The sequence below is a fragment of the Bombus vancouverensis genome, unplaced genomic scaffold, assembly GCF_051014615.1.
Source record: "Bombus vancouverensis nearcticus unplaced genomic scaffold, iyBomVanc1_principal scaffold0039, whole genome shotgun sequence".
NCBI classification, from domain to species: domain Eukaryota; kingdom Metazoa; phylum Arthropoda; class Insecta; order Hymenoptera; family Apidae; genus Bombus; species Bombus vancouverensis.
The window spans coordinates 74,137-343,055 of record NW_027468930.1 but is presented as its reverse complement, the minus strand read 5'-3'; the positions used below and the strand labels follow the sequence as shown (position 1 = coordinate 343,055).

General features: G+C 34.4%; 5 protein-coding genes, 7 long non-coding RNA genes, 1 other non-coding gene and 2 pseudogenes across 27 annotated transcripts; 11 read left to right on the top strand and 4 right to left on the bottom strand.

Moving 5' to 3' along the window:
- Positions 1 to 11,246: 11,246 nt before the first annotated feature.
- LOC143304548 (uncharacterized) lies at positions 11,247 to 14,512 on the top strand. Of its 3 annotated transcripts, none has more exons than XR_013061209.1 (4): positions 11,247 to 11,697; positions 11,880 to 13,301; positions 13,536 to 13,625; positions 13,726 to 14,511. It is a non-coding gene; the product is annotated as an uncharacterized LOC143304548 (long non-coding RNA). The 3 variants fall into 3 exon arrangements; XR_013061210.1 differs by having other exon boundaries at positions 11,258 to 11,697; positions 11,880 to 12,435; positions 13,219 to 13,301; positions 13,536 to 14,506; XR_013061208.1 differs by having other exon boundaries at positions 11,248 to 11,697; positions 13,536 to 14,512.
- A 19,901-nt stretch (positions 14,513 to 34,413) lies between these two features.
- On the top strand, positions 34,414 to 37,679 carry LOC143304547 (uncharacterized). Of its 3 annotated transcripts, none has more exons than XR_013061206.1 (4): positions 34,414 to 34,864; positions 35,047 to 36,468; positions 36,703 to 36,792; positions 36,893 to 37,678. It is a non-coding gene; the product is annotated as an uncharacterized LOC143304547 (long non-coding RNA). The 3 variants fall into 3 exon arrangements; XR_013061207.1 differs by having other exon boundaries at positions 34,425 to 34,864; positions 35,047 to 35,602; positions 36,386 to 36,468; positions 36,703 to 37,673; XR_013061205.1 differs by having other exon boundaries at positions 34,415 to 34,864; positions 36,703 to 37,679.
- A 19,900-nt stretch (positions 37,680 to 57,579) lies between these two features.
- LOC143304541 (uncharacterized) lies at positions 57,580 to 60,845 on the top strand. Of its 3 annotated transcripts, none has more exons than XR_013061195.1 (4): positions 57,580 to 58,030; positions 58,213 to 59,634; positions 59,869 to 59,958; positions 60,059 to 60,844. It is a non-coding gene; the product is annotated as an uncharacterized LOC143304541 (long non-coding RNA). The 3 variants fall into 3 exon arrangements; XR_013061196.1 differs by having other exon boundaries at positions 57,591 to 58,030; positions 58,213 to 58,768; positions 59,552 to 59,634; positions 59,869 to 60,839; XR_013061194.1 differs by having other exon boundaries at positions 57,581 to 58,030; positions 59,869 to 60,845.
- A 6,130-nt stretch (positions 60,846 to 66,975) lies between these two features.
- Positions 66,976 to 72,781, top strand: LOC143304540 (uncharacterized). The gene is made up of 2 exons (XM_076627009.1): positions 66,976 to 67,237; positions 71,286 to 72,781. The coding sequence occupies exons 1-2, from the start codon at positions 67,185 to 67,187 to the stop codon at positions 72,016 to 72,018; spliced, it is 786 nt and encodes a 261-aa protein (XP_076483124.1). The 5' UTR covers positions 66,976 to 67,184; the 3' UTR covers positions 72,019 to 72,781.
- Positions 72,782 to 78,552: 5,771 nt separating this feature from the next.
- LOC117165394 (uncharacterized) lies at positions 78,553 to 80,800 on the top strand. Of its 4 annotated transcripts, XM_076627021.1 has the most exons (5): positions 78,553 to 79,047; positions 79,255 to 79,686; positions 79,771 to 80,061; positions 80,145 to 80,247; positions 80,321 to 80,800. In XM_076627021.1, the coding sequence occupies exons 1-4, from the start codon at positions 78,595 to 78,597 to the stop codon at positions 80,238 to 80,240; spliced, it is 1,272 nt and encodes a 423-aa protein (XP_076483136.1). In that variant the 5' UTR covers positions 78,553 to 78,594; the 3' UTR covers positions 80,241 to 80,247; positions 80,321 to 80,800. The 4 variants fall into 4 exon arrangements, 3 of the variants coding, with proteins under 3 accessions (XP_076483136.1, XP_076483135.1, XP_076483134.1); XR_013061221.1 differs by having other exon boundaries at positions 79,255 to 80,061; positions 80,180 to 80,247; XM_076627020.1 differs by having other exon boundaries at positions 78,553 to 79,041; positions 79,255 to 80,061.
- Positions 80,801 to 107,440: 26,640 nt separating this feature from the next.
- Positions 107,441 to 110,149, bottom strand: LOC143304556 (uncharacterized). Of its 2 annotated transcripts, XR_013061224.1 has the most exons (6): positions 110,059 to 110,149; positions 109,704 to 109,982; positions 109,360 to 109,628; positions 109,180 to 109,276; positions 108,913 to 109,017; positions 107,442 to 108,835 (listed from the first exon to the last, which is right to left on the bottom strand). It is a non-coding gene; the product is annotated as an uncharacterized LOC143304556 (long non-coding RNA). The 2 variants fall into 2 exon arrangements; XR_013061223.1 differs by having other exon boundaries at positions 107,441 to 109,017.
- Positions 110,150 to 111,520: 1,371 nt separating this feature from the next.
- Positions 111,521 to 112,519, bottom strand: LOC143304529 (venom serine protease Bi-VSP-like). The gene is made up of 3 exons (XM_076627005.1): positions 112,406 to 112,519; positions 112,180 to 112,334; positions 111,521 to 111,851 (listed from the first exon to the last, which is right to left on the bottom strand). The coding sequence occupies exons 2-3, from the start codon at positions 112,309 to 112,311 to the stop codon at positions 111,696 to 111,698; spliced, it is 288 nt and encodes a 95-aa protein (XP_076483120.1). The 5' UTR covers positions 112,312 to 112,334; positions 112,406 to 112,519; the 3' UTR covers positions 111,521 to 111,695.
- Positions 112,319 to 146,498, bottom strand: LOC117162091 (venom serine protease Bi-VSP pseudogene; annotated as a pseudogene).
- LOC143304537 (uncharacterized) lies at positions 122,657 to 123,733 on the top strand. 2 transcript variants are annotated; one of them, XR_013061191.1, is made up of 3 exons: positions 122,657 to 122,846; positions 123,099 to 123,332; positions 123,484 to 123,733. It is a non-coding gene; the product is annotated as an uncharacterized LOC143304537 (long non-coding RNA). The 2 variants fall into 2 exon arrangements; XR_013061190.1 differs by lacking the exon at positions 122,657 to 122,846 and having other exon boundaries at positions 122,853 to 123,332.
- LOC143304536 (venom serine protease Bi-VSP pseudogene) lies at positions 137,254 to 144,263 on the top strand (annotated as a pseudogene).
- LOC143304528 (venom serine protease Bi-VSP-like) lies at positions 143,870 to 145,364 on the top strand. Of its 2 annotated transcripts, XM_076627004.1 has the most exons (3): positions 143,870 to 144,464; positions 144,536 to 144,690; positions 145,019 to 145,364. In XM_076627004.1, the coding sequence occupies exons 2-3, from the start codon at positions 144,559 to 144,561 to the stop codon at positions 145,172 to 145,174; spliced, it is 288 nt and encodes a 95-aa protein (XP_076483119.1). In that variant the 5' UTR covers positions 143,870 to 144,464; positions 144,536 to 144,558; the 3' UTR covers positions 145,175 to 145,364. The 2 variants fall into 2 exon arrangements, with proteins under 2 accessions (XP_076483119.1, XP_076483118.1); XM_076627003.1 differs by having other exon boundaries at positions 143,870 to 144,690.
- A 222-nt stretch (positions 146,499 to 146,720) lies between the features above and the next one.
- On the top strand, positions 146,721 to 148,849 carry LOC143304552 (uncharacterized). 2 transcript variants are annotated; one of them, XR_013061213.1, is made up of 6 exons: positions 146,721 to 146,811; positions 146,888 to 147,166; positions 147,242 to 147,510; positions 147,594 to 147,690; positions 147,853 to 147,957; positions 148,035 to 148,849. It is a non-coding gene; the product is annotated as an uncharacterized LOC143304552 (long non-coding RNA). The 2 variants fall into 2 exon arrangements; XR_013061212.1 differs by having other exon boundaries at positions 147,853 to 148,849.
- A 21,276-nt stretch (positions 148,850 to 170,125) lies between these two features.
- Positions 170,126 to 255,401, bottom strand: LOC143304551 (uncharacterized). The gene is made up of 2 exons (XR_013061211.1): positions 255,078 to 255,401; positions 170,126 to 171,180 (listed from the first exon to the last, which is right to left on the bottom strand). It is a non-coding gene; the product is annotated as an uncharacterized LOC143304551 (long non-coding RNA).
- On the top strand, positions 171,733 to 175,927 carry LOC117165557 (translation machinery-associated protein 16 homolog). Of its 2 annotated transcripts, none has more exons than XM_076627013.1 (5): positions 171,733 to 171,885; positions 174,638 to 174,729; positions 174,847 to 174,991; positions 175,076 to 175,216; positions 175,312 to 175,927. In XM_076627013.1, exons 1-4 carry the CDS (start codon positions 171,841 to 171,843, stop codon positions 175,091 to 175,093), a joined length of 300 nt encoding a protein of 99 aa, XP_076483128.1. In that variant the 5' UTR covers positions 171,733 to 171,840; the 3' UTR covers positions 175,094 to 175,216; positions 175,312 to 175,927. The 2 variants fall into 2 exon arrangements, with proteins under 2 accessions (XP_076483128.1, XP_076483127.1); XM_076627012.1 differs by having other exon boundaries at positions 175,283 to 175,927.
- On the top strand, positions 183,572 to 183,678 carry LOC143304557 (U6 spliceosomal RNA). The gene has a single exon (XR_013061225.1). It is a non-coding gene; the product is annotated as a U6 spliceosomal RNA (small nuclear RNA).
- Positions 255,402 to 268,919: the final 13,518 nt, after the last annotated feature.

Genomic DNA, 268,919 nt, shown 5'->3' with positions numbered 1-268,919 from the left:
TCCGATCTTAGAACTGTATTGCACGCTGTCCTAGGAAGCGGAGGCGGGGGGGGGGGGGATTTTCAAATTCTTTAATTACCATCGTTGGTGTTGTAAATACGTAATCTCTCGAAGTAGTATTTATTACTCTTATGTAACCTTTTCCTTTATGATTCCTCACAACTGCATTACCAAAATAGATTCCCTTGTTCGGCTCGATTCCTGGAATAAATCCCTCTTTTATCTCTGGATTAGCGATATTAATCGAACACGTTATTGAACTTCGCTTCGGTATAATTATTTTTTCTTTAGTATCGAAGGGAATATAAATATTTCCCCATCTGATATGTTTTCCCTCATAATCTAAACGAGCCTTACAACCTGCAAAAAATTCGGATCCTAGGATTCCGTCTTGATCGATTAGCAATGAATCATCGACTACATGAAAAACAACCGGATGGCCCGCAACCTGTATTACCGTCTGCCCTAAGAAAACCAGGCTCGTTGCCGTAATTCCTCGCACTTCGATTGATTCCTTTTCGTCGATGATGGCTGAATCGAGTATAGCAGGTTTCTTGATAATGTTGATTTCCGATCCAGAGTCTAATAATAAACTCGTCTTAGTCTTTAGATCTGGGGAAACTATTCGTGCAGTTGGGGTCGTTGGGGAATCGTTAAATTTTATTGACATAATTCGGAGAGGTCGCCTTCCGAATCTGAATTCAACTCCTGATGATTTTCCTTCGCCGGTTGCTTGTGCTTCACTCTTTTCCTTTTGCCTTGAGATTCTGGATTCTCTGTCTGTGACCTCGTTTGGTTGTGGGATGACTCCCCCACAATATTTAGTGGTTGTTCGTTCGATCTTATGGTCGGCATTGCGTTCGCTCTGTCTCTCGTTATGGGTGGTGGAGTCGATCTCGCGGGGGTGGCTGTCCTTGTTGTGTTTGTTGCCGTCGGCGCCGGTCGCCTGGTTGCCGCCTGTACTCTTGGGCGAAGGACGTGTTTGGTTTCCCGATGGTCTCGAAGCATAGGGTACGACTAATCCGGCATCTACTCGGGCTTTAAATTTGTAACAGTCTTTCACTAGATGCCCGGGTTTTTTGCAATAGTTACACGTGATATTTTGTCTTGTAGAATTCAAAAAATTCTGCGATGGAGGTAGCGATCTTCGATCTTGGCGGTTGTTCCTGATATTGTTGTTAGTGTTCGAAGGATGTGCGTTGTCGCGTCTGTAATAGTTCGAGGGTGTCGGTCGTTGGGGTCGCGTTCTATCGGTTATTTGTTTCAATTCGTGTGTTGCTTTGACGGCTTGACGATACGCATCTTCTAAAGTATGGTACCCTGCTATTTTTACTCGCACATATACCTCGTTCGGAAGTCCTTCAACGAAAGCTTCTTTCGTTTCCCAATCTATAGTATCTTGGATACCGGGGGATATGATGCCGTAGTCGCCTCTTTCTCCGTCCACTATTGCCAATCTAAGATTTCTAACGGGATCCATATAATCTAATATGTCTTCCCCGGGTCGTTGAAATATCGTTCCTAATTCCCCTTTATATTCGTTAAGAGATTTCTTTGGGCCGAATAGATCCTTTAATTTGTTCCCGAAATCGTTTAGACTCATTAATTCTGTGTCTTCGATGGCGAGGAGCGCGTGTCCACGGAGCTTATTTACTAACAATTTTACCAATTGAGGTTCTTGATATCTGGGAATCATATTTCGCGCGCGCTCACAAGCTCTTAAAAAGTGGAATACCGATGGTCGATATCCGTCAAACACTGGCACCGATTCGATCGCATCTTTTAGCTTAATTGGCTGGGTATGTCCACTCGGCTGGACCGTCTCTTGTTGCGTTGTCGGCGGCGATACGGGTGTTTTAGGTTCTTGTTTTGTTTTAAGTTCGAATAAGCCGCTTTGTAATTCGGCGAGTTTTGCACTCATATCGCGAAAGTTCGCATCCCATGCTTTAAGCTTTTCCGACAATGTCAAAACCATTTCTTCGTCCAACGATTCCACTACACTCGCCATTGTTTCTTAAATATTTGTTAAATATATATATTAATCAAGATAGACTAACTAAATATTAACGACAAGACATGACTGAACTCGGTGCAAAGGAATAAAGTTATGCTACACGAAATAACTGGTAACACAATACACAAAACATTAACTAAATTAAACGAGACTTACATAAATGCAAGTCACGTATAATCGAAACAATGACTATTGAAATTCGGTAACAATACAATCCATGCTATCGCATTAAAGTAGCACACGGTATTGACACACACAATATCACGAAACACAAAACAATATTACAAAACACTACTAAATAAAATTATAGTGATTAACAATTAATTAATTATTTCAACAACACGTTACTGTTGACATTAAACCAACGCCATACCAAAGAGACACGCGAACGACCATGTTGAAAAATTCGTCGCGCGCACATACAAATAACAGCCTATGCAATACAATACAGCATCATAATAGCAATGTTAGGTACTAATAAAAAAAAAAAAAAACACAAGAAAAAGGGGGAGAGAGTTAAGGAAAATATATATAATAAATAACAACTAACATAATTATAACATATTATATATGTTATATTATATACAGGGATACAGTATTCGTACAAAGGAACAGATCCAAACGAAAATTATATATATAAAAAAAAAATAAATAATATATATATGTAATATTGTGATATAATATATTTACAAGGAATGGATGATACAGATGTTAATCGGACAGAAAAAGACGATTGTTGTTCAACCTGAACTATTCACACCAAACGTACAGAAGATCACGTGGCCAAGATCACGTAGGTCTCCTCTTTCCAAAACTACGCGATCAAAAACAAACGCCTCGGCTCTCGCGACATTCCACGCGGTTCACCCGCCAACTCCCAGGCCTCACACTCACGATACTACACTCGGCCATCCTGCAATAACATCTGCCCTCAGATGTTGCCTCCTATCTCGCTGTCATCAGATGCGTCACTTTCGGCGTTTATGACCCAAGGTTTCATAAAATCAGCAGTAGTTGATGACCGTTTTGGCCCCTCATGCTCTCCTACCTTCTCCACAATGTAGCGATCATTCCACATTGCTCGCACTATCCGGTACGGACCCAAAAATCTTTCTCCCAGTTTTAATCCTGGGCCAAACTGCGTTCTCTTTATGGCCACCAACTCTCCACTTAGGTACTGTTTCGCACCTTTTCTTCTTTTGTTGTAGTGCCTCCGATTTTCCTCTTGAGTAGCAGCAATTTTCTTTTTCGCGTCCTCACGCAGTTCACGACGTTGCTCTTCGAATTCCACCACCCATTCTTCTTCAACCAATTTTCGGATCTGTGGGTCTTCTTTAGTTTGCATCTCGACCCCGACAAGTAGCTGGAAAGGAGTTTTTCCCGTGCTCCTGTTTAATGTAAAATTCAGGTATTTCTGTACTTGGTCGACATGTTTATACCAATCATCGGGTTTAGGGGCAGTCAGTTTAGTTAGTAAAGGTATGAGTGTCCTGTTTACCCTCTCTACCTGCCCGTTCCCCCTCGGCGCCCCCGTCGTGACTAATAAATGCTTTATATTTTCTTCTTCGCAATACTCTTGGAACGCGTTGGATGTGAACGCTGTTCCCCGATCAGAGATAATTCGTCGTGGGTTCCCAAAAACAGCCGCTTGCTTCTTCAGTCGATCGATAACATCCGCGGTATCAGTAGATCTAGTAGGATAAAGCCACGTAAACTTCGTGAACGCATCCACTACTACAAAGATGTGTGCGTATCTTTTCTTTGTAGCTGTCATAGGGCCCACATGGTCAATATGGTAAGTGTCTAACGGTGTGTCACCTTTGTCTAACGGATTTAGATATCCCTCTTGCTTGCCCAATTTTCGTTCGGCTAGGATACAATCGAGACAGTTAGATACCACATGCTCGACCTTTTCACGTAGCCCCTTAAACCAAAAGTCCTTGACTATAGCTTCTGTTTTGGTGACCCCAAAATGCCCACGCTCGTGCGCCTGCCTGACTACCTGAACCTGCATAGCCTTCGGTACTACTATTAACACATCATCCTTACACTCTTTATACAAAATATTGTTCCTTATTACATACCTATCGACCTGATTGCACGTTGCGGCGTCTAAAATCCTACGGACTTCAACGTCCTTGTTCTGTGCACTTCTCAACTGTGCAATCAGCCCGTCTTCACTTTCCGTTACATACATAGTGCTCGGCAGGGGGTTTCTACTCAGAGCATCCACATGCTGCATGCTTTTACCTGGCCTATGACACACCTGATACTTAAACTCGTCTAGTAACAAGGCCCATCTGGCTACACGCACACACAAATCTTTCTTTTTCATTGTCATAGCAAACGCTTGGCAATCCGTGACGATAGTAAACGGCATACCTAACAGATATATTCTAAACTTGTTCAACGCTTTTACAATTGCTAGTACTTCCAGTTCGTAACTGGTGTACTTTGCCTCGGCGGGAGTTGTTTTTCCGCTGGCAAAGTAGACCGGATGGAATTTTCCATCGTCCAGATCTAGTTGCATTAAAATTGCTCCGTAACCCTCTGCGGACGCGTCTGTATGCAACTCAGTCTCCGCGCCCATTCTATACAACTTTAACACTGGTTCGTTGACAAGCGCTGTTTTCAAGATTCCAAAGGCCTCTACTTCTCGATCGCCGAACTGAAATTTTACCTCCTTTTTCAACAAATCCGTCAAAGGCTTAGCAATCTTCGCGTATCCCCTAATAAATTTTCGAAAGTACCCCGTAAGTCCCAAAAAACTCTGAACCTTTTTAACAGATGTTGGCTTGGGAAAGTTTGCTACTGCCCTAGTTTTATGTGTAGACGGCCTTATGGTATCTTTTGAGACTATATACCCCAAATATTCAATTTCCTGCTGCAGAAAACGACATTTTCCCCAGTTTATAATTAGCCCATACTGCTCAGCTAACTCTGTGACCATTTGCAAACGTCCCCACGCCTCCTCTAAATTCTTTGCAAGAATAATAATGTCATCCATATACACGATAACAATACCTTTACCTACTACGTTCCTTAAAGATCATCGAAATATACTTCTGAAACACAATGGGTGAAATCTTTAAACCAAACGGCAACTTCAAAAATTCATATTGGCCCGATGGCGTAACGAAAGATGTATATTTTCGGCTGTCTTTGTCTAAACACACGTGAAAAAACCATTCTTTAAATCCAACGTTGTGAAAAACAGAGTACCTTGCAATGCATCTAAAATATCATCAATTAAAGGCAATGGGAAATGTGGACACTCAATAAGTTCATTAAGCTCGCGAAAATCAACACAGACTCTGATAGAACCATCTTTCTTTCTAACTACAACTATGGGACTTGCATATTCTGAGTTTGACGGTTTTATTGTGCCTTCATTTGTCCATAATTCCATCAACTCGTCCACCTCTTTTTTCTCCGAAGGCGCCAATCTTCGCGGCCTTCGAACCACAGGTTTGTCACTCTTTAAAACGATTTTTGCCGTTATCCCAACGTCCCGCTTTTTCTCCGGCCTATACCCCCTAACGATATCGCGAATCGCTTCACGATAATGCGGTTCCCGTACGTGTGTTAGGTCTGTTTCGTCGGTCTGTTCTACCACGTTAACTCTAAACACATCCGGCACGTCTTTGTTAGTCTGTTCGTCAAGCCGTAAGAAAGTCACTTCGCCTCGTTTAACCCGTAGCTCTACCTGATCCAGAAAATCAGTGCCTAACAACAGGCCGTGCTTCGTCAATATTTTGTTTGAAACAACGTGCAAAGTGATTGGCAGTTTACACCCATCAACCGTCATTACCTTGGTGAATTCACCCCAGGTCTCATTGCCAGCGGAACCAACACCGTCGAACTTAAGCGTGCATTTACCTAGCGGTGGTGACCCTAACCTCGCATACTCGTCTGATCGAATGAACGTGAGATCACTACCCGTATCCACTAGTGCCACAAACCTACAATCATCTATCGCCACTTCCTTCACATACTTCCCCTTTTCGGATCTTGACACTACGCAAGTCTCTTTCGGTCGTGCCGTACACCTCGCTGCAATATGTCCAAATCCGCTGCACTCGGAACACCTAACACCTTCTCCCCTCTCCGGACACTTAACACTTAGATGATCCTCACTACCGCAAATGAAGCATCTTCTTTTCTTCATTGCATCTACAGATTGACTGGGCTTCCCGTTCTTCTGGGTTTTAGCCGGCTTCACAATCGACTTTACTCTGCGACTCTTCTGCTCTTCGTACATCACTAACCTCTTCCTCAACTCTTTGATTGACGTAGCGCCGTACAATATAGCCTTATTGTTCTCGTCGTCTATTATTCCATCCACTATGTATTCCACCTTTGCTTCCTCCTCTATGTCCACATGGTTGGCTATTTCGAGCATGCGGTACATGTAAGCCAAACATGCTTCATCACTCTCCTTTTTTGTTTCTTCAAGTTTCTGATGTACTTGCCTACTGTTGACTTTCCTCGAAAATTCTTTCACTAGCCCCCTCTTCAACTCATGCCAAGTCCTGGCATGACACTCGAAGCTCGCAAATATTTTCGCTGATCCCTTCAGCAGCTTCCTCGCGTAGACTGCCTTCTGCCCATCCGACCACATGCACGTATCAGCGACTTCCTCGAACGACTCGAACCATCGTTCGACATTTTCACCTTTGTTGCCACTAAACGACTCTAATGCATCTTCGACGTCTCTAAAACTCAGTGTCGAACCAACACATGCCCTTCGACAATATTCATCACCTGAATACACCCTTCGCGTACCTCTCTTGTATCCTCTTGCGTTTTTTTTGTCATCTTCATACTCACTTTCGTCGTCGCTTTCTTCCTCCGACGATATGTCATTACCATCCATGGCCGCTTGTAGCCGTGCGCGTAATTCTACTTTTCTTCCCGTCGTTTTTAAACCCAAACTAGCGAGGCGCTCCTTCAACTCCTTCGTATTCATTTTCTCAAAATTTTCATCTTCGTTACAATCACGCTCAGCTCTCTGTACATTTCCTAAATCTCGTTGACCGGTTAGCTCTTCACCGCCCGTCGATCCCTTAGGATACGATTGTCCAGCCCTACACCATTGCACGCGCATATATGTATATATACTCGAAAACAAGGTACATTTGTGATATTTATTCCTATTGATGATATATACTTATATATTTATAACAATAAAACAAATCTCATTTATACTACTTACCAATACGTACGCATATATGTATATAATTACAATCCAAGTAGTATTCATAATATTTATTTTCACTGATAACAAGTACGTAAAACCTAAAATAAAACAAAGGTTTTAACAATAAAAAAAAAACAAAAAAAAGAAAAAGGGGAAGAAGAAAAAGGGAAAGAAAAAAAATATAACATTGTTAGGGAAGTGATACATTTACACTGTACATGAGAGTGTGTGTGTAAGGGCCAGAGGGCGTCAAGGTCTTAGTGGAGACAAAAGACTGTTGCCAGATGTTAGAAGAATCTAGGATAGTCGGTTGGCGACCAGCGTGCGTGCAAGACGTTCTTCAGAGAGTAATATAGATGTATAACTGTTGTGTGGGAAATGTAGGCAATAATTTGTATTCCCATATCCTCGAATTTCCTTAACAAATATATATAAATATAAAATTTTCTTTTTCTATAAAAGGTTATTCCTATTTCTGATAAACTCGAGAAATGAAAACATTATACCATGATACACTGACACAAAGATACACCACACAGAAGAAACTAATAGAGAACGCTTTAAGCTTGGCAAACTTACCGCCCGACGAATTTGCATACACCATAACCAAAACCCAGGACACATGGCTTTGATCGCAGGAGAAGCGGTCCATATAATCAAATGCATTCCGGTACAAGTAAAGGTACGACATACAACAAAATGCTACTCGGAACAACCCGTTTGGCAAAGGAATCGCACCACAGGAACTCCGCCCGGACGTGCGCCAAACGTGGCGATATTCAGCACCATCGTCGTTGGCCACGAGCGAAATGTATACCCAAAAGACCTCGATGCACTACGGGACCACGTCATGTTCCCGGCAGAAAATCTGCAGTCTTGAACGCATTGGCCAGAGGAGCAACAGGAAAAACAATCGTCCCTGGAACAGTAAACATCCTGGGAATGATGGACAAAACACATTAACGACAATAGCGAAAAATACCGTATCAAGCTTATGGACTGGTTTTATGGAATTTGGAACTGTCAGTACTCGCAATATTTAAACTAATCAAAACAATAATAGATATAGCCGCACACGGATACCAGTAACGTGAAACTTACGAATGTGGAATCGCCCTATTAGGAGCAATATGCGGCTCAGTCACCCACCCGCTACTATACCTCAAAAGAAGACGAAATATCGATGATCAAACAGCACAACCTCAAGGGATATCGATAACACCGGTAGTCACTCAACTACCAACGACACCTGCGTCCGCCTTGAGCGAACTCAGGGATACCATCAGTCAAATTTCCTTTGGAAATTTGAACTCCAAGGGCGGGGATGTCACGTCCCGCGCTCCGCACGCGCCGTAACAAGAACAAGAAAACCATTCTATACAAAACACGCGAATAAGGATTTGAATGCACAAACGAACACACGGCACTACGAAACGAAAGGAAGGATTAACAAAACGAGGGCGATTAACGGATCCAACCAATAAACAAAATACATATACACACAATTCTAAATAAACCAGGAAATAAGAATAACTACAAAAGGGGAAAATAATTGAAACGCCAGGAATATATATATATATATAAATATATTTCAATCAATCAATTTGGAGAGTTACATATAAGTATAAACATATATGCCGAACATGTAATAACCTAGTAAATATTAGAGACAGTGCTTCCAATACTATGCAATAAATACAATATTATCAATTTATGAAATATAAGTATACATGAAGTCAAAAACTAATAGTTTAACGAATACATAAAACATACAATATTGTATTATTAAAGAAATGAAGGTTACATTGTCAGAAATATATATATGTGTGCGAATTCTATCAAACCGATAATCTAAGATACATACTTAAAACTAGCCTACATTCCGGTAAAGAATTATAAAATAAGAACTATATTACGGAACATGCATGTCTACATATAAATATATAAATTATATTCTAAACTAAACTACTATTAATGTATGCGCATTCTACATTATTGATTCAAATCGATAATCTAAGATACATACTTAAAACTAGCCTACATTCCGGTAAAGGATAAATAAATAGTTGACATTTCATTTCGTATGAATACTGCACTGCCAGGAGAAATATGCATATGAATACGTATATATATATATATATATATATATATATATATATATATATATATATGTATGTGTGCGCGTATGTTTTATATTATCGAATACTCTATAAAATAAACTACCCAAAACAATAAATAACGCAATCGAAGAATTACAAAACATTAGCCATATTAAAATGACACACAACATAAATATATATATATATATATATATATATATATATATATATATAATATATATATATATATATATATATATATATATATATATATATATATATATATATATATATATATATATATATATATATATAATTAATTAATTAAAAAGGGGGAAATATAAAATTAAAAATACATATATTTAACAAACATAAAATAGATATCACATTTAAAAAAAATATATATATATATATCATACATAAAAACAAAAGACATTTAAAAGGAAAAAAATAATAATAATAAGGAACCTCTGATGGAAATGCCTCCGCAAACATTGTTCGAACGTCGATCACCGAAACCTAGGGGAACAACAAGAAAGGGAAAAACATCAAAATCGCAAAAACAATCATAAGCGTACCCCCAGCGGACCACCACCCCGTGGGGGATGGCATAAATAAGCAAAGCAACGTGGAGCAGGGCTCATTATTATTCCGGTGAACATTCTTATTACGTCCATTGCTCATTATTATTCTGGTGAACATTCTTATTACGTTCATTGCACATTATTATTCCGGTGAACATTCTTATTACGTTCATTATTCTTCGCTCATTATTATAGTGATCATTGTTATTACCGTTCATTTTATTACCGTTTTTACCATTTTAAAAATTACCATTTTTATTACCGTTGCGGAGGCATCTCCATCAGAGGTTCCTTATTATTATTATTTTTTCCTTTTAAATGTCTTTTGTTTTTATGTATGATATATATATATATATATATATATATATATATATATATATATATATTTTGAATGTGATAGTGTTAGGTTATCTATTTTACGTTTGTTATTTTTTTCAATTTTATATTTCCCCCCTTTTAATTAATTATATATATATTTTTTTTTTACATTTGTAGTTGCGCATAGAATTTATTAAAGAAAAGTGTTAACAATGTGTTTTCATGATTTATTTCTCGCGCCTGACTTCCATTAATCCTTAATATTCCTGTCGCCGTGACGCGTGTAAATCTAACATGGCTGCTCATAAATGTCATCAGCAAAGTTATAGTGACGGGTCTTTAATTTTGCTTAATATCGAAGTAATTTTCCGTCTGCCGCTCGTTTTTCCTTATTCTACCGCAATTAGAACATTTATTTATTAATATTGCTTTAAAGTGACAAAAGTATTGTTCGTGTGAATATACGTATATATATATATATATTTATGATGTGTGTCATTTTAATATGGCTAATGTTTTGTAATTCTTCGATTGCGTTATTTATTGTTTTGAGTAGTTTATTTTATAGAGTATTCGATAATATAAATATATATATATATATATATATATACGTATTCATATGCATATTTCTCTTGGCAGTGTAGTATTCATACGAAATGACATGTCAATTATTTATTTATCCTTTACCGGAATGTAGGCTAGTTTTAAGTATGTATCTTAGATTATCGGTTTGATAGAATTCGCACACATATATATATTTCTGACAATGTAACCTTCATTTCTTTAATAATACAATATTGTATGTTTTATGTATTCGTTAAACTATTAGTTTTTGACTTCATGTATACTTATATTTCATAAATTGATAATATTGTATTTATTGCATAGTATTGGAAGCACTGTCTCTAATATTTACTAGGTTATTACATGTTCGGCATATATGTTTATACTTATATGTAACTCTCCAAATTGATTGATTGAAATATATTATATATATATATATATATATATATATATTCCTGGCGTTTCAATTATTTTCCCCTTTTGTAGTTATTCTTATTTCCTGGTTTATTTAGAATTGTGTGTATATGTATTTTGTTTATTGGTTGGATCCGTTAATCGCCCTCGTTTTGTTAATCCTTCCTTTCGTTTCGTAGTGCCGTGTGTTCGTTTGTGCATTCAAATCCTTATTCGCGTGTTGTGTATAGAATGGTTTTCTTGTTCTTGTTACGGCGCGTGCGGAGCGCGGGACGTGACATCCCCGCCCTTGGAGTTCAAATTTCCAAAGGAAATTTGACTGATGGTATCCCTGAGTTCGCTCAAGGCGGACGCAGGTGTCGTTGGTAGTTGAGTGACTACCGGTGTTATCGATATCCCTTGAGGTTGTGCTGTTTGATCATCGATATTTCGTCTTCTTTTGAGGTATAGTAGCGGGTGGGTGACTGAGCCGCATATTGCTCCTAATAGGGCGATTCCACATTCGTAAGTTTCACGTTACTGGTATCCGTGTGCGGCTATATCTATTATTGTTTTGATTAGTTTAAATATTGCGAGTACTGACAGTTCCAAATTCCATAAAACCAGTCCATAAGCTTGATACGGTATTTTTCGCTATTGTCGTTAATGTGTTTTGTCCATCATTCCCAGGATGTTTACTGTTCCAGGGACGATTGTTTTTCCTGTTGCTCCTCTGGCCAATGCGTTCAAGACTGCAGATTTTCTGCCGGGAACATGACGTGGTCCTGTAGTGCATCGTCTTTTGGGTATACATTCCGCTCGTGGCCAACGACGATGGTGCTGAATATCGCCACGTTTGGCGCACGTCCGGGCGGAGTTCCTGTGGTGCGATTCCTTTGCCAAACGGGTAGTTCCGAGTAGCATTTTGTTGTATGTCGTACCTTTACTTGTACCGGAATGCATTTGACTATATGGACCGCTTCTCCTACGATCAATGTTGAGAAATGTTAAGTTGGTATGATCGCTGCTTACTACAAGCTAAGTTGGTACGACTTCTAACGACGCTCTTTTGTCTTAGAAGTCGACCACGTTGATCTATTTACTTGGAGATTCCTGTGTGGTAAGACGTGTTATAAGACTGAAATATATTGGAGAAAACGAATCTAAGTGAATCGTTATTTTATAAACCCAAAACCTTATTAAATAACAATCAAAGCCATGTGTCCTGGGTTTTGGTTATGGTGTATGCAAATTCGTCGGGCGGTAAGTTTGCCAAGCTTAAAGAGTTCTCTATTAGTTTCTTCTGTGTGGTGTATCTTTGCGTCAGTGTATCATGGTATAATGTTTTCATTTCTCGAGTTTATCAGAAATAGGAATAACTTTTTATAGAAAAAGAAAATTTTATATTTATATATATTATATTTTTTTTCTTTCCTTTTTTTTCTTCTTTTTTTTCTTCTTCCCCTTTTTCTTTTTTTTTTTTGTTTTTTTTTTATTGTTAAAACATTTGTTTTATTTTAGGTTTTACGTACTTGTTATCAGTGAAAATAAATATTATGAATACTACTTGGATTGGAATTATATACATATATGCGTACAAAATCCATTTCTACATGTTAGATATAATAATATAACAATACTACGTAGATTAATACACAATAAAATATCCTTTTACTCCGGTTATATTTATTACTAACTCTCAATTAATCTATCTTAATTATTTTCTAACCACTTTCTATATTTATCAGCTATTTTATTTCTTCTTGTTAATCTGCGAAATCCACGCATGTACACTTCCTTGTATGGTGATTGATTGTTCACGAGGTAAGTTGCACTTTCACTGTTTTCGTTATTCGTTGAACTAACACGTTTTACATTCAAACAGTAATTGGAACACTCGTAATAAACTTCTTTTCTTTTTCCAAGTTTCCGCTATCTGTGTCATTCGACGAACATTGCCACGCCTCCACAGCACCGTTATAACATTTAGCGATGCTGCTCTTTGCAAATGAGGCAATTGAAGTTAATTCGTTCGTTTATTTTCAGCTAGTACATTGTGTTCCGCAAGCAGGGAGCCATAACCTATTTTGCATGTAGACCTTCTTGTATGATGATTACTTGTTTACAAGGTAACTTTCACTTCCCCTCTTTTAATTATTTATTGAATCGACATGTTGTATATTCAAACAATAATTGGAGTGCACATAATAATTTTCCCTTTTTCTTCTTAGGTTTTCGCTATCTGTATTATTCGACGAACAGTGTTACACCTCCTTTTGATTTATCCATAATATAGTTATAACATTTAGTAACCTTGTATTTTGCACCGAGACAATTGAAACTAATTTATTCACTTATTTTAGGTAGCTGTCATACATTGTGTTCCACGAACAACGATCCATAACCTATACTTGCACGTACACTTTCTTGTATGTTGATCACTTGTTCACAAGGTAACTTTCACTTTCACTAGTTAATTGTTCATTGAGTTAACACGTTTTATATTTAAGCAATAATTGAAACACGTATAATAATTTTCCTTTTTCCTTTTAGGTGTTCGATATCTGTATTATTCGACGAACAGCACTATAACATACACTACCGCACTACGTTGCCCACTGAAATCGCTTTATTCGTTGCTTATTTCGATTATGCGCTAGTTTTAACTTGTTTAAATGCACCGTTCGCGGAATCCCTTTTACTTCGATCTTGACGTTTTGGTTCTGCAAGATTTCTAGCACTTTGTATGGTCCAGTATATTGATCGGAGAATTTTCCTTTACTGGGTTCTTTTAGTAAATATATCGAATCTCCTATTTTAAAATCTTGGGGGTTGATTCGTCGGTCGTAATATTCTTTTGATCTTAGTTTGGATTTTATCAAATTTTCTCTTGCCATTCGTTGTACGGTGTTAATTTTATCGAACAGATCTTCGAGATATTCTGCGTAAGTTGGTTCCATGTTCTCTTCGATTATTACTTCACCAGTAGGTTCTCTGGCTAGATGTCCAAAAACTAATTCGTGCGGGGAGAATTTCGTTCCTTCGTGTACAGAGGTATTATAGGAAAACATAGCTAATTCTACCCATTCGTCCCAATTTTTGGAATTTTCAATGTATAATTTGAGATATTCTATCAGCACGTGGTGAGATCTTTCGATTGAACCGTTACTTTGTGGATGATATGCCGTCGTGGTATATTGTTTGATGCGGAATCTCTTTGCTACTTTCTTCATTAGTGAGGATGTAAAGTTCGTTCCTTGATCAGTGAGAATAGCTCTCGGTGACCCGAAACGACAAATAAATCGCTTTACAAAAACGTCCGCTATCTCGGCTGAAGAGATTCCTCCTAGTGGAATCCCAATTGAGTATTTTGTTAATAAGTCTTGGATAGTTAATATATATTCGTTTCCCTTTTGGGTTTTTGGTAATGGACCTATAATATCCATACTAACCTTATCGAACGCTTTACCTGGTGTGTCTGTAAGTACCATTGGTTGCTTTGCTTTTATTCTTGTGAGTTTCTTCAATTGACATTCCTTACATGTTCTTACGTAATCTTGAATTTCCTTTTTCATATTTTCCCAATAGTAATGTTGTCGTATTCTTTGATAAGTTTTTGTTATTCCTTTGTGTCCTGCTACGCTTGATTCATGTTTTTCTCGTATTATGTTGTTCCGCGCTTCCACAGATGGGGTAATTACTTCCCCAGTGCAAATGGTGATGGTTAAGGTTTTTTCCATAAATATTTCCTTTAATTTTCTGATTGTATATCGCCAGGGTATTTCCTCCAAGTTTCCTTTGCTAATGCTGAACGAAGTTAACTGTTTTTCATTTACTGCATCTAATAGAGATCTTAGCGAGTTTAATAAATTTTCTGGTGTTATTGGAATATTTCTATTTTCCTTTATCGGTAGGAATACAATGTATTTTCCAGAATCGTAACTCAATCTTGCTTTTTCTAACATTAAATCTTCATAACGAGGTAATTTTCCCGTTTCCTTCATTTCTAAGGCTCCTTTATCTATCGGATTGCCATGTATATCTATAAATACTACTTTATGGTCATTTACTCTCGCAATTGAGTCTCGGGTTTCTGAAATTCTTAGTTCCGCAATTATCGTAGGTCTCGTGTCCTTTTCTCGTTGTTGAATTAGTTCTGGAATTACAGTGGAGGTCTCTTTTTCGCTTGTTGTATCCGTGCCTTCTTTTTCTCGATTGGTTATTTCTCTATCTGTACTTACATCGATTTCTGCTAATGCTTGGTCTAAATATTTTATGGGGGTTTCTTCTATTGTAAAATGTTTTCGGGTAAAACCCTTTCCTTGATTTTTAGAATCACTGGATTGAGGCAAGACGTGTGGTTTAGCTTCGAATATGGGAGAGTCTTCGGTTGACGTATCTATTTCGAATCTTTTTGAGACAGGATAGCGAATCGGTGAGACTTCCTCTCTCTTTCTGATTGGTAAACAAACTTCCGGAGGGTTCCTAGATAATGCGTCTGTGTTTGCGTTCGCCCTGCCTTCTTTGTATACAATATCAAATTCGAAGTCCGATAACTTTAATTTCCATTTCCAAATTCTTGAAGTAGGATCTTTGATAGAATGCATCCACACTAAAGGTTTATGATCGGTTACGATGGTAAACTTTCTTCCGTAAAGATACGGTCGGAAGTGCATTGCGCTGTAAACAATTGCCAGACACTCCTTTTCTATGGTAGAGTAGTTTTGTTCGGCGGGATTTAATAGCCTTGAGGCATACGCAATCGGCAAATCCTTTCCGATTGGCCCTTGACTCAGTACACCGCTTATTGCATATCCTGATGCGTCTGTAGTAAGGTTAAAGGGTTTAGAAAAGTCTGGACATTGCAGGATGGGTTTCGTCACTAACGCTGTCTTTAAATTATTGAATGCGTTTTCTTGATTTTCTGTCCATTTAAAGGGAGTGTCTTTCTTTAATAGTTGTGTCAATGGTTTCGCGACCTTGGGGAAATCGGGGTATAAATCTTCTGTAATATCCTGCTAGTCCCAGAAATTGTTTGATATTTTTCGCCCTCTTTGGTCGTGGAAATTTTGATACGGCTTCGACTTTCTTTGGGTCAGGTTTCACGCCATCCTCACTAATTATATGTCCTGAATAATTCACCTCGTGTCGTAAAAATTCGCACTTATCAGGTTGTAATCGTAATTTAGCTTTCCTCAGTCTTTCCATTAATTTATTAAATTTAATTTCGTGTTCTTGGAGAGACGTGGAATAAATCACTATGTCATCCAGATAGACGAATAGTTCTATTCCTTGCAGACCAGATAATATTGAATTCATCAAACGTTGAAATGTTGCTGGGGCATCTTTTAATCCAAAGGGCATTCTTTTGAATTGAAAATGCCCGTATGATGTCGAAAATGCAGTTTTGTGGGCATCTTCCTGTGACATACGGATCTGGTGAAAGCCCGATGCCAAGTCAAACGTGGAAAAATATTTTGCACTTCCTAATTGATCCAATATTTCTGTAATGTTGGGTAGTGGGAAGGCATCGCCAATCGTTTTATCGTTCAATTTTCTATAATCGATGACTAATCTCCAGCGCTTATTTCCTTGCGAATCGGGTTTTTGGGCACAATCCATAACGGGGAGTTATATGGAGATATTGATGGTTCCACTACGTCCGTATCTAGTAGTTCTTGGACCTGTCGATTTATTTCTTCTCGATGTATTGGTGGATATCGATACTGTTTAGTATTGATGGGTATATTATCCGTTGTAATTATCCTATGTTCCAGAACTTCGGTTGCTTCCAATGTATCTCCTGGAATATGAAACCTATCTTGATTATTACGAATCAATTTTTTAGCATTTTCCTTTTCTTCTTCGTTCAAATGTTCGAGTCGTGGTAACTCATTTATTTTATCGTATCTACTTTCCTCCGATCTTAGAACTGTATTGCACGCTGTCCTAGGAAGCGGAGGCGGGGGGGGGGGGGATTTTCAAATTCTTTAATTACCATCGTTGGTGTTGTAAATACGTAATCTCTCGAAGTAGTATTTATTACTCTTATGTAACCTTTTCCTTTATGATTCCTCACAACTGCATTACCAAAATAGATTCCCTTGTTCGGCTCGATTCCTGGAATAAATCCCTCTTTTATCTCTGGATTAGCGATATTAATCGAACACGTTATTGAACTTCGCTTCGGTATAATTATTTTTTCTTTAGTATCGAAGGGAATATAAATATTTCCCCATCTGATATGTTTTCCCTCATAATCTAAACGAGCCTTACAACCTGCAAAAAATTCGGATCCTAGGATTCCGTCTTGATCGATTAGCAATGAATCATCGACTACATGAAAAACAACCGGATGGCCCGCAACCTGTATTACCGTCTGCCCTAAGAAAACCAGGCTCGTTGCCGTAATTCCTCGCACTTCGATTGATTCCTTTTCGTCGATGATGGCTGAATCGAGTATAGCAGGTTTCTTGATAATGTTGATTTCCGATCCAGAGTCTAATAATAAACTCGTCTTAGTCTTTAGATCTGGGGAAACTATTCGTGCAGTTGGGGTCGTTGGGGAATCGTTAAATTTTATTGACATAATTCGGAGAGGTCGCCTTCCGAATCTGAATTCAACTCCTGATGATTTTCCTTCGCCGGTTGCTTGTGCTTCACTCTTTTCCTTTTGCCTTGAGATTCTGGATTCTCTGTCTGTGACCTCGTTTGGTTGTGGGATGACTCCCCCACAATATTTAGTGGTTGTTCGTTCGATCTTATGGTCGGCATTGCGTTCGCTCTGTCTCTCGTTATGGGTGGTGGAGTCGATCTCGCGGGGGTGGCTGTCCTTGTTGTGTTTGTTGCCGTCGGCGCCGGTCGCCTGGTTGCCGCCTGTACTCTTGGGCGAAGGACGTGTTTGGTTTCCCGATGGTCTCGAAGCATAGGGTACGACTAATCCGGCATCTACTCGGGCTTTAAATTTGTAACAGTCTTTCACTAGATGCCCGGGTTTTTTGCAATAGTTACACATGATATTTTGTCTTGTAGAATTCAAAAAATTCTGCGATGGAGGTAGCGATCTTCGATCTTGGCGGTTGTTCCTGATATTGTTGTTAGTGTTCGAAGGATGCGCGTTGTCGCGTCTGTAATAGTTCGAGGGTGTCGGTCGTTGGGGTCGCGTTCTATCGGTTATTTGTTTCAATTCGTGTGTTGCTTTGACGGCTTGACGATACGCATCTTCTAAAGTATGGTACCCTGCTATTTTTACTCGCACATATACCTCGTTCGGAAGTCCTTCAACGAAAGCTTCTTTCGTTTCCCAATCTATAGTATCTTGGATACCGGGGGATATGATGCCGTAGTCGCCTCTTTCTCCGTCCACTATTGCCAATCTAAGATTTCTAACGGGATCCATATAATCTAATATGTCTTCCCCGGGTCGTTGAAATATCGTTCCTAATTCCCCTTTATATTCGTTAAGAGATTTCTTTGGGCCGAATAGATCCTTTAATTTGTTCCCGAAATCGTTTAGACTCATTAATTCTGTGTCTTCGATGGCGAGGAGCGCGTGTCCACGGAGCTTATTTACTAACAATTTTACCAATTGAGGTTCTTGATATCTGGGAATCATATTTCGCGCGCGCTCACAAGCTCTTAAAAAGTGGAATACCGATGGTCGATATCCGTCAAACACTGGCACCGATTCGATCGCATCTTTTAGCTTAATTGGCTGGGTATGTCCACTCGGCTGGACCGTCTCTTGTTGCGTTGTCGGCGGCGATACGGGTGTTTTAGGTTCTTGTTTTGTTTTAAGTTCGAATAAGCCGCTTTGTAATTCGGCGAGTTTTGCACTCATATCGCGAAAGTTCGCATCCCATGCTTTAAGCTTTTCCGACAATGTCAAAACCATTTCTTCGTCCAACGATTCCACTACACTCGCCATTGTTTCTTAAATATTTGTTAAATATATATATTAATCAAGATAGACTAACTAAATATTAACGACAAGACATGACTGAACTCGGTGCAAAGGAATAAAGTTATGCTACACGAAATAACTGGTAACACAATACACAAAACATTAACTAAATTAAACGAGACTTACATAAATGCAAGTCACGTATAATCGAAACAATGACTATTGAAATTCGGTAACAATACAATCCATGCTATCGCATTAAAGTAGCACACGGTATTGACACACACAATATCACGAAACACAAAACAATATTACAAAACACTACTAAATAAAATTATAGTGATTAACAATTAATTAATTATTTCAACAACACGTTACTGTTGACATTAAACCAACGCCATACCAAAGAGACACGCGAACGACCATGTTGAAAAATTCGTCGCGCGCACATACAAATAACAGCCTATGCAATACAATACAGCATCATAATAGCAATGTTAGGTACTAATAAAAAAAAAAACACAAGAAAAAGGGGGAGAGAGTTAAGGAAAATATATATAATAAATAACAACTAACATAATTATAACATATTATATGTTATATTATATACAGGGATACAGTATTCGTACAAAGGAACAGATCCAAACGAAAATTATATATATAAAAAAAAAATAAATAATATATATATGTAATATTGTGATATAATATATTTACAAGGAATGGATGATACAGATGTTAATCGGACAGAAAAAGACGATTGTTGTTCAACCTGAACTATTCACACCAAACGTACAGAAGATCACGTGGCCAAGATCACGTAGGTCTCCTCTTTCCAAAACTACGCGATCAAAAACAAACGCCTCGGCTCTCGCGACATTCCACGCGGTTCACCCGCCAACTCCCAGGCCTCACACTCACGATACTACACTCGGCCATCCTGCAATAACATCTGCCCTCAGATGTTGCCTCCTATCTCGCTGTCATCAGATGCGTCACTTTCGGCGTTTATGACCCAAGGTTTCATAAAATCAGCAGTAGTTGATGACCGTTTTGGCCCCTCATGCTCTCCTACCTTCTCCACAATGTAGCGATCATTCCACATTGCTCGCACTATCCGGTACGGACCCAAAAATCTTTCTCCCAGTTTTAATCCTGGGTCAAACTGCGTTCTCTTTATGGCCACCAACTCTCCACTTAGGTACTGTTTCGCACCTTTTCTTCTTTTGTTGTAGTGCCTCCGATTTTCCTCTTGAGTAGCAGCAATTTTCTTTTTCGCGTCCTCACGCAGTTCACGACGTTGCTCTTCGAATTCCACCACCCATTCTTCTTCAACCAATTTTCGGATCTGTGGGTCTTCTTTAGTTTGCATCTCGACCCCGACAAGTAGCTGGAAAGGAGTTTTTCCCGTGCTCCTGTTTAATGTAAAATTCAGGTATTTCTGTACTTGGTCGACATGTTTATACCAATCATCGGGTTTAGGGGCAGTCAGTTTAGTTAGTAAAGGTATGAGTGTCCTGTTTACCCTCTCTACCTGCCCGTTCCCCCTCGGCGCCCCCGTCGTGACTAATAAATGCTTTATATTTTCTTCTTCGCAATACTCTTGGAACGCGTTGGATGTGAACGCTGTTCCCCGATCAGAGATAATTCGTCGTGGGTTCCCAAAAACAGCCGCTTGCTTCTTCAGTCGATCGATAACATCCGCGGTATCAGTAGATCTAGTAGGATAAAGCCACGTAAACTTCGTGAACGCATCCACTACTACAAAGATGTGTGCGTATCTTTTCTTTGTAGCTGTCATAGGGCCCACATGGTCAATATGGTAAGTGTCTAACGGTGTGTCACCTTTGTCTAACGGATTTAGATATCCCTCTTGCTTGCCCAATTTTCGTTCGGCTAGGATACAATCGAGACAGTTAGATACCACATGCTCGACCTTTTCACGTAGCCCCTTAAACCAAAAGTCCTTCTTGACTATAGCTTCTGTTTTGGTGACCCCAAAATGCCCACGCTCGTGCGCCTGCCTGACTACCTGAACCTGCATAGCCTTCGGTACTACTATTAACACATCATCCTTACACTCTTTATACAAAATATTGTTCCTTATTACATACCTATCGACCTGATTGCACGTTGCGGCGTCTAAAATCCTACGGACTTCAACGTCCTTGTTCTGTGCACTTCTCAACCGTGCAATCAGCCCGTCTTCACTTTCCGTTACATACATAGTGCTCGGCAGGGGGTTTCTACTCAGAGCATCCACATGCTGCATGCTTTTACCTGGCCTATGACACACCTGATACTTAAACTCGTCTAGTAACAAGGCCCATCTGGCTACACGCACACACAAATCTTTCTTTTTCATTGTCATAGCAAACGCTTGGCAATCCGTGACGATAGTAAACGGCATACCTAACAGATATATTCTAAACTTGTTCAACGCTTTTACAATTGCTAGTACTTCCAGTTCGTAACTGGTGTACTTTGCCTCGGCGGGAGTTGTTTTTCCGCTGGCAAAGTAGACCGGATGGAATTTTCCATCGTCCAGATCTAGTTGCATTAAAATTGCTCCGTAACCCTCTGCGGACGCGTCTGTATGCAACTCAGTCTCCGCGCCCATTCTATACAACTTTAACACTGGTTCGTTGACAAGCGCTGTTTTCAAGATTCCAAAGGCCTCTACTTCTCGATCGCCGAACTGAAATTTTACCTCCTTTTTCAACAAATCCGTCAAAGGCTTAGCAATCTTCGCGTATCCCCTAATAAATTTTCGAAAGTACCCCGTAAGTCCCAAAAAACTCTGAACCTTTTTAACAGATGTTGGCTTGGGAAAGTTTGCTACTGCCCTAGTTTTATGTGTAGACGGCCTTATGGTATCTTTTGAGACTATATACCCCAAATATTCAATTTCCTGCTGCAGAAAACGACATTTTCCCCAGTTTATAATTAGCCCATACTGCTCAGCTAACTCTGTGACCATTTGCAAACGTCCCCACGCCTCCTCTAAATTCTTTGCAAGAATAATAATGTCATCCATATACACGATAACAATACCTTTACCTACTACGTTCCTTAAAGATCATCGAAATATACTTCTGAAACACAATGGGTGAAATCTTTAAACCAAACGGCAACTTCAAAAATTCATATTGGCCCGATGGCGTAACGAAAGATGTATATTTTCGGCTGTCTTTGTCTAAACACACGTGAAAAAACCATTCTTTAAATCCAACGTTGTGAAAAACAGAGTACCTTGCAATGCATCTAAAATATCATCAATTAAAGGCAATGGGAAATGTGGACACTCAATAAGTTCATTAAGCTCGCGAAAATCAACACAGACTCTGATAGAACCATCTTTCTTTCTAACTACAACTATGGGACTTGCATATTCTGAGTTTGACGGTTTTATTGTGCCTTCATTTGTCCATAATTCCATCAACTCGTCCACCTCTTTTTTCTCCGAAGGCGCCAATCTTCGCGGCCTTCGAACCACAGGTTTGTCACTCTTTAAAACGATTTTTGCCGTTATCCCAACGTCCCGCTTTTTCTCCGGCCTATACCCCCTAACGATATCGCGAATCGCTTCACGATAATGCGGTTCCCGTACGTGTGTTAGGTCTGTTTCGTCGGTCTGTTCTACCACGTTAACTCTAAACACATCCGGCACGTCTTTGTTAGTCTGTTCGTCAAGCCGTAAGAAAGTCACTTCGCCTCGTTTAACCCGTAGCTCTACCTGATCCAGAAAATCAGTGCCTAACAACAGGCCGTGCTTCGTCAATATTTTGTTTGAAACAACGTGCAAAGTGATTGGCAGTTTACACCCATCAACCGTCATTACCTTGGTGAATTCACCCCAGGTCTCATTGCCAGCGGAACCAACACCGTCGAACTTAAGCGTGCATTTACCTAGCGGTGGTGACCCTAACCTCGCATACTCGTCTGATCGAATGAACGTGAGATCACTACCCGTATCCACTAGTGCCACAAACCTACAATCATCTATCGCCACTTCCTTCACATACTTCCCCTTTTCGGATCTTGACACTACGCAAGTCTCTTTCGGTCGTGCCGTACACCTCGCTGCAATATGTCCAAATCCGCTGCACTCGGAACACCTAACACCTTCTCCCCTCTCCGGACACTTAACACTTAGATGATCCTCACTACCGCAAATGAAGCATCTTCTTTTCTTCATTGCATCTACAGATTGACTGGGCTTCCCGTTCTTCTGGGTTTTAGCCGGCTTCACAATCGACTTTACTCTGCGACTCTTCTGCTCTTCGTACATCACTAACCTCTTCCTCAACTCTTTGATTGACGTAGCGCCGTACAATATAGCCTTATTGTTCTCGTCGTCTATTATTCCATCCACTATGTATTCCACCTTTGCTTCCTCCTCTATGTCCACATGGTTGGCTATTTCGAGCATGCGGTACATGTAAGCCAAACATGCTTCATCACTCTCCTTTTTTGTTTCTTCAAGTTTCTGATGTACTTGCCTACTGTTGACTTTCCTCGAAAATTCTTTCACTAGCCCCCTCTTCAACTCATGCCAAGTCCTGGCATGACACTCGAAGCTCGCAAATATTTTCGCTGATCCCTTCAGCAGCTTCCTCGCGTAGACTGCCTTCTGCCCATCCGACCACATGCACGTATCAGCGACTTCCTCGAACGACTCGAACCATCGTTCGACATTTTCACCTTTGTTGCCACTAAACGACTCTAATGCATCTTCGACGTCTCTAAAACTCAGTGTCGAACCAACACATGCCCTTCGACAATATTCATCACCTGAATACACCCTTCGCGTACCTCTCTTGTATCCTCTTGCGTTTTTTTTGTCATCTTCATACTCACTTTCGTCGTCGCTTTCTTCCTCCGACGATATGTCATTACCATCCATGGCCGCTTGTAGCCGTGCGCGTAATTCTACTTTTCTTCCCGTCGTTTTTAAACCCAAACTAGCGAGGCGCTCCTTCAACTCCTTCGTATTCATTTTCTCAAAATTTTCATCTTCGTTACAATCACGCTCAGCTCTCTGTACATTTCCTAAATCTCGTTGACCGGTTAGCTCTTCACCGCCCGTCGATCCCTTAGGATACGATTGTCCAGCCCTACACCATTGCACGCGCATATATGTATATATACTCGAAAACAAGGTACATTTGTGATATTTATTCCTATTGATGATATATACTTATATATTTATAACAATAAAACAAATCTCATTTATACTACTTACCAATACGTACGCATATATGTATATAATTACAATCCAAGTAGTATTCATAATATTTATTTTCACTGATAACAAGTACGTAAAACCTAAAATAAAACAAAGGTTTTAACAATAAAAAAAAAAACAAAAAAAAAGAAAAAGGGGAAGAAGAAAAAGGGAAAGAAAAAAAATATAACATTGTTAGGGAAGTGATACATTTACACTGTACATGAGAGTGTGTGTGTAAGGGCCAGAGGGCGTCAAGGTCTTAGTGGAGACAAAAGACTGTTGCCAGATGTTAGAAGAATCTAGGATAGTCGGTTGGCGACCAGCGTGCGTGCAAGACGTTCTTCAGAGAGTAATATAGATGTATAACTGTTGTGTGGGAAATGTAGGCAATAATTTGTATTCCCATATCCTCGAATTTCCTTAACAAATATATATAAATATAAAATTTTCTTTTTCTATAAAAGGTTATTCCTATTTCTGATAAACTCGAGAAATGAAAACATTATACCATGATACACTGACACAAAGATACACCACACAGAAGAAACTAATAGAGAACGCTTTAAGCTTGGCAAACTTACCGCCCGACGAATTTGCATACACCATAACCAAAACCCAGGACACATGGCTTTGATCGCAGGAGAAGCGGTCCATATAATCAAATGCATTCCGGTACAAGTAAAGGTACGACATACAACAAAATGCTACTCGGAACAACCCGTTTGGCAAAGGAATCGCACCACAGGAACTCCGCCCGGACGTGCGCCAAACGTGGCGATATTCAGCACCATCGTCGTTGGCCACGAGCGAAATGTATACCCAAAAGACCTCGATGCACTACGGGACCACGTCATGTTCCCGGCAGAAAATCTGCAGTCTTGAACGCATTGGCCAGAGGAGCAACAGGAAAAACAATCGTCCCTGGAACAGTAAACATCCTGGGAATGATGGACAAAACACATTAACGACAATAGCGAAAAATACCGTATCAAGCTTATGGACTGGTTTTATGGAATTTGGAACTGTCAGTGCAGCAATATTTGGAATACTCGCAATATTTAAACTAATCAAGACAATAATATATATAGCCGCACACGGATACCAGTTACGTGAAACTTACGAATGCGGAATCGCCCTATTAGGAGCAATATGCGGCTCAGTCACCCACCCGCTACTATACCTCAAAAGAAGACGAAATATCGATGATCAAACAGCACAACCTCAAGGGATATCGATAACACCGGTAGTCACTCAACTACCAACGACATCTACGTCCGCCTTGAGCGAACTCAGAGATACCATCAGTCAAATTTCCTTTGGAAATTTGAACTCCAAGGGCGGGGATGTCACGTCCCGCGCTCCGCACGCGCCGTAACAAGAACAAGAAAACCATTCTATACAAAACACGCGAATAAGGATTTGAATGCACAAACGAACACACGGCACTACGAAACGAAAGGAAGGATTAACAAAACGAGGGCGATTAACGGATCCAACCAATAAACAAAATACATATACACACAATTCTAAATAAACCAGGAAATAAGAATAACTACAAAAGGGGAAAATAATTGAAACGCCAGGAATATATATATATATATAAATATATTTCAATCAATCAATTTGGAGAGTTACATATAAGTATAAACATATATGCCGAACATGTAATAACCTAGTAAATATTAGAGACAGTGCTTCCAATACTATGCAATAAATACAATATTATCAATTTATGAAATATAAGTATACATGAAGTCAAAAACTAATAGTTTAACGAATACATAAAACATACAATATTGTATTATTAAAGAAATGAAGGTTACATTGTCAGAAATATATATATGTGTGCGAATTCTATCAAACCGATAATCTAAGATACATACTTATATATGTGTGCGAATTCTATCAAACCGATAATCTAAGATACATACTTAAAACTAGCCTACATTCCGGTAAAGGATAAATAAATAGTTGACATTTCATTTCGTATGAATACTGCACTGCCAGGAGAAATATGCATATGAATACGTATATATATATATATATATATATTTATATTATCGAATACTCTATAAAATAAACTACTCAAAACAATAAATAACGCAATCGAAGAATTACAAAACATTAGCCATATTAAAATGACACACAACATAAATATATATATATATAATATATATATATATATATATATATATATATATATATATATATATATAATTAATTAATTAAAAAGGGGGAAATATAAAATTAAAAATACATATATTTAACAAACATAAAATAGATATCACATTTAAAAAAAATATATATATATATATCATACATAAAAACAAAAGACATTTAAAAGGAAAAAAATAATAATAATAAGGAACCTCTGATGGAAATGCCTCCGCAAACATTGTTCGAACGTCGATCACCGAAACCTAGGGGAACAACAAGAAAGGGAAAAACATCAAAATCGCAAAAACAATCATAAGCGTACCCCCAGCGGACCACCACCCCGTGGGGGATGGCATAAATAAGCAAAGCAACGTGGAGCAGGGCTCATTATTATTCCGGTGAACATTCTTATTACGTCCATTGCTCATTATTATTCTGGTGAACATTCTTATTACGTTCATTGCTCATTATTATTCCGGTGAACATTCTTATTACGTTCATTATTCTTCGCTCATTATTATAGTGATCATTGTTATTACCGTTCATTTTATTACCGTTTTTACCATTTTAAAAATTACCATTTTTATTACCGTTGCGGAGGCATCTCCATCAGAGGTTCCTTATTATTATTATTTTTTCCTTTTAAATGTCTTTTGTTTTTATGTATGATATATATATATATATATATATTTTGAATGTGATAGTGTTAGGTTATCTATTTTACGTTTGTTATTTTTTTCAATTTTATATTTCCCCCCTTTTAATTAATTATATATATATTTTTTTTTTACATTTGTAGTTGCGCATAGAATTTATTAAAGAAAAGTGTTAACAATGTGTTTTCATGATTTATTTCTCGCACCTGACTTCCATTAATCCTTAATATTCCTGTCGCCGTGACGCGTGTAAATCTAACATGGCTGCTCATAAATGTCATCAGCAAAGTTATAGTGACGGGTCTTTAATTTTGCTTAATATCGAAGTAATTTTCCGTCTGCCGCTCGTTTTTCCTTATTCTACCGCAATTAGAACATTTATTTATTAATATTGCTTTAAAGTGACAAAAGTATTGTTCGTGTGAATATACGTATATATATATATATATTTATGATGTGTGTCATTTTAATATGGCTAATGTTTTGTAATTCTTCGATTGCGTTATTTATTGTTTTGAGTAGTTTATTTTATAGAGTATTCGATAATATAAATATATATATATATATATATATATATATATATATATATATGTCGGATCATCACTGGGAATGGGGTTGTGGGCGTCAAATGAATCTTCTCGAGGATTAGCCATTGATACAGTACACACAGGCGTAGTTTATTGCAATGATAGAATTATTACAGTCTTAACAGTTGATCACAGCGGTTCGGCACTCGCGACGCTAGTGACGATGTTCTCGGGCTCAATAACGAATCCGCGGCCAACGGGATGACGACAGAACGTTCACACAAAGTCTAAGTCTGAAAAATAATCACTGATCGCGAAGGCGTTACTCCTTGATCGATGAGATCGCGAGCGAGAATGCCTTTCCTTTCCCGATGATGCCACAGAGGAAAACTATAATGGGGTGTGTCTAAGGACACGAGATCATCGGATTCGTCGAGAAAAGCCTTCGTTCAGAAAGTAAGGGAAATTGGCGTTGCTGCTAATTGGTCAATCTCTATATCGGTGGTTAGAAAAGGATGTTAGCCGCCCTCGAGGGAAAGTTGCTAGTGGGAGACGCCGTTCGTTAAAAAATATGTCTCCCCTATCTTCCCGTAGCTGGGACAAAGACTGTTTGTCTGTTTGAAGGACTTTAGTTAACTAAACCTTAAGATTTATTACGGGCCCTCGGGCTAGCCGAACATGTACTGCGGAGACGCATCGACATCTGGCAATCATCTTACTCGAAGAATAGGGTCTGCGTGTGGCGAGCCACGGGACAGAAACCGTTGGAATGTTTACTGTCGCGTGTCGCCACGAATATTTCTTTTAAGGAGAGCTATAGAATTACTCCGTACCTTGTTAGGCAAAACGTTCATCCCGTGACCGCGGCTACGTTCGGCGACTGACTGTCGCCTCGAGCCCAAGCTCATTATCACAATTCTCGAATAATTACAATCGGGTTGAATAACTACAATTGTTTGATTACAGCTATAGTAGACTCTAGGTTACAATGTTGCGGGGTTATCCAAAATTCCAAAGGTTCCGGTGTTCTTTTCATCTCCGACACGGCCATCCTGACTATCACACGTCCTCGTGTGTAACTAAAATATCGTATTTCTTACATTAGATTCGCTACAACCGACATTGTTTACGATTTAACTAAATGTCTAAGTAAGTCAAGGGTCCAGTGCAATAACAAAGTTTCGTTCGGAGGTTTGACAACAGAAAAATAAAAGAGAATAGGAATTTGTAATGTTATAACTTGTACTCAAAGTGTCAGGTGCGTTCTGTGAGTCGCCAGTCAGACCGTAATGACACAACAGATCATTTTCGATTTCGTACACTGGTGAACCTCAGTTTGTTGGATCATATTGCCACGTTGGGTGCATTACACCCAGAAAGTACGTAAGCCCACTCAACGGGTTACAACAAAAGCACGTAACCCCACTCAACGGGTTACAACAAAAAGCATATCAACCCACTCAACGGGTTACAACAAAAGCACGTAACCCCACTCAACGGGTTACAACAAAAAGCATATCAACCCATTCAACGGGTTACAACAAAAGCACATCAACCCACTCACCGGGTTACAACAAAAGCACATCAACCCACTCACCGGGTTACAACAAAAGCACATCAACCCACTCACCGGGTTACAACAAAAGCACATAAACCCACTCGGTGTATTACTATGACCACAACGCAGTGTTAATGATCCTCTGAGGTCAGTGTACTTGCATCGTTATTATCACCGCCGTCGTCATCACCGCAGACGTCTAACTCAGCAGGGACGCAACCTTCTGGCATCTTTCTCAGTCTGTCGTGTCTGTCCTTATATGATCGTTTGCCGTCTAAGGTTTTTAGGGTATATCTATCTCCTTCCAAAATCTCTGCTATTACGAACGGACCCCTGAATTTCGGATCTAACTTCGTCTGGTTCCGTTCCTCGTTCTTGCGTAATACGAAATCGCCAAGGTTGAACCTAACTATTTTAGCTTTGTTTTCGTCGAACCTATCCTTATCGTATTTGGCGCTTGCTTCTATATTCTTTATCGCCTGCTGTCTTACATGGGAGATATTTACCTCTCTTTCTTCGATACTGTCGGGTAGGGATAAGCCGTAGGGTCTCGCTGTTTTACCGATTAGTAGTTCCAACGGGCTTGACTTAGTCACGCGGTTGGTGGTACAATTCAAGGCTAGTTGTATTTCCCCGATCGCGTCTTGCCAGGACCGCCCGGTGGTTTCTATTGTTGTGAACATGTTTTTTAGCGTACTCATAATACGCTCTACCTGCCCGTTGGCCCTACTAGCTCCGGTCGCAATTAAATGGAGTTTTATGTGTTTACTTTGACAAAAGTCGCGAAATTCTTTGCCCGTAAAACATCTTCCCTGATCCGCTATTATCCGGCAGGGACTGCCGAACAAAAATATAGCGGACTTAAGCGCTTTAATGGTGTTAACGGAGTCTAACTTACGGGTATGGTGCAAATATACGAACTTGGTGAAGGCGTCGACCAACACAACGACGTATTCCTTCGAATCGTTTTTACCGCTTAGTTTGCCCGTTATGTCCATATGAACCGTATGCCAAGGTATACTGGTCTTAGGTATGGGGTGTAGTTCGGCTTGTACTCTACCCGAACTCGCCTTTGAAACTCGACAAGCATGACAGTTCTCTACGAATTTGCGAACATACTTCGCCATTCCTTCGAACCAGTAATACTCGTACAGTTTCTCAAGCGTTTTATCCCAACCTAAGTGCATAATGGACTGGTGCACATGGTTAATAACAGACCACCTAAACCCTCTCGGAACGATGGGCAGGCAGAGAGTTCTACCTTTTCTCTGTATTTTACGGTGAAGGGTGCCGGACCGTAACTCATACGTATTCGCGACATCTTCCGCGAGCTCTTCGTTCTGCAATTTATCGACGATCTCGGCAATTTGTGGGTCGCGACGTTGTTCCGCTAGTAGCCAATCGTCGGAGATTTCGGTTAGGTTAATTTCTTTCTCTACGATTTTGCTAAACGTACTGCGATCCAAGTCTACGGGATTTCGCGAAAAGAAATCTACGTGGGCCATTCGTTTACCTTCCCGGTACATAATGTCGAAGGTAAAAGTTTGCAGGTAAGCCCACCATCTGTAAACCCTGTCGTTCAAGTGTACCTTACTACTGGATGCTTTCAGGGAGTTGCAATCGGTGACGACGAGAAATTCTCGTCCGTGTAAGTAATGACGGAAGTGTTTGACGGCGTTTACAACCGCTAACGTTTCCAATTCGTAGGAATGATACCTAGATTCCGCAGGGCTAGTCCTTTTGCTATAATACTCCACTACTCGATTTTTGCCTTCGACCCTGTGCATTAGAATGGCTCCATATCCTTCCGAGCTAGCGTCCGTATGTAGTTCTATGGGGTAATTGGGGTCAAATATCATCAGAACCGGCGCGTCAGTCAGGACGGAAATTACCTTTTGTCTTATCTGTTCGTGCCTATCCGTCCAAGGTATATTCTTGTTACTCGAGGTAAGTGCGTACAGGGGTTTCATTACTTGTGAAAATTTGGGAATGAAGCTTCGGAAATAAGAGGCCAAACCTATGAATTGTCTAAGTTGTGTGACGGTCGACGGTGCAGGTAAAGAACTCAAGGCTTGTATTTTACCCGGGTTTGGACGGACTTCTCCGTTACGGATTACGTATCCCAAGTAGAGTACCGATGTCTTTAAAAAGGAGCATTTCGAAAAGTTAAAGGAGAATCCGGCTTTCACGAGGGTATCTAATACGGTGCTTAACCTTTCTAGAGCTTGATCGATTGAGTCGGCGATAATTAGGACGTCGTCCAAGTAAACAACAACGAACGAATACGCGAGGTCGCCTAAGGCGTTGAGAATGGCCCTTTGGAAAACGGATGGTGCGTTTTTCAAACCGAACGGCATAGTCACGTATTCGTATTGCCCGTCGGGTGTAACGAACGCCGTATATTCCGTCGAATTAGGATGAATGGGAATTTGATGGAATCCGCTGGCCATGTCCAGGCTAATGAAGTATCTCGCCTTCTGCAATCTCGCGATTTGATCCGCGATGAGGGGTAGGGGATACCGGTCCGCGACCGTATTTTTATTTAGTGCCCGAAAATCTACGCACAGTCTATCTGAGCCGTCTTTCTTCTTTACAAGTAAGACAGGGCTCGCGAACGGCGAGCTGCTCGGCCTCACGATTTTTGCTCTAATTAACTCGTCTATTCTCTCACGCACTATCCTACGCTCTTCTTCGCTAAGTCGGTAGGGGCTTCTTTGCACGGTAACATTAGGATCGATTAACCGTATTTCTAACTGGCCCGTGCTTACGCGAGTACGTGGGAAGCCCGTAATGAATGAATCTTTGAATTTCTCGAGGACAGAAATTAACCGACTTTTATCGTTGCCAACTACGTCAGTGTCAACCGCATTGATATTGATCTCGTCCTCGGAGGTTTTACTACAGGCATTAATAGTCTTCGTTTTACAAATATCGACGCTATTCCGTGTAATAGTTACATCAAAACCCTGGCTTAAGATCTCGCGGCCAATCATGATATCATAATGTAAGTGACTATCGGCCAGAACGTGGAAGGTTATCTCCAATGTAAAACAGTTAATGCGCACCGTAGATAAGATCTGGGAGGTACTCTTAACGCAGGTGTTTCCTATTCCTCGCATAACTACTATATCTGTCGTTCTCCTTCCGGAGAATTTCGGAGCGACAGATTCTCTAATTAATGAGCACTCGGCTCCGGAATCGAAGTAAAATGGGAACGACTCACCCAGATGACTTAGACTACCGGCTGGGGACTCCACCACGCAGGAGTTGACTTTACGCTCATCCTTGAGGCCTGGTCTACCGTCCCGTCGTGCCGGGCAGTTAGGTGCGATATGGCCTTCCGCATGACACCTGTAGCAGACCACCTTGGACGGTGCGGCCGGTCGGTTTCCTTCCTGGCGTCGTGCATCCCTCTGTTGTTCGCCCTGCATCCTCTTGCGGCAGTCCTTGATTCTGTGTCCGAGAGTACCACAGTAATGACACCTCGTCTGGTGGCCCGATAACTTGCGTCGCTTAGCTTCGGGTTCCGCCGGTGCATATCTCGGCGAAGATGTCGACTCTTCTTCGTAACAAAAGGGTCGCATTTCGCTCAGGAATTGGTCCTCCGTTCTGATATCGCTCGTGAGGGCCAGTCGTTTAAGACGTTGGTCGTGTGGAATTAATATGTAGAGAGTGACAGCGTTAAGTATTTCGTCTAGCGTAGAATGTTGCCACCGCATCTGCAGGAGAGAGCGGACACGGCCGGCAAACGCCCCCGTGGATTCGCCCGCTCCCCGCGGTTCCCTGGATACCTTGATTAACGATGAGGACGTCGTCTCTCGGCCACCGAACTGTGTAAGGAATCGTTCCTTAACTTTAGGCCAAGTAATTTCTCCGTTTCCCGTTGTTCGCGCCAGCCAATGTGCTGCAGAACCCTGTAGAGAGTTGATCACAGCGGTTCGGCACTCGCGACGCTAGTGACGATGTTCTCGGGCTCAATAACGAATCCGCGGCCAACGGGATGACGACAGAACGTTCACACAAAGTCTAAGTCTGAAAAATAATCACTGATCGCGAAGGCGTTACTCCTTGATCGATGAGATCGCGAGCGAGAATGCCTTTCCTGTCCCGATGATGCCACAGAGGAAAACTATAATGGGGTGTGTCTAAGGACACGAGATCATCGGATTCGTCGAGAAAAGCCTTCGTTCAGAAAGTAAGGGAAATTGGCGTTGCTGCTAATTGGTCAATCTCTATATCGGTGGTTAGAAAAGGATGTTAGCCGCCCTCGAGGGAAAGTTGCTAGTGGGAGACGCCGTTCGTTAAAAAATATGTCTCCCCTATCTTCCCGTAGCTGGGACAAAGACTGTTTGTCTGTTTGAAGGACTTTAGTTAACTAAACCTTAAGATTTATTACGGGCCCTCGGGCTAGCCGAACATGTACTGCGGAGACGCATCGACATCTGGCAATCATCTTACTCGAAGAATAGGGTCTGCGTGTGGCGAGCCACGGGACAGAAACCGTTGGAATGTTTACTGTCGCGTGTCGCCACGAATATTTCTTTTAAGGAGAGCTATAGAATTACTCCGTACCTTGTTAGGCAAAACGTTCATCCCGTGACCGCGGCTACGTTCGGCGACTGACTGTCGCCTCGAGCCCAAGCTCATTATCACAATTCTCGAATAATTACAATCGGGTTGAATAACTACAATTGTTTGATTACAGCTATAGTAGACTCTAGGTTACAATGTTGCGGGGTTATCCAAAATTCCAAAGGTTCCGGTGTTCTTTTCATCTCCGACATATATATATATATATACGTATTCATATGCATATTTCTCTTGGCAGTGTAGTATTCATACGAAATGACATGTCAATTATTTATTTATCCTTTACCGGAATGTAGGCTAGTTTTAAGTATGTATCTTAGATTATCGGTTTGATAGAATTCGCACACATATATATATTTCTGACAATGTAACCTTCATTTCTTTAATAATACAATATTGTATGTTTTATGTATTCGTTAAACTATTAGTTTTTGACTTCATGTATACTTATATTTCATAAATTGATAATATTGTATTTATTGCATAGTATTGGAAGCACTGTCTCTAATATTTACTAGGTTATTACATGTTCGGCATATATGTTTATACTTATATGTAACTCTCCAAATTGATTGATTGAAATATATTTATATATATATATATATATATTCCTGGCGTTTCAATTATTTTCCCCTTTTGTAGTTATTCTTATTTCCTGGTTTATTTAGAATTGTGTGTATATGTATTTTGTTTATTGGTTGGATCCGTTAATCGCCCTCGTTTTGTTAATCCTTCCTTTCGTTTCGTAGTGCCGTGTGTTCGTTTGTGCATTCAAATCCTTATTCGCGTGTTGTGTATAGAATGGTTTTCTTGTTCTTGTTACGGCGCGTGCGGAGCGCGGGACGTGACATCCCCGCCCTTGGAGTTCAAATTTCCAAAGGAAATTTGACTGATGGTATCCCTGAGTTCGCTCAAGGCGGACGCAGGTGTCGTTGGTAGTTGAGTGACTACCGGTGTTATCGATATCCCTTGAGGTTGTGCTGTTTGATCATCGATATTTCGTCTTCTTTTGAGGTATAGTAGCGGGTGGGTGACTGAGCCGCATATTGCTCCTAATAGGGCGATTCCACATTCGTAAGTTTCACGTTACTGGTATCCGTGTGCGGCTATATCTATTATTGTTTTGATTAGTTTAAATATTGCGAGTACTGACAGTTCCAAATTCCATAAAACCAGTCCATAAGCTTGATACGGTATTTTTCGCTATTGTCGTTAATGTGTTTTGTCCATCATTCCCAGGATGTTTACTGTTCCAGGGACGATTGTTTTTCCTGTTGCTCCTCTGGCCAATGCGTTCAAGACTGCAGATTTTCTGCCGGGAACATGACGTGGTCCTGTAGTGCATCGTCTTTTGGGTATACATTCCGCTCGTGGCCAACGACGATGGTGCTGAATATCGCCACGTTTGGCGCACGTCCGGGCGGAGTTCCTGTGGTGCGATTCCTTTGCCAAACGGGTAGTTCCGAGTAGCATTTTGTTGTATGTCGTACCTTTACTTGTACCGGAATGCATTTGACTATATGGACCGCTTCTCCTACGATCAATGTTGAGAAATGTTAAGTTGGTATGATCGCTGCTTACTACAAGCTAAGTTGGTACGACTTCTAACGACGCTCTTTTGTCTTAGAAGTCGACCACGTTGATCTATTTACTTGGAGATTCCTGTGTGGTAAGACGTGTTATAAGACTGAAATATATTGGAGAAAACGAATCTAAGTGAATCGTTATTTTATAAACCCAAAACCTTATTAAATAACAATCAAAGCCATGTGTCCTGGGTTTTGGTTATGGTGTATGCAAATTCGTCGGGCGGTAAGTTTGCCAAGCTTAAAGAGTTCTCTATTAGTTTCTTCTGTGTGGTGTATCTTTGCGTCAGTGTATCATGGTATAATGTTTTCATTTCTCGAGTTTATCAGAAATAGGAATAACTTTTTATAGAAAAAGAAAATTTTATATTTATATATATTATATTTTTTTTCTTTCCTTTTTTTTCTTCTTTTTTTTCTTCTTCCCCTTTTTCTTTTTTTTTTTTGTTTTTTTTTTATTGTTAAAACATTTGTTTTATTTTAGGTTTTACGTACTTGTTATCAGTGAAAATAAATATTATGAATACTACTTGGATTGGAATTATATACATATATGCGTACAAAATCCATTTCTACATGTTAGATATAATAATATAACAATACTACGTAGATTAATACACAATAAAATATCCTTTTACTCCGGTTATATTTATTACTAACTCTCAATTAATCTATCTTAATTATTTTCTAACCACTTTCTATATTTATCAGCTATTTTATTTCTTCTTGTTAATCTGCGAAATCCACGCATGTACACTTCCTTGTATGGTGATTGATTGTTCACGAGGTAAGTTGCACTTTCACTGTTTTCGTTATTCGTTGAACTAACACGTTTTACATTCAAACAGTAATTGGAACACTCGTAATAAACTTCTTTTCTTTTTCCAAGTTTCCGCTATCTGTGTCATTCGACGAACATTGCCACGCCTCCACAGCACCGTTATAACATTTAGCGATGCTGCTCTTTGCAAATGAGGCAATTGAAGTTAATTCGTTCGTTTATTTTCAGCTAGTACATTGTGTTCCGCAAGCAGGGAGCCATAACCTATTTTGCATGTAGACCTTCTTGTATGATGATTACTTGTTTACAAGGTAACTTTCACTTCCCCTCTTTTAATTATTTATTGAATCGACATGTTGTATATTCAAACAATAATTGGAGTGCACATAATAATTTTCCCTTTTTCTTCTTAGGTTTTCGCTATCTGTATTATTCGACGAACAGTGTTACACCTCCTTTTGATTTATCCATAATATAGTTATAACATTTAGTAACCTTGTATTTTGCACCGAGACAATTGAAACTAATTTATTCACTTATTTTAGGTAGCTGTCATACATTGTGTTCCACGAACAACGATCCATAACCTATACTTGCACGTACACTTTCTTGTATGTTGATCACTTGTTCACAAGGTAACTTTCACTTTCACTAGTTAATTGTTCATTGAGTTAACACGTTTTATATTTAAGCAATAATTGAAACACGTATAATAATTTTCCTTTTTCCTTTTAGGTGTTCGATATCTGTATTATTCGACGAACAGCACTATAACATACACTACCGCACTACGTTGCCCACTGAAATCGCTTTATTCGTTGCTTATTTCGATTATGCGCTAGTTTTAACTTGTTTAAATGCACCGTTCGCGGAATCCCTTTTACTTCGATCTTGACGTTTTGGTTCTGCAAGATTTCTAGCACTTTGTATGGTCCAGTATATTGATCGGAGAATTTTCCTTTACTGGGTTCTTTTAGTAAATATATCGAATCTCCTATTTTAAAATCTTGGGGGTTGATTCGTCGGTCGTAATATTCTTTTGATCTTAGTTTGGATTTTATCAAATTTTCTCTTGCCATTCGTTGTACGGTGTTAATTTTATCGAACAGATCTTCGAGATATTCTGCGTAAGTTGGTTCCATGTTCTCTTCGATTATTACTTCACCAGTAGGTTCTCTGGCTAGATGTCCAAAAACTAATTCGTGCGGGGAGAATTTCGTTCCTTCGTGTACAGAGGTATTATAGGAAAACATAGCTAATTCTACCCATTCGTCCCAATTTTTGGAATTTTCAATGTATAATTTGAGATATTCTATCAGCACGTGGTGAGATCTTTCGATTGAACCGTTACTTTGTGGATGATATGCCGTCGTGGTATATTGTTTGATGCGGAATCTCTTTGCTACTTTCTTCATTAGTGAGGATGTAAAGTTCGTTCCTTGATCAGTGAGAATAGCTCTCGGTGACCCGAAACGACAAATAAATCGCTTTACAAAAACGTCCGCTATCTCGGCTGAAGAGATTCCTCCTAGTGGAATCCCAATTGAGTATTTTGTTAATAAGTCTTGGATAGTTAATATATATTCGTTTCCCTTTTGGGTTTTTGGTAATGGACCTATAATATCCATACTAACCTTATCGAACGCTTTACCTGGTGTGTCTGTAAGTACCATTGGTTGCTTTGCTTTTATTCTTGTGAGTTTCTTCAATTGACATTCCTTACATGTTCTTACGTAATCTTGAATTTCCTTTTTCATATTTTCCCAATAGTAATGTTGTCGTATTCTTTGATAAGTTTTTGTTATTCCTTTGTGTCCTGCTACGCTTGATTCATGTTTTTCTCGTATTATGTTGTTCCGCGCTTCCACAGATGGGGTAATTACTTCCCCAGTGCAAATGGTGATGGTTAAGGTTTTTTCCATAAATATTTCCTTTAATTTTCTGATTGTATATCGCCAGGGTATTTCCTCCAAGTTTCCTTTGCTAATGCTGAACGAAGTTAACTGTTTTTCATTTACTGCATCTAATAGAGATCTTAGCGAGTTTAATAAATTTTCTGGTGTTATTGGAATATTTCTATTTTCCTTTATCGGTAGGAATACAATGTATTTTCCAGAATCGTAACTCAATCTTGCTTTTTCTAACATTAAATCTTCATAACGAGGTAATTTTCCCGTTTCCTTCATTTCTAAGGCTCCTTTATCTATCGGATTGCCATGTATATCTATAAATACTACTTTATGGTCATTTACTCTCGCAATTGAGTCTCGGGTTTCTGAAATTCTTAGTTCCGCAATTATCGTAGGTCTCGTGTCCTTTTCTCGTTGTTGAATTAGTTCTGGAATTACAGTGGAGGTCTCTTTTTCGCTTGTTGTATCCGTGCCTTCTTTTTCTCGATTGGTTATTTCTCTATCTGTACTTACATCGATTTCTGCTAATGCTTGGTCTAAATATTTTATGGGGGTTTCTTCTATTGTAAAATGTTTTCGGGTAAAACCCTTTCCTTGATTTTTAGAATCACTGGATTGAGGCAAGACGTGTGGTTTAGCTTCGAATATGGGAGAGTCTTCGGTTGACGTATCTATTTCGAATCTTTTTGAGACAGGATAGCGAATCGGTGAGACTTCCTCTCTCTTTCTGATTGGTAAACAAACTTCCGGAGGGTTCCTAGATAATGCGTCTGTGTTTGCGTTCGCCCTGCCTTCTTTGTATACAATATCAAATTCGAAGTCCGATAACTTTAATTTCCATTTCCAAATTCTAGAAGTAGGATCTTTGATAGAATGCATCCACACTAAAGGTTTATGATCGGTTACGATGGTAAACTTTCTTCCGTAAAGATACGGTCGGAAGTGCATTGCGCTGTAAACAATTGCCAGACACTCCTTTTCTATGGTAGAGTAGTTTTGTTCGGCGGGATTTAATAGCCTTGAGGCATACGCAATCGGCAAATCCTTTCCGATTGGCCCTTGACTCAGTACACCGCTTATTGCATATCCTGATGCGTCTGTAGTAAGGTTAAAGGGTTTAGAAAAGTCTGGACATTGCAGGATGGGTTTCGTCACTAACGCTGTCTTTAAATTATTGAATGCGTTTTCTTGATTTTCTGTCCATTTAAAGGGAGTGTCTTTCTTTAATAGTTGTGTCAATGGTTTCGCGACCTTGGGGAAATCGGGGTATAAATCTTCTGTAATATCCTGCTAGTCCCAGAAATTGTTTGATATTTTTCGCCCTCTTTGGTCGTGGAAATTTTGATACGGCTTCGACTTTCTTTGGGTCAGGTTTCACGCCATCCTCACTAATTATATGTCCTGAATAATTCACCTCGTGTCGTAAAAATTCGCACTTATCAGGTTGTAATCGTAATTTAGCTTTCCTCAGTCTTTCCATTAATTTATTAAATTTAATTTCGTGTTCTTGGAGAGACGTGGAATAAATCACTATGTCATCCAGATAGACGAATAGTTCTATTCCTTGCAGACCAGATAATATTGAATTCATCAAACGTTGAAATGTTGCTGGGGCATCTTTTAATCCAAAGGGCATTCTTTTGAATTGAAAATGCCCGTATGATGTCGAAAATGCAGTTTTGTGGGCATCTTCCTGTGACATACGGATCTGGTGAAAGCCCGATGCCAAGTCAAACGTGGAAAAATATTTTGCACTTCCTAATTGATCCAATATTTCTGTAATGTTGGGTAGTGGGAAGGCATCGCCAATCGTTTTATCGTTCAATTTTCTATAATCGATGACTAATCTCCAGCGCTTATTTCCTTGCGAATCGGGTTTTTGGGCACAATCCATAACGGGGAGTTATATGGAGATATTGATGGTTCCACTACGTCCGTATCTAGTAGTTCTTGGACCTGTCGATTTATTTCTTCTCGATGTATTGGTGGATATCGATACTGTTTAGTATTGATGGGTATATTATCCGTTGTAATTATCCTATGTTCCAGAACTTCGGTTGCTTCCAATGTATTTCCTGGAATATGAAACCTATCTTGATTATTACGAATCAATTTTTTAGCATTTTCCTTTTCTTCTTCGTTCAAATGTTCGAGTCGTGGTAACTCATTTATTTTATCGTATCTACTTTCCTCCGATCTTAGAACTGTATTGCACGCTGTCCTAGGAAGCGGAGGCGGGGGGGGGGGGGGGATTTTCAAATTCTTTAATTACCATCGTTGGTGTTGTAAATACGTAACCTCTCGAAGTAGTATTTATTACTCTTATGTAACCTTTTCCTTTATGATTCCTCACAACTGCATTACCAAAATAGATTCCCTTGTTCGGCTCGATTCCTGGAATAAATCCCTCTTTTATCTCTGGATTAGCGATATTAATCGAACACGTTATTGAACTTCGCTTCGGTATAATTATTTTTTCTTTAGTATCGAAGGGAATATAAATATTTCCCCATCTGATATGTTTTCCCTCATAATCTAAACGAGCCTTACAACCTGCAAAAAATTCGGATCCTAGGATTCCGTCTTGATCGATTAGCAATGAATCATCGACTACATGAAAAACAACCGGATGGCCCGCAACCTGTATTACCGTCTGCCCTAAGAAAACCAGGCTCGTTGCCGTAATTCCTCGCACTTCGATTGATTCCTTTTCGTCGATGATGGCTGAATCGAGTATAGCAGGTTTCTTGATAATGTTGATTTCCGATCCAGAGTCTAATAATAAACTCGTCTTAGTCTTTAGATCTGGGGAAACTATTCGTGCAGTTGGGGTCGTTGGGGAATCGTTAAATTTTATTGACATAATTCGGAGAGGTCGCCTTCCGAATCTGAATTCAACTCCTGATGATTTTCCTTCGCCGGTTGCTTGTGCTTCACTCTTTTCCTTTTGCCTTGAGATTCTGGATTCTCTGTCTGTGACCTCGTTTGGTTGTGGGATGACTCCCCCACAATATTTAGTGGTTGTTCGTTCGATCTTATGGTCGGCATTGCGTTCGCTCTGTCTCTCGTTATGGGTGGTGGAGTCGATCTCGCGGGGGTGGCTGTCCTTGTTGTGTTTGTTGCCGTCGGCGCCGGTCGCCTGGTTGCCGCCTGTACTCTTGGGCGAAGGACGTGTTTGGTTTCCCGATGGTCTCGAAGCATAGGGTACGACTAATCCGGCATCTACTCGGGCTTTAAATTTGTAACAGTCTTTCACTAGATGCCCGGGTTTTTTGCAATAGTTACACATGATATTTTGTCTTGTAGAATTCAAAAAATTCTGCGATGGAGGTAGCGATCTTCGATCTTGGCGGTTGTTCCTGATATTGTTGTTAGTGTTCGAAGGATGCGCGTTGTCGCGTCTGTAATAGTTCGAGGGTGTCGGTCGTTGGGGTCGCGTTCTATCGGTTATTTGTTTCAATTCGTGTGTTGCTTTGACGGCTTGACGATACGCATCTTCTAAAGTATGGTACCCTGCTATTTTTACTCGCACATATACCTCGTTCGGAAGTCCTTCAACGAAAGCTTCTTTCGTTTCCCAATCTATAGTATCTTGGATACCGGGGGATATGATGCCGTAGTCGCCTCTTTCTCCGTCCACTATTGCCAATCTAAGATTTCTAACGGGATCCATATAATCTAATATGTCTTCCCCGGGTCGTTGAAATATCGTTCCTAATTCCCCTTTATATTCGTTAAGAGATTTCTTTGGGCCGAATAGATCCTTTAATTTGTTCCCGAAATCGTTTAGACTCATTAATTCTGTGTCTTCGATGGCGAGGAGCGCGTGTCCACGGAGCTTATTTACTAACAATTTTACCAATTGAGGTTCTTGATATCTGGGAATCATATTTCGCGCGCGCTCACAAGCTCTTAAAAAGTGGAATACCGATGGTCGATATCCGTCAAACACTGGCACCGATTCGATCGCATCTTTTAGCTTAATTGGCTGGGTATGTCCACTCGGCTGGACCGTCTCTTGTTGCGTTGTCGGCGGCGATACGGGTGTTTTAGGTTCTTGTTTTGTTTTAAGTTCGAATAAGCCGCTTTGTAATTCGGCGAGTTTTGCACTCATATCGCGAAAGTTCGCATCCCATGCTTTAAGCTTTTCCGACAATGTCAAAACCATTTCTTCGTCCAACGATTCCACTACACTCGCCATTGTTTCTTAAATATTTGTTAAATATATATATTAATCAAGATAGACTAACTAAATATTAACGACAAGACATGACTGAACTCGGTGCAAAGGAATAAAGTTATGCTACACGAAATAACTGGTAACACAATACACAAAACATTAACTAAATTAAACGAGACTTACATAAATGCAAGTCACGTATAATCGAAACAATGACTATTGAAATTCGGTAACAATACAATCCATGCTATCGCATTAAAGTAGCACACGGTATTGACACACACAATATCACGAAACACAAAACAATATTACAAAACACTACTAAATAAAATTATAGTGATTAACAATTAATTAATTATTTCAACAACACGTTACTGTTGACATTAAACCAACGCCATACCAAAGAGACACGCGAACGACCATGTTGAAAAATTCGTCGCGCGCACATACAAATAACAGCCTATGCAATACAATACAGCATCATAATAGCAATGTTAGGTACTAATAAAAAAAAAACACAAGAAAAAGGGGGAGAGAGTTAAGGAAAATATATATAATAAATAACAACTAACATAATTATAACATATTATATATGTTATATTATATACAGGGATACAGTATTCGTACAAAGGAACAGATCCAAACGAAAATTATATATATAAAAAAAAAATAAATAATATATATATGTAATATTGTGATATAATATATTTACAAGGAATGGATGATACAGATGTTAATCGGACAGAAAAAGACGATTGTTGTTCAACCTGAACTATTCACACCAAACGTACAGAAGATCACGTGGCCAAGATCACGTAGGTCTCCCCTTTCCAAAACTACGCGATCAAAAACAAACGCCTCGGCTCTCGCGACATTCCACGCGGTTCACCCGCCAACTCCCAGGCCTCACACTCACGATACTACACTCGGCCATCCTGCAATAACATCTGCCCTCAGATGTTGCCTCCTATCTCGCTGTCATCAGATGCGTCACTTTCGGCGTTTATGACCCAAGGTTTCATAAAATCAGCAGTAGTTGATGACCGTTTTGGCCCCTCATGCTCTCCTACCTTCTCCACAATGTAGCGATCATTCCACATTGCTCGCACTATCCGGTACGGACCCAAAAATCTTTCTCCCAGTTTTAATCCTGGGCCAAACTGCGTTCTCTTTATGGCCACCAACTCTCCACTTAGGTACTGTTTCGCACCTTTTCTTCTTTTGTTGTAGTGCCTCCGATTTTCCTCTTGAGTAGCAGCAATTTTCTTTTTCGCGTCCTCACGCAGTTCACGACGTTGCTCTTCGAATTCCACCACCCATTCTTCTTCAACCAATTTTCGGATCTGTGGGTCTTCTTTAGTTTGCATCTCGACCCCGACAAGTAGCTGGAAAGGAGTTTTTCCCGTGCTCCTGTTTAATGTAAAATTCAGGTATTTCTGTACTTGGTCGACATGTTTATACCAATCATCGGGTTTAGGGGCAGTCAGTTTAGTTAGTAAAGGTATGAGTGTCCTGTTTACCCTCTCTACCTGCCCGTTCCCCCTCGGCGCCCCCGTCGTGACTAATAAATGCTTTATATTTTCTTCTTCGCAATACTCTTGGAACGCGTTGGATGTGAACGCTGTTCCCCGATCAGAGATAATTCGTCGTGGGTTCCCAAAAACAGCCGCTTGCTTCTTCAGTCGATCGATAACATCCGCGGTATCAGTAGATCTAGTAGGATAAAGCCACGTAAACTTCGTGAACGCATCCACTACTACAAAGATGTGTGCGTATCTTTTCTTTGTAGCTGTCATAGGGCCCACATGGTCAATATGGTAAGTGTCTAACGGTGTGTCACCTTTGTCTAACGGATTTAGATATCCCTCTTGCTTGCCCAATTTTCGTTCGGCTAGGATACAATCGAGACAGTTAGATACCACATGCTCGACCTTTTCACGTAGCCCCTTAAACCAAAAGTCCTTCTTGACTATAGCTTCTGTTTTGGTGACCCCAAAATGCCCACGCTCGTGCGCCTGCCTGACTACCTGAACCTGCATAGCCTTCGGTACTACTATTAACACATCATCCTTACACTCTTTATACAAAATATTGTTCCTTATTACATACCTATCGACCTGATTGCACGTTGCGGCGTCTAAAATCCTACGGACTTCAACGTCCTTGTTCTGTGCACTTCTCAACCGTGCAATCAGCCCGTCTTCACTTTCCGTTACATACATAGTGCTCGGCAGGGGGTTTCTACTCAGAGCATCCACATGCTGCATGCTTTTACCTGGCCTATGACACACCTGATACTTAAACTCGTCTAGTAACAAGGCCCATCTGGCTACACGCACACACAAATCTTTCTTTTTCATTGTCATAGCAAACGCTTGGCAATCCGTGACGATAGTAAACGGCATACCTAACAGATATATTCTAAACTTGTTCAACGCTTTTACAATTGCTAGTACTTCCAGTTCGTAACTGGTGTACTTTGCCTCGGCGGGAGTTGTTTTTCCGCTGGCAAAGTAGACCGGATGGAATTTTCCATCGTCCAGATCTAGTTGCATTAAAATTGCTCCGTAACCCTCTGCGGACGCGTCTGTATGCAACTCAGTCTCCGCGCCCATTCTATACAACTTTAACACTGGTTCGTTGACAAGCGCTGTTTTCAAGATTCCAAAGGCCTCTACTTCTCGATCGCCGAACTGAAATTTTACCTCCTTTTTCAACAAATCCGTCAAAGGCTTAGCAATCTTCGCGTATCCCCTAATAAATTTTCGAAAGTACCCCGTAAGTCCCAAAAAACTCTGAACCTTTTTAACAGATGTTGGCTTGGGAAAGTTTGCTACTGCCCTAGTTTTATGTGTAGACGGCCTTATGGTATCTTTTGAGACTATATACCCCAAATATTCAATTTCCTGCTGCAGAAAACGACATTTTCCCCAGTTTATAATTAGCCCATACTGCTCAGCTAACTCTGTGACCATTTGCAAACGTCCCCACGCCTCCTCTAAATTCTTTGCAAGAATAATAATGTCATCCATATACACGATAACAATACCTTTACCTACTACGTTCCTTAAAGATCATCGAAATATACTTCTGAAACACAATGGGTGAAATCTTTAAACCAAACGGCAACTTCAAAAATTCATATTGGCCCGATGGCGTAACGAAAGATGTATATTTTCGGCTGTCTTTGTCTAAACACACGTGAAAAAACCATTCTTTAAATCCAACGTTGTGAAAAACAGAGTACCTTGCAATGCATCTAAAATATCATCAATTAAAGGCAATGGGAAATGTGGACACTCAATAAGTTCATTAAGCTCGCGAAAATCAACACAGACTCTGATAGAACCATCTTTCTTTCTAACTACAACTATGGGACTTGCATATTCTGAGTTTGACGGTTTTATTGTGCCTTCATTTGTCCATAATTCCATCAACTCGTCCACCTCTTTTTTCTCCGAAGGCGCCAATCTTCGCGGCCTTCGAACCACAGGTTTGTCACTCTTTAAAACGATTTTTGCCGTTATCCCAACGTCCCGCTTTTTCTCCGGCCTATACCCCCTAACGATATCGCGAATCGCTTCACGATAATGCGGTTCCCGTACGTGTGTTAGGTCTGTTTCGTCGGTCTGTTCTACCACGTTAACTCTAAACACATCCGGCACGTCTTTGTTAGTCTGTTCGTCAAGCCGTAAGAAAGTCACTTCGCCTCGTTTAACCCGTAGCTCTACCTGATCCAGAAAATCAGTGCCTAACAACAGGCCGTGCTTCGTCAATATTTTGTTTGAAACAACGTGCAAAGTGATTGGCAGTTTACACCCATCAACCGTCATTACCTTGGTGAATTCACCCCAGGTCTCATTGCCAGCGGAACCAACACCGTCGAACTTAAGCGTGCATTTACCTAGCGGTGGTGACCCTAACCTCGCATACTCGTCTGATCGAATGAACGTGAGATCACTACCCGTATCCACTAGTGCCACAAACCTACAATCATCTATCGCCACTTCCTTCACATACTTCCCCTTTTCGGATCTTGACACTACGCAAGTCTCTTTCGGTCGTGCCGTACACCTCGCTGCAATATGTCCAAATCCGCTGCACTCGGAACACCTAACACCTTCTCCCCTCTCCGGACACTTAACACTTAGATGATCCTCACTACCGCAAATGAAGCATCTTCTTTTCTTCATTGCATCTACAGATTGACTGGGCTTCCCGTTCTTCTGGGTTTTAGCCGGCTTCACAATCGACTTTACTCTGCGACTCTTCTGCTCTTCGTACATCACTAACCTCTTCCTCAACTCTTTGATTGACGTAGCGCCGTACAATATAGCCTTATTGTTCTCGTCGTCTATTATTCCATCCACTATGTATTCCACCTTTGCTTCCTCCTCTATGTCCACATGGTTGGCTATTTCGAGCATGCGGTACATGTAAGCCAAACATGCTTCATCACTCTCCTTTTTTGTTTCTTCAAGTTTCTGATGTACTTGCCTACTGTTGACTTTCCTCGAAAATTCTTTCACTAGCCCCCTCTTCAACTCATGCCAAGTCCTGGCATGACACTCGAAGCTCGCAAATATTTTCGCTGATCCCTTCAGCAGCTTCCTCGCGTAGACTGCCTTCTGCCCATCCGACCACATGCACGTATCAGCGACTTCCTCGAACGACTCGAACCATCGTTCGACATTTTCACCTTTGTTGCCACTAAACGACTCTAATGCATCTTCGACGTCTCTAAAACTCAGTGTCGAACCAACACATGCCCTTCGACAATATTCATCACCTGAATACACCCTTCGCGTACCTCTCTTGTATCCTCTTGCGTTTTTTTTGTCATCTTCATACTCACTTTCGTCGTCGCTTTCTTCCTCCGACGATATGTCATTACCATCCATGGCCGCTTGTAGCCGTGCGCGTAATTCTACTTTTCTTCCCGTCGTTTTTAAACCCAAACTAGCGAGGCGCTCCTTCAACTCCTTCGTATTCATTTTCTCAAAATTTTCATCTTCGTTACAATCACGCTCAGCTCTCTGTACATTTCCTAAATCTCGTTGACCGGTTAGCTCTTCACCGCCCGTCGATCCCTTAGGATACGATTGTCCAGCCCTACACCATTGCACGCGCATATATGTATATATACTCGAAAACAAGGTACATTTGTGATATTTATTCCTATTGATGATATATACTTATATATTTATAACAATAAAACAAATCTCATTTATACTACTTACCAATACGTACGCATATATGTATATAATTACAATCCAAGTAGTATTCATAATATTTATTTTCACTGATAACAAGTACGTAAAACCTAAAATAAAACAAAGGTTTTAACAATAAAAAAAAAAACAAAAAAAAAGAAAAAGGGGAAGAAGAAAAAGGGAAAGAAAAAAAATATAACATTGTTAGGGAAGTGATACATTTACACTGTACATGAGAGTGTGTGTGTAAGGGCCAGAGGGCGTCAAGGTCTTAGTGGAGACAAAAGACTGTTGCCAGATGTTAGAAGAATCTAGGATAGTCGGTTGGCGACCAGCGTGCGTGCAAGACGTTCTTCAGAGAGTAATATAGATGTATAACTGTTGTGTGGGAAATGTAGGCAATAATTTGTATTCCCATATCCTCGAATTTCCTTAACAAATATATATAAATATAAAATTTTCTTTTTCTATAAAAGGTTATTCCTATTTCTGATAAACTCGAGAAATGAAAACATTATACCATGATACACTGACACAAAGATACACCACACAGAAGAAACTAATAGAGAACGCTTTAAGCTTGGCAAACTTACCGCCCGACGAATTTGCATACACCATAACCAAAACCCAGGACACATGGCTTTGATCGCAGGAGAAGCGGTCCATATAATCAAATGCATTCCGGTACAAGTAAAGGTACGACATACAACAAAATGCTACTCGGAACAACCCGTTTGGCAAAGGAATCGCACCACAGGAACTCCGCCCGGACGTGCGCCAAACGTGGCGATATTCAGCACCATCGTCGTTGGCCACGAGCGAAATGTATACCCAAAAGACCTCGATGCACTACGGGACCACGTCATGTTCCCGGCAGAAAATCTGCAGTCTTGAACGCATTGGCCAGAGGAGCAACAGGAAAAACAATCGTCCCTGGAACAGTAAACATCCTGGGAATGATGGACAAAACACATTAACGACAATAGCGAAAAATACCGTATCAAGCTTATGGACTGGTTTTATGGAATTTGGAACTGTCAGTGCAGCAATATTTGGAATACTCGCAATATTTAAACTAATCAAGACAATAATATATATAGCCGCACACGGATACCAGTTACGTGAAACTTACGAATGCGGAATCGCCCTATTAGGAGCAATATGCGGCTCAGTCACCCACCCGCTACTATACCTCAAAAGAAGACGAAATATCGATGATCAAACAGCACAACCTCAAGGGATATCGATAACACCGGTAGTCACTCAACTACCAACGACATCTACGTCCGCCTTGAGCGAACTCAGAGATACCATCAGTCAAATTTCCTTTGGAAATTTGAACTCCAAGGGCGGGGATGTCACGTCCCGCGCTCCGCACGCGCCGTAACAAGAACAAGAAAACCATTCTATACAAAACACGCGAATAAGGATTTGAATGCACAAACGAACACACGGCACTACGAAACGAAAGGAAGGATTAACAAAACGAGGGCGATTAACGGATCCAACCAATAAACAAAATACATATACACACAATTCTAAATAAACCAGGAAATAAGAATAACTACAAAAGGGGAAAATAATTGAAACGCCAGGAATATATATATATATATAAATATATTTCAATCAATCAATTTGGAGAGTTACATATAAGTATAAACATATATGCCGAACATGTAATAACCTAGTAAATATTAGAGACAGTGCTTCCAATACTATGCAATAAATACAATATTATCAATTTATGAAATATAAGTATACATGAAGTCAAAAACTAATAGTTTAACGAATACATAAAACATACAATATTGTATTATTAAAGAAATGAAGGTTACATTGTCAGAAATATATATATGTGTGCGAATTCTATCAAACCGATAATCTAAGATACATACTTAAAACTAGCCTACATTCCGGTAAAGGATAAATAAATAGTTGACATTTCATTTCGTATGAATACTGCACTGCCAGGAGAAATATGCATATGAATACGTATATATATATATATATATATATATATATATATATATATATATATATATATATATATATATATGTATGTGTGCGCGTATGTTTTATATTATCGAATACTCTATAAAATAAACTACCCAAAACAATAAATAACGCAATCGAAGAATTACAAAACATTAGCCATATTAAAATGACACACAACATATATATATATATATATATATATATATATATATATATATATATATATATATAATTAATTAATTAAAAAGGGGGAAATATAAAATTAAAAATACATATATTTAACAAACATAAAATAGATATCACATTTAAAAAAAATATATATATATATATCATACATAAAAACAAAAGACATTTAAAAGGAAAAAAATAATAATAATAAGGAACCTCTGATGGAAATGCCTCCGCAAACATTGTTCGAACGTCGATCACCGAAACCTAGGGGAACAACAAGAAAGGGAAAAACATCAAAATCGCAAAAACAATCATAAGCGTACCCCCAGCGGACCACCACCCCGTGGGGGATGGCATAAATAAGCAAAGCAACGTGGAGCAGGGCTCATTATTATTCCGGTGAACATTCTTATTACGTCCATTGCTCATTATTATTCTGGTGAACATTCTTATTACGTTCATTGCTCATTATTATTCCGGTGAACATTCTTATTACGTTCATTATTCTTCGCTCATTATTATAGTGATCATTGTTATTACCGTTCATTTTATTACCGTTTTTACCATTTTAAAAATTACCATTTTTATTACCGTTGCGGAGGCATCTCCATCAGAGGTTCCTTATTATTATTATTTTTTCCTTTTAAATGTCTTTTGTTTTTATGTATGATATATATATATATATATATATTTTGAATGTGATAGTGTTAGGTTATCTATTTTACGTTTGTTATTTTTTTCAATTTTATATTTCCCCCCTTTTAATTAATTATATATATATTTTTTTTTTACATTTGTAGTTGCGCATAGAATTTATTAAAGAAAAGTGTTAACAATGTGTTTTCATGATTTATTTCTCGCACCTGACTTCCATTAATCCTTAATATTCCTGTCGCCGTGACGCGTGTAAATCTAACATGGCTGCTCATAAATGTCATCAGCAAAGTTATAGTGACGGGTCTTTAATTTTGCTTAATATCGAAGTAATTTTCCGTCTGCCGCTCGTTTTTCCTTATTCTACCGCAATTAGAACATTTATTTATTAATATTGCTTTAAAGTGACAAAAGTATTGTTCGTGTGAATATACGTATATATATATATATATTTATGATGTGTGTCATTTTAATATGGCTAATGTTTTGTAATTCTTCGATTGCGTTATTTATTGTTTTGAGTAGTTTATTTTATAGAGTATTCGATAATATAAATATATATATATATATATATATATATATATATATATATGTCGGATCATCACTGGGAATGGGGTTGTGGGCGTCAAATGAATCTTCTCGAGGATTAGCCATTGATACAGTACACACAGGCGTAGTTTATTGCAATGATAGAATTATTACAGTCTTAACAGTTGATCACAGCGGTTCGGCACTCGCGACGCTAGTGACGATGTTCTCGGGCTCAATAACGAATCCGCGGCCAACGGGATGACGACAGAACGTTCACACAAAGTCTAAGTCTGAAAAATAATCACTGATCGCGAAGGCGTTACTCCTTGATCGATGAGATCGCGAGCGAGAATGCCTTTCCTTTCCCGATGATGCCACAGAGGAAAACTATAATGGGGTGTGTCTAAGGACACGAGATCATCGGATTCGTCGAGAAAAGCCTTCGTTCAGAAAGTAAGGGAAATTGGCGTTGCTGCTAATTGGTCAATCTCTATATCGGTGGTTAGAAAAGGATGTTAGCCGCCCTCGAGGGAAAGTTGCTAGTGGGAGACGCCGTTCGTTAAAAAATATGTCTCCCCTATCTTCCCGTAGCTGGGACAAAGACTGTTTGTCTGTTTGAAGGACTTTAGTTAACTAAACCTTAAGATTTATTACGGGCCCTCGGGCTAGCCGAACATGTACTGCGGAGACGCATCGACATCTGGCAATCATCTTACTCGAAGAATAGGGTCTGCGTGTGGCGAGCCACGGGACAGAAACCGTTGGAATGTTTACTGTCGCGTGTCGCCACGAATATTTCTTTTAAGGAGAGCTATAGAATTACTCCGTACCTTGTTAGGCAAAACGTTCATCCCGTGACCGCGGCTACGTTCGGCGACTGACTGTCGCCTCGAGCCCAAGCTCATTATCACAATTCTCGAATAATTACAATCGGGTTGAATAACTACAATTGTTTGATTACAGCTATAGTAGACTCTAGGTTACAATGTTGCGGGGTTATCCAAAATTCCAAAGGTTCCGGTGTTCTTTTCATCTCCGACACGGCCATCCTGACTATCACACGTCCTCGTGTGTAACTAAAATATCGTATTTCTTACATTAGATTCGCTACAACCGACATTGTTTACGATTTAACTAAATGTCTAAGTAAGTCAAGGGTCCAGTGCAATAACAAAGTTTCGTTCGGAGGTTTGACAACAGAAAAATAAAAGAGAATAGGAATTTGTAATGTTATAACTTGTACTCAAAGTGTCAGGTGCGTTCTGTGAGTCGCCAGTCAGACCGTAATGACACAACAGATCATTTTCGATTTCGTACACTGGTGAACCTCAGTTTGTTGGATCATATTGCCACGTTGGGTGCATTACACCCAGAAAGTACGTAAGCCCACTCAACGGGTTACAACAAAAGCACGTAACCCCACTCAACGGGTTACAACAAAAAGCATATCAACCCACTCAACGGGTTACAACAAAAGCACGTAACCCCACTCAACGGGTTACAACAAAAAGCATATCAACCCATTCAACGGGTTACAACAAAAGCACATCAACCCACTCACCGGGTTACAACAAAAGCACATCAACCCACTCACCGGGTTACAACAAAAGCACATCAACCCACTCACCGGGTTACAACAAAAGCACATAAACCCACTCGGTGTATTACTATGACCACAACGCAGTGTTAATGATCCTCTGAGGTCAGTGTACTTGCATCGTTATTATCACCGCCGTCGTCATCACCGCAGACGTCTAACTCAGCAGGGACGCAACCTTCTGGCATCTTTCTCAGTCTGTCGTGTCTGTCCTTATATGATCGTTTGCCGTCTAAGGTTTTTAGGGTATATCTATCTCCTTCCAAAATCTCTGCTATTACGAACGGACCCCTGAATTTGGGATCTAACTTCGTCTGGTTCCGTTCCTCGTTCTTGCGTAATACGAAATCGCCAAGGTTGAACCTAACTATTTTAGCTTTGTTTTCGTCGAACCTATCCTTATCGTATTTGGCGCTTGCTTCTATATTCTTTATCGCCTGCTGTCTTACATGGGAGATATTTACCTCTCTTTCTTCGATACTGTCGGGTAGGGATAAGCCGTAGGGTCTCGCTGTTTTACCGATTAGTAGTTCCAACGGGCTTGACTTAGTCACGCGGTTGGTGGTACAATTCAAGGCTAGTTGTATTTCCCCGATCGCGTCTTGCCAGGACCGCCCGGTGGTTTCTATTGTTGTGAACATGTTTTTTAGCGTACTCATAATACGCTCTACCTGCCCGTTGGCCCTACTAGCTCCGGTCGCAATTAAATGGAGTTTTATGTGTTTACTTTGACAAAAGTCGCGAAATTCTTTGCCCGTAAAACATCTTCCCTGATCCGCTATTATCCGGCAGGGACTGCCGAACAAAAATATAGCGGACTTAAGCGCTTTAATGGTGTTAACGGAGTCTAACTTACGGGTATGGTGCAAATATACGAACTTGGTGAAGGCGTCGACCAACACAACGACGTATTCCTTCGAATCGTTTTTACCGCTTAGTTTGCCCGTTATGTCCATATGAACCGTATGCCAAGGTATACTGGTCTTAGGTATGGGGTGTAGTTCGGCTTGTACTCTACCCGAACTCGCCTTTGAAACTCGACAAGCATGACAGTTCTCTACGAATTTGCGAACATACTTCGCCATTCCTTCGAACCAGTAATACTCGTACAGTTTCTCAAGCGTTTTATCCCAACCTAAGTGCATAATGGACTGGTGCACATGGTTAATAACAGACCACCTAAACCCTCTCGGAACGATGGGCAGGCAGAGAGTTCTACCTTTTCTCTGTATTTTACGGTGAAGGGTGCCGGACCGTAACTCATACGTATTCGCGACATCTTCCGCGAGCTCTTCGTTCTGCAATTTATCGACGATCTCGGCAATTTGTGGGTCGCGACGTTGTTCCGCTAGTAGCCAATCGTCGGAGATTTCGGTTAGGTTAATTTCTTTCTCTACGATTTTGCTAAACGTACTGCGATCCAAGTCTACGGGATTTCGCGAAAAGAAATCTACGTGGGCCATTCGTTTACCTTCCCGGTACATAATGTCGAAGGTAAAAGTTTGCAGGTAAGCCCACCATCTGTAAACCCTGTCGTTCAAGTGTACCTTACTACTGGATGCTTTCAGGGAGTTGCAATCGGTGACGACGAGAAATTCTCGTCCGTGTAAGTAATGACGGAAGTGTTTGACGGCGTTTACAACCGCTAACGTTTCCAATTCGTAGGAATGATACCTAGATTCCGCAGGGCTAGTCCTTTTGCTATAATACTCCACTACTCGATTTTTGCCTTCGACCCTGTGCATTAGAATGGCTCCATATCCTTCCGAGCTAGCGTCCGTATGTAGTTCTATGGGGTAATTGGGGTCAAATATCATCAGAACCGGCGCGTCAGTCAGGACGGAAATTACCTTTTGTCTTATCTGTTCGTGCCTATCCGTCCAAGGTATATTCTTGTTACTCGAGGTAAGTGCGTACAGGGGTTTCATTACTTGTGAAAATTTGGGAATGAAGCTTCGGAAATAAGAGGCCAAACCTATGAATTGTCTAAGTTGTGTGACGGTCGACGGTGCAGGTAAAGAACTCAAGGCTTGTATTTTACCCGGGTTTGGACGGACTTCTCCGTTACGGATTACGTATCCCAAGTAGAGTACCGATGTCTTTAAAAAGGAGCATTTCGAAAAGTTAAAGGAGAATCCGGCTTTCACGAGGGTATCTAATACGGTGCTTAACCTTTCTAGAGCTTGATCGATTGAGTCGGCGATAATTAGGACGTCGTCCAAGTAAACAACAACGAACGAATACGCGAGGTCGCCTAAGGCGTTGAGAATGGCCCTTTGGAAAACGGATGGTGCGTTTTTCAAACCGAACGGCATAGTCACGTATTCGTATTGCCCGTCGGGTGTAACGAACGCCGTATATTCCGTCGAATTAGGATGAATGGGAATTTGATGGAATCCGCTGGCCATGTCCAGGCTAATGAAGTATCTCGCCTTCTGCAATCTCGCGATTTGATCCGCGATGAGGGGTAGGGGATACCGGTCCGCGACCGTATTTTTATTTAGTGCCCGAAAATCTACGCACAGTCTATCTGAGCCGTCTTTCTTCTTTACAAGTAAGACAGGGCTCGCGAACGGCGAGCTGCTCGGCCTCACGATTTTTGCTCTAATTAACTCGTCTATTCTCTCACGCACTATCCTACGCTCTTCTTCGCTAAGTCGGTAGGGGCTTCTTTGCACGGTAACATTAGGATCGATTAACCGTATTTCTAACTGGCCCGTGCTTACGCGAGTACGTGGGAAGCCCGTAATGAATGAATCTTTGAATTTCTCGAGGACAGAAATTAACCGACTTTTATCGTTGCCAACTACGTCAGTGTCAACCGCATTGATATTGATCTCGTCCTCGGAGGTTTTACTACAGGCATTAATAGTCTTCGTTTTACAAATATCGACGCTATTCCGTGTAATAGTTACATCAAAACCCTGGCTTAAGATCTCGCGGCCAATCATGATATCATAATGTAAGTGACTATCGGCCAGAACGTGGAAGGTTATCTCCAATGTAAAACAGTTAATGCGCACCGTAGATAAGATCTGGGAGGTACTCTTAACGCAGGTGTTTCCTATTCCTCGCATAACTACTATATCTGTCGTTCTCCTTCCGGAGAATTTCGGAGCGACAGATTCTCTAATTAATGAGCACTCGGCTCCGGAATCGAAGTAAAATGGGAACGACTCACCCAGATGACTTAGACTACCGGCTGGGGACTCCACCACGCAGGAGTTGACTTTACGCTCATCCTTGAGGCCTGGTCTACCGTCCCGTCGTGCCGGGCAGTTAGGTGCGATATGGCCTTCCGCATGACACCTGTAGCAGACCACCTTGGACGGTGCGGCCGGTCGGTTTCCTTCCTGGCGTCGTGCATCCCTCTGTTGTTCGCCCTGCATCCTCTTGCGGCAGTCCTTGATTCTGTGTCCGAGAGTACCACAGTAATGACACCTCGTCTGGTGGCCCGATAACTTGCGTCGCTTAGCTTCGGGTTCCGCCGGTGCATATCTCGGCGAAGATGTCGACTCTTCTTCGTAACAAAAGGGTCGCATTTCGCTCAGGAATTGGTCCTCCGTTCTGATATCGCTCGTGAGGGCCAGTCGTTTAAGACGTTGGTCGTGTGGAATTAATATGTAGAGAGTGACAGCGTTAAGTATTTCGTCTAGCGTAGAATGTTGCCACCGCATCTGCAGGAGAGAGCGGACACGGCCGGCAAACGCCCCCGTGGATTCGCCCGCTCCCCGCGGTTCCCTGGATACTTTGATTAACGATGAGGACGTCGTCTCTCGGCCACCGAACTGTGTAAGGAATCGTTCCTTAACTTTAGGCCAAGTAATTTCTCCGTTTCCCGTTGTTCGCGCCAGCCAATGTGCTGCAGAACCCTGTAGAGAGTTGATCACAGCGGTTCGGCACTCGCGACGCTAGTGACGATGTTCTCGGGCTCAATAACGAATCCGCGGCCAACGGGATGACGACAGAACGTTCACACAAAGTCTAAGTCTGAAAAATAATCACTGATCGCGAAGGCGTTACTCCTTGATCGATGAGATCGCGAGCGAGAATGCCTTTCCTGTCCCGATGATGCCACAGAGGAAAACTATAATGGGGTGTGTCTAAGGACACGAGATCATCGGATTCGTCGAGAAAAGCCTTCGTTCAGAAAGTAAGGGAAATTGGCGTTGCTGCTAATTGGTCAATCTCTATATCGGTGGTTAGAAAAGGATGTTAGCCGCCCTCGAGGGAAAGTTGCTAGTGGGAGACGCCGTTCGTTAAAAAATATGTCTCCCCTATCTTCCCGTAGCTGGGACAAAGACTGTTTGTCTGTTTGAAGGACTTTAGTTAACTAAACCTTAAGATTTATTACGGGCCCTCGGGCTAGCCGAACATGTACTGCGGAGACGCATCGACATCTGGCAATCATCTTACTCGAAGAATAGGGTCTGCGTGTGGCGAGCCACGGGACAGAAACCGTTGGAATGTTTACTGTCGCGTGTCGCCACGAATATTTCTTTTAAGGAGAGCTATAGAATTACTCCGTACCTTGTTAGGCAAAACGTTCATCCCGTGACCGCGGCTACGTTCGGCGACTGACTGTCGCCTCGAGCCCAAGCTCATTATCACAATTCTCGAATAATTACAATCGGGTTGAATAACTACAATTGTTTGATTACAGCTATAGTAGACTCTAGGTTACAATGTTGCGGGGTTATCCAAAATTCCAAAGGTTCCGGTGTTCTTTTCATCTCCGACATATATATATATATATACGTATTCATATGCATATTTCTCTTGGCAGTGTAGTATTCATACGAAATGACATGTCAATTATTTATTTATCCTTTACCGGAATGTAGGCTAGTTTTAAGTATGTATCTTAGATTATCGGTTTGATAGAATTCGCACACATATATATATTTCTGACAATGTAACCTTCATTTCTTTAATAATACAATATTGTATGTTTTATGTATTCGTTAAACTATTAGTTTTTGACTTCATGTATACTTATATTTCATAAATTGATAATATTGTATTTATTGCATAGTATTGGAAGCACTGTCTCTAATATTTACTAGGTTATTACATGTTCGGCATATATGTTTATACTTATATGTAACTCTCCAAATTGATTGATTGAAATATATTTATATATATATATATATATATTCCTGGCGTTTCAATTATTTTCCCCTTTTGTAGTTATTCTTATTTCCTGGTTTATTTAGAATTGTGTGTATATGTATTTTGTTTATTGGTTGGATCCGTTAATCGCCCTCGTTTTGTTAATCCTTCCTTTCGTTTCGTAGTGCCGTGTGTTCGTTTGTGCATTCAAATCCTTATTCGCGTGTTGTGTATAGAATGGTTTTCTTGTTCTTGTTACGGCGCGTGCGGAGCGCGGGACGTGACATCCCCGCCCTTGGAGTTCAAATTTCCAAAGGAAATTTGACTGATGGTATCCCTGAGTTCGCTCAAGGCGGACGCAGGTGTCGTTGGTAGTTGAGTGACTACCGGTGTTATCGATATCCCTTGAGGTTGTGCTGTTTGATCATCGATATTTCGTCTTCTTTTGAGGTATAGTAGCGGGTGGGTGACTGAGCCGCATATTGCTCCTAATAGGGCGATTCCACATTCGTAAGTTTCACGTTACTGGTATCCGTGTGCGGCTATATCTATTATTGTTTTGATTAGTTTAAATATTGCGAGTACTGACAGTTCCAAATTCCATAAAACCAGTCCATAAGCTTGATACGGTATTTTTCGCTATTGTCGTTAATGTGTTTTGTCCATCATTCCCAGGATGTTTACTGTTCCAGGGACGATTGTTTTTCCTGTTGCTCCTCTGGCCAATGCGTTCAAGACTGCAGATTTTCTGCCGGGAACATGACGTGGTCCTGTAGTGCATCGTCTTTTGGGTATACATTCCGCTCGTGGCCAACGACGATGGTGCTGAATATCGCCACGTTTGGCGCACGTCCGGGCGGAGTTCCTGTGGTGCGATTCCTTTGCCAAACGGGTAGTTCCGAGTAGCATTTTGTTGTATGTCGTACCTTTACTTGTACCGGAATGCATTTGACTATATGGACCGCTTCTCCTACGATCAATGTTGAGAAATGTTAAGTTGGTATGATCGCTGCTTACTACAAGCTAAGTTGGTACGACTTCTAACGACGCTCTTTTGTCTTAGAAGTCGACCACGTTGATCTATTTACTTGGAGATTCCTGTGTGGTAAGACGTGTTATAAGACTGAAATATATTGGAGAAAACGAATCTAAGTGAATCGTTATTTTATAAACCCAAAACCTTATTAAATAACAATCAAAGCCATGTGTCCTGGGTTTTGGTTATGGTGTATGCAAATTCGTCGGGCGGTAAGTTTGCCAAGCTTAAAGAGTTCTCTATTAGTTTCTTCTGTGTGGTGTATCTTTGCGTCAGTGTATCATGGTATAATGTTTTCATTTCTCGAGTTTATCAGAAATAGGAATAACTTTTTATAGAAAAAGAAAATTTTATATTTATATATATTATATTTTTTTTCTTTCCTTTTTTTTCTTCTTTTTTTTCTTCTTCCCCTTTTTCTTTTTTTTTTTTGTTTTTTTTTTATTGTTAAAACATTTGTTTTATTTTAGGTTTTACGTACTTGTTATCAGTGAAAATAAATATTATGAATACTACTTGGATTGGAATTATATACATATATGCGTACAAAATCCATTTCTACATGTTAGATATAATAATATAACAATACTACGTAGATTAATACACAATAAAATATCCTTTTACTCCGGTTATATTTATTACTAACTCTCAATTAATCTATCTTAATTATTTTCTAACCACTTTCTATATTTATCAGCTATTTTATTTCTTCTTGTTAATCTGCGAAATCCACGCATGTACACTTCCTTGTATGGTGATTGATTGTTCACGAGGTAAGTTGCACTTTCACTGTTTTCGTTATTCGTTGAACTAACACGTTTTACATTCAAACAGTAATTGGAACACTCGTAATAAACTTCTTTTCTTTTTCCAAGTTTCCGCTATCTGTGTCATTCGACGAACATTGCCACGCCTCCACAGCACCGTTATAACATTTAGCGATGCTGCTCTTTGCAAATGAGGCAATTGAAGTTAATTCGTTCGTTTATTTTCAGCTAGTACATTGTGTTCCGCAAGCAGGGAGCCATAACCTATTTTGCATGTAGACCTTCTTGTATGATGATTACTTGTTTACAAGGTAACTTTCACTTCCCCTCTTTTAATTATTTATTGAATCGACATGTTGTATATTCAAACAATAATTGGAGTGCACATAATAATTTTCCCTTTTTCTTCTTAGGTTTTCGCTATCTGTATTATTCGACGAACAGTGTTACACCTCCTTTTGATTTATCCATAATATAGTTATAACATTTAGTAACCTTGTATTTTGCACCGAGACAATTGAAACTAATTTATTCACTTATTTTAGGTAGCTGTCATACATTGTGTTCCACGAACAACGATCCATAACCTATACTTGCACGTACACTTTCTTGTATGTTGATCACTTGTTCACAAGGTAACTTTCACTTTCACTAGTTAATTGTTCATTGAGTTAACACGTTTTATATTTAAGCAATAATTGAAACACGTATAATAATTTTCCTTTTTCCTTTTAGGTGTTCGATATCTGTATTATTCGACGAACAGCACTATAACATACACTACCGCACTACGTTGCCCACTGAAATCGCTTTATTCGTTGCTTATTTCGATTATGCGCTAGTTTTAACTTGTTTAAATGCACCGTTCGCGGAATCCCTTTTACTTCGATCTTGACGTTTTGGTTCTGCAAGATTTCTAGCACTTTGTATGGTCCAGTATATTGATCGGAGAATTTTCCTTTACTGGGTTCTTTTAGTAAATATATCGAATCTCCTATTTTAAAATCTTGGGGGTTGATTCGTCGGTCGTAATATTCTTTTGATCTTAGTTTGGATTTTATCAAATTTTCTCTTGCCATTCGTTGTACGGTGTTAATTTTATCGAACAGATCTTCGAGATATTCTGCGTAAGTTGGTTCCATGTTCTCTTCGATTATTACTTCACCAGTAGGTTCTCTGGCTAGATGTCCAAAAACTAATTCGTGCGGGGAGAATTTCGTTCCTTCGTGTACAGAGGTATTATAGGAAAACATAGCTAATTCTACCCATTCGTCCCAATTTTTGGAATTTTCAATGTATAATTTGAGATATTCTATCAGCACGTGGTGAGATCTTTCGATTGAACCGTTACTTTGTGGATGATATGCCGTCGTGGTATATTGTTTGATGCGGAATCTCTTTGCTACTTTCTTCATTAGTGAGGATGTAAAGTTCGTTCCTTGATCAGTGAGAATAGCTCTCGGTGACCCGAAACGACAAATAAATCGCTTTACAAAAACGTCCGCTATCTCGGCTGAAGAGATTCCTCCTAGTGGAATCCCAATTGAGTATTTTGTTAATAAGTCTTGGATAGTTAATATATATTCGTTTCCCTTTTGGGTTTTTGGTAATGGACCTATAATATCCATACTAACCTTATCGAACGCTTTACCTGGTGTGTCTGTAAGTACCATTGGTTGCTTTGCTTTTATTCTTGTGAGTTTCTTCAATTGACATTCCTTACATGTTCTTACGTAATCTTGAATTTCCTTTTTCATATTTTCCCAATAGTAATGTTGTCGTATTCTTTGATAAGTTTTTGTTATTCCTTTGTGTCCTGCTACGCTTGATTCATGTTTTTCTCGTATTATGTTGTTCCGCGCTTCCACAGATGGGGTAATTACTTCCCCAGTGCAAATGGTGATGGTTAAGGTTTTTTCCATAAATATTTCCTTTAATTTTCTGATTGTATATCGCCAGGGTATTTCCTCCAAGTTTCCTTTGCTAATGCTGAACGAAGTTAACTGTTTTTCATTTACTGCATCTAATAGAGATCTTAGCGAGTTTAATAAATTTTCTGGTGTTATTGGAATATTTCTATTTTCCTTTATCGGTAGGAATACAATGTATTTTCCAGAATCGTAACTCAATCTTGCTTTTTCTAACATTAAATCTTCATAACGAGGTAATTTTCCCGTTTCCTTCATTTCTAAGGCTCCTTTATCTATCGGATTGCCATGTATATCTATAAATACTACTTTATGGTCATTTACTCTCGCAATTGAGTCTCGGGTTTCTGAAATTCTTAGTTCCGCAATTATCGTAGGTCTCGTGTCCTTTTCTCGTTGTTGAATTAGTTCTGGAATTACAGTGGAGGTCTCTTTTTCGCTTGTTGTATCCGTGCCTTCTTTTTCTCGATTGGTTATTTCTCTATCTGTACTTACATCGATTTCTGCTAATGCTTGGTCTAAATATTTTATGGGGGTTTCTTCTATTGTAAAATGTTTTCGGGTAAAACCCTTTCCTTGATTTTTAGAATCACTGGATTGAGGCAAGACGTGTGGTTTAGCTTCGAATATGGGAGAGTCTTCGGTTGACGTATCTATTTCGAATCTTTTTGAGACAGGATAGCGAATCGGTGAGACTTCCTCTCTCTTTCTGATTGGTAAACAAACTTCCGGAGGGTTCCTAGATAATGCGTCTGTGTTTGCGTTCGCCCTGCCTTCTTTGTATACAATATCAAATTCGAAGTCCGATAACTTTAATTTCCATTTCCAAATTCTAGAAGTAGGATCTTTGATAGAATGCATCCACACTAAAGGTTTATGATCGGTTACGATGGTAAACTTTCTTCCGTAAAGATACGGTCGGAAGTGCATTGCGCTGTAAACAATTGCCAGACACTCCTTTTCTATGGTAGAGTAGTTTTGTTCGGCGGGATTTAATAGCCTTGAGGCATACGCAATCGGCAAATCCTTTCCGATTGGCCCTTGACTCAGTACACCGCTTATTGCATATCCTGATGCGTCTGTAGTAAGGTTAAAGGGTTTAGAAAAGTCTGGACATTGCAGGATGGGTTTCGTCACTAACGCTGTCTTTAAATTATTGAATGCGTTTTCTTGATTTTCTGTCCATTTAAAGGGAGTGTCTTTCTTTAATAGTTGTGTCAATGGTTTCGCGACCTTGGGGAAATCGGGGTATAAATCTTCTGTAATATCCTGCTAGTCCCAGAAATTGTTTGATATTTTTCGCCCTCTTTGGTCGTGGAAATTTTGATACGGCTTCGACTTTCTTTGGGTCAGGTTTCACGCCATCCTCACTAATTATATGTCCTGAATAATTCACCTCGTGTCGTAAAAATTCGCACTTATCAGGTTGTAATCGTAATTTAGCTTTCCTCAGTCTTTCCATTAATTTATTAAATTTAATTTCGTGTTCTTGGAGAGACGTGGAATAAATCACTATGTCATCCAGATAGACGAATAGTTCTATTCCTTGCAGACCAGATAATATTGAATTCATCAAACGTTGAAATGTTGCTGGGGCATCTTTTAATCCAAAGGGCATTCTTTTGAATTGAAAATGCCCGTATGATGTCGAAAATGCAGTTTTGTGGGCATCTTCCTGTGACATACGGATCTGGTGAAAGCCCGATGCCAAGTCAAACGTGGAAAAATATTTTGCACTTCCTAATTGATCCAATATTTCTGTAATGTTGGGTAGTGGGAAGGCATCGCCAATCGTTTTATCGTTCAATTTTCTATAATCGATGACTAATCTCCAGCGCTTATTTCCTTGCGAATCGGGTTTTTGGGCACAATCCATAACGGGGAGTTATATGGAGATATTGATGGTTCCACTACGTCCGTATCTAGTAGTTCTTGGACCTGTCGATTTATTTCTTCTCGATGTATTGGTGGATATCGATACTGTTTAGTATTGATGGGTATATTATCCGTTGTAATTATCCTATGTTCCAGAACTTCGGTTGCTTCCAATGTATCTCCTGGAATATGAAACCTATCTTGATTATTACGAATCAATTTTTTAGCATTTTCCTTTTCTTCTTCGTTCAAATGTTCGAGTCGTGGTAACTCATTTATTTTATCGTATCTACTTTCCTCCGATCTTAGAACTGTATTGCACGCTGTCCTAGGAAGCGGAGGCGGGGGGGGGGGATTTTCAAATTCTTTAATTACCATCGTTGGTGTTGTAAATACGTAATCTCTCGAAGTAGTATTTATTACTCTTATGTAACCTTTTCCTTTATGATTCCTCACAACTGCATTACCAAAATAGATTCCCTTGTTCGGCTCGATTCCTGGAATAAATCCCTCTTTTATCTCTGGATTAGCGATATTAATCGAACACGTTATTGAACTTCGCTTCGGTATAATTATTTTTTCTTTAGTATCGAAGGGAATATAAATATTTCCCCATCTGATATGTTTTCCCTCATAATCTAAACGAGCCTTACAACCTGCAAAAAATTCGGATCCTAGGATTCCGTCTTGATCGATTAGCAATGAATCATCGACTACATGAAAAACAACCGGATGGCCCGCAACCTGTATTACCGTCTGCCCTAAGAAAACCAGGCTCGTTGCCGTAATTCCTCGCACTTCGATTGATTCCTTTTCGTCGATGATGGCTGAATCGAGTATAGCAGGTTTCTTGATAATGTTGATTTCCGATCCAGAGTCTAATAATAAACTCGTCTTAGTCTTTAGATCTGGGGAAACTATTCGTGCAGTTGGGGTCGTTGGGGAATCGTTAAATTTTATTGACATAATTCGGAGAGGTCGCCTTCCGAATCTGAATTCAACTCCTGATGATTTTCCTTCGCCGGTTGCTTGTGCTTCACTCTTTTCCTTTTGCCTTGAGATTCTGGATTCTCTGTCTGTGACCTCGTTTGGTTGTGGGATGACTCCCCCACAATATTTAGTGGTTGTTCGTTCGATCTTATGGTCGGCATTGCGTTCGCTCTGTCTCTCGTTATGGGTGGTGGAGTCGATCTCGCGGGGGTGGCTGTCCTTGTTGTGTTTGTTGCCGTCGGCGCCGGTCGCCTGGTTGCCGCCTGTACTCTTGGGCGAAGGACGTGTTTGGTTTCCCGATGGTCTCGAAGCATAGGGTACGACTAATCCGGCATCTACTCGGGCTTTAAATTTGTAACAGTCTTTCACTAGATGCCCGGGTTTTTTGCAATAGTTACACGTGATATTTTGTCTTGTAGAATTCAAAAAATTCTGCGATGGAGGTAGCGATCTTCGATCTTGGCGGTTGTTCCTGATATTGTTGTTAGTGTTCGAAGGATGTGCGTTGTCGCGTCTGTAATAGTTCGAGGGTGTCGGTCGTTGGGGTCGCGTTCTATCGGTTATTTGTTTCAATTCGTGTGTTGCTTTGACGGCTTGACGATACGCATCTTCTAAAGTATGGTACCCTGCTATTTTTACTCGCACATATACCTCGTTCGGAAGTCCTTCAACGAAAGCTTCTTTCGTTTCCCAATCTATAGTATCTTGGATACCGGGGGATATGATGCCGTAGTCGCCTCTTTCTCCGTCCACTATTGCCAATCTAAGATTTCTAACGGGATCCATATAATCTAATATGTCTTCCCCGGGTCGTTGAAATATCGTTCCTAATTCCCCTTTATATTCGTTAAGAGATTTCTTTGGGCCGAATAGATCCTTTAATTTGTTCCCGAAATCGTTTAGACTCATTAATTCTGTGTCTTCGATGGCGAGGAGCGCGTGTTCACGGAGCTTATTTACTAACAATTTTACCAATTGAGGTTCTTGATATCTGGGAATCATATTTCGCGCGCGCTCACAAGCTCTTAAAAAGTGGAATACCGATGGTCGATATCCGTCAAACACTGGCACCGATTCGATCGCATCTTTTAGCTTAATTGGCTGGGTATGTCCACTCGGCTGGACCGTCTCTTGTTGCGTTGTCGGCGGCGATACGGGTGTTTTAGGTTCTTGTTTTGTTTTAAGTTCGAATAAGCCGCTTTGTAATTCGGCGAGTTTTGCACTCATATCGCGAAAGTTCGCATCCCATGCTTTAAGCTTTTCCGACAATGTCAAAACCATTTCTTCGTCCAACGATTCCACTACACTCGCCATTGTTTCTTAAATATTTGTTAAATATATATATTAATCAAGATAGACTAACTAAATATTAACGACAAGACATGACTGAACTCGGTGCAAAGGAATAAAGTTATGCTACACGAAATAACTGGTAACACAATACACAAAACATTAACTAAATTAAACGAGACTTACATAAATGCAAGTCACGTATAATCGAAACAATGACTATTGAAATTCGGTAACAATACAATCCATGCTATCGCATTAAAGTAGCACACGGTATTGACACACACAATATCACGAAACACAAAACAATATTACAAAACACTACTAAATAAAATTATAGTGATTAACAATTAATTAATTATTTCAACAACACGTTACTGTTGACATTAAACCAACGCCATACCAAAGAGACACGCGAACGACCATGTTGAAAAATTCGTCGCGCGCACATACAAATAACAGCCTATGCAATACAATACAGCATCATAATAGCAATGTTAGGTACTAATAAAAAAAAAAAAAAAAAAAAACACAAGAAAAAGGGGGAGAGAGTTAAGGAAAATATATATAATAAATAACAACTAACATAATTATAACATATTATATATGTTATATTATATACAGGGATACAGTATTCGTACAAAGGAACAGATCCAAACGAAAATTATATATATAAAAAAAAAATAAATAATATATATATGTAATATTGTGATATAATATATTTACAAGGAATGGATGATACAGATGTTAATCGGACAGAAAAAGACGATTGTTGTTCAACCTGAACTATTCACACCAAACGTACAGAAGATCACGTGGCCAAGATCACGTAGGTCTCCTCTTTCCAAAACTACGCGATCAAAAACAAACGCCTCGGCTCTCGCGACATTCCACGCGGTTCACCCGCCAACTCCCAGGCCTCACACTCACGATACTACACTCGGCCATCCTGCAATAACATCTGCCCTCAGATGTTGCCTCCTATCTCGCTGTCATCAGATGCGTCACTTTCGGCGTTTATGACCCAAGGTTTCATAAAATCAGCAGTAGTTGATGACCGTTTTGGCCCCTCATGCTCTCCTACCTTCTCCACAATGTAGCGATCATTCCACATTGCTCGCACTATCCGGTACGGACCCAAAAATCTTTCTCCCAGTTTTAATCCTGGGTCAAACTGCGTTCTCTTTATGGCCACCAACTCTCCACTTAGGTACTGTTTCGCACCTTTTCTTCTTTTGTTGTAGTGCCTCCGATTTTCCTCTTGAGTAGCAGCAATTTTCTTTTTCGCGTCCTCACGCAGTTCACGACGTTGCTCTTCGAATTCCACCACCCATTCTTCTTCAACCAATTTTCGGATCTGTGGGTCTTCTTTAGTTTGCATCTCGACCCCGACAAGTAGCTGGAAAGGAGTTTTTCCCGTGCTCCTGTTTAATGTAAAATTCAGGTATTTCTGTACTTGGTCGACATGTTTATACCAATCATCGGGTTTAGGGGCAGTCAGTTTAGTTAGTAAAGGTATGAGTGTCCTGTTTACCCTCTCTACCTGCCCGTTCCCCCTCGGCGCCCCCGTCGTGACTAATAAATGCTTTATATTTTCTTCTTCGCAATACTCTTGGAACGCGTTGGATGTGAACGCTGTTCCCCGATCAGAGATAATTCGTCGTGGGTTCCCAAAAACAGCCGCTTGCTTCTTCAGTCGATCGATAACATCCGCGGTATCAGTAGATCTAGTAGGATAAAGCCACGTAAACTTCGTGAACGCATCCACTACTACAAAGATGTGTGCGTATCTTTTCTTTGTAGCTGTCATAGGGCCCACATGGTCAATATGGTAAGTGTCTAACGGTGTGTCACCTTTGTCTAACGGATTTAGATATCCCTCTTGCTTGCCCAATTTTCGTTCGGCTAGGATACAATCGAGACAGTTAGATACCACATGCTCGACCTTTTCACGTAGCCCCTTAAACCAAAAGTCCTTCTTGACTATAGCTTCTGTTTTGGTGACCCCAAAATGCCCACGCTCGTGCGCCTGCCTGACTACCTGAACCTGCATAGCCTTCGGTACTACTATTAACACATCATCCTTACACTCTTTATACAAAATATTGTTCCTTATTACATACCTATCGACCTGATTGCACGTTGCGGCGTCTAAAATCCTACGGACTTCAACGTCCTTGTTCTGTGCACTTCTCAACCGTGCAATCAGCCCGTCTTCACTTTCCGTTACATACATAGTGCTCGGCAGGGGGTTTCTACTCAGAGCATCCACATGCTGCATGCTTTTACCTGGCCTATGACACACCTGATACTTAAACTCGTCTAGTAACAAGGCCCATCTGGCTACACGCACACACAAATCTTTCTTTTTCATTGTCATAGCAAACGCTTGGCAATCCGTGACGATAGTAAACGGCATACCTAACAGATATATTCTAAACTTGTTCAACGCTTTTACAATTGCTAGTACTTCCAGTTCGTAACTGGTGTACTTTGCCTCGGCGGGAGTTGTTTTTCCGCTGGCAAAGTAGACCGGATGGAATTTTCCATCGTCCAGATCTAGTTGCATTAAAATTGCTCCGTAACCCTCTGCGGACGCGTCTGTATGCAACTCAGTCTCCGCGCCCATTCTATACAACTTTAACACTGGTTCGTTGACAAGCGCTGTTTTCAAGATTCCAAAGGCCTCTACTTCTCGATCGCCGAACTGAAATTTTACCTCCTTTTTCAACAAATCCGTCAAAGGCTTAGCAATCTTCGCGTATCCCCTAATAAATTTTCGAAAGTACCCCGTAAGTCCCAAAAAACTCTGAACCTTTTTAACAGATGTTGGCTTGGGAAAGTTTGCTACTGCCCTAGTTTTATGTGTAGACGGCCTTATGGTATCTTTTGAGACTATATACCCCAAATATTCAATTTCCTGCTGCAGAAAACGACATTTTCCCCAGTTTATAATTAGCCCATACTGCTCAGCTAACTCTGTGACCATTTGCAAACGTCCCCACGCCTCCTCTAAATTCTTTGCAAGAATAATAATGTCATCCATATACACGATAACAATACCTTTACCTACTACGTTCCTTAAAGATCATCGAAATATACTTCTGAAACACAATGGGTGAAATCTTTAAACCAAACGGCAACTTCAAAAATTCATATTGGCCCGATGGCGTAACGAAAGATGTATATTTTCGGCTGTCTTTGTCTAAACACACGTGAAAAAACCATTCTTTAAATCCAACGTTGTGAAAAACAGAGTACCTTGCAATGCATCTAAAATATCATCAATTAAAGGCAATGGGAAATGTGGACACTCAATAAGTTCATTAAGCTCGCGAAAATCAACACAGACTCTGATAGAACCATCTTTCTTTCTAACTGCAACTATGGGACTTGCATATTCTGAGTTTGACGGTTTTATTGTGCCTTCATTTGTCCATAATTCCATCAACTCGTCCACCTCTTTTTTCTCCGAAGGCGCCAATCTTTGCGGCCTTCGAACCACAGGTTTGTCACTCTTTAAAACGATTTTTGCCGTTATCCCAACGTCCCGCTTTTTCTCCGGCCTATACCCCCTAACGATATCGCGAATCGCTTCACGATAATGCGGTTCCCGTACGTGTGTTAGGTCTGTTTCGTCGGTCTGTTCTACCACGTTAACTCTAAACACATCCGGCACGTCTTTGTTAGTCTGTTCGTCAAGCCGTAAGAAAGTCACTTCGCCTCGTTTAACCCGTAGCTCTACCTGATCCAGAAAATCAGTGCCTAACAACAGGCCGTGCTTCGTCAATATTTTGTTTGAAACAACGTGCAAAGTGATTGGCAGTTTACACCCATCAACCGTCATTACCTTGGTGAATTCACCCCAGGTCTCATTGCCAGCGGAACCAACACCGTCGAACTTAAGCGTGCATTTACCTAGCGGTGGTGACCCTAACCTCGCATACTCGTCTGATCGAATGAACGTGAGATCACTACCCGTATCCACTAGTGCCACAAACCTACAATCATCTATCGCCACTTCCTTCACATACTTCCCCTTTTCGGATCTTGACACTACGCAAGTCTCTTTCGGTCGTGCCGTACACCTCGCTGCAATATGTCCAAATCCGCTGCACTCGGAACACCTAACACCTTCTCCCCTCTCCGGACACTTAACACTTAGATGATCCTCACTACCGCAAATGAAGCATCTTCTTTTCTTCATTGCATCTACAGATTGACTGGGCTTCCCGTTCTTCTGGGTTTTAGCCGGCTTCACAATCGACTTTACTCTGCGACTCTTCTGCTCTTCGTACATCACTAACCTCTTCCTCAACTCTTTGATTGACGTAGCGCCGTACAATATAGCCTTATTGTTCTCGTCGTCTATTATTCCATCCACTATGTATTCCACCTTTGCTTCCTCCTCTATGTCCACATGGTTGGCTATTTCGAGCATGCGGTACATGTAAGCCAAACATGCTTCATCACTCTCCTTTTTTGTTTCTTCAAGTTTCTGATGTACTTGCCTACTGTTGACTTTCCTCGAAAATTCTTTCACTAGCCCCCTCTTCAACTCATGCCAAGTCCTGGCATGACACTCGAAGCTCGCAAATATTTTCGCTGATCCCTTCAGCAGCTTCCTCGCGTAGACTGCCTTCTGCCCATCCGACCACATGCACGTATCAGCGACTTCCTCGAACGACTCGAACCATCGTTCGACATTTTCACCTTTGTTGCCACTAAACGACTCTAATGCATCTTCGACGTCTCTAAAACTCAGTGTCGAACCAACACATGCCCTTCGACAATATTCATCACCTGAATACACCCTTCGCGTACCTCTCTTGTATCCTCTTGCGTTTTTTTTGTCATCTTCATACTCACTTTCGTCGTCGCTTTCTTCCTCCGACGATATGTCATTACCATCCATGGCCGCTTGTAGCCGTGCGCGTAATTCTACTTTTCTTCCCGTCGTTTTTAAACCCAAACTAGCGAGGCGCTCCTTCAACTCCTTCGTATTCATTTTCTCAAAATTTTCATCTTCGTTACAATCACGCTCAGCTCTCTGTACATTTCCTAAATCTCGTTGACCGGTTAGCTCTTCACCGCCCGTCGATCCCTTAGGATACGATTGTCCAGCCCTACACCATTGCACGCGCATATATGTATATATACTCGAAAACAAGGTACATTTGTGATATTTATTCCTATTGATGATATATACTTATATATTTATAACAATAAAACAAATCTCATTTATACTACTTACCAATACGTACGCATATATGTATATAATTACAATCCAAGTAGTATTCATAATATTTATTTTCACTGATAACAAGTACGTAAAACCTAAAATAAAACAAAGGTTTTAACAATAAAAAAAAAAACAAAAAAAAAGAAAAAGGGGAAGAAGAAAAAGGGAAAGAAAAAAAATATAACATTGTTAGGGAAGTGATACATTTACACTGTACATGAGAGTGTGTGTGTAAGGGCCAGAGGGCGTCAAGGTCTTAGTGGAGACAAAAGACTGTTGCCAGATGTTAGAAGAATCTAGGATAGTCGGTTGGCGACCAGCGTGCGTGCAAGACGTTCTTCAGAGAGTAATATAGATGTATAACTGTTGTGTGGGAAATGTAGGCAATAATTTGTATTCCCATATCCTCGAATTTCCTTAACAAATATATATAAATATAAAATTTTCTTTTTCTATAAAAGGTTATTCCTATTTCTGATAAACTCGAGAAATGAAAACATTATACCATGATACACTGACACAAAGATACACCACACAGAAGAAACTAATAGAGAACGCTTTAAGCTTGGCAAACTTACCGCCCGACGAATTTGCATACACCATAACCAAAACCCAGGACACATGGCTTTGATCGCAGGAGAAGCGGTCCATATAGTCAAATGCATTCCGGTACAAGTAAAGGTACGACATACAACAAAATGCTACCCGGAACAACCCGTTTGGCAAAGGAATCGCACCACAGGAACTCCGCCCGGACGTGCGCCAAACGTGGCGATATTCGTCCATCGTCGTTGGCCACGAGCGAAATGTATAGCCAAAAGACCTCGATGCACTACGGGACCACGTCATGTTCCCGGCAGAAAATCTGCAGTCTTGAACGCATTGGCCAGAGGAGCAACAGGAAAAACAATCGTCCCTGGAACAGTAAACATCCTGGGAATGATGGACAAAACACATTAACGACAATAGCGAAAAATACCGTATCAAGCTTATGGACTGGTTTTATGGAATTTGGAACTGTCAGTGCAGCAATATTTGGAATACTCGCAATATTTAAACTAATCAAGACAATAATATATATAGCCGCACACGGATACCAGTTACGTGAAACTTACGAATGCGGAATCGCCCTATTAGGAGCAATATGCGGCTCAGTCACCCACCCGCTACTATACCTCAAAAGAAGACGAAATATCGATGATCAAACAGCACAACCTCAAGGGATATCGATAACACCGGTAGTCACTCAACTACCAACGACATCTACGTCCGCCTTGAGCGAACTCAGAGATACCATCAGTCAAATTTCCTTTGGAAATTTGAACTCCAAGGGCGGGGATGTCACGTCCCGCGCTCCGCACGCGCCGTAACAAGAACAAGAAAACCATTCTATACAAAACACGCGAATAAGGATTTGAATGCACAAACGAACACACGGCACTACGAAACGAAAGGAAGGATTAACAAAACGAGGGCGATTAACGGATCCAACCAATAAACAAAATACATATACACACAATTCTAAATAAACCAGGAAATAAGAATAACTACAAAAGGGGAAAATAATTGAAACGCCAGGAATATATATATATATATAAATATATTTCAATCAATCAATTTGGAGAGTTACATATAAGTATAAACATATATGCCGAACATGTAATAACCTAGTAAATATTAGAGACAGTGCTTCCAATACTATGCAATAAATACAATATTATCAATTTATGAAATATAAGTATACATGAAGTCAAAAACTAATAGTTTAACGAATACATAAAACATACAATATTGTATTATTAAAGAAATGAAGGTTACATTGTCAGAAATATATATATGTGTGCGAATTCTATCAAACCGATAATCTAAGATACATACTTAAAACTAGCCTACATTCCGGTAAAGAATTATAAAATAAGAACTATATTACGGAACATGCATGTCTACATATAAATATATAAATTATATTCTAAACTAAACTACTATTAATGTATGCGCATTCTACATTATTGATTCAAATCGATAATCTAAGATACATACTTAAAACTAGCCTACATTCCGGTAAAGGATAAATAAATAGTTGACATTTCATTTCGTATGAATACTACACTGCCAGGAGAAATATGCATATGAATACGTACATATATATATATATATATTTATATTATCGAATACTCTATAAAGTAAACTACTCAAAACAATAAATAACGCAATCGAAGAATTACAAAACATTAGCCATATTAAAATGACACACAACATAAAAATATATATATATATATATATATATTTATGTTGTGTGTCATTTTAATATGGCTAATGTTTTGTAATTCTTCGATTGCGTTATATATATATATATATATATATATATATATATATATATATATATATATACGTATATTCACACGAACAATACTTTTGTCACTTTAAAGCAATATTAATAAATAAATGTTCTAATTGCGGTAGAATAAGGAAAAACGGGCAGCAGACGGAAAATTACTTCGATATTAAACAAAATTAAAGACCCGTCACTATAACTTTGCTGATGACATTTATGAGCAGCCATGTTAGATTTACACGCGTCACGGCGACAGGAATATTAAGGATTAATGGAAGTCAGGCGCGAGAAATAAATCATGAAAACACATTGATAACACTTTTCTTTAATAAAATATGTGCGCAACTACAAATGTAAAATATATATATATATATATATATATAATCAATTAAAAAGGGGGAAATATAAAATTAAAATACATATATTTAACAACCATAAAATAGATATCACATTTAAAATATATATAAATATATATATATATATCATACATAAAAACAAAAGACATTTAAAAGGAAAAAAATAATAATAATAAGGAACCTCTGATGAAGATGCCTCCGCAACGGTAATAAAAATGGTAATTTTTAAAATAGTAAAAACGGTAATAAAATGAACGGTAATAACAATGATCACTATAATAATGAGCGAAGAATAATGAGCGTAATAAGAATGTTTACCAGAATAATAATGAGCAAAGAATAATGAACGAAGAATAATGTAATAAGAATGTTCACCAGAATAATAATGAGCAAAGAATAATGAACGAAGAATAATGAACGTAATAAGAAAGTTCACCGGAATAATAATGAGCAATGAACGTAATAAGAACGTTCACCAGAATAATAATGAGCAATGGACGTAATAAGAATATTCACCGGAATAATAATGAGCAATGGACGTAATAAGAATGTTCACCGGAATAGTAATGAGCCCTGCTCTACGTTGCTTTGCTTATTTATGCCATCCCCCACGGGGTGGTGGTCCGCTGGGGGTACGCTTATGATTGTTTTTGCGATTTTGATGTTTTTTCCTTTCTTGTTGTTTCCCTAGGTTTCGGTGATCGACGTTCGAACAATGTTTGCGGAGGCATTTCCATCAGAGGTTCCTTATTATTATTATTTTTTTCCTTTTAAATGTCTTTTGTTTTTATGTATGATATATATATATATATATTTTTTTTAAATGTGATATCTATTTTATGTTTGTTAAATATATGTATTTTTAATTTTATATTTCCCCCTTTTTAATTATTATATATATATATATATATATATGTCGGGTAGTTATTCAACTAATTGTAGTTATTCAACCCGATTGTAATTGTTCTAGAGTCGTGATAATGTGCTTGTGCTCGAGGCGACAGTGAGTCGCCGAACGTAGCCGCGGTCACGGGATGAACGCTTTGTCTAACAAAGGTATGGAGTAATTCTATAGCTCTCCTTAAAAGAAATATTCGTGGCGACACGCGACAGTAAACATTTCAACGGTTTCTGTCCTGTGGCTCGCCACACGCAGACCCTATTCTTCGAGTAAGAAGATTGCCAGATGTCGATGCGTCTCCGCAGTACATGTTCGGCTAGCTCAAGGGCCCGTTATGAATCTTAAGGTTTAGTTAACTAAAGTCCTTCAAACAGACAAACAGTCTTTGTCCCAACTACGGGAAGATAGGGGAGACATATTTTTCAACGAGCGGCGTCTCCCACTATCAACTTTCCCTCGAGGGCGGCTAGCATCTTTTTCTAACCACCGATATGGAGATTGACCAATTAGCAGCAACGCCAATTTCGCTTACTTTCTGAACGAAGGCTTTTCTCGACGAATCCGATGATCTCGTGTCCTTAGACACATCCCATTATAGTTTTCCTCCGTGGCATGATCGGGACGGGAAAGACATTCTTTCTCGCGATCTCATTGATGAAAGGAGTAACTCTTTACGACCAGTGAATATTACGCGTCGGACTTAGATTTTGTGAGTACGTTCATCTATCATCCCGTCGACCGCGGATTCGTTATTGAACCTAGGATCATTGTCATTAGTTTCTCGAGTACCTAACTACCACGGTTACTTGTCCGGTTCTATAATAATCGTATTTGCACTAGTCAATGTCTTCTCTATTGCATAACGATAACGTGTAACCCAAACGAAGATTCGTTTCACGCCCCTAACCCTAATTCTAATGTAAACCCGACATATATATATATATATATAATATTTTAAAATATTAATAAAAAATAATAATATTACTATAAATATTTAATTATCTATAAAATTAAATTATAAAATATTAGTACTTAAATATTCTACCCTTTATTTTTAAATTGTTTAATATACAATTTTTTTTATTTTGAAAAAATGGAAATTACTATAATATAAATTGTATAATATATAATTTAAAAATTTTTTATTTATGATATATATATATTAAATTATAAAATATCGAAAATTTCAATTATATATTAATATAAATAAAAAATATTAATGATATTATAAAATTAAAAATATTAAAAATTTTAAGATTGTATTTTTAATATTAATAAAAAAAATATTAAAAATTTTTAAATTATATTTTTAGTTATAATAAAAAGATATTAATAATATTATTATAAATATTTTATTTATAATACTTATATAAATATAGTAATTATTATTATTATTAAATTATAAAAATATTAAAAATTTTAATTTCATATATATATATTATTTATTCATTAATACGTTCATGCTGTAATACACGAACATATGCGTTACTCTGCTACTCACGATGCATCGTAACAAGTATGCATTTTTGTATGAAAAACCGTTTATTTTCATTTTATGTTCGTTTTTAAAGTCAGATGCGATACGAAATAACGTCAGTGTTGTTTTCTGGCTGCTCGCGAACATATGATATCTATTCCATTTTCAAATTGATTTTATCTACACGTTAAAGCGAGCTGTGGAATAAATCAAACTTGCCCGAGCCTGCTTGAATCTCTGTATCATTGTATCATAATGTGAGAACTTTCACAAGCCTAAATCTTGGCAGTCTGACGATCGAGAATATTGTTATCGGAAGAATCGCTCTCATCCGTAAACAAGATATTTCCAAGGATTGCGTTATAATTTTCTTAGCGGCTAACCATCGAATATTCGTCAAACGACATAATTTCGCACACGGCGAACCTTATAACGTACACCTTTTTAGCGTATTGTTTTTCCCACTTTTTTTTTTTTTTTTTTATTAACGTGGAGGACACCAGGTCGCTTCTGGGAAAAAGCGGCGTGGTAGTGGCGGACGCCAACGGACTAAAACCTCCATGATGACCGTCCCGGCAGCGATCTAGAGGGGCCCGGGAACTGGTGTGAGGGATACACCCCCCCGCGCTCAATACACCTCCCCGCGCTCAATACACCCCCTAATGGAGCGATATGCGGCCACGTCACACCGCGCCTCGTCGCCGGAGCCGCCGTGCCAGACAGTCCGTTTCCCCTGCCGGGCTGATTTGCTGCCCCGGGGCGCTGAGTTGCCAGCGCCTAAGTTTGCACCCCACCGGGGGGCGCGACGGACCTAGCGCGCCTCACCGAAGCGCTTCCATGGCCTCTGCCGCGCCCTCGCCGGTCAATTCTCTCAGGGTGAGAGTATTATTTTTCCCACTGCTGCGTGTGAAACCCCTATTGGACAAACTGTTCTTTGCAATACATCGATGGATAAATACGCGCACAAACACGCAATACGTGCAATAGAATGCTCGAGGTCAATTTTGTGATCCTCTTTTTCAACAGATCTTCGCAAATCCGAAGGTGTAGAATTACCTCCCAAAGACATAAGATGACAACAAACACTTTCTTGACACACTGTATAACACTGAGGTATCCAGTTTTGCCACATACAATTTTGTCATTGTCACGTTTGACTTTGTTCATTGTAAAGTCAAATTTGCACACTCCATCTGTGAAATAGTACGAAGAAATCATAGTGACTTGTATTCCTTATGATATGATGCCACATAATATATAATACAATACAATAATTCGCGAACAGATCACTCGTTAATTGCTTTTAAAAGAATTACCACGGAAGCTTCCTAACACGCTACCCGGGGGCCAGGGATTTATTTCGTCGATAAGTTAGGTTATTAAACTTACGTTCTTTCATTGAAGACATCGATGGACGCTGTGTTCCAGAAATCGCCAATCACACTTGGCGAAGCATAATAGTAATTTACAATAACATATACTTAAGAATGCCTAATTTTGTTCAACATAGGGTTCAATTTACAATTATGTAAATATTACTTCTTGAAAGTAACTTCTTAATCAATTTTAACAAATTTTGTAAAATCATGTAATAAATCTTATTATTTATCATACACGTGTATTAAGCCAATTGCCAACCGAACATGTTCAAACTGTATTTTTTTCAAAACGGGACCTTAAGCTAAAAAGCTTTATTTCACATATTCGACTTGTTCTTGTATGTGGTATCAGCACCTAGTCGGATGCCCGCGTTATGCAGGACACCCTGATGGCGTTGAACGCAACGATTCAAATTGAACTGAAAAGTCGTTATGTTTTCAGAGGACTTGTGTGTAGAGGATGGTTGATCGTGAGATTTATTAGACAAGATTGCTCGTTGTTGAAACCTTCAAGTATATTTTCAAATGATTAAATAAATAATTATAGATAATGTTCGCAAAGACGGTAGATACTCGTAGATACTGATCCATAACTCTCGTGAACTCTTTACGATTGCGTCCGTTTAAACTGGTATAGTATAAACAGATCGGGGGAGAGTCGGAGAATTCAAATTCGTCTTTGTTCGACGGTTCGACGGTAACGTAACGGCGACATTGTTTTGCCCGGAGTTTATTTATTAATATATTATGTATGTCCTCACGATCTTGATACTCCGAAGCAAAAAAACAACAACATGATTTGAAATGTTCTCTAGCTCATGTACCGCTACGTGTACTTTCAAGGAGCAAAACTGACACAGTTCCGCTTGTGACGCGAGACGGAGATTATCGTTTCACTTCCTTTAACGCATTTTTGCCATTGAAAGACACTAATTCCTGTGACTTGCTTTATCTCTGTTATAAATCTCTCTTTATATTTAAAATTTTATAGTTTTTGTGCAAACGTAAAAGGTAAGTAAATATTAATAAATATTATAATAATATAATATAATGCTATATAATAATATTAATAAATACTTCGCTATTTACTTATTTTATTTCCATTAAGGTATATTGTATTTTTCATTGCATTACTTTCATTTTTATTTAGTGTAATAATAAACGCATACGTTAATATTCATTGGCATTAGTGTAATTGTAAGCTTCACTGTAAATTTAATAAAATTTATAAGAACGGAATTATTAAAAGGGTATATATGTGTAATTAAAGTAGATTCTATTCTCAATGTTACTTCATTATTTTATTATTGTTTCATATATATATATTTTTTTTTAATTTACATGTGCTTCTAAGTTAATAGAACTAAACACATGTGTATGTATTAATTGCTATATACGTCATAATTTCAACCATAATATTAAATTATGGTATGTATTATTAAAAAGTGTAGTTTAATGTATATATTAAATATATATCATTTATTCGTAGATTTTAAATATGGATACTGGATCAAAGAAGGAGATTAAAGAAATGATTACCAAAGATATATCGAATATACATAATTATTCCTTGGATGTTAAAAAATATATTAACAACCAGCTTGAAGACACTCTGGATTATTTACATGGTTTAATTGCTGAAATACCACAATCAGTCCCTGGCCCTTCAACTACAAAGAGGCCGAAAGTTTTGAAGAAAAAAGGTTATCGCCGTAAAGAGACTATCCCAGAAAATGATATTATCAATACTGACAATACAGTAACAGATTCAGCAGTACATGATAAAACAGATAATAAAGATGTAAAAACTGGGGATGTGCTGGAAACAACAATTGACCGAACAAAAAGAAAGGCTGTAATAAAAGCTGCAATTAATATTAAAAAGCAGCAGTCAATGTCACTTGTTACAAAATTACGAAGGCTAACTCTTGATGATGACAGTAATGTAAATGTTTGTGTCATATTATGATGAAATTTAATACTTTTAATCTTACCCCATATCTTATGTTACTAATCAATACTAACCCTTATATGTAGTACCCAATAATGTTTGATATCGGTTAATTAATGCGTCAAAATCTAATTGCTTATACAATTGTATGTACATTGTGTATATAAATACTACTATAACGTTGTTAAATATATTCTAAATTTTTAGAGGAAACGTGGAGGCCGACCTAAAAAAAAGGAAAGTGCTAGAAGTAGTTCAGATGAAAAAAACACAAAAGGTCCTACAAAACATAGTAAAACAAAAAAGAATGTTTTAAGCGAAACAATTTCAAAAGAAGATGCAATACAGCCAGAAAGGATTGAACCATTAAAGTCTTCAATGACAACAAGAGATAGTAATATAAAGAGAACTTTTTCACGGAGTGAAAACAGGAAGGGTAAATATTCTAATATTATTGATGATACAGTAATTCCATCAGCAAGAAATGATATTGAAGATCCTTCAATGTGCGAGGATGCACTTGAGAAATTTACTCCTCTTATGAATTCCACGATGGACATCAATTCTACTTATACGCAGAAGATGATGGACGCTACCGCAATTGTAGAACCTTTATCACCAATAAAATCAAACGAAACGGTAGTAATTAATAAAAACTTGGCTAGTAGTATAGGAAAAAATAATGAACCTAAATTTACATCACGGTCGCCAATAACTCTGCAGGAGGAGGTTCAGCAGCTGAATCAAGCGATTGGACTCACCGAGTTCGAAGAATTATTCGCAGAAGATGAGCCATCCCGTGAAAGGGAAATGTCTAATAGAAACATGACGAAACAGGACATTCAAAATGAAATGAAGAAAAATGTGCCCGTAAGAAGGAGAATCGAGGCCTTTGAAAAAGAAAAAATTTCAGAAAAAGCCATTGTTCAAAAACTGGCACGAAGATCTGTCGAAAAAGCAAAAAAAATCTTATTAGCGAAACAAAAGAAGGAGACTCAGATGATGACATCGCAGGTAACATTACAAACAGTATCAAAGTATTCTTCTGTTATAAAAACACAAGCTATTATTCATTCGATATTTTATCCAAAATATAGCTCCAAACAGTAAGGTCCACTTCTGTTTTGCACAGTAAACCTGACGACGACACATCGGACGATGAAGCCAGACCAAGGCGTACAATTCCACATTAGGCGCAATGTAAGTGTTGTTTTACTTAATGAGTTAATAAACATTATAATGCATGGAGTACTCGAATTTTTATCAATTTTAGCATACATACGCGAAAATGAACTTGCAATGCAACGATAAATTCCGAAGAAAGCAGTCTATAAATTCTTTGATAGAAGAATGTGCACACCAGATTTAACTGAAATGTTTGAAAATATAGATAGGAGTAGATTACAACGCACGTCCAGTGCAATATGGAAGACACCACCGCGTTATTCCATGATGGAAAACGAATAGAAGTTATAATTTGTTAAACTGAATGTTGTTGATTTCAAATTGTGCCTTAGAGCAGGAATACTTGCCATACCTTGCGTGTAATATAAAAATGATGTTACATTGCAACTATCGTTAAAAGATGTATGTGTTCTTAAAATATACCAATGAACGTAAGACTATTTCACTTTTTATATTTTAGAATGATCATAGGCATATATTACTTTTATTATACTAATCAAATTTTACCATTTTTTCTTATTTATATGTATCTTCTTAAGAATTAATAAATAAACCAATTAATAAATAATTGTTTTGGTACGACTTTTTAATGAGAAGTAAATTTTATTAGATTTGCCTTATTATCACTGTCGTGTAATAATTCGCGAGATACGCGTGATATAATTCGCACGATTAAATAGCACTGGTGATTTCGTCTCTTCGTGTAACGAGGAGGGTCTGGTAAATGGGTCGACCGTGGACGTTCAATCTTGTAAGAGAACAAACGGCGGCATCGTATCGTCGAGCATTTTTCTTTCGGTCAACAGCCATCCATTTTATATTTAGCACATTCGGTTGCGACGCTAAATTTTCGTTACACCACCAGTTGTTTCGTCTGAAATTCGCGTGACGTAAGTGCATTACACTCTCGCACCCGTCAGCCATTCCTGCGACCACTTCGCGTGCGTTAACTCGATAATATTTCGTCTCTGTTACCTTGTCGCCGTTGCTGCTTGACACATCTCGCTTGCTAGACGACTGATCGATGAAAATTAAAACGGGACGCTGATTTACCGTATCGTTATTTTTGTGTCAGGTATTCTCTTTTTGCCGTTTCGGCGAATTATTTTCATTTCGAACTTTTTTAGTCTTATTGTTACGTCGATTCTTATATTTCAAGATCTAGTCTTGTACGTACGCTGGGGAGCACTTTTATTTATTGATTCAACAAAGAATATCGTTGTAGGTGTCATACATGCGAGTAAAAGTAACGAAGTACGAGCAGTTTCACTGTAACATACTTCCTGATAATTTCTCGTTATTTATACCATAAGAAAGTATCAAAGAGGAACTCTTATCCCGAACGTGGATCTATTTGTCGATAATGCATGCGTGTAATACTCGAGTGTCGTTCATACAGCGTAAATATACGTGCAGATACGTAAACCTTTTATGATTTTTGTATCAAAGGCAGACCTGCTATAATACTCGCAAGTGAAATATAATTCTACGAAAGAAAATGGAGCAAAAGAGTTTCGTTGGTAATATATTCTTCCTTTTTCATCACAAGTTTCCTCTTTGTTGTGCTTCTGTTACATTATAATCCTGTTAGATTTACGCGCGTAAAATTTCACTTTGTTGCACTATATCTCATCATCGCCATCTGCCGAACACCTGTGAGAAACGCGGTTTACTTTGTCTCAAAGCGAGCAAACGTCTAATTTCACAAATTGGATTTTCATCAACAGCGAGAAGGGTATATGCGATGTAAAGGAGGCTGTAAGGGCGTCCTAGGGCTTACGGTGGTTGTCACGATGCCGGAAGTGGCGCCGAGCAGACACGTCAAGGGAGAATCAGAATCGCTATTGGGAAAACCATCACGAACATTTGTCCTTCGCGCCACCAAAATTCTATCTTCTGAGATATTTTTCGCGTTTCCGAGGTCATCGCCACTCTCCTTAACTTTGCCTTACGATGTATAATATCTCGATGTTACGGTAGTTAGAAATTTGTATTAATTTGGAGAACCTTGCAAAAGTACGCAAATCTGCTACGATAGTCGGATAGAGAGTATCGGCAGAGATCTGTTCCTTTATCGTGAAACTCTCTCGGACAACTTAGATGCTACCAGATATCGATTCTCGCATCCAACCATTTCGTAATAAACGTAGATCACCCAAGAAATTTCTCAATTGTCATCCGTTAATTTCGCGCAACTTTTGTTTTAATTTAGCTACGTGGGAACCTATTAGTGCACAAATGTTACCCCGAAAATGTTACTCCTCTGTGCCAAATATCGTTCACGTGTATAATCAAAGTTGCATAAAACCGTGTACAATTGCATCAGGAAATTTCTAATAATTTGCTCGTCTCGCAGGACGAAAACAGGCTCACGAAGGATCCCTCTGTTCTGGCTATCGAATGTACCGCAAGCACGTAGTTTCAAGTGTCCGTTCTCTAGAAAATTCGAAACAATTTATGGTCGATGGTCGAGTGAACGGTGCAACGGTCGAGTCGGAAAGATCAGAAAGACAAATCGTCATAGTTCGAACAGACCGGGAAGCAAAAACGCACTTCCATGATCATTTGTATCGTTGCTCGATCTGTTGCTGCGCAATGACCGAGCAAGCTGTTGATTTTTCTTTTTCTGCGATGCTACTATACTCTACACTCTATGCTTTATACCGTTCTTTTGCCCGCTATTTACCTTGTACGCGAACTTTTTATCGCTAGTGGATTGCAAAAATCCTTTTTATCACGAATTTTACGTGACAATGCGTAGGTTAAGGTGGACGTAAGACAAAGGAAGGTGTAGATAAATAAGACAGGGTGTATTTAAAAATAATAAGATATTTATTACAGTTTATTTAATATGTATACAGGCTATTCGTATTATAGCAGCAATAGCTAGTGTTAAATTAACAATGACAGTTTCTATCGTAGTTAATATTATATTGGTTATTGGCCATGACGAAGGCGAATTTTGATAGCCCTGGTCGAGGTCGGTGGTCTGGATCTATAACAAATAATACTATATTAATATAGCAAAGAAATGTCGTAAATATCGATATCATTTGCAAGGCGATTCTTTTTGGGCATAGTGAAATTATGTTGATCAGTTTGTGGATATTAGGTTGAAATTAGATAATAAAGTTATAGATTTACCCGTTTTAAGGGATTGTTCAGGCGCCGTTAATTCACTGGATATGTCGCCCTGAAGTAGGATGTTTAAATTTTAGATCATATATTGTACTGATAGGAAGTATTTTATCGATACAATTATGAGTTTATTTGATTAAAATATCTAACGTAGTGTCTAGTCACCAAACGAATTAGTAGATCAGCCGTGAACAATGGCAGTAATTTGTATAATAACAAAGGATAAGCCAAATATAGCAGAATGACTCATCGGCTAGCGGGAGGTTGTGTCTAATTATCAAAAGCGAAAGAAATATGAAAGATCCTAGGTTGTAGGACTTGTTGACAATCAATGTCAACAATTTTTTCGTTTGGTCCATAGAATGTTTTGAGTGGGCTGTATTTCGACACACGACAAAATTGATAACGTAAATAAATCTTATATATTTGTTTCAAGAAATGATAGCTTGTTTGTGAGCGGTATCTTTAGACAGGTTGTTGAAAACTGGATGTTAATTCGGATTTTATATTTTCAATAACTTCGCATGAGTATTTTAGTCAAATCTAGCACGAATCGAACAGGTGAAAACAATCTATACGGCGTTCGTGCTGAGGTGGTATGGTGATAGGTGCGTAAGGAACTACTCTTGGTGTTTTTAACGAACAATAGTTTATTTAGAACTAATCAACAATCAGAGTTAACAATTAACAATTAACAATTACACTTAACTACAACTGGTAACAACTAACAAATAACGATAGACACCGAGAGATCATTCGACGCGTTGCTATGCAAATAATACCGAGGAGTTACACATTTAATGGCGTAAGACAGACTGCCTGTGCTTTTGTTTCGGATCGCGCAGATTCTTCCCTTCGTAGCCCATCGATATCCCCCACTAGCGTGCATTCATTAGATGTGCCGCCAGTGCTGGCACGTGTATGTTCTCCCGAGAATTCGGCGGAAAGAGTGTGAAGATATCGATGGTACATTGGGCACGTCGGTGTTGCGCTTTGGCGGCGTCGCGCTTTGCATCCGGAGCCGTTGAAAAGTTCCGTGGCCCGTGCCGCCACAGTGCTTGGCAGGCTTTTATTTTGTTTATATAGTGGATCGGTATGATAGAGTTCGAGACATGTGGAAAGTACGGCTTCCAGGCAAGCAGGGGCTGATTCAGCGCATTAAAATAAGAAGAAAATTTCGTATAAACGTTTTCGAGTAGACGCTTGCTTTGTGTCACAGTACTTTCTTACCTATCTTTAGAAAAATTACTCGAATCGACCAGTTCCAGTTTCTACGGAAACGCGAATGCGTCGCGTCATAGATCGTCCATCTTGTTTGAACAGCTTACACGAATTTGTCGAAAATTTTGATCGTCACGTCAACTAACGTTTTATAAGTAAGAGATTTTAAACTCCCCCGTATTTAATAATCGAACGGATTCGGATCCGAAGAGCGTATTGGTCCGGAAATAAGGCCAGCCCGATTTATCTATTTTCCAAGAAATCGTTCATCTGTGTAATGTTTAGCATCGCAAAATAAGCTATAAGCGGAACGTATGGTCATATTAGGCATATTATGTTATATAAAATTTTCTTCTTATTTCAGTATTCAGAATCAACCTCTGCCATATTTTCCACGTGTTCTGATTCACCTTGTATAATATATAAGAATGATAATTGCAAATATATTTGTATAATAACTCTATGATAAGCGCTTAATAATACATACAGTGAACTTGACAGAGTAACGTTTGCTGACTGTCGGAGGCACATTGTTGCTGTCTATGCAAAGACAAGTGCCCATTTCTTGTCGAAGAACTCCAGTCAATTCTAGCGTTTCACCCACATAAGTTTTCAACGCTGAAACATGAAAATATATAGTCGTTATTTTTTAGCTTTGCCTCTATTTGATCTTCATCTTATCTGCTTACGCGCTTAATAATAGAACTAGGTTTGGTCTACGTAAAAAGTAACTTCTTTTTATTAAGACTCATATTTATTAAGATTTAATAAGATACAATTTATTAAGATACATGTAACGAAAGGCAGGAAGTAGTAACATTTTACGTGAATTTGCATGGATCGAATATGCTGATGTGCTTACGAATAAGAGAGTATTGATCGATAATTATTAAAGCCAATTGTTTGTGACATGGGAATAAGCAAAAGTCATTTTTAAGTTTAAAGATCTTTAGTTTAGTATTGAAATGTGTTTAATGTATTTTAGCAAAAGTAGATAAAATAGGAATATTAAAAACATTAAAAACTTAATATCTAGTTCTTGTATTGTCCAAAGTTGTGTTTTGAAGACAAAATTTGACAAAAATGATGCATATACAAATGCTATCTGTGGTCATTAATATATTTTTTCGTTATCGACAGAACATTTTCCCTTGATTTTATTGACATACTGGATTAATCACTTCTTTAAGTTTCTCGTTCTTGAAACAACATCAAAATCGTATATTGTTTCGTGCTAAAAAATCTACTAAATCCATTGACAGTGAAACGATATTTCGTATACGTTTCTTACAAGAATTATTATTATTTAAGACTTAGGAAAACGTATATACAGTAGCCACGCACACTGTGCGTATTTCTGGCGCGCGTTTCCGTTCAGTGACAGTACTTCGGCGGACTGGATTGCCGAAGCGAAAGGGTTAAAAAAATACGATAAAATCACATGTAGCTCTCTATTTGTCTAGTCGCTTTTGTAGCAATATCACTATGTCCTCTGACATACTTGAGGTTTCTTACAATTCACAAATTAAATGAACAACTGTGCAAGCGAAATCGCTGCTGTAGAATCCCCGCTTCTGTAGAATCAGTCGTATGGATTTCAAAATTTAGTGTGTCGCCGGGATTAGCGTTATCCAAAGTACGCCACAGGAATAGAACATAAAGATATTTCTCAAAATTTGTTATTGCTGGTATGATATTGCTGAAATACAAGGCTGCAGTTTATTAATGTCGTCAAAACATTCAGTTCTTTTTTGGTCAGTCACTTTTTGCGTGTGTCACGACCGACATACTTCAAATCCGACGGACTGACGATAGAGATAAAGATGTGGCGGCACTCGGCGACAATGTATATCGCTGAAGTGCCTAACGAACCATCAACATCCCAACGGTCCTTCCACCGAAGGTTCTAGAAGAAAGAGCACGTGGCAACGATCGTGGACGCCTAGCAAATGCATGGACGGTGGGGATGTTGAGGGATGACAAAAGAAAGTAATCGGATCCGATCGAAAGTAAAATCATAAGAGTCAGTCTTAGAAAGTCACGCCTAGAGTTCGGAAGTAGATTGTAAAGTGTATTGATGTTAGAAAAAAAATAAAGTTTTCTTTTTTTATTTTTTTACCTCAAATTCCTTTTTTATTTTGTTATTTTACGTGACACGTGCTTTGTATTGCTTTGTCGAATTTGAAAGTTTCTATTACGATAGCGGATGTTGCGAAAGACGCAAGTTTCTAGTATTTTAGAGATGTCTGAACGTCAGCTGCGTGATTATGTAACAAAAAATGGAGATATCCATTGAAATATTTTAACACGCAAGAGATTTCATGTTAAGACAATACACGCAAAGTAAATACACACGAATATAATAGTATATCCCTTTCGATGTCATTCGATTTTTGTGTCATTCATTTTTTCCCCGATATATTTGAGTGGCAGGTATTAATATTTTTTCTACTGAAAACAAATAACTCTGGAAATATTGAAAATGTAAAAGAATAGGAAGCTTAAAATCCGTTCACTTGTCGATGTAATGAGCAGAACAATACATATTTGCGATAATAAGAAGAATATCTCTAATGATACTGTAGTATCGGGAAGAAGGGCCCAAGAAACGTCGAGCTAACTACAGACAATGTCGCGAGAGCCGAGGCGCTGTCGGCTCCATCAATGCATTACCGGGTCCTTCAAGTAAATCGCCTTGCCGAAAAGACCTACGTGACCCTGGCTACGAGCGTCTGCAGAACACGTGTGCGGTGGGCCTAGCAAAAGACAATAGAATGCTACAACGGCCAGAGAGTCAGTCGAGAAGCAGAGTGCGAGTTGAGCGGACACGGAGTGTGAGTCGGCGTGCGACGATATTGTAGTCGGTCCTTTTGTTATTGAATATCACTTATTAAAATACACTAAACTTTGAACTCTACCATCATCACTTGTCCTTACTCTAAGAAACCATCAGTTACTACAATACTTTTAATACATCAAAAGGCAAATACTATAAAAAGATTCGACGCGCTCTTTGAATACAGCTACTATCAAGATGTATAAACATTAGTACACATAATTATCCTAGATCGTGTCGAAGTAGTAAGTACGTATGAACTTTTGACGAATTTTTAAATTCAAAATTCTTTTGAAATCACGTTTAAAATACAGTTATTCTTAGAATATGATTTAAAATATAATCTTCTTTTTACTTTTTGCGTAATTTATTACTTAAATCATTACTAAAGAAAGTTACTTTCCAGTTGTGTTACAAAGTAATCCACTTTGTACACAGGTATGTAATAAATTGCCAGAAACTTTGATGAGAACGAACTTTTTATTAAAAAAAGTGACATCTTTCATGTATGATTTCCTCTTCAATCTAATATTTGCTTGGTAGTAGTATATCAAATATTTTTGAGCTAAAAGTAAGTAATAAATATTCGGTAGGTTTATATGCGGAATGCATAAATAATTGTTATGAGTACTGAAAGTATTACATTTTTCTGTCTAAATCGTTTCGGTTCAATTTGGAAAATCTTATTCTGCGTGTGCAATTAATACCAGCAGCATGTCAACTCTAAAGTTTCATATCACGAAAAGAGTTTATGCAAAAGACGAGTAAGAGTTAAGTTTGACATCGAGTAAAGAAAACCCAATTTGAAATTGATCTAACAGTGTTTTTCTAAATTATTTCTACGTATTGTTCCATTTGTTCTTTTCTCAATATTGTTGGATTTAATTAACGCAGCGTCATATTTACGCTAATATCTGCTTGTTAAGCATAATTTTAATATATAATAACATGATCTATAACTCTTTACAATTTATATTTTATCATGGCATATGTTTTAGAATATTCTCCGGCTTCTTGTAATTTTTATTCATACCTATTCCACGTGTATCATGTTCTCTTTATTAACTTGAAACGTTTTACACGCACAGGTGTACGCGAGTACTATCAATTACACGTACATACAGAACTTCCTCAAGCTAATATTATCAACTCTAGAGCTATTAATAAATGTTCATAAAGGGGATACTTCTTCACGACATGTAGTTTAATAGTTTATTAACACATTGACTGCCACGCGTGTTTTCAAAAAAATCTGCGTCAGGCCACGCGTACAGCAGTACCAAGCGTTCTCTGCTAGGTGCTCCTATCGATATTTTAGTAATGCGAATCGCTCAAGTGGTGGTCTCAAGAATGATCTTTCGTTTCGCTTGTTCGCTACATTAAAACCGCTAGCTGTTGTCGAATATAACGAAGGAAAGTGTGGTATAGATTATTCCGATCAAATGGTTTCTTATGCCACCACAATTAGAAAAGGAATCAAATGGTACAGAAAACTTGGCATTCAATTCCTTCTGGGAATTTCTGTTGTAAACGCTTTGACGGTTTACAAAATTGCAACAAGGAAAAATATAAATATTGGAATATTGTTATTCTATAAATTTATTATTATTATGTTATTTTTATTTATTATTATATTATTTTTTTATTATTATTATATTATATTATTATTATTATTTATTATTATATACTGTTATTTTATAAATTCAGAAAGATAGTTATATTCACTGTATATACTACGTACATATATGTATAAAATATATGATTTTTTAGGAATATCTCTCTACTTTAAACTGTTACTAGCAAAGATACTTTGCAAGTAGCATTCTTATATGTTGGATTACAAGCTATTTCAATTAGCCTTGCAGTGAATATACTGTACAATATTTGTAATTTTAGCGAATGTCGTGATATTGTTCTGTAGGAGTACCAAAACATAGTTATCTTCTATTAGCAAATAAAATTCTATTTTTGATGAAATTTAGTAAAAAATATTAAAGTACCCGAGGAACAATTTCTTTTGCCTGCAAAAGTCACTTTGAGCAGGTGAAATCGAATCTTCAAGATTTTGATTAACTTGTGATGATCCGAGATACAGTAAAACTTTGCATCGCTCTATTGAAAAATATTTGTGCGCTAGGAATAAATCTCGAGTAAATAATGAGTTTGCTATTTTAAAGATAAAACGTGTAACAGGCATTACATGTAAGAAATACAATGCGGGCAAAATAACAGCTCACTTAACATTTCTGTTAATTTCTAAATACATAGGATTTTTCACCAGATATTAACGCTTTTATTGGAACAAACAAATGAAAATGAACAATTCCGTGTAACATATTTCGGAGCCATATTGATCTGATATGTCAAACATATACATTGATATTTCGAAAATTAAAAATTATTTTCTAGAGTTGACATGTTGTTTTTCAGGTAAGTAAAATTTTTTTTAATGTATACTATATCTAATTTATTAAGTGTAATTACCAGTTATTTGCCCCACTTTTATAATTTCCTCTGTATATTATATACATTATAATCTAAAACGTATTTGTTCAACGTATTTGTCGTCCAATACCGATGATTTAGTCATAGACCGAATTTCTTTTACCTGTAAGTTCAATATTTTGGCAACTGAGACTAAATTAGAAGGTGTCCGTTTAATTTTTCTTCTACCTTTTCCATAGAAAAATGTCTGAAAGTCCAAAACAGAAAAGAGAGAAATGGTCAGAGGAGAACATGAATGGGGCTTCGAAGCTACTCTTCAAAAATAAAATGGCCCAAAGACAGGTCACTGAAGCTTTCAATGTTTCAAAAACGACGAATGTGAAGTCTGGGCACACGTCGAATGCGCAGATCAAGAAAATATTAAGTATTTTCCATACGATATACATAAAAATCAAATTTGAATAAGATTATGTATACTGACATCTAGAGGACTTTTTAAAACATTATTAACCATTTAGAGCAAAAGATCAAATAATTAAATAATTGATCGGTACTGGACGACAATTTTTCGTTTCCTACAAATTCCGACATTACTATTCTTGCACATTGTTAATTCGTCAATTCGTATTATTGAATTTCATAAAATTAATTTTCCTACTTTTATCAAGTTCCATTTGTGCTATAAAGTCACTTTGTAAATTTTCATTTTTATCAACTCTAGCACAAGGTACTGTGCGACTCTCCCCTGCATCTTAATTTGTATGTGATTCGAAATCCAAATTATTCGATATTTTTCATACCAAACTACGATAAAGATTCTTAACAACTTCTGCAAGATTACCTATACTAGCATTTATGACGTTCCTGTCTCACAAGATCAATAACCAAGCCTTTTCCTCGATTCTTTTTCTCTGATGAAACGTTAAATAGTTTTCTTCCTTCTTTCTGTCCGGATGAATTTTATCTTTTTCGTAGGTCATTGATATCTGGTCGCTTTTTTAAATTACTTTTTCCATAGTTTTCATGTCACAATAAAGAGATTAAAAAATGCTGGATCAAAATTCTTAATGCTTTTCTCACCCACGCCGTACTGTTATCTTTCTGTTCATGTTCAAAATAGCGAATAGAGGTACATATAGAGGCGAATACTTCTGTGTTTAGTCTATTGACACCCCCTCCCTCTCGCCCCTTGATGAGGTTGACTCGTGTTAGATTACAATGTCAGTTTGCCTAACAATCAGAACTACATGGAATTTTGGGGATATACAGGCTGAGTCTTCAACAGCAAACCACCTGAATAATTCTTTCAATTTTTTGAGACGCAGGGAAATGTTTGAAACAAAAGTTGTTTGGTTTCGAGGAGGCTATTACGCGATGGAAAAAGTTTTTCTCAGATGGACGCGTTTACGAGTTTTAAAGAACACTTTAATAGGCTTCGTTTTTTCTTTTAAGTGTAGCCGTGTAGTTTTGAATACCTATTTGTCCCATTGTTGCTCTTTTGAAGACGGATTTAAATATCGCGGTCATTTAAGGTCACTCAAGGTCATAAAACGTAGTAAAATAGTCCAATCGAACGTAATGTTTCAATATTCCGAAACAAAGGAAAATGGATTTACCATTTTCAAGATAAGCGGCCCGTTTATAAAACACCATTAAACTAGGAGACGCAATCAATTGGAGAAAAGATAAATTTTCTGTGACTACTTATCGTACTCGAATTCGACTCTACATCTTCGTTACTTTGTCGAAATTGCTATGTATAATAATTATTAATTATGAATAACGAAAGAAATCCTTAACCGAAAAATACTTCGTTATTCAGTATTCGTTGTTTAATATAATTACAAAACACCAATCAATAATAACACGGGTACTTCACAGTGAGATATTTGAATTATTCATCTAATATAAAGAATAAGAATTTTGGAACAAAAAATTAAACGGTTAGTACAAACATTCGATAATTGCACGAAAAAGTCCTCTACGTAGTTACACAGCCGTCGTGTCCACTTTGAGAAGGACAGATTTCCCTGAGGTATCGCGGAAATTTGGCGGTCCATTGCGATCGAGCAGTGTAACATGATCCAATATTATCAGTTATCGTTGAGACAATGTGTCCGAGTAATCATTCAAAACTGAAAATTGCCTTATTTTAGGCTTTTTAAAATTAAATTTCCACTAACGCATTTGTAGGATTTCCCCGACTAAAATAAGATCAAACATGATATAATATGAATAATATTTAATTATCAATTATTAAGTAAGCAAATATGTTCCAAATTTTATCGTGTTTGGTGTCATTTTAACCAGTAAAACGCGAGAAACATATTAGCAAAAATTTCATTGATCAAAAATCGCAAATAAGAATCTTTCAACTTATCGCCAGTCTTTAACGAGGCTCTCTTTCTCTTTCATTCGCGTTGTCAATTTTGAGGAATAGAGTCGTTCCTACGTCTCCATAATTGTAACGTTTCAGTCCCGATTTTTGTGCAATTATCGAATGTAATTATTAAAATTGTATACACGACATATTACAAACATTGAATCGAATCTTCTTCTGCAAAACGTTATCGAACACGAAAAAACGAACACGAATAATCGAATCGAAAATTACTAAACGATCGGCTGTTGGATAAGTGTTTACTAAGAATCTGACTAAGTACACTCTCTTAAATGCAAATGACTCATTGAACTTTTTTGATATTAACTTTTTAATGAACGGCAATCCTCGAATAAAATCTTACTCAAACTGATAACATTAACAAAATATTTAAAAAATGTCAAAATCGGCGGTATCTCCTTTTTTTGTAAATATTTACCGGCTATTGAATCCATTGATTCTCGATTGCCTTATCTGTTTGCTTGTGTATATCTTTTATATATACATAGATGGATACACAAATAAGTTTCGTCTATGGCGAGATCAATTTAGCCACCTGAGTAACCAGCTATCTTTCGAATCAACAGATACAATACCGATACAATGATACGACATGCGATGTACATACTCGAAACGTTACAGATTGAATCAATGAATTAATGAATTAATGAAGAGTAACTGCTAATCATTGGTAGGATACACGCTTGTTAAAGATCGAAGATGTCCGTGAATTAATTAGCTTTGAAATTAAAAGGTTAGGTGTGTGGGAGATTTTGCGTTTGAGGAAAATTATTCGAAGATAGCAATATGGTTGATGATACGGAAGTGTAGGGGTAATAGGGTGAATGCAACGAGCAATGTATAATAAACAATTGATAATTGGTAATAATGTATAAATAATTCGTAACGATTAAGAATAGAAGCAGATAGTAATATTTAATTAGAACCCATGTTTTTTGTTTCAACTTCCAATTTATGTTCCTTTGATAGCAAAAACTAAAATAGAATTGATTATAATAAATTTTGAATATAGGAGATTGAAAATTGAAATGGTTTATCAATTGGGCTGATTTCAAACTAATCTCGTAAAAAAGTTGTAAAGAGGAGAAATATAGCTTTAAGAAATACGCAATTAGTCGAGTGTTTACGGTACGTGCCAATAACAAGACAAGCTTTTGACTTTTGGAGAAGTCGACTGTAACAGAAATATATTATATTATATTATATCATATATTATATTATATATTATAGCTATAATTTTAGCAGATACTGTTTATCTATTTCGTTTTGCGTGTATTAACGTCCTCATGGTGTATCGTATAGTAATTAATGCATCAGATTATATACATATCGGTGTTTGTAGGTAACACGTTATACAGAGTGGAGAAGCAGCATCAAATTGTCACGATTGCAAAATAAAATGAGTGAACGGCTGGTGAACGAGCAAAATACTCGTACAATAACAAGTGAATGTAAAGGGAGCTCTAAATTCCAAGAAATTCCATTTTATCAGCCGAACAAAATGTATAATCTGATAACGTTTTGAGGATAGTAAGTTAGACAGGCGAAAAAAATAGGTGTTAACGATCAAGTATAACAGATACAGTAGTAAATATTCAACAATTTTTCAACCGTAATGTATTTATACACAAATCTGCGTACTTTGTATCAAAGTTTCTGTTGAAAATGACAACGTGAGTTCGTGCTCGCCATCCATATGCAGATGCGTTAGTGATAAGAAATAGTAACTAGAGGATGATGCTAGTTACAATCGATAGATTTAATCGATAGGCTTAAGATGCTTTTTTGTTTTTATCCCTAGTTTTTGTAAGCGTGTGCAATAAAGGCTTTTTTTTGGCTCAGAACGGTGTAATAGATTTATCCATTCAATAAAATACTAACTACTCTGATCTTACCTCTGAGTATAGAAATAACAACAGTTTCGATACATATATTTTTATGTACAGCATGTATAAAAAGTGTCAGGGCGTATAAGTGTCCACTAGCGTGATTTCGGAGGATCGGAACCTCTGGATCGATTGATTCACGCAAAATTTTGTAAAAATTGACGTTTGCTGGCACCGTATGCTACTTAGCACGAGGATCAAATGGAACTTTACTGGGAAAGTATATTTGGATACCATGATGTGCAAGATATTACTCTTGTATATGTAGGATTTGTATACATTTTAATCAATTTACTTTTTTTAATCAATTTAATCCTCATTTTATCAATAAATCCAATTATTTTGCCATCTATCTCTATTACCGACTATCGAATTGTTCGTTGTTCCAAAAATGTGTTGCGCGCAATACTGGGCACTATTAAATAAATTTTCATTTAAATAATTGTTTAAATGTTAAAAGACAGAAATAAATTATTTGCAATTTCAATAAGTTTAGATATATTATTTAAAATAATGAGATTAATTGTTATTTACAAATTTTATTTTCTATTTATTCTAAAAGAAAGCTAATAAAATCAGAATTTTTGTTTGAAAGTCTTTTTTCACGCAGTAGATAATTCTGTAATAATGTGAAATCACGCTGATTGCTCCATTCTGTTTATCACGGGCTATCCCACCTGCTAACGAAAACTTGTTGTTTTCTCGTTGATGTCACATTGCTTACTTTCTACCTGACTGCGAAATATAAACTTGTTGCGAATAATCTCGATGTAAGACCCAATGAAATTTCAACGTCATTTCTCCAGAAAACGGTTCAATTGCGACTCATAGCTTATTTTGAAAAGTTGGCAAGTTGGTCCTCGCGATGAGTAGACGTTTGTAAAACTGTATCATCCAGAGTTGTAGAATTAGGGTGGCCCGGTCAAATAAGTGTATTTTTTATATACTCTGTACATATACAGGCTTTTCCAGAATAATTCCATACCGCCAGACAGAATAAGACGTCAAACAAGAAAAAAAACATTTTTCTGTTCTTCAGCTTATTTTTGCGCGTAAACTTTTTGTATTTAAAGCTAAAGTTTGAAATAGTTGTCGATACTCTGTCACACTGAACGTATTTCATTGTAAGCTAGCTCAAGCAGAAACAAAGCCTTATACAAGAAAACTTCATCCTCTTCCTTTGACTTACTTTTGCATACAGAAAAATCTGCAGTCTAAGTGTGCTATCCTGAGATTCCTTGATTATACATATCTTTTCTAAATTTTTCGTTTCTGTTAACAAAACTTCCATAAATGATAAAGTGCAGGTATTCCTAAAGGAAAAAAATGTATAGAAACTAAAATTAACGCCCAAACACCCAAAATTTCTTTTGTATTGTTGTATTGTTCTCCCTAGAAATCACATAGAATTGTACTTTAGAGATGCTGATATAATGGGACACACGTTGTATTAGGAATCAATCTCCAGACAGAAACAGGTCGTCCCATATAACGTAATACGTTATAACGTCATCCCATATAACGTAATAAGTTATAACGTCATACCATATAACATAATACGTTATACCGTCATATCATATAACGTATTACGTTATAACGTTATAACGTTATAACATATAACGTAATACGTTATAAAGTTATATCACGTAAAGTAATACGTTATAACGTTATACCATATATCGTTACATATGTCACGACCGGCATACTTCAATCCGACGGACTGACGATAGAGATAAAGCACTCGGCGACAATGTATATCGCTGAAGTGACTAATGAACCATCAACATCTCAACGGTCCTTCCACCGAAGGTTCTAGAAGAAAGAGCACGTGGCAACGATCGCGGACGCCTAGCAAATGCATGGACGGTGGGGATGTTGAGGGATGACAAAAGAAAGTAATCGGATCCGATCGAAAGTAAAATCATAAGAGTCAGTCTTAGAAAGTCACGCCTAGAGTTCGGAAGTAGATTGTAAAGTGTATTGATGTTAGAAAAAAATAAAGTTTTCTTTTTTTATTTTTTACCTCAAATTCCTTTTTTATTTTGTTATTTTACGTGACACATACATCGACACTCTGTGTTACCACAGATTTTATACGAAATAGTGAAATTGAAAATTGAATACTGTATTCAGAGTTAAAATATAATGCTATATGGAAATGAAATAGCACTTCAAAGACTTGATAGATTTCGTTAATAAAATAAAGCAAAATAAATCTTTAATTCACTCACTACGAATTTATGGTATTGATTAAAATCAATGAATGTAGAGTTACTTCCGATTAAGGGTACAACTGTTATAAATTAAGAGCATAATTACATTGAATTAATGGGAAAATGTTGTTATAAATTATTGGTATAACTGTTAAGAATTAATGATGTAATTGTTTTAGATTAATGGCTTAAATGTTATAAATTAATGGCTTAGAAGGTATAAATGAATAGCTTAAATGTTATAAATTATTAGTTTAAATGTATAAAATAACAGTTTAAATGTTGTACATTATTGGCTTAGATGTTGAAAATTAATAGCTTAAATGTTATAAATTAATGGCTTAAATGTTATAAATGAATAGTTCAAATGTTATAAATTAATGGCTTAAATGTATAAAATAATAGTTCAAATATTGTAAATTAATGGCTAAGATGTTGTAAATTAATAGCCTAAATGTTATAAATTAATAACTTAAATGTATAAAATAACAGTTCAAATGTTGTAAATTAATGGCTTAGATGTTGTAAATTAATAACTTAAATGTTATAAATTAATAGCACAAATGTTGTTGAGAATTGTGGATCTTTGAAGTCGAAATAATGTTATAAGAACACTAAATTTATACTGAGGATTAATTTTAAAATAGTAATATATTTATTTCATGGACGATTTCTTATATATTCATCGATACACACTTGCACGCGTCTCAGCACTTTCTTCTATACCCGACTGTTAACCGACTGAACAGTTTACATTCATCTGTTTTCAAGACGCCGCGCACACACATACATCCACACGCTGATATTCACATACAAGTATCTCTACTACACATTTAACCCAGTCCAACACAGAAAATTATACATATCTCAACAAATGTTATAAATTAATAGTTTAGACGTTATAAATTAATTGCTTATATGTTATATATTAATGGCTTAAATGTTATAAATTAATAGCTTAAATATTATAAATTAATTTCTCAAGTATTGTAAATTAATGGCTTAGACGTTATAAATTACTAGTTACAATGTTGTTATTTGATATTTTTTTTTATTTACCTTATATTTAAATTCTTCTTGGATGTTCACTGTCCGGAATTTCAGGCACGAAAGAGCTCGCGCGCGACTTCCGCGTTCCTTATATATCTTGACAAGGTGTCGAGATGTCAATCAAACGTTAACGATCTCTTGACATAGCGAAGGACGGGTTTTCCATGATAACAAAATCAAATTGAACAATTTCTTAATTTTCATCGTAAATTGGCGCCTTCGACGATTTAATACGGTATCCATTTTTATCATTTTAATAGTTTCTACAAACTAAGACTAAATTCACACCTCCTTGATACTAGTTTTCGACTATCAATTAGTTTGAACAAAAAGGGAAAAGAGCCTAACGGCAGTCGATGACGTTACTGTGAAATATGTTATGGTATTTAAATAATCAGCCAGATAAAATTCATATTAATCATTATATTATATTATCGATATTCGTTCATTTACTCGTGCTAATTACAAAATAAAATGTTCTCTTTTCTTGAATAACACCTACATCACCGTCTGCGATATTTAAATTTCTTATTTAATGCTTATTTAAAAGTCAGGTACCTTTTTAATTCCTCTCAAGTTAAACGAGTAAATTTACTTGTTATAGTTGTAACATAAAATGGCTATTTTCTTCAATACCACTTGCATCGCTGTACGTGATACAAATATTAATTATGTATCGAATAATATGTACCAATTGGCTGTAATCGCGGTTAGGTATTTCTTCGTTTGATCTATCAAGAGATCTATTAGGCTATTAGCGAAAGACTTATTGATTCCTCAAAGATGTATCTTAACTTAAATCTTAAAGATTAACTAAATGATTATATTTGATTAGTATTCGACAGTGTCTATCATATTCAGCCATCTTCTTTTATAATTGATACTGCTCGGATCAATTATTTTATAATAAATTGCAGATTATGCCACGGTATATTATAAGATATTTGTCTATAGCTCTTTTTTTCTAATTCGTTGATTTTATTATTAGTCTCGTTGGTTTTTCCTGTGAGTATCTGCTGTACGTACATTGGAAATACATAATGGATACGTACATTATATATATATTTTAAAATATAAAAATAAAAAATTAACAATACTATTATAAATATTGCTATTATAATTAATTAATAATAATTTAATTAGATAATTAAATTAAAATAATTTATAAATATTTAACGTAATAAAATAAAATTTTTTAATAAAATTGATAAAAATTGAATTATCTTGTATATAAGTATATATTAATATATAATTATTAATTTTAAATATATTAATTTTAAAATCTTTATACATATATTTAATTTTATAAAAAAATTAAAATATAAATATAAATATTTTAACTTTAAATTGAAAAAATGCATTATATATAATTAAGTATTTATATATAAAAATTAATATAAATTATAAATATTTTATTATCTTGAGATATATAATTAAATTATTATTAATAATAGGTAATATTAATTTATAATTATTTATTTATTTATATATATATATATACGTCGGGTTTACATTAGAATTAGGGTTAGGGGCGTGAAACGAATCTTCGTTTGGGTTACACGTTGTCGTTATGCAATAGAGAAGACATTGACTAGTGCAAATACGATTACCATAGAACCGGACAAGTAACCGTGGTTATTAGATACTCGAGAGACTAATGACAATGATCCTAGGTTTAATAACGAATCCGCGGGCAACGGGACGGTAGTCGTACGCACTCGCAAAAAATCTAAGTCGGATTCTGTGTTAATATTCGCTGACCGTAAGGAGTTAATCCTTTTTTGTCGATGAGACTGCAAGAGAGAGAGACACTTTCCGACCCGGTGATACCCCAGAGGAAAAATATGACGGGGTGTGTCTAAGGACACGAGATCATCGGATTCGTCGGGGACATCCTACGTTCGGAAAGTAAGGGAAATTGACGTTGCTGCTAATTGGCCAATCTCCATATCGGTAGTTAGAAAAGGATGCTAGCCGCCCTTGAGGGAGGGTTGCTAGTGGGAGACGTCGTTCGTGGAAAAATAGGTCTCTCCTGTCTTCCCGTAACTGGGACAAAGACTGTGTATCTGTTGAAGGATTTTAGGTAACTAGATATTAGTGTTTATGACGGTCCTCGGGCTAGCCGATCACGTACTGTGGAGACGCGTCGACATCTGGTAAACATCCTGCCCGGAGAATAGGATCTGCGTGTGGCGAGCTACGGGACAGAAACCGTTGGAATGTTTACTGCCATGTGCCGCTACAAATCTTTCTTTTAAGGAGAGCTATAGGATTACTTAATGCCTTTGTTAGATGGAGAGTTCGTCCCGTTGACCGTGTGACACCAATTAGTCTGAAATAATTAATAAACAAAAGGCATCGGAAAATGTAGAAAATAAATTTGCCAAAGAAGAAAAAAGAGGTGTTAAACAAAAATCAATTTCAGATAGTGAAAACGAAACAACTGATACTCGTCAACGAAGGGAAGTTCTTTTAACGAACACAGCTAGTGATAGCGATAGGTATAAATCTCTAGAAAATGATAATGCAGTAACGGGTGTAATAGCAACTGATGAAGCGAAACATAGAGGCAGACCTAGGAGATCGGATAAAGTCGAAGTTAAAAAAGATGAAGATACAAGGAAGATCCTACAAAATGAGAAGTGTGGATTAGAAGAACAAAGAAAACTCGAAGAAGATACAAAAGAAGAAACTGCAGAGACAGAAGTCAATTCAAAAGGTATATTAAATAATAAGTGCGATTTACTTGATACCGAAAGAGCTATTGAAATTAATGATACGGTTCAAGATATTAAATTTACTGAAGGTAGAATCCGCACTCAAAATGATATGGAAGATGTAGTAGAAGATTCAGAAGAATTATCTAATAAAACTAAGTTATCAGAAATAAGGATTGCACTTAACAAAATTATACAAAAACTATTTTACGGAATAAAAAGAATTCATTAGAAAGAGAAAGAGGAGTAAGGAAAAAGAAGAAAATGTACAGACAGAAATTATTTCAAAAAATATATCAGATGATAAATGTGATTTGCTTTAGAAAAAAAAAAATATTATCCACAAACTACATTAGGAATTTATCTATTTTAGTGAGGAGAAAGAGAAAGGATAGAGGAGTTGATCAATAGACTGTGGATTTTGAAGCGTTTATGAAAAACTTACAATTTTAATAAAATATTCAATGTAAAGTCTTTGTTATAATATTCAGATAGATAGATGAAAAAAAACTGAATTTGCATAATTACTCATGGCTTATTGATCAATCATGCGACTCGTTCAGAGGTAACTCGAGTTGTAAAGGCGACAATTTATTAAAAATGGTATATCTAACGTACGATGCATTTGCTCATGTTAAACTATTTAAATAAGTATAAAAATCACGCGAAAAAAAATCTACTGAGAATAATGTTGAACTAGTTAATAATAATAAATCATATAGTGAAACACAAACCTTAAATCAAGATTTTAAGTTCAAAAAAAAAAAAAGAAAAAAAAGAAGAAAGAAGTTGATAAAATGACAGCAACATGTAGCAGCAGGCGAGAGAAAATAAGCCAAATTTCTAAAAGAAGAAACGATGCTCAAGAACTCGAAATTTCTCGAGTGGATATGCTAAACAACGAATTTAATGAACAGTTGAAAGAACGTGAAACAGCAATAGAAGACTTACATCAAATGTTAAAGCATCAATCGGAAATTCATAAAGTTACCTTAAATGAAGCAAGTTTGAAAATAGGAGAACTCTCTGATAAAATTAAATGTTTTAAAGGAAAAGATAGCCAGATACCGAAACGTAATGAATTACTCGAAGAAGAACAGAATAAATGGAGAAGTTTAGAAAAAATGATTACAGAAAAACTTGAAGAAGAAAAATCCCGTTAGGAAACAGCTGAAGACGAAGTGAGAAAGCTTTCCAAATATAACGAGCAACTTCTAAAAGATTATCAAGAAATCCATAAAAAAAAAAAAAGGTAAAGAATTAAACATGTACCTCAACTGAAAGATAAAATCAATCGACAGGATTTATATGCGAAGAACATAAGAACACAATATATAGAACAGCACAAGATGATCGAAAAATTGAGAGCAAAAGGAAAACGTGTGCATAATAAAGGTAAAGAGAACACATAACGGATACAGACACAGATTTGTCTAAACTAGTTGATAGTAGTTCAGAAGTAATGGTACTGACTGTAGAAACTACTATATATTAATGATATGAATGAAAGTACAGAAGAAAATATTGTTTTAACTGTACATGAAAAGGATGCTGTTGTAAATTCCAATGAAGAAACAAAAATGTTTCTGCAGAACAAAAAGGAATGAAGAACGCTGAAATTGTAAATGAAGAATTTAATTCGATAGGTTAAGCACGAGAAAGTGATGGAACAATTATAGAAGTAATTTCAACAGAAATTGTGGCCCAAGAAGTTTCTGAAAATTGTAGCCAGAAATACAATTATGACATATTAAATCATACAAAGACAAGAAACGATTCTATAACTCCTATTACCTCAGGAGTAATTAGTGATCTAGAAACTGCAGATGACATTGATATTAAAGAAAAGAATAACAAGAAACAACAAATGGAAATGGCAAGATTGATCTTTTGATAGTTCATATAAAATTAATGTAGAAAAGAAAATTATTCATAATAAAATTGTCGTACTTATACATGTTGCTAATACAGAAGGAAGGAATAAATCTATAAGTGAAGCAGATAAAGTGCGCATAACTAACAAAAGAAGTGTCATTCAGGATATCTTTGATGATTGGGGCATTGAAAATGCAGAAGATGACAATCAGTCGGTATCTAAAGCTCCAGATACTGTGGAAATTGAATTGAAAAGTTTAAATGACACAAAAACACGAACTATAGAGGAAAGCACAGTTGTACTGGTTGAAGAAGAAATTACATGCATGGAAAAAGGACCAGTTGTAGATGCTGAAAAGGCTTTAGAAGTTGCTAAACAAAACAAAGAAATGCAAGTATCAAAGGAACAACTGGATAACAATCAAACTATAAAGAAACAACAAGATAGTATAAAACCATTACTCAAAGACCACTAACTCATTCTATATCACAGGCTGTTAGAAAGTCTACAAAAGATTCAACACGTGATACTGCGGCATTTCGTCAAACTTAGCAAATTATCCCTATTAATCGTAGTCGAAATTTAACCAGCCAACAACCTTCACAGGTTGAAATAGCAAAAGCATATACCACGACGAAGAAGAACAAGTACAAGTCGAGCCAGTCAGAGTCCAATTCCATCGCTCCATACTGAGGAAACACTAAGATTTTGGAGGACCAAAATCAATCTAAAGAGGGGGGTATGTGACATCAATCACATCTCAACCTACATCAGTGATAATACATCGACACCCGACCTTCGGACACTTTTGGACACATCACCACCTTATCATCATAGCATACACCAAGACTGTGACGCACCTTAGTCCACATCAGGGATAGGATATGGACCCCCGACCTTTGGGCACTTTTGGATACATCACCACTTTATCATCATAGCATACACCAAGGCTGTGATGCACCAAAGTCCACATCAGAGATAGGATATGGACCCCTGACCTTCGGACACATTTCTACATCATAACCTACACCTATCCCCTCAACAACCAAAACGTATATAAACCGAGACTTCACCCAGCTCGGGCAGTTCTTGTTCCTCTTCTAGTTGCTGTACTCATACAACCCCTATTCTCCGGTTCGGTGTTATTTTGTAAGTGTTTATAATAAAGTTTTATAAAGGAAAATAATAAGTAGTTGGGTTACGACTCAGCCTTCTTACTACCACCCAAGTACCAACTTTACGTGACAGGAGCCGCCTCGGACCTAAGACTGATAATATAGGACTTGGGTTAAGTAGTAGAAAGGTAGTCGCGATACACTGTGTGGTTTTTAATAGTTCTTACACACGGTGTGTACGCGAACCTTTCCCACCAAACTAGATTAAGAGTGGGGCCGCTCCACTGGAATACGTCGCAAGAGAGGGTAGGAGATCCGACCGGCCTTGGATACAGTGTCCGGCCGTGGGAGGGAGGAATCCGTCTTCAATGTCTCTGCCATGTACATAGCTTTGTTTCCCCCTCCTTCCATTGTGTCTAAGGCATGGGCCTGCTAGGTAAGCCTTACCGATGAGTCCACTAGCAGGCTCTGGACGAAACACACTTTTTTCTTCTTTTTCTCCGTCTTCCTTCATATATCCGTGATAATTGTAGGCTGCTGGCTATAGATGTCGCTTGCCGGGGTGTAGTACTGCTGTATTTCCTTCTTATTTAGATGTCGTGGAAGAAAAATCGGACTTTGGAAAAGTACGAGGCGCCGGGATTTGAACCCGGGATCCGAACGTTTGTACTCTATGGCGCTAACCACTGCGCTGCCGTCGTCCGACACTAGTTGGTTTCGAGTGGTGAGATTTGCGTTCTCGTGTGCCGCCACGAGAGGAAATCTCTGTGTGGGTGTACTTTCTGAACGAAGAACGCGGATTCGTTGTTCACACTTTTCGTTAGGAAAGTGAGGGTGCCCATTGATTATAGCCAACGTTAATGAATGAAGATAGGAGGAGGAAGCCTCCTACCAACGTGGCTCGTGGGTGACATTGTTTATTGGAAAAATAACTACCCGCTTTCTCCGTTATTTGTAAGAGTGCGCAATAAACCTAAGCATTGTTCTAAGGACCATCCATAAACCGAAAACACTTACAGGGTTAGAGATTCCTTCAAGCAATTAAGATTACGTCAAAGGATTCAGTTTATAGGATATAGTATGTAGTAGATCAGTATATAGTATAAAGTTTCAGACGGCGCACGGACCATCGTACGCGCCGTAACAGAGAGAGTTATAAGAATATACATAAAATGTAATTAAACATCGCAAAAGTAACTTAATTAGAAATGACTAGAATGTATGATGTATAATATAATGAATTCAAATTGTCTAAAAAATATTACAAATTTATAGAGATTTTACTATAAAATGTTTTTAACAGAAGCTGATACAGTTATATAGCATTTTCAAGCATTTACGAACATTAATGTACGAATTTGAAATTAGCAATATTGAAGCGCCGTACTCGGAAAGACGAATGTACATGGATAATTGTATGCACTAATCAACGATACGGTTATAATTGCATGCTTGATAGAAAAATATCATCGTAAAATTGATATGATTTCATGGAAACGCGTCTAACTTGGTATCTCGAAAGTATCTTAAGCAAACTAATTAGCGTGCCTGTTATGTCTTTTAAAATGTAAATTAACATGTAACAAAGAAACCTTCATCAATTTGATTCGCTTCAAACTGCGCAAATAAGTAGTATAAATAATATTTGTGATAGATTTGGCATCAATTCCATGTTTCCTTTAATATTTGCCTTTAGAAAGTCCAATTCGTTTCACGATTATACAAATTACTAAAAAAATGTCTATATTAGTAATTTATCTATTTTGCATTAATCGTGACATGTTAGTTGCATTATGTTATATGTAAACTACCACAGAGGAAAAATGATAATCTTTCAGTTATTAGTTTTCTGATTTTAATGTCATTTTATGAGTACTTTAACACGAGGTACTTGTAAATGAAAACAACCAATTAGGTCTAAAAACATAAGCCTGTTACCAAGACTCTTATTAAATTGAACAAGCTTTTCAAAAATCGAACGTGTATATTAACGCGAACTTATTATTTGACTGATTTGACTGATTTGACTGACATCCGAAATTGGTGAGATCATATGAAATTTTGCTTTTCGCGGTTCGGTGTATAAGAACGCGTCACCGATTGCTCAACTTTCGATATAAAAAGCGGATCAAGTCTACCGGATTATCCTACAGACACGCATTAATTCGTAAGAGTTAGTCATCATCTGGATAATAATTATCTGAAGAAACTTTCAACGTGAAAATATAAAATTTTCATTGATTACATATTGCGTTCGCCATAATTGAAAAAATGGTAAACCTTCGATCTCATCTTTCTAATACACATTTTCTTTACCTCGTGATAAATAAATTCTTGGAAATTTAGGAAAATTTTCAGTGATCATTTTAAGGAATTTGACAAATTTCCAACGAGACTATGTGACACCGTTAGGTAAAAGTGATTCAAATGTAGTAGCGATATTAAACGAGAAATCTATAAAGGTGTCATTAGAAATTCTAAGAATGTCTCTGCATCTTTCTCTTAGGTATCACGCCAATAGTTTTCATTACCGTGATGTAATATTTATCATGCTTATTTTGTACGTAAAACGAATCGTTGGAATATTCCCGAAGCTAACGAAGCATTTCCCAAAAGCTAAACCGAAGAAATTAACGCGAATAGTTAAGTGAAATTTTTCCATTAACTTGCTGACCAACCGGCAAATAAAAAATCATAAAAATTGTTTCAATGTGTTGAGGTCACGCATAACTTCTTTTTTCATTGACGATTACCAAACAGGTAAAATTTCGAAATTGTACGAAGGCCACGTGACCAGATCGTATTGGAATTTGAAGTGCATGGAAAAAGACAACTCGAAGTACAAACCTTGAGCTGTACTACTCGAAGTACAAACGTGAACTAATGGATGAAGAAAAGCAATTAACGCCAAACATCCGAACAACATCTTGGAGCCCGTCATTGTTCTGAAATAAAAGAAGTGACGAATTAAAAAGACGCAGGACTAATAATAATAAAGGAAACTTAGTTCGTATCATAAATTGAATTTACATCAGAAAAGAAGCACGATCAAGCGAAACAGATCGTAGAAATGACAAATATCATCGATATACGTTTCAGTGTAATTTCACTTTTGAAAATTATTTAGTTTAATACGATCGTATTCATCGCTCTGAAACTTTCATTGTGCTGCAATTTGTGCTGCGTCTTTTTAATTTCTCTATCTTTCTGTGTTTTCGGAAAAATTACTTGAAAGATTAAGAATTGCTTGCCTTATTTTATTTTCGATTAGTTAGGATTTGATTGTTCCAGGTAAGGTTTATTATTTATAACAGGTTTTATCACTTGTTTATTATTTAGGAGTTTGTTATTTTAGGATTAGTACCTTTTAGGATTTCTTATCCTTCGAGTTTCTGTTTCAGATATCTAGGTCTATTTCAAGATGTTTTATTACATTAGGATTATTTATTCGATTAAGATAATTTAAGAGTTTCACAATGTACAAAGAAATAATCGCGTGAAATTTAGATTTATGCTTTAAACGTATTAAACACGCGGTAATTTCAATGTCTATAGCCTCGAACGTGTTCTGATTAGTTGTGTCATTGTCTGTGACATTGAAATCACAAAAATCCATTGCAAGTGTGCTGTCATGCAATGTGGATGTAATTGGGTTTTTTGGGTATTTCCTGTATCATCTGATTTGTACAGTACTATTTTAACGCAAGGACAGGAAACTTATTATATATTTCCCGTCCATTATTTGAATCGTTGTGAAGTGTAACGAATTATATTCGATTCGAGGAGATGTTAATGAATTACCCATTTCATATGTAATTACATGGAAATAAAAATCATTGCAAAAATAATTGATCTAATGACAACGGAATTTCCAATATTTTTTTGTTTCGTCACGTCTTTTTCATAATATATCTTTTATAGGTACGTGATTTATTAATCGTTCGAATGGAAATAATTATTCGTATAATATTCAAATGATTCTAGCCATAAAATAAATTAAAACGATACCTGTCAATGATATGCAATCTGCGTATGACGTCAACCTCGATCTATGCTTATACAAGAAATTTTATCAATCAATGACTAGATATACAATAATCAAATATTATAAAATTTCCTGAAAACCTTTAGGTGTTAATATTAAGGTGTTAATATCTTTAATATTTGCAAGTTATTGTTTAGCGCTAATTAGTTAGAATGTAACAAGTGGTGTACCAGAATTGAGATAATTAAGCCACACGAACAATCTTATTTAGATCTTTTTAATTTTTTAATTCTCTTTTGCTCTAATACTTCGTAAAATTAATCTTCATTAGCTACTACACTTCATAGAATAACAAGAGATAATTTTTCTTATATAACGTTTCATTCATAAAATCTATCATTAAAGTACATCTTCATAAAAATATCATTCCATACTAACGGTATATTTGGTGTCATACGAGATAACAGTTACCAGTGATGACATATGTAACTTTATAAAGATATCTCGTTTTATTATATATTAAAAGAATGTACTCATTGCTGCTATATTTCAGATGAAAAAAAAGGAGGCAATGATTTTACAGTAAAATCGTTCGTTTACAACTGATTCATTTACATTTCATGATAATACTGTGCATTCTGAATATGCTATGATTTGGTTTAAAATAATAAATAGTCCATTCTTGCATACTATTGCTCCAGCTTTACTTGTATTTTCGATATTGGTATAAATAGAAAGACAATTAATGTCGTTCGAGTCTATTTTCGGATCATTTATATTACGTTTAATCCATATAGTTATTATATGAGACATAGTATCGTAAAATTTGAAAGAATAAAACGTTCGTACAGGAAGTACATTTTATAAGAACTCCAACAAATCTGCGTGTGCACCTAAAATACAAACTGATAGTGATTGTTCATAAGTTTATATACATTATCTAATGTCAATCGAAGGTATCAATTCTTTCTCTCCATAAGAGTACTTTTTCATTTATGTGTGTTCAAAAATACATGTGTTCAACCGTGAAGCATATGTCACCTACAACGAAAAAGAGTTTTCCTATACTTAATATTTCCTTTATATACCTATGAAAGTCTATTCTTCGCGTAGTATGAAATTATGAATAAATCTGGAATATTGTTCAATCTGAAAAGAAAAATAACTTATTGACATCATTCATTGATACGAGATTCAGAATGTTTGTTTTGTCTTGCAGAGAAAGAAGGCAGCCCTTTCTTTTAACGTGAAATAGAAAGCGAAAATTTGAAAACAGATTTTTTGGAAATTTACTTGCAAATATCGTTTTCAATATCGTGATTTTCTTCCCAATGGTACTGTACTTTCAAATTTTCCAGTATCCCTCTAAAAACAAAAAGTCGAACCTCGTTATTATTAACGTAGGCATTACAAGGAAGAGAAGTATTAGAAAGCAGCTCCTTTTTATTATGGATTTCTTTATAATCATGTAAATAAGAAATTCCGGAAATTTTTTCCTCAAGAATTTAATTCTTGTGTTTTGATTGATAATTATTACACTGCATACTAACTTTTCGCATACTGTTCGCGTCTAACAATTTCCTAATAATAACTACTTCAAAATTACATATGTTCTTGCACGAATTCAAAAGTACGTATGATACAATTACAATTGATTCTAAAATAATAATTATTTAAAGATATTAAGATACTAATTAAACGTTTCACTATATTTCAAAATCTGGAACAACAAATTTTTATTTATAAAAAATGAAACTGTGTTTACATATTCTTTGTCATGATGCTATTTGTTATTACCATGTCGACATTTTTTAAAATTCATTTTGTTATCTCTACGCAATATGTAAATTCATATACTGCTTAATATTTTTTACATATTATCCATCCACCTCATGATATCTCCTGAAAAATCAAAATATTAATGTTATATTATTACAATGCTTCTTAAATTTCAATTTTTGACAAATTTGAAATCCAATATATTTTGCACAATTATTATTTATCAAAAAATTCTAAGTTAGTAACTTTCTTTTCAAATGGCAAATAACATATACTTTGACTTACCTGTAACTTTTTGCTCCTAATCATCATTTCCTCTTATAGAACATCATTATTGTTCTTATAATTACTACCAGTGTCATAGATATTGTAGTGGCTACAACTGAATTAATAGAAAATGATAAATAACTGTGTATAACACTAACACATAACTGTGTATAACAATGACACATAACTTTTACTTACATATCAGTCGATAAGGGATTACTGTGATATCCTGTTGATGTTTCTTAAGGCACTTGATTAGGTGCGATACGGTATCATTCCTTATGGTATACTGTAGATAAGTATTTTAGAAAATAACAAGAATAAATCTAAATTATTCAGAGGTTCCAGTTTCGGCTTAGACATAAATACAGGACCATTTGCAAAGAAGAAAGGGTGCGTTTCTACAGCCTCGTTATAGTAACCATGAATACCAATCTCTGAATTACTGGTTACTAAACATAAATATCCTATAAAATTTAATATATTTCTTTAATTTTTAATACATACATGAGTTAGTAGTTCTAAATTATGAATCATCCTACCTGTGATATTACACTTTTCCTTATAATATCATCACTCAAGTGAACAACATTAAGATCATGTAAACCATGTCATCCTATCTTACTGTGAAGATACTTAGTTATGTTATCTAACATTATAAAAATATCATCAAATTCAAGTCCTTTTATTCACATCACATGGCCACGACGATCTGGTTCTTCGTTATATAATGTTCTAAAATTTGTCGTACATATAGGATGTACAAACCGTGATATCAAGGTATCAGTTCTTCCTTCCCAAGGGACAGTTTCATTAAAATTCTGATAGAATTAAAAATTAATTATTAATATTCTAACAATCATATATGTTAAATACATTATAGTCAACGATATATACCTGAGCGAATGTAGGGGTGATTCCTTGATAATTATAAATGTCATCAGCCCACATCATTGTGCCACTTCTTTGTACTCCAGCCTCTGGATTAACAGCCTAAACAAACATACAAAATTTTATAGAAGCTGCACAAAATATAGTATATATGCGCAATATTGAAGCGTTCAAGGGGATATAAAGGTAATGTACATCATATACACGTGTACTCTCATGCAACAAAATACAATTAGATTTAATAGTATAAGCTCTTTTATTCATCATAATAGATTGGAAATTTAAGTGTCTTACGAGGGTGAGTAAAAAGTTACCCGCTCTGTCGGTGTAGAATTTATTTTAAGCAATTGTCAAAAAAGACATACATCATTTTTTGACATAATCACTCAATTTCTGTATACACTTTGTCCATTTGCTGAAGGACCTTCGTATTTTCTCGTTAAAAAATGTTTTGGGCTGAGCTGCGAACCACGAATGCATCGTCGTCTTCACCTTTTCATCAGCTTTTTCGGCATCCATCTCGCACAAACTTTTTAAAACCCAAATCTGTCGTGCACTATTGCATAAGCAGAGCCGTGGCTGATTTGCAAATGATTTGCCACATTATCCAGTGTCACTCGTCTATTCCATAGATAGCACGTTCAATGTTGTCATCGTGGATGTGGACGGGCGTCCAGCTGTTTTTTCATAACACTTGTGCGATCTTCTTTGAACTTTTGTGCCCATTCAAACACACTTCGTGACAAAACACTTTCTCCATAATGTGCATTAAATCTTTGATAAATATAGGCATCAAACATAACCTCCGACCACAAGAAACGAATCACAGCATCCTGCACTGTTTTCCTGCAAATCACCATTGCAAAGCGCCATTACTCGCGCAACGGTCACAAACGAATTGACGTAACACAATGAAACCTACGCAGCAGCACTGAACAGATATTGACGTCATACGAAGAGTGCAGATGGATCAATACGGTCGACAGAAGTTTTAACTATCTGGAGTGCGGATAAATTTTTACCGAGAGTCGTATAGGAATCTATAATCTGTAAGGACACCTTTGGCTGAATGGAAATTTCTCTTACATATAGTCAAAAATGCAGAAACAGTGTATTGAATTGGAAAGTGATAAAAAATAAGTGAAGTTTCGAGGTTGCATGTGATTGCATGAATACACAGGACGTTTTTAGCGAATAAAAAATAATTTTGAAAGACACGAGACTTATCTTGTATTTTATGTACTCTCTGTGTCCGAATTTCCAGAAGCTCTCTATCTTATGAAGTGTTTTAGATTAGCCGGAAAATTTTGTATGTACATACAAGAAGTATACGATCTAAGTGGAATATTCCATTATTCTCTTGATACAACAGAAACGAAATTTACAGAACTTCTCAGAAAGTTGGTTTATTATTACCAAATTAATAGAATTAATATACGTTTATCATCTTTACATACCTAAGTCGTGGAGGTTTATCGTGCGTAAAAAATTAGTGTCGTTTCAAAGTTACATTTCGTACATTTTAAGCCTATAATTTGTAACGTACAAAACAATGTAAATTTGAGCTGTTTCTTATCTCCACAATAAGAAAATCCAACTTTACGTTTTTTACACAATGATATTTATGGAACAGTAATGTCATATTATTGCATCGCTTGGAGAATGAAGTCAAGGTACGATGCGACCCTAGTGTAAACGCTGGGACACCCAGCTGTGCCGCACTTATAAGCATAAGACACAATACCTATTAAATACCATGTTAATTCATGTTGTATCAGCAGTGGTCCGCCGCGGTCAGCCTGAAAGGATCGTTAAATTTTTAATCAAAGATACTGAAATATATCCATCGAATTGTATTGAAATTATACTTATATACAGTAATAATCTTCTATTGATTTGTGTATTGAAATACTCCAATTTATAATGTACATGTTATATGTATTTTGAGCAAAACTAAGATTAGAAGGAAATTAGATTAAATACCATAATGAGGTGTGAGAAGTGGGCAAAACTATTAAATCGTGTTTATCTATTATTTTTAATGTTTAAGACGTCGATTTGATGTTAATTCGAATTGACGTGTCTTCAGATACCGTATAGTTTGTAGTAACTCTGTAACTTAATTACCGTACAAGAATCCTCTCCACCTTGAGCATGTTCGGCGCGTATTATACCATCAGTGATATCAGGTGCATTAGGAAATTTGGAATAAGCTATTTTGCATTCGGCGTTCTTAATCACTGGCATTTGTACTTCCATTAATGCATTACGTCGTGGTCGTCCTACGAAGAAAATAAGAAAGATATTTAAGACTGGAACTGTTTAATTTTATTATAAAATTGATATCACTTACTATATCTTAACGCTCCCCATCCAGCAACAAGGGGGTTATAGCCGACGAAGTTGCTCTTTCCTAGGGGCTCTTTCGTACAAATGGGATATACGTACCCTGAAAAATAAAAAAATAAATGAAAATGCAGGAAACGAATGACCAAAAGTATGAGAAAGAATTGTACACGCTTTATGACACAATATATGTGTACAATAAGAAACTTCAGGATATGATACTTCTGTAATACTCAATAGCATATATATATATGTCGGATCACGATTCGAATTTTGGGCGCGCGACGACTCTTCATGTGGACTAGCCATCGTTTCACAAAGCCGAGATTTTATTTACACCTATATACAGGTCTATCACTAAGCTTAACAAATAATAAGTACAACCAATAATAAGTCTAACAAACACTAAGCCTAATGAATAACACGATCTACGAATAATTAAATTAAATAATACTATTAGCAATGTTTGAGTTCAAACGAATCCACGGTCACCGGGATAACTCCTTACTAAGCGAAACTAACTTAGACGCAAATGCGATCGTCGAAGATGCTCGATGTATCACTCTCCAAGGCAATCGCAAGAATGCCAGCCTCGTGGAGATTTTTCTCCCTGTACGATTGCATTTTGTTTTCTATACCCGTTTGGAAGCATCGAGAAGGTTCCAAACGCCGTTGCTAGGCAGTTTCTGCCTGGAGTTTTGATTACTAATACAATGTATGTCCCATTGCATCGGCACCTCCGAGGCAATATCACACGTGGCTCGGCCCGCTCTCGAGGCCGCATGCCGCCACAACCACATTTCTCGGAAAACACATACAACCACTCCAGACCTCCGTTAGATAAAACATCCATCCCGTGACCGTGGCTACGTTCAGCGACCGATTGTCACCTCGAACCCAATCTCGCTTATTACAAATCTTAAGCAATTACAACTATAATAAAATCTAGGCTAAGGTACTAGAGGATGTTCCCAAAATTTCCAAGGAAGGGCTTCGGCTTTCCTTTCATCTCCGACACGGCCATCCTGACTATCACACGTCCTCGGGTGTACCTTCGTCAACAAAACAAAAGGAAACAAGATCAGTATCATTGTGATTAGCATTCAAAGTGCCAGTTGCATTCTGCGTGCTTTCAGTCGGGTCGTAATGACATGACGGACCATTCTCGATTTCACACCCAAATGGGTCTCATCCTTCGAATCGCACATACTCTCAAAGTTCGTTACATAACCAGCTTCGTAACACGATCGCTGTCAACAATAGACCGCCTCCAGCCTCGTGACATTGTCACTGTCGGTACTAGACCAGCTCCAGCTTCGTGACATCGTCGCTGTCGGTACTAGACCAGCTCCAAATCCGTGACATTGTCGCTGTCGGTACTAGACCAGCTCCAACCTCGTGACATTGTCGCTGTCGGTACTAAACCGGCTCCCAGCTTCGTGACATCGTCACTTCCAGTGCCTGACCGCACTGAACTCCGTCCCATGGCCGCACCTGGGCTTATATAATTCTACGATCCTCTGGGATCGGGGTACTCACATCGCCATGGTCACTGTTCTCGTCATCACAACAGACATCCAACTCCGCAGGAATGCAACTATCCGGCATTTTCCTTAACCTGTCATGACTGTACTTGTATGACCTTTTCCCATCCAGTGTTTTCAAGGTATATCGGTTTCCTTCCAGGACCTCCGATATCACAAACGGACCCCTGAATTTTGGATCCAATTTTGTCTGGTTCCTTTCTTCATTTTGGCGTAGTACCAAATCACCGAGATTAAACCTAACTACTTTAGCTTTGGTTTTATCGAATCTCTCTTTGTCATACCTAGCACTAGTTTCCATCTCTTTTATTGCCTGTTGTCTTACACTGGAGATATCTATTTCTTTTTCCTCGATGTTATCAGGTAGTAATAAGTCATACGGTCTTGCTGCTCTACCAATCAATAACTCTAAAGGACTCGATTTGGTTACGCGGTTGATGGTGCAATTCAAAGCCAATTGCATCTCCCCGATCGCGTCTTGCCATGAACGCCCGGTCGTTTCTACCGTTGTGAACATATTTTTTAACGTGCTCATAACACGTTCTACTTGCCCATTGGCCCTACTTGCACCGATCGCGATCAAATGAACTTTGATTTGTTTGCTTGCACAGAATTCTTGAAATTCCCGGCCCGTGAAACATCTACCCTGATCTGCTATTATCCGACAGGGACTACCGAACAAAAACACGGCGGACTTAAGTGCCTTGATAACGCTAAGCGAATCCAATTTGCGTGTGTGATGTAAGTGCACGAATTTCGTAAAGGCATCGATCAAGACGACGACATACTCTTTCGAGTCATTCTTGCCACTCAGCTTGCCCGTTATGTCCATGTGCACCGTATGCCACGGTATGCCGGTCTTAGGTATAGGATGCAGTTCAGCCTGTATTTTACCTGAACTAGCCTTCGAAACTCTACAAGCATGGCAGTTCTCGACAAATTTGCGAACATACTTCGCCATTCCCTCGAACCAATAATACTCATAGAGCTTCTCGAGCGTTTTATCCCATCCTAAGTGCATAATTGACTGATGCACATGGTTGATGACGGACCATCTAAAACCTCTCGGAACAATGGGTGTTACGCCGCGCGACTCTCTGCCTGGCCCAGGTCCCACACCGCGGGCCAGAAGGACACCAGAGGTCCGCTCGTCCGCACGGCGTACCCTCATTATCCTTAAGCACCGTCCATAAATCATAGATTTACTAGAAAAGGTCCTTTAAACAAAACAAACATCTGGTCCCGAGGAGTTGCTCAACACTATTGTCTACCACGGCAGGACAAGGGAAAGTTGTTTTTTTTGTCACGCACGCGGCAACTTTCCCCCCATTAATCACTTTCTCTCGAGGGTAATTAAGACCCTTCGTTTAACCAATTAAAAACGAAGCCTATTCCCTCACTCTCCTAAATAACATCGGCTCCAACAAATCCGATGGTCCCATGCGCTGGAGGGACCGATCCTTAGCCTTCCACCGAGACAGCATCGTCTCCCAAAGGCACTGATTCTACATCCTTCGAACGGTCAACATCCTTCGAGCGAGTATACACACCCGCAGATCAGTCATTCACTCATCTCGTACACACGCACCAGTGTAACTATCCTCGTTATAAGTTGTGGAATAAACGGTGACCTAACTTACTACTGTGTAATATTCAAGCAACCACCTCTGTTATCCTACCCGAAACAGGGGAACGACTACTTCGCGGCGTCGATTCACCGAATCGTAGCGAGAATTTACGCCTCTCGCTGACGCGTTTTCCTAGCGACCGCGTCTCTCCGCGATCGGTCGTAACAATGGGTAAGCAAAGGGTTCTGCCCTTTCGTTGTATTTTACGGTAAAGTGTACCGGATCGCAGTTCGTAGGTATTCGCGATATCTTCCGCGAGCTCTTCGTTCTGTAATTTATTAACGATTTCGGAGATTTGCGGATCGCGACGTTGTTCCGCTAATAGCCAGTCTTCGGAGATCTCGGCCAGATTAATCTCTTTCTCTGCGACCTTGTCTATCATACGGCGATTCAAGTCTACGGGGTTTCGCGAAAAGAAATCTACGTGGGCCATTCGTTTACCCTCTCGATACATGATGTCAAAATCGAATGTTTGCAAATAAGCCCACCACCTATAAACCCGGTCGTTTAAGTTTACTTTGTTGCTGGAGGCTTTCAAAGAATTACAGTCCGTAACTACTAAGAATTTCCGTCCATGTAAGTAGTGTCGGAAATGCTTAACGGCGCTTACTACTGCTAGTGTCTCCAGCTCGTACGAATGATACCTAGATTCCGCGGGACTGGTCCTTTTACTATAATATTCGATGACTCTGTTTTCCTTTTCGACTCTATGCATTAAAATAGCTCCATACCCCTCCGAACTAGCGTCGGTATGTAGCTCTATGGGACGATTGGGATCAAATATCATTAACACCGGCGCGTCGGTCAGAACGGAAATTATCTGTTGTCTTATCTTTTCGTGCCTGTCCGTCCAAGTTATGTGCTTGTTACTAGAAGTGAGTGCGTACAAGGGTTTCATCACTTGCGAAAATTTAGGAATAAATTTTCGGAAGTAAGAGGCCAAACCTATAAACTGCCTAAGCTGTGTGACGGTCGACGGTGCAGGTAAAGAATTCAAAGCTTGTATTTTTCCCGGGTTTGGACGAACTTCTCCGTTACGAATTACATATCCCAAATAAAGTACCGACGTCTTCAGAAAAGAACATTTAGCGAAATTGAAAGAAAATCCGGCGTTTACGAGAGTGTTTAGTACAGTGTGCAACCTTTCTAGAGCTTGATCTATTGAGTCGGCGATTATTAGAACGTCGTCCAAATAAACAACGACATACGAATAAGCGAGGTCGCCTAAGGCCTTGAAAATGGCTCTCTGGAAAACGGCTGGTGCATTTTTCAACCCAAACGGCATCGTCACGTATTCGTATTGACCGTCGGGGGTAACGAACGCAGTATATTCCGTCGAGTTAGGGTGAATGGGGATCTGGTGAAATCCGCTAGCCATGTCCAGGCTAATGAAGTATCTCGCACTCTGCAATCTCGCGATTTGGTCAGCAATAAGGGGTAAGGGATACCGATCCGCGACCGTATTTTTATTCAGCGCTCGAAAGTCTACGCACAATCTGTCTGAGCCGTCCTTCTTCTTCACGAGTATTATAGGGCTCGCGAACGGCGAATTACTAGGTTTTACAATTTGTGCTTTAATTAACTCGTCTATCCTCTCGCGTACTATTCTTCGCTCTTCCACGCTAAGCCTGTAAGGGCTTCTCTGCACGGTGACGTTGGGATCGATTAGCCGTATTTCCAACTGGCCCGTACTGACGCGAGTACGCGGGAAACCCGTAATGAATGATTCTTTGAATTTTTCGAGAACAGAGATTAATCGATCTTTATAGTTACCGATCACATCAGTGTCAACCTCGTTAATGTTGACCGCATCTTCCGCGACTTTACCACAAGCGTTAACGACCTTTGTTTTACAAATAACGAGGCTATCTTGCGCGATATTTACGTCGAATCCCTGGCTCAAAATCTCGCGACCAATCATGATGTCGTATTTTAGGTAATCGTCAGCAAGGACATGAAAAACTATCTCCAATGTAAGACCGTTAATACAAACAGTGGACGAAATCTGAAGTGTACTCTTAGTACAAGTATTCCCGATCCCCCGCATCACTACCACGTCGGTTATTCTTTTACCCGAAAATTTCGAGGCTAGGGACTCTTTGATTAACGAACACTCGGCCCCAGAATCAAAGTAAAATGGATACGACTCACCCAGATGGCTTAATCTACCAGCCGGAGCTTCCACTACACAGGAGTCGATCCGGCGTTCGTCAATGGAATCGTAGTTTCTTTTCCGCGATGATGGGCAATTAGGCGCGATATGTCCCTCCTCGTGGCATTTGAAGCAGGTCACCTTTGACGATGCGGCTGGTCGTTTTTCCTTCGGGTTTCGTATATCCTGCTCCTTCCCCGTTTGTGTTTGCAGGCGACACTCCGTTCTCCTATGTCCGTGAGCACCACAGCGGTAGCACTTAATCCGAGGAACTGATAGCCTGCTTCGTTTAGCTTCAGGTTCCGTTAGTGAATTTCTTGGCGAAAATGTCGGCTGATCGTTGTAAGGGAGAATCCTCATTTCATCATGAAATTGGTCCTCCGTCCTGATATTATTCGCGAGCGTTAGTCGCCGAAAGCGTCGATCTTGTGAACTCAGTATATAAAGGGCGAGGGCATTGATCACTTCGGGCATCGTTAGATCTTGCAACTTCATCTGCAGCATGGAGCGGAGGCGACTATCGTACGCTCCCGGGGATTCGGTCTCCGACGGTCGTTCTCTAGATATCCTTATTAACGCCGAAGCGGCTGTCTCTCTGCCACCAAAACGCGAAAGAAATTGTTCCTTAAACGTTGGCCAGGTAAGCTTTCCACCGTGCACCATTTGTGAAAGCCAATGCGCAGCAGAACCCCTTAGGGCGCGATTTAGAGCGCTGGGACACCCAGCTGTGCCGCACTTATAAGCATAAGACACAATACCTATTAAATACCATGTTAATTCATGTTGTATCAGCAGTGGTCCGCCGCGGTCAGCCTGAAAGGATCGTTAAATTTTTAATCAAAGATACTGAAATATATCCATCGAATTGTATTGAAATTATACTTATATACAGTAATAATCTTCTATTGATTTGTGTATTGAAATACTCCAATTTATAATGTACATGTTATATGTATTTTGAGCAAAACTAAGATTAGAAGGAAATTAGATTAAATACCATAATGAGGTATGAGAAGTGGGCAAGACTATTAAATTGTGTTTATCTATTATTTCTAATGTTTAAGACGTCGATTTGATGTTAATTCGAATTGACGTGTCTTCAGATACCGTATAGTTTGTAGTAACTCTGTAACTTAATTACCGTACAAGAATCCTCTCCACCCTGAGCATGTTCGGCGCATATTATACCATCAGTGATATCAGGTGCATTAGGAAATTTGGGATAAGCTATTTTGCATTCGGCGTTCTTAATCACTGGCATTTGTACTTCCATTAATGCATTACGTCGTGGTCGTCCTACGAAGAAAATAAGAAAGATATTTAAGACTGGAACTGTTTAATTTTATTATAAAATTGATATCACTTACTATATCTTAACGCTCCCCATCCAGCAACAAGGGGGTTATAGCCGACGAAGTTGCTCTTTCATAGGGGCTCTTTCGTACAAATGGGATATACGTACCCTGAAAAATAAAAAAATAAATGAAAATGCAGGAAACAAATGACCAAAAGTATGAGAAAGAATTGTACACGCTTTATGACACAATATATGTGTACAATAAGAAATTTCAGGATATGATACTTCAGTAATACTCAATAGCATATATATATATATACATATATATATATATATATATTTGAGGACTTACTCGAAAATGGCACCTCCTCCACCAATCTAAGAATGGCAATATTATGATTGTGTATGTTTTCTATTCCATTCATATGTGCACAATGTGCTGCGGTCAAAACATGCCTAGCCGTTATCAGGGAACCTCCGTACTTCCATAGTGGTTTGTCTGGGTTTCGGGGATTACGAAAACTTAATGCAGCGATCCATGGCCAAGCGCCTAAAATGCAATAGTCATAGTTGTGAATATACATAATTTTTTCTCACATAATGAGTAACAACGATTATTACCTATTCGATATTCGATCATACAGCAGACGATAAGTACATACGTACAAATACTCTGAAATAGAGATTTGATAAAGATAGAAATTAAATTTTTATTCCAGTGGAATACAAATTATTAAATAATTCTATATAATTTCTATTTGAACTATACTGAACTATAAAGTTCAAACGTGTAATTTCTGCCCTAACAGTTTTTGATCTCTATCCATATTATTACTCCTATATCAATTTTTTATTTCAAGCAAAAAGATACTCTTCCTAACATGAAGTAAAAGAAAGAAATAATTCAAGTTAATAAGTAAAGTTACTACCGATAAAATCATAGCATTATTATTTAGTCTAATTGAAATGTACATTGATGTGCTGTTTAATGCCTTTAAAGTTCATTCTTTGCAGTAAATGGCTTATTATTAATCGGAAAGAAAGACATAAAACGTGCCTTCTTGATTGTCCGGTGTGGTACGTACATTCTGGATCAAACAATTTTAAAACATTTATACAGTTCAAAGATGCGTAAGAAAGCGACACCGATTACTCAACTTTCGAAGTAAAAAGCCGATCAAGTCCACCGGATTGCCCTACAGACACGTATTAATCCGTAAGAGTTAGTCATCATGTTGATAATAATTATCTAAAGAAACTCACGTGAAAATATAAAATTTTAATTGATTAGATATTGTGTTAGCCATACTTAAGAAAGAAAATGAAAATGAATGAAATGAAAGAAAAGGACTACCTTCAACCTCATTTTTTAAATAAACACTTTGTCAGTTTTGCGGTAAATAAATTCTTAGGATAGCACGTCAACGAGAGTTGTAAGTTCCCGTTACGATTAAATAATCGACGCCACGAACTGATCGATCCCCTTATTTCGATTATGATAATAAGGGTAGTTCAATGAAATTCCACAGAATTAACACAAATAAATTAATGTTTATTTCAACAACTTATTAACTAGAAAGATATAAATGGAACAAAAAAAATGTAACTGCGTTTTGGTTGATAAGTAATGCGCGACATACCACATGTGTTGACGGTTCGACTTCTCGAAAAGTTCTGAACGCCTTTCGATTTTTTTCGTTTTTTCTGGAAGGCGACCCCCACTACGTTCGGATCACGCCACATTCTTTTACGCGAGGTAAAATACGGGCCACGAGTCGACATTTCTGGAAGTCGCCCTGCTTAATGAACCACGCGCTTGCCACTACAATGTTTGTTTGCCGGGCAGACGCGACGATCCGTCTGCGACATTATAGTGGCGCGATCGATAGTTAAGAATATGACCTATGGTAAGCCGCATGGCGTAACATTCTCCCCCCGTTGAGAGGGTACCGATCAAACTAGGGAGGTGTGGTTGAAGTTCCCATCTTATTTCGTCTCGGTGGCTAGTTGTTCGGGTTTCTCGAGATCGGGTTGAATTGTCAGTGGGACAAGCCTTTTGACGCCCCGATCCAAAATGCTCTTTGCCGTCTGAACTGTAGCTGTCCGGATGACACCATCGGCGCCTGGATGAACCTTGATAACTCGGCCCAGAGGCCAACGCATGGAGGGAACGTTGTCCTCTCTGAGGATGACGATTGTGCCCTTTTGGATGCTGTGTCCACCCTTGCTCCATTTATTGCGGTTGGTTAGCTCGTTCAAATACTCCTTATGCCAGCGGTTCCAAAAATGTTGTTTAAGCTGTTGGATATGCTGCCATTTGGAGAGTCGGTTCGATGGAATGTCTCTGAAATCTCGATCACGTAAGCACATTAATGAATCGCCAATGAGGAAATGTCCGGGAGTGAGGGCTAGGAGATCATTTGGATCGATGGAGATAGGAGTTAGCGGGCGGGAATTGAGGACTGCTTCTATTTCTATGATAAGAGTATTACGGTGTTAAGCTCATATGTTTCTGTTTCTCCACTCGCGCTGCGCCATAATATCCTTTGATATTTCCGATCCTCTGGTCGTACGAGGAATTGCCGATACATTTTCTCGATGTCGCCAGTGAGTACGTACTGATGAGCGCGGAATCTAAGTAATATACAAAATAAATTGTGAATTGATTCGAGAATATAGGATTTCCCCATTTTCATGATTATCGTGATTTTTGTATAAATATATTTTTTAAGATACTAATAATTGGTTACTTATAAATTAGTATTATCAATTATTTTGCATTTATAATTCCGCCTCTAGTATAAGTGTTAATTGAAAACTAACTTTATGTTTCAAAAAGTACTAGCAAAGTCGTTGAGTAACAAGCCACTGATGCTAACACAAATAGCATTGTCGTAATTAAATATTTCTAAATATTCATTTTTCATTTTGAACCTGTAGAAACAATTTATTATATATACTATTAGCTAAGAAATTGCATATTTAATTAAGTCGAAATATAAAACTTAGTTATTTTGATAATTTAGAAAATAAAAAACTGACAAATATTTCAATTTAATTTATGGTTGGAACAAAAGACAGTTATTTTTCATTAATTGAAATATTGCAATGCAGAGTACTTTCCTAAATACGGCGAGAGTATTCCTGATGGTGAAACGAGCGTTGCTTCATCGAACGCAGCTAAAGAAAACAACATCTATGTAGTTGGTGGTACGATGCCTGAAATAGAGGGCGATAAATTGTACACTACCTGTACTATTTGGGGTCCCGATGGAACTTTGATAGCAAGACACCGAAAGGTAAGTAATATATTCCTTTATGGCTTTGAATTTGAAAATATCGGGGTGAAGAAAGTGACTCTATCTAACCAATTCTATAATTTACGGTTTATAAAATACGTTATGATACGGGAAACGCCCATTTTTGTTGTAATGTGTTTGTTGTTGTATAAATTTTTCACATACTTAAAATATTATTATACTTATTTTTTCTCCTTTTTAAACATTATTAAATGATAAGATTTTTTAATAAAAGAAAGTGATAAAAACGCTGTCAGTTATTAAATAAAAAGTAATTAAAGTTTAGGAGTTGGTAACTTTGATATTAAATTACAAAAGTTGCAGCAATAGAATTAGCGACTACATTTTTATGTTATTAGGTACATCTATTCGACATCGACATTCCTAATAAGATTACTTTTCGAGAGAGTGATTCACTCAGTCCTGGTAACTCCCTAACGACGTTCGATGTGGAGGGCTGCAAAATAGGTATTGGCATTTGCTATGATATTAGATTCGAGGAAATGGCACGCATTTATCGGAACAAAGGTACAGTAACTTAATCGATCAATACTTAACTAGCAAAAAATTAAATATCTTTCTTAAATATATTCTATATAAAATTAATATAATCTGTAACTCTGTATAAAAAGAAGCTTAATTTAAAAAACCAGTATATTTGCTGAAAATGAAACAAATAAAAGAATTAAAAGCACAATAAGAGGACTGTCCTCGCATATTCAGAAATGATGGAATGTGAACCGTGCAACTACGAAGTTATTTCCTGCTTCTCTGGGTTAGGTTGCCAAATGCTGATATATCCAGCGGCATTCAATATGACCACTGGACCACTGCACTGGTCATTACTTCAGCGTTTCAGAGCGAATGATAATCAATTATACGTTGCCTGCATATCACCGGCTCGTGTTCCTTAAGCAAGTTACGTCGCATGGGGACATACACAGTTGACCAATCCCTGAGGAAAGATTCTTTACGATTTGGAAACTCAAGAGAATATGGCAGTCACCGATATCGGTAATTTACAGCTTAAAATTAAAAGCGAGAGATCCATGATGTAATTAATTTTTAGTCTCGTTAATTTATCGATTTAGCCATCTTCCTTTGTATTTGTTGAATTTATTAGTAAGCATTACTTATTATTTCGTATGTTTCTTTTTTCTATCAGATCTAAAAGTTGTTGAGGAAGTAAGGGCTCGGATACCTACATTTTCTCAGAGACGTACAGATTTGTACGACACTGTCTGTAAGAAGGAGTAACTCTACACTAAAACAGAAAATGTTTTTTTATAATATTTCTACTACGATATCCTTTTTTTGTGAATTATTACTAATTTCTTATCATTTGTACTAAATGAATGACTCAATTAAGAAAACTAAAACGTTATAAATAATAATCTGTATATCTTGTGTATCAACATGTAATTGGATATTATAATAATATAGGAATGCTATAATAATATAGGATAATAATATAGGAGAATAATAATATACAAAAAAATACATGCTTTTAAACACCTTTAATATCGATCACATAAATTGTTATAATTCACAATGATTACGCATACATAAAAGACCCCTTGATAGTAAAATTTACGATCAAAAGGCAATTACGTATCGTTTAACAACATTTAATTTATAACACCTTTTAAACATTTAGACAGATTAACACATAACACTTCTTATATATAAACATCAATTCGAAGTTATCAGCTTGGAGAAATTGGTCGATTAATACCTGTAGATTGTCTGTCTCGATGAAAGAATTAAAGAGAGCAAAAACATGATAATGCCGCTAATATAATATTCCTTCTTTCTTGTATCTGTCTGCCTCTCAGGTCGTTTTACTAATTACAATAAGTAATTTCGACTTCTTTGCGCTCTCTTTTAACGCATTCGAGACCGAAAGAAATTCATATCAGTCAGTAGGCAAGGGTATAATATACATATTTTATATATAACTTATGTAGTAATGTATATATCATGTTAATTTCATATTTTTTTCAATATAGAATTATTATATATATATATATATATATATATATATATATATATATATATATATAACTGTACATAATACATTATAGAATAACATAGTATATAATTTTATATTTTAAAAATATGAAGCATACTATTTAAGATTGTCATCGATTTAAAATCAAAGTATGAAAAGGATACCCTGGAGAGAGTAAAACACAGAATCATTCCAACTAAACATTCAGATCGTACCGACACCTAGGTATCGTATTACAATTAAATCTCGGTCTCGAATGGATTAAAATGAAATACATACTTGCAGCTTCAACATCTTCAATATCGAGGAGATTCAAACTTTACAAATAAAAGCGGCCTGTTCCCCTTTCCACGACAGACTCTCATACCATATCCGCTCTTATCCAGGCTTTTACTTGAAACCAGCAATGCGTTCATTTACAATTTAAATTTACCCGGACCATCCACTGAATCGTCAGCCCTTTATAAATATATAATGAACCCAGAACATGTGCCTGTGCCCCTGGTATCGATGTTCGGCTTGTGATGTTCATACCGGAACCTTCGCACAATTTCAATTTGTCACGCGTGAACATCGGTTCTTCCAAGGGTCACAGATTTATGCGGCTAAATCCTTTAGAACGATTAAAATGATACTAATGATATGGTATTTTTTACAAAGATTTAACATATCCATAAAATAGGAAGTTTCGTGCTCTCCTATTTTATATTAATTATAAATTAATAAGTTTTATATGTGTTATTTATAGATCTAATAAATTTTGTATTGGTTTACAGCAGGTGCTCCGGGTATAAACAGACGACAAACGAACAAATAGAAATTCAAACTATTGTCGTTGTTTAACTCGCATGGGACTATAAGCTCGAATTGGACTTAAACGTTACGATCGTCGAGAATAATTACTATATGTACCCTGTACGACGGGCAGAGAATCTTAAGTTATTAACGGCAATTCCTTTGTGCATAATTCAGGTTTATTAACAACCTGTAATGGATAATCATCGATGAACTCTTTTTGAATAAAGTTCACATTTATAAAGCAAACACTATAAAATACGACAGGACAATTGTAATCGATAAATGACATTTTATTAGGATATTATAAGAAGCTAAGATATCGAGGTACATTAATATTGAGTCCGCTGCAACCCTCATGACATTTAAAATCCTACGCGTATATTGAGTAAAGTTGTTATATTAAATATAATCATATTAAATACAAGCTCGTCCGCTGGATTCCCAAATTATTTGGTTAAATACTTTGAATACGAGAATACCGAGTGTTAACAGTAGTAAATCCTCTATATGGTATGTTTACTTTGCTATCTTGAATAGGTAAATAACATTTCACTTTAACGCATTTAACCAATATTAACATTTAACATTTAACCAATATTATACGCATATGCACATAATGTTACTGTTACATATAATGATATATACGTAGTATACACGTTAATTAAATCCTCTATATGGTATTTTTATATCAGTATCGTAAACATTGTAAACCGGAAATCTTTTATTACACACGTACATATACAGTCAATATTATTGTTACATATAGTGATACATACGTTGATCCACACATTAATTAAATCCTCTATATAGTTTCTCGAGTAGTTCTCTTCAATACCGTTATATCGATGAACTCTTTTTGAATAAAGTTCACATTTATAAAGCAAACACAATAAAATACGACAGGACAATTGTAATCGATAAATGACATTTTATTAGGATATTATAAGAAGCTAAGATATCGAGTTCTAATTGTGAATATCAAGCGCTCGTCGTTCGAGGAGATTACCAATATTTTCTTCCTGCTCCTCTACATGGCGCTACGCAGGACTCGCTTCTGAGCACGTCTTTCTCGTTGGAGGCTTAATCTTTCTTTTCTTTCCCAGTAGAATTTTTACACAATTCTTTCTCCCTTTTATCATTAAATTACCTGTAATTCTTAACGATCTTTAATCTTTGTCGCTTCTTCCCTATATATATATTTTTGTTTACTTTTCTCCGTAGCGAATTTTGTCTTTCTGACGCAGGATTAGGTTCCTGGACTTAGGGAGTTGCTACACGCCAGCTCCACCATGGCGACGGCATTCACTAGGCAGCCTAGATAGCCACCTTTCAGCTCACGCTTCGGGACACTTTTTTCGCTGAGATTCTCCGCGATGAGGCATGAAAGCAGAGACCACCGTCTGCGGAGGCATGATTATTCTATTGTTCCTTTTAACGAGTAATCGTTTTACTCGAGTCCTCTTACTAAACCGTAAGTACAAAAGACTATTATACTTAGATAGGTACTTGGTCTCAAGAACCAACTTATTTTAGTCTTTCGATTAAGTTCTTAATTAAATGCTCAATTAGATATTCATAAATATATCTTCATAATATTTCCCTTATCTATTTCTTTGACATTCTAGCAACCTCGTTAAGACGTCCGCCACTTCAACTTCTATCTACAAGTGGCAAAAACTGAAGCTGACCTTCTTCATGGAGAAACATGCCGGAAATGGCATCCGCACGTGTGAATAATTATACTCAGTGTCCAGGTAGTTCTTTCGATCATCCGATAGAAGTCGTTTCTGTTTTTCAGAGTTCGTTCACGCCTCCAGAATGTAAAAATATCCAAGGAAGTACCATTAGGAAGCAATGAAATTCAGAGCTTCTGTGGTTATTCCTTTTTCTGATTGTTTCTTTTCTTTGCCCAAAATGGATGATTTCTATATCAAATTGTTTATTCGTATTTTTTTTTAATATTCCTTGAGATTTTCAATCAACTCGATTTCGAATTTCTTAGCACCCGATCTTCTGGTTGACGTCGTTAAGAAAGAGGAACGAGTGCACAGGAAGCATGGTCGGCGTGAGCATGATTAGATCCGGTCTGCCCGATGACCTTGCCAGTGATAATAGCGGTTCGTTAAGGTGGTTGCAGTCTTGGTTTGCTTCTGTTTCGATTTCCAGCGAACTCGTCAGCCGGCATGGCTTCCGAGATGCTCCCCCTGAAACAAGTCGAAGGGAAATAATTAATGGACTCTCTGTTCGATTGCACGTGGATGACAAGCTGACCGTAAAAAGAAATATACAAATACGATTAGAAAATATAATCCGAACCCCTTTCGGTTTGATCTGAAGGTTTCTTTTTCTAGACGGAACCAAAGATTCTTATCTGGTTTATGGTGAGCTAAGGAACTCTTTGAAAACAGCATTTATAACTTTCGAAAAAGAGACAGGTATTTCTTGCGCGAACAATTGAATAATTAATTCGTTCTCTAAATATCCTTATTTGTTGTTCCTAAAATACATAATGATTGGAAGCTTCTTACGGGAAGCGCAATCAGCCGCTGATATCATTGAAGTCGAAACGCCATTAAAACCATATTACGATTCGCATGCGACATGCTCCATTCATGAAAACACAAAAGCAATAAACAAGTACAAATCAACGAAATAAATCCTCCGAGAACGAGACGTTACAGGAATTATACCATTGCGAGGATACAAAAGACTTGCTCATGAGCTACTTCCTTCAAGTAGTTGAGCGGTGTATTTTCCGGTCGTTAACTTCCATATAATGGGATATTAAAGAGTACGGACACAACGCTGCTATTTTTCAACTGTTCATTATCAAATTACGCAGCGGGAATCGTTGCAACGACAAAACTGTAACGACTCGTACCTGCGTATCTTCCATTTAGCTACGGTAAACGCTGACTTGTCTGCGTTTTTTTTTCACTTCCTCGTTACGGAAACCAGGAAAAGTGATTCACAATACAGTTTCTAACTGTACTTCTCGCGATTCTTTCTTAGAAACAAACAATTGCTTCTTTTCAATTTCCTAAACCTATAATAAAACAGTCCATTCCTTGAATAGAAATTAACTTTAAAACTTTAGGCGCATACATTGTACGTATCGTATGTATGTATTTTGATTTGAAAAGAAACGCGGCAAACGCCTTTGAAAAGACGTTAGGTTTTCAACACCTTAACTAACTTAATTCCAGCGAGTCGTAAATCTGCTGCATCTCCAACATCTGAATATCCATCTTTTACAATGACTTGTTCTCCAACTTATTAAAATTACATCTCTCCCGTTGCACCGACCTTCTTTAAAGGTTCCCGCGGCAGGTTGAACCCGCATCACGTATCTTCCCTCTTCCTTCCACCCCTGTTCCCTTTCTCTTTCTATCGGACGGGAAAAGCGGGAACGCTTAAAACGCGCGAATCACGCGAGCGCCTCACGATTTGCGAAACATCACGTGAAAATCACCGATCCGATCTCCGTGCGCGCGGTGCACCGTGGGGGTAACGATTAAATCGACAGGATATACTTTATTGGCTATTCCGTTATTACAGGCTGTAGTTGGCGGGGAAATAGTCATTATGGATCGATGAACTCCATTGTAACAACGCACCTTCGAATTGCATCGGAAACGCTTCTGTATTGCGTGCACCGTATAACCTATCATCGTCTGTTTAGGGTAAATCAGTGGATCGGAAGTTACGTTTCTATGTTTCTCGCCTGTCAGTATAACACTGTGCAAGAGATACAGCAAGATCCTAAAATCATTCGAGTACAAGTAGCGTAAAATGGTCGTTTAAATTTCAATAAATTAACTATTCATACGTTAATTGTACGCGGTCAGGATTAAGGGGTACGGCGATGGAGAAGATTTTGTTAGCTAGATGTTGAGTAAATAATCGAAGATGATAATTTTATAAATGTTTCGTATTTATGATGATGGAAAAGATTTAATTTGAGTTACGTTACGTTTGAATAAGATAGACTTTTCCAAGAGTGGAGGATTTGTAGAGATAGTGGACGTAATAGTAGTATGATTTAATACTTGATGTGTCTTTTTTTTCTTTGACATATAGGTCACTGTGGGGAGTAATATTGATCTAGATATAACTATCTTTTCTGAGAAGTACGTATATGCTTATGGGAACTATGTTTGGTTAATCAATAGAGCCATTCTTTTGAGAAATTGAATCTCGAAGAATTCGACGATACTTTGCCTTGTTTCAATAGTACATCATTTTAAAGAAACGCCTGCGATTATAGTATATAATAGCACATAGGTATATGCAAAATTGCATTTTCAAATAATTAAATCAAAAATATAGGAATGTATCAATGGGAAGAATATTTGTTAAAGATCTTTCCTTTTTAATCAAATTCGTCCAACAACCCCATTCTCGCAAACATAAAATGAACGGTACCTTTCTCAAAGAAACAAGAAGAAAATTGCTGTCGTTCTAAAGTTCTTCTCCATTGCTAAACTACCGTTCGTGTTTCTAGTTACACTCCAATTATTCGATTGTAAGAAGCAAGCAATCCCTCCATCCAAGGGCTAGATATAGTTTCTCGAGTAGTTCTCTTCAATACCGTTATATCGATGAACTCTTTTTGAATAAAGTTCACATTTATAAAGCAAACACAATAAAATACGACAGGACAATTGTAATCGATAAATAACATTTTATTGGGATATTATAAGAAGCTAAGTTATCGAGTTCTAATTGTGAATATCAAGCGCTCATCGTTCGAGGAGATTACCAATATTTTCTTCCTTAACAATATTAATTACGAAGTTTCGATACCGTTTATGACATTAAGATCTCTTGATAAAGTTGTATCGTTAAAATCTTACTGTTCCTAGGGAAAATATATAGTTAATATATATAGTTAAATATATGTCGGAGATGAAAGGACACCGGAACCTTGGGATAGCCCCGCAACATTGCAATCTAAAGTCCACTATAACTGTAACTAAACTATTGTAGTTATTCAATCCGATTGTAATTGTTCGAGATTAGTGACGGTGAGCTTTGGCTCGAGGTGACAGTCTGTCGCCCAACGTAGCCGCGGTCAAGGGATGAACGCTTTGCCTAACAAAGGTATGGAGTAATTCTATAGCTCTCCTTAAAAGAAATATTCGTGGCGACACGCGACAGTAAACATTCCAACGGTTTCTGTCCCGTGGATCGCCACACGCAGAGCCTATTCTTCGAGTAAGATGATTGCCAGATGTCGATGCGTCTCCACAGTACATGTTCGGCTAGCCCGAGGGCCCGTTATAAATCTTAAGGTTTAGTTAACTAAAGTCCTTCAAACAGACAAACAGTCTTTGTCCCAACTACGGGAAGGTAGGGGAGACATATTTTTCAACGAGCGGCGTCTCCCACTAGCAACTTTCCCTCGAGGGCGGCTAGCATCTTTTTCTAACCACCGATATGGAGATTGACCAATTAGCAGCAACGTCAATTTCCCTTACTTCCTAAACGAAGGCTTTCCTCGACGAATCCGATGATCTCGTGTCCTTAGACACACCCCATTATAGTTTTCCTCTGTGGCATCATCGGGACGGGACGGGCATTCTTTTACGCGCTCCCGTCGACCAAAGAGTAACGTTTTTACGCTCAGCAATTATTTTTACGAGTCAGACTTAGATTCAGCGAGAACGCCCATCTGTCATCCCGTTGGCCGCGGATTCGTTATTGAACCGGAGACCACTGTCACTAGTGTCGCGGACGTCTCACCGCCGTGGTAGATTGTCAAACCTGTGTTATTCATACCTGTGTCAATAAATCGTATCTTCGTTACACCGCAACGATGGCTACCTTCAATGAAGACTCTTCAAACATCGACAACCCTATCCCCAATGTCATTCCGACATATATATCCACCGAAAATGCGCTCTTGTAGACAAACGCTCGATTCGCGTCACAGCTTTTAAAGCTAGTCGCATCTCAATCCGTTGGAAAAAGTTTTTCCTGTAGCATATTTTATTTTTACGAACCAACAAGGTCTTTGTTTATTTCCTTCTTTTTTTTGCTCCAATTTCCCCATTGTTTTTTCAAGGATAGTATTTCAGAGCCACTAGTCAAGTTTATTGTAACAATAAACTTACGTTTCGGAAACATTTTGTGCTGTGAAACAGAATACACTAAAGTTTGAAGGTCACATCGATTTTCGAAAGTTTATAAATGGAGGTGTATGACAGTATCACCAGCTGTTGCTGTCCAAGTAACTCCAACATCGAAATACTACAACGATTCCAATCGAAAGCGCTAAGAGCCTTAATAGACGCACCTTGGTATGTTACCAACGAAACCATCCATCGCGACCTCAAGATACCTACAGTCAAAGAGGAAATAGCAAAATATAGCGACAGATATAGCAAAAGAGTCAAGAAACACCGAAACCCCCTAATCACTGGACTACTCGATACGACGGACCAGATTCGCAGGCTGAAGAGGCACTACCCGCTAGACCTAAACGCTAGATTCATTTAATTATCCAAATTAAGCATATGCACTTACTTATAATACTTATAAATTATACCTATCTATAATAAGTATTAACTTATTGTAAATAAACAGCCATGTCACTGCGCCACGCCAGAAAAATTACTGAAAATTCTGAACGCGAGAATTGATTGTAATTTCAACAAATAAATAAAAACAAAAAAAAAAGCTGTTGCTGTCCCCAAGCGCCAAAATACGTTCTGACTACTATTTTATGTATCTCACAGAAGTATGTCTTCATTCATCATCTCCCATGCCATCCACCAACGTGTTCTTAACATGTTATCTCCTAATAAAATATTGATGTTGAGTCAGATATCCAACTGAATAATCTTTTCGGTGTCTACTATAAGACATTTAAAACCAAGGCTCGTACACACGTGTGCTTATACGTCAGATGTAATACTTAACACGAAATCTGCTTATATTAATATTAAATTTATGCATAGTAGGATGTTCGACCTTTGTAAAAATGAAATTATAATACATACAGTTTCACCGTGGAAAAGTGAATCTTTCTAGCATGTCCACGCAAATGCAGGGTAGGGGAGGACTGTGCATGCACCAAACAACTTTACGTTCGTAATTTTTCACACAAATGTACAACTGTAGGGAAAAAATTATCTCTGATTTTTCGGATGTTAGGAATCGACAATATCGCATAACGGAATGCTGTGTTCTACGTATTCTATTTTTGTTACGAAAGTGGTACAAACGAAGTCCACATAAGAATAGTACAACAAAATCGGTTGAGGTTAGGTTATCGTGCAGATATCGCGGCTTTTGCATTGGAAATCACGCAACTGCCAGTCTCATCGTTCCTTGTAAACGAAAGAAAGGTATTGTAATCGGTCGAAATTAACATAAAACTAGTCGCATGCGACCATATGGCCTGAATGTTCAATAAACGAGAGTAGAGCGCGAGCTATGTGATTCTAACCGTTTAGGCGGAAACTAATGATTGTAACCAGAGCCGAGATATATGCCAATATTACTTTGTTCGACAAAGCGTATAAGATGAGGAGAGAATCGCGATAAGGTAGAACAAGAGACAGATATTCTCTACGTAAAGCAAGTCTGTCAACTAGATTGAAATCCTATAGCTATAACTACAGTGAATCCATATTCTGGCGAATTGTCTTTTCACAAATGAAGCTTCTGAAGAACGGAATTGATACAATAACTACTGTTCATTCATAACTACTGTTGTAAGAATCTATATATTTGTCTATCTATATCTATATATATCGATCTATATATATTTGTCAGAATGTCATTTTATCAAAAAACCCATTCTCTGTAATCATAGTTTAACGAAGCATAATTAATAGAAGAGGTAGAGCGTTAAGTGGAGATGATTTAATCACAGTTAAGTAGATAAATCTCTATATTAGTCTCTTTAATTAAAATGTTCTACGTTTTATTTGCGTCATTTTTTTCCTTCATCCAATTTAAAATGTTTAAATAACAATAGCCTATACAATATAATTTTATGTAAAAAAATTGATTGTACCATGTTTATTACAGATATTTAACATTTTTGTGTACATACAAAATTTAAATTATACCTCGCTTGAGAACAAAAATTCTATTTGTTTTCCTAACATGTACTAATAATTATTGATCAAAATAGAAAAAGCTGGAGGAGATTACTTAGGAAGATTACTTAGCATCTCATATTCCTGTCAAGGCTCGAACGTTTTATCTTCCTTTAGATTTTCCTAAGTTTCCATTTCTCTGACTTGCTATTTGAGTTAGCTTAGTATACGTGCTATACATAGGTATGTATAGTGTCATGATCGCGACAGTCTTGAGTTACCCACGCTTTATCCTCTGTAAACTATTTATAAAAGAAGAACAAATTACATGTTAGAACTTTCATTCAATTTACCAATACAAATAATTTTAAACAAGAAAAAAGACCTAATGCAGTGGTTTCAACTTAAACATATCCAACAGTTATTTACGAATAAATAGTATAAATCTTTTAGCAACATGAAATTCGCGATATTTATTCAAATATTTATATTTACAGTGCGCCATCAGCAAAGAAAACGTGTTTATCGAAACGTGCGCTATCGATTTTATGCTTTTGCCACGCAAACAGGGAAATTGCAACTCAAAATTGAATTCGCACTGCAAAGCGTTGACGTTACGATATCAATTACATACTTCAAAAACACCGAAGGTATCACACGGAATCAGAGAGATTCTATGAGAAGTTAAACGCATAGTCACCCTATTGGGAATAGGATTGCTTTGATTCGAGCTCAAACATAGGGAAAGCTGAAAGAATCTTTTGCGGATCTTCCTTCTTCTCTACATTGGATTTTATACAAAACGACTTTAACCTTTTCAAGGAAATACGGAAATAAGGATTTTAGATAGAGAGATTTATCTGGAAGGAAATGGATAGAACCAGTTCTTGTTGGTTGAAAGATTTTTTCTCTTCGCAGAGATTCAAGCTTTAAAGAACGATCAAATATGTGCGCAGCTGACTTACGCGTGAAGTTATTATTAAAAAAAATTGTTGCATTTAAAAGGATAAATATTAATTTAAATTTAAAAAAATTGTTAGTTCAATTATCATGTTTAATTTAAATTTAAAAAAATTGTTAGTTCAATTATCATAAGTTTAAAGATATGTAGATATTGTATTTACATATCGAAAATCAGACAGCAATATTAATTAACACACCTAGTCAAACGCACACGTATTTTAAAACCGTGCTTTAAAATCGATATTCGCTGAAACAATACATCGCTCTGCGCTTCCAATTTGTTTTCGCACGAAGAATCAGTCCACTCATTGTTACCGTCACCATCTCTACCGTAATCTGTATTACTCGAATAAATTCTATATCTTGATTGGAAAATCACATATTTTAACGATCTTCCTTATTTTTTGTTTTTTATGACTTTAATTGGCAATTTCCATAATGTTCTATAACTTGACAATAGACTGATAATATTTCAGGATATATATACATACATCATGTTTTTGAGGATTCTGTAGTAAAATAATTATAGTTGGGGAGTCCAACTTCCCAAACCGCGACAAACATATTTCACACATCCACGACGACTTTACAAGCAGACCCCTCGCGGTTTTGGGAAATCGATGAAGGACCCTCAATTAAACATATCTCAGAGGGCAGATCGACGATGCGAAGAACACTTCCAAGCCCACACCCGACGCACCAGCGAAGGACGATACATCGTCGCTCTACATTTCAATGATCAGCTTCAGTCACTCGGATCCTCTAAAACGCTGGCAATTAAACGACTCGCCTCACTCAATCGCCGATTCCAGCACGACAAACGCTTCGAATCAGAATATCGAACGGTAATACAGGAATACCTGGCATTGGGACACATGACGAAGGTCAATGTCAACCACTCCGACGACAACGGATACTATTTACCCCATCATGGCGTGACCAAAGCATCGAGTCAAACCACCAAACTCCGTGTAGTTTTCGACGGATCGGCACCAAGCACTGCCGGAACCTCCCTAAACGATACACTTTACACAGGACCCAAGTTACAGGAAGATTTATTTTGTATATTACTTAGATTCCGCGCTCATCAGTACGTACTCACTGGCGACATCGAGAAAATGTATCGGCAATTCCTCGTACGACCAGAGGATCGGAAATATCAAAGGATATTATGGCGCAGCGCGAGTGGAGAAACAGAAACATATGAGCTTAACACCGTAATACTCTTATCATAGAAATAGAAGCAGTCCTCAATTCCCGCCCGCTAACTCCTATCTCCATCGATCCAAATGATCTCCTAGCCCTCACTCCCGGACATTTCCTCATTGGCGATTCATTAATGTGCTTACGTGATCGAGATTTCAGAGACATTCCATCGAACCGACTCTCCAAATGGCAGCATATCCAACAGCTTAAACAACATTTTTGGAACCGCTGGCATAAGGAGTATTTGAACGAGCTAACCAACCGCAATAAATGGAGCAAGGGTGGACACAGCATCCAAAAGGGCACAATCGTCATCCTCAGAGAGGACAACGTTCCCTCCATGCGTTGGCCTCTGGGCCGAGTTATCAAGGTTCATCCAGGCGCCGATGGTGTCATCCGGACAGCTACAGTTCAGACGGCAAAGAGCATTTTGGATCGGGGCGTCAAAAGGCTTGTCCCACTGACAATTCAACCCGATCTCGAGAAACCCGAACAACTAGCCACCGAGACGAAATAAGATGGGAACTTCAACCACACCTCCCTAGTTTGATCGGTACCCTCTCAACGGGGGGAGAATGTTACGCCATGCGGCTTACCATAGGTCATATTCTTAACTATCGATCGCGCCACTATAATGTCGCAGACGGATCGTCGCGTCTGCCCGGCAAACAAACATTGTAGTGGCAAGCGCGTGGTTCATTAAGCAGGGCGACTTCCAGAAATGTCGACTCGTGGCCCGTATTTTACCTCGCGTAAAAGAATGTGGCGTGATCCGAACGTAGTGGGGGTCGCCTTCCAGAAAAAACGAAAAAAATCGAAAGGCGTTCAGAACTTTTCGAGAAGTCGAACCGTCAACACATGTGGTATGTCGCGCATTACTTATCAACCAAAACGCAGTTACATTTTTTTTGTTCCATTTATATCTTTCTAGTTAATAAGTTGTTGAAATAAACATTAATTTATTTGTGTTAATTCTGTGGAATTTCATTGAACTACCCTTATTATCATAATCGAAATAAGGGGATCGATCAGTTCGTGGCGTCGATTATTTAATCGTAACGGGAACTTACAACTCTCGTTGACGTGCTATCCTAAGAATTTATTTACCGCAAAACTGACAAAGTGTTTATTTAAAAAATGAGGTTGAAGGTAGTCCTTTTCTTTCATTTCATTCATTTTCATTTTCTTTCTTAAGTATGGCTAACACAATATCTAATCAATTAAAATTTTATATTTTCACGTGAGTTTCTTTAGATAATTATTATCAACATGATGACTAACTCTTACGGATTAATACGTGTCTGTAGGGCAATCCGGTGGACTTGATCGGCTTTTTACTTCGAAAGTTGAGTAATCGGTGTCGCTTTCTTACGCATCTTTGAACTGTATAAATGTTTTAAAATTGTTTGATCCAGAATGTACGTACCACACCGGACAATCAAGAAGGCACGTTTTATGTCTTTCTTTCCGATTAATAATAAGCCATTTACTGCAAAGAATGAACTTTAAAGGCATTAAACAGCACATCAATGTACATTTCAATTAGACTAAATAATAATGCTATGATTTTATCGGTAGTAACTTTACTTATTAACTTGAATTATTTCTTTCTTTTACTTCATGTTAGGAAGAGTATCTTTTTGCTTGAAATAAAAAATTGATATAGGAGTAATAATATGGATAGAGATCAAAAACTGTTAGGGCAGAAATTACACGTTTGAACTTTATAGTTCAGTATAGTTCAAATAGAAATTATATAGAATTATTTAATAATTTGTATTCCACTGGAATAAAAATTTAATTTCTATCTTTATCAAATCTCTATTTCAGAGTATTTGTACGTATGTACTTATCGTCTGCTGTATGATCGAATATCGAATAGGTAATAATCGTTGTTACTCATTATGTGAGAAAAAATTATGTATATTCACAACTATGACTATTGCATTTTAGGCGCTTGGCCATGGATCGCTGCATTAAGTTTTCGTAATCCCCGAAACCCAGACAAACCACTATGGAAGTACGGAGGTTCCCTGATAACGGCTAGGCATGTTTTGACCGCAGCACATTGTGCACATATGAATGGAATAGAAAACATACACAATCATAATATTGCCATTCTTAGATTGGTGGAGGAGGTGCCATTTTCGAGTAAGTCCTCAAATATATATATATATATATATGTATATATATATATATGCTATTGAGTATTACTGAAGTATCATATCCTGAAATTTCTTATTGTACACATATATTGTGTCATAAAGCGTGTACAATTCTTTCTCATACTTTTGGTCATTCGTTTCCTGCATTTTCATTTATTTTTTTATTTTTCAGGGTACGTATATCCCATTTGTACGAAAGAGCCCCTATGAAAGAGCAACTTCGTCGGCTATAACCCCCTTGTTGCTGGATGGGGAGCGTTAAGATATAGTAAGTGATATCAATTTTATAATAAAATTAAACAGTTCCAGTCTTAAATATCTTTCTTATTTTCTTCGTAGGACGACCACGACGTAATGCATTAATGGAAGTACAAATGCCAGTGATTAAGAACGCCGAATGCAAAATAGCTTATCCCAAATTTCCTAATGCACCTGATATCACTGATGGTATAATATGCGCCGAACATGCTCAGGGTGGAGAGGATTCTTGTACGGTAATTAAGTTACAGAGTTACTACAAACTATACGGTATCTGAAGACACGTCAATTCGAATTAACATCAAATCGACGTCTTAAACATTAGAAATAATAGATAAACACAATTTAATAGTCTTGCCCACTTCTCACACCTCATTATGGTATTTAATCTAATTTCCTTCTAATCTTAGTTTTGCTCAAAATACATATAACATGTACATTATAAATTGGAGTATTTCAATACACAAATCAATAGAAGATTATTACTGTATATAAGTATAATTTCAATACAATTCGATGGATATATTTCAGTATCTTTGATTAAAAATTTAACGATCCTTTCAGGCTGACCGCGGCGGACCACTGCTGATACAACATGAATTAACATGGTATTTAATAGGTATTGTGTCTTATGCTTATAAGTGCGGCACAGCTGGGTGTCCCAGCGCTCTAAATCGCGCCCTAAGGGGTTCTGCTGCGCATTGGCTTTCACAAATGGTGCACGGTGGAAAGCTTACCTGGCCAACGTTTAAGGAACAATTTCTTTCGCGTTTTGGTGGCAGAGAGACAGCCGCTTCGGCGTTAATAAGGATATCTAGAGAACGACCGTCGGAGACCGAATCCCCGGGAGCGTACGATAGTCGCCTCCGCTCCATGCTGCAGATGAAGTTGCAAGATCTAACGATGCCCGAAGTGATCAATGCCCTCGCCCTTTATATACTGAGTTCACAAGATCGACGCTTTCGGCGACTAACGCTCGCGAATAATATCAGGACGGAGGACCAATTTCATGATGAAATGAGGATTCTCCCTTACAACGATCAGCCGACATTTTCGCCAAGAAATTCACTAACGGAACCTGAAGCTAAACGAAGCAGGCTATCAGTTCCTCGGATTAAGTGCTACCGCTGTGGTGCTCACGGACATAGGAGAACGGAGTGTCGCCTGCAAACACAAACGGGGAAGGAGCAGGATATACGAAACCCGAAGGAAAAACGACCAGCCGCATCGTCAAAGGTGACCTGCTTCAAATGCCACGAGGAGGGACATATCGCGCCTAATTGCCCATCATCGCGGAAAAGAAACTACGATTCCATTGACGAACGCCGGATCGACTCCTGTGTAGTGGAAGCTCCGGCTGGTAGATTAAGCCATCTGGGTGAGTCGTATCCATTTTACTTTGATTCTGGGGCCGAGTGTTCGTTAATCAAAGAGTCCCTAGCCTCGAAATTTTCGGGTAAAAGAATAACCGACGTGGTAGTGATGCGGGGGATCGGGAATACTTGTACTAAGAGTACACTTCAGATTTCGTCCACTGTTTGTATTAACGGTCTTACATTGGAGATAGTTTTTCATGTCCTTGCTGACGATTACCTAAAATACGACATCATGATTGGTCGCGAGATTTTGAGCCAGGGATTCGACGTAAATATCGCGCAAGACAGCCTCGTTATTTGTAAAACAAAGGTCGTTAACGCTTGTGGTAAAGTCGCGGAAGATGCGGTCAACATTAACGAGGTTGACACTGATGTGATCGGTAACTATAAAGATCGATTAATCTCTGTTCTCGAAAAATTCAAAGAATCATTCATTACGGGTTTCCCGCGTACTCGCGTCAGTACGGGCCAGTTGGAAATACGGCTAATCGATCCCAACGTCACCGTGCAGAGAAGCCCTTACAGGCTTAGCGTGGAAGAGCGAAGAATAGTACGCGAGAGGATAGACGAGTTAATTAAAGCACAAATTGTAAAACCTAGTAATTCGCCGTTCGCGAGCCCTATAATACTCGTGAAGAAGAAGGACGGCTCAGACAGATTGTGCGTAGACTTTCGAGCGCTGAATAAAAATACGGTCGCGGATCGGTATCCCTTACCCCTTATTGCTGACCAAATCGCGAGATTGCAGAGTGCGAGATACTTCATTAGCCTGGACATGGCTAGCGGATTTCACCAGATCCCCATTCACCCTAACTCGACGGAATATACTGCGTTCGTTACCCCCGACGGTCAATACGAATACGTGACGATGCCGTTTGGGTTGAAAAATGCACCAGCCGTTTTCCAGAGAGCCATTTTCAAGGCCTTAGGCGACCTCGCTTATTCGTATGTCGTTGTTTATTTGGACGACGTTCTAATAATCGCCGACTCAATAGATCAAGCTCTAGAAAGGTTGCACACTGTACTAAACACTCTCGTAAACGCCGGATTTTCTTTCAATTTCGCTAAATGTTCTTTTCTGAAGACGTCGGTACTTTATTTGGGATATGTAATTCGTAACGGAGAAGTTCGTCCAAACCCGGGAAAAATACAAGCTTTGAATTCTTTACCTGCACCGTCGACCGTCACACAGCTTAGGCAGTTTATAGGTTTGGCCTCTTACTTCCGAAAATTTATTCCTAAATTTTCGCAAGTGATGAAACCCTTGTACGCACTCACTTCTAGTAACAAGCACATAACTTGGACGGACAGGCACGAAAAGATAAGACAACAGATAATTTCCGTTCTGACCGACGCGCCGGTGTTAATGATATTTGATCCCAATCGTCCCATAGAGCTACATACCGACGCTAGTTCGGAGGGGTATGGAGCTATTTTAATGCATAGAGTCGAAAAGGAAAACAGAGTCATCGAATATTATAGTAAAAGGACCAGTCCCGCGGAATCTAGGTATCATTCGTACGAGCTGGAGACACTAGCAGTAGTAAGCGCCGTTAAGCATTTCCGACACTACTTACATGGACGGAAATTCTTAGTAGTTACGGACTGTAATTCTTTGAAAGCCTCCAGCAACAAAGTAAACTTAAACGACCGGGTTTATAGGTGGTGGGCTTATTTGCAAACATTCGATTTTGACATCATGTATCGAGAGGGTAAACGAATGGCCCACGTAGATTTCTTTTCGCGAAACCCCGTAGACTTGAATCGCCGTATGATAGACAAGGTCGCAGAGAAAGAGATTAATCTGGCCGAGATCTCCGAAGACTGGCTATTAGCGGAACAACGTCGCGATCCGCAAATCTCCGAAATCGTTAATAAATTACAGAACGAAGAGCTCGCGGAAGATATCGCGAATACCTACGAACTGCGATCCGGTACACTTTACCGTAAAATACAACGAAAGGGCAGAACCCTTTGCTTACCCATTGTTACGACCGATCGCGGAGAGACGCGGTCGCTAGGAAAACGCGTCAGCGAGAGGCGTAAATTCTCGCTACGATTCGGTGAATCGACGCCGCGAAGTAGTCGTTCCCCTGTTTCGGGTAGGATAACAGAGGTGGTTGCTTGAATATTACACAGTAGTAAGTTAGGTCACCGTTTATTCCACAACTTATAACGAGGATAGTTACACTGGTGCGTGTGTACGAGATGAGTGAATGACTGATCTGCGGGTGTGTATACTCGCTCGAAGGATGTTGACCGTTCGAAGGATGTAGAATCAGTGCCTTTGGGAGACGATGCTGTCTCGGTGGAAGGCTAAGGATCGGTCCCTCCAGCGCATGGGACCATCGGATTTGTTGGAGCCGATGTTATTTAGGAGAGTGAGGGAATAGGCTTCGTTTTTAATTGGTTAAACGAAGGGTCTTAATTACCCTCGAGAGAAAGTGATTAATGGGGGGAAAGTTGCCGCGTGCGTGACAAAAAAAACAACTTTCCCTTGTCCTGCCGTGGTAGACAATAGTGTTGAGCAACTCCTCGGGACCAGATGTTTGTTTTGTTTAAAGGACCTTTTCTAGTAAATCTATGATTTATGGACGGTGCTTAAGGATAATGAGGGTACGCCGTGCGGACGAGCGGACCTCTGGTGTCCTTCTGGCCCGCGGTGTGGGACCTGGGCCAGGCAGAGAGTCGCGCGGCGTAACACCCATTGTTCCGAGAGGTTTTAGATGGTCCGTCATCAACCATGTGCATCAGTCAATTATGCACTTAGGATGGGATAAAACGCTCGAGAAGCTCTATGAGTATTATTGGTTCGAGGGAATGGCGAAGTATGTTCGCAAATTTGTCGAGAACTGCCATGCTTGTAGAGTTTCGAAGGCTAGTTCAGGTAAAATACAGGCTGAACTGCATCCTATACCTAAGACCGGCATACCGTGGCATACGGTGCACATGGACATAACGGGCAAGCTGAGTGGCAAGAATGACTCGAAAGAGTATGTCGTCGTCTTGATCGATGCCTTTACGAAATTCGTGCACTTACATCACACACGCAAATTGGATTCGCTTAGCGTTATCAAGGCACTTAAGTCCGCCGTGTTTTTGTTCGGTAGTCCCTGTCGGATAATAGCAGATCAGGGTAGATGTTTCACGGGCCGGGAATTTCAAGAATTCTGTGCAAGCAAACAAATCAAAGTTCATTTGATCGCGATCGGTGCAAGTAGGGCCAATGGGCAAGTAGAACGTGTTATGAGCACGTTAAAAAATATGTTCACAACGGTAGAAACGACCGGGCGTTCATGGCAAGACGCGATCGGGGAGATGCAATTGGCTTTGAATTGCACCATCAACCGCGTAACCAAATCGAGTCCTTTAGAGTTATTGATTGGTAGAGCAGCAAGACCGTATGACTTATTACTACCTGATAACATCGAGGAAAAAGAAATAGATATCTCCAGTGTAAGACAACAGGCAATAAAAGAGATGGAAACTAGTGCTAGGTATGACAAAGAGAGATTCGATAAAACCAAAGCTAAAGTAGTTAGGTTTAATCTCGGTGATTTGGTACTACGCCAAAATGAAGAAAGGAACCAGACAAAATTGGATCCAAAATTCAGGGGTCCGTTTGTGATATCGGAGGTCCTGGAAGGAAACCGATATACCTTGAAAACACTGGATGGGAAAAGGTCATACAAGTACAGTCATGACAGGTTAAGGAAAATGCCGGATAGTTGCATTCCTGCGGAGTTGGATGTCTGTTGTGATGACGAGAACAGTGACCATGGCGATGTGAGTACCCCGATCCCAGAGGATCGTAGAATTATATAAGCCCAGGTGCGGCCATGGGACGGAGTTCAGTGCGGTCAGGCACTGGAAGTGACGATGTCACGAAGCTGGGAGCCGGTTTAGTACCGACAGCGACAATGTCACGAGGTTGGAGCTGGTCTAGTACCGACAGCGACAATGTCACGGATTTGGAGCTGGTCTAGTACCGACAGCGACGATGTCACGAAGCTGGAGCTGGTCTAGTACCGACAGTGACAATGTCACGAGGCTGGAGGCGGTCTATTGTTGACAGCGATCGTGTTACGAAGCTGGTTATGTAACGAACTTTGAGAGTATGTGCGATTCGAAGGATGAGACCCATTTGGGTGTGAAATCGAGAATGGTCCGTCATGTCATTACGACCCGACTGAAAGCACGCAGAATGCAACTGGCACTTTGAATGCTAATCACAATGATACTGATCTTGTTTCCTTTTGTTTTGTTGACGAAGGTACACCCGAGGACGTGTGATAGTCAGGATGGCCGTGTCGGAGATGAAAGGAAAGCCGAAGCCCTTCCTTGGAAATTTTGGGAACATCCTCTAGTACCTTAGCCTAGATTTTATTATAGTTGTAATTGCTTAAGATTTGTAATAAGCGAGATTGGGTTCGAGGTGACAATCGGTCGCTGAACGTAGCCACGGTCACGGGATGGATGTTTTATCTAACGGAGGTCTGGAGTGGTTGTATGTGTTTTCCGAGAAATGTGGTTGTGGCGGCATGCGGCCTCGAGAGCGGGCCGAGCCACGTGTGATATTGCCTCGGAGGTGCCGATGCAATGGGACATACATTGTATTAGTAATCAAAACTCCAGGCAGAAACTGCCTAGCAACGGCGTTTGGAACCTTCTCGATGCTTCCAAACGGGTATAGAAAACAAAATGCAATCGTACAGGGAGAAAAATCTCCACGAGGCTGGCATTCTTGCGATTGCCTTGGAGAGTGATACATCGAGCATCTTCGACGATCGCATTTGCGTCTAAGTTAGTTTCGCTTAGTAAGGAGTTATCCCGGTGACCGTGGATTCGTTTGAACTCAAACATTGCTAATAGTATTATTTAATTTAATTATTCGTAGATCGTGTTATTCATTAGGCTTAGTGTTTGTTAGACTTATTATTGGTTGTACTTATTATTTGTTAAGCTTAGTGATAGACCTGTATATAGGTGTAAATAAAATCTCGGCTTTGTGAAACGATGGCTAGTCCACATGAAGAGTCGTCGCGCGCCCAAAATTCGAATCGTGATCCGACATATATATATATGCTATTGAGTATTACAGAAGTATCATATCCTGAAGTTTCTTATTGTACACATATATTGTGTCATAAAGCGTGTACAATTCTTTCTCATACTTTTGGTCATTCGTTTCCTGCATTTTCATTTATTTTTTTATTTTTCAGGGTACGTATATCCCATTTGTACGAAAGAGCCCCTAGGAAAGAGCAACTTCGTCGGCTATAACCCCCTTGTTGCTGGATGGGGAGCGTTAAGATATAGTAAGTGATATCAATTTTATAATAAAATTAAACAGTTCCAGTCTTAAATATCTTTCTTATTTTCTTCGTAGGACGACCACGACGTAATGCATTAATGGAAGTACAAATGCCAGTGATTAAGAACGCCGAATGCAAAATAGCTTATTCCAAATTTCCTAATGCACCTGATATCACTGATGGTATAATACGCGCCGAACATGCTCAAGGTGGAGAGGATTCTTGTACGGTAATTAAGTTACAGAGTTACTACAAACTATACGGTATCTGAAGACACGTCAATTCGAATTAACATCAAATCGACGTCTTAAACATTAAAAATAATAGATAAACACGATTTAATAGTTTTGCCCACTTCTCACACCTCATTATGGTATTTAATCTAATTTCCTTCTAATCTTAGTTTTGCTCAAAATACATATAACATGTACATTATAAATTGGAGTATTTCAATACACAAATCAATAGAAGATTATTACTGTATATAAGTATAATTTCAATACAATTCGATGGATATATTTCAGTATCTTTGATTAAAAATTTAACGATCCTTTCAGGCTGACCGCGGCGGACCACTGCTGATACAACATGAATTAACATGGTATTTAATAGGTATTGTGTCTTATGCTTATAAGTGCGGCACAGCTGGGTGTCCCAGCGTTTACACTAGGGTCGCATCGTACCTTGACTTCATTCTCCAAGCGATGCAATAATATGACATTACTGTTCCATAAATATCATTGTGTAAAAAACGTAAAGTTGGATTTTCTTATTGTGGAGATAAGAAACAGCTCAAATTTACATTGTTTTGTACGTTACAAATTATAGGCTTAAAATGTACGAAATGTAACTTTGAAACGACACTAATTTTTTACGCACGATAAACCTCCACGACTTAGGTATGTAAAGATGATAAACGTATATTAATTCTATTAATTTGGTAATAATAAACCAACTTTCTGAGAAGTTCTGTAAATTTCGTTTCTGTTGTATCAAGAGAATAATGGAATATTCCACTTAGATCGTATACTTCTTGTATGTACATACAAAATTTTCCGGCTAATCTAAAACACTTCATAAGATAGAGAGCTTCTGGAAATTCGGACACAGAGAGTACATAAAATACAAGATAAGTCTCGTGTCTTTCAAAATTATTTTTTATTCGCTAAAAACGTCCTGTGTATTCATGCAATCACATGCAACCTCGAAACTTCACTTATTTTTTATCACTTTCCAATTCAATACACTGTTTCTGCATTTTTGACTATATGTAAGAGAAATTTCCATTCAGCCAAAGGTGTCCTTACAGATTATAGATTCCTATACGACTCTCGGTAAAAATTTATCCGCACTCCAGATAGTTAAAACTTCTGTCGACCGTATTGATCCATCTGCACTCTTCGTATGACGTCAATATCTGTTCAGTGCTGCTGCGTAGGTTTCATTGTGTTACGTCAATTCGTTTGTGACCGTTGCGCGAGTAATGGCGCTTTGCAATGGTGATTTGCAGGAAAACAGTGCAGGATGCTGTGATTCGTTTCTTGTGGTCGGAGGTTATGTTTGATGCCTATATTTATCAAAGATTTAATGCACATTATGGAGAAAGTGTTTTGTCACGAAGTGTGTTTGAATGGGCACAAAAGTTCAAAGAAGATCGCACAAGTGTTATGAAAAAACAGCTGGACGCCCGTCCACATCCACGATGACAACATTGAACGTGCTATCTATGGAATAGACGAGTGACACTGGATAATGTGGCAAATCATTTGCAAATCAGCCACGGCTCTGCTTATGCAATAGTGCACGACAGATTTGGGTTTTAAAAAGTTTGTGCGAGATGGATGCCGAAAAAGCTGATGAAAAGGTGAAGACGACGATGCATTCGTGGTTCGCAGCTCAGCCCAAAACATTTTTTAACGAGAAAATACGAAGGTCCTTCAGCAAATGGACAAAGTGTATACAGAAATTGAGTGATTATGTCAAAAAATGATGTATGTCTTTTTTGACAATTGCTTAAAATAAATTCTACACCGACAGAGCGGGTAACTTTTTACTCACCCTCGTAAGACACTTAAATTTCCAATCTATTATGATGAATAAAAGAGCTTATACTATTAAATCTAATTGTATTTTGTTGCATGAGAGTACACGTGTATATGATGTACATTACCTTTATATCCCCTTGAACGCTTCAATATTGCGCATATATACTATATTTTGTGCAGCTTCTATAAAATTTTGTATGTTTGTTTAGGCTGTTAATCCAGAGGCTGGAGTACAAAGAAGTGGCACAATGATGTGGGCTGATGACATTTATAATTATCAAGGAATCACCCCTACATTCGCTCAGGTATATATCGTTGACTATAATGTATTTAACATATATGATTGTTAGAATATTAATAATTAATTTTTAATTCTATCAGAATTTTAATGAAACTGTCCCTTGGGAAGGAAGAACTGATACCTTGATATCACGGTTTGTACATCCTATATGTACGACAAATTTTAGAACATTATATAACGAAGAACCAGATCGTCGTGGCCATGTGATGTGAATAAAAGGACTTGAATTTGATGATATTTTTATAATGTTAGATAACATAACTAAGTATCTTCACAGTAAGATAGGATGACATGGTTTACATGATCTTAATGTTGTTCACTTGAGTGATGATATTATAAGGAAAAGTGTAATATCACAGGTAGGATGATTCATAATTTAGAACTACTAACTCATGTATGTATTAAAAATTAAAGAAATATATTAAATTTTATAGGATATTTATGTTTAGTAACCAGTAATTCAGAGATTGGTATTCATGGTTACTATAACGAGGCTGTAGAAACGCACCCTTTCTTCTTTGCAAATGGTCCTGTATTTATGTCTAAGCCGAAACTGGAACCTCTGAATAATTTAGATTTATTCTTGTTATTTTCTAAAATACTTATCTACAGTATACCATAAGGAATGATACCGTATCGCACCTAATCAAGTGCCTTAAGAAACATCAACAGGATATCACAGTAATCCCTTATCGACTGATATGTAAGTAAAAGTTATGTGTCATTGTTATACACAGTTATGTGTTAGTGTTATACACAGTTATTTATCATTTTCTATTAATTCAGTTGTAGCCACTACAATATCTATGACACTGGTAGTAATTATAAGAACAATAATGATGTTCTATAAGAGGAAATGATGATTAGGAGCAAAAAGTTACAGGTAAGTCAAAGTATATGTTATTTGCCATTTGAAAAGAAAGTTACTAACTTAGAATTTTTTGATAAATAATAATTGTGCAAAATATATTGGATTTCAAATTTGTCAAAAATTGAAATTTAAGAAGCATTGTAATAATATAACATTAATATTTTGATTTTTCAGGAGATATCATGAGGTGGATGGATAATATGTAAAAAATATTAAGCAGTATATGAATTTACATATTGCGTAGAGATAACAAAATGAATTTTAAAAAATGTCGACATGGTAATAACAAATAGCATCATGACAAAGAATATGTAAACACAGTTTCATTTTTTATAAATAAAAATTTGTTGTTCCAGATTTTGAAATATAGTGAAACGTTTAATTAGTATCTTAATATCTTTAAATAATTATTATTTTAGAATCAATTGTAATTGTATCATACGTACTTTTGAATTCGTGCAAGAACATATGTAATTTTGAAGTAGTTATTATTAGGAAATTGTTAGACGCGAACAGTATGCGAAAAGTTAGTATGCAGTGTAATAATTATCAATCAAAACACAAGAATTAAATTCTTGAGGAAAAAATTTCCGGAATTTCTTATTTACATGATTATAAAGAAATCCATAATAAAAAGGAGCTGCTTTCTAATACTTCTCTTCCTTGTAATGCCTACGTTAATAATAACGAGGTTCGACTTTTTGTTTTTAGAGGGATACTGGAAAATTTGAAAGTACAGTACCATTGGGAAGAAAATCACGATATTGAAAACGATATTTGCAAGTAAATTTCCAAAAAATCTGTTTTCAAATTTTCGCTTTCTATTTCACGTTAAAAGAAAGGGCTGCCTTCTTTCTCTGCAAGACAAAACAAACATTCTGAATCTCGTATCAATGAATGATGTCAATAAGTTATTTTTCTTTTCAGATTGAACAATATTCCAGATTTATTCATAATTTCATACTACGCGAAGAATAGACTTTCATAGGTATATAAAGGAAATATTAAGTATAGGAAAACTCTTTTTCGTTGTAGGTGACATATGCTTCACGGTTGAACACATGTATTTTTGAACACACATAAATGAAAAAGTACTCTTATGGAGAGAAAGAATTGATACCTTCGATTGACATTAGATAATGTATATAAACTTATGAACAATCACTATCAGTTTGTACTTTAGGTGCACACGCAGATTTGTTGGAGTTCTTATAAAATGTACTTCCTGTACGAACGTTTTATTCTTTCAAATTTTACGATACTATGTCTCATATAATAACTATATGGATTAAACGTAATATAAATGATCCGAAAATAGACTCGAACGACATTAATTGTCTTTCTATTTATACCAATATCGAAAATACATGTAATATCGTGATGTAATATGTTCACAAAGAGTGGACAATAGAGATGTTAATCAGACAGAAAAGACGATTGTGGCTTAACTTGAACTATTCATACCAAACGTACAGAACACAGCGCAATCCACACTCTCTCGGCAACACCACTCGCAACCTACGTCTCCGCTCGACTCGCACTCGGCTCCTCGACTCGCACTCTGTTTCTCGACTGACCCTTTCTGGCCGTTGTCGCATTCTGTTGTCCTTTTCCTAGGCCCACCGCACACGTGTTCCGCAGACGCTCGTGGCCAGGGTCACGTAGGTCTTTTCCACGAAACTATGCACTTGAAAAGACCGATGACACATTGATGGGCCCGACGGCGCCTCGGCTCTCGCGACACTGTTCATAGTTCGCCCGATATTTCCCAGGCCTTTCGTCCACGATACTACATTCGGCCATCCTGCAATAACATCTGCCCTCAGATGTTGCCTTTTATCTCGCTGTCATCAGATGCGTCACTTTCGGCGTTTAGGACCCAAGGTTTCATAAAATCGAGGTGTGTGCAGGTCCTTCCTTCGGTACCGCTTCACACGCTTTCTTCTTTTCTTGTAATTTCGCAGGTTCCCTTCTAGCTTACCTATGTTTCGCTCGGTTAGGCTACAGTCAAGGCAGTTGGATACCACGTGTTCGACCTTTTCGCGTAACCCCTTGAACCAGAAGTCCTTCTTGACCATAGCTTCTGTTTTGGTAACCTCGAAATGCCCACGCTCGTGCGCTTGCCTGACTACCTGAGCCCGCATCGCCTTCGATACTACTATTAGCACATCGTCCTCACACTCCTTATACAAAATATTGTTTCTTACTACCTGCCCATCGGCCTGACTGCACGTTGCGGCGTCCAAAATCCTACGGACTTCGATGTCCTCGTTCTGTGCCCTTCTCAACCGTGCAATCAGCCCGTCTTCACTCTCCGTTACATACATAGTGCTCGGCAGGGGGTTCCTACTCGGAGCATCTACATGCTGCATACTTTTCCCCGGCCGATGACACACCTGATACTTAATCTCGCCTAGTAACAAGGCCCATCTAGCCACACGCACACACAAATCTTTCTTTCTAACTACACCTATCGGACTCGCATACTCCGAGTCTGACGATTTGATGACACCCTCGTTTGTCCACGCTTCCATCAAATCATCTTCTTCCTTTCTTTCCGACGGCGCCAGTCTTCGCGGTCTTCGCGCTATCGGCTTGTCGCTTTCCAAAACTACTTTTGCGGTTATTCCGACGTCTCGCTTCTTTTCCGGCCTATACCCCCTAACGATATCTCGAATCGCTTCACGATAATGCGGTTCCTGTACGTGTGTCAGGTCTGTTTCGTCGGTCTGTTCTACTACGTTAATTCTAAACACATCCGACACGTCTTTGTTAGTCTGTTCGTCAAGCCGCAAGAAAGTCACTTCGCCTCGTTTAACCCGTAACTCTACCTGTTCCAGAAAATCAGTGCCTAACAACAGGCCGTGCTTCGTCAATATTTTGTTTGAAACAACGTGCAAAGTGATTGGCAGTTTACACCCATCAACCGTCATTACCTTAGTGAATTCACCCCAGGTCTCATTGCCAGCGGAACCAAAACCGTCGAACTTGAGCTTGCATTTACCTAGCGGTGGTGACCCTAACCTCGCATACTCGTCTGATCGGATGAACGTGAGATCACTCCCCGTATCCACTAGTGCCACAAACCTACATTCATCTATCGCCACTTCCTTCACATACTTCCCCTTTTCGGATCTTGACACTACGCAAGTCTCTTTCGGTCGTGCCGTACACCTCGCTGCAATATGTCCAAATCCGCTGCACTTGAAACACCTTTTTTTTTTTTTTTTTTTTTCGTGGAGGAAACCTTCATAGGCACCCGCGCCCCTCCGGGGAGAGGGCGCTGGGTAGTGCCGGATTCTTACCGGCTAAAACCTCCACGGTGGCCTGTCCTGACGCCTGAGTCGAGATGCACCCGGGATCTCTCCCGAATTACTCCGGTTGCCCCCGGGCGTCTATCTCTCCTTCTTTGTCGAAGGGAGGCGTCCTGCTCTTCTTGGACCGCTGGGGGGGAACCACGCCCCCCAGCGCCTCGCTCCTGCTGCGTCATCCTGGGACCCCGTCCCCTGACGCCTCTTCCTGGTTCGACGTGGTCCTGGCAGGCGTGGGGCCCACTAACTTCTCCGAAAATTCTCCGCACCGGATCGGCGCACTGGCAGGTGCCGCGGACACCGCCAGCTGCCATCCGTCTATGAGAGAATATCAGATCCGTCGGGATGCTCACAGGACTCCGTGGGGGCCACCAACTTCTCCGAAATTTCCGCACCGGATCGGTGAACTGGCTAGTGTCGCGGGCACCGGCCAGCCGCCACCCGACTATAAGAAATATCAGATCCATCGGTGTTTTCCCAGGGTAGTCCTGTGTCCCGGGGGCTTCTGCCTGCCTCGTGCTCCTTGGATGGTCCCAGAAAAATGGCTTCGGTGCGCCTCCTTCCTTCTTCGTCAACGCCTCACGGAGCGGTCACCCATTCTAGACCGCTCCGTGACCGCTGCTGCTTAACTTTCGTGATCGGCCGGGAACGAGTGTTTCCAGCGCGGCTAACGGCGTTGACGCACTTGAAACACCTAACACCTTCTCCCCTCTCCGGACACTTAACACTTAGATGATCCTCACTACCGCAAATGAAGCATCTTCTTTTCTTCATTGCATCTACAGATTGACTGAGCTTCCCGTTCTTCTGGGTTTTAGCCGACTTCACAATCGACTTTGCTCTGCGACTCTTCTGCTCTTCGTACATCACTAACCTCTTCCTCAACTCTTTGATTGACGTAGCGCCGTACAATACAGCCTTATTGTTCTCGTCGTCTATTATTCCATCCACTATGTATTCCACCTTTGCTTCCTCCTCCATGTCCACATGGCTGGCTATTTCGAGCATGCGGTACATGTAAGCCAAACATGCTTCATCACTCTCCTTTTTTGTTTCTTCAAGTTTCTGATGTACTTGCCTACTGTTGACTTTCCTCGAAAATTCTTTCACTAGCCCCCTCTTCAACTCATGCCAAGTTCTGGCATGACACTCGAAGCTCGCAAATATTTTCGCTGATCCCTTCAGCAGCTTCCTTACGTAGACTGCCTTCTGCCCATCCGACCACATGCACGTATCAGCGACTTCCTCGAACGACTCGAACCATCGTTCGACATTTTCACCTCTGTTGCCACTAAACGACTCTAATGCATCTTCGACGTCTCTAAAACTCAGTGTCGAACCAACACATGCCCTTCGACAACATTCGTCACGGTCCTGATGCACCTTTCGCGTACCTCTCTTGTATTCTCTGGCGTTTTTTCTGTCATCTTCATCCTCACTTTCGTCGTCGCTTTCTTCTTCCGACGATATGTCATTACCATCCATGGCCGCTCGTAGCCGTGCGCGTAATTCTACCTTTCTTCCCGTCGTTTTTAAACCCAAACTAGCGAGGCGCTCCTTCAACTCCTTCGTATTCATTTTCTCAACATCCTCACCTTCGTTACAATCACGCTCAGCTCTCTGTACATTTTCTAAATCTCGTTGACCGGTTAGCTCTTCACCGCCCGTCGATCCCTTACGATACGATTGTCCAGCCCTACACGCCCGATTCAGCCTTGCAATCAGCACTGACCTCGCACCCGATATAGGGAGGTTCATTCGCGCGAGCTTATTCCTCAGCTCCTCCAGCGTCGAACCCTCTTCACCCGACAATCGTTCGTCCCCGACGTTTGCCATTTTTCACACTACACAAACTTAAACAGTCAACGATATCGTCTTTTACCGCACCGCGTACCGGTAAATTCACAACTAGCTCGAATAGCTCTGTTAAACCGTTTCGTTTTCTGTCTTGTCCAATCCCGGCTGAGCCCCCAAAAATATGTAATATCGTGATGTAATATGTTCACAAAGAGTGGACAATAGAGATGTTAATCAGACAGAAAAGACGATTGTGGCTTAACTTGAACTATTCATACCAAACGTACAGAACACAGCGCAATCCACACTCTCTCGGCAACGCCACTCGCAACCTACGTCTCCGCTCGACTCGCACTCGGCTCCTCGACTCGCACTCTGTTTCTCGACTGACCCTTTCTGGCCGTTGTCGCATTCTGTTGTCCTTTTCCTAGGCCCACCGCACACGTGTTCCGCAGACGCTCGTGGCCAGGGTCACGTAGGTCTTTTCCACGAAACTATGCACTTGAAAAGACCGATGACACATTGATGGGCCCGACGGCGCCTCGGCTCTCGCGACACTGTTCATAGTTCGCCCGATATTTCCCAGGCCTTTCGTCCACGATACTACATACAAGTAAAGCTGGAGCAATAGTATGCAAGAATGGACTATTTATTATTTTAAACCAAATCATAGCATATTCAGAATGCACAGTATTATCATGAAATGACGAGTTTTATGTTAATTCCGACCGATTACAATACCTTTCTTTCGTTTACAAGGAACGACGAGACTGGCAGTTGCGTGATTTCCAAAGCCGCGATATCTGCACGATAACCTAACCTCAACCGATTTTGTTGTACTATTCTTATGTGGACTTCGTTTGTACCACTTTCGTAACAAAAATAGAATACGTAGAACACAGCATTCCGTTATGCGATATTGTCGATTCCTAACATCCGAAAAATCAGAGATAATTTTTTCCCTACAGTTGTACATTTGTGTGAAAAATTACGAACGTAAAGTTGTTTGGTGCATGCACAGTCCTCCCCTACCCTGCATTTGCGTGGACATGCTAGAAAGATTCACTTTTCCACGGTGAAACTGTATGTATTATAATTTCATTTTTACAAAGGTCGAACATCCTACTATGCATAAATTTAATATTAATATAAGCAGGTTTCGTGTTAAGTATTACATCTGACGTATAAGCACACGTGTGTACGAGCCTTGGTTTTAAATGTCTTATAGTAGACACCGAAAAGATTATTCAGTTGGATATCTGACTCAACATCAATATTTTATTAGGAGATAACATGTTAAGAACACGTTGGTGGATGGCATGGGAGATGATGAATGAAGACATACTTCTGTGAGATACATAAAATAGTAGTCAGAACGTATTTTGGCGCTTGGGGACAGCAACAGCTTTTTTTTTTGTTTTTATTTATTTGTTGAAATTACAATCAATTCTCGCGTTCAGAATTTTCAGTAATTTTTCTGGCGTGGCGCAGTGACATGGCTGTTTATTTACAATAAGTTAATACTTATTACAGATAGGTATAATTTATAAGTATTATAAGTAAGTGCATATGCTTAATTTGGATAATTAAATGAATCTAGCGTTTAGGTCTAGCGGGTAGTGCCTCTTCAGCCTGCGAATCTGGTCCGTCGTATCGAGTAGTCGGGTGATTAGGGGGTTTCGGTGTTTCTTGACTCTTTTGCTATATCTGTCGCTATATTTTGCTATTTCCTCTTTGACTGTAGGTATCTTGAGGTCGCGATGGATGGTTTCGTTGGTAACATACCAAGGTGCGTCTATTAAGGCTCTTAGCGCTTTCGATTGGAATCGTTGTAGTATTTCGATGTTGGAGTTACTTGGACAGCAACAGCTGGTGATACTGTCATACACCTCCATTTATAAACTTTCGAAAATCGATGTGACCTTCAAACTTTAGTGTATTCTGTTTCACAGCACAAAATGTTTCCGAAACGTAAGTTTATTGTTACAATAAACTTGACTAGTGGCTCTGAAATACTATCCTTGAAAAAACAATGGGGAAATTGGAGCAAAAAAAAGAAGGAAATAAACAAAGACCTTGTTGGTTCGTAAAAATAAAATATGCTACAGGAAAAACTTTTTCCAACGGATTGAGATGCGACTAGCTTTAAAAGCTGTGACGCGAATCGAGCGTTTGTCTACAAGAGCGCATTTTCGGTGGATATATATGTCGGAATGACATTGGGGATAGGGTTGTCGATGTTTGAAGAGTCTTCATTGAAGGTAGCCATCGTTGCGGTGTAACGAAGATACGATTTATTGACACAGGTATGAATAACACAGGTTTGACAATCTACCACGGCGGTGAGACGTCCGCGACACTAGTGACAGTGGTCTCCGGTTCAATAACGAATCCGCTGCCAACGGGATGACAGATGGGCGTTCTCGCTGAATCTAAGTCTGACTCGTAAAAATAATTGCTGAGCGTAAAAACGTTACTCTTTGGTCGACGGGAGCGCGTAAAAGAATGCCCGTCCCGTCCCGATGATGCCACAGAGGAAAACTATAATGGGGTGTGTCTAAGGACACGAGATCATCGGATTCGTCGAGGAAAGCCTTCGTTTAGGAAGTAAGGGAAATTGACGTTGCTGCTAATTGGTCAATCTCCATATCGGTGGTTAGAAAAAGATGCTAGCCGCCCTCGAGGGAAAGTTGCTAGTGGGAGACGCCGCTCGTTGAAAAATATGTCTCCCCTATCTTCCCGTAGTTGGGACAAAGACTGTTTGTCTGTTTGAAGGACTTTAGTTAACTAAACCTTAAGATTTATAACGGGCCCTCGGGCTAGCCGAACATGTACTGTGGAGACGCATCGACATCTGGCAATCATCTTACTCGAAGAATAGGCTCTGCGTGTGGCGATCCACGGGACAGAAACCGTTGGAATGTTTACTGTCGCGTGTCGCCACGAATATTTCTTTTAAGGAGAGCTATAGAATTACTCCATACCTTTGTTAGGCAAAGCGTTCATCCCTTGACCGCGGCTACGTTGGGCGACAGACTGTCACCTCGAGCCCAAGCTCATTATCACAACTCTCGAACAATTACAATCGGATTGAATAACTACGATTGTTCAATTACAGCTATAGTAGACTCTATGTTACAATGTTGTGGGATTATCCAAAATTCCAAAGGCTCCGGTGTTCTTTCATCTCCGACATATAATTATATAATGACTCATTGAAAACCAGCTTTCATTTTTTTTGATAGTATGGTAAGAAAATGTGAAGTTCGAACGCTTGTAACGATTGCCTGAGTTGCGTCATCCTTGGTTTTAGGAAAAGATAGGGAAGTCACTGAAGGGTGTCGCGGCTTCGATGTCTTTCGTAGCTGCGACGCGGAGGCCTCTCGGTTGTTCTTTGAACAATCGTCAACGTGGACGAACGTCAAAGCGAAACCACGCGAATTCGGCATTTCCGATAATACGGAACACTGTAAACGCGACTGCGTTGAATTCGTTCGATTAATTCCTAGCAGTATCTATAAACAGTGAACTTAAGGCCCCATACACAACTGCATACGCTAGGTTGTAAGAAATAATAGCTATATAAGTATGTAGCGGCACATGAGTTAGAGAACGATGCAAATCGAGAGCGACTCATATTATTGTTTTGCCTCGTGACACTTACACAGTCTTGACGTACATGTAACGTCAACAAATATCTCCAACAGACTCAGGAAACCTGAACCGCCTTGCATACGACACCGACTCCCAAAACAAAGGAATATGAATTCGGCACATAGGCATAAGATAAACGAACATCTAGAAGGGCTGTGTCTTGATCGAGTCTTTCAGTCTTTCGGTAACGGTCAAATCGCACACTTGTAATCCTATTATAAAATAAAGGTACCTCGAACTCTGGTTCAAGAACCCAACATTTTTTTATTATTATTTTCCCATTATTTTTACGTGACATTTTGGCGATCCTGCCAGGATCCATTCGCTTCAGTGTAAACGAAGTTACGATTTCGGTCTACGGACATTATTGAAGATCGAAGGATTCGAACTACTTGTGTTATGAACTTTGCTGTCAATAATTTACCACGGTGGACCAAATCAACGGGGCCACTGTCAGCATAGAACAAATCAACAGAACGAGTTTGACACTCAAACAACACATTTGAACGCGCCACAGAGGAAAACACCGCAAGGGAACCTCATTCTACGAACTTACGTATCAAGGTGAGAAAAGTCGGAATTCTTTTAAACAATATAGAACGCGAAAAGTTAGTTTCTCTAGTAACTCTAGCGAAGAGACAATATGAACAAGAAAGACTCAAAAGCCGAGACAAGTTTACCCTCTACAAGTGGAGTTCAAAATAAAACGGGATCACTCGATTCCTCTACCAGAGCAATTTTAGACTTAATACAGAGACAGAACGAAGAATTTCGACAACAATTTAACGAAATAAAGAATGCTTTAAAATTAGCGAACGAAGAAAATAGAAAACGCGCTAACGAAATGGAAATATTAAGTAGAAACCTCTCTCGTGTTAAACTACCACAAATAAACGTAAAATCAACTGAATTCGGTTCTATGATGACTGACGATGACGATAATATATCAGTATTAAAACACGATACTAATCCACCTCCACCTATGCCACAAAAGCCACCAACATATGTCTAACCATCCAATCCAACAGCTGCAAACTCTGGAAATCTAAAAGCTGTTTAGTATCTCCGATACTAAACGGAGAAAACGATATAAGTGTAGAAGATTTTATTCGTGAAATAAAAGAAATGAGAATGATGTGTAGCGAACAAACGTTATTATTAAAAATGATCAAAATAGAGAAAATTGTAGGAAAAGCCGCAATGACAATCCGCAATATCCATATTAACGAATTCGAAACTCTCTACGAAGGATTAAGACGTAACGTAGCTACTCAAGCATCAGTAAGAGAACACCAAGATCAGTTAAGAGTGATAAAGCAAGGAATAACCGAAAGCGTGCAAAATTATAACATTAGATTTCGACGTGTTTTCAACAAACTTCAATACAGCATTACCAATGAATATAAAGACGAACTAACTCGATGAGCGATGAACGATCGACTATACATGGTTTCTGTGATTGACTATGTAAGAGGCCTTCGTTCAGGACACGTGCTATTGGCTAATCCCCCCCCAAACATCATCGATGCAGAAAAAAAGGCAATGGACGTGGAAAAATACTTTCGCGAAGACAACGCTCGCAGACGGATGACACGACAAACAACCACTCCACCATCTTATCGTAACCAGACGTCTCGTCCAGTAGGTAACCGCTTCACGATTACAAGTAACATGAATAACAAAACTCCACCCACACAAAACATTCAACCAAGAATGAATAATTTTACAAAGCTTGAAAATCGACCATTAAACGAAAGGCCACAAACGAAATGTTTCAAATGCAATCGATTGGGACACCTTGCCAATCAATGCCAAAATTTTCGAATACCGCCTCAAACAAAAGCCCCCCAGGAATAAACCACATTCAAGAACAATCAGAATTAACAATGCTACCTCAGGAAGATTATCCACAATACGACTACAATTACCAGGACGACGAGGATTGCGATTTTTCGTTGACTCGGGAGCAGGAATCAACTTGCTTAAACGAGGATGCTACCCAGGAAGAACAATAATACCAGACACATAGAAATTCTCCATGGAACATTCCAAATACGAATCCAATTCCAAAATTAAACTAAATTTATTCAACAAAGAGATAGAATTTTCCTTAGTAGATGATAATTTCCCTATCATAGAAGACGGCATATTAGGCTTACCCGGTTTAAATCAATATCGATTCGAACTCTCCAATAAAACATTAAAATTAGATAATAATACTCTTCTGCTGCAGCAAGAACCAACTCTCGCATCGGGAGAAATCGTTCAAAAAATTGTATACTTCGACGGAAAGCCAACGCCAGTATGCTTTATCAATGGTGGTAAGTTTTCAGTCCAAATTTCTAACATTATTGAAAATATAAACACTGTAGATCAAATCGAAAAATTCAAATCTTTGATTCGACTATCGCACATAGAAAAACCTCTTAGAGAACCTATGTAGTATTTTCGTCTGTACCTACTTAAATTATATTTATCTTATTTTCCTTTAAGCATTCGTGAACGTAGTGGTAATGAACTTCAATGTGTTTAGAATTTTTTGTGAAATTTCCGTACTTTGCTATACTTATCACTCCAGAGTTATCGTCATAAATTTTTACAGGGTTATTGTCTACATTTACATTGAAGACCTTCATAATTTCTCTAATAGACATTAATTCACTCACCGCTTCCGATAGAGCTACATACTCTGCATACGTCCAGGCTTTTGTCACACACCTTTGTTTTTTAGATTTCCAACCGATTACATTTCCACACAATTTAATTAGATATCCAGAAGTAGATTTTCTATCTAAATGATCTCCTGCCCAATCAGCGTCTACATAACAATCTATCGTTTCACACTTTTCATTCCTTTTCTAATGTGACCTTAAATCTTTAATATTAAATATTTCAATATTTCGGTACAAATATTTCAATATTCGCAAAGCATATTTAAAATGTGTCTCGCTACAACAATCTTGAAATCTACTTAAGATAATTCACACTATAACTTATATTGGGTCTGGTATTTGTACTAATATACAGCAATGCACCAATTAAGTTCTTGTATCCAATGTCATTTCTATTTATCTCAGCGTTTTCAATTTTTAAATTTGTTTCCGTTGGTGTACAGTACAATTTGCTGTTTTGTAATTTATATTTGTTCGCTAATGATTCAATGTATTTCGTTTGGCTTAGTTTCATTTCATTTTTTATATAATCATACTCTATATTTATTCCAAAATATTCTTTTACTTCACTTAAATCTTTCATTTTAAATTTATCAGGTAATAGCTTCTTTACATTTTGTATCTTTTTTTTGTTTTTACTACAGATTAACAAATCGTCTACATATATTAGCAAATAAACAACATTTTCCCCCTCTCCATGAGTATATAGGCACAACTCTATGTTATTCTTCTTAAAATCCAATGTCGTCACATACCTATCAAAACACTCATACCAGTCCCTCGGACTTTCTTTTAACCCATAATGCGCTTTCGATAATTTACAAACTCTATTCGTTCCGTCTGCATATCCCTTTGCTTGATTTACATATACCTCCGAACATACTTCGCCATTTAAAAAGGCAGTTTTTACATCCATTTGCTCAATGATTAATCCATTTTGACAACAATATGATAGAAGAGAAGAGAATATATGTCATCAACGACTACGTTTCTTTGTTGAAATCCTCTTACCACTAATCTAGCCTTATACCTGTCATCTGATTTTCTCGTGTAAACCCATTTTACATCTAATACTTCTTTGCCTTTTACCCTCTCTACCAATTTCCAAGTTTTGTTTTTATAGAGACACTCTATTTCTTTATCCATAGCCTGTTTCCGATCTTCACTATTTTCACAACAAATCGCCTCCTCAAATGTACAAAGGATATCTACTCTACAATAATTTGCGTGAATCTCACTACTGTTTTCCTTTTCTGGATACCTTACTGGAGTTTTCTTATTACGTGTAGATCTCCTAGGAATCTTTAAGCTTTCAGAACTATTATCATTTTCATCTTCTCTACTTTCTAACTCTTCCTTATTCATGCTGTCCAATAAATAATTATCTTTACTATCATCGCTAACTGCATCGAATGAATTCTCCTCAAAACCGATACATTTTTTGTCTGTTTCTACGACCTCTACATGTCGCTACTGTTATTTTTACACCTAATAGGACTCTCTAACCTACTTCACTATATCCTAACAGAATTCCCATATCTGCCTTCTTATCCCATTTAGAAACTCTTTTTTGTTCTGGCCTTCCTACAAAAACTTTACTTCCATATAGATACAAATTTTCAACACTTGGTTTTCTCTCGAAGAATATTTCAAAAGGTGTCTTTCTCTCTGCAGTGTTTGCTAGTCTTCGATTTTTCAAGTACGCCGCTGTACATACTATTTCCGGTCAGTACTTTTTATGTACTTTCGCTTCCGTTAACAAGCAACGCGCCATGTCCATCACTGTTCTATTATACCTTTCCGCTGTCCCGTTTAATTCATGTACGTAGGTTGGACAATTATTTATTATGATACCTTTATCCCTAGCAAATTTATAAATTCGATTGTTTAAGTATTCTTTTCCATTATCGCATCTTAATATTTTTAACATCTTGCCCGTTAAGTTCTCAACTTCATTTACAAACTGTACGAGAGAATGAAAGACCTTATCTTTTGATTTTATACAATAGATCCTAGCTATTTTACTATAATCATCGATAAATAAATTAAAATATTTCTCTTCATTTAATCCGGTAGTCTTAAAGATACCGCACACGTCCGTATGAATAATTTCCATTATCTCCCTAGCCCGAGTTCGATTATTTTTGAAAGATAAATTATGAATTTTACTTTCTATATACACCTTACATTTCAACAATTCCTTTTCAAATTTATTCGGTATGCCTGTCACTAGCTACTCTTTACTTGCCCAAAATATTTAAGTATCTAAAATTTACGTGTCCTAGCATCCTATGCCATCTTTCCTTTTTACTCATCACTACGTTCGCCACTGTTTACTAAGTGCTTCTTCCTTTCAATATACTTTTCATTTTATATGTACCATTCTCTTTGACCGCTAAAGCTGTAAGTTTATTGTTCTCATCTATTATTTTTGCAATATTTCCTTTTGAAATAACCATATTATTATTATCCGTTAACTTGCCGAAACTAATCAAGTTTGCGGACATTTTTTTCACATAAAAAACTTTATTCATATTTATTTTATTTCGTTTTTCAAATGCTTCAAAATAGCTTATAACATTTCATTCTTTTGTTGCCTTTATCGATCTATTATCGCCCAAATATATATTTACCGGTTCTTTAAGGTCGATAGATTTATCAAAATAATTTACATCGTTAATAATGTGATCGGTACAGCCGCTATCTAATAGGCATGTTATTTCGTTACCACTTATCTCGTTCATCTCGCTGCTGTGTGCTGCGTGCGCTGTTGCCATCCATGTGCCTGCTCCTGAGTTGCCATATTCGCTCGTGCCGGCTGCTGATTGACGATGGAAGTTTCCACGCTCCCTGTTCGTATTGCCTTTGTTTCCTCTTCCTCTGCTGCGACCACGTGTTGACCCACGCCGATAACTGTTACTGCTTCCCGCTTGGACGCCATTTTGACACTCTCATGCAAAATATCCCACTCTTCCACATTTGAAGCATCCTTCCTTTTTTGCAGCAAAGGCATTAGTTTTCATTTCTCCTCGACTAGGCTTATCTTTCTTTTCCGCTATTTCTATTTTATTCTTCACACACGCTACCGTTTGTTTCTCTTCTTTCACTGCATCTATTATATCCGCTATGTAGCTATACTCTTCGGGTAACGTATTGTTTTCGCACGTTCGCGGGGAGACGCGATCTCGAAGAAGCGCGCCAACGGGAGTCGTAAATTCCCGTTACGATTTGCTAATCGACGCCGCGAATCGCTCGATCCCTTATTTCGTTTAGGATGATAAGGGTAGTTAAATGAAGGATAACGCTGTTGCTAACAGGTTATTATATATTTTCACAAACCAACAACTTCGGTGTAACACAAAATGAATATTTGTTATGAGATGACTACGAATGAGTGCGACCTGAGTCTCTAGACGGATTATCGCGTATACTGATGGATTTGTCGACTCAATGTATTCGAATTGCTGACCGCTTGACGAGATGCTTGATTGAGACTGACTGATCTTCGGGTGTAAACCCGGTCGAAGAATGTTGACTGTTCGAAGGATGTAAAATCAGTGATGTTCGGAGACGATGCTGTGGCGGAGGAAAGCTAAGGATGGGTGTGTCTAGCGCACGGGACCATCGGATTTGTTGGTGACGATTTTGACTAAGGGAGTGAGGGAAATAGTCTTCGTTGTTAATTGGTTAAACGAAGGGTCTTAACCGCCCTCGAGAGAAAGTGGTTCGTGGGAGGAAAGTTGCATCATACGTGAGAAAAACCAACTTTCCCTTGTCAAGCCGTAGTAGACAAAGGTCTTTAGAAATGCTTTGGAAACAGACGTTTGTTCAGTTTGAAGGACCTCGACTAGGAAATTCCTAAGATTTATGGAAGATACTTGAGACTATTGAGGGTACGCAGTGAGTATCCGAAAACATCTGGTTGCCATCTTGCCCGCGGTGTGTAGCCTGGGCTAGGTAGAGTGTTACGCGACGTAACACGTATTTATCATGTAATTCAGCTTTTCCCTCTCACTCACTTTTGCGCCTGCACCTTTTAATTCATTTATTAATTTTTCAAGATCGCTAAAAAACGATGCTGAATCACTGTATTTATCAAGACTTATCTTCTCCAATCTCCTTCTGCACACGATCTAGTGCCGTCGATTCTTTCAAGTACACTTCGTCGAACTTTTTCATTATTTCATACGCTGTTTTTTCTTCCCTAATATATTCTAATTGTCTATTTGAGAAGGCACTGTAAATTATATTTATCGCCTTCAGATCCTTTTTATCCCAGTCTGGATTGTCTGTTTCAGTCTTCACTCTAGTTATAACAATATCACATTCTTTATATCTCAGAAACATTGTTATTCTTTTCTTCCACATACCGTAACCCTCACCATCAAATATCGATAGCATAATTTCCGATCTCTCCATTTTAATTGATTTCCTATTCTTTACTCAAGCGTTCCTACGTGCTTGAAGTATTTTTTCTTTTATTTTATATTCTTTGAACGTTTCTTCCCTTACTAAACTCGCAAGACTAAAAACCACGCACTAAATAGCTTGCAAAACTAGTAACCACGCTCTGCTACCATGTTAAGGTATAGAGAGGATTCGAAAATACAAATAGTTTACTTTATTTCGCACACAACAGCTATACATATATATATATTACACTCTGAAGACTTCGATAACCTTCTTGCACGCACGCTTGTTGTCAACCACCTCCTCTAGATTCTCCTAACAGCCTCCAATCGTCTTTTGTCTCTACTGAGACCTGGACGCCCTCTGACGCTTACACACACATTCACGTGTACAGTGTAAATGTATCATCTACCTAACAAGATCATCAACGTAAAATCCTACCGTCCTCCCGAACATCATAAAACCGAAATAAATAAACAGATGACTGAAATGTTAAACAAAGAGATTATAGAACCCTTCGACTCTCCCTATAACTCTCCTGTCTGGGTCGTTCCAAAGAATATCGACGCATCAGGGAAACAAAAGTGGCGAGTAGTGATTGACTTTAGGAAGTTAAACGAACTAACAGACCAAGACGCGTATCCACTACCTGACATTGACGATATACTATCACAGCTAGGAAATGAGAAATATTTCTCCTCTTTAGACTTATCCTCAGGGTTCCATCAAATACCCATGGACGAGAATTCAAAGAAATACACTACATTTAGCACACCACAAGAACACTTCCACTATAATAGAATGCCATTCGGGCTCAAGAACGCACCTGCTACCTTTCAAAGAATGATGGATACCACGTTAAGAGGTTTGATTAACAATCATTGTTTCGTTTATCTCGATGATATCATTATATTCGGCAATCGATAGAAGAACATACTAAAAACTTAGTCATTATATTCCAAAGACTCGGGAAAGTAGGCCTAAGAATACAACCAGATAAATGTGAATTCTTAAAGCCCGAATTAGAATATCTAGGACATGTAGTGACAGCAGATGGAGTAAAACCTAACCCTAAAAAGATAGAAGCAGTAAAGAATTTCAAACTACCAAAAAATCCTACAGATGTAAAATCATTCCTTGGGCTAGCTGGATACTATAGAAAATTTATTAGAAACTTCTCTAAAATTGCCAAATCTCAATCTATTTTTAAAGAAGGACATTTAGTATTAATTCATAACGATCATAAAGAACACAAGTTAGATACTGAATGGCCAGGGCCATACACCATTGAAAAAGTGAAAAACCCCTTATTATGAAATAATAGTAAATCACTCGATTAGGAAAATACATGGTAACCGTATTAAACCTTACTTTCCAGGACGATCTTCACCTTCTTCATAGTTAGCTAAGCTAAACGTTATACCCCTTAATGGTAGTTCTATATATCAAGAAAAATTAGCTCATGCATACTTATATAGCGAATCTGTAAACGTAATTATAGGTTTAGACATTAAGGATATATATGCAAAACTCAGCGAAATTAAAAGATTTAGACTAATGTTAACAGAACATTTTATGTGAATGCCCGTATTCCAATGAAATGATTACACGCGCTCGCAAAAGAAATTTAGACAATGTAATCATGCATATTAAATTTATGACACACACTTGTTACCGAAGAGGGTCATTGAATTTTGTTGGATCCATTTCTAGAAGTCTATTTGTAACTCTGGATAACGATAATTTAGAATTAATGAATAAAAATATAGATAAATTTTTTGATGAAAACAATAACTTAAAAACCAATATAACTTACAAAACAAATTTCAAAACTATAGCTTTACCCTTAACTGACAGTCTAGAAGAAATCCTAACAAAAATTGAAAACGCTCCAAAAATCATTAATAATGTATAATCGTATAGAATGCACCTCAATCAAATTTCCAACAAAGTAAACTCTCTTAATTATGAACATAGAATTAGAAGTCTTAAGAAATAGGAACTAAGTGTCTTATAAATTATTAGTTATATTGATCTAGCATTACTAGGAATATATGTATATTTAACAAAATAGGATTATTCGATATTATAAGCAAATGCCTACCTTCCAAATTATGTATTCGCGTATTATGTTGTAAAATCAAAGAAAAAAAAGACACAGGTATAAGCAATATCTCTAGACCAATAGAGACACCTAGCGCACCTTTAAACACATATTCCACACCTGAAATACAACCATTACGAGAATTACCTGAGGACACCAATTCAGTCATCCTCGAAGCAAGGCATGTAAGATTCCAAAAGGGCATACAAAAGGAGGCACTACACCGAAAATAAGAGTCTGGAGGACCAGCCGCACTCTAACACTGGGGGAATGTAACGTCAACAAATATCTCCAACCGACTCAGGAAACCTGAACCGCCTTGCACACGACACCGACTCCCAAAATAAAGGATTATGAATTCGGCACGTAGGCATAAGATAAACGAACATCTAGAAGGGCTGGTTCTTGATCGAGGCTTCAGTCTTTCGGTAACAGTTTAATCGCACACTTGTAATCCTATTATAGAATAGAGGTATCTCGAACTCTGGTTCAAGAACCCAACATTTTTTTATTATTATTTTCCCATTACTTTTACGTGACAAGCAAAGCGTAACGATAAACAAACTCCGGGCAAAACAATGTTGCCGCTACGTGCAATCGTCAACCGAGGTTGAATTTAAAGTTTTCGATACTCCCCCGAGTATAAATAAAAGAACACGATCGTTAAGACAGTTAGTATCGAACATTCTTATAGCGAATTAATATCGAACGAACGTAAGCATTACCTTGTATACACATATCGAGCAACACTAAGCGAACGACGACTAATTCTGTACTGCAAATAATTTTAAATACATTTGACTACACTAAGTATCAACTCGTCTGGTCATTAATCAACAACGCGTTTAATCGTCCTCCACATACATGTTGTATAAGCTACTATGTGTATATTTATTTATGTTTCCCATAGTACAGACGTATTCCTTATTTTATTGTAGCTGTGTAATTTCAGTAGTCTTGCATAAAGGACATCTGTTTTGTTGCAATTGTATCAGCTATTAATTGTAATACTGGAAGCGTTTGTATCTAATCGTCATGCATCTGTGGTGGCACTCGACCATGGAACTTTCCAACGGCTTCGCAACACAAAGCGCTATACCTTCAAAGCGTAAGGCCGACACGCCTAATGTACCATTGATATCCCTACAGTTCTTTCGCCGAATATTCGGAAGAATGCATACACGGCAACCGTTGCGGACATCTAATAAACGCGTGCGTAGTGGAGATATCGAGGGGCAACAAAGAAAAGAATCCATTTGGTTTCGAATCAAAGATTCATTCTACCCCGAGCTGCGGAGTGCGAAAGGTTAAGCGTCATAGCGAAGCAAACACAATTAGAGATACGTGATTATTGACTCTTGATAGTTAATCGTTAATCGTTAATTGTTGTTCATCGTTAATCGTTAATTGTTTTTGAACGTTCATCGTTAATCGTTAATTGTTGTTGACAGTTAATCGTTAGTCGTTAATTGTTGATCATAAATTGTTGACTGTTGATTGTTAATAATTTAATTAACTTTTTTGTTGAACATCAAGAGTATTTCTTGTGGGCACCTTCACCCACTATCCACCTCACATCGTTATTCTACATACGGAAGGCAAGATTGATATCAAGTTCGAAGGACAAACCGCAGAAGTCTGGTCTCTGCTATTACCACGAGACCTTTCGAGACCGCGCAAGGAAGTGCCGGGCCCCTTGCAACTGGACCCAGTGAAACGAGACCAGCCGTCCGTAAACGCGGCATGTGGCGATGGCTTTAGTATCCCGTCGCATTTTCGTGACGGACAGGGCACCAAGGATCTCTTTCCTTGTGAACACCGGTGTCAATATAAACGTATACCCGTGCAACAAACTACGCGGATCCGCGAACAAAGATACGTACGAGCTGTTCGCGGCGAATCGAGTGGTCGAAGCAAACCGAAAACGCCTTTCGCGAGTCAAAACGCATCGTCTCTGACGCCACAATGTTAGTGTCACGACCGGCATACTTCAAATCCGATGGACTGACGATGGAGATAAAGATGTGGCGGCACTCGGCGACAATCGGCGGCAATATCGCTGAAGTGTCTAATGAACCATCAACATCCCAACGGTCCTTCCGCCGAAGGTTCTAGAAGAAACAGCACGTGGCAACGGTCGCGGACGCCTAGCAAATGCAAATGCATGGTGGGGATGTTGAGGGATGACAAAAGAAAGTAATCGGATTCGATCGAAAGTCAAATCATAAGAGCTTCAGTCTTGGAAAGTCACGCCTAGGGTTTGGAAGTGGATTGTAAAGTGAATTGTTGTTAGAAAAAAAATAAAGTTTCTTTTTTTTATTTACACCTCAAATTTCTTTTTTTATTTTGTTATTTTACGTGACATTAGCGCATCCGGTATCGGCAACAGCGCGTGAACGACAAATGGCAGCCGCTAGGATTTGTTACAAAATCTTTGTCTCCCGTGCGATTAATTCTGTATTTAGAATAATTTTAAATATATTTGACAATATCAAGTATCAACTCGTCACGTCATTATTTAAATCATCCACCACAAATCCAAAAACAGAATAAGGAAAACAGAGAAACGAACAAATAGAAAATTAAGTTGCTAACATGTTTTTCTATAAAAATATTTTAACATCAATATTGTAATACGCAATGTGTTACGCCGCCTAAAACATCTGCACGCCAGCCCGCGCGACCGGACAACAACCGACCTGCGTAACGTCACTTCGACCCTCAATAAACCTAAGGACCCACCATAACTTTCACTTCCCTGTATTGTTTCGCCATGTGTCTTCAATCCGTTTGTCTTGAAGAATTTCTAAAGTTTAAAAATATTCTCGAAACACAGTCGGTTTTTAGAGAGGTCCTTGGGTTTATTAGTCGCACTTAAAACACGGAGAAAGCGGGTATGCACCCATTAGGAAAATCCGAATAGCCCTGTAATAAAACAAGCTAGGTTTTTCTCACGCACACAGTCATCTATCCACCACGATGGTAGGAGACTCCCTACTCATCCCTTCGAGCAGTAGTGCAGGTCATGACCAATCGACACCGCGGTTCGTTACCCTCACTTTTCCTAACGAAAGTGGGAACAACGAATCCGCGTTCTTTAGGCACAGGGGCACACCCACACCGAACTTTTCTTCCGTATTAGAAAAAGAGCGACAGACAGTCTAAAAACTAACGCCTAACGCGGCAGTCTACACATAGCGCGAGAGTCGCATACTTCACGCAAATCTTTTGTCGGTTCTCGGTGTTGTCGAACACACATCTTCTCTCCTAAATATATTATAGTGCTAAGTCCATTAATACATTAATTTCCATTATAAGAGCCCTGCTCTAGCGTACATATCTATCGCATCTTCGTGCGACAAGTTGTTAACTATTTATTTCTCTACGTCAGTGTAAACTAAGTGTTGGAAATATATAATTTATAATTCTGTGAAGCACAATGTTATACAAACTCAATCACCCCTATTATCTCAACGGAAATCAGGGGATCGATCAATTCGTGGTGTCGATTGCTATAATCGTAACGGGGATTTACGACCCCCGTTGACGTCTCTCCTCGCGATTACGTCTCCCCGCAATTGGTCGAAATTTACACAATGTGAAAATGAAAAAATTGGAAGCAACCGAACTACGGATGAAACTAAATCACTTCGCTGCTTGTAAATATAACTTTTAGTGTTATAAACATAAGTCAAGTAGCAAAGAGCATAAATTGAATTTACCCAAACTCTTCTTGAAATCTGACAAAATGATTCTTTATTTTGTCAAAAAAATCTTTACGTATTTTCCATTCCCATTCGTCGCTTTTTTCAGTGGCGTGTTTATTGCTACGTCGAAACTCCGTCGGGTAGCAGTTAATTTCATTTAAAGTAGAAAACTATTCAGAAACGTGTATACGTTACACAGCAACAAACCAGTCGCCCTGTTATTACCTCGTTCTCAACAGTTCAAATTTCAGGGACAACCGACTACTTAGTACCGACCCAGTACGTCATATTTACTCGCCAAAAGTATTGTAAACGAAAATTGTAACCAGACGTGCCGTTAGTAACTACCATTTTTCGCGAAACTTCTTTCTCATTTGGCGGAAATTTAAACAAACCCCGAAACACCGTGGCGTTTTGCAACTGTCTTTAATCCTTTAAGATAAAAAAGATTAACGCAAAATTTTGACGGGATGAAATTTCACGATATATTCAGGTGAAACGATGCGAAATTAGAGCGAAGCTTATAATGGGAATATAGTTTGCTTGTCTGTTGTCATAAAATGAGATATGCAGAATATATTAAAAAATAGAGTATATGTAATACGAAACTTTATATTATTCATGTTATTATGGACAATATATCACAATATGTTCATATATTTAAATCTCATCTGAAAAAGATTATTGTATGTAGAACACAGTTTAACTGTATTTTGAATTCTTGTTTATCAGATCACAATTGATAAGTTGATATTAGGATGATTATCCTCATTTGAAACAATTTTGTGACTGTTACTTGTCAATATACTTTATATCTTATGTACATTTTAAATATAGTACGCAAACTCGAAGTTGCAAGGAACATTAATAAAAATTCAATATTTCAATAACGCCTTTCATGATTATAATTAAATATTTTTTCAAAATGTCGCATCAGTGTTACATCTAGCACCCCCTCCCCCACACACAAAAGTTTACCAATTTATAATATATGTACTAGTAGATTGACAAGTTACGATTTACAGGTTATATAGAATTCTATTTTATGATTTTATAATTTTTCGTTAAATAGAATAATCAAATAACTTGCAATTAGTAAAATTTCATTTGTTTTATCGTCAAACTTGTGCAAGGGAACATATTAATGCTGGTAACTTTAGTGACTTGCAAAATTTCAATAGTGCAAGACAGGCCAGATATTCAATTGCAATTGGTTGCTATCCATATTTTCATCGGTCTTACAATAACCTTATATTATCAATTATGAATTAAAAAGTTAATGAAATCACAACTCACCCAAGGCCAATGGGTGTAACTTCTTTTCGAAGATCGATTGAAATCTCGAGTTTGTTGTTTGAGACGTTCAGTTACCACAAGACAAAAACACCACTCCATTACAGCCGACGTAAACAAAACATGACAGATTCTTCCAATTCTCGGACAACAAACATAGGCTTACATACTTACTGTTTTAAAGTCACAGGCTGTCGTTGAACTTTCGCCAAGTAACTTGATACGTACATATACACGTCCCTCGAAATCAGTTTTCGACGAAAATACATACGTGACATGTTATGTTGCAACCGAACGTGAATTTCTCGCGGGAAATAGCCTGATATCGTTTATTTATGCGTCTCTCAAATACGAATTTTACTATACACTTCGTTTAAGGCACGCCATTTTGCAAAACGATTATCGAAAGATTACTGCTTACATCGAGATCGAGAATAGATTCGCAGGAAGCTGGATGCCGCGATTTCTTCCCGCGCTTTACTTTCTTCCGAAGTTGTGATTGGTTGATTTCCTGCTGCCATATTCGGTTTCGCCGAGAATCGTGAGCACGTACGCTGGAAGCAATGCGGGGTAATTATTTAATTTATTTCATAATATTATTTAACATATATCGTGAAAAATTCTGAATATTCGGATTCTTCTGTTATCGTTTCATCGTATGTTAGCATTATCAGCTCTCGATATCGAATTGACAAACAGAATTTTTCTCATACAAAGTAAGTCACATTAAGTATATGTATATGTATAGTCGAAGCAATGCAATTAAAAATTTTTCCATTTTAATTGGAATTATTTATCACAGACATTTTACCGAGCATTCATTTTATAAATCTTATACATATATATATATATAACCAATTTATAATATATATATGAATACACACACACACACGCGCGCGCGCGCGAATATACACACACATATATATATATATATATATATACAAACAATAGAAATACTTTCGTGTGCTATTATACGTAGTTCGATAGTTTACATTTCACGGGCCCCGTGTTGCACCTGCGTCGGTTTCGTTCCTGTTTCCAACGTATAAGTGTAGCGTCAGTGATTCGCGTGACGCGACGCAACCTTCAACGTTTGTTTTTCTCCGTTTATGCGTGTGTGTTCGTTTGAATGAAAACGTCGCGAGTGTTGTAACAAAAACCACGGAAAACAGAAGAAGAATACGGGAGCAAAAGGAATTCCAGGCTACAGCAGAATGCCCATTGCCCAACAGGGTTTCGTTCCATGGTATTTCAACGAGGTAAGCTACCTCTTTTAGTACGCTTCAAGGCGCCTCTTTCCAACCAATTAATTTGCGTCCAACACCATTTTAACTTCATATACTCGGAGAAAATATCGTTCTTTTCTATTTTCTAACTCTGATCTATGTATAAATTTACTGCGACGGGTCATTTCTACGGATTAACGTATCTTATAAAAACGTTGCGTGAAATGTTAATAATATATAAGTCTTGAAACATTTGTACTAATTTCATAGAGGAACGTAGTTGGTACCTTCCGGGTGGCATATTGTATGCTTGTTACATGAACTTTCCAAATATCTTACAGTTAAATGGTTGGATTGTTTACTAGAATAAGCAACACAACATTGTTTTTGATTTATTGTGAATGAATTTATAGAATCATATTATTTTACACATATACACTATCGCGCAAAAGTATCCCAACATTTGATTACTTTTGATATTATGTTATTTAATTGCACAATCAAATTGATAGTATGTGCCGATATATAATGATTACGATCTGTACTATTATCTTATTCCTATGATGTGGTTTTAACATAGGTCGTAACAAAACGGTCAAAAAATTCTTTATTCTCAGACTCTGTAGCCTGTAAGAAACGAATTAATTAATTAAGAATCTCGTTGTAACCTACAGGTTCGGAAAAGGCTGATAGGCTTTGGTCTACGTGGTGGTTGGGAATTTTCATTCGTTTCGAGTTCGCTTAGCTGATAAATAGTGAATGTGCATTTCTTCCAAAATAAAGAAGAAAGCGAAGTCGATAGAAACGTGGGTCAAATTTGAAATCATTTCTCGATTATGTGGAGGTTGATTAAACGCGTTGCTGTATATAGTGATGAGACGAGTTGATATTTGGTGTAGTCAAATGTATTTAAAACTATCGGCAGCACTCTTCTAACGATCTCCCTCTAACGAATTTAAATTCGACTTCGGTTGACGGTTGCGCGTAGCGGCGATATTGTTCTGTCCGGAGTTTGTTTATTATCAAGTTTCGTACCTCGAGACGGTATCAATGCCCCGAGGCAAAACAACAACATGAGTTACTCTCGATTCGCATCGTCCTATGACTCATATGCCGCTACAATATGCAATCGAATAAAGTGATAAATAGCTTGCAGATGTTTACGCGTCTCTGAAAATGTTAAAAGATATAACATGTTTAACGCGAAGTATTCGTGATAATATTCGCTGCAATTTGAAATATCTGCGTGCAGTCTCGTAGGTTTTGAATAAAAATTTATCTTTTATCGAAAAATACATACATGTTTTGGCCTATATATAGCTTTGTACTCTTGTAACCTAAAAGAGAAGTCGAAAAAAAGTGATGTTGACTCTTGCAGTAAAAAATTCATTTATGTCAATACTACTTTTAGAAATGCACCAAGAGAAGCAAGACAAATTATTGACGAAACACAGGATAGTCATTTCCGATCCAAAAGAAAAACGCAACTAAAATAATATGTAGATAGCTATTAAGGCAATAAATAATAAAGTCATTGAAATGATCCATCATTTCAAACTAATATCGCTTCTCTTTACTTCAGAACTGCTATAAACATTTTAAATATCATTTATGTCTTGGTTCCCTTGCGAAGTTCTCGAAGAATTCGTCAAATGATGTCATGAACAATATAAATAATCGTAAAAAATCTATATTTGTGTTTAAAAAATATGCAAATAAAGAGAAATAGGATAATCGAGACCGGTGAAAAAGGATCAACCAACATCCCGCATCTGATACAAGCGGAAGAGAAATCAATTTCTATCATGTCGCACGGCGAACAAGAATGCAAATACGGAATCTTTTGTATAATACTACTCCAAACTCTGTTGAGTCGCAGTAATAATAATAATCGGGTGTTGACTTCTGCTCGTTTTTACTCGAAGTTTGCTCGTTACTTCTTTGAAATTTGGTGGATCGTTTTCTGTCGAAACCCGTTCCATCTGACGTTAAAATCAATAAAAACAATATTACGATAAAGACTTTTATCTCCATTGTTGTCAACTTCCGTCAAGTCTTCGTTTTCTGCTCGCTGGATATAATACGGATTCCCAAAAACTTTCTTCGTATGAAATTTTACTAATGTACATTTATCAAACATTGCACATTTTAAAATAGGTTATCATTATAAGATTTAAAAAAAATAGCTAAAAATATCTTGAAACAAAAGAAACCAATTTTGAAGTTTGTTAGCCCGGAAATGTCATGGTAGGAAGGTATACTTCGATATTACTTCTACTATCGATAGGCGTCGCCGTCGTTGCTGTTATCATATACGAGACACAACAAATCACGAAATTGACAAATCACCGGTGGTCTCCTCGAGTCGCAGTTCGAACGTTTCACAAATAAATTAAAGAATTAAACTTTAGATATAGTGGTAAAATTTATTGTATGAATCCAACAGAGTGATGGTTCAGAGTGCTATAACAAAGAGGTATAGAACGCTGATTTGGGAGACTTCTTGTACTGAGGTTTTAGTCCCTCTGAAGCGGTTATCGTCGGGTGTATATCAGAGGCGCCTATCCGTTGCTATCTGGTTATTTTTTCGATAGCTGTGGCATGTAGGATGTTTTGTCTACTCTATTAGTGCTTCTAAGCGTGTGATACTGTCGACGATTCGCCTGTGCATGATTATACATTGAGTAAACGGATAGCCTGAGTTGGAGTTTTGATGATTAGGATAATCGAAATAATTCATAGCCATGGTAATATTTTAACTAATTTATTTTGTTGTCTTTTATAGGCCACTGCAATGAGAAAAGAATTCCTGAAGCCAAAGAAAATGATACATCCAAATAGCAGAAAGTCTATCGCTATTACGAAAAAAGCCAAAAAGTAAATACAATTACTATTAAATTATGTGATTTTGTTATGTACATTTCATTTATTTTATATGATTATATAATACTTTTGTGTAATAAAGAAGGAAATGGACAATGTGTTTTGTTTCAGAATATCAAATAGACAGAAGGCAGAAATGTCCTGCTTGATAAAACAGAATTCAATAGGAGAGAAAATATCGTGGATCAGAAACAATATGATTCCAGGCGTGTGTCCCTATACTCCAGAGATAACTGCAAGTTTGTTAGAAACGGAGGTAAAACAAAAATGTATACACATGATGATACAGAGATTGTACATTAAAGATGTGATTAGTTATAGTTCTATATTTGATCCAAAGGTATGTAGCAAGAAATGATGAAGAAATGGAAGAAATTACTATTAAAAGGTCTATAGGTAGCAACAGGAGTAGACAGCATGCTAGGAGGGAACATATAATTAGAGTAGAAAGAACTAGGAGAATATCATACACGTGGAATAGGTAAAGAATTACAGCCAAATTTATTTTCAATATATCCTGATGTACAAACCCTCCTTTATTTTTCAGAAATTTCTGATATTTTAAATGCAACTCAGTGTGAAATGTTATTGAATTGGAATAATGAATTACAGTGTGCGAATAATTTTAAATTTATAAGGTTTGGCGAGAAAGATTTAAAGAAAGTATTAGAGCTAAGAAAAAGAATGAAAATAAGCCATATTAGACTATCCAAATCTCTATTAGCTATGCCTGTAAACAAGAAGAATTTATTCAGCAAGCCAATTGATTTAGATGAAAATAGTGTAATGGAAATAGAATAAATTCTGTAGATATGTCTTTTTATCTTTCATCTCTATTTAAAAACAAGAAAACAGAAGAAAAGCGAACAGTTTTTTGTTTGCGAAATGCTAGAAACCGCATTTCGTCTTGCTCTTATCTCCCACGAGAAACAGTCACGTCACAAGATACAAGAGTACGATAGAAGAGAAAAGAAAATGTTCGATTGTGAAATATACAACAAAACTGAAACATGCAGATGAATCACGTGCACGTTATGAATATTCTGCATCGTTCCTCCGCCTTTCCTTCATTTTTTTCGCTAGCTGCTCCATTATTTAAGAACGAAGATATAGTAATTACTCTCAAAGTTGTACATTTCGAAATGGTAGGAAAATCAATAGTACAATGATAAATATACGATTTTAAAAGCTTTTTAGATTTCTTACATACTTAGCATTAATCAAATAGCTTAGTATATAAAAGAGTTTACTTATGTCGCATGTTATAAATGCAGCTGCGTTCGTTACAACAATTCCAATTCCAAGGAATTTCTCTCGAAGATCGCAGTGAAGAATTTGCTTTGTTAAATTATTACTGGTATACTTCGTCAACTTGTGATATATCGATACAATTTGTCAACCATCACTTTTAATAGCTGCTCGCTAATAAAAACATTTCGTACCTATTTAATAAGAAGCAGTATATTCTTAATTATTTAGAAATTTACTTAATGATGTTTAAAAATACGAATATGTTTAAAAATTATAATGTAAATATATATATTTCATTTCATGTTTTACTAATATATCTCTAATTTAGATTAAATATCTGAAACTTGAAAGAAACTTTTAAAACTTTCAATACATCGCATACGTTTCAAATTTAGTGCATAGTTACATATATATATACGATCGATCTTACTCGATCATCTTACTCGAAGAACAGGGTCTGCGTGTGGCGAGCTACAGGACAGGGACCATTGGAATGTTTACTGTCGAGTGTTACAACTATTTCCTTCTTAAGGAGAGCTATAGAATTATTCCATGCCTTTGTTAGAGAAAGCGTTCATCCTGTGACCGCGGCTACGTTCGGCGACTGACTGTCGCCTCGAGCCCAAGCTCATTATCACAACTCTCGAACAATTACAATCGGATTGAATAACTACAATTGTTCAATTACAGCTATAGTAGACTCTAGGTTACAATGTTGCGGGATTATCCAAAATTCCAAAGGCTCCGGTGTTCTTTCATCTCCGACAAATATATTATGGTATAGTTCCTATTTTCCGACCGCATGGAAGGAAAATAGGACAGCCTTAATACCAAAGGCTAATAAAGATGGAAATATGGTCGAGAACTGGCGACCAATTACGATCGGCCCAATTCTAGGCCGCATTTTCTCATCAATCCTCGATGGGCGGCTAAGACGGGGTATAGATCAAAATATAAGGCTGTTGAGATATGTGTTATTTTCTGTGCTGGACTGAGTTAAGTAGTAGAAATACTTATATGTATATATCAGTGTGTGGAAGTATGTGTGTGTGCGCAGCGTCTCGAAACAAAGGAATGTAAACAGTCAGTCGGTTAAGAGTCGTCGATGAAGAGTCGGGTGTAGAAGGTGCTGAGACGCGTGCAAGTGTGTATCGATAAATATATATAGAATCGTCCATGTAATAAATATATCATTATTTTAGTAATAACTGTCAATATAAATTTAATGTTCCTATAACATTATTTCGGCTTCAAAGATCCACAATTCTCAACATGGTAGAAGATCGTGGTTGCCGAGATTTAAGGTTATGGAACCACGTGTAACCGGGAGTGAATGTATAAAAGTCGATTTATAAAAAGGAATAAAAAATTGGAAATAAATTCTGAAGAGATAAAAAGGCTATTGGGAGAACAAATAAAAAGATTTTGGATAATAAAGAGAATTATTTTTTGAAAAAAAAAGTGTAAATATAGAAAACGAATCAAGATGCCAAGGGACGACGAAATTAAGGTTCAAATATTCGATGGACGCGATTACAGAATGTGGAAGAAAAGAATATTAATGTATCTAAAGTGTAAAAAATGTTATGAACCGGCTACACGAGAGAAAATGGACACGGATGCGCAAGATAAGTGGAATGAAAAGAATCAATGAGCGATGAACTACATCTATAGTAGTATAACGAATGAGCAATTAGAATTTGTTGGTGATCAAGACACTGCTTTAAAAATAATGCAAAAGTTTGATGAGATGTATATGAAGGAATCAACAGCAGTGCAAATTTGTATAAGAAGTAGACTAGACATGATGAGGTTGAAAGACTTTGAAGAATCAAATTCATTTTTCACGGAATTTGAAAAAAATTTCAATGAATTAAAGAGTGCCGGTGCAAATGTAAGCGAACGTGAAAAACTCGACTACATGCTGAAAGCACTACCAGAATCGTTGAGCTATGTTGGTGACTTAATCGACTCAGTGAAAGAAAGTGATCGGACTTGTGAATTTTTGAAAAATAAAATTATAATGTGGGAAACGCGTAGCAAGAAAGAAAGTGATAGAACAAAGTCAAATGTATTTACAGCCGAAAAAAAGGACATAAAGTGCTATGGTTGTGGAAAGTACGGTCACATGGCAAAGAATTGCACAAACACGTATAGAGGCGGAAACAATGGCGCAAACAATGGAAGAACGCAACAGCAAGGAGGTGCGTATCAGCCGCAGTAGAATAGGGGTCGCGGCGGACGAAGTTTTGGCCAAAGAAGACGAGGATACGGCCAACGAGGATTTGGCCAACGAGGACAAAGCAGAGGCCGGCAACAACGCTACTACGAGGCAAGTCAACACGACGCAAATTATTCACACAACGAGGGCTACGACGACCAAGAAATTGGATCTTTCCTAACGAGAGTAGAGCGCGAAAATAATAAAAATGAAATTACGGTATGTACTAGCGATACGCGAAAAATAGATTGGATATTGGATAGTGGATGTTCAGATCACATTATAAATAATGACTCTTATTTTGTTGAGTACGAAAATTTAAAAAACCCGATAAATGTGAAGTTAGGAGACGGTAGAATTCTAAAAGGAACAAAAGTCGGAAAAATTTTAACTTACTTTGAAGTAAACAAAAGGAGGATTAAAATTACAATGTCTAATGTATTTTACGTGAAAGAAACGGATAATAACTTAATTAGCTATGCGAGAGTAACGAATGAAAATAAGATAGTCTCAGCAGGAAATACTTTAAAGATATATAACAAATACAGAAAGTTGATAGGGATAGCATTCAAAGATCATGGTTTATATAAGATAAGTAGTTACATTGAAAGGCAAGAATCTCATGCTAAAAATGTAGAAATGTACCCTTCCAAAATAACCGTAGAAGAGCACGCGAGATTTTAGAATTAGTACATACCGATTTAAATGGACCTCATAATAATACCGGGTTTGATAGATCCAAATATTTCTTGACATTTATAGATGACTACAGTAAGTGTGCATTGATTTATACTTTAAAATCAAAAGGTGAAGTTTACAATTGCTTCCTTGATTACATAAACAAAGTCGAAAATCTTACTGGTAAAAAGATAAAGAGATTAAGATACGATAATGGAAAAGAATATATGAACAAAAGCATGTACAATCTAACTAGGGAAAAGGGAATTGTCGTAGAACCATGCCCACCTTATGTTCACGAGTTAAATGGAACAGCTGAGCGCTACAATAGAACAATCATGAATTCCGCTAGATGCTTATTACATGATTCAAAGCTGAATATTAAATATTGGCCGGAAATAGTTAGAGCCGCGGCGTACTTAAAAAATAGAACCGTTACAAACACATATGAAAATAAAACACCATTTGAAATATTTTTAAAAAGGAAACCGAATATAAATAATTTAAGATTGTACGGAAGTAGAGTTTTCGTAAGAATACCCGAAGTTAAAAGAAATTCGAAATGGGACAAAAAAGCGGACACTGGGATACCTGTAGGTTATGAAAACAATGGATATAGGATACTAGTTAATAATAAAATTGTAATTGCAAGACACGTAGAATTTATAGGTGAAGATGATAATTTAGTAGGATTTCGAAGAGAAGATGGACCAGGCAATGAGACAGAAAAGGTTTTTGACGAACATTCGGATGTAAACGAAAAGGTCGAGCAGGTTGCAATAAAAAAGGAGAGAAATTTAAGTAACGAATCAGAAGAAAAACTTGAGGATACAGAAAGTAATTTGAGAAGGTAAGGACGGGAAAGAAAGAAACCTCAAAGATATGGTCAAACGAGCTCATATTTCATTTATGTGAATATAGTTAGTGCACACAGCCCTCAAACCTATGAAGAAGCTTTAAGTGGAGATGACAGCGGTTCATGTAAAGAAGCAATGGATCGAGAAATGAATAGTTTAATGAAAAATAAGACCTGGCAATTAGTAGAAAAACCAAAAGACAAAAAAGTATTAGACTTGAAATGGATATATACGAATAAATCTGATAATCGTAAGAAAGCGCGACTAGTTGTTCGAGGCTTCCAAAAAAAAGAAGTACTGGAAGATTTATACTCTCCAGTAGCAAAAATGCAAACGTTGAAGTTATTACTATCTTATTGTTGTCAATATGGTTTGACGATTATGCAAATGGATGTAGAAACAGCTTTCTTAAACGGAACTATAAAATCGGAAGTATTTGTAAAACAACCTATAGGTTACGACGATAAAAGCGGGAAAGTATGTAAATTATCAAAAGCGTTATATGGATTGCGTGAAAGTTCAAGAGCTTGGTGTGAATGTTTCGACGAATATATGAAAAAATTAGGATTTCAAAGAAGTAAGAGTGATTATTGTCTGTATATGAAGTATGAGAGCGATGATGTTATATATTTAATTCTATTCGTAGACGACTTATTAATATGTGGAAAAAACATAAGAAAAATCGATGAAATTAAAAAAAAAATTGTCAAACAAATTTTTGATGAAGGACTTGGGTGAAGTAAAGACTTACTTAGGAATAAACATTGAATACGGTAATAAGAAGTGTGAGATGAAACTGCATCAAAGTAGGTATATAGAGTCATTAGCGAAACATTATAATATAGAAAACAGTAAATTATATTTTACACCAATGGAACAAAACTTAAGTTTAGAACCCGCACAATCAGCTTTAGACGATATAAGATATAGAAATCTCATAGGAGCTTTGTTATATATTAGTACTGGAACAAGATTAGACGTTAGCTATAGTGTAAATTATTTAAGTCGATTTCAAAACAGTTACAACGAGACCCACTATAAATATGCAGCACAAAAAATTAAGGAGGTGTGTTGAGATATGTGTAATTTTCTGTGCTGGACTGAGGTACGTGCGTAGTAGAAATACTCATATGTATATGTCGGGTTATCATTAGGATTTAAGGCGCGTAACGATTCTTCGTTTGAATTAGCCATTGTTTTACAAAACAGAGAATATATTTACACGAATAAACAAGGTTTTACAAATATTATGAATAATGAATTTTGTAAATGATATGATTGATTAACAAATGATAAATTAAATTATTAAATAGATTAAAGAATAATAAGTTTTATCGAACAATAAAGAAACGAATAATATATCTTACGATTTACTAATTTAACGAATAATGAAAATTAACGATTGATAAATTTACAAATATTGAATTTAATTTACGCTATAAACAATGATCCGGGGTTCAAACGAATCCACGGTCAACGGGAAAACTTTAAACAATTTTATAACACAAAAAAATACGTTTGCTGAATCACTCGGAAAAATTACTCGATGTATCACTTTCCAAGGCGATCACACGAATGCCTCTCTGATTAAAATCTTTTTCGTAATACGACTGCATTTGTTTGTTATATTCTCGCTGGAAACATCGAGAAGGTTCCAATCGTTGTTGCTAGGCAATATCTGTCAAAAGTTTGTTATATACTCCTTGGAAACATCGAGAAAGATCCAAACGCCGTTGCTAGGCAGTTTCTGTCTGGAGATTGATTCCTCATACAACGTGTGTCCCATTATATCGACATCTCTAAAGTACAATTCTATGTGGTTTCTAGGGAGAACAATACAACCGATCCACACCTTCGTCAGGCAAAACGTTTATCCCGTGACCGTGGCTACGTTCAGCGACCAGTTGTCACCTCGAACCCACTTTCGCTTTTCACAAATGTCAAACAATTACAGATGACAATTACTTAATTACAGTTATGATAAAATCTGGGCTAAAGCATTAAAAGGCTTCCTCAAAATTGCATAGGGAAGGCTCCGGTTTTCATTTCATCTCCGACAAATATAATAGGATTAAGCGAACATATATTTTCACCAACTTTAATCCTCTCCCGTGCCAGTACTCCTGCGCGTAGCAGGTTAGCCGAAACGTGGAGTTTAATTGTCAATCGCATTAAATAACAGACAACACTACAATTTAATCTGAATTCAAAAATTAACGGCAACACAACCAAAACGAGCCAAACAAAACGTAACACAAGACAACCAAGAAAACGAAACCTCAGCTTAACAACAATTGTAGTTGGATGAGTGTATGATTCTCTAGAGGAGCAGACTTTCGATTAAAATTTATTTCGATTAAAAATTACAAAATATGGAATACTTGTAAGAGTGCTATGTGAAGCTCTTACAGGATGCTCTTACGTATGCAACTTTTACGTGTATACTGTTGAAAGAAGAAAATTAGAAGACACTGTTCTAAGGATTACTGAACCTTACAAGAACATATGGCAACATATTTATCACAATAACTACTATAACAATATCGATATGGATAAAACACTTCTGAAAAACAAATTGTGAGTATGTGAAACAACTAAAAAATATAAAGGTCTAACTCCATCACTCCAAACAATAAAACTTTCAAGATGTTAACATGCATTTTATGGAAACCACCATATTTTGTTAGAAGTATGGAATATGTTACGTCCGGTGACTCTCTACGGTCGAGGTGTCCATCAACTGTGCATATATATGTCGGGTTATCATTAGAATTTAAGGCGCGTAACGATTCTTCGTTTGAATTAGCCATTGTTTTACGAAACAGAGATTATATTTACGCGAATATACAAGATTTTACAAAATATTATGAATAATGAGTTTAATGAATGATAAGATTAACAAACGATAAGTTTAACTAATGATTAGATTAAAGAATAATAAGTTTAACGAATAATAAGGGGAACAAATAATATGTCTTACGAATAATAAATTTCACGAATAATGAGATTAACGATTAATAGATTTTACGAATAATGAATTTAATTAACGCTATTAACAATGTTCCTGGGTTCAAACGAATCCACGGTCAACGGGATAACTCTTTACTATGCGTAGAATAATTTTAAATACAAAAGATACGATTGCTGAGACACTCGGTAAATCGCTCGATGTATCACTTTCCAAGGCGATCACACGAATGAATATCTGATGAAAATCTTTTTCGCTATACGACTGCATTTGTTTGTTATATGCTCGCTGGAGGCATCGAGAAGGTTCCAATCGCCTTTGCTAGGCAGTTTCTGTCAAAAGTTTGTTGTATACTCTTTGAAAGCATTGAGAAAGATCCAAACGCCGTTGCTAGGCAGTTTCTGTCTGGAGTTTGATTCCTAATACAACGTGTGTCCCATTATATCGACATCTCCAAAGTACAATTCTATGTGATTTCTAGGGAGAACAATATAACCGATCCACACCTTCGTCAGGCAAAACGTTTATCCCGTGACCCTGGCTACGTTCGGCGACCAGTTGTCACCTCGAACCCACTTTCGCAATCACAAATATCAAACAATTACAAATGACAACAATTGCTTAATTACAGCTATGATAAAATCTAGGCTAAAGCATTAGAAAACTTTCCCAAAAGTTGCAAAGGGAAGGCTCCGGTTTTCCTTTCATCTCCGACATATAATTATACGGGTCGCAATAATCCTAAGGAACGGTCATAAAACGAGGCTTCTGGATTTACCGCTAAAGCCGTTAAGTGGCCTAAAACACCTTCAAATCGAGACATTCCTTATGGTTATTGTTCCATCAGGTAGAAATTGGGGAGTACTTGGTTCGGCATTACATATACTAAAATTGGAACGATACATAGAAGATTAGCATGACCCCTGCGCAAGTATGACACGCAAAATCGTGAAGCGATCCACACTTTCGGGGAACACGAGGCGGGTATGGGTTTTCAGGGCGTAGGACTATGCCCTGGGAAAGTGGCTCGTCGGTGCCTTTGGCACCCGCCAGTTTGCAGATCCGGTGCAGAGAATTTTGCGGAGGATGGATATGGCAGACAAAAAAGGCAGTAACGTTTACGGCGCAGGGAAAAGATACCTCAGTACCGGTGCAGCCGCGGGTTGTAAAGCGAGCCCCGCTGCGTCGCCATCGAGCAATCGTGGCCGTCCGGGGGTGGACCATCAGGCCCCCGGGCGTGTTCATGCGTCTGGTGAAGAGGACGTGCAACCAGAGGAGTCTCGGGGAAGGTCAGAGGGTCCGGATGTAACTATCAGCGGCCCGAGATCTTCGTCGGATGGGCTGCTTTCGCGGTACGGTGGCGGCGGCAGGGTGAGATTCGACGACGAAATGTCATCGTGTCCTTCCTCTACGACCGTTGTGAACGCGCTAGGCAAGCGATCATACCGAAAAATTACCCGGTCATGGTTGGCCTCACGGAGGGCGAGAGCGTCTAACGCTGAACTCCAACGGCGCACGTGGTCACCACCTCCGCCGTCGCCTCAACAATCGCCGATCTCTGCCGTCTCTGCATCCGCGACAGTGCCGTTGGCGACGACGACGTGCGGAAAGAGGATATAAAGACGGAATCGGAGGAAAGAGAAGGAACCGAGAAGGACAGCTAACCGATTCAGGGACATGAACACGCGGACAGCGCATACCTGCGGAGAAGGGTGCGCTTTCTGGAGAGTGAGGTCAGTCGTCTCCAGGAGACGGTGGAACGGCTAACCAAGGAATGTACTAAGAGGGCAGTAACAGAAGGAAGTGTAGCGACACTCGACAGCAAACTTTCCAACGGTTTCTGTCCCATGGCTCGTTACACAAAGATCCTATCCTTCGGACAAGATGATTGCCAGATGCGTATACATTATTACAGAATATTTTCAGTTAACCTAAGGACCTGCTACAAATCTTAGGATTAATTTAGCTAAGGTCCTCCAGAGGGACAAATGGTCTTTGTCTTAACAGCCCCTATACCTACCGCCCACTACAGGAAGATACGGGAAATCTGCTTTTCTCACGTACGACGCTTCCTACTAGCATCTTTCTCTCAAGGATGGTTAGTATCCTTTTCCAACCACCAACTCAAAATTTAGCCAATTAACAACGACGTCCACTTCCCTCACTTTCCGAACCAACGCTTTCCTAAACGAATCCGATGATCTCGTATCCTTAGACACACCCCATCATAGTTTTTCCTATCCAGCATCATCGTGACGGAAAGTCAGTCGCGAGACGCCTGTCCGAATTGATAGTTGATAGTTGGCAGCAATCACTGATCCGAGTTGCTCGACATCTCAGGCAATCATCGTCCGAACTCGTAGCGCATATCGAATCGTATCTACCCGAATCTACCCAAGTTCGAACTTGTAATCGCGAACCGCGAACCGAAATTAATAACCGCGAGTTTTACGTCAAGTATACTCACCGAATATATTTTGTTAATAAATATTTATTGTTAAACATATTCGAGTGTTCCTTCAATACCTATCACGCCCATCACCTCAGAAGTAACGACGGTGAAGGGCAAGCGGTGGGGATCACCACTACGAGGGGACGAAAGGAGATGCTCCCGGGGCCCCAACGGGAATGATTATGGGCCATAGAATAAGAATACATATAAAAAATTTCCTGCAAAAAGTGATAATTTCGTGGATAGAAGATTGTGGATCAAAGGAAAACGACGAAGAAATATCTAGTACAGCAAACACTTACGAGACATATGACAAGCAGATCATCCAGACTAGATCACCCACAAAGACTATCAAATTTCGGAAAACATAAACTTATAAACATAGTGTCTAGTCGTCGGAGTAAAAAAGCGCCAAAACCCCAATGTAGAATTTGCACAATTAAAAAAGAAAAGAAGTAGAATATGTTTTGTCTGTAAATTTTGCAATGTTCCATTACACAGAAGCGATTGTTTTGGACGATATCACACTTTTAAAAAAATATTAAATTATTATTTGCTTGAGGAAAATCATTGTATGGATTATGGAATATTATATAAATATTAATCTAAAAACGATTCTAATAGATCAAATAAATATCAATATAAATATTATAAGTAATTTCGCCAAATTTGAGTTAACATTTCTATAGGTATGAGAAAAAGCGCGTATATTCCCGCGCGATATCCTAGAGTCTAAACAGAGCTAGAGTCTAAACTGGCTTCAACGATGTATCTGCGACCGAGTGAGAGGTAGACAGTACATAGGATTTTCAACCGCTACTGGTTGGTAAAATGATACGATAGTACACAACAAGTGTATAAGGTGAAACCGTGAATGTGCGTGCGTGCGTGCGTGCGTACGTGGATAACGATAAGGCGAAGCGAATAATATGCATAGTGAATCTTTTCTGTCTTTTGTGAAGAAAGGTTTCATTTTTCATTCTTTTGGTCTCTTCCCTCTCGTTTCTTTTTTCGTTTCTTCTCTCCAGCGTCACATGAAGCGCACAAATGTCCAAATCTTTCCACGGTTCTTTCTTGGTTCGCTATATTTTGCGAATGAAATTGTACTTCAAATCCACTATATCCAAACGTCTTCCCCTATCCTTTCCTATTTCTCTACCTATATGTCGGAGATGAAAGGAAAGCCGAAGCCTTTCCTTGGAAATTTTCGGAACATCCTCTAGTACTTTAGCCTAGATTTTATTATAGCTGTAATTGTTTAAAATTAGTGATAGCGAGATTGGCTTCGAGGTGACAATTGGTCGCCGAACGTAGCCACGGTCACGAGATAAACGTTTTGCCTAACGGAGGTCTGACGAGTGGTTGTATGGGTTTTCCGAGAAGTGTGATTGTGGCGGCATGCGGCCTCGAGAGCGGGCCTAGCCACGTGTGAGGTTACCTCGGAGGTGCCGATACAATGGGACATACACATTGGCTAGTCCACGCGAAGAGTTGTCACGCGCCCAAAATTCCGATCTTAACCCGACATATATTTTAAATAACCCAGAGCGGTCGGAGCCTATATCGAATCGATAAAGTTTGGACCCACGTAAAAATAAGTATAAAGCTCAGGAGTTTGTCGTTTGGGTATTCAATTGTGTGTTCACTATCGTTACTACTCGCACTCCGCACTCGTACTACAAATCGACAAATTTTTACAATTTGTTAATTTATCAACCACGGTTGATCATTTTACAATCCACAGGAAAATGATAACATGCTCGATATTCTAGTTCGTGTTTGAAGATACATAAAAAATATATATTTATGCACTTCCTATACTACATATCTCATTGAGCATGCGAAAACTCGCTAGTAGAACGCTAGTAGTAGGTTATGAAAATACATCTAATTCATAAATATATTGTGAAAATTATGTAAAGAAATATAAATAGAAGATAAATTTGAGATAACAAAATGATAGCACGCGCCATACAAAATATATTTTAGAAAAAATAAATGATTTCTTATACTTTTTTACTTATATTTATTTACCTATATTTTTACTTCCCTTGTAAAATATCTATTATATTTCGATGTACTCAGTTTTCTAATATTTTCATGTTAAATTATATTATTCTTTCAGAGTTATATAATTTTGCTCTTTCACTATTTGAAACTATTTCCTTCCACGAAACGATTTCCTTCGACGAAAACCATGCCATGCTTTGAAATACAACTTTTCAAAACATTTAATGTAAAAATAGGCAGGTCATGATCCATACTGATATATACATATTTTCTCATTTGGAGTTAACATCGCAAAAAGTTCCTTCTTGCTTAAATTTCATTTACGATAAGTATCTTCTGTTTGTTCTTCAGTCATAATCACGGAAATAAATGGTCGAAGAGGTAGTGTGCATCGAAATATAAATATAATATGCTCAAATATACTAGAACTGCTAAAATATTCAACAAGGGCGGTGGTATAGGCAATCGTCATCGAGAACAGATGACTAGCAATCGTGTTATCGTAAGTAGCTTGTTCTTTCTTGTTCTTTATTTTGAGATTCAGCTTCCATTCCTTACATTCATCAACTCTTTGTATTCTCCTTATTTCCCCTTCCCTTTTCACCCTTTTCCACTTGCGGCTCATTTCTTCACCCGGAACAGAGTATGTAGCTGATTTTCATCGAACAAACCTGTTCGAACGTCTCACACCACTTTACGGATACTTGCATATAACTATAATACGCATCTTCATTCGTCTCTTATTCATTGAATGGATTTGAGAGACAGCGATTCTGGCGTGCTTTCCTCTAAGCATTATCGTGTTAGGAATGTTCCTACTAGAGTATATATGTTTCATAACGGTGATAAATAGACCGAGTTCGATGGACTTTCAAATGGACGGAGCAAATTTCTGATGCCCAGATTTACTACTATAAAAATAAATCAATGCATCATTTGATTAAGCAGTTTCAGAAAACAGTCTGAATTTAATTTGGTAGGACCGTCATTTTAAAGATATCTTCAGGATACGCGGGACAGCGTACTCTATATATTTAGTATAGTTTAAAATGATATCTTATAGGATTCTCAAGTCCGAGTCGAAATTGAATTCATGAGCAGTTGCAGTTTTCATACAGGCATGTATGTATGTTTTCACTTAAAGCCTTTTTGACAGCATTTCACAGATGAGGCATCAAAGTTTTCTCCGCACGTTGTCTATTGACAGTCTTGAGCGCAGTGAGATCATATTTGAAGCTCTCGAAAAATTAGTGAATAAAATTATTGCTAAACAGATCGAGAGAAAAGGAGCGTTAGATGCTCCTCTTATTAAATTATCAGAGAATTAAAAGTTGTTTCCTTTTCATTTTTACTATTTATATCATTTCTAAAATAATACTAACATTGACAATAAAATTCGATTGGGTTAGACATCTTCGCTTTAGTGATAAATAGTTGTTACGCAATACATTTGTTCAGTTGAGATGTACTGTTGAATACAAATACAATATACAAATTGTATTATAATTTATAGCGTAACTATGGATAGATTTCAATGGTAAGAAGATTATTTTAAACTCGTACAAGCATATGCCTCTGCTCAAAGTGATGAATATTTATGCTCTTGTTCAGCAACTGGCCTAATAACATTTATGTGACAAAAAAAAAAAAACATATACATCTAGAAAAATTGTATAATACACAACTCACTTCTCGATAAATGTGCGAACATGTGTAAGATGTTCGAATTTCGAATATTTTTCAGATATTCATCCACTTATGTGAAGAACGATTTTTCGCATGAGTCATCTGATTATTTTATTTTTTCTCCGAATGTCCGTACGTTATGTGTGTATTCTGTACATCCTCTGTGAACGCTTTCAGTCCTTCCGGCTTCAGTCCTTCGTCGTTTCCACGATTAGGCCGGTGTCGCTTATTTTGTTTTCAACTGCTGTGACTTGTATTCCCCCTTTACGGGGGATTACTAGCGTGAATAGCGCGTCGCGCGCTTCTCCGCTGGTTCTTATTTCACCATCCTCAACTTCCGACCGGATTATAACCACATTTCTCGGTGGTTTTACCGCCATTTGTCCGTTTTATTGCTGGCCATCTTCACTTTTTCCGCGTACGAGAGCTGTTTTGGCTCGGCCTTCGTTGTTTTCTTAACGGCCGTTTTAAGCCGCTTGCTGGCTTCCAGCGACTTATTCACAGCGCTTAATATCGCAGTTTCCTTATTCTTAGCTTTTAGCTTGTTCTAGCCTTCCGGCTAGATGACAGTTGTGGAGCAGGAGATTCTCCACAAATCCTCTCATATCCTTAAAGTAACGCATTATCGTTGCGGTTTGCCCTTGTTAACTTTGTTGCTCGGGTCGTGGCAGAATGGTAGGACCCTCTTTTCCATATCGCTAGCTCGTTCCCTTATGTCGGGTATTGGCCGCGATTCTTCTTTAGTATCCTCCTTCTCTTCATCAGACCGCTTCTTGATTTCTGGGCTGTTTTGCTTTATCGGTGTAGCGCTTATATTAGTATCTTTAGGGGTTGACCACTCTGCCCCTTTTTCAGGCTTTTGCGTTTTCAAGGGTTGCAAAACCATGCTTGCATTCGTGGCGGGTGGCGGGTGGCGGGTGGCGGGTGGCGGGTGGCGGGTGGCGTCTGCCCACGTGAAGACATCTGGATTACATTCGTGGCGTACTGTTTGTACACACGGACAGTGTACGAAGCGACGCGAACACAACCTATCTGCATGCCGTCATCTTGGGTCAACGCATGCTGTCAGGAGATCTTTAAAATGTGTCCAAGGATGTTGGCCGATGTAATTGTTAACAATGACTTGGCTTACTTAGAACCAGGCAGGCAACCGCCAGAGGCAAGGGAGGTGAAGAGGCTCTTACAAGCATTTCTGGGGTAGAACTGCACCTCCAAATCCTATAATCCTAGGAAGTAGAGCCTCGGAGTTGTCATTATGTGAATACTTTCTTGTTTCACATGATCTAATAAACCAACACTTCTTTCAACTTTTTTTAAGAAACTGTTTTGAATCGTGCAACATTTTCGATCGATTGCGATATCTCTGGTAATTGCATAGTTTTATTTGTGAATATTACACAAGTAAATATTTCGTTTTTTCGTTCAGATAAACTGCAACGTGATATTATTTTATATCACTGTTGCTTGATCATATTGCACAATTTTTATGCCAAGAGAAACATGCTAAAATTCTACATGTAATTTCTTTAGAGATAGTTGTACATTCAAATCATACAAATATATTCGTCTATAAAGTGATGAAAATTTCCATAATTAGGAGGTTGGCGTATGCTGCGTTTTATATCGCGCAGGAATAATTAACTCCATTTCTTCCAATGACGTTATTACAGAAATTCATACTAACCACATGATCATCTGATTTAAGTGCACGAACGAAAGAATCTATCCGTTATTATTTTTTTCCTTCCATATATCTATAAGTGTCATTTCTCCACTACCCAACATGTTCATATTCTAAACGTATCATGCGCATCTTCTTTCCGTTTCCGTCCCAAAGTTCGCAACGCAAGTATATCATTTCTAATCTTTCCACTTTTCTTCTTCTTTCCTTTTATCTGAATAATGGTTTAGTATTGCATGATTCTTAGGAACATCTAACGCATTCGAGTCGAATTATTTTCCATCACTAAATACATCCTTTCTTCGATACTTCCTACACTGCATACGTACTTTCGTAATTTCTATAGCTTTTCTCTACGGCGAGAGGCGAGAAATATCCAGCGTTTCAGTGTTGGATGTTTCAAATGTTTACATCGTTGCAAAAGCGTTGATCGTTTAATAAAAGATCGTTTAATAAGACCTACTATTTTGGCATATCCTTTGGCATTCGTTGATACCGGCGATTGCTCTCTGCTCACCCTTGTGTTATATTTCACAGACCTTTCTAAGGATTATGTTACCATGTTTCAATATCCATTAATAAATTTTGTAATTTTTAAGACGTTACAGTTATTTGTAATGTATATATAGTCTTACTTTGATTGACTAACTGATTTACTTGCATAATTTAATGAGAAGTAAAACAATAAAATATTGCGTATAAGCTATCATTTTGCTTTCAAAACACCTTAATAGTAATCAATAAAAAATATAACAAGATTCTATTTAGATTTCCTTCTATAACTTTCATATCTCTTCTGCATGTATATAATTTATAAAATATAACATTTAAAAAATATAAACTGGTAAAACATATAATATTCTCATGGGAGAATGTTCTCATTTCTCCTTGTACCGTACATCAATTAATGTCAAATTATACTACAATCAATAAAAATATAGCAGCAGAAATGGAAAATGTAAATAACCCATGGGAGAAAGCAGGGTATCTCTTGTGAAGACACCACAACTCCCATGATCTATTGTCGCAATCATAATTAACTAGAAGTGGTTAGAATGAAATAATTACGTAACTGTAACGCTGACCGTATGTTATGCCAACAATGGGAGCCGAGGCAGTAAAACTCGATAGCGACACATATACCCGTACGGCAAACACGTGCTTGCGTGGCGATTACGAAAAACCGACGGCCAGTAGATGAAAGAAGGCCACATGCAGTCGAATGAAATCAAATATTAAAAACAGGGCCTAGGCTAATTAAGATTCTCTTAAGATGTTCACTACCAGCATCACACTATTATGATGCGTCGATTTTCATTCAGAGGTAAGAATCATAGATATGAGAAGACAGTCTCACGTACGATTTCAGGAAACCCAAACTGCAACATCCCGATTCCCACGGAAGTGAAGCCCCAGTGGACCACCACTCCGTGGGGGATGGCATTATAAATGAGCGTAGCAACATGGCGCAGCGCTCATTATTATTTTAATCATTCTTTATGCTCATTATAATTTACGTACCATATTGTGCTCATTATTTTTGTATTCATTCTTAGTGATCATTGTAATTACGGTTCATTATTATTTTGTTCACTCTTTGTGTTCATTGTTACTACGTTCGTTATTGCGCTCATCATTGCGTTTAAAAATTTTGTATAGTATTTTGCGTTTCGGGGTCTTTAGTTTTTCGGTCAAGAAAAGAGAGCCGCGACTAAGTAAAAAGAAAATTTTATCTTTGAAGTCCTCATTTCATCGCTTAGACAGAAACGGGCATTGTAATTGCGGTATTAATCCAGTTAGTAAATTTTTCAGTCTGTATCGAAATAGATAAATAAAGTAAAAGTTGATAGTAAACTATATTCAAGTTCAAGTAATAAACCCAACAAAAACATCGACGACCACCGGAGCAGCTGAGGTAATGGCGCCAGACAGCACCTACTCCTCAAGGTAAGAAAATTAATTTTGAAAATTTCCTTCTTCTCTGATAATTTCGTTGCCCTCGAGAATCGAATTAGATCTTCCTATCATCGATCTCGTTTTATTTTCGTGAACGGTTTTGAGGATAGAATCATTGTTTAAACTTTAAACAAAGGGGTTGTCCGCTGTGTCGGCTTGTGCGAACGGTGTTTTTAGCTACTCAAACACCCACTGATCTTCGCATTCCTCCTCCCATTGTTGGCAAAACATTGCCCGTCTTGGGGCAAGGCTTGCGAAATCACACAAGTCCCGCACAGAGAGGACCATTAAATACATCGTCGGGGTCAATCGAAAATTAAGAGCAATACCGGCATTGCTATTTACCGATATTCTTGCCATCATTGCATGCGATTGTAAGAGAGAAATAGCAGAACAATTTCCCTTCGAAAATTTAACCAAAGGATCGTTCGCTGTGTTGGCTTGTGCAAACGGTGTTTTCGATTATCGAAAACACCCATCGATCTTCGCATTCCTCCTCCCACTGTTGATAAAATACTACCCGTCTATGGGCAAGGCTTGCGAAACCACACGAACCCCACACAGAGAGGATCGTTGGAATCATTCTCGATTATTAAACTCGAAGGGCAAGAAAATTGTGGCAATAGAAACCATCGTAGTAAATGAACTGAGCTTTGGTTCTAACGACAAACTACTATAGCGAAATTAAAAGAGAAGAAGAAGGCAAACGTAGGAATAAATATATATCAAACAACGAATATTCACATTCTTATCCAATCCATCAACGCGAAAATTCTTGTTCTACCTCCTCTAACTAATATACACATATACATATATATATATATATATGTCGGAGATGAAAGGACACCGGAACCTTCGGATAGCCCCGCAACATTGCAATCTAAAGTCTACTATAACTGTAACTAAACTATTGTAGTTATTCAATCCGATTGTAATTGTTCGAGATTAGTGACGGTGACCTTCGGCTACGTTGGGCGACAGACTGTCGCCTCTGATATATATATCAACTATACTAACATCGATACTAAGTACACACAAAATTCTCTAAAGCATATCACGACAAAATGGACAATTACATAAACTCGCTTGCCAAAAATAGTAATCCTTACTTGGGCTTTCGGTTCGGTTCGGGCCGAGGGTAACACACGGACGGAGATCTCTGTGGAAAAAGTGAAGTGTGAAGGGAAAAAGGAACAGGAATCATAAAGAGGCATGAAGAAGGGAAAATAAAGAGTGAGCATACAAGGAGAAGGCAAAAGAAAAGCGAAAAAGAAGACAAGAACGAGAGAAAGCTACAAATAAGAAAAACTAGAAAAGAAGAGGTTAGGAGGCTAGAAGCGCGGCAAAACAAAGTAAGGTAGGGAAACGGCAGATGGCGACAAACAGGGGAAGACCAAGGAGTACTGGTAAAGCAGTCTTCAAAAATATACTGGACAAATACAGTTCGACAGAAAAAGAGACACCAGCCAGAGAGAAAGTAATGGAGGCAGTGGTGGAAGAAATAGAGAAAATGGAAAGAGGATTCGAGGCAATGATCGAGGAAATAAAATATATATATATTGGAAAAGCAAGTGGAGGAGCTGAAGAGAGAAATGAAAGAGGAAAGGGAAAGAAGGGAAAGAAGGGAAAGAGAGACAGACAGAGAGAAAGGAGAGTGGGAATGGGAAAAGAAAGAATTATTGGGTAGAATCAGAAGAATTGGAGAGGATCAGGACAGGACAGAGAGAGAGAGGAAAGAAGAAGAAACATAGTAATCAAGGGAGTGGACTGGAACGAAGGAAGCAATGAAGAGACAGTAAAGGAGTTCATAAACGAAAAAATGAGGATAGGGGCAGAAGTAGAAAAAACACATATGATAAAGGTGGGGTGGGGGGGGGGCAAGAACACAATAATAGTGGCAACGATGAAATCAATGGAGGAAAAAATAAGGATAATGAAGGAGAAAAGCAAATGGGAAAAGGGTGTATACATGGACGATGATCTGACAAAAAAAGAAAGGGATGGGAAGCAACACATAAGAAGGGTAGCCAGAGAAAGAATGGAACAAGGCGAATATGTAAGGACAGGATACAAGAAACTAACAATAGAAAACAAATGGTACAGGTGGAACGAAAACGAAGAGAGGCTGGAGGAAGAAAGAAAGAGAGGGGAAGGAAAATGAAAAAAGAGGAACAGGAGGGGGGACTACAATGGGGATGAAAACGTGCTTCTGAAATGTAGCAGAGCTAATAAGTAAGGACAAAAGAGAAAAGTTAAAATATAGACTACCCAAAGAATTCGACTGGAAATGCAGGGCAGCAATGACAGTAAGGAAAAAAGGAAGAGCAAAGGGAAGAATAACAACGGGTATAAATAAAAACCTAAGAGAAATAGGATATAAAGGAATTAGTGATAATATAGTTGGAAGAAAAATAATATACAATTACAAGACGTATAGGATAATGATGGTTTATAATCAAGATACATAAGGGACATGGAAAAAAATAGAGGAAAGAGTAGACAGAAGAGAAGAGGAAGTGGTGATCATCGGCGGAGGCTGGAACGCAAGAACGGGAGAAGAGGGAGGGTCGATAAACGAGGACGTAGGGAAAGAAAAAAACAGACGATCAAAAGACAAGACAATAAACGTGGAAGGAAGAACACTGCTAAAGATAATCAATGGCAGCGATAAAGAAGGAGAGGAGCGGACCTATATTGGCGAGAGAGGAAACTCAGTAATAGACTTATGTGATTGGCAATCAGGCGGCGACAGAAGAAATAATTTACATGAAAATAGGAAAAAGAACAGAGTCAGGCCACATGCCGTTAGAAATAGAAATAGGGGGGGGGGGCGCGGAATTACAAAAAAATGAGGAAAAGGAAGAAGAAGAGAAGGAGAAGAGGGAATGGACAAACAAAAGTGTGGAAAAATACTTGGACGAATGTAAAGACTGGACCTGCAACGGAAGAACAGTAGCGGAAATGTGGACAGAAATCAACAAGAAGATAAACGAAGCAATGCAAAAGAAGAAAGTAAAGATAAGGAATAGAAAGAGAGGAAAAGAGAGTAAAAGAGAGATGAGAAGGAAGGTGACAAAGTTTATGAAAGGAAAATACAGTAGAGAAGCTCTTATGGAGGAAAAAAGGCATTCAAATAGAGGTGCAAACAAAGAAAGGAAAGATACGAAGAAGAAGAAATGGTGAAAATCAAGAAGATCAAAACAGAACAAGAAGCGTGGAAATACATAAATAAATACAGAAGGAGAAGAGAGAATATAGATGAAGATTATATGAAATAAGCGAGGAAGAGTGGAAAAATCATTTTATGGAAATTTTAGAAGGAACAGAGCACAAAGAGGGCAGGAAAAAAGAGGAGCATCGAGCAGAAGAGAAAATAATGGAGGAGAGAGAAGATAATATATAGAGATGGAAGAGGTGATATACAAACTAAGAAACTTGAAGGAGAAGAAAGCAGTGGGGGAAGGCGGGTTAGAAAATGAAGTATGGAAGTATGCACCGAAGGAAGTGGGTGAAGCGTTATGGGCTCTGTTAAGGAAAATATGGAATGGGGTGGGGACCAGAAGATTGGAAAAAAGGAGCAAATATGTCCGATATATAAAAAGAGGGACAAGAGAGTAGGGAAGGGTTACAGAAAAGTAACATTAATGGATACAGCATACAAGATCTGTGCAGGGATACTGCACGAACGACTGAAGGCAGAGATTGAAAACAAACTGAAAGAGAGCCAATTCGGATTCAGAAAAGAAAGACGCGGTATTTGTGATAAACCATATCATAGACAAACAGTTGAGTAGAGAAAAAGAAAAACTACATGCCTGCTTTGCGGACTTAAAAGCGGCGTTCGACAGGCTAAACAGAAAGAAATTGGAGGAGAAAATGAGAAAAATGGGGATTAACGAAAACTTAACCAGAAGGAATAAAGAGATATACGCAGAAACAAAGAATGTGGTAAGAATCAAGAATAACAACACAAAAGAATTTTGAACAGTGAGGGGAGTCAGACAAGGATGCCCGTTGAGCCCTACGTTATTTAACATCTACGTGGCGGGGCTGGAAGAAGAATTAAGGAAAGGACAAGTCGGGGGGGGGGCATAGTGGCAGGAGAAAGAAAGGTATGGTCATTGACATATGCAGACGATATTGTGCTGATGGCTGGTAGAGAGGAGAAGCTAAAGGAAATGCTAAAGAGATTCGAAATATTTTTAAAGGAAACCGAATTGGAACCGAGCACGAAAAAGGCCAAGAGTGTAGTTTTCGAAAAAAACGAAAGAACAAGAGGAGACAAAGAAAATGGAAATGGGGAGAACGAGAATTAGAAGAAGTGGACGAGATAAGATACCTAGGGTACATACTACTGAAAAAACGGTAGTGATGAGAAACACATAGAAGACAGGAAAAAGAGAGCAAGAATAGCAATGAAGAAAACATGGAGCGTGGAAGAAAAAATTTCCAAACAGGACAACAAGAGGAGAATGAAGATGTTTGGAACGCTGGTAGAGAACGTGGCGCTGTTTGGAGCATAGGTATGAGGCTGGAACATGGAAGAAAGGCTGGATAGAATACAAAGAAGATATGTGAAATGGAGCTTAGGTTTAGATATGACAACACCGAATTATATATCGATAGAAGAATGTAAGCTAACAGAAATCAAAGAAAAAGTATTAGGAAGAGCAGCAAGGTATGAAGGGAAAGCCATAGAGTCAAAAAAGGAACTAGTAAAGAAGTGCATAAAGGAAAGAGAGAGAAACTGGGGAAATGGCCAATAACGGAAAAGAGCAAGAAAGAGAAAGAAGGGACTAGAAAGGATGAGAAATGGAGGGACACAGATGGAAGTAAGAGAAGAGCAAGAAAAGATGACACTAGACCAAATTATAGAAGAAAGGAGAAAGAGAGAAGCAGAAGAGAGGGGAGAAAGGATAAGGGAATCAAAATATGACAAACATTATAGAAAAATCGCCAAAGAAGAGTTAGCAAAATACTTAGAAGGGAGGATGAAGTGGAAGGACAGAAAAATATTAGCAAGATTCAGATGTGGAAACGAGACTAAATCAAGGGAATACTGGAAAGAAGAGGGAGAAAAAAGATGCAAGCTATGTAAAAAGAAAGAAGAAGACCCGAGACACGTAATAGAAGAATGAGAAATAACAGGAGAACCAAGGGACACAGAAAATAATAATAATAATAATAATAATAATAATAATAATAATAATAATAATAATAATAATAATAATAATAATAATAATAATAATAATAATAATAATAATAATAATAATAATAATAATAATAATAATAATAATAATAATAATAATAATAATAATAATAATAATAATAATAATAATAATAATAATAATAATAATAATAATAATAATGATAATGATAATAATAATCATAATAATAATAATGATAATAATGATAATAATGATAATAATCATAATAATAATGATGATGATGATGATGATGATGATGATGATGATAACAACAATAATAATAATAATAATAATAATAATGATGATGATGATGATGATGATGATGATGATGATGATGATAATGATAAGAATAATGATAATAATAATGATAATAGTTATCCTTACTCATCCTCAATTATTAACAAATCACACACCCATACATTCTAATTAAAACGTTAAAAACCTTCCTTATTTTATTTTGTTTTTTTTTATTATGGGTAATAGCACAGAAATCCCCATGCTATAGTAATTAGCAAATGATACAAAAATGTAAGTATTTGTAGAAACAAATAAGAACGTTTAATAAGGGAAAAATTAAAAAGAAAATGATAGATACTTCTACCTCTCAGAGGGATCAAGCAAAAGGACCAAACGCATCGAGATCTACAGTAAGACACGGTAAACCGGCCTATCCTGTTCAATATCCATGTTTAGTGTCCTATTATAAATGTATGGCATGAACAAGAACGGCAATCAAAATAATAAATCAGCAATAGCATTCGTAAATGATATGTTAATTACATCAGAAACAATAAACCGTGACAAATAAAAATCCAGGTGCAAGACCTAGTCAAGAAAGTAGAAAATTACGCTTTCCAACACGGAAGCTAAGAATCTACACCCATAAATGTGAAACAATCTCGTTCAGTCCATATATTTCAAAAACTTCAAAAGCAAAGTACGACGTGAGAATAAATTCGAAAATATTCTTCCATACAACAGAAAATATCAACGGAAAATTTTCCGATGCAAACAAAGTTAGATGCTTCGGAGTCCATCTAAACTTCGGGTTAAATCACAACGACAACATAAAGACACAGTTATAGAAAGCAGATAAATTCTTCTTATACCTCATAAGACTACCTTACTCGAAAGATTCGCACAGATCAATAAAACTTCACTGCTACAAAACACTAATTAGACCAACCATTCTAATGTATGGTCGTTAAATCTGTTTCAATGTAAGTGTCAACGCCACGGAAAAATTAAGAATCATTGAAAGAAAATACATCACAGCATGTTTAGGAATATATAGATTGCCAGAATTGAAATTTAGCAAATATAGCAAATCACAAGCTATACGAAGAGCCCAAATTAATCCATATCGATTCTTCATTTTTAAATTAGTCAGACCACTGGTCAAAGATACACAAAATAATCATAAACTTCATCGTCGCCCACAATCTATAGTCAAACCCGTTATACCATAAACACGTTCAAAAAACAGGTTATTTCCCCCCGGAATCCTTCACCTGTTTAGATAGCGTGAAATTAATCCAAAACAATAATAACTTGGCATTATTCTATCACTACAGCAGAAACGTAATAATAAAAAATACTGTACGATAGCGACATAGACCATAAGGATAGCAATATAAGACTTATGTATAAATTGTCAATCGTAGATTTAAGTGAGACACTCAAAGACAATAAAGATAAATATTGGTGGCTAACCACCGTAGAAAATTAAATTATAGCAATAAGAAAACCGTATGTTTAGTTAGTAAATGAACCAAAGATTGTAAGCAAAGATCACAAAAGAACAATGCAAATGTCACGTAAACTTGAGGGTTAGACGATAAAATAAAATAGCTGAGTCGTAACACAACTATTAATTTTGTTTTCATTAATCTTTATTATGAATTCAGCAATCACAATGAAATACACACTGAATTAACACACACAAATCACAATTCACTCCAATCACCTTGTGTAAAACCTAGTTACACTGATACGTTAAGTACGCGACTGTTATAAGGATAGAGACCGGTAAAGATATGTTGACTATTCTAAGGATACGGAATAAGTGAAGTTTTACGGACGATACTGTGTCTGGGGAAAGCTAGGGATGGGTGTGTCTAAGGACACGGGACTATCGGACTTGTTGATGATAATTTTTGTTAAGGAAGTGAGGGTAGTAGACATCTTTCTCCGATTGGATAATAAGACGGTTGGTGGACCAGGAAGGGTTTTAGCCGCCCTCGTGAGAAAGTTGCTAACGCAACATAGCAGACGCGAGAAAAACCTACTTTCCCTGTTAACCCGTAGTAAACAATAAACGTAAAAGGAAATCTAAGACAAGAGATACTCGCTTGGCCTGAAGGACCTTAACTATGAAAATTCCAAGACCCCTGGTGGGTACTTAGGACTACTGAGGGCACGCGCCAAGGATGTGCAGACATCTGGGCGCCATCCTACCCGCGGTGTGTGGCCTGGTCTCTGATGTGAATTGACGTTATACAAACACAGTTAAATTAAGAAAATGTTCCCTGCAATTGTGTAATCATATATACGTAATTATATATCTCATACGTTTATTCTCTTTCTTCCCCCTCCTAAAATGTCAGCGATCCATAATACAATATCGGGCCTCCCTATACTAGTTTGTAAGTTCATAGTCTAAGGAATGGTTACATTGTAAGTCAATAAATGGTAGTATGAAGTGCAACGTTTATGTGAGCACCTATATTAGGCGTACATTACGCAAACATTAAAAACTTCCCACAAGCTGAGACCCTCAACTCATAAATCAAATTCTTTTTATTTTTGATTCATTGTAGTAAATGAAATCATTTACCAACATATTTGTCACACTTTTCTCATTCAGATAAGACCAAGCACGATATAATTTGGAGCATATTTGCTTACTGAGTAAATGATAATTAAATACATATCAATAAGTAAATCTAACATCACAAATATATTAGTAAAAGCTTAATTTTGGAAAATTTAGAAATAAAAAAGTTTTACTTTTGATTCAGCACATAGATACATTGTCTCCGCGCTATCTGCCACTTGTAGTTTAATTTGATAATCCACGATAAGATAAACTTAAGTAGATGTTTATGTATTGTTGTATATTATTATATAAAATTAATTTTAATAAAAATTTAATACAAAATTTTAATTCAAATCAAAATGTAGTATATTTAAGAATTTATGAGTTATAATAAATTTAATTTTTTAATAATTATATTTTAATATTAATTTGAAAGAGGATTCAAAAGTAAAATTAATAAATTAATTAATTTGAAAATAGTTTTGAAAAGTGTACAAATTGCCCGTCAATTTCATTTGTGGAATAAGTCGTAACATAGTAAAAATATTGGAAAATGTTTTTAGATAAAAAATTAGTTTTTATAATATTTCATTTTTAATGAAAATTATTTAAATTGAATTTTTTTTAAATAATAAATTTAATATTTTAGTTTAAAATTTATTAAATTATATTTTTGTAAAGTTGTATAATAAATAATTGTTAAAGTAATAATTTATGAAATAATATAATGATTTATAGATTTAGTAATGTGAATGAAATTTTAAAGAATTAATTAAGTAAAATAAATTTTGTACCTTTTGTATCAGGGTTAATTAATATAATTTAATAATTTTATTATTCTCGAAAGAAAAAGAGTTAAATATATAATTATGTTTTTGTTGAATAAAAAATTATAATATATATTTAGAAATTAAATGTTAATCGATTTTTTTATATCTAGTTTTTTTTTAATGAATTTAATTTATATATAAAAAATATAAAAAATTTATTTTATAATTTTTTTTATTTCTATATAAAAAATTTATAGGATAATCTATAAATTTAAATATATAATTAAATTATTATTATTATTATTTAAAAATTTATATTATAATTATATTGATTTAGTAATAATTTTTATTAATAAATACTTAATAATTTAAAGATTTTATTTTAAAAATTTAAGAAATTTATATAAAATTGAATAATATATATTTATTAAAAAAAATAATTTATAATTTATTTAAATTAAGTACAATGATTATATTAGTAATATTTTATGTTTAAAATTTTTATTTTTTAATAAATTTTGAAATATATATATATATAAGGAATTAGGCAAATTAAATATATTCACCTGTTTATCAAAAACATGGCTTATTGATTTTAATTTTAAGTCTATCTGCCCAATGATTTAATTATTTAATGGCTGCAGTATAATTGACTGTACAAAGGTAGCATAATCAATTGTTTTTTAATTAAAAACTAGAATGAAAGAATTAATGAGATATATACTGTCTCATATATATATATAATTAATTTAAATTTTTAGTAAAAATGCTAAAATATATTTATGGGACGATAAGACCCTATAGCATTTTATATCTATATATATATTAGATTTTAAATTTTTTAAATATAAATATTTAATTGGGAGGATTAGTAAATTTATAAAACTTTATTTTACATATAAACCTCAATTAAAGAATAATTAATGATCTTGTATTATAAATTAAAAGAATAAATTACCTTAGGGATAACAGCGTAATATCTTTTTAAAGATCATATTAATAAAGATGATTGCGACCTCGATGTTGAATTAAGATAAATTTTAAATGCAGAAGTTTAATAATTAAGTCTGTTCGACTTTTAAAATCTTACATGATTTGAGTTCAAATCGACGTGAGTCAGATTGGTTTCTATCTATAAAAATAAATAAATTAATTGTACGAAAGGACTATAATTTTTAATTAAATTATATTTTAAATGTTAATTAATAATTTTGATTATATTAGCAAATTAGTGCATTAAATTTAGAATTTAAATAAATTATAATAAAATTATAATATATAATAATTTTTTTTAATAATTTTTTATTAATAATATTTATAATTTTGATTAGAGTGGCTTTTTTAACTTTATTTGAGCGTAAAATATTAGGTTATATTCAATTACGAAAAGGTCCAAATAAATTAATAATTAAAGGTTTATTTCAACCTTTTAGAGATGCTTTAAAATTGTTATTAAAAGAATTTTTTTTTTAAATTTTAATAATTTATATTTATATAGACCAATAATTATATTTTTTTTATCATTAATATTATGATTAATTTATCCTTGAATTTATTCTTTTTTTTTATTGATTATAGAATTATTTTTTTAATATTAATCTTGAGATTAATGGTTTATCCAATTATAATAATTGGTTGAGTGTCTTTATGTAATTATTCAATTTTAGGTTCATTACGTTCAGTTTCTCAAATAATTTCATTTGAAATTTTATTATTTTTAATTTTTTTTTATTAATAATTTTAATTGAAAATTATTCTTTTTTTATATTTTTAAAATTTCAATATAATGTATATTTTTTTTTATATATCCTTTATATATTATTTTTATAATTAGAGCATTAATTGATTTAAATCGAGTTCCATTTGATTTGATTGAAGGTGAATCAGAATTAGTTTCTGGATTTAATGTTGAATATTATAGAAGATTATTTGTATTAATTTTTTTTATCCGAATATTTAAATGTTATATTTATAAGATTATTATTAACAATAATGTTTTTTGGATTAAATTGATGATCATTTAGTTTTATTTTAGTTTATTTATTTCATTTAATTTTATTAATTATAATTCGTGGTGTATTGCCTCGTATTCGATATGATAAATTAATAATAATATGTTGGGTTGAATTATTAGTGTTAATTTTAATATATTTAATATTAATTTATTTAATAAAAGAATTTATTGTTTTGATAGTATTTTAATTTGTATTAAAAAAATTATTTAGTTTTTAATAAAATTTTTTTATAATAAATTATTATTAATTTTAAATTAATTTTATTAATTTAAAAATTATAAAAATTTATATGCATATATATATAGATTAAGTTTTTAATTATTATATTTAAATATATAAAAGTTTGTTTATATAAATTTAATTAATTAAAAAATTAATTTTTATTAAATTTATATATATATAAATAAATTATTTAATATTTATTTATTGATTTTTAATTAATATTATTAATTTAAAAATTAATTTTATTTTAAAAATTATATTTAAATATGTGTGTGTGTGTATTTTATATATATATTTAAATATGTGTGTATATTAATAAATTTGTATGTATTTATATAAATATATTAATATTATTAGTATGTTTGTGTTTATATATATATATAAATATAAATAAGTAAATTTGTGTGTGTATTTAAATATATTAAATATATATATATAAATTTATGTGTATTTAAATTTTAAAATATTTATATATATATTTATAGATATATATATATATAAATTAAATTTTTTATTTTTTATATTTAATTTATTTATAGGTTTTATTAAATAAATTATAGATTTATTAGATAAATTTAAAATTTAAAAAAATGTAAATATAATTAATTTTGATTTAAATTAAATAAATTATTTATGTTTAATAATTATAATAATTTAATTATATAATTAAATTTTAATTTATAATTAGATAATTGTTTATTTAAAGTTAATAGAAAATTTTATTTCTATAATATGATTTCAAGTCATATACTTATTCAAGTTCATTAACTAATTATTTTTTTTAATAATATATCTCAAATATTATTTATAAAAAATTATAAAATTAAATATATAAAATATAATGGTGTAAATAATATATTTAAATTTGTATATGGATATTCAATTATTTGTTTTTCTAATCAAGTAAGTATAATCAAAATGTTAATAAATCATCAATAAAAAATTTTATTTATAAAATAAAATTTATTATTTTTTAAATTATTTAAATTAATTAATGGAATTAAATATAAAATAAAAATTGATATAAAAAGTATAATTACTCCTCCTAATTTATTTGGAATTGTTCGTAGAATTGAATATGCAAATAGAAAATATCATTCAGGTTTAATATGAATTGGTGTAATTATTGGATTTGCTATTTTAAAATTATCTGGATCACCTAGGATATAAGGTATTTGTAAGTTAATTAATATAAATAAAATAAAAGTTATGATGATTGTAATTAAATCTTTAATTGGAAAATATGGATGAAAATTAATTTTATAAATGTTTAGTTTGGAATGAATTGGATTTGATGATCCTGTAATATGAAGAATAATTAGATGTATGAATACTATTATTAAGATTAAAAATGGTAAAATAAAATGAAATGAATAAAATCCATTTAATGTATCATTATTAATTGAAAATCCTCCTCAAATTCATTCAACTGTAAATTGTCCAATATAGGGAATTGCTGAAATTAAATTAGTAATTACTATTGCTCCTCAAAAAGATATTTGACCTCATGGTAATACATAACCAAGAAATGCTGTTGCTATTGATAAAAATAGAATTGAAACTCCAATTAATCAAACTTGTAGTAATTTAAATGAATAATAATATATATTTCGTGCGATATGTAAATATATAATGAAAAAATAAAATGATGCACCGTTTATATGAATTAATCGAATTAATCATCCTGAGTTTATATCTTTTATAATATTTGAAATTCTATAAAATGCAATATTAATATTTGGACAATAATGTATTGATAAAAATAATCCTGAGATAATTTGAATTATTAAAAATATTCCAAGTATTGATCCAAAATTTCATAAGTAATTAATATTAATTGGAGTAGGTAAATTAATAAATGATATTGGTAAATTTATTATATGAATTTTATAAATTGATGAAATTACTTTTTTCATTTTTTTGCTCGTAAGTTTTTGTTTTTAATATAACAAATTTTTGTTATAATAAATAATATAATAATTAAGAAAATAATAAATATTAAAAGAATGTAATAGTTGGGATTTAAATATAATGTTTTAATATTATAAATTTTATTATTTTTGTAATAATTAAAATTTAATATTTTAATATTTATATCATAATGATTAATTAAGAATAAAAAAGTTAATATTAAAATTAAATTTGTAAAAAATAAATTTAAATAATTGGTTTTTTTAAATGGTTCATTAATTAAACTAATAAAATAAGAAAATAAAATTAAAATTCCTCTAATAAAAATAATTAATAAGATATATAAGTTTAATGAAATTATTTGTTTATATGTTAATGATATTTATTTTTATAAAAATAATATAAAAAATTAAATATAATATTTGTTTTAAAGGTGATATAAAGGTATTTATATAAAAATAATTTAAAATTAAAATTAAATTAATATTTAAATTTATAAATATAAGGAAGAATAGAATTATAAAAGTTTTCATTAATAATAGATTAATATATTAAAATTATCTATAGTTATATTAATATTTTTAAATTTTTAATTTACAAAATTAATGTTTTTATTAAACTATATAACTAAAAATATTAATTTAACAAAAAATAGTTTAAATTAAAATAATAATTTTGGGAATTATAGATATTTTTATAAAATTTTTTTGAAATTTAATATTAAATTAAGTAATTTAATTTTTTTTAAGTTGATTAATATTAAATTTATTTTAGAATTTGTTATTGTGAATTTAATTTTATTAATTTTAATTATTTTATTAAACAACAATAATATTTATTTTTTATGTACTCAATGTACCGTACGTATTAATTTCAATTCAGAGTATCCTGCTATTATTATTAATTGGATATAGTGCACTGCTATATAATATTGATAGTTCAAGAAAAGTATTAAAGCAGTGAAAATTATAGAGTTTTTAAGAAACAGGACGACAGAAGCAGGACAGAATCGCAACAGACGGACATTGCAGTCCAGCAAAAGTGTCTTTTGCTCCGCCTCCAAGGGTTTGCACCCCCCCAAATGTTTTCAAAATTTCCTAAGGAATTATACCTGGCTTTATACCCTAGCAAATTTTATGACCGCATGAAAACATACTTCTTAGTTTCCTACTTTCTTTCATATTTCCCCATTCCTATTTTCGTAGTTAATAAGTTGAAACTAATTCGTATTCAATGTATCTCAAATATTATTTATAAAAAATGATAAAATTAAATATATAAAATATAATGATGTAAATAATATATTTAAATTAGTATATGGGTATTCAGTTATTTGTTTTCCTAATCAAGTAAGTATAATAAAAAATATTAATAAATGATCAATAAAAAATTTTATTTATAAAATAAAATTTATTATTTTTTAAAATATTTAAATTAATTAATTAAACCTAACCCCAACCTAACCCCAATCTTAGGATTTTGTTAATTAAGGTCCTTCAAACGGACAAACAGTCTTTATCCCAATAGTCCCTAAATCTACCACCTACTACGGGAAGATACGGGAAATCTGCTTTTCTCACGTACGACGCTTCCTACTAGCATCTTTCTCTCAAGGATGGTTAGTATCCTTTTCCAACCACCAACTCAAAATTTAGCCAATTAACAACGACGTCCACTTCCCTCACTTTCCGAACCAACGCTTTCCTAAACGAATCCGATGATCTCGTATCCTTAGACACACCCCATCATAGTTTTTCCTATCCAGCATCATCGTGACGGAAAGTCAGTCGCGAGACGCCTGTCCGAATTGATAGTTGATAGTTGGCAGCAATCACTGATCCGAGTTGCTCGACATCTCAGGCAATCATCGTCCGAACTCGTAGCGCATATCGAATCGTATCTACCCGAATCTACCCGAGTTCGAACTTGTAATCGCGAACCGCGAACCGAAATTAATAACCGCGAGTTTTACGTCAAGTATACTCACCGAATATATTTTGTTAATAAATATTTATTGTTAAACATATTCGAGTGTTCCTTCAATACCTATCACGCCCATCACCTCAGAAGTAACGACGGTGAAGGGCAAGCGGTGGGGATCACCACTACGAGGGGACGAAAGGAGATGCTCCCGGGGCCCCAACGGGAATGATTATGGGCCATAGAATAAGAATACATATAAAAAATTTCCTGCAAAAAGTGATAATTTCGTGGATAGAAGATTGTGGATCAAAGGAAAACGACGAAGAAATATCTAGTACAGCAAACACTTACGAGACATATGACAAGCAGATCATCCAGACTAGATCACCCACAAAGACTATCAAATTTCGGAAAACATAAACTTATAAACATAGTGTCTAGTCGTCGGAGTAAAAAAGCGCCAAAACCCCAATGTAGAATTTGCACAATTAAAAAAGAAAAGAAGTAGAATATGTTTTGTCTGTAAATTTTGCAATGTTCCATTACACAGAAGCGATTGTTTTGGACGATATCACACTTTTAAAAAAATATTAAATTATTATTTGCTTGAGGAAAATCATTGTATGGATTATGGAATATTATATAAATATTAATCTAAAAACGATTCTAATAGATCAAATAAATATCAATATAAATATTATAAGTAATTTCGCCAAATTTGAGTTAACATTTCTATAGGTATGAGAAAAAGCGCGTATATTCCCGCGCGATATCCTAGAGTCTAAACAGAGCTAGAGTCTAAACTGGCTTCAACGATGTATCTGCGACCGAGTGAGAGGTAGACAGTACATAGGATTTTCAACCGCTACTGGTTGGTAAAATGATACGATAGTACACAACAAGTGTATAAGGTGAAACCGTGAATGTGCGTGCGTGCGTGCGTGCGTACGTGGATAACGATAAGGCGAAGCGAATAATATGCATAGTGAATCTTTTCTGTCTTTTGTGAAGAAAGGTTTCATTTTTCATTCTTTTGGTCTCTTCCCTCTCGTTTCTTTTTTCGTTTCTTCTCTCCAGCGTCACATGAAGCGCACAAATGTCCAAATCTTTCCACGGTTCTTTCTTGGTTCGCTATATTTTGCGAATGAAATTGTACTTCAAATCCACTATATCCAAACGTCTTCCCCTATCCTTTCCTATTTCTCTACCTATATGTCGGAGATGAAAGGAAAGCCGAAGCCTTTCCTTGGAAATTTTCGGAACATCCTCTAGTACTTTAGCCTAGATTTTATTATAGCTGTAATTGTTTAAAATTAGTGATAGCGAGATTGGCTTCGAGGTGACAATTGGTCGCCGAACGTAGCCACGGTCACGAGATAAACGTTTTGCCTAACGGAGGTCTGACGAGTGGTTGTATGGGTTTTCCGAGAAGTGTGATTGTGGCGGCATGCGGCCTCGAGAGCGGGCCTAGCCACGTGTGAGGTTACCTCGGAGGTGCCGATACAATGGGACATACACATTGGCTAGTCCACGCGAAGAGTTGTCACGCGCCCAAAATTCCGATCTTAACCCGACATATATTTTAAATAACCCAGAGCGGTCGGAGCCTATATCGAATCGATAAAGTTTGGACCCACGTAAAAATAAGTATAAAGCTCAGGAGTTTGTCGTTTGGGTATTCAATTGTGTGTTCACTATCGTTACTACTCGCACTCCGCACTCGTACTACAAATCGACAAATTTTTACAATTTGTTAATTTATCAACCACGGTTGATCATTTTACAATCCACAGGAAAATGATAACATGCTCGATATTCTAGTTCGTGTTTGAAGATACATAAAAAATATATATTTATGCACTTCCTATACTACATATCTCATTGAGCATGCGAAAACTCGCTAGTAGAACGCTAGTAGTAGGTTATGAAAATACATCTAATTCATAAATATATTGTGAAAATTATGTAAAGAAATATAAATAGAAGATAAATTTGAGATAACAAAATGATAGCACGCGCCATACAAAATATATTTTAGAAAAAATAAATGATTTCTTATACTTTTTTACTTATATTTATTTACCTATATTTTTACTTCCCTTGTAAAATATCTATTATATTTCGATGTACTCAGTTTTCTAATATTTTCATGTTAAATTATATTATTCTTTCAGAGTTATATAATTTTGCTCTTTCACTATTTGAAACTATTTCCTTCCACGAAACGATTTCCTTCGACGAAAACCATGCCATGCTTTGAAATACAACTTTTCAAAACATTTAATGTAAAAATAGGCAGGTCATGATCCATACTGATATATACATATTTTCTCATTTGGAGTTAACATCGCAAAAAGTTCCTTCTTGCTTAAATTTCATTTACGATAAGTATCTTCTGTTTGTTCTTCAGTCATAATCACGGAAATAAATGGTCGAAGAGGTAGTGTGCATCGAAATATAAATATAATATGCTCAAATATACTAGAACTGCTAAAATATTCAACAAGGGCGGTGGTATAGGCAATCGTCATCGAGAACAGATGACTAGCAATCGTGTTATCGTAAGTAGCTTGTTCTTTCTTGTTCTTTATTTTGAGATTCAGCTTCCATTCCTTACATTCATCAACTCTTTGTATTCTCCTTATTTCCCCTTCCCTTTTCACCCTTTTCCACTTGCGGCTCATTTCTTCACCCGGAACAGAGTATGTAGCTGATTTTCATCGAACAAACCTGTTCGAACGTCTCACACCACTTTACGGATACTTGCATATAACTATAATACGCATCTTCATTCGTCTCTTATTCATTGAATGGATTTGAGAGACAGCGATTCTGGCGTGCTTTCCTCTAAGCATTATCGTGTTAGGAATGTTCCTACTAGAGTATATATGTTTCATAACGGTGATAAATAGACCGAGTTCGATGGACTTTCAAATGGACGGAGCAAATTTCTGATGCCCAGATTTACTACTATAAAAATAAATCAATGCATCATTTGATTAAGCAGTTTCAGAAAACAGTCTGAATTTAATTTGGTAGGACCGTCATTTTAAAGATATCTTCAGGATACGCGGGACAGCGTACTCTATATATTTAGTATAGTTTAAAATGATATCTTATAGGATTCTCAAGTCCGAGTCGAAATTGAATTCATGAGCAGTTGCAGTTTTCATACAGGCATGTATGTATGTTTTCACTTAAAGCCTTTTTGACAGCATTTCACAGATGAGGCATCAAAGTTTTCTCCGCACGTTGTCTATTGACAGTCTTGAGCGCAGTGAGATCATATTTGAAGCTCTCGAAAAATTAGTGAATAAAATTATTGCTAAACAGATCGAGAGAAAAGGAGCGTTAGATGCTCCTCTTATTAAATTATCAGAGAATTAAAAGTTGTTTCCTTTTCATTTTTACTATTTATATCATTTCTAAAATAATACTAACATTGACAATAAAATTCGATTGGGTTAGACATCTTCGCTTTAGTGATAAATAGTTGTTACGCAATACATTTGTTCAGTTGAGATGTACTGTTGAATACAAATACAATATACAAATTGTATTATAATTTATAGCGTAACTATGGATAGATTTCAATGGTAAGAAGATTATTTTAAACTCGTACAAGCATATGCCTCTGCTCAAAGTGATGAATATTTATGCTCTTGTTCAGCAACTGGCCTAATAACATTTATGTGACAAAAAAAAAAAAACATATACATCTAGAAAAATTGTATAATACACAACTCACTTCTCGATAAATGTGCGAACATGTGTAAGATGTTCGAATTTCGAATATTTTTCAGATATTCATCCACTTATGTGAAGAACGATTTTTCGCATGAGTCATCTGATTATTTTATTTTTTCTCCGAATGTCCGTACGTTATGTGTGTATTCTGTACATCCTCTGTGAACGCTTTCAGTCCTTCCGGCTTCAGTCCTTCGTCGTTTCCACGATTAGGCCGGTGTCGCTTATTTTGTTTTCAACTGCTGTGACTTGTATTCCCCCTTTACGGGGGATTACTAGCGTGAATAGCGCGTCGCGCGCTTCTCCGCTGGTTCTTATTTCACCATCCTCAACTTCCGACCGGATTATAACCACATTTCTCGGTGGTTTTACCGCCATTTGTCCGTTTTATTGCTGGCCATCTTCACTTTTTCCGCGTACGAGAGCTGTTTTGGCTCGGCCTTCGTTGTTTTCTTAACGGCCGTTTTAAGCCGCTTGCTGGCTTCCAGCGACTTATTCACAGCGCTTAATATCGCAGTTTCCTTATTCTTAGCTTTTAGCTTGTTCTAGCCTTCCGGCTAGATGACAGTTGTGGAGCAGGAGATTCTCCACAAATCCTCTCATATCCTTAAAGTAACGCATTATCGTTGCGGTTTGCCCTTGTTAACTTTGTTGCTCGGGTCGTGGCAGAATGGTAGGACCCTCTTTTCCATATCGCTAGCTCGTTCCCTTATGTCGGGTATTGGCCGCGATTCTTCTTTAGTATCCTCCTTCTCTTCATCAGACCGCTTCTTGATTTCTGGGCTGTTTTGCTTTATCGGTGTAGCGCTTATATTAGTATCTTTAGGGGTTGACCACTCTGCCCCTTTTTCAGGCTTTTGCGTTTTCAAGGGTTGCAAAACCATGCTTGCATTCGTGGCGGGTGGCGGGTGGCGGGTGGCGGGTGGCGGGTGGCGGGTGGCGTCTGCCCACGTGAAGACATCTGGATTACATTCGTGGCGTACTGTTTGTACACACGGACAGTGTACGAAGCGACGCGAACACAACCTATCTGCATGCCGTCATCTTGGGTCAACGCATGCTGTCAGGAGATCTTTAAAATGTGTCCAAGGATGTTGGCCGATGTAATTGTTAACAATGACTTGGCTTACTTAGAACCAGGCAGGCAACCGCCAGAGGCAAGGGAGGTGAAGAGGCTCTTACAAGCATTTCTGGGGTAGAACTGCACCTCCAAATCCTATAATCCTAGGAAGTAGAGCCTCGGAGTTGTCATTATGTGAATACTTTCTTGTTTCACATGATCTAATAAACCAACACTTCTTTCAACTTTTTTTAAGAAACTGTTTTGAATCGTGCAACATTTTCGATCGATTGCGATATCTCTGGTAATTGCATAGTTTTATTTGTGAATATTACACAAGTAAATATTTCGTTTTTTCGTTCAGATAAACTGCAACGTGATATTATTTTATATCACTGTTGCTTGATCATATTGCACAATTTTTATGCCAAGAGAAACATGCTAAAATTCTACATGTAATTTCTTTAGAGATAGTTGTACATTCAAATCATACAAATATATTCGTCTATAAAGTGATGAAAATTTCCATAATTAGGAGGTTGGCGTATGCTGCGTTTTATATCGCGCAGGAATAATTAACTCCATTTCTTCCAATGACGTTATTACAGAAATTCATACTAACCACATGATCATCTGATTTAAGTGCACGAACGAAAGAATCTATCCGTTATTATTTTTTTCCTTCCATATATCTATAAGTGTCATTTCTCCACTACCCAACATGTTCATATTCTAAACGTATCATGCGCATCTTCTTTCCGTTTCCGTCCCAAAGTTCGCAACGCAAGTATATCATTTCTAATCTTTCCACTTTTCTTCTTCTTTCCTTTTATCTGAATAATGGTTTAGTATTGCATGATTCTTAGGAACATCTAACGCATTCGAGTCGAATTATTTTCCATCACTAAATACATCCTTTCTTCGATACTTCCTACACTGCATACGTACTTTCGTAATTTCTATAGCTTTTCTCTACGGCGAGAGGCGAGAAATATCCAGCGTTTCAGTGTTGGATGTTTCAAATGTTTACATCGTTGCAAAAGCGTTGATCGTTTAATAAAAGATCGTTTAATAAGACCTACTATTTTGGCATATCCTTTGGCATTCGTTGATACCGGCGATTGCTCTCTGCTCACCCTTGTGTTATATTTCACAGACCTTTCTAAGGATTATGTTACCATGTTTCAATATCCATTAATAAATTTTGTAATTTTTAAGACGTTACAGTTATTTGTAATGTATATATAGTCTTACTTTGATTGACTAACTGATTTACTTGCATAATTTAATGAGAAGTAAAACAATAAAATATTGCGTATAAGCTATCATTTTGCTTTCAAAACACCTTAATAGTAATCAATAAAAAATATAACAAGATTCTATTTAGATTTCCTTCTATAACTTTCATATCTCTTCTGCATGTATATAATTTATAAAATATAACATTTAAAAAATATAAACTGGTAAAACATATAATATTCTCATGGGAGAATGTTCTCATTTCTCCTTGTACCGTACATCAATTAATGTCAAATTATACTACAATCAATAAAAATATAGCAGCAGAAATGGAAAATGTAAATAACCCATGGGAGAAAGCAGGGTATCTCTTGTGAAGACACCACAACTCCCATGATCTATTGTCGCAATCATAATTAACTAGAAGTGGTTAGAATGAAATAATTACGTAACTGTAACGCTGACCGTATGTTATGCCAACAATGGGAGCCGAGGCAGTAAAACTCGATAGCGACACATATACCCGTACGGCAAACACGTGCTTGCGTGGCGATTACGAAAAACCGACGGCCAGTAGATGAAAGAAGGCCACATGCAGTCGAATGAAATCAAATATTAAAAACAGGGCCTAGGCTAATTAAGATTCTCTTAAGATGTTCACTACCAGCATCACACTATTATGATGCGTCGATTTTCATTCAGAGGTAAGAATCATAGATATGAGAAGACAGTCTCACGTACGATTTCAGGAAACCCAAACTGCAACATCCCGATTCCCACGGAAGTGAAGCCCCAGTGGACCACCACTCCGTGGGGGATGGCATTATAAATGAGCGTAGCAACATGGCGCAGCGCTCATTATTATTTTAATCATTCTTTATGCTCATTATAATTTACGTACCATATTGTGCTCATTATTTTTGTATTCATTCTTAGTGATCATTGTAATTACGGTTCATTATTATTTTGTTCACTCTTTGTGTTCATTGTTACTACGTTCGTTATTGCGCTCATCATTGCGTTTAAAAATTTTGTATAGTATTTTGCGTTTCGGGGTCTTTAGTTTTTCGGTCAAGAAAAGAGAGCCGCGACTAAGTAAAAAGAAAATTTTATCTTTGAAGTCCTCATTTCATCGCTTAGACAGAAACGGGCATTGTAATTGCGGTATTAATCCAGTTAGTAAATTTTTCAGTCTGTATCGAAATAGATAAATAAAGTAAAAGTTGATAGTAAACTATATTCAAGTTCAAGTAATAAACCCAACAAAAACATCGACGACCACCGGAGCAGCTGAGGTAATGGCGCCAGACAGCACCTACTCCTCAAGGTAAGAAAATTAATTTTGAAAATTTCCTTCTTCTCTGATAATTTCGTTGCCCTCGAGAATCGAATTAGATCTTCCTATCATCGATCTCGTTTTATTTTCGTGAACGGTTTTGAGGATAGAATCATTGTTTAAACTTTAAACAAAGGGGTTGTCCGCTGTGTCGGCTTGTGCGAACGGTGTTTTTAGCTACTCAAACACCCACTGATCTTCGCATTCCTCCTCCCATTGTTGGCAAAACATTGCCCGTCTTGGGGCAAGGCTTGCGAAATCACACAAGTCCCGCACAGAGAGGACCATTAAATACATCGTCGGGGTCAATCGAAAATTAAGAGCAATACCGGCATTGCTATTTACCGATATTCTTGCCATCATTGCATGCGATTGTAAGAGAGAAATAGCAGAACAATTTCCCTTCGAAAATTTAACCAAAGGATCGTTCGCTGTGTTGGCTTGTGCAAACGGTGTTTTCGATTATCGAAAACACCCATCGATCTTCGCATTCCTCCTCCCACTGTTGATAAAATACTACCCGTCTATGGGCAAGGCTTGCGAAACCACACGAACCCCACACAGAGAGGATCGTTGGAATCATTCTCGATTATTAAACTCGAAGGGCAAGAAAATTGTGGCAATAGAAACCATCGTAGTAAATGAACTGAGCTTTGGTTCTAACGACAAACTACTATAGCGAAATTAAAAGAGAAGAAGAAGGCAAACGTAGGAATAAATATATATCAAACAACGAATATTCACATTCTTATCCAATCCATCAACGCGAAAATTCTTGTTCTACCTCCTCTAACTAATATACACATATACATATATATATATATATATGTCGGAGATGAAAGGACACCGGAACCTTCGGATAGCCCCGCAACATTGCAATCTAAAGTCTACTATAACTGTAACTAAACTATTGTAGTTATTCAATCCGATTGTAATTGTTCGAGATTAGTGACGGTGACCTTCGGCTACGTTGGGCGACAGACTGTCGCCTCTGATATATATATCAACTATACTAACATCGATACTAAGTACACACAAAATTCTCTAAAGCATATCACGACAAAATGGACAATTACATAAACTCGCTTGCCAAAAATAGTAATCCTTACTTGGGCTTTCGGTTCGGTTCGGGCCGAGGGTAACACACGGACGGAGATCTCTGTGGAAAAAGTGAAGTGTGAAGGGAAAAAGGAACAGGAATCATAAAGAGGCATGAAGAAGGGAAAATAAAGAGTGAGCATACAAGGAGAAGGCAAAAGAAAAGCGAAAAAGAAGACAAGAACGAGAGAAAGCTACAAATAAGAAAAACTAGAAAAGAAGAGGTTAGGAGGCTAGAAGCGCGGCAAAACAAAGTAAGGTAGGGAAACGGCAGATGGCGACAAACAGGGGAAGACCAAGGAGTACTGGTAAAGCAGTCTTCAAAAATATACTGGACAAATACAGTTCGACAGAAAAAGAGACACCAGCCAGAGAGAAAGTAATGGAGGCAGTGGTGGAAGAAATAGAGAAAATGGAAAGAGGATTCGAGGCAATGATCGAGGAAATAAAATATATATATATTGGAAAAGCAAGTGGAGGAGCTGAAGAGAGAAATGAAAGAGGAAAGGGAAAGAAGGGAAAGAAGGGAAAGAGAGACAGACAGAGAGAAAGGAGAGTGGGAATGGGAAAAGAAAGAATTATTGGGTAGAATCAGAAGAATTGGAGAGGATCAGGACAGGACAGAGAGAGAGAGGAAAGAAGAAGAAACATAGTAATCAAGGGAGTGGACTGGAACGAAGGAAGCAATGAAGAGACAGTAAAGGAGTTCATAAACGAAAAAATGAGGATAGGGGCAGAAGTAGAAAAAACACATATGATAAAGGTGGGGTGGGGGGGGGGCAAGAACACAATAATAGTGGCAACGATGAAATCAATGGAGGAAAAAATAAGGATAATGAAGGAGAAAAGCAAATGGGAAAAGGGTGTATACATGGACGATGATCTGACAAAAAAAGAAAGGGATGGGAAGCAACACATAAGAAGGGTAGCCAGAGAAAGAATGGAACAAGGCGAATATGTAAGGACAGGATACAAGAAACTAACAATAGAAAACAAATGGTACAGGTGGAACGAAAACGAAGAGAGGCTGGAGGAAGAAAGAAAGAGAGGGGAAGGAAAATGAAAAAAGAGGAACAGGAGGGGGGACTACAATGGGGATGAAAACGTGCTTCTGAAATGTAGCAGAGCTAATAAGTAAGGACAAAAGAGAAAAGTTAAAATATAGACTACCCAAAGAATTCGACTGGAAATGCAGGGCAGCAATGACAGTAAGGAAAAAAGGAAGAGCAAAGGGAAGAATAACAACGGGTATAAATAAAAACCTAAGAGAAATAGGATATAAAGGAATTAGTGATAATATAGTTGGAAGAAAAATAATATACAATTACAAGACGTATAGGATAATGATGGTTTATAATCAAGATACATAAGGGACATGGAAAAAAATAGAGGAAAGAGTAGACAGAAGAGAAGAGGAAGTGGTGATCATCGGCGGAGGCTGGAACGCAAGAACGGGAGAAGAGGGAGGGTCGATAAACGAGGACGTAGGGAAAGAAAAAAACAGACGATCAAAAGACAAGACAATAAACGTGGAAGGAAGAACACTGCTAAAGATAATCAATGGCAGCGATAAAGAAGGAGAGGAGCGGACCTATATTGGCGAGAGAGGAAACTCAGTAATAGACTTATGTGATTGGCAATCAGGCGGCGACAGAAGAAATAATTTACATGAAAATAGGAAAAAGAACAGAGTCAGGCCACATGCCGTTAGAAATAGAAATAGGGGGGGGGGGCGCGGAATTACAAAAAAATGAGGAAAAGGAAGAAGAAGAGAAGGAGAAGAGGGAATGGACAAACAAAAGTGTGGAAAAATACTTGGACGAATGTAAAGACTGGACCTGCAACGGAAGAACAGTAGCGGAAATGTGGACAGAAATCAACAAGAAGATAAACGAAGCAATGCAAAAGAAGAAAGTAAAGATAAGGAATAGAAAGAGAGGAAAAGAGAGTAAAAGAGAGATGAGAAGGAAGGTGACAAAGTTTATGAAAGGAAAATACAGTAGAGAAGCTCTTATGGAGGAAAAAAGGCATTCAAATAGAGGTGCAAACAAAGAAAGGAAAGATACGAAGAAGAAGAAATGGTGAAAATCAAGAAGATCAAAACAGAACAAGAAGCGTGGAAATACATAAATAAATACAGAAGGAGAAGAGAGAATATAGATGAAGATTATATGAAATAAGCGAGGAAGAGTGGAAAAATCATTTTATGGAAATTTTAGAAGGAACAGAGCACAAAGAGGGCAGGAAAAAAGAGGAGCATCGAGCAGAAGAGAAAATAATGGAGGAGAGAGAAGATAATATATAGAGATGGAAGAGGTGATATACAAACTAAGAAACTTGAAGGAGAAGAAAGCAGTGGGGGAAGGCGGGTTAGAAAATGAAGTATGGAAGTATGCACCGAAGGAAGTGGGTGAAGCGTTATGGGCTCTGTTAAGGAAAATATGGAATGGGGTGGGGACCAGAAGATTGGAAAAAAGGAGCAAATATGTCCGATATATAAAAAGAGGGACAAGAGAGTAGGGAAGGGTTACAGAAAAGTAACATTAATGGATACAGCATACAAGATCTGTGCAGGGATACTGCACGAACGACTGAAGGCAGAGATTGAAAACAAACTGAAAGAGAGCCAATTCGGATTCAGAAAAGAAAGACGCGGTATTTGTGATAAACCATATCATAGACAAACAGTTGAGTAGAGAAAAAGAAAAACTACATGCCTGCTTTGCGGACTTAAAAGCGGCGTTCGACAGGCTAAACAGAAAGAAATTGGAGGAGAAAATGAGAAAAATGGGGATTAACGAAAACTTAACCAGAAGGAATAAAGAGATATACGCAGAAACAAAGAATGTGGTAAGAATCAAGAATAACAACACAAAAGAATTTTGAACAGTGAGGGGAGTCAGACAAGGATGCCCGTTGAGCCCTACGTTATTTAACATCTACGTGGCGGGGCTGGAAGAAGAATTAAGGAAAGGACAAGTCGGGGGGGGGGCATAGTGGCAGGAGAAAGAAAGGTATGGTCATTGACATATGCAGACGATATTGTGCTGATGGCTGGTAGAGAGGAGAAGCTAAAGGAAATGCTAAAGAGATTCGAAATATTTTTAAAGGAAACCGAATTGGAACCGAGCACGAAAAAGGCCAAGAGTGTAGTTTTCGAAAAAAACGAAAGAACAAGAGGAGACAAAGAAAATGGAAATGGGGAGAACGAGAATTAGAAGAAGTGGACGAGATAAGATACCTAGGGTACATACTACTGAAAAAACGGTAGTGATGAGAAACACATAGAAGACAGGAAAAAGAGAGCAAGAATAGCAATGAAGAAAACATGGAGCGTGGAAGAAAAAATTTCCAAACAGGACAACAAGAGGAGAATGAAGATGTTTGGAACGCTGGTAGAGAACGTGGCGCTGTTTGGAGCATAGGTATGAGGCTGGAACATGGAAGAAAGGCTGGATAGAATACAAAGAAGATATGTGAAATGGAGCTTAGGTTTAGATATGACAACACCGAATTATATATCGATAGAAGAATGTAAGCTAACAGAAATCAAAGAAAAAGTATTAGGAAGAGCAGCAAGGTATGAAGGGAAAGCCATAGAGTCAAAAAAGGAACTAGTAAAGAAGTGCATAAAGGAAAGAGAGAGAAACTGGGGAAATGGCCAATAACGGAAAAGAGCAAGAAAGAGAAAGAAGGGACTAGAAAGGATGAGAAATGGAGGGACACAGATGGAAGTAAGAGAAGAGCAAGAAAAGATGACACTAGACCAAATTATAGAAGAAAGGAGAAAGAGAGAAGCAGAAGAGAGGGGAGAAAGGATAAGGGAATCAAAATATGACAAACATTATAGAAAAATCGCCAAAGAAGAGTTAGCAAAATACTTAGAAGGGAGGATGAAGTGGAAGGACAGAAAAATATTAGCAAGATTCAGATGTGGAAACGAGACTAAATCAAGGGAATACTGGAAAGAAGAGGGAGAAAAAAGATGCAAGCTATGTAAAAAGAAAGAAGAAGACCCGAGACACGTAATAGAAGAATGAGAAATAACAGGAGAACCAAGGGACACAGAAAATAATAATAATAATAATAATAATAATAATAATAATAATAATAATAATAATAATAATAATAATAATAATGATAATGATAATAATAATCATAATAATAATAATGATAATAATGATAATAATGATAATAATCATAATAATAATGATGATGATGATGATGATGATGATGATGATGATGATGATGATGATGATAACAATAATAATAATGATGATGATGATGATGATGATGATGATGATGATGATGATGATGATGATGATGATGATGATGATGATGATGATAATGATAATGATAAGAATAATGATAATAATAATGATAATAGTTATCCTTACTCATCCTCAATTATTAACAAATCACACACCCATACATTCTAATTAAAACGTTAAAAACCTTCCTTATTTTATTTTGTTTTTTTTTATTATGGGTAATAGCACAGAAATCCCCATGCTATAGTAATTAGCAAATGATACAAAAATGTAAGTATTTGTAGAAACAAATAAGAACGTTTAATAAGGGAAAAATTAAAAAGAAAATGATAGATACTTCTACCTCTCAGAGGGATCAAGCAAAAGGACCAAACGCATCGAGATCTACAGTAAGACACGGTAAACCGGCCTATCCTGTTCAATATCCATGTTTAGTGTCCTATTATAAATGTATGGCATGAACAAGAACGGCAATCAAAATAATAAATCAGCAATAGCATTCGTAAATGATATGTTAATTACATCAGAAACAATAAACCGTGACAAATAAAAATCCAGCTGCAAGACCTAGTCAAGAAAGTAGAAAATTACGCTTTCCAACACGGAAGCTAAGAATCTACACCCATAAATGTGAAACAATCTCGTTCAGTCCATATATTTCAAAAACTTCAAAAGCAAAGTACGACGTGAGAATAAATTCGAAAATATTCTTCCATACAACAGAAAATATCAACGGAAAATTTTCCGATGCAAACAAAGTTAGATGCTTCGGAGTCCATCTAAACTTCGGGTTAAATCACAACGACAACATAAAGACACAGTTATAGAAAGCAGATAAATTCTTCTTATACCTCATAAGACTACCTTACTCGAAAGATTCGCACAGATCAATAAAACTTCACTGCTACAAAACACTAATTAGACCAACCATTCTAATGTATGGTCGTTAAATCTGTTTCAATGTAAGTGTCAACGCCACGGAAAAATTAAGAATCATTGAAAGAAAATACATCACAGCATGTTTAGGAATATATAGATTGCCAGAATTGAAATTTAGCAAATATAGCAAATCACAAGCTATACGAAGAGCCCAAATTAATCCATATCGATTCTTCATTTTTAAATTAGTCAGACCACTGGTCAAAGATACACAAAATAATCATAAACTTCATCGTCGCCCACAATCTATAGTCAAACCCGTTATACCATAAACACGTTCAAAAAACAGGTTATTTCCCCCCGGAATCCTTCACCTGTTTAGATAGCGTGAAATTAATCCAAAACAATAATAACTTGGCATTATTCTATCACTACAGCAGAAACGTAATAATAAAAAATACTGTACGATAGCGACATAGACCATAAGGATAGCAATATAAGACTTATGTATAAATTGTCAATCGTAGATTTAAGTGAGACACTCAAAGACAATAAAGATAAATATTGGTGGCTAACCACCGTAGAAAATTAAATTATAGCAATAAGAAAACCGTATGTTTAGTTAGTAAATGAACCAAAGATTGTAAGCAAAGATCACAAAAGAACAATGCAAATGTCACGTAAACTTGAGGGTTAGACGATAAAATAAAATAGCTGAGTCGTAACACAACTATTAATTTTGTTTTCATTAATCTTTATTATGAATTCAGCAATCACAATGAAATACACACTGAATTAACACACACAAATCACAATTCACTCCAATCACCTTGTGTAAAACCTAGTTACACTGATACGTTAAGTACGCGACTGTTATAAGGATAGAGACCGGTAAAGATATGTTGACTATTCTAAGGATACGGAATAAGTGAAGTTTTACGGACGATACTGTGTCTGGGGAAAGCTAGGGATGGGTGTGTCTAAGGACACGGGACTATCGGACTTGTTGATGATAATTTTTGTTAAGGAAGTGAGGGTAGTAGACATCTTTCTCCGATTGGATAATAAGACGGTTGGTGGACCAGGAAGGGTTTTAGCCGCCCTCGTGAGAAAGTTGCTAACGCAACATAGCAGACGCGAGAAAAACCTACTTTCCCTGTTAACCCGTAGTAAACAATAAACGTAAAAGGAAATCTAAGACAAGAGATACTCGCTTGGCCTGAAGGACCTTAACTATGAAAATTCCAAGACCCCTGGTGGGTACTTAGGACTACTGAGGGCACGCGCCAAGGATGTGCAGACATCTGGGCGCCATCCTACCCGCGGTGTGTGGCCTGGTCTCTGATGTGAATTGACGTTATACAAACACAGTTAAATTAAGAAAATGTTCCCTGCAATTGTGTAATCATATATACGTAATTATATATCTCATACGTTTATTCTCTTTCTTCCCCCTCCTAAAATGTCAGCGATCCATAATACAATATCGGGCCTCCCTATACTAGTTTGTAAGTTCATAGTCTAAGGAATGGTTACATTGTAAGTCAATAAATGGTAGTATGAAGTGCAACGTTTATGTGAGCACCTATATTAGGCGTACATTACGCAAACATTAAAAACTTCCCACAAGCTGAGACCCTCAACTCATAAATCAAATTCTTTTTATTTTTGATTCATTGTAGTAAATGAAATCATTTACCAACATATTTGTCACACTTTTCTCATTCAGATAAGACCAAGCACGATATAATTTGGAGCATATTTGCTTACTGAGTAAATGATAATTAAATACATATCAATAAGTAAATCTAACATCACAAATATATTAGTAAAAGCTTAATTTTGGAAAAGTTAGAAATAAAAAAGTTTTACTTTTGATTCAGCACATAGATACATTGTCTCCGCGCTATCTGCCACTTGTAGTTTAATTTGATAATCCACGATAAGATAAACTTAAGTAGATGTTTATGTATTGTTGTATATTATTATATAAAATTAATTTTAATAAAAATTTAATACAAAATTTTAATTCAAATCAAAATGTAGTATATTTAAGAATTTATGAGTTATAATAAATTTAATTTTTTAATAATTATATTTTAATATTAATTTGAAAGAGGATTCAAAAGTAAAATTAATAAATTAATTAATTTGAAAATAGTTTTGAAAAGTGTACAAATTGCCCGTCAATTTCATTTGTGGAATAAGTCGTAACATAGTAAAAATATTGGAAAATGTTTTTAGATAAAAAATTAGTTTTTATAATATTTCATTTTTAATGAAAATTATTTAAATTGAATTTTTTTTAAATAATAAATTTAATATTTTAGTTTAAAATTTATTAAATTATATTTTTGTAAAGTTGTATAATAAATAATTGTTAAAGTAATAATTTATGAAATAATATAATGATTTATAGATTTAGTAATGTGAATGAAATTTTAAAGAATTAATTAAGTAAAATAAATTTTGTACCTTTTGTATCAGGGTTAATTAATATAATTTAATAATTTTATTATTCTCGAAAGAAAAAGAGTTAAATATATAATTATGTTTTTGTTGAATAAAAAATTATAATATATATTTAGAAATTAAATGTTAATCGATTTTTTTATATCTAGTTTTTTTTAAATGAATTTAATTTATATATAAAAAATATAAAAAATTTATTTTATAATTTTTTTTATTTTTATATGAAAAATTTATAGGATAATCTATAAATTTAAATATATAATTAAATTATTATTATTATTATTTAAAAATTTATATTATAATTATATTGATTTAGTAATAATTTTTATTAATAAATACTTAATAATTTAAAGATTTTATTTTAAAAATTTAAGAAATTTATATAAAATTGAATAATATATATTTATTAAAAAAAATAATTTATAATTTATTTAAATTAAGTATAATGATTATATTAGTAATATTTTATGTTTAAAATTTTTATTTTTTAATAAATTTTGAAATATATATATATATATAAGGAATTAGGCAAATTAAATATATTCACCTGTTTATCAAAAACATGGCTTATTGATTTTAATTTTAAGTCTATCTGCCCAATGATTTAATTATTTAATGGCTGCAGTATAATTGACTGTACAAAGGTAGCATAATCAATTGTTTTTTAATTAAAAACTAGAATGAAAGAATTAATGAGATATATACTGTCTCATATATATATATAATTAATTTAAATTTTTAGTAAAAATGCTAAAATATATTTATGGGACGATAAGACCCTATAGAATTTTATATTTATATATATTAGATTTTAAATTTTTTAAATATAAATATTTAATTGGGAGGATTAGTAAATTTATAAAACTTTATTTTAAATATAAACTTTAATTAAAGAATAATTAATGATCTTGTATTATAAATTAAAAGAATAAATTACCTTAGGGATAACAGCGTAATATCTTTTTAAAGATCATATTAATAAAGATGATTGCGACCTCGATGTTGAATTAAGATAAATTTTAAATGCAGAAGTTTAATAATTAAGTCTGTTCGACTTTTAAAATCTTACATGATTTGAGTTCAAATCGACGTGAGTCAGATTGGTTTCTATCTATAAAAATAAATAAATTAATTGTACGAAAGGACTATAATTTTTAATTAAATTATATTTTAAATGTTAATTAATAATTTTGATTATATTAGCAAATTAGTGCATTAAATTTAGAATTTAAATAAATTATAATAAAATTATAATATATAATAATTTTTTTTAATAATTTTTTATTAATAATATTTATAATTTTGATTAGAGTGGCTTTTTTAACTTTATTTGAGCGTAAAATATTAGGTTATATTCAATTACGAAAAGGTCCAAATAAATTAATAATTAAAGGTTTATTTCAACCTTTTAGAGATGCTTTAAAATTGTTATTAAAAGAATTTTTTTTTTAAATTTTAATAATTTATATTTATATAGACCAATAATTATATTTTTTTTATCATTAATATTATGATTAATTTATCCTTGAATTTATTCTTTTTTTTTATTGATTATAGAATTATTTTTTTAATATTAATTTTGAGTTTAATAGTTTATCCTGTTATGATTATTGGTTGAGTATCTTTATGTAATTATTCAATTTTAGGTTCATTACGTTCAGTTTCTCAAATAATTTCATTTGAAATTTTATTATTTTTAATTTTTTTTTATTAATAATTTTAATTGAAAATTATTCTTTTTTTATATTTTTAAAATTTCAATATAATGTATATTTTTTTTTATATATCCTTTATATATTATTTTTATTATAAGATCGTTAATTGATTTAAATCGAGTTCCATTTGATTTAATTGAAGGTGAATCTGAGTTAGTTTCTGGTTTTAATGTTGAATATTATAGAAGATTATTTGTGTTAATTTTTTTATCTGAATATATAAATGTTATATTTATAAGATTATTATTAACAATAATGTTTTTTGGTATAAATTGATGATCATTAAGGTTTATTATAGTTTATTTATTTCATTTAATTTTATTAATTATAATTCGTGGAGTTTTACCTCGAATTCGATATGATAAATTAATAATAATATGTTGAATTGAATTATTGGTATTAATTTTGATATATTTAATATATATTTATTTAATAAAAGAATTAATTGTTTTAATTGTATTTTATAAAATTTTTAATTTTTAATAATATTTATTTAAAATTGAAATATTTGTTTATAAATTTTTTATTTTAAAAATATAAAGATTATTTATTTAAATAAATTTGATTAGTTTAATAATAATTTTTATAATTTTAATTTAAGTTGTTGGTAATTTATTAATATATTTATAATTTATATTTTAATATTTATGTTTATGTGTAAAATATTATTTTATATTTAATTATTAATTATTAATAATTTTTGTAATTTAAAAAAAAAATCTTTTTTTTGTATGAATACAAAAAAAAATGAATTTGTATTAAATTATTTATTTACAATAAAAATAAATAAATATATATATGTATTTATATAAATTTGTGAATTTATTTATAATACGAATATGTGTGTAATTTGTGTGTTTATATATATATAATTTTTTATTTAAATGTGTTCAATTTTTTTGTATTTATATATATATATGAATTTAATTAGTTTATAAATAATTTTTATAATTGAAAAATAAGTTATTGATATTTATAAATATGTTTATTATAAATTTATGTATTTTTATTATTTTTATATTTAAAATGTTGTATTATGTTTATTTATTAATTATTTATAATTTTTATGGTTTTTAAAAAAAATTAATTTTTTAAATTTTAATTAATTTATATTAAATTATTTATTTGTAATAAATAAAATTAAATATATAAATATATATATAATTTAATTTTTGTTTATTTTTAATATATATATATGTATATATATATATATAAAAAATAAATAATTTTTTTATGTGAATTGTGTTAATAAATTTGTTTATTTGTTTATTAAATAATTTTTAATTTTTAAAAATTATAATTATAAATAAATTTTATTTAAATTAAATAAATTATTTTTATTTATAAATTATTATTAATTTAATATAATTTTAATTTTATTAATTAATTATTTATTAAAAGTTAATAGAAAATTTTATTTCTATAATATGATTTCAAATCATATACTTATTCAAGTTCATTAACTAATTAATTTTTTTTTAGTAATGTATCTCAAATATTATTTATTGAAAATGACAAAATTAAATATATAAAATATAATGATGTAAATAATATATTTAAATTTGTATAGGGATATTCAATTATTTGTTTTCCTAGTCAAGTTAGTATAATAAAAATATTAATAAATCATCAATAAAAAATTTTATTTATAAAATAAAATTTGTTATTTTTTAAGTTGTTTGAGTTAATTAATGGAATTAAATATAAAATAAAAATTGATATAAAAAGTATAATTACTCCTCCTAATTTATTGGGAATTGTTCGTAGAATTGAATATGCAAATAAAAAGTATCATTCAGGTTTAATATGAATTGGGGTAATTATTGGATTTGCTATTTTAAAATTATCTGGATCTCCTAATATATAAGGTATTTGTAAATTAATAAGTATAAATAGTATGAAAGTTAATATTATTGTAATTAAATCTTTAATTGAAAAATATGGGTGAAAGTTAATTTTGTAAATATTTTTTTTTGAATGAATAGGATTTGAAGATCCTGTAATATGAAGAATAATTAAATGTATTAATACTATTATTAAGATTAAAAATGGTAAAATAAAATGAAATGAATAAAATCGATTTAATGTATCATTATTAATTGAGAATCCTCCTCAAATTCATTCTACTGTAAATTGTCCAATATATGGAATAGCTGAAATTAAATTTGTAACAACAATTAGTGCATTAAATTTAGAATTTAAATAAATTATAATAAAATTATAATATATAATAATTTTTTTTTTAAATGTTTTATTAATGATATTAATAATTTTAATTAGAGTAGCCTTTTTAACTTTATTTGAACGTAAAATATTAGGTTATATTCAATTACGAAAAGGTCCAAATAAGTTATTAATAAAAGGTTTGTTTCAACCTTTTAGAGATGCTTTAAAATTGTTAGTTAAAGAATTTTTTTTTAAATTTTAATAATTTATATTTATATAGACCAATAATTATATTTTTTTTATCTTTTATATTGTGGTTTATTTATCCTTGAATATATTCTTTTTTTTTTATTGATTATAGAATTATTTTTTTAATATTAATTTTAAGTTTAATAGTTTATCCAATTATAATTATTGGTTGGGTATCTTTATGTAATTATTCAATTTTAGGTTCATTACGTTCTATCTCTCAGATAATTTCATTTGAGATTTTATTATTTTTAATTTTTTTTTTATTAATAATTTTAATTGAAAATTATTCTTTTTTTATATTTTTAAAATTTCAATATAATGTGTATTTTTTTATTTTTGTGTATCCTTTATATATTATTTTTATTATTAGGTCATTAATTGATTTAAATCGAGTTCCTTTTGATTTAATTGAAGGAGAGTCTGAGTTAGTTTCTGGTTTTAATGTTGAATATTATAGAAGATTATTTGTATTAATTTTTTTATCCGAATATATAAATATTATGTTTATAAGATTATTGTTAACAATAATATTTTTTGGTATAAATTGATGATCTTTAAGATTTATAATAATTTATTTTTTTCATTTAATTTTATTAATTATAATTCGTGGGGTTTTACCACGAATTCGGTACGATAAATTAATAATAATATGTTGGATTGAATTATTGGTGTTAATTTTGATATATTTAATATATGTATATTTAATAAAAGAGTTAATTGTTTTAATTGTATTTTAATTTTATTTAAAAAATTTTTTAATTTAAGAAATTGATAAAGATTAAATATTTATTTAAGTTTTTATTTTTAAAATATAAGAATTTTTTATTTTAATAAATTTAATTATTTAAATAATGATAATAATATTTAAAATTTTAATTTTAATTGTAGGTAATTTAATAATATATATATATACATGTAATTCTAAATAAATTTTATTTTAATTTAATAAATTTTTATTTATGTGTTTTTATTAATTAAAAGTTAATAGAAAATTTTATTTCTATAGTATGATTTCAAATCATATACTTTTTCAAGTTCATTAACTAATTATTTTTTTTTAAGAAGTATATCTCAAATATTATTTATTGAAAATGATAAAATTAAATATATAAAATATAATAATGTAAATAATATATTTAAATTTGTGTAAGGATATTCAATTATTTGTTTTCCAAGTCAAGTTAGTATAATAAAGATATTAATAAATCATCAATAAAAAATTTTATTAATAAAATAAAATTTATTATTTTTTAAGTTATTTGAGTTAATTAATGGAATTAAATATAAAATAAAAATTGATATAAAAAGTATAATTACTCCTCCTAATTTATTGGGAATTGTTCGTAGAATTGAATATGCAAATAAAAAGTATCATTCAGGTTTAATATGAATTGGGGTAATTATTGGATTTGCTATTTTAAAATTATCTGGATCTCCTAATATATAAGGTATTTGTAAATTAATAAGTATAAATAGTATGAAAGTTAATATTATTGTAATTAAATCTTTAATTGAAAAATATGGGTGAAAGTTAATTTTGTAAATATTTTTTTTTGAATGAATAGGATTTGAAGATCCTGTAATATGAAGAATAATTAAATGTATTAATACTATTATTAAGATTAAAAATGGTAAAATAAAATGAAATGAATAAAATCGATTTAATGTATCATTATTAATTGAGAATCCTCCTCAAATTCATTCTACTGTAAATTGTCCAATATATGGAATAGCTGAAATTAAATTTGTAACAACAATTAGTGCATTAAATTTAGAATTTAAATAAATTATAATAAAATTATAATATATAATAATTTTTTTTTTAAATGTTTTATTAATGATATTAATAATTTTAATTAGAGTAGCCTTTTTAACTTTATTTGAACGTAAAATATTAGGTTATATTCAATTACGAAAAGGTCCAAATAAGTTATTAATAAAAGGTTTGTTTCAACCTTTTAGAGATGCTTTAAAATTGTTAGTTAAAGAATTTTTTTTTTAAATTTTAATAATTTATATTTATATAGACCAATAATTATATTTTTTTTATCTTTTATATTGTGGTTTATTTATCCTTGAATATATTCTTTTTTTTTTATTGATTATAGAATTATTTTTTTAATATTAATTTTAAGTTTAATAGTTTATCCAATTATAATTATTGGTTGGGTATCTTTATGTAATTATTCAATTTTAGGTTCATTACGTTCTATCTCTCAGATAATTTCATTTGAGATTTTATTATTTTTAATTTTTTTTTTATTAATAATTTTAATTGAAAATTATTCTTTTTTTATATTTTTAAAATTTCAATATAATGTGTATTTTTTTATTTTTGTGTATCCTTTATATATTATTTTTATTATTAGGTCATTAATTGATTTAAATCGAGTTCCTTTTGATTTAATTGAAGGAGAGTCTGAGTTAGTTTCTGGTTTTAATGTTGAATATTATAGAAGATTATTTGTATTAATTTTTTTATCCGAATATATAAATATTATGTTTATAAGATTATTGTTAACAATAATATTTTTTGGTATAAATTGATGATCTTTAAGATTTATAATAATTTATTTTTTTCATTTAATTTTATTAATTATAATTCGTGGGGTTTTACCACGAATTCGGTACGATAAATTAATAATAATATGTTGGATTGAATTATTGGCGTTAATTTTGATATATTTAATATATGTATATTTAATAAAAGAGTTAATTGTTTTAATTGTATTTTAATTTTATTTAAAAAATTTTTTAATTTAAGAAATTGATAAAGATTAAATATTTATTTAAGTTTTTATTTTTAAAATATAAGAATTTTTTATTTTAATAAATTTAATTATTTAAATAATGATAATAATATTTAAAATTTTAATTTTAATTGTAGGTAATTTAATAATATATATATATACATGTAATTTTAAATAAATTTTATTTTAATTTAATAAATTTTTATTTATGTGTTTTTATTAATTAAAAGTTAATAGAAAATTTTATTTCTATAGTATGATTTCAAATCATATACTTTTTCAAGTTCATTAACTAATTATTTTTTTTTAAGAAGTATATCTCAAATATTATTTATTGAAAATGATAAAATTAAATATATAAAATATAATAATGTAAATAATATATTTAAATTTGTGTAAGGATATTCAATTATTTGTTTTCCAAGTCAAGTTAGTATAATAAAGATATTAATAAATCATCAATAAAAAATTTTATTTATAAAATAAAATTTATTATTTTTTAAGTTATTTGAGTTAATTAATGGAATTAAATATAAAATAAAAATTGATATAAAAAGTATAATTACTCCTCCTAATTTATTGGGAATTGTTCGTAGAATTGAATATGCAAATAAAAAGTATCATTCAGGTTTAATATGAATTGGGGTAATTATTGGATTTGCTATTTTAAAATTATCTGGATCTCCTAATATATAAGGTATTTGTAAATTAATAAGTATAAATAGTATGAAAGTTAATATTATTGTAATTAAATCTTTAATTGAAAAATATGGGTGAAAGTTAATTTTGTAAATATTTTTTTTTGAATGAATAGGATTTGAAGATCCTGTAATATGAAGAATAATTAAATGTATTAATACTATTATTAAGATTAAAAATGGTAAAATAAAATGAAATGAATAAAATCGATTTAATGTATCATTATTAATTGAGAATCCTCCTCAAATTCATTCTACTGTAAATTGTCCAATATATGGAATAGCTGAAATTAAATTTGTAACAACAATTAGTGCATTAAATTTAGAATTTAAATAAATTATAATAAAATTATAATATATAATAATTTTTTTTTTAAATGTTTTATTAATGATATTAATAATTTTAATTAGAGTAGCCTTTTTAACTTTATTTGAACGTAAAATATTAGGTTATATTCAATTACGAAAAGGTCCAAATAAGTTATTAATAAAAGGTTTGTTTCAACCTTTTAGAGATGCTTTAAAATTGTTAGTTAAAGAATTTTTTTTTTAAATTTTAATAATTTATATTTATATAGACCAATAATTATATTTTTTTTATCTTTTATATTGTGGTTTATTTATCCTTGAATATATTCTTTTTTTTTTATTGATTATAGAATTATTTTTTTAATATTAATTTTAAGTTTAATAGTTTATCCAATTATAATTATTGGTTGGGTATCTTTATGTAATTATTCAATTTTAGGTTCATTACGTTCTATCTCTCAGATAATTTCATTTGAGATTTTATTATTTTTAATTTTTTTTTATTAATAATTTTAATTGAAAATTATTCTTTTTTTATATTTTTAAAATTTCAATATAATGTGTATTTTTTTATTTTTGTGTATCCTTTATATATTATTTTTATTATTAGGTCATTAATTGATTTAAATCGAGTTCCTTTTGATTTAATTGAAGGAGAGTCTGAGTTAGTTTCTGGTTTTAATGTTGAATATTATAGAAGATTATTTGTATTAATTTTTTTATCCGAATATATAAATATTATGTTTATAAGATTATTGTTAACAATAATATTTTTTGGTATAAATTGATGATCTTTAAGATTTATAATAATTTATTTTTTTCATTTAATTTTATTAATTATAATTCGTGGGGTTTTACCTCGAATTCGATATGATAAATTAATAATAATATGTTGAATTGAATTATTGGTATTAATTTTGATATATTTAATATATATTTATTTAATAAAAGAATTAATTGTTTTAATTGTATTTTATAAAATTTTTAATTTTTAATAATATTTATTTAAAATTGAAATATTTGTTTATAAATTTTTTATTTTAAAAATATAAAGATTATTTATTTAAATAAATTTGATTAGTTTAATAATAATTTTTATAATTTTAATTTAAGTTGTTGGTAATTTATTAATATATTTATAATTTATATTTTAATATTTATGTTTATGTGTAAAATATTATTTTATATTTAATTATTAATTATTAATAATTTTTGTAATTTAAAAAAAAAATCTTTTTTTTGTATGAATACAAAAAAAAATGAATTTGTATTAAATTATTTATTTACAATAAAAATAAATAAATATATATATGTATTTATATAAATTTGTGAATTTATTTATAATACGAATATGTGTGTAATTTGTGTGTTTATATATATATAATTTTTTATTTAAATGTGTTCAATTTTTTTGTATTTATATATATATATGAATTTAATTAGTTTATAAATAATTTTTATAATTGAAAAATAAGTTATTGATATTTATAAATATGTTTATTATAAATTTATGTATTTTTATTATTTTTATATTTAAAATGTTGTATTATGTTTATTTATTAATTATTTATAATTTTTATGGTTTTTAAAAAAAATTAATTTTTTAAATTTTAATTAATTTATATTAAATTATTTATTTGTAATAAATAAAATTAAATATATAAATATATATATAATTTAATTTTTGTTTATTTTTAATATATATATATGTATATATATATATATATAAAAAATAAATAATTTTTTTATGTGAATTGTGTTAATAAATTTGTTTATTTGTTTATTAAATAATTTTTAATTTTTAAAAATTATAATTATAAATAAATTTTATTTAAATTAAATAAATTATTTTTATTTATAAATTATTATTAATTTAATATAATTTTAATTTTATTAATTAATTATTTATTAAAAGTTAATAGAAAATTTTATTTCTATAATATGATTTCAAATCATATACTTATTCAAGTTCATTAACTAATTAATTTTTTTTTAGTAATGTATCTCAAATATTATTTATTGAAAATGACAAAATTAAATATATAAAATATAATGATGTAAATAATATATTTAAATTTGTATAGGGATATTCAATTATTTGTTTTCCTAGTCAAGTTAGTATAATAAAAATATTAATAAATCATCAATAAAAAATTTTATTTATAAAATAAAATTTGTTATTTTTTAAGTTGTTTGAGTTAATTAATGGAATTAAATATAAAATAAAAATTGATATAAAAAGTATAATTACTCCTCCTAATTTATTGGGAATTGTTCGTAGAATTGAATATGCAAATAAAAAGTATCATTCAGGTTTAATATGAATTGGGGTAATTATTGGATTTGCTATTTTAAAATTATCTGGATCTCCTAATATATAAGGTATTTGTAAATTAATAAGTATAAATAGTATGAAAGTTAATATTATTGTAATTAAATCTTTAATTGAAAAATATGGGTGAAAGTTAATTTTGTAAATATTTTTTTTTGAATGAATAGGATTTGAAGATCCTGTAATATGAAGAATAATTAAATGTATTAATACTATTATTAAGATTAAAAATGGTAAAATAAAATGAAATGAATAAAATCGATTTAATGTATCATTATTAATTGAGAATCCTCCTCAAATTCATTCTACTGTAAATTGTCCAATATATGGAATAGCTGAAATTAAATTTGTAACAACAATTAGTGCATTAAATTTAGAATTTAAATAAATTATAATAAAATTATAATATATAATAATTTTTTTTTTAAATGTTTTATTAATGATATTAATAATTTTAATTAGAGTAGCCTTTTTAACTTTATTTGAACGTAAAATATTAGGTTATATTCAATTACGAAAAGGTCCAAATAAGTTATTAATAAAAGGTTTGTTTCAACCTTTTAGAGATGCTTTAAAATTGTTAGTTAAAGAATTTTTTTTTAAATTTTAATAATTTATATTTATATAGACCAATAATTATATTTTTTTTATCTTTTATATTGTGGTTTATTTATCCTTGAATATATTCTTTTTTTTTTATTGATTATAGAATTATTTTTTTAATATTAATTTTAAGTTTAATAGTTTATCCAATTATAATTATTGGTTGGGTATCTTTATGTAATTATTCAATTTTAGGTTCATTACGTTCTATCTCTCAGATAATTTCATTTGAGATTTTATTATTTTTAATTTTTTTTTTATTAATAATTTTAATTGAAAATTATTCTTTTTTTATATTTTTAAAATTTCAATATAATGTGTATTTTTTTATTTTTGTGTATCCTTTATATATTATTTTTATTATTAGGTCATTAATTGATTTAAATCGAGTTCCTTTTGATTTAATTGAAGGAGAGTCTGAGTTAGTTTCTGGTTTTAATGTTGAATATTATAGAAGATTATTTGTATTAATTTTTTTATCCGAATATATAAATATTATGTTTATAAGATTATTGTTAACAATAATATTTTTTGGTATAAATTGATGATCTTTAAGATTTATAATAATTTATTTTTTTCATTTAATTTTATTAATTATAATTCGTGGGGTTTTACCACGAATTCGGTACGATAAATTAATAATAATATGTTGGATTGAATTATTGGTGTTAATTTTGATATATTTAATATATGTATATTTAATAAAAGAGTTAATTGTTTTAATTGTATTTTAATTTTATTTAAAAAATTTTTTAATTTAAGAAATTGATAAAGATTAAATATTTATTTAAGTTTTTATTTTTAAAATATAAGAATTTTTTATTTTAATAAATTTAATTATTTAAATAATGATAATAATATTTAAAATTTTAATTTTAATTGTAGGTAATTTAATAATATATATATATACATGTAATTCTAAATAAATTTTATTTTAATTTAATAAATTTTTATTTATGTGTTTTTATTAATTAAAAGTTAATAGAAAATTTTATTTCTATAGTATGATTTCAAATCATATACTTTTTCAAGTTCATTAACTAATTATTTTTTTTTAAGAAGTATATCTCAAATATTATTTATTGAAAATGATAAAATTAAATATATAAAATATAATAATGTAAATAATATATTTAAATTTGTGTAAGGATATTCAATTATTTGTTTTCCAAGTCAAGTTAGTATAATAAAGATATTAATAAATCATCAATAAAAAATTTTATTAATAAAATAAAATTTATTATTTTTTAAGTTATTTGAGTTAATTAATGGAATTAAATATAAAATAAAAATTGATATAAAAAGTATAATTACTCCTCCTAATTTATTGGGAATTGTTCGTAGAATTGAATATGCAAATAAAAAGTATCATTCAGGTTTAATATGAATTGGGGTAATTATTGGATTTGCTATTTTAAAATTATCTGGATCTCCTAATATATAAGGTATTTGTAAATTAATAAGTATAAATAGTATGAAAGTTAATATTATTGTAATTAAATCTTTAATTGAAAAATATGGGTGAAAGTTAATTTTGTAAATATTTTTTTTTGAATGAATAGGATTTGAAGATCCTGTAATATGAAGAATAATTAAATGTATTAATACTATTATTAAGATTAAAAATGGTAAAATAAAATGAAATGAATAAAATCGATTTAATGTATCATTATTAATTGAGAATCCTCCTCAAATTCATTCTACTGTAAATTGTCCAATATATGGAATAGCTGAAATTAAATTTGTAACAACAATTAGTGCATTAAATTTAGAATTTAAATAAATTATAATAAAATTATAATATATAATAATTTTTTTTTTAAATGTTTTATTAATGATATTAATAATTTTAATTAGAGTAGCCTTTTTAACTTTATTTGAACGTAAAATATTAGGTTATATTCAATTACGAAAAGGTCCAAATAAGTTATTAATAAAAGGTTTGTTTCAACCTTTTAGAGATGCTTTAAAATTGTTAGTTAAAGAATTTTTTTTTTAAATTTTAATAATTTATATTTATATAGACCAATAATTATATTTTTTTTATCTTTTATATTGTGGTTTATTTATCCTTGAATATATTCTTTTTTTTTTATTGATTATAGAATTATTTTTTTAATATTAATTTTAAGTTTAATAGTTTATCCAATTATAATTATTGGTTGGGTATCTTTATGTAATTATTCAATTTTAGGTTCATTACGTTCTATCTCTCAGATAATTTCATTTGAGATTTTATTATTTTTAATTTTTTTTTTATTAATAATTTTAATTGAAAATTATTCTTTTTTTATATTTTTAAAATTTCAATATAATGTGTATTTTTTTATTTTTGTGTATCCTTTATATATTATTTTTATTATTAGGTCATTAATTGATTTAAATCGAGTTCCTTTTGATTTAATTGAAGGAGAGTCTGAGTTAGTTTCTGGTTTTAATGTTGAATATTATAGAAGATTATTTGTATTAATTTTTTTATCCGAATATATAAATATTATGTTTATAAGATTATTGTTAACAATAATATTTTTTGGTATAAATTGATGATCTTTAAGATTTATAATAATTTATTTTTTTCATTTAATTTTATTAATTATAATTCGTGGGGTTTTACCACGAATTCGGTACGATAAATTAATAATAATATGTTGGATTGAATTATTGGCGTTAATTTTGATATATTTAATATATGTATATTTAATAAAAGAGTTAATTGTTTTAATTGTATTTTAATTTTATTTAAAAAATTTTTTAATTTAAGAAATTGATAAAGATTAAATATTTATTTAAGTTTTTATTTTTAAAATATAAGAATTTTTTATTTTAATAAATTTAATTATTTAAATAATGATAATAATATTTAAAATTTTAATTTTAATTGTAGGTAATTTAACAATATATATATATACATGTAATTTTAAATAAATTTTATTTTAATTTAATAAATTTTTATTTATGTGTTTTTATTAATTAAAAGTTAATAGAAAATTTTATTTCTATAGTATGATTTCAAATCATATACTTTTTCAAGTTCATTAACTAATTATTTTTTTTTAAGAAGTATATCTCAAATATTATTTATTGAAAATGATAAAATTAAATATATAAAATATAATAATGTAAATAATATATTTAAATTTGTGTAAGGATATTCAATTATTTGTTTTCCAAGTCAAGTTAGTATAATAAAGATATTAATAAATCATCAATAAAAAATTTTATTTATAAAATAAAATTTATTATTTTTTAAGTTATTTGAGTTAATTAATGGAATTAAATATAAAATAAAAATTGATATAAAAAGTATAATTACTCCTCCTAATTTATTGGGAATTGTTCGTAGAATTGAATATGCAAATAAAAAGTATCATTCAGGTTTAATATGAATTGGGGTAATTATTGGATTTGCTATTTTAAAATTATCTGGATCTCCTAATATATAAGGTATTTGTAAATTAATAAGTATAAATAGTATGAAAGTTAATATTATTGTAATTAAATCTTTAATTGAAAAATATGGGTGAAAGTTAATTTTGTAAATATTTATTTTTGAATGAATAGGATTTGAAGATCCTGTAATATGAAGAATAATTAAATGTATTAATACTATTATTAAGATTAAAAATGGTAAAATAAAATGAAATGAATAAAATCGATTTAATGTATCATTATTAATTGAGAATCCTCCTCAAATTCATTCTACTGTAAATTGTCCAATATATGGAATAGCTGAAATTAAATTTGTAACAACAATTAGTGCATTAAATTTAGAATTTAAATAAATTATAATAAAATTATAATATATAATAATTTTTTTTTTAAATGTTTTATTAATGATATTAATAATTTTAATTAGAGTAGCCTTTTTAACTTTATTTGAACGTAAAATATTAGGTTATATTCAATTACGAAAAGGTCCAAATAAGTTATTAATAAAAGGTTTGTTTCAACCTTTTAGAGATGCTTTAAAATTGTTAGTTAAAGAATTTTTTTTTTTAAATTTTAATAATTTATATTTATATAGACCAATAATTATATTTTTTTTATCTTTTATATTGTGGTTTATTTATCCTTGAATATATTCTTTTTTTTTTATTGATTATAGAATTATTTTTTTAATATTAATTTTAAGTTTAATAGTTTATCCAATTATAATTATTGGTTGGGTATCTTTATGTAATTATTCAATTTTAGGTTCATTACGTTCTATCTCTCAGATAATTTCATTTGAGATTTTATTATTTTTAATTTTTTTTTTATTAATAATTTTAATTGAAAATTATTCTTTTTTTATATTTTTAAAATTTCAATATAATGTGTATTTTTTTATTTTTGTGTATCCTTTATATATTATTTTTATTATTAGGTCATTAATTGATTTAAATCGAGTTCCTTTTGATTTAATTGAAGGAGAGTCTGAGTTAGTTTCTGGTTTTAATGTTGAATATTATAGAAGATTATTTGTATTAATTTTTTTATCCGAATATATAAATATTATGTTTATAAGATTATTGTTAACAATAATATTTTTTGGTATAAATTGATGATCTTTAAGATTTATAATAATTTATTTTTTTCATTTAATTTTATTAATTATAATTCGTGGGGTTTTACCACGAATTCGGTACGATAAATTAATAATAATATGTTGGATTGAATTATTGGCGTTAATTTTGATATATTTAATATATGTATATTTAATAAAAGAGTTAATTGTTTTAATTGTATTTTAATTTTATTTAAAAAATTTTTTAATTTAAGAAATTGATAAAGATTAAATATTTATTTAAGTTTTTATTTTTAAAATATAAGAATTTTTTATTTTAATAAATTTAATTATTTAAATAATGATAATAATATTTAAAATTTTAATTTTAATTGTAGGTAATTTAATAATATATATATATACATGTAATTTTAAATAAATTTTATTTTAATTTAATAAATTTTTATTTATGTGTTTTTATTAATTAAAAGTTAATAGAAAATTTTATTTCTATAGTATGATTTCAAATCATATACTTTTTCAAGTTCATTAACTAATTATTTTTTTTTAAGAAGTATATCTCAAATATTATTTATTGAAAATGATAAAATTAAATATATAAAATATAATAATGTAAATAATATATTTAAATTTGTGTAAGGATATTCAATTATTTGTTTTCCAAGTCAAGTTAGTATAATAAAGATATTAATAAATCATCAATAAAAAATTTTATTTATAAAATAAAATTTATTATTTTTTAAGTTATTTGAGTTAATTAATGGAATTAAATATAAAATAAAAATTGATATAAAAAGTATAATTACTCCTCCTAATTTATTGGGAATTGTTCGTAGAATTGAATATGCAAATAAAAAGTATCATTCAGGTTTAATATGAATTGGGGTAATTATTGGATTTGCTATTTTAAAATTATCTGGATCTCCTAATATATAAGGTATTTGTAAATTAATAAGTATAAATAGTATGAAAGTTAATATTATTGTAATTAAATCTTTAATTGAAAAATATGGGTGAAAGTTAATTTTGTAAATATTTTTTTTTGAATGAATAGGATTTGAAGATCCTGTAATATGAAGAATAATTAAATGTATTAATACTATTATTAAGATTAAAAATGGTAAAATAAAATGAAATGAATAAAATCGATTTAATGTATCATTATTAATTGAGAATCCTCCTCAAATTCATTCTACTGTAAATTGTCCAATATATGGAATAGCTGAAATTAAATTTGTAACAACAATTAGTGCATTAAATTTAGAATTTAAATAAATTATAATAAAATTATAATATATAATAATTTTTTTTTTAAATGTTTTATTAATGATATTAATAATTTTAATTAGAGTAGCCTTTTTAACTTTATTTGAACGTAAAATATTAGGTTATATTCAATTACGAAAAGGTCCAAATAAGTTATTAATAAAAGGTTTGTTTCAACCTTTTAGAGATGCTTTAAAATTGTTAGTTAAAGAATTTTTTTTTTAAATTTTAATAATTTATATTTATATAGACCAATAATTATATTTTTTTTATCTTTTATATTGTGGTTTATTTATCCTTGAATATATTCTTTTTTTTTTATTGATTATAGAATTATTTTTTTAATATTAATTTTAAGTTTAATAGTTTATCCAATTATAATTATTGGTTGGGTATCTTTATGTAATTATTCAATTTTAGGTTCATTACGTTCTATCTCTCAGATAATTTCATTTGAGATTTTATTATTTTTAATTTTTTTTTTATTAATAATTTTAATTGAAAATTATTCTTTTTTTATATTTTTAAAATTTCAATATAATGTGTATTTTTTTATTTTTGTGTATCCTTTATATATTATTTTTATTATTAGGTCATTAATTGATTTAAATCGAGTTCCTTTTGATTTAATTGAAGGAGAGTCTGAGTTAGTTTCTGGTTTTAATGTTGAATATTATAGAAGATTATTTGTATTAATTTTTTTATCCGAATATATAAATATTATGTTTATAAGATTATTGTTAACAATAATATTTTTTGGTATAAATTGATGATCTTTAAGATTTATAATAATTTATTTTTTTCATTTAATTTTATTAATTATAATTCGTGGGGTTTTACCACGAATTCGGTACGATAAATTAATAATAATATGTTGGATTGAATTATTGGTGTTAATTTTGATATATTTAATATATGTATATTTAATAAAAGAGTTAATTGTTTTAATTGTATTTTAATTTTATTTAAAAAATTTTTTAATTTAAGAAATTGATAAAGATTAAATATTTATTTAAGTTTTTATTTTTAAAATATAAGAATTTTTTATTTTAATAAATTTAATTATTTAAATAATGATAATAATATTTAAAATTTTAATTTTAATTGTAGGTAATTTAATAATATATATATATACATGTAATTCTAAATAAATTTTATTTTAATTTAATAAATTTTTATTTATGTGTTTTTATTAATTAAAAGTTAATAGAAAATTTTATTTCTATAGTATGATTTCAAATCATATACTTTTTCAAGTTCATTAACTAATTATTTTTTTTTAAGAAGTATATCTCAAATATTATTTATTGAAAATGATAAAATTAAATATATAAAATATAATAATGTAAATAATATATTTAAATTTGTGTAAGGATATTCAATTATTTGTTTTCCAAGTCAAGTTAGTATAATAAAGATATTAATAAATCATCAATAAAAAATTTTATTAATAAAATAAAATTTATTATTTTTTAAGTTATTTGAGTTAATTAATGGAATTAAATATAAAATAAAAATTGATATAAAAAGTATAATTACTCCTCCTAATTTATTGGGAATTGTTCGTAGAATTGAATATGCAAATAAAAAGTATCATTCAGGTTTAATATGAATTGGGGTAATTATTGGATTTGCTATTTTAAAATTATCTGGATCTCCTAATATATAAGGTATTTGTAAATTAATAAGTATAAATAGTATGAAAGTTAATATTATTGTAATTAAATCTTTAATTGAAAAATATGGGTGAAAGTTAATTTTGTAAATATTTATTTTTGAATGAATAGGATTTGAAGATCCTGTAATATGAAGAATAATTAAATGTATAAATACTATTATTAAAATTAAAAATGGTAAAATAAAATGAAATGAATAAAATCGGTTTAATGTATCATTGTTAATTGAGAATCCTCCTCAAATTCACTCTACTGTAAATTGTCCAATATACGGAATAGCCGAAATTAAATTTGTAATAACCATTGCTCCTCAAAAAGATATTTGACCTCATGGTAAAACATAACCAAGAAATGCTGTTCCTATTGATAAAAATAAAATTGAAACACCAATTATTCAAACTTGATATAATTTAAATGAATAGTAAAATATATTTCGTGCAATATGTAAATATATAATAAAAAAATAAAATGATGCACCATTTATATGAATTAATCGAATTAATCATCCTGAATTTATATCTTTTATGATGTTTGAAATTCTATTAAAAGCAATATTAATATTTGGGCAATAATGTATTGATAAAAATAATCCTGAAATAATTTGAATTATTAAAAATATTCCAAGTATTGACCCAAAATTTCATAAATAATTAATATTAATTGGGGTCGGTAAATTAATAAATGATAATGGTAAATTTAATATATGAATTTTATAAATTGATGAAATTATTTTTTTCATTTTTTTGCTCGTAAGTTTTTATTTTTAATAAAACAAATTTTTGTTATAATTAATAATATAATAATTAAAAAAATAATAAATATTAAAAGAATTCAATAATTTGGTTTTAAATATAATTTTTTAATATTATATATTTTATTATTTTTGTTATAATTAAAATTTAATATTTTTAAGTTTATTTTATAATTATTTATTAAAAATAAAAAAGTTATAAAAAAAATTAAGTTTAAATAAAATAAATTAAAATAATTGTTTTTTTTATAGGGTTATTAATTAATCTAATGAAATAAGAAAATAAAATTAAAATTCCTCTAATAAAAATAATTAATAAAATATATAAGTTTAATGAGATTATTTGTTTGTAAGTTATGATGTTTATTGTTATAAAAATAATATAAAAAATTAAATATAATATTTGTTTTATTGGAGATATAAATGTATTTATATAAAAATAGTTTAAGATTAAAATTAAATTAATTCTTAAATTTATAAATAAAAAAAAATAAATAATTATTAAAGTTTTCATTAATTATAAATAAATTTTTAAATTATTTTATAGTTATATTAATATTTTTAAATTTTTAATTTACAAAATTAATGTTTTTATTAAACTATATAACTATAATTTAAATTGTCAAAAAATAGTTTAAATTAAAATAATAATTTTGGGAATTATAGATATTTTTATAAAATTTTTTTGAAATTTAGTATTTAAAAAATTTAATTTAATAAATTTTTTAGTAATAAATTTATTTTGTAATTTATTTTTTATAATTTTATTTTTTTTTTTAATTTTAATTTTATTAAGTAATTATATTTATTTTTTAATTTTTTTTAATTGGATAGAATATTTAATTTTAGTTATTTTATTTTATATGATTTTAATTATCAAAAAATAGTTTAAATTAAAATTATAATTTTGGGAATTATAGATATTTTTATAAAATTTTTTTGAAATTTAATATTAGTTAAAAAATTTAATTTATAAAATTTTTAATATTAAATTTATTATAGAATTTATTGTTTTTAATTTTATTTTTTTAATTTTAGTTATTTTATTAAATAATAATATTTATTTTTTAACTTTCTTAATTGGATTAGAATATTTAATTTCAGTCATTTTATATAATTTTAATTGATTTAAATAGGTGAATTTATTTAATTTATTTAATTTATTCTGTTTGTGAAGGAGTAATAGGTTTATCTTTGTTAGTAAGATTGAATTATGAATATGGTCATCAAAAAATTAACGTTTTAAATTTAATTTTATAATGAATGAAATTACAATTGTGGTTATTATTATCATTTTGTTTAAATTTGTGAATTTTTATATGTTAAGAAATTTAATATTTTTATTGAGATTAAATTTTTTAATAAATATGAATTGATTAAAATGAATTTATTTGATCGGAGGGTTAGGGAATAATTATTATTCAAATTATTTAATTTTAATAATATTTTGAGTATTTGGTGTAATTTTTTTAAATTTAAAAGAATATAAAAAAAATTGTTTATTTTTAAATTTAGTTCTAATATTTTTTATGCTGATAAATTTTATATGTATAGATTTATTAATATTTTATTTTATATATGAATTAAGATTATTATTAATTTTTTATATAGTTATAGAATGAGGTTATTCAGAAGATCGAGTTTTGTCTGCATTTTATTTAATATTTTATACATTAGTTTTTTCTCTACCTATATTATATTTGATTTTCAAATTAATAAATTTTAGTGATAGAATTAATTTTTTAATATTAGAAATTTTGTTATTAAAATTTGATAAATTCGGTTTTTTATATTTATTATCATCATTTTTAGTAAAAATTCCTATATATATATTACATGGTTGATTAATTAAAGCTCATGTTGAAGCTTCATTTTTTAGATCAATAATTTTAGCTTCAGTTATATTAAAATTAGGTAGATATGGAATATTGCGTTTTTTATTAATTTTTAAAAGAATATTTAAGTTCATAAAATTTCATTTGTTTATAATTAATTTTTTAGGAATAATTGTTTTAAGATTTATATGTTTATTTCAGTTTGACATGAAATTAATTATTGCTCTTTCTTCTGTAGTTCATATAGGTATCATATCTTTGGGTTTATTAGTAGGAAAAAAAATTAGAATTCTTGGTGGTTTAGTCATGATAATTTCTCACGGTTTAGTCTCATCGGGCTTATTTTATTTGGTAAATATAATTTACAGCCAAACTAGGACACGAATTATTTTTGTTAATAAAGGAATAATTAATTTTATACCTTCAATAACAATAATATGATTTTTAATATGTATTTATAATTCTGGAGCTCCATTATCTTTAAATATAGTTAGTGAGATTTTTTTATTAATAAGATTAGTTGGTTGATGTAAATATTTATTCATATTTTTAATTTTTTATTGTTTATTGAGATTTATTTATTCAATTTATTTACTTAGATTTATACTATACGGAAAAATTTTTTATTCAAAAATAAATTTAATAAATAGTTATTTAATAAATTATTTAAGGTTAATATTACATATTTTACCTTTAAATATTTTTATTTTTAAATTATTATATTATTTAAATAGTTTAATTAAAATATTGAATTGTGATTTCAATGATATATAAATTTATATTTTAAATTTAATGAAAATAATTATTTCTGGAATTATTTTAATAGCTATAAGTTTTATTTTTATATTTTTTAGTTTTTATATTTTATTTATTAATAAATTATTTATTTTTGAATGATTAATTTTTAATATTAATTCTATAAAAATAAATTTAATTTTTATATTTAGATTCAAGTTATTGATATTTGTATTTTTAGTCATATTAATTAGTTCATTTATTTTATTTTATAGAGTTAGATATATAAATTTGAATAATAAGTATTTAATTAATCGATTTTATTATTTAATATTAATATTTTTGATTTCAATAATTTTTTTAATTTTAAGACCAAATATATTAACTTTGTTATTAGGTTGAGATGGGTTAGGATTAATTTCTTATTGTTTAATTATTTATTATCAAAATTTTTTATCATTAAATTCTTGGATAATGACTATAATTTTAAATCGCTTAGGGGATTGTAGATTATTAATAATTATTTCTTTTATAGTAATTTTTGGAAGATGAAATTTAATATTATACAAAATAAATTTTTTAATTTTAATTATATTTTTTTTAATAGTGTTTACAAAAAGAGCTCAATTAATATTTATAATTTGATTACCAGCTGCGATAATAGCACCAACTCCTGTTTCTTCATTAGTTCATTCTTCTACTTTAGTTACTGCTGGTATTTATTTGCTAATTAATTATGAGATGATAATTGATTTAAAATATAAGAGATTTATTTTAATAATTTCAAGAATATCAATATTGGTTTCAGGAATTATGGCTAATTTTGAAATAGATTTTAAAAAAATTGTTGCTTTATCAACATTAAGACAATTAGGTTTTATAATAAGAATTTATTCATTAGGAATAACAGATCTAACATTTTTACATTTATTTATTCATGCATTTTTTAAGTCTATAATATTTATATGTGTAGGAAGATTAATTCATTACATAAATGGTATTCAAAATTTTCGTTTTTATTCAGGTATATTTTTTGTGTATCCTTTAAAGAGGATATTTTTAATATTTTCATTAATAATGTTATGTGGTTTTCCATTTTTAGTTGGATTTTATTCTAAGGATTTAATTGTTGAATTTTATTTTTTGAATATTAAAAGAATTTTTAGAATAATGAATTTAATTTTTGGAACTATTTTTACTGTATCTTATTCTTTTCGTTTATTATTTATAATAACAAATAATAATTATATAATAAATTTAATATATTTAAGAGAAGATTGTGTTATAATTATAGTTTTGTCAATAATTTTAATTATAATATTAATTTTAAGAAAATTTATTTTTAATATTTTTTTTATTATTTAAATATTAATTTAATTTATATTTATAAATATTTTGTATTTAAAATGATTTTATTAGGATTAATATTTTCAATATTAATAATTAATATAAATTTTTTAAAAAAAAGAAAAATGTTTTTTAAAAGATTTTTTATAATAGAGTTTTTTTATAAGTTATTTATTAATAAATTGATAAATAAAATAATTTATTATGAATTTTATTTTGAGAAAGGTTTTTTAGAAAAATTTTTAGGAAAAATTATAAGATATATTTGTGATTTAATAGAAATTAATTTTATAATTAAAATTTCTTTATTATTATTATTGTATTTATATTTATTAATTTTTATAGTTTTAATTTAATATTTATATTTATATATATAAAAATAAATATAATAATAATAATAAAAAATAAAAATTATTAAAGAATTTAAATAGCTTATATTAGAGCATAATATTGAAAATATTATGGAAATTTTTTTAAATTTTTAAATAATAATATATATATAATTATAAATTTATTATTATTATTATTGTTGTTGTTATTTTTATGAAATAATGATATATTAAATCAAAATTAAAGTTAGAAGCTTTATTAAATTATTTCTATTTATAATTAATTTTTATTGATTAATGATTTTATATTGAAAGTATAATGTTTTATTTAAACTATATAAATTGAATTAAAATTTTAAGTTTTAAGTATTTTTTAATAAATTTTTTAATTTATATATATATATATATATTAATAAATTGGAATTTTTAGATTCAATTATTTTATTAACAATAAAATGCCTCTAATTTGGCTTCAATTTAAAATTTATTTTATTTTATAAATTTAAATTAATATAAGAAGTAAAATTTACTTTTAATTTCGGCTTAAAGATTGATTTATTTTTAAATCCTTATATTATTAAAAATTTTAATTAAAGTAATTTAAAATATTCAATTTAAATAATTACATGATCATTCTATAATTAATGAAAAAATTAATATTACAAATAAAAACATTATTAAAATAAATAAATAAAAAAATTTAATGTTTTGATATATGAGATTAATGGGATTAATAAAATAATTTCTACATCAAAAATTAAAAATGTTAATGAAATTAAATAAAATGGTAATGAAAATGGAATATTTATTTTTGTAATAGGATTAAATCCACATTCATAAGGTAGATTTTTTTCTATATTAAATTTTTTATGTATTGATAAAAATTTATTTAATAAATAAATAATTATTAAAATTATAAAAATTAATAAATAATAAATTATATAAATTAAATATATTAATTTAATATTAAATTTTTTAATTGGAAATTAAATGTAATTTATTATACTATATATTTAAAGTTAATTTAATTTATAATAATATAATAAAATATATAAATAAATAATCAAATTACATCAACAAAATGTCAGTATCAAATAGCAAATTCAAAATTAATGTGATGAATTGTTGAAAAATGATTTTTTAATATTCGTATTAAAGAATATAATAAAAATAATGTTCCAATAAGAACATGAATACCATGAAAACCAGTTGATAAAAAGAAAATAGATCCAAAAATTCTATCATTAATACAAAAAAATTAATTATAATATTCAAAAATTTGTATAAAGTTAAAATAAAATCCTAAAAAATTGTTGATGATAATATTTTGATTCTTGATTTAAATTTATTATTTAATATATTATAATGTCTTAATGTAACTGAAAATCCTGATATAATTAAAATAATTGAGTTTAATAAAGGGATTTCAAATGGATTAAAAAATTTAATTATTTTTGGTGGTCATATAAAATTAATTTCAATTGAAGGAGAGATTGAATTATGAAAAAATGTTCAAAAAAATGAAATAAAAAAGAATAATTCAGAAATAATAAATATAATTATTCTAAATTTTATTATTGATAAAATATAAAAAGAATGTATTCCTTGAAATGTTCTTTCTCGGATGATATCTCGGAATCATATTATTGTTGATAAAATCAAAATTAATAAATTAAAAATTATAATTAATAAATTATTTAAGTAAATTCATAAAATTGTTCTTAGTAATAAATTTATAGTATTTAAAGAAACAATAATTGGTCATGGTCTAATAGTAACTATATGAAAAGGAAAATTTTTTTTCATTAATTTGATTCAGAAAAATATAATGTTAATAGAATTGAGAATACATAAGCTTGAATAAAAGCTATTGAAATTTCTAAAATTAATAATATGTTTTGAATTATTAAAGTTATTGGTGATAAAATAATGAAGTTTATTATAAAATTTCTTAGTAAAATAAGAATAAGATGTCTTGAAATTAAATTTGCTGAAAGACGAATTGATAATGTTCAAGGGCGAATAAAAAGTCTAATAAGTTCAATAATTACTATAAAATTTATTAAAAATTTTGAAGAATTTAATGGTACTAAATGTCTTAAAGTTTTTATAGGAAAATTAATAATTGAGTAAATTAAAAATCTTAATCATAAAGATAATGCTATTGATAGATTAAATATTAAATGTCTTGTTGATGTAAAGGTATAAGGAATTAATCTAAATAAATTTAATATTATAATATAAATTATAATTCTTAAGAATGAAAAAATATTTATCGAATATTTATTAGTTATAATTATTTTAAATTCATTAAATAAATATTCAATAAATAATTTAAAAATTATTAAAATTCGCGAAGGAATTAATCAATATGAATTTGGAAATAAAATAATTGGTAAAATTATAAAAATTCAATTTAATTGAATATAATTATTAATTGAAGGATCAAATATTTCACATAAATTGTTTATCATAATCATTTTCATTTTTTAATTAAATTATTATTATTATTATTATTATTATTTATATTATAAATATTTTTTATGATAATATATAATAAAAATGAATTTATTAAAATTATAATAGTAAATAAACATATTATAAAGATAACTAATCAATTAATAGGTATTATTTGTGGTATTCATTAGAAGTAAATTTTAATTACTATAATTGATTTAAAAGATCAATTCTTTATTTCTGACTTCTAATGATAGAAAAATAATAATAAAATATTAATTTTAGAATGACAATATAATGTTATTTAAATTAACTAATTTTTCAAATTTTATTTTTAATTCAATTTATAAATAATGCATAAGAAGTTCTTTCTAATATAATAGGTATAAATCTATGATTTATTCCACAAATTTCAGAGCATTGTCCAAAATAAATTCCTGGACGAATACAAAATAAATTTAATTGATTAATTCGACCAGGAATAGCATCTACTTTAATTCCTAATGATGGAATAGTTCATGAATGAATAACATCTAATGAAGAAATAATTATTCGTATGGAAATTTTAAATGGAATAATTAATCGATTATCAGTTTATAATAATCGAAATTGATTTATTAGTTCATAATTTAATATATATGAATCAAATTCTTAATTATTAAATTCTGGATATTCACAAGATCAATATCATTCATGGCCAATAGCTTTAATAGAAAAATAAGGATTTATAATTTCATCAATATAATATAAAATTTTTAAGGATGGAAAACAAATAATTATTAAAATAATTATAGGAGTTAAAGTTCAAATAATTTCAATTGTATGATTTTTTAATAAAGTTAAATTTAAAAAGTTATTATATATAAAATCTATAATAAAAAATGTTGATATAGAAATAATTATTATTATTATTATTATAATTAAATTATGAAATGAAATTAAATTATCAGAATAAAAAGAATTTGAATCTTGGAATGTTATTATATTTCATGTAGAAATTTTTAATAATTAAAATTTATTTGAATTTGAAATTCATAATTATAATTATATTAAATTAGTTTATTAATAAAAGATAAAAATCTTTATTATTGAATATTAAATTCAAAGCACTAATCTGCCATATTAATAATTTTAATATATTAAATAAATTATTTATTTTTAAATTTATAAACTTTATTTATTAAAAATATTTTTGATTTTATTATTTGTAATTAAAGGAATTTCAATAATTGAGTGATCTAAAGGAGGATAGTTATTTAATCATTCTAGAGAAGATTGATGAAATTTAAATATAATTAATCGTTTTGAAATTAATCTTTCAAAAATAATAAAAATAAAAAATAATATTCTATTTATTGAAATTATTGCTCCAATTGATGAAATTAAATTTCAACAATAGTAAGAATCAGGATAATCTGAGTATCGTCGAGGTATAGATATTATATAATATATAGATAAATATATAGATTTGGATTGAATAGAAAATATAAAAAATTAAATTTTTGAGAAATTAAATTTATACGATAAATACTAATCTATAGTGTTAAAATGAATATGAGTAAATAATATATGTATAATATTTGTGTGTGTGTATATATATATATTTATAGCTAAAATTTTTATAAATAGAATATTTATGATAGCATCATTGATTAGCTTTGGATTGAAAAGAAAATATAAAAAATTAAATTTTTGAGAAATTAAATTTACACGATAGATACTAATCTATAGTGTTAAAATGAATATGAGTAAATAATATATGTATAATATTTGTGTGTGTATATATATATATATTTATAGCTAAAATTTTTATAAATAGAATATTCATAATAGCATCATTGATTAGCTTTGGATTGAAAAGAAAATATAAAAAATTAAATTTTTGAGAAATTAAATTTATACGATAGATACTAATCTATAGTGTTAAAATGAATATGAGTAAATAATATATGTATAATATTTGTGTGTGTATATATATATATTTGTAACTAAAATTTTTATAAATAGAATATTTATAATAGCATCATTGATTAGCTTTGGATTGAAAAGAAAATATAAAAAATTAAATTTTTGAGAAATTAAATTTATACGATAGATACTAATCTATAGTGTTAAAATGAATATGAGTAAATAATATATGTATAATATTTGTGTGTATATATATATATTTATAGCTAAAATTTTTATAAATAGAATATTTATAATAGCATCATTGATTAACTTTGGATTGAAAAGAAAATATAAAAAATTAAATTTTTGAGAAATTAAATTTATACGATAGATACTAATCTATAGTGTTAAAATGAATATGAGTATTATGTTTATATTTATAGATAAAATTTTTATAAATAGAATATTTATAATAGCATCATTGATTAGCTTTGGATTGAAAAGAAAATATAAAAAATTAAATTTTTGAGAAATTAAATTTATACGATAGATACTAATCTATAGTGTTAAAATGAATATGAATATATGTATAATATTTGTGTGTGTGTATATATATATATATATATATATATATTTATAGTTAAAATTTTTATAAATAGAATATTTATAATAGCATCATTGATTAATTTTGGATTGAATAGAAAATATAAAAAAAATAAAAAATAAATTTTTAATAAAAATTAAAATTTATATTTATAAATTAAAAAATATTAATTAAAAAATTTTAGTTTAAATTAAAATATTTTATTTACAATAAAAAGATTAATTATTATTTAAAATTTTATAAAAAAAATAATAAAATAAAATTAAAAATAATATAAATAATTAAATAATATATAAATATAAACATATATATATATATAAATATAGTAAAATCAAATTTTTTAAAAAAATTATATTTAATGTAGTTTGCATATTAAATTTTGATTTTAATAGAATTAATAATATTAATAATATAAAATAAATTTTATAATGATTTTTAAATTAATTATATTTTTGTATTAATAAATAATAATTTAATTAAATATTTATTATATTTTAATAATTAAATTTAAATAATTAATGAAAGTTAAATTTAGAAAAGAAAATAAATAATGATTAATTTAGTGCCAGCAATAGCGGTTAAACTAAAATTGTAAGTTAATTTTATTAATTTATGTTTATATAAATAAATATTTAAATATATTTTATTTAATAGAAATTATATATTTTAGGTGAAATTTAATTTATAATAAAATTAAATTTTATATTTATAAAAATAATAAGATAAAATAATAAACTAGGATTAGATACCCTATTATATAAAATAATATTAGATTTATTATTAAATGTTGAATCATTAAAATTAAATTATATGGCGGCTTTTCATTCTTATTAGAGAAACTTGTAGTTTAATTTGATAATCCACGATAAGATAAACTTAAGTAGATGTTTATGTATTGTTGTATATTATTATATAAAATTAATTTTAATAAAAATTTAATACAAAATTTTAATTCAAATCAAAATGTAGTATATTTAAGAATTTATGAGTTATAATAAATTTAATTTTTTAATAATTATATTTTAATATTAATTTGAAAGAGGATTCAAAAGTAAAATTAATAAATTAATTAATTTGAAAATAGTTTTGAAAAGTGTACAAATTGCCCGTCAATTTCATTTGTGGAATAAGTCGTAACATAGTAAAAATATTGGAAAATGTTTTTAGATAAAAAATTAGTTTTTATAATATTTCGTTTTTAATGAAAATTATTTAAATTGAATTTTTTTTAAATAATAAATTTAATATTTTAGTTTAAAATTTATTAAATTATATTTTTGTAAAGTTGTATAATAAATAATTGTTAAAGTAATAATTTATGAAATAATATAATGATTTATAGATTTAGTAATGTGAATGAAATTTTAAAGAATTAATTAAGTAAAATAAATTTTGTACCTTTTGTATCAGGGTTAATTAATATAATTTAATAATTTTATTATTCTCGAAAGAAAAAGAGTTAAATATATAATTATGTTTTTGTTGAATAAAAAATTATAATATATATTTAGAAATTAAATGTTAATCGATTTTTTTATATCTAGTTTTTTTTTAATGAATTTAATTTATATATAAAAAATATAAAAAATTTATTTTATAATTTTTTTTATTTTTATATAAAAAATTTATAGGATAATCTATAAATTTAAATATATAATTAAATTATTATTATTATTATTTAAAAATTTATATTATAATTATATTGATTTAGTAATAATTTTTATTAATAAATACTTAATAATTTAAAGATTTTATTTTAAAAATTTAAGAAATTTATATAAAATTGAATAATATATATTTATTAAAAAAAATAATTTATAATTTATTTAAATTAAGTATAATGATTATATTAGTAATATTTTATGTTTAAAATTTTTATTTTTTAATAAATTTTGAAATATATATATATATAAGGAATTAGGCAAATTAAATATATTCACCTGTTTATCAAAAACATGGCTTATTGATTTTAATTTTAAGTCTATCTGCCCAATGATTTAATTATTTAATGGCTGCAGTATAATTGACTGTACAAAGGTAGCATAATCAATTGTTTTTTAATTAAAAACTAGAATGAAAGAATTAATGAGATATATACTGTCTCATATATATATATAATTAATTTAAATTTTTAGTAAAAATGCTAAAATATATTTATGGGACGATAAGACCCTATAGCATTTTATATCTATATATATATTAGATTTTAAATTTTTTAAATATAAATATTTAATTGGGAGGATTAGTAAATTTATAAAACTTTATTTTACATATAAACCTCAATTAAAGAATAATTAATGATCTTGTATTATAAATTAAAAGAATAAATTACCTTAGGGATAACAGCGTAATATCTTTTTAAAGATCATATTAATAAAGATGATTGCGACCTCGATGTTGAATTAAGATAAATTTTAAATGCAGAAGTTTAATAATTAAGTCTGTTCGACTTTTAAAATCTTACATGATTTGAGTTCAAATCGACGTGAGTCAGATTGGTTTCTATCTATAAAAATAAATAAATTATTTGTACGAAAGGACTATAATTTTTAATTAAATTATATTATTAACTTTAATTAATAATTTTGATTATATTAGCAAATTAGTGCATTAAATTTAGAATTTAAATAAATTATTTATGTTTAATAATTATAATAATTTAATTATATAATTAAATTTTAATTTATAATTAGATAATTGTTTATTTAAAGTTAATGGAAAATTTTATTTCTATAATATGATTTCAAGTCATATACTTATTCAAGTTCATTAACTAATTATTTTTTTTTAATAATATATCTCAAATATTATTTATAAAAAATGATAAAATTAAATATATAAAATATAATGATGTCAATAATATATTTAAATTTGTATATGGATATTCAATTATTTGTTTTCCTAATCAAGTAAGTATAATAATCGTTAAGAATCAGCCGATGTTATTTGCAAATTGTCAGTTGTTGTTATCTGTTTAATACACATTATTGGTTAAATATCACCTAGTGTACTTCAGTACCTATTACACCATTCCACCTCATATTCAAGAGATAAAAACAAAACACCATTAAAAGCTGTAACAGTTATACTTTCAGACCAGAAGAATAAGATGAGAGTATAAGTAAATGAAAAGATATGGAACATTTAAGGACACTAGATATAGCATTGCAAAGAAAGGACAAGATCATACATGATCTATCACAAACGCTATCATACTTTGAGAAAAATATATTTTTCATCTTTCTTAAAATCCTTTTTAAGAAGGAAAAATGATTTGAAACAAGAACAAAAGAAACTTTCAATCATTTTTCTTGCCTTAAATCGCAGTGTAAAAATAAAGATGAAAAAAATGTTATAGCGGATTGTAAAGAAAATACAATGAACGAACATACCTTGTTGTCGCGAATTGAAACGTTGCTCGTCACCGTGTGTGTCCGATTTGACGTGCAAGACATTTCCTTGCGGAAGTTGACCCTCTAGTTGTTGGCGCGAGGTTCGCCGCTAACGGTTGCTGCGATGCTGATGATGATGTGATCATGTGGCACTGTATGATTTACTGCTGTATCTCTGTTCACTTGATCGTCCAATGCTCGTGATCCGGCTCGAAGGACCAAATCGAGAACGACCGTTCGCGTAGAGACGCGATCGCGAGGGAAACGTGTGAGCGGGAGACGTAAATTTTTGCTACGATTATGATAATCGACGCCGCGAATTAGTCGTTCCCCTGTTTCGTTTAGAATAACAGAGATAGTTCAAATGATTTTAACTTTGAATTAACACGGTTAATATAAACGTGTATATTTAACGATATTTAAAGTTATAATGAATACGTCACAAATGATTTAACGATGATAAAATTAGTTTGTTACAGTAATTTGACCCGATTTTATGATATTTCTCGATGTACTCGTTAGACTAAGCGACTTTGATTTTATTCGTCTGAACCTTTCGATGCATCCCGTTTGAATTCTCATTTGCCACTGACTGCCCTTCCCCATTTTGTCCTTTGTCTTCTCTGAGATACGACCCCCACTACGCTCGGATCACGCCACCGTTCGCGCCTATGATCACGTATACCAGCTTCTTTCTTTATGCGGATAAAATAACGCACCGAAGGCGAATAGATGTTTCTGGAACTCGCTGCTTGACGACAACTATGCGTTTATCGCTACTTTGTGTACATCTCGACGGTCATGTAAGACGATCTGTTTGCGACGGTTAGGAACACGGCCTACAGTAAGCCTTGGGGCGTAATAAACGGAGAGAATAAAATTTTAATTAAAATTAAATTTTTTATAAATAAAATATATATAATAATATTGTTAATAAGTTTTAAATTAGAATAAAAAATAGATAAATATAGGATAAAAAATATATAAATATGAATATAAATATATATATATATATAAATTTTATTAAAAAATTTTAGTTTAAATAAAAATATTTTATTTACAATAGAAAGATTAATTATTAATTAAAATTTTAATAAAGAAAAAATAATTTAATATAAATTAATTATATTTAAATAAATATATATATATATGAGTGTGTGTGTGTATATATATATATATATATATATATATATATATATATATATATATAAAACACCATTGAAAGCTGTAACAGTTATACTTTCAGACCAGAAGAATAAGATGAGAGTATAAGTAAATGAAAAGATATGGAACATTTAAGGACACTAGATATAGCATTGCAAAGAAAGGACAAGATCATACATGATCTATCACAAACGCTATCATACTTTGAGAAAAATATATTTTTCATCTTTCTTAAAATCCTTTTTAAGAAGGAAAAATGATTTGAAACAAGAACAAAAGAAACTTTCAATCATTTTTCTTGCCTTAAATCGCAGTGTAAAAATAAAGATGAAAAAAATGTTGTAGCGGATTGTAAAGGAAATACAATGAACGAACATACCTTGTTGTCGCGAATTGAAACGTTGCTCGTCACCGTGTGTGTCTGATTTGACGTGCAAGACATTTCCTTGCGGAAGTTGACCCTCTAGTTGTTGGCGCGAGGTTCGCCGCTAACGGTTGCTGCGATGCTGATGATGATGTGATCATGTGGCACTGTATGATTTACTGCTGTATCTCTGTTCACTTGATCGTCCAATGCTCGTGATCCGGCTCGAAGGACCAAATCGAAAACGACCGTTCGCGTAGAGACGCGATCGCGAGGGAAACGTGTGAGCGGGAGACGTAAATTTTTGCTACGATTATGATAATCGACCCCGCGAATTAGTCGTTCCCCTGTTTCGTTTAGAATAACAGAGATAGTTCAAATGATTTTAACTTTGAATTAACACGGTTAATATAAACGTGTATATTTAACGATATTTAAAGTTATAATGAATACGTCACAAATGATTTAACGATGATACAATTAGTTTGTTACAGTAATTTGACCCGATTTTATGATATTTCTCGATGTACTCGTTAGACTAAGCGACTTTGATTTTATTCGTCTGAACCTTTCGATGCATCCCGTTTGAATTCTCATTTGCCACTGACTGCCCTTCCCCATTTTGTCCTTTGTCTTCTCTGAGATACGACCCCCACTACGCTCGGATCACGCCACCGTTCGCGCCTATGATCACGTATACCAGCTTCTTTCTTTATGCGGATAAAATAACGCACCGAAGGCGAATAGATGTTTCTGGAACTCGCTGCTTGACGACAACTATGCGTTTATCGCTACTTTGTGTACATCTCGACGGTCATGTAAGACGATCTGTTTGCGACGGTTAGGAACACGGCCTACAGTAAGCCTTGGGGCGTAATAAACGGAGAGAATAGAATAATCTACAGGATTATCAACGGTGAAGTATATAAATGTACTAACGACTCAGAAAACATAATTGAAGTGAGTTGCTTAGATATGAAATTATTGTTAATAACTAAAAGAATAATAGTACAAGTTAGATTAGCAGAGAGACAAACGTGATTGTGCAGTGAGTCTAGGAAACAGGATAAAATATAAAACAAATAAAAATGGAATATGCAATACGTCCTATCCAAGAAGATTGGATACCAACTAATGCATAATAAAAGAATGTCCGCAATATTTGGAATTAAGAACAAAATTCTTAAAATAAACAACCACCATCTTTATGAACAGAGAAAATTGATTATTGAGACTAAAGAATTTTATTAAGAAACAACATGACGCTCAGAGCATAATATTACTTATTACCCTGTATATTCCAGAAACTTCTTAGTTTGCCCCAGCCTTAGCAATTTGAGACTATTTTATTAAAATTAAGAATTTTCCACATTAGATCGAACGCACTTCTAATAGGTACCAAACAGTATATACATATATATATAGCAAGATTTCACATATCTCTAAATTATTCACAGAAAATTAATACGGCACATAAATTAGACTTCGGATTGTAAATATTAAGAATAAATAACCGATACAGTCTCACAAAAATAGAAGGATAAAGATAGAGATAAGGGATCAAAAACAACAGTTATTTTTCAAATTTGTATGAAAAGCCCTTAAGAAAATAAGTTCCTCCTTAAATTGAAAACAGTTATATGTATAGAAATCAAACTTGCGATAAAAGTAAAAAAGATAGAAAATAAGAAAATTGTATTTGTTTTTATGACTCACTTTTACATGTAGTATAATTTCCACTGCTATTTTAGCACAGAACAAATTTTTAGGTTAAAATTATTCATACAAAGCTAGTACGTAGTTGAATATTTTTTCATTTTATAAACATTCGTGTAAAATATTGACCTCACTAAACTAATCGTTCTTTATAGAAATTTCAGAAATCAACCTTCTAATAATCAAATTGTGTTCTTCACTCATCAGATATTACCAATTAATGCTTGGTAGGCAAAAGAATTGTTTCAGTAAATGTCTATACAATGTGTATCACGTATCCGAAAGACGACTCAACTCAGACGATAACTGATTCCGCGACACTGTGAATCTGACGACAACAGACTAATGCTGTATAAATACAAATGACACTGTTATTTTGCGGCATGCTTGTAAAGTCTAGACGTGATTCTATTGTTAGCTTTTCATGATTGTACTACAAATTTTAGACTGATTAAATAAATATCTAATAACGGTTTTAACGCGTTGATTGTCACGTTGATTGTACTATCAATTACACGTACATACAGAACTTCCTCAAGCTAATATTATCAACTCTAGAGCTATTAATAAATGTTCATAAAGGGGATACTTCTTCACGACATGTAGTTTAATAGTTTATTAACACATTGACTGCCATGCGTGTTTTCAAAAAAATCTGCGTCAGGCCACGCGTACAGCAGTACCGAGCGTTTTCTGCTAGGTGCTCCCCATCGATGTTTTAGTAATACGAGTCGCTCAAGTGGTGATCTCAAGAATGATCTTTCGTTTCATTTGTTCGCAACATTAAAACCACTATCTATCGTTGAATATAATGAAGGAAAGTGTGGTATAGATTATTCCGATCAAATGGTTTCTTATGCCACCACAATTAGAAAAGGAATCAAATGGTACAGAAAACGTGGCATTCAATTCCTTCTGGGAATTTCTGTTGTAAACGCTTCGACGGTTCACAAAATTGCAACAAGGAAAAATATAAATATTGGAATATTTAGACAATTACTAGTTGCAAAATTATTAGGGTTGTCTAAAAATACGAAGAATCCTCGTCTTCGACAGAGTCAGCACAATATCGCCGTTCGGAAAAATGATTCCGGAAGAAGCATTAGACGCGCGTGCAAACTATGTTATGCAAGTAAAAGACGTCGAATGGACCGAACAAAGGCACAAAAGAATTTGAAGAAAACAACAACTTCTTGTCCAAATTGTCCCGACCAACCTCAGCTATGTATAGAATGTTTTTCTTTATTTTATTTTTATTTTATATTTTTTATTTTATAACAATTTTTATTTACAACGTATTACAACGTATTTTTATTTTATAACAATTCAACAGTTTTATTATTATGAAATATCTTTTCAAATACCTACGACGATCCTTAGCAAGTAGTCAAATAAGCGACACCCGAATATGGGTTACGCGGCCTGACCAGAAACTTTGCTGACACCCGAATGCGGGTGTCGTGGTAGTCAACGTGTTAATAAATGTTCTTCAGTAAATTATTAATTTGAATTAAAATACTGGTGGAACTAATATACCTAATTTCGTTTTTATCATGTATTGTTTATGTAGATAGCTTGCTGAAAAAATTGTGCAGGAACGAATCGCGTAACAAAGTACAGTGCATTCGAGATGTAACATTTCAGTGCAAATAATAAATTATTTTCAAACAAATAATCAAAATTTTTATTTAAATCTTCTCGAGATTTTTACGTATTACAAGACAATTGTTATTTTATAAATTCAGAAACATAGTTATATCCACTGTATATACTACGTACATATATGTATAAAATATATGATTTTTTAGGAATATCTCTCTACTTTAAACTGTTACTAGCAAAAATACTTTGCAAGTAGCATTCTTATATGTTGGATTACAAGCTATTTCAATTAGCCTTGTAGTGAATATACCGTACAATATTTGTAATTTTAGCGAATGTCGTGATATTGTTCTGTAGGAGTACCGAAACATAGTTATCTTCTATTAGCAAATAAAATTCTATTTTTGATGAAATTTAGTAAAAAATATTAAAGTATCCGAGGAACAATTTCTTTTGTCTGCAAAAGTCACTTTGAGCAGGTGAAATCGAATCCTCAAGATTTTGATTAACTTGTGATGATCCGAGATACAGTAAAACTTTGCATCGCTCTATTGAAAAATATTCGTGCGCTAGGAATAAATCTCGAGTAAATAATGAGTTTGCTATTTTAAAGATAAAACGTGTAACAGGCATTACATGTAAGAAATACAATGCGGGCAAAATAACAGCTCACTTAACACTTCTGTTAATTTCTAAATACATAGGATTTTTCACCAGATATTAGCGCTTTTATTGGAACAAACAAATGAAAATGAACAATTCCGTGTAACATATTTCGGAGCCATATTGATCTGATATGTCAAACATATACATTGATATTTCGAAAATTAAAAATTATTTTCTAGAGTTGACATGTTGTTTTTCAGGTAAGTAAAGTGTTTTTTAATGTATACTATATCTAATTTATTAAGTGTAATTACTAGTTATTTGCCCCACTTTTATAATTTCCTTTGTATATTATATACATTATAATCTAAAACGTATTTGTTCAACGTATTTGTCGTCCAATACCGATGATTTAGTCATAGACCGAATTTCTTTTACCTGTAAGTTCAATATTTTGGCAACTGAGACTAAATTAGAAGGTGTCCGTTTAATTTTTCTTCTACCTTTTCCCATAGAAAAATGTTTGAAAGTCCAAAACAGAAAAGAGAGAAATGGTCAGAGGAGAACATGAATGGGGCTTCGAAGCTACTCTTCAAAAATAAAATGGCCCAAAGACAGGTCACTGAAGCTTTCAATGTTTCAAAAACGACGAATGTGAAGTCTGGGCACACGTCGAATGCGCAGATCAAGAAAATATTAAGTATTTTCCATACGATATACATAATAATCAAATTTGAATAAGAATATGTATACTGACATCTAGAGGACTTTTTAAAACATTATTAACCATTTAGAGCAAAAGATCAAATAATTAAATAATTGATCGGTACTGGACGACAATTTTTCGTTTCCTACAAATTCCGACATTACTATTCTTGCACATTGTTAATTCGTCAATTCGTATTATTGAATTTCATAAAATTAATTTTCCTACTTTTATCAAGTTCCACTTGTGCTATAAAGTCACTTTGTAAATTTTCACTTTTATCAACTCTAGCACAAGGTACCGTGCGACTCTCCCCTGCATCTTAATTTGTATGTGATTCGAAATCCAAATTATTCGATATTTTTCATACCAAACTACGATAAAGATTCTTAACAACTTCTGCAAGATTACCTATACTAGCATTTATGACGTTCCTGTCTCACAAGATCAATAACCAAGCCTTTTCCTCGATTCTTTTTCTCTGATGAAACGTTAAATAGTTTTCTTCCTTCTTTCTGTCCGGATGAATTTTATCTTTTTCGTAGGTCATTGATATCTGGTCGCTTTTTTAAATTACTTTTTCCGTAGTTTTCATGTCACAATAAAGAGATTAAAAAATGCTGGATCAAAATTCTTAATGCTTTTCTCACCCACGCCGTACTGTTATCTTTCTGTTCATGTTCAAAATAGCGAATAGAGGTACATATAGAGGCGAATACTTCTGTGTTTAGTCTATTGACACCCCCTCCCTCTCGCCCCTTGATGAGGTTGACTCGTGTTAGATTACAATGTCAGTTTGCCTAACAATCAGAACTACATGGAATTTTGGGGATATACAGGCTGAGTCTTCAACAGCAAACCACCTGAATAATTCTTTCAATTTTTTGAGACGCAGGGAAATGTTTGAAACAAAAGTTGTTTGGTTTCGAGGAGGCTATTACGCGATGGAAAAAGTTTTTCTCAGATGGACGCGTTTACGAGTTTTAAAGAACACTTTAATAGGCTTCGTTTTTTCTTTTAAGTGTAGCCGTGTAGTTTTGAATACCTATTTGTCCCATTGTTGCTCTTTTGAAGACGGATTTAAATATCGCGGTCATTTAAGGTCACTCAAGGTCATAAAACGTAGTAAAATAGTCCAATCGAACGTAATGTTTCAATATTCCGAAACAAAGGAAAATGGATTTACCATTTTCAAGATAAGCGGCCCGTTTATAAAACACCATTAAACTAGGAGACGCAATCAATTGGAGAAAAGATAAATTTTCTGTGACTACTTATCGTACTCGAATTCGACTCTACATCTTCGTTACTTTGTCGAAATTGCTATGTATAATAATTATTAATTATGAATAACGAAAGAAATCCTTAACCGAAAAATACTTCGTTATTCAGTATTCGTTGTTTAATATAATTATAAAACACCAATCAATAATAACACAGGTACTTCACAGTGAGATATTTGAATTATTCATCTAATGTAAAGAATAAGAATTTTGGAACAAAAAATTAAACGGTTAGTACAAACATTCGATAATTGCACGAAAAAGTCCTCTACGTAGTTACACAGCCGTCGTGTCCACTTTGAGAAGGACAGATTTCCCTGAGGTATCGCGGAAATTTGGCGGTCCATTGCGATCGAGCAGTGTAACATGATCCAATATTATCAGTTATCGTTGAGACAATGTGTCCGAGTAATCATTCAAAACTGAAAATTGCCTTATTTTAGGCTTTTTAAAATTAAATTTCCACTAACGCATTTGTAGGATTTCCCCGACTAAAATAAGATCAAACATGATATAATATGAATAATATTTAATTATCAATTATTAAGTAAGCAAATATGTTCCAAATTTTATCGTGTTTGGTGTCATTTTAACCAGTAAAACGCGAGAAACATATTAGCAAAAATTTCATTGATCAAAAATCGCAAATAAGAATCTTTCAACTTATCGCCAGTCTTTAACGAGGCTCTCTTTCTCTTTCATTCGCGTTGTCAATTTTGAGGAATAGAGTCGTTCCTACGTCTCCATAATTGTAACGTTTCAGTCCCGATTTTTGTGCAATTATCGAATGTAATTATTAAAATTGTATACACGACATATCACAAACATTGAATCGAATCTTCTTCTGCAAAACGTTATCGAACACGAAAAAACGAACACGAATAATCGAATCGAAAATTACTAAACGATCGGCTGTTGGATAAGTGTTTACTAAGAATCTGACTAAGTACACTCTCTTAAATGCAAATGACTCATTGAACTTTTTTGATATTAACTTTTTAATGAACGGCAATCCTCGAATAAAATCTTACTCAAACTGATAACATTAACAAAATATTTAAAAAATGTCAAAATCGGCGGTATCTCCTTTTTTTGTAAATATTTACCGGCTATTGAATCCATTGATTCTCGATTGCCTTATCTGTTTGCTTGTGTATATCTTTTATATATACATAGATGGATACACAAATAAGTTTCGTCTATGGCGAGATCAATTTAGCCACCTGAGTAACCAGCTATCTTTCGAATCAACAGATACAATACCGATACAATGATACGACATGCGATGTACATACTCGAAACGTTACAGATTGAATCAATGAATTAATGAATTAATGAAGAGTAACTGCTAATCATTGGTAGGATACACGCTTGTTAAAGATCGAAGATGTCCGTGAATTAATTAGCTTTGAAATTAAAAGGTTAGGTACGTGGGAGATTTTGCGTTTGAGGAAAATTATTCGAAGATAGCAATATGGTTGATGATACGGAAGTGTAGGGGTAATAGGGTGAATGCAACGAGCAATGTATAATAAACAATTGATAATTGGTAATAATGTATAAATAATTCGTAACGATTAAGAATAGAAGCAGATAGTAATATTTAATTAGAACCCATGTTTTTTGTTTCAACTTCCAATTTATGTTCCTTTGATAGCAAAAACTAAAATAGAATTGATTATAATAAATTTTGAATATAGGAGATTGAAAATTGAAATGGTTTATCAATTGGGCTGATTTCAAACTAATCTCGTAAAAAAGTTGTAAAGAGGAGAAATATAGCTTTAAGAAATACGCAATTAGTCGAGTGTTTACGGTACGTGCCAATAACAAGACAAGCTTTTGACTTTTGGAGAAGTCGACTGTAACAAAAATATATTATATTATATTATATTATATTATATTATATTATATATTATATTATATATTATAGCTATAATTTTAGCAGATACTGTTTATCTATTTCGTTTTGCGTGTATTAACGTTCTCATGGTGTATCGTATAGTAATTAATGCATCAGATTATATACATATCGGTGTTTGTAGGTAACACGTTATACAGAGTGGAGAAGCAGCATCAAATTGTCACGATTGCAAAATAAAATGAGTGAACGGCTGGTGAACGAGCAAAATACTCGTACAATAACAAGTGAATGTAAAGGGAGCTCTAAATTCCAAGAAATTCCATTTTATCAGCCGAACAAAATGTATAATCTGATAACGTTTTGAGGATAGTAAGTTAGGTGTTTGTTCGACCAATCGCGGGGAGACGTAATCGCAAGGAGAGACGTCAACGGGGCTCGTAAATCCCCGTTACGATTATAACAATCGACACCACGAATTGATCGATCCCCTGATTTTCGTTGAGATAATAGGGGTGATTGAGGTTGTATAACCCTGTGATTCACAGAATTATAAATTATATGTTTCCAGCACTTAGATTACACTGACGTAGAGAAATAAGTAATTAACAACTTGTCGCACGAAGCTAAGATAGATATGTGCGTTAGAGCAGGGCTCTTATAATTAGATTTAGTGTATTAGTGGACGTAGCACTATGAGATATTTAGGAGAGGAAATGTATGCTCGACAATACCAAGACCGACTCTCGCGTTATGCTTAGACTGCCCCGCTGGGCATTAGCGTATACTTAGTAGTTGACTTTTCCAACGATGTAGAAGAAGTGAAGTTGAGTGACGATGCTGTGTCGGAGGAAAGCTAAGGATGGGTGTGTCTAGCGCACGGGACCATCGGATTTGTTGGTGCCGATGTTAGTTAAGAGAGTGAGGGAAACAGGTTTCGCTGTTAATTGGTTAACCGAAGGGTCTTAACCGCCCTCGAGAGAAAGTGGTTAGTGGGAGGAAAGTTGCAGCGCACGTGAGAAAACTAACTTTCCCTTGTCCCGCCGTGGTAGACAATAGTCTTTAGAAATGCTTCGGACACAGATGTTTGTTTGTTTTGAAGGACCTTAGCAGGCAAGTGACTCGGGTTTATGACGGGTGCTTAAGGATATTGAGGGTACGCCGTACGGAAAAGCGGACATCTGGTGTCCGTCTGGCCCGCGGTGTGTGACCTGGGCCAGGCAGAGAGGCCCGGCGTAACATTAGGCAGACGAAAAAAATAGGTGTTAACGATCAAGTATAACAGATACAGTAGTAAATATTCAACAATTTTTCAACCGTAATGTATTTATACACAAATCTGCGTACTTTGTATCAAAGTTTCTGTTGAAAATGACAACGTGAGTTCGTGCTCGCCATCCATATGCAGATGCGTTAGTGATAAGAAATAGTAACTAGAGGATGATGCTAGTTACAATCGATAGATTTAATCGATAGGCTTAAGATGCTTTTTTGTTTTTATCCCTAGTTTTTGTAAGCGTGTGCAATAAAGGCTTTTTTTGGCTCAGAACGGTGTAATAGATTTATCCATTCAATAAAATAATAACTACTCTGATCTTACCTCTGAGTATAGAAATAACAACAGTTTCGATACATATGTTTTTATGTACAGCATGTATAAAAAGTGTCAGGGCGTATAAGTGTCCACTAGCGTGATTTCGGAGGATCGGAGCCTCTGGATCGATTGATTCACGCAAAATTTTGTAAAAATTGACGTTTGCTGGCACCGTATGCTACTTAGCACGAGGATCAAATGGAACTTTACTGGGAAAGTATATTTGGATACCATGATGTGCAAGATATTATTCTTGTATATGTAGGATTTGTATACATTTTAATCAATTTACTTTTTTTAATCAATTTAATCCTCATTTTATCAATAAATCCAATTATTTTGCCATCTATCTCTATTACCGACTATCGAATTGTTCGTTGTTCCAAAAATGTGTTGCGCGCAATACTGGGCACTATTAAATAAATTTTCATTTAAATAATTGTTTAAATGTTAAAAGACAGAAATAAATTATTTGCAATTTCAACAAGTTTAGATATATTATTTAAAATAATGAGATTAATTGTTATTTACAAATTTTATTTTCTATTTATTCTAAAAGAAAGCTAATAAAATCAGAATCTTTGTTTGAAAGTCTTTTTTCACGCAGTAGATAATTCTGTAATAATGTGAAATCACGCTGATTGCTCCATTCTGTTTATCACGGGCTATCCCACCTGCTAACGAAAACTTGTTGTTTTCTCGTTGATGTCACATTGCCTACTTTCTACCTGACTGCGAAATATAAACTTGTTGCGAATAATCTCGATGTAAGACCCAATGAAATTTCAACGTCATTTCTCCAGAAAACGGTTCAATTGCGACTCATAGCTTATTTTGAAAAGTTGGCAAGTTGGTCCTCGCGATGAGTAGACGTTTGTAAAACTGTATCATCCAGAGTCGTAGAATTAGGGTGGTCCGGTCAAATAAGTGTATTTTTTATATACTCTGTACATATACAGGCTTTTCCAGAATAATTCCATACCGCCAGACAGGATAAGACGTCAAACAAGAAAAAAAACATTTTTCTTTTCTTCAGCTTATTTTTGCGCGTAAACTTTTTGTATTTAAAGCTAAAGTTTGAAATAGTTGTCGATACTCTGTCACACTGAACGTATTTCATTGTAAGCTAGCTCAAGCAGAAACAAAGCCTTATACAAGAAAACTTCATCCTCTTCCTTTGACTTACTTTTGCATACAGAAAAATCTGCAGTCTAAGTGTGCTATCCTGAGATTCCTTGATTATACATATCTTTTCTAAATTTTTCGTTTCTGTTAACAAAACTTCCATAAATGATAAAGTGCAGGTATTCCTAAAGGAAAAAAAATGTAAAGAAACTAAAATTAACGCCCAAACACCCAAAATTTCAACATTAACCCGCCATATATATATTGTTAAATATGTAAATTCGCACGTTCGTGGGGAGACGCGATCTCGAGGAAGTGCGCCAACGGGAATCGTAAATTCCCGTTACGATTGACTAATCGACGCCACGAATCGTTCAATCCCTTATTTCTTTTGGGATAATGAGGGTAGTTAACTTGAAGAGAACGCTGCTATTAACAGATTATTATATATGTCGGAGATGAAAGGAAAACCGGAGCCTTCCCTTTGCAATTTTGAGGAAGCCTTCTAATGCTTTAGCCTAGATTTTATCATAACTGTAATTAAGCAATTGTCATTTGTAATTGTTTGACATTTGTGAAAGCGAAAGTGGGTTCGAGGTGACAACTGGTCGCCGAACGTAGCCACGGTCACGGGATAAACGTTTTGCCTGACGAAGGTGTGGATCGGTTGTATTGTTCTCCCTAGAAATCACATAGAATTGTACTTTGGAGATGCTGATATAATGGGACACACGTTGTATTAGGAATCAATCTCCAGACAGAAACTGCCTAGTATCGGCGTTTGGATCTTTCTCGATGTTTCCAAAGAGTATACAACAAACTTTTGACAGAAATTGCCTAGCAACAACGATTGGAACCTTCTCGATGTCTCCAGCGAGCATATAACAAACAAATGCAGTCGTATAGCGAAAAAGATTTTCATCAGATATTCATTCGTGTGATCGCCTTGGAAAGTGATACATCGAGCAATTTACCGAGTGTCTCAGCAATTGTATTTTGTGTTTAAAATTATTCTACGCATAGTAAAGAGTTATCCCGTTGACCGTGGATTCGTTTGGAATCATTAGTTAAACTTATCATTTGTTAATCTTATCATTCATTAAACTCAATACTCATAATATTTTGTAAAATCTTGTATATTCGCGTAAATATAATCTCTGTTTCATAAAACGATAGCTAATTCAAACGAAGAATCGTTACACGCCTTAAATTCTAATGTTAACCCGACATATATATATATATATATATATATATATATATTATTTATATATATATATATATATATATATATATAATAATATAATAAGAAATCAAACTTGCTCGAGCCTGCTTGAATCTCTGTATCATTGTATCATAATGTGAGAACTTTCACAAGCCTAAATCCTGGCAGTCTGACGATCGAGAATATTGCTATCGGAAGAATCGCTCTCATCCGTAAACAAGATATTTCCAAGGATTGCGTTATAATTTTCTTAGCGGCTAACCATCGAATATTCGTCAAACGACATAATTTCGCACACGGCGAACCTTATAACGTACACCTTTTTGGCGTATTATTTTTCCCACTTTTTTTTTTTTTTTTTTTATTAACGTGGAGGAAATCCGCACGGACACCAGGTCGCTTCTGGGAAAAAGCGGCGTGGTAGTGGCAGACGCCAACGGACTAAAACCTCCACGATGACCGTCCCGGCAGCGATCTAGAGGGGCCCGGGAACTGGTGTGAGGGATACACCCCCTCCGCGCTCAATACACCCCCTAATGGAGCGATATGCGGCCACGTTACACCGCGCCTCGTCGCCGGAGCCGCCGTGCCAGACAATC

What these genes read in the sequence shown, in the direction of transcription:
- LOC143304540 (XM_076627009.1), top strand. Translation starts at nt 67,185, where the DNA reads ATGTGTGCGTATCTTTTCTTTGTAGCTGTCATAGGGCCCACATGGTCA. An exon ending in GGGCCCACATGGTCAATATG is followed by an intron (nt 67,238 to 71,285) that starts GTAAGTGTCTAA and finishes CTTTGATCGCAG; the next exon opens with GAGAAGCGGTCCATATAGTC.
- LOC117165394 (XM_076627019.1), top strand. Translation starts at nt 78,595, where the DNA reads ATGGATACTGGATCAAAGAAGGAGATTAAAGAAATGATTACCAAAGAT. An exon ending in ATGATGACAGTAATGTAAAT is followed by an intron (nt 79,048 to 79,254) that starts GTTTGTGTCATA and finishes CTAAATTTTTAG; the next exon opens with AGGAAACGTGGAGGCCGACC. An exon ending in CTCAGATGATGACATCGCAG is followed by an intron (nt 80,062 to 80,144) that starts GTAACATTACAA and finishes TCCAAAATATAG; the next exon opens with CTCCAAACAGTAAGGTCCAC.
- LOC143304529 (XM_076627005.1), bottom strand. Translation starts at nt 112,311, where the DNA reads ATGGAAGTACAAATGCCAGTGATTAAGAACGCCGAATGCAAAATAGCT. An exon ending in GTGGAGAGGATTCTTGTACG is followed by an intron (nt 111,852 to 112,179) that starts GTAATTAAGTTA and finishes CGATCCTTTCAG; the next exon opens with GCTGACCGCGGCGGACCACT.
- LOC143304528 (XM_076627004.1), top strand. Translation starts at nt 144,559, where the DNA reads ATGGAAGTACAAATGCCAGTGATTAAGAACGCCGAATGCAAAATAGCT. An exon ending in GTGGAGAGGATTCTTGTACG is followed by an intron (nt 144,691 to 145,018) that starts GTAATTAAGTTA and finishes CGATCCTTTCAG; the next exon opens with GCTGACCGCGGCGGACCACT.
- LOC117165557 (XM_076627013.1), top strand. Translation starts at nt 171,841, where the DNA reads ATGCCCATTGCCCAACAGGGTTTCGTTCCATGGTATTTCAACGAG. An exon ending in TTCCATGGTATTTCAACGAG is followed by an intron (nt 171,886 to 174,637) that starts GTAAGCTACCTC and finishes TGTCTTTTATAG; the next exon opens with GCCACTGCAATGAGAAAAGA. An exon ending in ATTACGAAAAAAGCCAAAAA is followed by an intron (nt 174,730 to 174,846) that starts GTAAATACAATT and finishes GTTTTGTTTCAG; the next exon opens with AATATCAAATAGACAGAAGG.